General features: G+C 42.7%; 13 protein-coding genes across 45 annotated transcripts in view; 5 read left to right on the top strand and 8 right to left on the bottom strand.

Annotated features, from left to right (window-relative positions):
* unc13a (unc-13 homolog A (C. elegans)) overlaps positions 1-37,219 on the top strand; it is a 43,095-nt gene extending 5,876 nt beyond the window's left edge. The window contains exons 4-45 of one of the 10 annotated variants that reach the window (XM_047586889.1): positions 727-844; positions 1,929-2,052; positions 2,519-2,589; positions 2,808-2,862; positions 3,565-3,594; positions 4,171-4,366; positions 5,477-5,596; positions 6,957-7,781; positions 9,079-9,172; positions 10,116-10,162; positions 10,332-10,410; positions 11,703-11,708; positions 11,965-12,039; positions 12,148-12,367; positions 13,310-13,537; positions 13,784-13,925; positions 14,254-14,423; positions 14,540-14,655; positions 16,120-16,283; positions 16,386-16,539; positions 16,705-16,773; positions 17,127-17,216; positions 17,470-17,604; positions 18,858-18,991; positions 19,110-19,195; positions 20,229-20,355; positions 20,461-20,557; positions 21,222-21,365; positions 21,502-21,579; positions 21,696-21,773; positions 21,867-21,955; positions 22,035-22,181; positions 22,694-22,817; positions 24,047-24,052; positions 26,006-26,035; positions 27,224-27,280; positions 27,421-27,501; positions 28,452-28,599; positions 29,394-29,450; positions 32,938-33,030; positions 33,474-33,633; positions 33,724-37,219. In XM_047586889.1, the coding sequence (XP_047442845.1) occupies positions 727-844; positions 1,929-2,052; positions 2,519-2,589; positions 2,808-2,862; positions 3,565-3,594; positions 4,171-4,366; positions 5,477-5,596; positions 6,957-7,781; positions 9,079-9,172; positions 10,116-10,162; positions 10,332-10,410; positions 11,703-11,708; positions 11,965-12,039; positions 12,148-12,367; positions 13,310-13,537; positions 13,784-13,925; positions 14,254-14,423; positions 14,540-14,655; positions 16,120-16,283; positions 16,386-16,539; positions 16,705-16,773; positions 17,127-17,216; positions 17,470-17,604; positions 18,858-18,991; positions 19,110-19,195; positions 20,229-20,355; positions 20,461-20,557; positions 21,222-21,365; positions 21,502-21,579; positions 21,696-21,773; positions 21,867-21,955; positions 22,035-22,181; positions 22,694-22,817; positions 24,047-24,052; positions 26,006-26,035; positions 27,224-27,280; positions 27,421-27,501; positions 28,452-28,599; positions 29,394-29,450; positions 32,938-33,030; positions 33,474-33,633; positions 33,724-34,012 (5,353 nt within the window). In that variant the 3' untranslated portion in view covers positions 34,013-37,219. The remainder of the gene's footprint in view (positions 1-726; positions 845-1,928; positions 2,053-2,518; positions 2,590-2,807; positions 2,863-3,564; positions 3,595-4,170; positions 4,367-5,476; positions 5,597-6,956; positions 7,782-9,078; positions 9,173-10,115; positions 10,163-10,331; positions 10,411-11,702; positions 11,709-11,964; positions 12,040-12,147; positions 12,368-13,309; positions 13,538-13,783; positions 13,926-14,253; positions 14,424-14,539; positions 14,656-16,119; positions 16,284-16,385; positions 16,540-16,704; positions 16,774-17,126; positions 17,217-17,469; positions 17,605-18,857; positions 18,992-19,109; positions 19,196-20,228; positions 20,356-20,460; positions 20,558-21,221; positions 21,366-21,501; positions 21,580-21,695; positions 21,774-21,866; positions 21,956-22,034; positions 22,182-22,693; positions 22,818-24,046; positions 24,053-26,005; positions 26,036-27,223; positions 27,281-27,420; positions 27,502-28,451; positions 28,600-29,393; positions 29,451-32,937; positions 33,031-33,473; positions 33,634-33,723) is intronic. The other 9 variants (XM_047586898.1, XM_047586890.1, XM_047586892.1 and 6 more) reach the window with 9 other exon arrangements.
* On the bottom strand, positions 36,616-50,412 carry si:dkey-110c1.10 (unconventional myosin-Vb). Its single transcript, XM_047586900.1, has 35 exons — positions 50,239-50,412; positions 49,478-49,588; positions 49,218-49,386; positions 48,726-48,870; positions 48,426-48,582; positions 48,198-48,341; positions 48,019-48,100; positions 47,791-47,898; positions 47,591-47,703; positions 47,165-47,433; positions 47,003-47,084; positions 45,978-46,118; positions 45,727-45,858; positions 45,524-45,607; positions 45,321-45,437; positions 45,135-45,232; positions 44,939-45,025; positions 43,732-44,052; positions 43,451-43,607; positions 43,116-43,355; positions 42,815-43,021; positions 42,616-42,709; positions 42,345-42,493; positions 42,042-42,257; positions 41,831-41,931; positions 41,635-41,749; positions 41,407-41,512; positions 40,574-40,696; positions 39,863-40,014; positions 39,519-39,608; positions 39,277-39,409; positions 38,897-39,188; positions 38,219-38,393; positions 38,021-38,101; positions 36,616-37,929 (listed from the first exon to the last, which is right to left on the bottom strand). The coding sequence occupies exons 1-35, from the start codon at positions 50,263-50,265 to the stop codon at positions 37,768-37,770; spliced, it is 4,980 nt and encodes a 1,659-aa protein (XP_047442856.1). The 5' UTR covers positions 50,266-50,412; the 3' UTR covers positions 36,616-37,767.
* Positions 50,413-50,574: 162 nt separating this feature from the next.
* Positions 50,575-60,602, bottom strand: mbd3b (methyl-CpG binding domain protein 3b). 6 transcript variants are annotated; one of them, XM_047587028.1, is made up of 8 exons: positions 60,507-60,559; positions 58,473-58,541; positions 57,708-57,867; positions 55,243-55,380; positions 54,892-54,982; positions 54,599-54,776; positions 52,590-52,742; positions 50,575-51,839 (listed from the first exon to the last, which is right to left on the bottom strand). In XM_047587028.1, the coding sequence occupies exons 1-7, from the start codon at positions 60,518-60,520 to the stop codon at positions 52,595-52,597; spliced, it is 798 nt and encodes a 265-aa protein (XP_047442984.1). In that variant the 5' UTR covers positions 60,521-60,559; the 3' UTR covers positions 50,575-51,839; positions 52,590-52,594. The 6 variants fall into 6 exon arrangements, with proteins under 6 accessions (XP_047442984.1, XP_047442985.1, XP_047442987.1 ...); XM_047587029.1 differs by having other exon boundaries at positions 58,473-58,538; positions 60,507-60,535; XM_047587031.1 differs by lacking the exon at positions 58,473-58,541 and having other exon boundaries at positions 60,507-60,602.
* Positions 60,603-65,044: 4,442 nt separating this feature from the next.
* tcf3b (transcription factor 3b) lies at positions 65,045-88,907 on the bottom strand. Of its 15 annotated transcripts, none has more exons than XM_047587014.1 (21): positions 88,342-88,907; positions 85,476-85,572; positions 83,626-83,698; positions 78,387-78,460; positions 77,673-77,748; positions 77,132-77,172; positions 76,772-76,904; positions 76,309-76,355; positions 72,418-72,517; positions 72,182-72,282; positions 71,813-71,936; positions 71,607-71,665; positions 71,132-71,207; positions 70,535-70,599; positions 70,159-70,353; positions 69,441-69,549; positions 69,110-69,257; positions 68,725-68,778; positions 67,875-68,110; positions 67,607-67,758; positions 65,045-67,511 (listed from the first exon to the last, which is right to left on the bottom strand). In XM_047587014.1, the coding sequence occupies exons 2-20, from the start codon at positions 85,548-85,550 to the stop codon at positions 67,613-67,615; spliced, it is 1,932 nt and encodes a 643-aa protein (XP_047442970.1). In that variant the 5' UTR covers positions 85,551-85,572; positions 88,342-88,907; the 3' UTR covers positions 65,045-67,511; positions 67,607-67,612. The 15 variants fall into 15 exon arrangements, with proteins under 15 accessions (XP_047442970.1, XP_047442972.1, XP_047442971.1 ...); XM_047587016.1 differs by having other exon boundaries at positions 69,441-69,552; positions 70,159-70,350; XM_047587015.1 differs by having other exon boundaries at positions 69,441-69,552; positions 72,182-72,279.
* Positions 88,908-103,923: 15,016 nt separating this feature from the next.
* Positions 103,924-120,252, bottom strand: zbtb7a (zinc finger and BTB domain containing 7a). Of its 3 annotated transcripts, none has more exons than XM_047588328.1 (4): positions 120,090-120,252; positions 109,341-109,904; positions 107,605-108,494; positions 103,924-105,610 (listed from the first exon to the last, which is right to left on the bottom strand). In XM_047588328.1, the coding sequence occupies exons 2-4, from the start codon at positions 109,824-109,826 to the stop codon at positions 105,175-105,177; spliced, it is 1,812 nt and encodes a 603-aa protein (XP_047444284.1). In that variant the 5' UTR covers positions 109,827-109,904; positions 120,090-120,252; the 3' UTR covers positions 103,924-105,174. The 3 variants fall into 3 exon arrangements, with proteins under 3 accessions (XP_047444284.1, XP_047444286.1, XP_047444285.1); XM_047588330.1 differs by having other exon boundaries at positions 109,341-109,900; positions 120,090-120,245; XM_047588329.1 differs by lacking the exon at positions 120,090-120,252 and adding an exon at positions 118,875-119,016.
* Positions 120,253-123,810: 3,558 nt separating this feature from the next.
* map2k2a (mitogen-activated protein kinase kinase 2a) lies at positions 123,811-133,495 on the bottom strand. Its single transcript, XM_047587438.1, has 11 exons — positions 132,617-133,495; positions 132,259-132,469; positions 130,835-130,981; positions 130,566-130,643; positions 130,189-130,240; positions 127,328-127,452; positions 126,574-126,787; positions 126,423-126,487; positions 126,276-126,337; positions 125,698-125,743; positions 123,811-125,588 (listed from the first exon to the last, which is right to left on the bottom strand). The coding sequence occupies exons 1-11, from the start codon at positions 132,703-132,705 to the stop codon at positions 125,478-125,480; spliced, it is 1,200 nt and encodes a 399-aa protein (XP_047443394.1). The 5' UTR covers positions 132,706-133,495; the 3' UTR covers positions 123,811-125,477.
* A 1,507-nt stretch (positions 133,496-135,002) lies between these two features.
* Positions 135,003-145,755, bottom strand: pias4a (protein inhibitor of activated STAT, 4a). The gene is made up of 11 exons (XM_047587924.1): positions 145,711-145,755; positions 143,214-143,595; positions 143,007-143,091; positions 142,855-142,896; positions 142,551-142,641; positions 141,597-141,725; positions 140,193-140,298; positions 140,013-140,086; positions 139,734-139,894; positions 138,634-138,785; positions 135,003-138,526 (listed from the first exon to the last, which is right to left on the bottom strand). The coding sequence occupies exons 1-11, from the start codon at positions 145,735-145,737 to the stop codon at positions 138,252-138,254; spliced, it is 1,524 nt and encodes a 507-aa protein (XP_047443880.1). The 5' UTR covers positions 145,738-145,755; the 3' UTR covers positions 135,003-138,251.
* Positions 145,756-148,775: 3,020 nt separating this feature from the next.
* foxq2 (forkhead box Q2) lies at positions 148,776-150,979 on the top strand. The gene is made up of 2 exons (XM_047587678.1): positions 148,776-149,646; positions 150,328-150,979. The coding sequence occupies exons 1-2, from the start codon at positions 149,152-149,154 to the stop codon at positions 150,700-150,702; spliced, it is 870 nt and encodes a 289-aa protein (XP_047443634.1). The 5' UTR covers positions 148,776-149,151; the 3' UTR covers positions 150,703-150,979.
* Positions 150,980-173,674: 22,695 nt separating this feature from the next.
* On the top strand, positions 173,675-195,978 carry onecut3a (one cut homeobox 3a). The gene is made up of 2 exons (XM_047588186.1): positions 173,675-175,048; positions 188,729-195,978. The coding sequence occupies exons 1-2, from the start codon at positions 174,010-174,012 to the stop codon at positions 189,019-189,021; spliced, it is 1,332 nt and encodes a 443-aa protein (XP_047444142.1). The 5' UTR covers positions 173,675-174,009; the 3' UTR covers positions 189,022-195,978.
* Positions 195,979-196,116: 138 nt separating this feature from the next.
* atp8b3 (ATPase phospholipid transporting 8B3) lies at positions 196,117-212,302 on the bottom strand. 3 transcript variants are annotated; one of them, XM_047588183.1, is made up of 29 exons: positions 212,129-212,302; positions 211,933-212,030; positions 211,589-211,643; positions 211,089-211,174; positions 210,870-210,983; positions 210,346-210,444; positions 209,670-209,731; positions 209,005-209,077; positions 208,780-208,850; positions 207,243-207,334; positions 207,004-207,162; positions 205,901-205,989; positions 205,619-205,812; positions 205,290-205,498; positions 204,330-204,361; positions 204,063-204,219; positions 203,698-203,886; positions 203,458-203,570; positions 202,897-203,064; positions 201,494-201,605; positions 201,308-201,383; positions 201,088-201,217; positions 199,005-199,191; positions 198,682-198,905; positions 198,506-198,589; positions 198,206-198,430; positions 197,643-197,781; positions 197,248-197,378; positions 196,117-196,559 (listed from the first exon to the last, which is right to left on the bottom strand). In XM_047588183.1, the coding sequence occupies exons 3-29, from the start codon at positions 211,614-211,616 to the stop codon at positions 196,353-196,355; spliced, it is 3,450 nt and encodes a 1,149-aa protein (XP_047444139.1). In that variant the 5' UTR covers positions 211,617-211,643; positions 211,933-212,030; positions 212,129-212,302; the 3' UTR covers positions 196,117-196,352. The 3 variants fall into 3 exon arrangements, 2 of the variants coding, with proteins under 2 accessions (XP_047444139.1, XP_047444140.1); XM_047588184.1 differs by having other exon boundaries at positions 211,589-212,030; XR_007112995.1 differs by lacking the exons at positions 196,117-196,559; positions 197,248-197,378; positions 197,643-197,781 and having other exon boundaries at positions 198,291-198,430; positions 198,506-198,905.
* Positions 212,303-218,458: 6,156 nt separating this feature from the next.
* si:dkey-172o19.2 lies at positions 218,459-221,098 on the top strand. Its single transcript, XM_047587706.1, has 2 exons — positions 218,459-219,112; positions 219,637-221,098. The coding sequence occupies exon 2, from the start codon at positions 219,641-219,643 to the stop codon at positions 220,727-220,729; it is 1,089 nt and encodes a 362-aa protein (XP_047443662.1). The 5' UTR covers positions 218,459-219,112; positions 219,637-219,640; the 3' UTR covers positions 220,730-221,098.
* Positions 221,099-222,866: 1,768 nt separating this feature from the next.
* On the top strand, positions 222,867-230,447 carry nfil3-4 (nuclear factor, interleukin 3 regulated, member 4). The gene is made up of 3 exons (XM_047586446.1): positions 222,867-223,564; positions 223,649-223,749; positions 228,783-230,447. The coding sequence occupies exon 3, from the start codon at positions 228,813-228,815 to the stop codon at positions 229,569-229,571; it is 759 nt and encodes a 252-aa protein (XP_047442402.1). The 5' UTR covers positions 222,867-223,564; positions 223,649-223,749; positions 228,783-228,812; the 3' UTR covers positions 229,572-230,447.
* A 6,043-nt stretch (positions 230,448-236,490) lies between these two features.
* On the bottom strand, positions 236,491-270,884 carry lingo3a (leucine rich repeat and Ig domain containing 3a). The gene is made up of 2 exons (XM_047588384.1): positions 270,327-270,884; positions 236,491-240,794 (listed from the first exon to the last, which is right to left on the bottom strand). Exon 2 carries the CDS (start codon positions 240,737-240,739, stop codon positions 238,907-238,909), a length of 1,833 nt encoding a protein of 610 aa, XP_047444340.1. The 5' UTR covers positions 240,740-240,794; positions 270,327-270,884; the 3' UTR covers positions 236,491-238,906.
* Positions 270,885-286,841: the final 15,957 nt, after the last annotated feature.

Genomic DNA, 286,841 nt, shown 5'->3' with positions numbered 1-286,841 from the left:
CCCCATTTAGGATTTGTTAACACCTTATAATGGCAGAGTGGAGCGTTGTGTAAAAGAAAAGGTGCCAAACACAACAGTTTATATATAAATATATACTACCAGTATAGCATTGAACTAAACTTCACTCTTTCTCCTTCTCCTGGTCCTATCCTATGCTCCTTCTTTTCTCATTTGCTGTAAAGATCATTCAGGCAATTTCCCGATTACTTCCTCAACTCCCAAGGCAACAGAGAGATGCATTTTCACCTCAAAGCCACGGCTATTATTAGCTTTCGATTCATGTCAACTGGCAAACCCCTGTTCAATGATGAGCGGAGCACACACATTGCAAATCTTAGCCTGACTTTAGCTATTTGTGCTCATGAGTGTTGCCATGTGGGGATATGAGGGATTGAGTTCACTGTGGTCTGTCATTTAGAAGGATACACCGTCTCTGCCGTTGCCCTGTCTGTGTTGTCTCTTCTATCTTTCCAGCAGCCTTGTTGACAATCACCTACTCTTTTCCATCCTCGTGCCCGAATGACTCATTTCCCTCAGCAGGTTGAATCATGGTGCATATCCATCAACTAAATGCGGCTCCTCGTGGCATACGCTGCATTTCTACTAAAAACTCTCCGTATAAAACACTCAGCTCTACATTCAGCGTTTATTACATCCACTCTCTCTGCATTTTCCTCATTTATTTCTCCTTTTCTAAACCTGACACTTCCCCTTTTTGTCGAGCAGTGAAATAAACCGGCTGGATCTGGGCCTCACAGTGGAGGTGTGGAATAAAGGGCTGATCTGGGACACCATGGTGGGCACCTTATGGATCCCCCTGCGCAACATACGGCAGTCCAATGAGGTACACCACCTACCTCTCTGTCTCTCTCTACCCGGCTCAGGCCTCAGGTTTCAATGTCTACACGTACTGTACGTGCACTCCAATACTCCAGCTTAGATGATTAATCGATACCACTGCAACATTTCTCCAGTCCTGGTTGTGGTTTTATGTGTCCCCAGGTTTTAGCTAATTAAATGCAACATTAGATACTTAGGTAGAAATGAAATGTAGAGCTTGATATCAGTCATAGATACTCGTCAGAGATTTGCAATGGGTGCTTAGTTCTGTTTACTAAGTGCTTATTACTTCTGGGGATGATCAAACTGCACCCAGCATACGTGCATTGTGAATATGCTAAGTATGATTCACCACGGAAGAGACAACTCACTGAAAACTGTCTGCGTAAAGCTTCTCTAACTCTGAGTGTTGGATAGTCACAGACTGTACCTTCTTCTTGCTGCACTTCATCTCTTTAAATAAAAGAGAGGAAGCACTGTAATGAAGTGTGTTTACGTTGATGTAGAAAGAACAGTGTGTGAGAGCTAGGTTAGAGGTCCAAAACAAACTCGAACAGATGAGCAGGAAGTCACACGGAACCGTTATAATTAATACTTTGTGGGAGATTCTTTGCAGTGAGTCATTCCTTGAATTTGTGATGGATATATGGATACTAGCAGACACTTTTTTTACATCGCCTGAAGATGCCTAGTTTGTTGTTGGGTTGTTCCCCTTCCTCATCGTCATTTACCTTTTTGGTCATTGTCCCACTCAGTGATGAAATGCCACCATGTCTCAGTCCATAGAACCTGAACTGCTTTCATTCTGAAATGAGATGAAGTTGACAAAATATCGTCTTTGATGATGACCTAGAAAGAGTTTTATCTAATATCTGATCGTTCCGTTGGTTCCGTTGCTTTGTGATGAGGATCATATTGATGGGTCTGTTAATACAAAAGTTCTGGGTTTCTTTCAATCACTTAATACTGTATTATCTCGTTTATATCACTCAATAATCTGAAATATGAGCAACCAGACATATGCATCATGTAGTAATTAGTGTTGTAGTTATATCTCTATTCGTGTTCTGTCCTTCTGTGCCATCCAGGAGGGTCCAGGTCAGTGGCTGACCCTGGACTCCAACGTGATCATGGCGGAGAATGAGATCTGCGGAACCAAAGATCCGACATTTCACAGGCTGCTGCTCGACACCCGATTCGAACTGCCACTAGGTTGGACTTTCATTTACTTTATATTGCCTAGTGCTTTATTGGTTTCATTTATATCTATTAGATTTTACATATATGTTCATTTTTCCATTAAAATAAAAGAAAGCTGTTATTAGTATTTGTGCTAGTACCGCATCAGACTGTTGAGAGAACAAGCACTGTCTCAATCACTATTACTATATAACAGTGCCTGCTATCTGCTGCTCCAACCACTAATACTGTTAATACTTTAATACAGTCTTTGTAATATAACTTCACCACAAGATATGTCAGATTTCAGATGTAAGTAAGACGTCCTCAGGTCCATCCAACATCTAGAGTTTCAGGATAGCTATTCAAACTCTGTCTACTGATACGATCACTCCATTAACTTCCAATAGACTTCTATTACCGAGCATGCACACACAGAGGCTTCCAAAGTCTAACATTTGTGTAGAGTGACATGTCAAGTGTTTCTGTTTCACTGCAGACATTCCAGAGGAAGAGGCCAGATACTGGGCCAAGAAACTGGAACAACTTAATGCAATGAGAGATCAAGATGTGAGAAATTCTTTCTTGTTGCACAATTTCCTCTATTCATCTATTCGTACATTCTGTCTTTTTACAGCGTTTTTCTTTCTTTGTTTGCTGCGCTTCATAGCTGCCAGCAGAATTGTCAATATACCGTATTTACTAGCAGTTGTCCACAGACAGAGGCCTGGTTCTTCTTATTTATTTATTTTTTTTCACATCTGTTTCTGTCCTTCTTTTTGCCCCAGTACGCCTATCAAGAAGAACAGGAGCGACCACTCCACGCTCCATCCACACAGTGCTGTGAGTGTCAAAAGCCTCCTCTGCATCCACCTCCCTCTGCGCTGTCTCCTGCTGTGTCCTTTTTATGCCCCCTCTACTTCCTCTCCTCACTTCCTCTGCTCGTTTGCTTTAAGGTAGAAATGAGGATAACAGACGAAGCAAAGGGTGGGTGCATGGAGAGAGGGAAGCGGATGTGATTAATCCCGAACACACGCCTGCATGAACACTAGAATGATAGATGCAAAGTGATGAATGTTTGCTGACATACGCTGGGTGTCAGACACACACAGTCTCCTGTCTGTCTGTCTGTCTGTCTGTCTGCCTGTCTGTCTGCCTGTCTGTCTGTCTGTCTGTCTGTCTGTCTGTCTGTCTGTCTGTCTGTCTGTCTGTCTGGTGCCGGTGACGTGGCACCATGGTGTTTGTGCAAACAGCACGTTTTGTGTTTTCTTCTCCTTGTTACTTAACAGCATCAAAGCCAGCTGCCTAAAAGAATCATCCCTAATTGTGTTTTTTCTTTATTCACACACGCACACACACACACGTTAACACATACTTATTTGACTCACTCGGGTGCTCCTTGCGCACACATTTACATCGTAAAATAATGATTTCTCAGGGCTACAAATCTCCGCGTGTTTGTTTACCTGGCTTCGTGGGCGGTTGACGTGTTTAATTTGTGGCCCAAACCTAATTTGGTCTCCACAACCCTTCATCTCTTCGCAGGTAATTGGAGTCTGTGGGGAGATCAGCAAAGTAAGTTTCTTTCATGCGCTTCTGCAAATGACTCAGAGTAATTCTGTATTTATTGTCCGTGTCTCACTTAATGTAATGATCTCCTTGTGCAATTTTCCTCAGAGGCCATTAGCAGCCATGAAAATGTATTTCTTCCCCACACATCCTCTTTGAACTTCCTCTTTGAATATTCACATTTACACATTTTAAAGTCAAACAGAGTCCAACAGAATAAATATACATATTACTTATTTGCAAGGGGATCATTTTAGATTTTGTCTTCGCCTTATATAGGTATAAGTTGGAATTAACACCTGCTGACACTAGTCAGCGCTGAAACTTTTAGATTGCATTTTCCTCTTTAAATTATTAATTTGTAATCCATATTTTAGTTTGAAATAATTAAAAAATAGCATTGTCCCATTATTCACATGCTGGCCTCGTCCACAATCCAAATCTTGCATGTTAGAACATTAAAAACGTTTTAATCATTCACTCACTATTTGCAGATATGTGTAGTGTGATTCTGAATGATCACCCTCTTTTTGTCTCGATCCCCTCGCTCTGTCCCGTTTCCCACTGTGTTTGTGTGAACAGACGAGGACCCAGACAGTGCCGTTGACGACAGGGACAGCGACTACCGCAGTGAGACCAGTAACAGCATCCCGCCTCCCTACTACACCACCTCCCAGCCCAACGCCTCCATGCACCAGTACCCCATGAGACACCAGCACTACCAGCACTCCTACAACGACGACATCCATGAGCTGGACTACGACCACAGAGCCATGAGGTAACAATTGCGCAACAGACGTGCTGCTTTCGCTTGCAACTGAGACTAAAGATGTGTTATTTTTCTTGAGTCTAATTGCTTGTGTTCGCCAGGGGGTTGGTCAGAATGTATACTAAACAGAAACAAGGGCTCTGTTCTGGTGATCTCATCTTAAATAAAACACCCCCGAGACAACTGAGCCCCCGCGGTCTTGTTTTGTTTCACTGTGTTGTACATGGTAACATGTCCCGCTGTGCTCTCCCCCTCTAGAGAATAACCCCGGCCTCAGTGTATACAAGCATGCTGGGGCACAGAGTTCTTGTATACAGGTCATGTATGAAGTGGGCCTTTGTGGTTATCTTTTTCTGTGCGGATGTGCGTGCGCGTGCCTGCACTTGCGTGTGCATGTTGGGTGTGTGAGCATCAGGATCCCCCCATGTGATCTCTTCCACGCCACCTTGTGCAGAAAATACTAAACATTTTTCTGGACGTAATACACATTTTCTGTAAGGGGGTAAAGGATTAAAGCTCTGAATCAGAAAGTGATAGTATGGCTTAGATGGAAAATAAAATCTTCAGCTGCTCAACCATAGTGAGAGGTCAGGTTCAGTATTTTACCAGGCTGTCCTTGGTGATACCATTCTTCCTTTATGACTTGCTGCAAATGTAAATAATGGAGGATAAATCCACATTCCTTGTTCTGTGTAAATGTATTTATCTTATGATGCTCTAAGTTTTCAGTAAAGTCAACGTTCAAAATCCCCTCTTTGTGTTGGCATGGGAAGTGTTTCCTTGTTGAGCTGCCAAGCAGCGAATGCAGAGGAGGGAATTTTGCAATGATTTGACTGCATCATGACTCATTTGATTTAATAAACACTGCTTCTAATTAACTTTGAAGTGAGGCCAGTGGATACCTTAGGAACGGAGCTCATAATTACCAGAAGTTATAACAATCACTTTCCCCTCTAGTGGACACCTGACTGTTGTTCTAAGACAGAATTGTGAACCTATCCTTAACCAGGCAGCGCAGTTTGGTTAGGGCTTTCTTTGAAAGGTTTGCACTGAGCTCTACTGATGCTCCTCTCCCACCTCTTCCCTCCTCCCCACCACCCTCCCTGCTCCTCTTACCAGACGCTATGATAGTTTAGACTCGGCCACCAACGGGCGCAGCGATATCGACTCAGGCTCAGGGTCAAGCCGGCGCACCAGTCGTCAGTATTCTCTAGACAGTAGGCACTCGCTGTCCGATAGGTGGGTCTCTGTACCTCCTCTCCAACTTCTCCTCCTCTTCCTCCTCCTCTTCCTCCTGCTCAGGCCTGTGACTCCGTCTCGCTGTGACGTCAGTGATGGACTTGTCCCGTCCTCCTCGCTCGCTGTGCTTGCATGCATGCTCTCTTACCCTATCTCTGTATATGTATGCTCTATATTATACTGTATTGTTTTTTATATAGAAACGTTCTGCATCTATATTTACTGTGTTCCTGCTGAAGAATCACAAATTGGTGTCACAAACACTGTATCATACCCATCACCCCAATTGTTCAAAGTTCTGTGCAGTGTTCTGTTTTTGTGCGTGGGTGAGTGATTGGCAGGATGACCGCGTGTGTGTGCGTTGCTGTTTCGTAACAGTCAGAGACAGAGAGGTTAATTATGGGTTGGAGTTGTGTCGGACCGCCTGTGTGAGTCTGTGTGTGCGCGCGCGCATCTGTCGTCATGACAGCTTGTTATTAGGGCCTCACCCCGCTTGTGAGACTTTAAGAAGGGCCCTGTCTTATTCTGGGTGTCCCATACTTGGTAATTATACACATTTAATTTTCTCTTGTGAGACAGCAGGAGGTCATCAGCCCAATAATGGGGCCTTATAGAAGGGAAGCCAGCGAGTGGTGTTCTTCATTTGATCGTGTGTGTTTCTGTTCTTTGTGAAGGAAGAGTGAGGACATGCGTTTAGACACCAGCACCATTCAGGAATTCATCACAGTTGAATAGGAGAGGTATTGTGAGTTAGGCGATAAATAGTAATTGAGTGTTTATGTTTCCATTCAAAGCCTCGATGCAGCTCACTCTTTCGCTGCTCTTCTGCTACCTGCGTTATTGAACCAACATGAGTGTAATAAGTAGAGACAAAGCAATAACGTGTGAGTCTGTGTGTCTGAGTGTGAAATAGCTTTAGTGTTGTCTTCATCCATTTCATGGTTTGTCCGTCATTCAGTTATTTGCATATTTTTATGCCAGTTAGAAAAAAAATACTCTAAACCTCAAGGTTCACTTCTTTTCACTGTCAATAGGTCAATTTATATCTTTAGTTAATGAAAAATGTGTTTAGATGGTGTGAACCAGTATCCATAGTAATCTTTCCCATTACTAAAAAAACTATTCCCCTTGCAGTTACATAGATGCATATCCAGCCTCAAGTCCCCTCTCTGAGATTCCTGATTGTTTGGTTTCAAATCACTCCTCTTTTCCCGTTGGTTAGCCGCTTCCCTCCCTGGCCCCAAGTTCCTTAATTATCTCTTTCAAACTCCTCGGCGTGAAAGCGTGGAAACGCCTATATTTTCCTTATCCACCTGCCTTTGTGTATTCATCTAACAGCTCTGTCTCCTCCTCACTTCAGTCCCACAGACAGTCGTTACGCCTCGTCCGGTGAGTTAAGTCGAGGCAGCTCTCAGCTGAGTGAGGAGTTTGTCCCCGAGGACGGGGAAAGCTTGCGGGGGTCAGAATTCTACGACGAAAACGACTCCTACCACTCCTGCCACTCGTCCGTCAGCTACGGCAAAGAAGACTCCCCGGGCTGGGAGGGCGAGGAACAGCAGGGCGTCTACAGCGACGAGGGAGGCTACCTCAAAGATGGAGGGGAAGAGGGGGCCCTGTATGACGAGGAGGAGGGAGGCATGTACGCAGAGGAGGGAGAGTACAACTATGAGGATGAGGAGGACATGCCGTATGAGGAAGAGGAAGATATGTATCCACTAGATGGCACGCTCAGTGAAGACCAGGAGCCTCCCTATACCCCCACACCCACAAGCACTGCCCCCACGCTGATGCCCCCCTCTGATGGTCCGTCCTCCATGAGGCCACCTCTGGAGAAGCAGGCGTCGTTGCATCAGCAGCAGCAGCAGCAGCGTCTTGGCCATGATCAGCTTCAGCCGCCCAGCACAGCTCCCGGTCTACCTCCAGTCTCACAGGACAACACGCTGCCCCCTTTCACTGCAGATTCCACCAAGCCTCCCTTTGAACCATCACAGCAAGATCTGTTTGTCACGACTACATCCACGGCCACAGCTACGTCACAGGTTCCAGCTCTGGACTCCAAACCCTTGGAGCCTGAGCCCAAACCTGAAGTGCCACTGGAAGAACATGAACCTCCTGAGCAGCCTCCAGCGGCAGAGAACATTCCCTCGGCTCCTGAGGAGAAAGCAGAGGAGCCTCCTGTTCCAAGGTGACCACGTCTTACATGTCACAGACCTTCCTTCAAGTCATCACACAACTACGTGATTGTACAGAGCTAAGCAATCAATTAAAAAAAAAGACATAGACGTGCAGAAAAAAAAATTAAAAAATCTGCCCAGATAAACCAGCTGCACCTAATAGTAGTTTTCACATCATTTGATATCTCCAGCAATAAAAACTAACATGTGTACAGCCGTCATGAATAGCACCTATATCAATCGCACCATTTTATTTTTAGCTTATTTCCAATTAACACTAAAAGTGCAACTGAGGCTGAGGGGAACACGTTTATTTCTGCAGAGAAACCACCAGTATGTACAGGTATGAACTTTTTTGTCTGACTGACATCACCAGTCCTAGACCATGTTGTTTAAAATGATCCACAGTTTGCAGAGATGGTATGCAGCAAAATCAGCATAATCAAAAATCAACGCCATCCGAGTTAATCTGTCTGTATGGGTCCACACAGTGTTAAGTATAACTGTGTGGAATAAGACATCATTCAGAAAGCACCAAAAAAAAGATACCTCTTCTCTATGACCTACTTACCCCTTCACACCCCCACCCTCCCCCACCTCGTCGCTTGCTAAGCGACCTTGGGTGCTATATAAATCCAAGCTAATACTATACACACATAAAAAAATTGGTCCTGCCAGAGCCAAGGCCAAAAATTACTAAGTTTTTGGACATTTAGACATTTGATATTCACCCATTTCTTTCTTTTTTTTTTAGATGTATAGATGTTGACAGTCAGGAAAAAAGGGCCACAATTCCAAATGCATATCATAAATAGTTTGAAATCGTTTGAAATCCTCATTTCAAAAACAAAGGTGCAGTGCGGTGCAGTAAAGTCATACCTAGCTAGCTTTACTGACGGGACTGAGCTGTGATATCCCCTTGCTGTCTCGCTGGTCGCTGTTGACTCTGCTAACAGGTGTGAACTCAAATATTTACTCACCAAACAATGTTTTCTCTGGTGCAGTTATAATAAATAGGCAGGATTAATAAATGAACACCTCAGGTGTCATACCCAGGTTCAGAGCTCATTGTAGAAATCAGGAGAGTTAAATGTGTTGCACTGACACTTACTAATTCATTAACTATTTGTCCTCAGACAGTTATAACACATGTAACTCTACAAAGAGAATAATTCATTCTACTTTTGATAAAATTCCACCAACACCAAAATTTACACTAATTCATCTAGTCTGCAGTACATTCAACACACCTGCTACTAAATGCCTTAACGGTATCTACAAAATTAAGCTCCTAAACTCTTATTTCAGTTTCCCTAAGAGGGAAATCATGGAACCTGGTCCTGCCAGAGCCAAGGCCAACTGGCTTCGACTTTTCAGCAGAGTGCGACTACAGCTACAAGAGGTACAGTCTGGTTGTGTTTGTGTTTCAGTGCGTTCTTGTTTTGAACCGTATGCTGCCTCTGTTGCTGCTCTGCTTTACTTGGTAACTACTTGAGCTCACTGACTTGTTGCATCAATCCCTGCATGGCCTACTGTTGCTGCGTTTATTTTTTCCAGCTTTTGTTGACCAGTCTGCCGTTTGTTTTTGTGAATTACACTGTCTTGCTTTTATTTGATAGTTTCTGTTTACCCCTTGTATTGTTTTGCCATTTCATTATTTTCTTTTCAGTTGTTTCCCCATCCTCATAGCGATTTGCATGTAGTCCACTCTGATTCCCCATGGCTGGAGAAGATTCTCAGGTGGGTGTGGCCAGTGGTGTGTTAATGTTAATGTCATTTATGTTGTATGCATCCCATACGTAGATATGAATGGAGGAGCAAGAAGCTCGTATGAAGTTGCCTCAAGCGTTTTCAAAGCCAGCCATTTATATCAATTTGGGCTATTTGTGTGCATCAGTGTGACGTTAGTATCAAGGCTGCGTGTCACTCTTTGTCAAGGCGAGTGGACAAAGACCATGCAATCTCAATAAGAGAGCAGACAGAACTAGAAGAATGATTTCATGGATAGCCATCTGGTTGTGATCTTCTTCCACTATGAACACAGAACTCACTGTGCTGTCAAAAACCAAATGTACATTTGTTCTGCTTGGACTTATTGATGTATGTTCAGATAACACTCATTGTAACAACAGTTAATGGTGAAACACACCATAAAATAGAACGTTTTGATAACGAACAAAAACTACATGTCTTGATTTTGTAGTTTCAGATATAAAGGTCAAATAAAAGCACCAAGTCTTACAGTGTTACACAGAATTCTTCTTATTTTTTTCCAGCTTCCACAGAAATGACGCATTGCCTCTCCTTGTTTTTTCCCATCTAATCATCTTTCTCTTTGTCCACAGGCTCGAGGAGAAAGTGTTGGCATTGCCTCCCTGCTTTTATCGGCCGGGTAAGTAACCATCATGCTGACCACCACGGTTATCTTTGACTTACCAACCAGAAAGCAGGCCCGTATTATTAATGTCCGAATTCATTCATTGTGAGACAGATTCACTGTGTCTGATTCTAGTTAATAACAGCTGAAAATACGGCTGATTATGTGTATGTTGTGTCTCCAGGATGGGCGGTGCTCTGTATAGCATCGACAGCATGCCAGACCTCAGGAAGAGGAAAGCTATGCCTCTGGTCAGAGATCTGGTGAGTATCTTCGCTAATCTCTTTATATTACAATGACTGAGTGTCTCACGTTTCCTAGTCCATCTATCACTCTGCTCGGCAGTGAGTGCTGAGAAAAACTATCCCTGTGTTCCTTCTGATTGTCTGTTTTCCCTTTTTACACACTCTTTTCTTGGTTTGTCCTACTTCTGTTGCTTTTCCTCTGCATCTTGTAGCCCGCTGTAACTCATCCACTCTGCCAACAGATAACACGTTTCCCATCTGGTAGAGCCTGACATTTCAAGCTACAAGTCTGAGAGGCCACTGACAAGGCCAGAGGTTTCCTCTGTCTGACACTGATGTTTGCTAGATGCCGTCATATAACAGGCCCTTTCTATTAGCCCAGTCTGCCATCACCTCCCTGCCCTCCTGACTCACGCTCCTTGTCATGCACATGTCCTGTATAGACACCTGGACCTCATGTGACAAGTACAAAATAAAGACAGCACTGTCGCTTTTCTATCCTAATTAAAATACAGTTTAAACTAGAACGTTTACTAGCATGTGCACATATTAAGCTCATGATATGGATAGAAATGCACAGTATAAATAGTACAATCCTTAGAGGAATAGCAAACCTTTTCTGAGTTCTGCTCTCATGTCAGTTTATTTATTCAATGAAGCATTTGTCTTTGCATAAAGACACAAAGCAGGGGGACGTAAATAGAGTGAAGTCCAACACTCTAATTAGTGAGCTTTAGAGGTGCTGATAGGCAGAATTTAACATCCCTGGGCATATTGTGTCTTCAGTGGCTTCTGGCTGTAGCCTCGTATTTGCTCCATGACAGAAGCCTCAGTCTTCCCATCTAAGGCTCAGGCATTTCTCAAAATGCGTAGGGACTAAATCTGGCTCTTCACAGCACCTGACAGGCAAAGCTGGGTGTGTTGTTTGCCTTAAACACATCCAGTCCAAGCAGCGCCACACACAGGGAATCAGCTCGAACGGCTGCCCTCATTAAAGACATCCACTAAACACTGACAGACAGGTGCACCTGTGCCTCTCCTTTCTCCGCGTCTGTGTTTGACACATGCGCACACATTCCCGGCTTGTCTCGGGCAATTGATTAGTCAGGGTGGACTACCGACTGAAGTATTGTTTCATTCAGATATCAAACAATCGTTTGCAGCACTGCTCCACATCTACGTCCTCCTTGTTCAAGTCTGTTGATCCCCCCATGTTTTGTGTTCATTCTTGCTTCAACCACAAAAACAACATATATTTAATGAATGACTTTCTCCCCCTTTTTCCTCCCGACTTCACTTCACTGCCAAAGGCTATGGTGAGTAACAACCACGCCATCTGCTATAGAAACATTTAGAAACAGCGGGTTGTAATCGTATACTACTTTCAAGCACCTGCAAATTGGTCACTCTTAACAAATGCGAGTAGTAGTTTGTAACCATTCAGGAAAACATTGCCAGACAGGTGGTGATAATACACACTGCCTCAAAGATTGCACTGATATTTGTCTTGATGTAAAAAGATATTAAATGTGGGAGGTGACAGATAGTGACCCCTCCTCTACTGTCACTCAGTCCTTGGTCCAGAACTCCAGGAAGGCAGGCATCACCTCGGCCCTAACGTCCAGCACCCTGCACAACGAAGAACTGGTCAGTCCTCATTATGTTACTCAGTCAGTGGTTTTTATGCCACGAGGCTTCACTGTAAATGAACCGTGCCACTCTGCTCACCCCGCACTAACCTCTCCTACCTTGCAGAAGAGTCATGTCTATAAGAAGACCCTACAGGCCCTCATATATCCCATCTCCTGCACCACCCCGCACAATTTTGAGGTGTGGACAGCCACCACGCCCACTTACTGCTACGAGTGTGAGGGCCTCCTGTGGGGAATTGCTCGCCAGGGCATGCGCTGTACTGAGTGTGGAGTCAAATGTCACGAGAAGTGTCAGGATCTACTCAATGCTGATTGCCTGCAAAGTAAGTGAGATGCTAAAAAAGACAATACACTGAATCAAATAATATGATTAAACTTTGCAAGTTTATCTGGTATGTTTAGAGTATATTTATACAATGTGGGAACACTGGTCTGGAGTCGCTCCTTTGAGAACTGATTATGCCCACAGGCAAAGATCTGCCAGGCCAGTCAAAGAATTTTGGTGGGCTTTATGCTGTGATGGACAGGAAAGAAACATTAGCGTACTCATTCACGTCAATTTTTTGATTGATTGTTGCAGTGTGTAGAGAGGAGGTGTTTTTTTTTCTCTGTATCGAGTGAAACATGCCTCCACAATGAAATATTACCAGACTCATATTCTGATAAAAAATGTTGTGTGGCGACATCAGTCTAGGTTAGTTTACCTACAGCTAGCGTGGCTCTGTCTTTTAAATGCACTGTAATATGAAGCCTCCTTTTGCTGACTTCATGTTTTAGACTTCTTGCTGTGTCAGTTAATAAGAAAAAAACGATCGGGTCCATTTATTCCCTCTTACGTCTATTTGTCAGTGCCAGGCATAGAGCTGTCCTCGTCCTCCTCCTCCTCCTCCTCCTTCTTCTCCTCTTACGCCCACTTTCTTATTTTCCTTGTTTTCTTGAGAGGATATTAAAAACCATTTGTCTTTTTGTTGTCATCCACCTCTCTCCTTCGGTCTCTGCTTCGCTCAGCATTTAATAGCTCTGAAAATGCGTCCGCCTCTTTTTCATGAAATACATCCAGGTTTTTCTTCACCTACACAGTCTTCCTCGCTCGTATTTTAAATTGAAGTATCAAATGGTCGATACTGAGCCTATATTCACGCGCTTTCCTGCCATCGTTGCCATACCTGACATTAGGTTCCTTCAGGCACATCTCATATATTCGCATGTTTGTTTCTTATGCACCTCATCGTTTTCTTTCTTGGCTTGACCTTCTTGTTAACCAGGAGCAGCAGAGAAGAGCTCCAAACATGGCGCGGAGGACCGAACCCAGAACATCATCATGGTTCTTAAGGACCGCATGAAGATCCGAGAGAGGAACAAGCCTGAGATCTTCGAACTCATCCAGGAAGTGTTCACCGTCCCCAAGTCCACCCACGTCACCCATATGAAGCAGATCAAACAGAGCGTGCTCGATGGCACCTCCAAATGGTCGGCCAAGATCAGCATCACAGGTGAGAGCCGTACAGTAGGTTTGAAGGGAGCTGGCCAACACGGTCATCGTCAAAGTCAGGGGGAGACGTAATGTGGCAGGTGTTCGTGTCTATAAAAAGAGACAAGCTGCCCGTTTGTTTGCAGAGAACACAGGTGGCGTTAATGGGGCAGTAGAGCAGAAGGTCAGATGAGTTAAGAGGCATCTGTTTGCATCCAAACACACACACGCTGTCTAACCAACTTGGCTTTTTTCCCTCTCTTCTTAGTGTTGTGTGCACAGGGTCTACAAGCCAAGGATAAAACCGGTTCTAGTGATCCTTATGTAACGGTCCAGGTGGGAAAGACGAAAAAGAGGACCAAGACCATTTATGGCAATCTCAACCCTGTCTGGGAGGAAACATTTAATTTGTGAGTCAAGTCCTTATGGGGGAAAAAAGGAGACTTCTTTAAACATCGGTTTCAAAATCTTCAAAAGTTACTTTTACAGTGATTTAAAACAAAAATGTAACAAATCTTCACCTTTGAATTATATTATTTTGCTAGATAAATGACTTGAGGCTCATGAATATTTAAAGTGATTCTCTGTCAGTCCTCGATATCTTTCAGCTGTAGCTGTCACATATTGTTTTGGCTGTTGGAGTGAGTCATGATTGTAATCCATCTGCTCCCTTCGTCTATCTCCCAGCGTAACTGCTGTATGTTATCTGCGGCTCACTCTCTGGTTCTGTCTGTGCAGTGAATGTCACAACTCCTCAGACCGCATCAAGGTGCGAGTGTGGGATGAGGACGATGACATTAAGTCTCGCGTGAAGCAGAAGTTCAAGCGAGAGTCAGACGACTTCCTCGGTCAAACCATCATCGAGGTCCGCACTCTGAGCGGGGAGATGGACGTCTGGTATAATCTGGGTCAGTTGAATTTATACATCCTCATAATGGTCCCACAACGCCTCACAGCCCTGGTCGGCTTACCCCATCACGCAGCGATGTGACTGTGCTGCTTTATGTCTTTGTGTTCTTCACAGACAAGCGTACGGACAAGTCAGCTGTGTCTGGGGCCATCCGGATGCACATTAATGTGGAGATCAAGGGAGAGGAGACGGTTGCTCCGTATCACGTTCAGTACACCTGCCTTCATGAAGTAAGATCGGTTTCTGTTTTTAAATATGCGTATTTCTGTAAAAACATAGAACACTGTTGTTTTTATAGTAATGGTAGACTATACTTTTAATTTGCTATACTTTTCCTTTGAATGGATTTACCTCTGAAGATTGTGGAATAAGGCTATACACAAAAAGCTCACACAGACTTTCACCCCGAAATTGACTGTGAATTTTCTCCCGTCTGTGCCTTAAAGGTCCAGTGTGTAGGATTTAGTGCCATCTAGCTGTGAGGTTGAAAGTTTCGACCAACAGAATACTCTTTGCCTCAACTCCACCTTCGAAGCATGCAGAGTAACCATTATTAAAAGCCAGTAAAACATTGTAGGCCATCCCAGGAGTCAGTGTTTAGTCTGTCTGTTCTGTGCTACTATGAACTTCATATTTTCAGGTTTATCGTTTTTCTTATCTTGGACAGACATTTGCTACTTTTACTTTTTCACTCTCCTGTGTATGTGTGTGTGGCTGTGTGCGTCTCTGTGCCAAGCAGAGCTGATGCTAAGCTAATGAACCATGCTAAACAGGTTAATTTACTTGGCTGACGTGCACATCCATAATTGATCCAACTTAAACCTAAGTTAATACTGCGTGACGTTTGCTTTGCTCTGTAAAGATAAGGACCACTTCCAACAGCAGACACGTCAGACACTTATCTGCTCCGGCACTGTGCGGAAAACTCTGCTGATTGATTGTGGACCAATCACTGCTTTGTATGAAGTCATTACTTGGCCCATTACTCAACAGAGCATAATAGCTGAACCTTAACTGACAAATGGTCACTTTTATTGCTGCGCATGAGTGCCAGTAAACCTACTCAGAGTGTTTTACATTGGTGTAGCTCTTTATGGCCAAGACAGCGCCTTGTATTGGCCACATAGTAGTTTTATGACTCTTTATGTAGCACAGTCGACACACTTGACAGCTTCGGAGGTTTATGATCTGGTCTTTCTTCATACAGTTCGATGTGTACAAACTTTGATCACAACTGAGCGATATGTGAACAATCATTTGAACTTGTTGACTACTTCCAACCTATATTCTGTATTTTTTTATTAGGGCCCAAGCAGTGAAACTGTTGTATTTATTAGTGTTGTTAGTACCTAAAATGAATGTACATTTTTGTGAGACACTTTTCATATTCATTACAACTGGTGAAATTTTATATTTTTAATTTGATTTCCGATTTCCGATACGACAACATTGCATATGATTAGTGGGTATTCTCTAAGGCAACAAAGTGGAAAACGCAATTGCAGAAAATGAAGGGATTGATATGTAACTGTGCAATGTCTGAGAAGAGTGTAGGCCTGAGGATATCTACGTGCCCTTGATAGCAACTGCAACACACCCCAAGAAGCACAGTGGTGTGAGGGTCATATTATCACTGCTTGCAGCTTTTGATTCTCTTGTGATTTTTCCTTCATATTTTCTTTCCTTTTCCGTAGAACCTCTTCCATTATGTGACAGACATCCAGAATAATGGTGTGGTGAAGATCCCTGATGCCAAAGGAGATGATGCATGGAAGGTCTATTTTGAGGAGACACCCCAGGAGATTGTAGACGAGTTTGCCATGCGTTATGGAGTGGAGTCCATCTACCAGGCCATGACGTATGTTCTCGCCTGAGGACCCGACTAATCAGTGTCGTCTATTTGCAAGTGCTCCCATGCTGTAATCCAGGATTTATTTACGTGTCCGTTTTTGATTTGCAGACACTTCGCCTGCTTGTCGTCGAAGTACATGTGCCCAGGTGTTCCTGCAGTGATGAGTACCCTGCTGGCTAACATCAATGCCTACTACGCCCACACCACCCAGGCAACCAACAACGTCTCTGCCTCAGACCGCTTCGCAGCTTCTAACTTCGGGGTGAGTCACGATGGAAATTTTCTATTTTATTATTTATTTTATCATTATGTATTTATACAAAAAACTGCAAAACTATAATTTCTGTCAGCACTTCTTTGCCGCGGATCTAATCCAAGCGTGACTGCTGTATTTTTGATAATGCTGTATGTGTTGATATATCCACAGAAAGAGAGATTTGTCAAGCTTCTAGATCAGCTGCACAACTCCCTGAGGATCGACCTGTCCATGTACCGGGTAAGATTGCTCTTCATATCACTGTTTTACTCTGACGTGATCCTCTATAATATCTTCTCCAAAATCTGTGTTAAATCTCCTTCTCCCTACATGCCTCTCTTTGTGAGAAACAGTAAAACAAAGGGGGCGGATGTGTTAATTAGACTGACAGCTCCTCTTAAAACCTGCTCAGACACATTCAGGAAACACTGCTCACCCACACAAGGAGACTAGGGTTCTCTGGCCTGGCTGTGAAAATTGCGTGGCCATGCTGGATCTTGCCCACAGATACAAAAAAAGAAATAAAACTGGACAATGGATGTGAAATCAGGTGATTTGATGTGACTCACTATTTTTTTCCCATCTGGCTGCAGAACAACTTCCCAGCTAGCAGCCCCGAGAGGCTGCAGGACCTCAAGTCCACAGTGGACCTTCTCACTAGTATCACGTTCTTCAGAATGAAGGTAAGGTCACTCCCTCTTCACAAACTGTCTTTTTGGTTTTGTTCTGCGTGTTTTCCACTTCTCTGCTGTGCAACTGTTAACGGCTACACATGGCCTTTCATGTTAGGATGTAGCAAACTTCACCCATACCTGCCCCTGAATGAAAGAAGAACAATGTTTTCCACATTTTTTGCAAATACAAACTGCATTTTTCATACGTACTTTGGTGATTTAATGATCCACTCAACTGTGTGTGTCGGTTTTGTGCCTCTAGGTCCAAGAGCTCCAGTCTCCACCCAGAGCCAGTCAGGTGGTGAAGGACTGTGTCAAAGCCTGTCTCAACTCCACCTACGAGTACATCTTTAATAACTGCCATGAGCTCTACAGCCGCGAGTACCAGACAGACCCGGTGAGAAGCAGCAGCAGTGGTATGAATGTCTGTGTAGGTGTGTGTGTGAATGTGTCTCTCACTTCCTCTGACTCTCAAAAACTTTTTGGCACGGCCGTAACTGAGTCCAGTCATGACCGTACAAAATAAAAACCTGCAAAAGCTGGCAGTATAAATTTGATGGAGTGTACCAAAAAGAGAAAATGATTATGCAGCGTATCCCTGCAAGAAAATTGTATGAGGCAATAATAGATGAAATAAAGGCGGTATGTTTTTCTTTTTTTTATTTCTTCAGACTAAAACATTGTAAATATCTTCGAATTTAATTTAATCAATTAATCGATTTTCAAACAAACTCTCTGCACTGTATGTTCAGTAGGAGAAGCATTAAAGTCCAAATGACTGATTAACCATTTCATTTGGTTTCACTGTAATTTGGTTGTGTCTCTCTGAAGTGAAAGGCAGAGTACTTCACAGTCGAACCTCAGACTCAAAGGCATTTATCTAAAACTTAGTCAGCAGTTTTTCTTGTGAATTTACATTACAAAGAGTGACTGACCTGTTTGCTTGGCTAAATATATTCCTTATGCAAAACACTTTCTCTGTGTTATTAGTGTATCTTCATAGCCTGTCCTCATCTGAGCCACCGTGACACTCGCTATATTTGTGCGAATGCATGTATTTATTCAGAGGTCTGTCGCCACGCTCCTCACCACCCTCCATCACTCCTGCGCTGGATTTCTACAGGGATTTCTGGAACTTGCTCTGAGCCCTGATTAAAGCGGCAGTCCCATTCCGACTCCCTCACGAATTTCAAATCGGCATTTTTCCCTTTGAATAAAACATTTCATCCTGAGGAACATTGCCGTGTTTTGTTGAAATCTCCGCAAGATCATTCTTCTCTCTTCCAACGCTGCAGTAGCTAGCTTCTATATTTTTTTTCCTTGCAACACATCTTCAGTTTTTTCAAAGACGTCGACCAGACAGCTGACATTCTGAGTCTGTTTAAAGCAGCGAGTGTTTAACAACACAGCCAAGATTTCCCTCCAACATTTCCACTGTATCAGACAATGTAAATACTATGATTAAATGCTCTCAAGACTCAACACTTTTAGAGCTGATTGGTCATTTTATGCAGTATGTGATTTAAGGCCTGTAGCGTAGACGAACAAAACATTTCTCATCGTGTCTTACTAATAAAATGTTCAGCATGCAAAGCTTTAAAAAACGTGTGTAGATTCTTTGTGATTCTAGCTGTGTCATTTCTTTTCCAGGCCAAGCAGGGTGCTGTGCCCCCAGAGGAGCAGGGACCTAGCATCAAAAATTTGGACTTCTGGTCCAAACTCATCACACTTATCGTCTCCATTATCGAGGAGGATAAGAATTCTTACACTCCCTGCCTGAACCAGTATGTGTCTATATATTCTGTTTGCCTATTTCATCTTTGTATTGTCTCTTTCTCTTCTCGAAACATAATCAGACTTCCTGCACTCTGAGTTTCATATACCTTCTCTGTCTCTGTCAAGGTTTCCCCAGGAGCTCAATGTGGGTAAAATCAGTGCTGAAGTCATGTGGAACCTATTTGCTCAGGATATGAAGTATGCAATGGAGGGTGAGTGCAAATCAGTCAGAAAGCTTCCGCGATAAAAAGGCTTGTCAGAGGATCGAGGACGTGTTGGATAAATGTAGCTGTTAAGAGCAATTTTGTGGTTCAAGCACTATTTGCACTAATGGCCACGCAAAGACGCGAAAGGCATCATAATGCAGATGATATTCAAAGGTTCAAATGGAATGTCTGCTATTTCCAGTTTTTCCTTGTAAATAATTTAGGGAAACTTACCCACTGCTAACAAGGACATCCTGTTTATTGAAGTTAATGCTGCTCTCTCTCTCTCTCAGTTGATCTAAAGATATTACAGAACCTTTTGAAAATCTATTCATTATGTGCATTATGTCACACAAAGCATCTGAATTATGGTTGATTCCATATTAGCACATACACACAGTCTACTTCATGCTGCATACAGCCTACAGCTGTTGGCTAGGCTAGTCAGCTGGTGTCTTCTAGTGTTTTACTTCCAATCTTGGCAGAGGGGAGAAGTGCTGGTTGAAGTGTAGTTGCATGTCCCATCACTTGCTGCTGCTGTTGGCTAGGCTAGTTAGCCGGTGTCTTCTTGTTGGTTGCTAGTTGGTAGCTGACTGCTAGACATACACAGTCTACTTGATTCATAATATAATTTAGAATAATTTAGATGAAAAGCTAATGGAAATTATCTTAAATATCCTTGTGTACATGTTCAGTTTTTATAAATAAAAAGTGTCAGGGATCATTTTTTCTTGTCTCATTGAATCCCACATAAAATAGTTAGCATAGCATAGTGCTATTTTTTTGTATGTATTCATGAGGTGATGCATAATGCAAACATTTTAAAAATATTGTTTCACAGATACATGTTTCACTGGTGCTTTAATATTTAATTTTAGGCAAATTCTTGTCATTATATCTCTTTTTGTGTTAATGGGAATTATCCAAGACAAGGTTAGCAAGCAGCTCACTGCCTCTTCACGCACAGTAGAATTGTGATGACTGCAGGTATATGCACACAAACTCATCATGTATTTCTCTGCCATCTCCCCTTTTTCAGAACACGAAAAAAACCGCTTGTGCAAGAGTGCGGATTACATGAACCTGCACTTCAAGGTCAAGTGGTTGTACAATGAGTACTGCAAAGATCTGCCCTTCTTTAAGAGCAGAGTGCCAGAATACCCTGCGTGAGTGGCATCGTGTTTTGCATAAAGACTCATGTAGATAAATGAAAAGAAAAAATATCTTTAATTCGGGGGTTGCAGTTTGAACTAAACCTTTTCTCTGTGTAGGTGGTTTGAGCCATTTGTCATCCAGTGGCTGGACGAAAACGAGGAAGTGTCTCGTGACTTCCTGCATGGTGCTTTGGAAAGAGACAAGAAAGATGGGGTAAAAGTTTCCAGCTCTGCTTCTCCTTATCTCCTCTTCAGTCCCCGGGAAACGCAGTCGCTGCTGTTGCTTAGGCAGAATTTACTTTGATCCATCCTTTGTACTTCCTCTGTCACACTCAGAGTTATCCAAAGTTTCCTCCTCCCTCCTGCTCCTCACTCCAACCCGTCCCCACACCCAACCCCCTTGCCTCTTCTCTGTTCTTCAAAGGCAAAAATAGAAGCATGGACACAGCGGCGAAGACTTGCATGTGTTTAAAGGGAAAGATAACTCTGTTACAACAGGATATTGTGAATTAATGAGCTTAGTCCTGTTTTTGTGACTGTTGGAAAGCTCTCCTCACCTCATTACTCAGACTCCCTGGAGTAGCACCTACACACTCACCTCTCGCCAATTAGGGACCAGGCGCTAACCAGCAGCCAATTACAAGAAGACAGACAGGAGCTCTGACCTGTCACTGGATGGCTGTCTAACTGTCTGCATGGCTGTGTGGATCTAGAAGGTCTGAGCCTCAGTACATTCAGTGAAAGGGTCCAGTCTACAGGATGCATTCGTAGCTGTGCCTTTGAACCCCATCTTTTCACCTGCAACCCATGGTCACCTCTCTCCTTTATTTTTTTCCCCCATGTTTTTAATCTTCCTGCACATCTTTTCTGCCCTGTAGTTCCAGGTAACATCAGAACATGCTCTGTTCTCCTGCTCGGTGGTGGACGTGTTTTCCCAGCTCAACCAGAGCTTTGAGATCATCAGGAAGTTAGAGTGTCCCGATCCGCAGATTGTGGGACACTACATGAAGCGGTTTGCCAAGGTAGGCTCGGAGTCATTTTAAAAACTACAACAAAGAAATCTGTATATAAAAAACCTTTAGCACATGTAATAGCATGTTTTGTTTTGTTTTTTTAAATTCTGAAACCCATAACTATTCCCTTTTTTACTGTCTCTAGACCATCAGCAATGTGCTTCTGTCCTACGCTGATATCATCTCCAAGTTGTTTGCCAACTATGTCACCATGGAGAAAGTGGTGAGTAATCAAAAGCATGATGAACTTGTGTGGAGTTGCTTCTGTTTGAGATAGCCAGTGGCCAAATATTTTATAAACAGAGTGTTTCAGATGTGCATGTGTCATCTTGTTCTCAGCCCTGCATCCTGATCAATAACATCCAGCAGCTGAGGGTTCAGCTGGAGAAGATGTTTGAAGCCATGGGTGGGAAAGACGTGAGTGATTCTGGTCCTGATTACAATGAGCATTTTAGCTTTGTCCTCCGTCCAGTCACCTAAACCAGCTGTGTTTTTATCTTTGTACTTTAGCTGTGTGTGGAGGCCAGTGATATCCTGAAAGACCTGCAGGTTAAGCTCAACAACGTCATGGATGACCTCAGCAGGGTCTTTGCTGTCAGGTAGAAACACATTCCAACACAAAGGTACAAACCCAGCTAGATCACTGCAGAACACGCTCCTCCATCTTTCCCTCCACAGTTTCCAGCCTCATATTGAGGAAAACGTGAAGCAGATGGGAGACATCTTGGCTCAGGTGAAGGGAACCTCAAACGTGGGAAATGCCAGCAGCGTGGCCCAGGATGCTGACAACGTCCTGCAGCCAATCATGGAGTTCCTGGACAGCAAGTGAGGCAGTCTGCCATTTTTATAGAGTCTAAAAAAGATTGCTCAAGTATTTGGGTGACATTAATTATTCACTCTCTTTCCCTCATGCCAGGCAAACCCGTGAATGCCTTGTCTCTGTTTCCTCATGCAATTTGAAGATGAATCATCAAGTTAATATAGTTAAAGTGAATGCGTAGGAGTGCGTGAGCTTAAGTTCAGCTGAGGAGGAGTTAAGCCTGCAATTCAAACACTGCAGACGTCATACCTTTGAGAGTCATCATCTATGGATTATTATTATTATTATTATGCAACATTCAAACTGCTCAAGCTTCATCTGACTCTGAATAAATAGAAAAGTAGTGGAATTCAACAAAATCTTCTGCCCCTGTGACAAGCATCATAGGGGCACGAGGGGATTTGTAGCAGCCACCACTTTTCTTTTTTTTTGTTCTTCTCACTTTTCCCGACCCGCCTCCCCCGCTGAACATTCCCCTCTCCTTCTTTTTCTCATGCTTCCCCCCTCTGCTCCCCAGCCTGACTTTGTTCGCTAAGATCTGTGAGAAGACGGTGCTGAAGCGAGTGCTGAAGGAGCTGTGGAAGCTGGTGATGAACACCATGGAGAAGACCATCGTTCTGCCGCCGCTCACAGACCAAACGGTGAGATCACACAGGAGAATCAGAGCACAAACAGAGGCATAGAGAGGCACAAAGTATAAACGGTAAGCTACAGACCACTTGAACGTTTGTGCCCGGCAAAGAATTACAGCTATTTAGTTGCTTCAGTGTGGCTAAATGTTCACACGTAAACAGACTTACTGTGTACACATCACTCGTATCTGTTATTTTAAGTTAGTGTGACTGTTCCTTTGAAGACAGATCCATATTTCCCACATGTTCTGGTGGTGACTGCGGCAGCAGAGCAGACGGCAGATCTACTAAGCATGTTACACACATAAGCCTGCACATGCACAAATACTTGCACATGCCTCTAACTGCCAAGGCAACATCAAAAGAAAACGGAGAAGGAGGTGGAGAATTGAGGAAGGGGCGCACAAAGGCAGACATTTTGTGTATGTTGCGACTCGGGATGCCACTCGTACAAACAAAAGATCAAACTGCTTTTGCATCACGTCTACCTGTCTTCTCACCAACCCCTAGACACAACAAATTCAGCTCCGCCCCCGCCCCTGCCCCCTCGGTGCCTTCGTTCATCTGAGCAATCAGAATGAAGGCCTTTAATAGAGAAAGAGCAAAAGAGAAAAAAAAAAAAGGATTGCACCATATCATTCTAACACCAGCTCATGGCTGCTCTCCAGCATGTCAGCCAACATTTATTTGGAGCGTTTCCTGATTTATGATTAACTCACAACAGAGTGGCAGAGATGTTTTTGCCCAAAGGATCTGGCCCACTTCCTAAGAGAAGCATACATTTTGGAAAGCAGCCTCTTTTTTGTTTGTTTTGAATATATATGTGTTTTTATTTATGTTTGGTTATGAACTAAAGAGCCTCATATCACTGATGATAATAAAGTGATAATCTGGTTATTGTGTAATGCGAACCAATATCCTCAGAAGCCAGTGTGTCCAAAAGACATACTATGAATGTCACGTAAGATAAATCAAATCTGAAATGAAGTTGCTGTTAAAAGCTAAAACATCAACATTTTTTCCGTACTAAAGTATCATACTTGTGGCTCAGTTCTCTACCTGCACTTAGTCCAGACTCCAGACAGGTATCAATTGGTCCACGTCCCTCCTGCCCTGGGGCTCAAACTTGTGTTTTTGATTGATGTGGGGCTCTTTGCAGCTTGACTGACCCTTCTCTCTGGTTGTTGTTGTTGTTGTGATTACTATTACATCCCGCTCCCACCGCTCTCCCTCCACAGATGATTGTAAGTACAGCACTCCTGCGTGTCTGTCTGTCTGTCAGTCCACGGTGGTCGATTCTCTGCTATATGTGGCTGCGATCTTTCCCTGTTTTTTATCCCACATCACACTGTCTCCCTTCTCACGGCCTCACCTCTCTGACCTATCCCATCCTTCTTCTCTTCTCTTCTCTTCTCTTCTCTTCTCTTCTCTTCTCTTCTCTTCTCTTCTCTTCTCTTCTCTTCTCTTCTCTTCTCTTCTCTTCTCTTCTCTTCTCTTCTCTTCTCTTCTCTTACTCTGTCTCTCGTTTAAGAAGACAGAAGCATGGTGCATTCCTGATTCGTTCTGATAGGTCCCAATCTTCACCGATCAGTGCCCCCACCCTCCCCCCCTTTTCTGCTGTCTCTTCTTCCTGAACACTCTCCTCAAACAGGAAGTGGTACTCCTCTTTTGCGCCTGGTGTTGCCTTGTTTCTTCTCATGCATTGTGTCCTTTTACTGGGACTCCGGTGGGGTGACTCCGATCTCTCGGTGGCTTGGTATCTGATGTCTTGACCCACCTTTTTGCCCCTTCTTATGCCCTCCCCCCACTCTCCCTACCGTTCCCACCGTACCTACCTGTTTGAACTGTGTCCTGCCCCCCACCACCCTACTGTGGGTTTGTTGCTTGCATCTGATCTATTTTAACACTGCAGTCTTCTCTCTACTGTACTACACTGTACTCCACTGTATGTCTCTGCAGACCTGTCATGTCGGTCTGTCCTGGTTTGGTTTCATGTTCTGTTGTTACTATGATTACTGTAAAGATGGTTTTCTAAATAATCCTGAGGTTATCGCTTTGGGTTGATGTTGGTCAAATACCAACGCTCATGGTGTCATAAAGCTCTATGGGATGGCTTCTTTCAATACCATTGATTTCAGGCTGCTTCAGTGGCTGTAGTTTTTTCTGGTGTGCTTGATAGCAGCAAATATAGTTCTGGTAGTTTTTTAGTTCTTTTAGTTTTGGTCATTTCTGTTGAGCAGGATTTTGCTTGTTTCCCAGTCAGCCTGATTTGTAATTGCGGTTTATTATTAAGCATTGTAAAAGTTGAAATGTTTATGGTTCCAAAGTGGTGCTTTGGACAGAAGTCATCACATAGAGCTTTATAGTGTTGAATAGTGCATTTTCAGACTCTTAAAGGAATAGTTTAACATTTTTGAAAGCATGAACATTACCAAATATTTACATAAAACGATTAGTAAAGCTTTCGTGTCTTTATGCTAAATATGGAGATAGAGTTAGCTTAGCTTAAAGATGAAATCAAGCAGACACAGCTAGGCTGGCTTTTTGTAAAAAAAAAAAAAAAAAAATCTATCTATCAGTGCCTCAAAGTACGCTAATTATTTTTCATTTGGTCCTAGTTTAACACTAAGTTAAACTAATGAGGCTCCATGTCTGAAGGACAAACGTCAAGTATGTTATTCCAAAAATGTTAAATTATTCTTCTATTATGTAATGGGTAATATTTTGTTTGCTAATGAAAAGGATACTTAGCGTGCTAAATAATTATGAGTGCCCTCCCCCCATCAGACCTCACAGTGTAGCTCTATTGTTGTAGTCCGCCTCACAATACTTTAGCAAACATCATCGAACAGCAGGCAGTGAAAGCACCTGCTAAAAACGTTTAGTGACATCCATTTACTTGTCATCACGTTACTTTTCTGCTTTGCCAACCAACAATTTGTTTGACATGTCTGTGCGCATTTTTTTTTTTTTTTTTTGAAGGCGCAAAATATATTGTTGCTTTGGAGAGCAAAATAAGTGACTGAAACAAAACGGTGACATGCCTAGCGGTGACTAGCGTCCTCAAATTTTGTCGACATTCTGCAAAACAATTTATTCACTTGTGACTGCGCGCTCTCGTCTAGCCAAAGAGAGCGAAGTCTGACAGCGGGGACTGGGCCACTGCTTGAAGTATTAACCACATGCTCTCTTTCCAGGGGAGGCTGAAGAGTGCTTCTCACAGTGATGTAAGGACTAAACCCCTTTAGATCAATGTGTCTTGTCTCTCTCCTCTATGTCTTCTCTCCGTGTCTTTGTCTCTCTCCCTCAGCTCCACAGTCAAACAAAGCGGCGGAAATATTGATTTTTCAGTTTTGTGTTTGACACTACATTCTAAATAGCGCTGCTCGTACGCTGTGTACTATACCTCTACCAGAATTTGCACGCCCAGCCTCGCCATATGTCACACACACTAGATGTTTTGTGAGCTGAATGCACCGCAAACACACAGCGTTCAATAGTAATTTAATTTGGATTGCAGAGAGTGATCGCAACACGGTGCATAAGGAAAAATGGGGTTTGTTGCAAGTTAATTGGGTCTTTGACTTGGAGTGCACAATTTATTTAGTCTGCTAGTAGCGGCAGAAAAATCGACGTTAACAGATTCATTACAACAGTCACTGCTACACAGCACTGAGTTAACCTCTCATGACCCAGCCGGGCATTGCATCCCTGGACTGAAATACCAGAAATATAATTTAAATTGACACGGCACTCATTCTGAAGTGCATTGTTTTGATAATAAAGTCCCTCCAAGAAACCTCCAGCCCGTTAAAACGACCGATTGCGGATTTAAAATCATGTCTCATGTCTAAAGCTGTAACCGAAGATTAGATTTGGAGGTGCAGCACTTAGTGATATATTCTCTTACGAGAACATTGGATTAGGCCGTGACTTCCAGTAAATACCTGCATACACCGCAGTGCAACTGTATACCTGCTACTAGTGTGTGTGTGTGTGCATGCGTGTGTTCCTGAGTGCACGAGAACATCTACTTCCTTGGCAACACTACGTGCTGAACCACTTTCCCTTCTCTTTGTACTGAGATGTCTCACTTTGTGTGTGTGTGTGTGTGTGTGTGTGTGTGTGTGGGTCTGTGCAGCGGAGTGTAATGTTTTGGAATGAATAAAACACAGATACGTCTGATAACGGCACTTGAAGGAAAAAGTACCTGACGTCTGTAAAGCGACTCAGAGTGACTGTTTATGGATGTGTGTGTCAGAAACGTCGCTGTCCTTTGTGTGACACTAGGCCGTTTAGTGCTGCGCCACTTTTGTCATGATAATCACAGGACTCCTCTCTCTCTCTCTCTCTCTCTCTCTCTCTCTCTCTGCTTGTCCATCTCTCTCCTCTTCCTTTCTCTCTGTCTCTTCCAGGGTACTCAGCTCATCTTTAACGCCGCTAAGGAGCTGGGACAGCTGTCCAAACTGAAGGTACAATATGTGTCCACACAGATATGCTCTGGGCCTGGCGACAGCGCTCTGGACTGAGTTGTTCTCTAATTGCTTAGAAAATATGAAAACGAGCGTGTGAATGGAATTTTGCTTTCTGCCCGTGCCGCTGTCGTCTTAAGGAGCACATGGTTCGTGAGGAGGCCAAAGCGCTGACACCCAAGCAGTGTGCTGTGATCGAGCTGGCCCTGGACACCATCAAGGTAGGGATTCAATATATCATATATGTAGGAGCTGTGATAAATCAGAAACAACTTATATTTAACAGACAACTTATATTATAGTTATACTTATATATAGCTGCCTTGGGACTATGACTGAAAACTAGCATTTGTGCTAAATCCGGCACATTTACACCGACGACTAGTGCATCATTGTTGATTAATGTGCATTGTCCCACTTCAGTAAACTAATAATAATAATAATAATAATAATAATAATAATAATAATTCAGATGGTATTTCAAGTTGAAGCAAATGAAAATGGAAACAGGGGCACCCAAACAAGAGCTACTTTCTTATTGAGTTTGTATGCATGTTGAGAAAAATGTTCCAGGAGTTTGAATCTGGAAACATATTCTAGAAACGAGTTTCCTGCATGTCCTGTATGACAGGTTAAAAAAGGGAAAACTGTTAGGGGTAGGGGTTGGGGTTATCAGTAAAAAAGGTAGTAACCCTAACGTCAAACGCGTCAAACATGTCAAACATGAGATTTTACTATATACTGTATATTTAATAAATTCTTCATAGTCAATATTGAATGATTTCAAGCAACATAGGGGCAGGAGTATCAATTACTCTCCTTTCCTAAATGTTTTGCGTATTAGTTTTTATGACAATTTCCCCTCTACAACATGAGGAAGTAGAAAGAAATAACTTTCACAACTTTTTTTCCAGAGAGGATTTCCTTCTTGAACTGTAATTTTTTTTATTTAAATTTTTTTGTAATTCATTCAATTCACTGTTGTGTAAAACAAGGAAAAAGCCTGTGCCCACATTTTGTAGCCAAATGGAAACCCTTCAAATGTTTAATTAGCTTGTTAAATTAACCAGGGATTCCCATGTAGCTGATGCTGTGTTCATTTCATATTCTTTTCATTAATCTGATTCTACTGATGTTTTCCGTTTTGTGCGTCTCCCTTTTTGTGTGTCAGCAATATTTCCATGCTGGTGGTGTGGGTCTGAAGAAGACTTTCCTGGAGAAGAGTCCTGACCTCCTGTCTCTACACTACGCTCTGTCCCTGTACACGCAGGCCACAGACAAACTCATTAAGACCTTTGTCCAGTCACAGAACGCACAAGGTAACCTAACAAACTTCACTCCTCTCTGTTTCTTTGGAGATCTTTTGATCCTCTTTACTTTCCCACGTCTTCATTTGCTAACCGTGAACTTAATTCAGTTACATAATTCTCTAATGGAGTTCAGTGAATTCCTTTTTCTCCGCTTTGCACTCTCGGCGGAGCAAGTGTTTCCCACTCATCTGCTGATGTTAGGAGTTCCCAGATGCCAAGCTCTGTATCCTGAAAGTAACTCACATGCTTTGTAGAGCATGAAGTCGAGACTGTACCGTCTCAGAGCTCTGAAATGCTTGGTCTCCTGGCAGCGAGCCTCCGGAAACACAGAAACTATTCTTTACATGATCTGACAGCTATTTGCAGTGTAAAAAATTAAATACCCACCTCCTCTTTTCTCCCGCGCTTTGATTCCGCTGGCGCGGCCTCCCACCGTCAGATAGCTACATAACAGTCACCGTCCTCGTGGAGGCTGAGTCTGACACGCTGTCCCCGAGCACCGCTGGTGGAAATACCATTTGAATGGCCGATCGTTTAAAATTTAATTAGACAGACTGCCATGTGGTTTTCAGAGCATACGGAAGTTTGCTTTACAGCACTGATGCTGGAAGAGCATCTTCGCGCAGCAGATCAGAAGAATCATAACAAATAACTCACTCTCCCCCCGACATACAAGAAAGTGCTTTTACATGTTCATTATTTTCTTCTCTGTAATTCTTAAATTCAACCTCTGCAAACTTCATATTTGTACGTGTGTCTCCTTTCTCTGTCTACTCCCTCCTCCTGCCCCGTCTGTGGGCCAGTGTTCGGCGGGAAGGGGGTGAGATTCACCACTAGTGAGGATGTTTACCCAGAGAAGGGTACGTTGCACTCAGGCTCAGGCCCTGAGACATCCGGGACAACTAGAAAGCCCCCAGACCAAAGCCCAGCTCCCTCCACCCCTCCACCCTTCCACCCCCTCATATGCATCCTGAAACTCCCCTGCCTGCTCGAACTCATCCCGACAGACAAACGCAACGCACACACCAAGCATACCTCCTCTCTCTTCCTCTCTCTCTCTCTTTGCCTCCGCCTTTTTGCACACACGTACTGTACATGCCCACCGCGACAAAGAGGACGCTGACTTTGTGCATTGATGCATGAAAATGTACACGCTGATGTCTGTATGCGCCGAACTGTGCTGAATACATACGCCGCGGACGGTATGTATGAGCAGACACCAAAGCATGATGTGCGGACATCAGACAAAAATAAGAGAAATGCACTCAAGTGTGGAGAAGGCCTGATGCAGCATGATGTCACAGAGAGTAGCCGGAGGGCTGAGTGAGTGTGTGTGTGTGTGCGTGCGTGTCCGAGCAGAACAGTGTGACTGAGCTACAGTTCTTAAGGTGGTAGAGGCAGACTATTATCTGCCTCCAGCAAGAGGAAATCCTTTTCTCCAAAGTTACTGCCCCTCCCATCGCATTTGAAAGGAGAGATGCCGATGAGGAGGAGGAGTGGGGTGATTATGAACTCGATGAGTTTGCCTGGGAGGGGTCCCTGTCCTTGACTGCCCTACCATCACGCGCAAACACAGGGAGTGTCGGACGCATACGAGCACCCACACAGAGCCCACACGCAGCGCAGCCTTCCCTGAAGCGGCGATGAGAAAGGGCGTCCAGCTCATCACCCCACCCCCCCTCCCCTCCACAGCCTGAGCCAATCAGAGGCAACCCCTCCGGTCTGGTGGTCTGATTTCTGTCACTTTAGATAAGATCGGATAAAAAGATCTGACTCTTTCCCACACACAACATATTCACACACGTGCGCACAGGGATGCAGACACACACAGATGCTGGAGCTGTGTTCATCTTATTCAGTGTTTGTGTCGTATTTGAAGAGTTGATGTGATGGACAAGATATAGAAGTAAATCTATGTTGTTTTCATAGAGGGAGGAGTCAATAAGACTGGAGAAAGTTAATAAAAAATAATGTAACTGTATATCTAAATCTAACCACTACTGACTGCATGACTTATTTTTGAGTGACTATAGTAAAATACCAATGAAAGTAAAACTCTCAAATATTTTTGTTCTTAAAGCAGTGATCTGTATTTCAACTCCTTCTTTTGAAATCTTTACCAGCTAAGTTCAAATTGTGCCTTTTCAAAATCCTTGAGGATCTAAGTTCAGATAGAAGACTCCACTGATGCCTCCCAGTGAGAAGGTCCAGGTTCGAGTCCAGCTCAGGCCTTTCTGGGTGGAGTTTCCATGTTCGCCCTGTGTCTGTGTGGGTTTTCTCTGGGTACTCCAGTTTCCTCCCACACTCCAAAGACATGTTCGTTAGGCTGACTGGTGACTCTAAATTGACACTAGGTGTGAGTGTGAATGGTTGTTTGTCTCTGTTAGACCTGCGATGGACTGGCGACCTGTCCAGGGCGTACCCCGCCTCTCCCCCAATGACAGCTGAGATAGACTCCAGCAACCCCTGTGACCCTAGTGAGGATAAGTGATAGTAGAAGATGAGATGAGATGATCACTTCCACTGATACTCAGATTAACCGTGGTAGAATTAATGATCAGATTTGGATTTTGTCTGGATTTCAAGTTCAAAATAGCAAATAGTTGTTGTTGTTTTTTCACTCAAATTGAATTGAATGAATGAATAAATTTTGGGGTTTTCACAGTAAAAAAATATATATAATATGAAATGACTTTGAATGAACTCTTTGACACAATCGCAGTAAATCTCGGGCTTGATGTCTATTCCGGTGACGGTTTGCAGTGTGGAAGAAAATCTGCGCAGTGGTTGTTGTGTTTGTTTAAGAAGAAAAACATGCATTTCCTTGGCAACAGCTTCTCTGCCTTGTGGCCAGCAAAGTTTCTTTCTCATCTTTTATGGACGTCCTCCACTGAGTAGATGAGGCCAGATGGATGACTGCTGCTCTCTTTGGTCCCGCTGGCAGCGAGACCAACAATCCCATAATGCTCCCTTGAGAGCTGCAGAGAGCTGCATGCCAGGAACACTCTGCCGTCTAACTCCCACAGACACCTTGTTTAGTGGGCGACTGGTTAAAAACACACACACACACACACACACACACACACACACACACACACAAACGCACACATGCAGACTGCTGGTCGCCACCACGAAGATACCGATGACAGAGCGAAGACACTAATTAAAACACTGAAAATTAATGTCCATCTGTCACAGTATCCTTCTGGAGTCATATGTGGATATAAACCACTTGTTCACATGCAGCACGAAACCACAGAGGAAATAATTGTCCATCTCCCTCCTAGATTTATAGTTAGAGCCTGAATTGAGCCATCACTAGGTCGTAGAAGTACAAGGACCCCAACACATCAAGCTGTGTCCAAGTCCACAGTCTCCATCTCAAATGAAGAACAACAATAAGTTATTCACGTAGCCATAGATAACCAGTCTGCCTCCAATGACTTCATAGCATGTATGACGTACACCGATCAGGCATAACATTATGACCACCTTTAAAGGGGCGGAGTAAAAACGTGGATGAAAAACGTAGATTATTTTGCAAGTTTGTTTCGTTTCGGCCTGCACCAGAGGCCAGACTGCCTCTCCATCTCTCTGTATGGTCCTACACTTTCCAGTCCCACCTTTTACCATGCTTGGGTAAAGATCTTTACCAAGGAATGGGTGTGTCCACCTGTCTAGATCCATCCGAGCATGCCCCGACCTGACCTGTGTCGGGGGACACCACACTGTCAGCTGGCCTCCTCCAGCGTCTCTCCTGTCTTCTTCTCTGCCTCTTACTAACCACCCTGCATCCTAACAGACACCACGCGCCTATGAGTGGGCACAAATCACCACCTTCCCCAAACCAAAATGAATACCTCTCAGCTGCTGAATCCGTAGAAGCGCTGCTGCTCTAGTCTCGTCACCTGTCTACGTGACTGTATCTGCAGAGGTGCTCAACCCTAGAGCTGAATGCATCTTCTAACCATATTTAAAAACACATGCCCACTCATAGCAGCTTTGTCTGATTGTCCACTTACAGACCACAACATATGCACAAACAGACCACTGTGCTCTATTTTGAGTCCTCCTATTACAAAAAACAAAAAAAGAAAAAGACTTCGGTAGCACGAAAAGTTTGCATATTTAATGATCTGGAAAATCACCACAAGGTTACAGCCTAATCCGTTTCAGTGTCCGTTCTGTGGAGCTGAAATGGAGCTGGTCTTCTTTTGCATCGAAATGTGCAGGAGGTTTTGGAATAGAGGGCACAGTGGCTTCTGTTGATGTTTGGTCTGCGACAGGAGCACGAGTAGGCCTAGTTTTTCAGATTCAAGGGTATTAACGGCACCCTCACTCTCTCAGGCTCTGGGGTGGACGACGCTGTGGGAGAAGTGTCCATCCATGTGGAGATTTTCACCCACCCCAACACCGGAGAGCACAAGGTCACAGTCAAAGGTAAGAGGACCAACTAACTGTTTTCACTTACGTGAGCTTGATAAATATGGTGAGAGTTTCTTCTTGACACCAGGACCAATTAGACAAAAATTGTCCCAAATTGAATTCCACTGTTTTTCAGTGGACGGTGTTTGCTCAGCAGGTATAATCTCAAAAGTTGTTCCACTTTCAGTGGCAGAAAATAATGTGGGTAGCACACACCGCCATAACTGGCATCACTGGCATCTTTTCAGCAGATTGACAATTAACAAAATAATTTCCCAATTCTTCGTTCACTGACTAAGAAAGTGAATCTGAGGCCTGGAGGAGAGGAGACAGGATTTTCTTGTTCTGAGTTTTCTGTTCACTCCCTGTCTCACTCTTTTTCACCACATAATTGTCTTTCTCACACCTTCCCGCTCTCTTCCACTTTTCCTCTCTCTTCCTCTCGCCCTCCGTGTCAGTGGTGGCTGCCAACGACCTGAGGTGGCAGACGCAGGGCATATTCCGGCCCTTTGTGGAGGTTTACATCATCGGCCCTCACCTCAGCGACAAGAAGAGGAAGTACGCCACAAAGTCAAAGAACAACAGTTGGGCTCCCAAATATAACGAAACCTTCACTTTGTAAGTATTTGGTGATTGCTGTGGACCGAACTGTACGGCTTTGTGATGTGTAGATTCTTGAGTGACGCCTCTATGTCCCCTGCTCCTCAGCACTCTGAGTAATGAGGTCGGCCCCGAGTGCTACGAGCTGCAGGTGTGTGTGAAGGACTACTGCTTCGCTCGGGAGGATCGCACCGTGGGCATGGCCGTCCTACAGCTGAAGGACATGGCGTCCAAAGGCAGCGTGGCCTGCTGGCTGCCGCTGGGCAAACGCATCCACATGGATGAGACAGGCCTGACCGTCCTGCGCATCCTCTCCCAACGCAACAACGACGACGTGGCCAAGGAGTTCGTCAAGCTCAAGTCTGACCAGCGCTCTGCGGAGGAGGGCCGCAGCTAAGGGGCGGAACGGAATCGAAAATGAGACCGGAGCCCGATCAGACGTCGCCACCCGCTCTCCTGAGCCACTGCAAGCCACTGCCCTGAAGATCCAGTGTTGGAAAAGCACACATCCAATGCCGTAACCACGTTTATGTCGGTGGGAAAGACACAGTGCAAAGCAACACATGTTCTCAGCCATCCTTCTGATTAACAACACATAGTTTATTCACAGAGGATACATCTACTTTCTTCTATTCCATTCCACACACACACACACACACAAGATAAATCTTGTAGCCTTTAATATGTTTGGGTTTCTTTCTCACTTCTCTCTGCCTTTTCGACGTAAGCCCCTCTTTCCCTACCTCCCGCCTCCTCTTGTCCCTTCCCTGGTTCACACCCGCTTTAGAGAAGGGACCGCAAGTGCCAACAGATAATCACTGAAATATGCCAAGACCAGCCCTAAGCACAACAGGACCAACCGCCCAACTGACCAATAAACAACAACAACAACAACGACGCCTGCACGGCCTCAAACATTCCAGATATCGGGTTGGGGGGGCACACACTGGGAGCAAAGTACTATTTATTTACCTACGACACGTTTACTATTTATTTACTTCCTTCTTCCAGATTATATTTTAATAACTCTATATATCATGATAGATATCTATAAATATAATATAAACTATGAAGGAAATATGTAAAGATACATATAGGAATATTCGATAGACGTGTGGTACTTGAAAGATTGTCTTTTTCTGTCCGTCCGTCTGTCTGTCCGTCCGTCTACCCTGTAACAGAGCACACTGCCTGACACCCTCAATGCCTTCTGTCTTGTTGACCCTCGTGTATTTTGTGTCCGACTCCGGTACAGAGTGACCGAATCTGATGAGAGCAAGTCTTCAAGCGATCATCAGAGTACATGTCATGGACTGAGCGAACGCAAAGACCTGCGTTCGAGCACAATGTGTGTTTGTAATACGTTGACCTCATGTAGCCGCCCGTGTTGCCTGTTACCTGTAAATGTAACCACAGGAAGCCATCACAAGCAGAGAACGTCACACAGGGCGAGGGGGGAGAGGCGTTCATATTCGGATTAGATTTTATTGTCTTTTTAGGGAGTTTTCTTGTTTTTTTAATTTTTTTTTTTTTTTACTTTTATTACTGTAAACATTCCTCAGCCATCCTATACTGGGTGCGTGAGTGGTGCATAATGGAGGGACCTTTAATGGAAAAAAAAAGGCAATTGCCAAATAAAATCCTGCATGCATAAGGAGATGATAAAAAAAAAAATGCCTCTGAGACACTATTTTGCAAAGCATCATGGTCTGGAGGTGAAATGTCTGCGTGGGTACCAAATCATAAATATTCAAAATCCCGATTGAGAAGTAAGACCTCTGCTAAAGGGCTGCAGATCCAGAACTCACCAAGTCTGGGTCTGACATCTAAAAGAGGGCCTACATGCCAGTGTTTTAGTCCAGTCATTACAGAGCACCTAGTGGGAAGATTTAGAAGCACAGGGTCTTTGCTGCACCCATAATAACACCTTTTTACTCGTTTCGTTCGTCTCTCTGGGTTATGAGATTACAGGAACTACACTTTGTTTCAAATCATCCTACAGTTCAGTGAAAACCTAGAGACACTTTTGTGTGAAGCTAAATGTTTTAAACTGATTATTTGCCGTCTAGCATGTCTATTAATGCCACTTCTATTTTCTCTGAATGCCCTATTTTATATATATATATATATAAAAAAGATTGTTTTATTTATCTATAAGAGGTTTGTATGCTTGTTGTGAACAAAAAAAAAAAAAAGGAATCCAGGAAAGGAAATAGTGTCACTGACTGAGAGGAGGAGACGCAGTGCATCGATAACAGGGTGTTTGGTTGTTTTTCTATTTCTGCCTCGTCGCTAAGTTGCCACTAACGAGGGCCTTTCCCCCCGTGAAAACCGCTTGATGACAACTGAATAATTCAAAAGGCCCCAGTATTTGAACAAGGTGTAAGAACTGAACTCTATGCATCTGATCTATAAAAAGAAAAAAGAAAAAAATCTACGTAGATGAGTCATTTTTCGAAGCAGTCTTATAATGTTTACATTGTGGAATATTATTCGAATTATATCAGCACAAGCGTTTGTCTGATATGTTGTAAATGCTGTCTTTATTGTAACGGGCCAAATATCGCAGCCGTAGTAGAAGCTGATTAGAGACTGGAACTTGTTTGTACAGCTTTTTGGTGCAGAGGAAAATAGTCTGGAACAGAGATCGATTGTTGCAGTTGTAAATAGCTCGGACGTCAGACTATGTGAAGTGAAGTTTGCTGCTCTTTTGTAGACTTGAATTTTGCTCCGGGTAATTATGTGTGCCCAATCTGGATATGTAGCTACTACTGAAAGATGCAGTGAGGCCGTGTACGCACCGGAGATCAATCGCAGAATGTTCATGTTAAATTTAATGGGTCTGATTTGGAGATTATCTTAGGTTCACGATATGTGGCCTAAAACTGAAAGCAGCTTGAGTTAATCATGTTGTGTAACTCTCTGGTGTGTGCAGGGTCTTCTATTCAAAGGGGAAATCTGCACAGTTTTTAATAACTCTAAATAACAGGTACACCGTTGTCACTGGAACTGCCACGAAAACTTTATTTATTGCTGTTGACAATGATAACTTTAGTCAAGGAAACACTTCCTCCTTCACAGGCTCAGTTTGTGTGTTGGGCTATCAGGTTGGCACGTGAGACAGGAACGCACACAGAGGTTAAGGACGAAGGTAGACGAAGCACAACGATAAGCACACAGACGGGAGGCGGACAGACATGCATGATCTGTCCTGTTCTGTCTCGCCAACCAGGCCACCCAGACGATGCCGGGCCTGTACTTCCAGAAATGGTGCATGATAGGAACAATAAAACAAAAAGAAAAAACTGTATTGTGCCAGCACGCATAATTATTTGATGTTAACTGCCAATTGTCGTCTCCTTTATTTTGATATTTCATTATTGTTTTCTATTTTTCAAATGGTTGTGAATATATAAATATGTATTACTGATGATGTGTAGTGGTACAAAGTACTCGCATGAGAATTTTTTTATACACGAGATGTTTCTAATTTTTTTTTTTTATTATTATAATTATTATTATGGTTGTTCTTATTGGGGGCTGAGGTTCTCAGGACTGCAGTCTTATTGTGTTTCTGCTTCCAATAAACTATGAAAAAGAAAAACAAGCTTCATGTCGTTCACTGTTTGTTAAACTGCACAGAGAGAGAGAGAGAGTCGCAGTTTAATTCCATTACCTACTTCAGAATAGAAAACATATATATTGTGCTACGTCAGCGTTCGCCCCAGTTAGCCACTCAGATCCTTTGCTTAAGTAAAAATGCTAATCAAGCAATGGAGTAGAGACTATGGAGGGAAATATTGTTCTACTCATAGTCTCCTAAACTTCAGAAAGCAGCAGGGAAAATATAGAAGTAACTTCTAGAGTTAAAAACCTCCTCCAGGATGAGGTGATTTTCCACGAGCTGAGAGACAATCCCAGTGAGCATGCGTGTGCTTTGAGGAATTCAATGTATTTAAATTGGCCACGTCTCCCCGACCTCAAAAAGTAATTTGCATGAGTAAATGTAAACGCAGTCATTTTCCACCGCTGCATTTTACAGTATACGGATCACCCACTAATGACGTTCGTGACACTGGAAGTCATAGAAATCTTAAAGGACTAGATTTAGCTGAATTCGCTGGACTCCTGGTGAATGTGCATGCTGTCTCTTTAGGCTCTGCGTAGAAAGGAGATCTTGAGGGTGTCTGGGATGACTAACTGCTCAGCGTTGAAGACGGGTGGAGGCAAGTAGGGGAATGTGACAGGGAACACTCTCCTCACTTCCATCAGGAGGTGTGGAGGCTGGCTTTCAGAGCGGCCTTTCAGGAAACCCTAAGAGAGCAAAGTCAGACAGAGACCGCTGGCGTGAGACGCACTATTTTAATACCTAAAACACATGAAAGCTTATAGGTATACACTGTACCTGGACAGTACGGATGAACTTCACTGTGACTCTTTCATCAAGATCACTGTGGGGAGTGTAGAGGGTCAGAATCTTCACAATCTGCCAAACAAAATAAGAGGACAGGCACCAGTTAAATACATTAAACAAGACGTACAGTCATATAAGCTGCACGTGTATTTCTTCCCACTACAAATAACATTAGACTAACAGACCCACCTGCTGGCTGGAGAGGGAAGTGCAGGTCTGGACAATGGCTTGTGCGTCGGCCTCAGTTTTTTTCCCCACCTGCAGCAGCTGAACCGCCTGGATGAGGGGCTCCAGTGTGGCGACGGCGCCCCCTGCATGTAGGCCTCGGCTCCGCAGCCACTCCTCCAGGAGGCTCAAATTGTATCTATGAGATGAGATGATTGTTAACGTGGTCTACAATACTCAATTCCTGACGTGAAACATATAAAACAGCATTCAAATTCTCAAATACTGTGAATGGGGAAATTAATATTCTAATGTAACACAAATTTGACAAACTTTTTCACTATGAGGAACTCAATTACTGAGCATATTGAAATGGATTTAGGGTAAAGGTTTCATTGCATGTAAAAAATATATTTAACTAAAATTTAAAATTCACATGTAGCTTTTAATGCAACTGCGCTGTTGCTGGCAAACCACACTAACTAAATTAAAAAAGTGTAAATGAATGACTATAGCACACTACTGATATGAAGATTAATAAAAAAAAAAGAAAAATAATGTATTGAGAGATCAAGTGAATTCAAAACAAATAAATTGGTTCATCATATTTGAGGGAGATTTTCCTGAGAATAAACTGCGTAATGTCAACACTGCACACACAGTATCAACAATATAAATATTTTACTCTGTGTCGGTTTCTACCGTATTTGCATGCCACGACTCCAGCTGCACATGTCTTTCCTCAGCATCAGGCTGTTGAAAGCAGAGGCACAGGTGAGGTAGGTGAGCTGGTGGAAGGCCTGCTCCATCAGAGTCCGGGGCAGAGCTTGATGCGTCATGGCGGCATGGAGGCCTCCGAGCTCCCTCAGCACGGACGCCATGGTGGGGGCGTCGCTTCCCACGACCCTGGGGTCTGAGCCCGCTCTCTTCCTGGACAGCTTCATCACAGAGCTGGACAGACCCGGGATGGTCTCACTCTCCAGCAGGGCGGGGACTGAGGGGACAGAAGGAGAAGATGGTGGAGGGCAGCAGAGAGGAGAGGAGCAGTGGCAGTGGCAGTGGCGGTGTGGTTGTGGTGGTACCTATAATGTTTTGCAGACGTGTCTCAGTGATGCTGAGGAGCTGCTGATAGGCCTGGATACAGAGGTCACTGAGGGAGCGGATCAGGTCGCTCAGGTCAGCAGACAGTGGAACCAGTTCATCTGAGTCTAGGGCCTGAAAAGCAATCAGTCCAGTCATACATAGCATACTTAGCGTGATTCTACTATGATTACATCTTTAAGTGTTTAAGTTCTCAGTCAGACAAACAATAAGTTCCTGCTACCTGTTTTTGTGAGTGCTGCATCAACAGGTCATGCAACAGACAGATGTTTTTCAGCCACAGAGCCGTCATATCTATATCACTGATATATTTCTGCAGAAAGAGATGAGAAAAATAGTCATGACGTGATTCGGAAATTAACTGACACGATAAAAACAATGTGATAAAATGAGTATATGTTAATGGTGCTGGGGTGGGACGTGCATATAGGCCGAAGCAATCTCAGTAAGAGTTTCAAAGTTACTTTGTCAACGTCTTTTTCAAAGTGGCAGTCGACATGACGTGACGTGAACTTCCTTTATGCATTAAACCTCAGCCATATGGCGCACAGAGCGGAGCCGGGTTACCTTCAGAGCTGCCTTCATGGCCGTGACACCGGCGCTGCAGAGCGAGCGAGCGCGGGCCTGATCTCCGCTGCAGTCGGCCTGGCGAACGCACAGGAAGAGCACGTTGGCAGCCAGGCCAGGAGGCAGAGACAGGGCGCTGTCAACGCGGACGTCTGGAGCACAGACAGCGGGAGCGGCAGTGGCAGAGAGAGCAAGGTCAGGTCATACGTGACGGCTATAGCAGAGTTAGTTACAGTAAAAGTTCATAGAGCCACGTCACACTCAGATGATACAAATGGCCATCACAAGATTAAAACTGATAGAACAAAACAATGACGCACGACTCCCTGTCCCTGTTCACTCAACTATACAGACATTAAGTTTAATACTATATAAAGTATGAATGAATGCCTTGCACATGTGAGTTTTCTGTGTAAAGTTCAAACGTTTCTGTGAGCAAATCTACACACATGGTTACTCTAAAAGTTTGGGAAAATATCAGAACTACAGAATTACAACAATGAACGTGTTCAGTTTAAAGCATGCTCTGATTTCTGTTAACTGGCACCGGAGAACCCTTTGATTATTATCATCTATGGATGGATGCATAGATGGATGGATGGATGACACAACGGTGTATAAACGTCTTTCACTGTCTCAAATACACTAGAAGTCATACCAGAGAGAAGAAGGAAGGTGAAGATGAGTGAGGTCGATGGTGATCAGTCTCACCTGTGATGAGGTTCTTAATGAGTTTGGTTTCGTCCCTCTTCCTACATTCCAGTAAACCAGTGACTGCCGCTGGCTTCGGCTGCGACAAAGAGAAGCCCTCTGTGTTCAAAGCTGGTGGGAAAGCTAGAAAGAGAAAACACCACAAGGTACACTATAAATGGAAGAGAGGACTGAACTCAAAGGTAGATATATGGCACCTGAGGCTATAAATGAACCTGTTAAATGGACTGGAGAGTTTTTTCTTTCTCCCCTTATTGTGTCCTTAATTATCAAAATGTATGTTACTTTATTTGGTATCAATACATCAATACAAATCCACAAGTATTTTGTTTTGAAAAGCATAGGAAACCAAAATCTAGCAAATTTCTAGCAAATGGAGATGTTTGGGTTCATAGACAATCAGTGATTTCCATACTTCCATACTTTTGGAAATGGCCATAAAGCACTGGCCTTGGGTCCTTAGAGCCTCGGACTCTAATATATTGTCTTAAATCAATGTGGCAAACTGACAACAAAACTGATCCCATTCAAAGTTATAAATAAAGGCTAGACCCCATCCAGGCTAAACAGAGTAGGTTTGTTTGACAGCTTGGAGTGCTGAGGGCGCTTGATATTGAAGGCTCTCTAGTTCACATGCACCCAAATACAGACCTCCCATACACATCACCCAGTCTTTTTATACTGGGGGACCCCTAGAGGTGGCGTCATCTTCCTCTACATCAAGCTGACTGAACCCAGACTGTCATTATATGGGGACAGAAGACACGCCGGCACAAGCACCTTCTTTATAGAAACGAAATCCAATGTCAGATGTCAGATAGAGGAACTCTCACCTTGCGACAGGAGCCGCCTGAGTGTGACCGTGCTCCTAAGCTCCTTCACTTCCCTCCTCAGCCTCAGACACTCATGCTCTCTGGCCTCCAGCAGCTCCTGTAGGTCCTTTGCGAAGACACATATATATTTTAGCCATATTAAATTAAATTTTAGGTGTCCCTACAAGTTTTCTCTTTCCCATTCAAGCTATTACTTAGTCGCTACAGACGACTTTACTGAATCTCTACCTGTCTCTGTGCATCAGAGGAAGAACCAGAGACTGCTTGACTGAGCTGACGCCTCAGAGCCTCCAGTTCCTGTTCCCACTGGCTGCGCTGGCCACGTAGCTGGCTCTCCAGAAACCTGAAAGATAAAACAGGAAGACTCATGAGTTAATCCAGTGAGTAATAATCGGAATAAATGAGTGAGCTGGGACGGACTGACTTGTTTGCGACTCGTACTGCATCGTAGGCATGTGCCAGGTCTTCTCCTTTCAGCTTCACGGCCGGATCTTTGGCCACGTCCATCTTCTCCATCAGTTGGTCCTGTCACCACAAACATGAGCGCAATGAAATACTACAGAGCATTACAGTCGTCTGGATTCACGTGATTTATTTTAGTAAAATGTTCGGGACTTGTGACTACGTTCACTAACCAGTGGAGTTTCAGAGCCCCACGCTGATAGTTTCCTCTCCAGACAGGGAGATGTCACGCTGACCCTGCGGCTCACCTCCGGCGAAGGGTAGGCAGATGGGAAGGGTGACAGGGAGAGCGGGGTGAGGGACAGGGGCGACAGCGGAGCAGAGGAAGGAGAGGCAGGCTCAAAGCTCAGGCTCTGGGCGGAGTCGGCCCTCCTGTGGCCCTTCATTCGCTGTGTTGTGGGGAGGACAAACACACATGAAGCAAACAGAACTTTCTTTTTGTTACCAAACTAGTGTCTGCAAACACAGTCGTGAACCTCCGTGAGCAGAGTCATCTCCTTGAGGTTGTCGTATCTCTGCTCCAGTCGGGCGTACTCTCTCAGCAGGCCCTGATACTTTCTCCTCTCCTCATCCAGCTCAGCCCGAAGAGCTGCACTCGCCTGAGACACGGCCTGATTCACACTCTCTGCACACACACACACACACACAGAGAGGTAGAGGGAAGAAGGAGATACACGATGTAAGAAAAAAGCAAAGAGGCACACGGAATAATTCAGAGTGTGTGATGCTGGTGAAGTGGAAGCCTGCCTTCTTGTGTTTTTTCTCGTTCAAGCAAGGAAGCAGAGAGCTCTTCTCTCTCTTTGACAAAACTCTCCTTCTCCTTCTGCAGTGCTTGTAGCTCCTTCACGAATGACAAAGAATAAAAATAACCGGTAAAATCATTTGAAATGTGAATTATTCAACACAACGTAAAGGACTGAAGTGTTTCTCGGTTTCGGTGGCGTACTTGCGTGAGCTTGAGGATCTCCTGGGCAGCTCTCTCCTCAGCTTTCCTCCTCTCCTCCACCTCCTTCTCACTGATAACTGGGAGAGGCTGTTGTTCCTGCTTCTGGCTCTCTAGTTTCTGTATCATCGCCTTCAGAGCCTCCACCTCGGCACTCGAGGCTTCGCGCTCCGCTTTCAGAGTCTCTCTCAGAGCGGAGCTCTCCCTTGCCTGGACAGACACAAGAACACGTGGAGACAAAATGCAACAACGTCTTGATGCGCGCTTCCTAGGTTCACCACTAACATCAGCCTCCGTCACCCACCTCCTGGTCTGCCCTCAACTGCAGCTGCATCAGTTTGACTTCCATGCCCTTGTTGAGCTCTCGGTACTTCTCCACCGAGCGGGCCTCGGTCTTCAGCTTCAGCAGCTCTCTCCTGGCAGCCCTGCGGCGCGCGCAGCACTGCATGAACACAACGGCCGCGCGCACTCGCCCGTACGCCTTCCTCGCCAACCACCCGCGCACTCTCGCCTGGATCAACACAGCGGCCCTCTCTGCCACCAACTGAGGATCAAGGAATTAGATATTAAAACTGATTCAGCTGGATGTCTCGTCTCAACCAGGTAAAGCAGTGCACAGGGCTGCTATTAAATACTGACCAGTCTGTATCTGTGACGGGCCTGTGTGCCCCTGGTGAAGGCTTGGATGGTGATGGTGGCCTGTCGGATCATGAGGAACAACCGCCTGACTACCACCATACGGTAGGTCTTCTGGATCACTAAGGCCACCTTAGTGAAGCGCAGAGTCATAGCCAGTCTGCAGCCGCATGAAAAAAAAAAAAAAAATTTTAAGGGAATCAGCTACACAAGAAGAAAGTGCATTAATATGAAGTAAATACATGAATAGACACAGAAAGACAAATATCAGTTTCCGTCCTCACCGTCTGGCCAGAGCTCCTCTGCTGTATCTCTGTATGGTGACGGCTGCCCAGAGGATCCTCCTGTACCTGATCCGTGCCAGCCATCCCCTGACCCGACTCTGGATGGTCACAGCGGCCCCACGCAGCCTCTCGGCCCTCAGCCTCTCCAGAAGAGCCACCTGGCCGGCACGGAAAAAAACTTTGGTCTTTCCGAAGCAGTACTGGTCCGGGTCCGTGATGAGCTGAGGCAGGGCCTGTCTGCAGGAGGCCTGGGCCTGCTCCAGGCTCTGAGGCCCTCGCAGCAGAACGTGATACCTGCTGAAGAACTCCTCATACGTCCACCTGAATGCACAGATGTAGCACAGAAATCTTTGAGGAAACAGTCTGATGTTCCTGTTGACACTGATTTAGTCCTCCCTTCGATGTTCACAGTGGTAATGACTTCATCAATTTAACTGTACTTTTAATTGAACGCAGTAAAAAGATATTATAGCAAATGTTGAATTTTATTTATTTAAAATTTGTTTCCAAAAATATGTTTCAAAAATCAAGAAAAAGGTGATCAGTAAGTAGAAGTGGGGAGTCTGCGGTACAATGGATAGGCTAATAATGTTTATCAACCCAGAAATTCAAATATTTCATCATCCACAATGCAAAGTGACACTAAAAGATTTAGATAAATCTCTGCATCTCTGTACTGCATCACTGTCCTCTGAATAAAAGCAGATGCAGTTCTGTAATTGAAATCCCTGCATGACCTCAGGAACACCACTAAAACAATAAAAAAAAAAAACAGTGCGTTTCTGCATCTAAGTTAAAACTCCTTCTCTGAGCCCAAGTTTATTTAAAACGAAATAAGGCAAAATGGAAAATTGTCCAATGTCGAGTCCTCTGGGCAAAAAAAAAAAAAAAAAAGTCAAGTTAATCTGTTTCAGCATTTGATATAGTGTCTATATATTGTTTGCAATAAAACACAATGTTCAAGTGATTTGTAAATCATTGCGGTCTTTTAGTTTTTATTCGCAGCATTCCAACTTTAAAGGATTCGTAACAATAATATTATGTTGCCCGTTATAGACTATGTTCTGATTGCATGAAAACTGTTAAACTGAGTTATTTATTCGTTCTGAGGTCCACCTATTTATGATTTCTTTACTCGTCTTTCAGTTCACCATGTTGTCCTCATAAAACACGTTGGCTTTATAAGAACTGAAATGAATACCAGTACCTGGATGGATAGCCTGCGGCGCTGATTCGTATAGTCTCCAACACGCCACAGGCTCTCAACTGCTGGACTGTCCTCTTTGGGTCAAACCTAAGAAGACGATGCCATTATGGGCTGTTCAGTGCACACCATTACACAAATAAAATCAAAAACAGCGCTTAGACACTTCGCTGTGAAGGCACGACAAATCAGGACTCACATAAAAGCCTCTTTGAGATCGTTGGGTTTAATACAGCGGACGTAGTGGGGGGTGGTGCTGTTGAGTGTGTCCATCAACATCTGCAAGGACTGACGGAACTGAGGCAACGAGAGGAAGATCAATTTCCAATTTAAAGTTAAAGAAAATGCTGGAAACAGGAGCCAAACTAAGAGAAGAGGATCTCACCTGGAAGCCTACAGTCAGCCTGTGCTCTCTGGTGGCTCTTTTCCCGGAGCGAACGCTTCCATTGGCTACAGAAGATGCATTTGCCTGCTGCTGGAACAACTCAGCCACCAGCTCAGACTAATTCACACGCAGAGAGCGAGACTCTCATTAATTAGAAATGACAGGTGGATGAATGTTTGGTGTTTAGTAGAATTAGCACATACCTGACTTGCTTTGAGAATGTTAATGAGCTCCTCAAAGACCGTGTCTCGATTCTTGTCTAAAAATCCATCGCACTCATACTGAACCTGATGAAGGCAAATAAAACTGTCAGTGCTAACACAGACACCCTGAGGAGTGCTACGCTTTCAGACAGTCGCACGCTCCCTGGAGGGCCGCGCGAGAGATGCGACACCATGTCACTCACTGTGTCGGCAAAGTGCAGAATGATGAAGGCGCTGTTGGATATGCGAGGTTTCCTGAAGTGAGGGTGGGGTTTGGAGGTCAGGTGCTGGTCGTATAGCTTCCGCACCCAGCTTTCATCTGAACCTTTAGGCATCTGGATCGATCACACGCAAACAGTTATCACACGGGCACAGGCTTAGCAGATCATCACTAAAACCATGTAAAGATTTCCCCGAGAGACAAAAACAAAGAACGAGAGGGAGCATGACTGACCCGGCACTCCTCATCTAACAGGTCCAACATGCCCAGTTGTCCCTCTATGAGGTTGATGCACTGCTGGTTGTCACTGAACTCAATCCTGTTCCAGGCCAGCTCCTCCCGAACGTACTCCTCCTGCTCCAAGTGGAACACATGCTACAGAAAACCAAAAACACATCAAGTTATAAGACACAGGAAAAAGACCATGCGTCATGTACTTGTTCCGCATACTTCAAATATACTATAAGTGAGTCTAAACTCTATTTCTCAGTTTGTTTCACTTCTAACTTCTTTTATTCTATCACACCAAACTGGTCCCAAATAACTCACTTGTGATCAACTGATAAATGTCTTGGCATCTTTTAAGGAGCAGCATTTGTTAGGGAAATATGCAGCTGGCAATACCTTACAAAAAGTTCAAGGAGGCAGACAAAATGATTATTCTAGATAAAGAAGGACTGCAAGAACACTCTAACGTGTCTATGAGTAAATATATGATTTTGAAAACCTTTAAGTACAGAATCTGTGAGGGGAAACACCATCTAACCTTAGCAGCCTGATCATTAATACATTTTTAGATGAGATGAAAATAAATAACAGAATATTACGGAAATGATCGACTTTTATATTTCCTTTAGAACATGGCAATGATGTGATTGTACCTGCATCCTGTGTTATGTTACATTATTTCATTGTATGAAGTTTTATTTTTGTAGCTGTTACTTCCACAATAACTTAATAAGACAATGAAATCCAGAAACATATTTGCAGCAAATGGTAAACGAGTCTAGTTGTGGATAAGTCCATTTAATAACCTTGTTCAACAATTTGACATTTTAGGTGTGTAAGGACCTGAACAGCTTGATACTAGAAGGATATTGTCTGTGAAATGAGATGAGTGCATTTTAGTATTATTAATCCAATGATGGAACCAAAATATATACGGCAAAGGCTGAATTCTTAAAGAGCCAGTAAAATGCTTTGTCACACACTGTCCACAACGCAGACAGGAAGACGCCTCTTCCTGTCACATGACTTACCCTGTTGAACTGCTGCTGTAGTTTCTCATTTGCGTAGTTTATGCAGAACTGCTCAAAACTGTTCCGTTCAAAGGTCTCAAACCTGCTCCGAGACAGAGAGACACTTGTATGTCCATGTTAAAGACTGAAGACATTAAACACACGCTGCATATGGTCACTCACCCATAGATATCTAACACCCCGATGAAGGACTTGGTGTGTCTCGACTGTGTGCGCAGGGCTGAGTTGAGCCTCTGGACAGTCCACGTGAACAGCTGACCGTAGATGTGTTTAGCCAGAGCATCTCTGGCTTCTAACGTCTGCTGAGCAGTCATGGGCTTAATGAGCATCTCTCCTCCTACGGTCAGCCTACGATGGCACAGCCAGTGAGCCATCTGAGATCCCTCAACCCCTAACAGCATGGCGAAGACAGCCAGGGAGCGGTCCTCTGCCTGAGGAGGAGAAAACAAATTAGAGGTTGCTCAAAACTAAAGTTAAGTGCATTCCAAAAAGAAAATTGAAATAGTACGTCTAAGTACATTTCTAAGTCAACTTTGTACACGGCGGTTTTAAATGTGCGTGTGAGTTGAGAAGAAGAACATTTACTACCTCAATAAAACTCCGGTCAGAACTTCTCCCACTGGCTTGGATGTTGATGTTCCCCAGGTGTAGAACAGCCGACAGGATCCTGAAGAGCTCCATCTGCTGGTCAGGCTGCACACCTGCAATTTCAGCATTCAGAAGAATTGTGTGTCATTCATCTTCAAATGTATGCTGTGTGTGTGAATGTGTAAAAACAGACACTGTACCCAGGATGGTGAAAGCGTTGCGTGTGCGCTCCAGGTCTGATAAATCATCAGTGCCGGGTATCTGCATCTCTCCTCCCTGGTTAGTGTAGCGGAAATGCTCAGGTGCACCTGGAGACAAAGTAAGGCATCCCACTGAGACTGGATACAACGAGAATGTTGTAATATACGATGCAGACGTGGTAGTGCTTTGAGAATAAGCTGTGGGGGTTGCCTGTAGCTGAGTCTCACCCAGTTTGAGGGGCCTCATCTCGGGCAGCTCTCTGGAGGCACACAGCTGATAGAAGATGTGGTAGTTTCTCTCCGATGGCGCCTTAAAAGTGAAACACAATGTTCGTGAGCACCTGCAGAACTCACCCAAGACATCTGAATGAGATTCAGTAAAAGGCGTGAACTGTCTGGGCCCTAACCTGGAAGACGACCCTTGACTTCTCCAGCAGGTACGTCCTCATGTTTGCCCTGATGATGTCACCCTTTCTGCCAAAGCCAATCTCGATGTACTTCCCGAAGCGGCTACTGTTGTCGTTTCGAGTGGTTTTAGCATTACCGATGGACTGCAGACAGAAACACACGATTGTTTCGCTTGTCTTCATTTTTAACAATATCTATATCTGAGAGGACAACCGTTGGCCCTTTACCTCCATGATAGGGTTAGAAGCCAGAACCCTCTCCTCCACGCTGGTCTGCTGCGCCGCTCCTCCGACCACGGCGAAGTATCGCATGGTGAACTTGGCTGAGACGGTTTTCCCCGAGCCAGACTCCCCACTGATGATGATAGACTGGTTCTTCTCCTCCCTGTGCAAATAGCCAGAGTGACTATTAAATCCCACACGGTGGAGTCACGCTGAGACTTCTGGTGTTGCAGGAAAGAAAGATTTTCTTTGTACAATTTAAGAGGCCAGCAGATTCTCAGAGCCTGTTTCTAAAGACTGACTGACCTGGTCATGGTGCGGTAGGCTTCCTCAGCCACAGAGAAGATGTGAGGTTCCATGTCGGTCATGTCCTGACCGCTGTAAGCGTCTATCACCTCCTCCCCATAAATGGGGAGCTGGTCATAAGGATTGATGGCCACCAACACAATACCTGGAGGGAACAGGAATAACACAAGCAGTAGTTCATAAGCAGCTTTCTATTCAAACTAAAAATCTAAATCAAACCTCATTACAATAAAAGTAAGAAGATGATATAAATACTTTTTTTCCTTTACAGATTTTGGGGCATTTCGAAAACCACTAAGCAGATGAACTACATCTACAATCAGTCTGAACCTTTGACCTCGTGCAGACAACATTATGAGATGTAACCACGCAAACGGAAGCACACAGGAGCTGCCTGTTTCTGGCTTCATGCCACCAGACGTCTCAGCGATCTACTCGTGCTGTCTCACTTTTGGTTGAACAAACAAACCTTTCCTCATTATCAGCGCTCACCGCAGTACGTGTAAATGCTGTTGTAGTCCAGGAATCGAACCCGCAGGTTGTGCAGCACGGCGGGTTCGTGAAGAAAGCTGAGGGCCGTGAGGTCATTCTCACCCTCGAGGATGTCGGGGTTTCCCAGGGGTGGGAGATCTGAGGGAGAGCCAACCGGGTACTGGACTTTCTGTCAATACAACAAGGAGCAGAAAGATGCTATTTCACCAAGACAATTTCTGATGAATCTGTGGACATATTAATGCCACCGCAGGTCTTACATCTCCATTAGAGAGCTGTAGCAGCAGTTGCTTCTCCCCTGGCTTGTAGTCGTTGAGGAGCTGGGCCGAAAGCCACACTGCATCTGGGTCAGGAACCCACACACACGCTCCCTAGCAAAGAAACAACAGGCTGGGTGAGGAAAACCTGCGTGGAACGGTTCGACTGAACAAGAGGAAGTTAGGTTAAAAGTGCGGGATGAACACAATCTGCATGGGTTGGACACTTTTATTACAGGAAACCTTATTTTCAAAATGCTGTCCATGTAAGATGTCCCACTTCCTGACACCACCCAGACAAGAAATTTGTCATCCATCAGCATAAAAGGGTCCTAAACGGTGTTAAAAATTAACACTGGTCATCCTCTCTCGACGTTTGCCCGAATAGATGACCCATTAGTCACCACCACCTTGTCTAATTCCCTAAATCACTTATAAATGTGAAGACTTATAGAAGAGGATTTGACACACCATGTACATGTTCAGTATATGGCGAGGATTTAACCGGACACATCGTTTAAGAAATAAGGTTAGAAGATTTTTCAGATTTTTTCAGATTTAACTTTAACAACAAAAACCTAAATACTAATAATAAAGTCAGGTAGCTCATACTAACTCATTCACAACCTGACATTAATAGTGTAGATGCTTTCATAAGCTAAAAGATTTGTCAAGGCTAGAGGTCCCAAAAACTATTCACTGTACAATGAATGAACTTTTAAATAAAAATAAAACAAATCCCAAATCTTATTTTTCCATTTTACCTTGCTGTATAAGTCCAGTGTCGCCATCTTTAATCCTTTAAAGTATGTGAGGAAGCATAGTTGAAAACATCAGATAATGTAACATCTGTCCTGTGAAGAACAGCCGGTATCCTCCGTTTCTCTGCAGCTTTTTTTTCCTGTCCAGGTGACAGTATTTTGCACTTTGTCCAGACTCGCATAAAGACATGAGGACGGCCGGGTTAACTGTTAATCTGGAGATGCAGTCATTGGATGTGCAGACCTGAAACCAGTCCTGTTTCAGAGACCTACATCTAGAGGAAGGTTTTAAACACACCTTTATCACTTTACGACACGCATAAAAACACCAGCAGCATGTTTTGTGACATCTTGATGTATTTTAATAAGTCATACAATCAAATTCGTTACAGCAATCAGCCTGCTGACATTGTGAAGGGAATTTCATGGTTTAAAATGCATTCAGAATTCATTTATCAGGGATATAAAATACAAATCCTCAGGTATTAAGCGAGAAGGCTTCAAACTCAATTTTACTGTAATTTCCGGTGTCACCAATTTCTGTGAGTGGGTTTCAGAGGAAGCAGCATGTGTGTGGTAACATTGATAGAAAAAAAACAAACAAAAAAAAAAACCCCAGCTGAAGCTGTGACAGTAGCAAAGTCTTGAATAGCTTTGTCTCACAACATCAGAGAGCACCTAAAACAATGATGAGTGTTAAAAACTGTTTAACCGAAAGAGGTCATTTCTCTCCCATCTGGCTCAGCACCATCATGTACACTTATTAGCTTTCTTAAGTTTCGTTGTATAACAACAGGGCCATTATACTCACGGTGAAAACGTGTCCCCTCTTTGGTCAATACTGAACATGACTCATAGGACAATACAGCTGACATAAAAGATAATATTTCCTTGAAATCGCAACAATAAAAACTCTGTCCACTCCAATCTCCAATAGATACAGCAACTATGCCATCTGTGTTAAGTAACATCGGCTGCCCACAGGTAGGCCCCTATTAAAATCAACTCTACTCTGTATACTCAGTCCACTAGAAAAAGAAAATCTGCGTTTGTTGGTTCAGATTACTCGCGGAGTGCATCGTACAAATTCAAGAAAGAGATGCCCCAAAAATACAAAAAACGTTTGTTCCCGATCTGCACGAAATAGAACAGCAAACGAATCGACCTCCTGCTGACTGACGTGTGTTTGACATGATTGTCACAAAAACTACAAAGACGTTTAGTAAAAAATACACTTATTACTGAACACGAAGCGAACGCACTGTGGAGATTTTTTAACATTTGAGAGTTCATTTCACGTGATTTCATGATTCTTAATTTTAGTTTTAAAAAGGTCCTCGTCCAAAATTCACCAGGGCTCAGAAACACGGTGGAGGAGTCCCATCCAGTGGAGTTGGTGATGAATAGATGCATTAAGGGCTCGTGTTGGTTTGTGGTGTGGTGAAGGACGACAGCTCTTCAAGCCGCACTGGAGTTAGTCGGGTTTAGGTTTAAGGTGGACGTCGATACTGGAGGACAGTTCCCGGGGGCTGGACTGGAATAGGGGCCCTACTGTTCACGGTGGCGCGGGCGTCGGACGCGCCCAGCCGGAGTTTGCTAAAAACCTAAACGAGAAAAAGCAGAAGCGTTAAACTTACGCTGGGCTGTTTAATTTAATTAATTCGGTGTAGAATCCTGTGATTTGATGAAAACTGGAACTATAAAGAGTGAGAACGACTCTCAGGATCTGTCACACTGTCAGGAACGGGCTTTCATACTAAAACACTTCAAGTAATGATTAATAATCGCACAACAATGACTCAGAACTATACTGTAGAGGTAGATTTTGAAATAATGAATTAGTGTTAGTGTGGGAATATCTCAAAACGATGACTTAACATCTTAAAGTAAAGAGGAAAAGTCTCCAAATAGTAGCTTAGTATTTCAAAATAATAGAAAAATGTCTCAACATTATGACAAAGATGACACAGTGAACACTGACGAGGCATCTCAGAATAATGACTTGGTATCTTAAGAAAATGAGGAAGTTTTTTGTATTTCAAAATAACAAGACAGGGTTTCTCTTGAAAAAATTCTAATAATGAATAATTAAATAATTTCTAAAAAGCATTAGTATCTTAAAATAATGACATGAAAACCTTTGCGATATAACAACTATCTCGAAAATAAAGACAGATCTTCTCAAACTGGTGAAAAACTTGGTTGTATTATTTTGAGATACTATGTCGTAACAACTTTAAGGATAGATTTTTTAACATTTATAGTAAAAAATTATATGAGTTTTATGTAACTTTTCCACTGCAGCATCTATACGCCGTCAGAGGCCTCAAGTGTCCGTCAGTGTCTCCACCAACCTGTGCTATACGCTCTCCATGTCTTCACTGCCGTTGCCCTCCTCCTTCACAGCTTCTCCTTCACTGGCAGCCTCCTCGACGTGGGCCAACATGTCAGCCATGAGCGCCTCCTCCAGCCTTTTCCTCACACTGTACACCAGCTCCTCCTGTTTCCTACGCATAAAAACAACAGGAAGCGGTTACAGTTGGCAGTTGCAGCTGCCTACAACAGACACTGAATGAGCACAGAACAGATGGCGTGTTCTAACAGGGATCAGTGGTCACTTGTTATGGACCGTGGAAATAAACTGTGCTAACGCCGGGCAGAACGGAGACGACAAAGGAGACGAAAAGAGACGAGCTTGTTTTAACCTGTCAGATCTCTTTGCAGACCTGGTCAGACGGATAACAGATGTGACATTAGTCTTTCTACACAAGCTGTTGTTTCCTATTTTTGAGACATGCTGAAGGAGACATATGTACTTTGTCTAATCTAAACTGTTCTACGGCTAATTTTGATCAGCACTGAAAAATATATATAGGAACCTGATGAATGTGAGCTCATGTTTCATCTGAATTCATTCTGCTGCCTTTCCAGTGCCTGGTCCTTTACATCTATTTATCCACTTAGTAGATTAGATTAGATTAATTTATTTATATATTTATTTATCCCGAGGAGAATTCAGTGTCCAGTAGCTTCATCACATAGAATATAATAAAAATAATAGCAACAATAATGATGATAATAATACAGTTGGTTCCTCGCAGGTAGGCGTTATACAAAAAAAAAAAGAAATATGGAGAAGGTTTGTAATGACTCGTGATCTGATGGATGTAATATAACCTGTTAAAACATGGTCATGTCATGCATGCCTGCCTTCAAATGACACTGGGTCACTAATGTTTATTGCAATCTTTGACGCAAAGATAAGATGACCAACCCAGCAGATTTGACAGTAAAATGAATGTGGGATATTCTACAACGGCAGAATCAGTCCTCAACACAATCGAGCTGCATTTCACCTGCTGAAAATCTGAAGACCGAAAGACCTACGGACAAACGACAACAACTGAAGGCCGCAGCAGTAACGGCACCGTGAACAAACTCGTCAAAATGCCTAAAAGATTTAGTCATTTTTATATTTATGTGGCACCACTTGAATTAAATCTGAGATTCAAATATACGGTGGTGGCACACGCTGTAGGTCTATCAAACCGAGTCATTTTAGTCTGAAGGAAAAGGACAAATGTCCAAACAGGAACTTCATTTCAGATCCAACTCCTAGGGCCTGTTCAGACCTTGCATCAAGATCCGATCTGTCCGAGCCGTCCACATAACGGACAGGTGAGATCACACTGGAGAGATGATCACTGACATCTGGAGATGTCTGGGTCGCACCACAAGTGATGTTTGTTCATTAGTAATGAGAGCTCCTTAACATATTTTGTCCTTGTAGCTGTTAACTAACAAAATAATAAATTCATCTAAGCATGAATTTACGAATAAAAGTAACTTGAGTACATGAGTGTGACTCTGTCATTAAATAATGTATCAGCATGAGGTGACTTATTGATGTGATCATGTTGATGTATAAGAAGCGGGGCAGAGTGAAGTGTGTCTCCCCGATCACTAGTGTCTTCACTTCCCTACAGGAGACTACAGTGCTTATGGAAACTTCCAGGGTTGGAGTTATAATGTGAGTTTCTAACTAACATCAGGGAGAGATCAGTAAATACTAACGTGTGTGACCGAGTCATGACGCACACACATAAAACAGTGAAGTTCCTGGATCTCGTCCAGTGGAAGAGATCCATCAGAGAGAGCGGCTAAATATTTAGTTAAAATGTTCTGCTCCGCCACAGATGATATGTGATGCATTTGGAGACGCATGTTAACGGAAGGTCTGTCAGAGCAGACTGAATCTTAATGCAAGGCTGCAGATGCTGTTTGTGACAATTTAACACTCTGGATATGACATTGTCAAAAAGAAATGGTGACCAACATGCAGCTGCACTCTGTGACCACCCACCTGATGTCCTCATCTGTGACTATGAAGGCCTTGCACAGTGGCTGTGCAGTGTTGAGCCAGACTCCCGGGTTCTTCTCCACAGCAGCAGACAGCTGCCCAGTGATGGGAGCAGCGCTGGTGTGGAGAGCGCTCGCTATGGCCGACAGGAGAGTTTTGTCTGTGCAGCCTGGACCAACACCTGAAAGAGCAGCACAGCGGTTGTCGGACACTTCAAGAAACATCACGCTTTAACTGCCTCTGCAGTGGTAGGAATCAAAGGGGGTTCCTTAAGAAATGCTGTTCAACTATTTCACCTTGCAAGCCTTTAGGTAGTTCCATTGTTTTCACCAGCTCCTCTGCAATGTCGTACGCATTAAGACCACTGAGTTTCTTCTCCCAGAAGAGCTGTGAACAGAGACAAAGAAGAATTTGCAGCTGCTGGCAGTTTTGATAAAAGGAAACTCAACACAAACAGACACCGTTGCTTCAGTGCAACGGACAAATCCGCCATTAACACATTGAAATTAAATTCTGGTTTGTCCAGTTCCACATTTCCTTTCAGGCTTTGTTCAGCATTAGTCATCTAACACTATGCCAGTGTCAGGTAACAGCTGCCTGGTGTGTATGGTTGGATGATCAACCGTAAGAGGTAGAGGTCTGTTTACCTGTCTGGGCTGGTCGACGGCTTTCTGAGGATCTGTCTTCACTTTGTTGTTGGGATGGTTGGTCACCTTGGTAACAGGCTGCTTAAAGATGGAGGCCGTCTGTCTGACTGGAAGCGATGTGTTCAGGTCAGGCTTCCCCTGAAATTACAGAAGACAGACAGAGGATGAGGACACAAAGGAAAAGTTAAGAAGCAGCTGGTGATAAACACACAAGAGGACAAACAGCACAGGGCTGCGTGATATGGACTAAAAGTCATATCTTGATATTTTTTAGCTGAAGGGCGATACTCGATATATATTTTTTCGTTGACGTAATTGGGATTTCCCCCAAAGCATTGTAGCATATTAGATTATTTTCTTTCCCCAGAGGCAAACCCTTTAAAAAACAAACAGTCAGTAATAAGCCATATGGCAAATGTCACTCAGGCAGTATTTTGACACACTCCTCATGCTGCACTTCATGGCGCTGTGGTAAGTGGTGGAAGAGATTGGTCATGCTCGAGCCTTTAGTTGCAACAGCTTTTCGACATTCTTTACAGATAACATTTTGCTGCTGTTCGCCTGCCACTTCAAAAACAAACCATCTCCAAATTATCGAGCCTTTTCTCTTTTGGACTTTTGCTGATGTGAAAACGCACCAAAGGCAAGTCGACCTGGGTCTGAAAATGCCGGGTCGACCCGTTGTAAGAGGTCGTAAGTTTTTTCCTCCCTCATACGTCATTGCATACATTGCAGATAAAGTTGCAGTTTGTTGATGACCTGAACAATGGACCGGTCAGATCCCCGCTCTTTCAAAAAGCTGCTAATATTAGAATAAATCGATGTGTTCTGCACGGTTCCCGATATCTGCCGCCAAATCTCCTCTTTTTCTTGGATGCAGAGCGCTGCCATGATTGTTAAAGTGTGGGAGATGCACTATACAAGATGTAGACATACATAGTTGCCATTCACCTATGCGCTTCCATTAACGATTGTGTAACAACACATTTGACTGATTTTTGATTAATTGATGTGATTGAAGAAAAAAAAACAGAAACCTCTGCCCTTCAGAGATCAGTCTTTATGGGAGTAGACCAAAACTTGTTTTTGAGCTGAAGCTTCTACAATGATACAGTCTGTCAGAATTTAACAGTATATATCAGCGTATATATTTTGCTCGATTTGAAAGGGGCTTTACTGACCAACTCCTCCTTTGCGACAGGCTCCGTCTCCATGTTGTCACCGAGTTTAGGTGAGAGTTGAGGGGGAGACGGAGCCGGTCACACAGTGAGGGAGGCGGAGCAGAAAAGGTGTGTGTGTGTGTGTGTGTGTGTGTGTGCGTGTGTAGGGACACAGGGAGAGGAGAAATAGGAGCGAACTTGTGGCCCACGTATTGTCATTTTAACGCAAAATGAACTATATCAATACAAGTGACATTGTCCCATGTTATATCTTGTTTAGAAATATATCGATATATATCAAAATATCGAGATATCGCTCAGCCCTAATACAGGACATCTCATGATTCAGGCTTTTCGTCAAGTCTTCTTAGAGTTTAACAAACTAAATTTACATGTTGTCTTTAAACAATGCAATGTCTGACGTGACTGATGACATGCATCTGTTCAATTTACAAATGTTGAGAAGACTCTATGGGTCCAGAAGAAAGAGGGCTTTATAAACCATGATGAGTTTTTAAAGGGAATATTTGTTTCTTTGATGTTGTGTGAGGTACTTATCCACCTTCAGAGCATTTCAAAAAGAAGACGGTGGTCAACATGTCTCGAGTTTAGAGAAGCACAGAGGAGTACTGGCATAGACCTCGACTGAGGATGGAGAAACCCACCACTAGACATACAACATCCCTTTGAGTGCATGTCATATTTAAATTAATATTGTTGCTTTACTTTGTCATCAAGGGGCCTTCATTGACAGAGACCGGAAGGTTTTATATCACTCTCTATTCCACCAGACTAAGTTAACAAACCCAGTAAATTCTTTACCTTACAGAACATCAGTTACTATTCTTTAGCTTCTTCATCCTTTTAGTTAGTTGGTGCTTTTAATGTGACACGTTTATACAAAGTTGTAGACAAGCAACTCTCATGTTCTGTTAGTTAGAACAGGCTTTTAATAGGGAACACAGATCCACATTTTGACTTCAGTTACCGGTCAGAAAGGGTGGTCTGAGGACAAGTAATGATAATATTTTAGATATAAATTAAATCCTCTTTTTATGGGGACCTTGCTCATCGCTTGGCTTCCACGTCAGTACTCCTACTGCTGCTCCAAAGTGGAGGCATGCCAGCCACCATCCACTGTAGGCATTACACTGACTGTGGATAAGTACCTCATACACACACACTTTACTGTGTATCTTCTTCATTCAATTGCTTTATATGGCAGGCGGTCAAACATGGCCAGCTATTCACTATAATTTGGACGCTGCTACAGTCATCAGCTCAGAACGCGTCTTTCAGTCTCACCTTGTTCTGGTTGTTGTTGTCGTACCGAAGCCTCTGGCGGTTCTTGTTCAGCTTGCTCATCAGCATCTTCCCAGTGCGGAAATCAAAGGAGCTGAGGTCCATCTGGTTACCAAGGTAACGGGCCAGCTGAGGCTTGCTCCGAAACTTCTTCCCAGATGGACTAACCAGGTGGGTGGACACATGAGAAATCAATATATTAACACAAGCTGCTACAGAAGAAGGAAGACATCAAGACTGAAAACAAAAACAAGAATAAAAAAATAAAAAACTAAAGGCGGGAAAACAAAAACAGACGGGTCACACACTTCCACACAAAAGACAGGAGAGGACACACACAACAGGACATGCAACAAGTCAGAAGCAACGAGAAGCAGGAGACATTCAAATGAGCAATGGCACTGAAATCACATAGTACTTCGTGAAATGGATGCACTCTAATTTAAACCCCGCCATCTATTAAAAGCTCCGCACATTCTGGCAAGATGAGTAGATGTGGCTACATACTGAACACGTTTAGATGAACTTCCTACCCGGCTCTGGTACTGACCCCAACAAATTAGTGAACACAATGTGAAAAAAACACTTGACCAAATGTTTCTGAATGGAAACATTGTAGCTCCGCGTGTGGGAGCGACAACATCTTTAAGCCTGAGCGATGGCCAACAAAAGGAACAACTGTGGGTGGATACGTGCTAGTAACTCATGCAGATGTAGCTTACATCACACACCACAGTTAACACCAGTAGGATTGTACAGTTAGCCTACCACAAGCTATACAACCGACCCGCCTCCCCCCTCTCTTGCCTCTGTTCCTCATCTTGCTCTTCTCCTCTGCTAAATGAAAACAAATCTGTCGTTGTTGGTTCACTTCACTGGGAAATAAAGAGTATTACACTGAGTTTCATTCATCACAAGGCCTCGTCGTGTTGTTGCTCCTACTACTACTACTACTACTACTACTACGCGGATGGACGGACCGCTTCTTAACCCAACTACTGTGAGAGGAGGTGGCCTGGTTGGCCTTGTTGCCCTACCGCAAACAAACCCCCCTCCCTCCATTTCTCTTCCCAAACTTTACACCGACCACCATACCCCCCCTCGTCATACTCCTGCCTGTTTCCGTCCGCAAACTTTCTCTCTTGTGTAACTGATAAGTTTTGCAAGTCTTCGTTCGTTTAGTACCTAAAATAATAGACATCGCTTTTTCCAGCTGACAAACCCGACTTTCTGGTCACTTCTTCCATTTTCCAGCCCTTGGGGAGAGCAGTGCAATCCCACCTTTTCTTCTCCATTTCCCACGCGAGTAGCCTATAAGTCCACTAAAGGTTACTGCGATTAGCCAGACTGGGTTTTTAAGAAATGTGTCGATATAGTTTTTGGATGACAGGCCTATCGCTTCTTACGCTTTTGTTTCGACCATATTACAACATGCGCCTGCTGTAATGGGATCTCCCTGCTACCAACATCTCGTGTCTTTGTCGTCGCGCAGATCGCTCCGCCGCGGACTTCAGCCTCATCACTACCTGCCCGTCTCGTCGGGGCACGAGGGCCACATCCGCGAGAAGAGCGGGGCAGCGCGGCGACGTCAAGACACCGCGAGACAGCAACTGAACGACAAATTGGGGGAATTAGGACTTCAACATAAAACAAACCTTCAAATGACGAGGAACGACCCAGTTCAGATTGTCTCTTTTGTTTCTGATTGTCTTATTATTCTGAAATGTTTTATGAACTTCGGTATCAATTAAAATTATGATTTTCATTTTCATAGAATCTGTCCGATCGGACGGGTAACAGTTCCCTATACAATTGGATTATACACATTTAAAAGTGTATATAGTGTCATGTCATAATATTTAGTCCGATTAAAGTGCTTGAACAATCAATTTCATATAATCTTATTGAGATTACATTTCTGAAACAACTTTGGGAAATCTTAAACGTAGTTTAAATTATATCATAACTTGATATTTAAGTTGAAGAGTGACGATTAAATTGAAGTTTGGTATTTTTCGGGCTTTGGCTTTGACCATTTAAAGACTTTCGACTTTTGTTTTGAAATATCTTTCCGGAAGTGTAATTTGCTATCCCGTCTCACTCGACGATTATGGCTGGAGGCTCATCGACGTTAACCTATAGGAAACATAAATTAGAGGACTGCTAGAAGTAGACCATGCACAGAAACCACGACGCGACAGTGACAACAATCACGAACGCCGCCGCATAATCAAATCCAACAGCGGTTGCAAAAATAAAAACATCCACTCGAGGCTCGCCAAGCAAAATGTTGAAGTTTCGTGCGAGCTGCGTGTAACCGGAGAGCCGTTTCAACCCCGACAATGCCGACCGTTGTCATTCAGACTTGGAGCCGGCTTTTATGAATGGACAAAGTAGATTTTCTCGACCAAGCAGACGCCGATTAAAAAGCATGTCAGGCGCTCGTGTTCGATGTATGCATTTAACAGCAGTGCATGATTAAGTCATATCTACTTTGCGTGGTTCGTATCCATGTCGAAATAGCCCACTGTCGACGCAGTGTCGAGTCCGTGATTAATTCCACATTTGCAGTGAATTTGACGGAGACTAAAGCATGCTACAGTGATGCTAAAAAGACGGACATCCTGGCTGGAGACCACTGCACTGCTGTTTGCAGATCGCGAGAGCGCAGACTAGATTTTCCTAATCGATGATAAACATACTTTGCAAATATATTAGAAAAACGACATAGCACGCATCAGACTCTACAAAACGATTAAAGCTTTCCTGGTGCCTTTATTATTCTTTAGACGATGTACTTACTCGTTTTTATCCATCTTGGAGACACTATCTCGTTTTCTCCCTCTCGCTATGTTAAATCCCTTCTCCCCTCTCCTCTTTCAGTCCCCTCCCCCTTCGATGTTAGAAATGAAAGACATTATCCACGCAAATTTCGCAGTCCGACAGACATAAATGAGCATAAAATCTGACCCAAAAAGGCGGATTCTCGGTGTGAAGTTTAGATTACAATACTTGAGTGAATGTATGTAATCCACCAAGGGTTACTTATTATAATGTCAGAGGCCATAAATATGAATTCTCTGTAACAATTATCACATTTAGCACTACTTTTACAGCCCAACTGGTCAGAAATACAGGTTCAGAAAACCACTGTTATAGCTGCACGATTAAAATGAGGCGTGACTAAACGCAAACATAGCGGAGTTACATATGCATTGTGACAGTAAACATAAACAAAACAAGTTCAGCTGTTGGAAATATGCAGAATAAGTGGACACATTAGGGTACATTAAAGATTTATTCACATTCAGTAATACTGGGTCAGACAAAAACATTTACACAGAGTGCATCCCGAAGTCCAAACTGCTAACAAGCCCTTAGTGACTGATAGTTGAGACAGGGCATCCCACTTAAGCTCGCACTGTGTAAGCAATCCACCCATGTGTGCATCCATAAGCTCTGGTCCTGTAGGCAGACACATGGCCCATTTATTAGCAAAATGTACATAAATACATTAGACTGAATGAGTGAAAAGCACATCATTCCTGTCTCTGAGGATGGAAACCTTCACCTAAGGCAACAGGTGAGTGACTTCTAAAAATATCTCCAGAAGGATTTCAGGGCAGGTGGCTTGGAATGGACTGGAGGGCTCCAAAAGTGTATTACCATTACTAGGGCATGGGAACGTATGGATGGGATTGAGGACAAAATATTAGGATTATAATATTTGACAAGTCTTTTCTGATTCTGGAAACTAGAAAATGCACATGATCCACTAAATATCTTCACATTATTGATAATGATGTACAAAGTCAAAAAATATTTTTTAAGTCTTAATTTTTGGTCACTGAAAATCTAGTCTTTTTCAAAGCGGCAGGACAGCTTTATTGCTGCAGTTGCTCCGACCAACCTACTGTAAGCTGTAGTTAGTAAGCAGTGCAGATGTTTGAGGAATGTCTAACCTCTCTTTGGGAAGCATGCATGACATGCACGCATGCATGGGAAGAATTTCGACAAACCGCCACATGTGTGGCGTGGTGACAGTGAAATTTAACCACGACTCAGGATGTTTATCTCAGTGTTCACCTGTCATGACCTACATGTGTCTGCTTCTTATCAGAGGTGCATACTGTTGGTTGGGCTGGAGCCAATGAGCAGTCCAGCTAAAACATGTCAGCTACAATAACAGGGCACTCACATTTCAGACTTATTCGTCCTTCTTGAACTTTCCTCTAATGTACGGCACATAGTCTAGGACTAATTTCCAGTCTGTGAAGTGAATGACCGCCAAACCACCCGCTGCTCCCCATGCAGCCATATTTGGCGCCCTGGATGGAGGAAAACATGAAGTAAACAATGGGTTTGGTAAAAGAAACAGAGATGTATTCACGTGATCAACTGCAATATACACAATGTATATCAACATGATTACACTCGATATGTCCGACAGGATAACCAAATAAATAGTAGTATATAGCTGCATGTAGCAATGAGGGGGTCCAAGCACATCGGCCAATCGGCCATAAGGTTAGACGAGAAGTTTCGAGCGAATCGGTGAAGGATGAGCGGAAATACGAGCTGACTTCTTGGTTGGCGACGAATTTGATTGGCGGTAGCGGGCAAACGAAATCGAAATTGAAAAATCCATCTCCTAACTTTCGGATCGGTCTGAAGATTGTCTCTGCTGATTTGCGTGAGAATCAGAAAATATTTGCGACCCTTGAAACTTCTTAAAAGTTTTTGACAAAATCCAATATGCCAAATTCTTGTGATTGCGTTAAAAACTTTGCCAGATCCTGAAAGGGGACATTCCACAGTAAAAATCATAAAATCATCAAAATCATCATAAAATAATCATAAAATCCAAGATGGCGGAAAATCTATCATGACGCATCATGGCGTCATAGGGTAGGTCGAACTCAGCATGATCCAAGGATTCCAAGTGTACCTTGTTTTTGAAAATCGGGAATACGGTTCAAAAGTACTTCCAACTTTGACCCGTTAGCATACTTACCGGCAACATGTATCCCAGTCAAATTAAATATACGACTGTCCTTAAGCTATGTGCAAAATATCACAACTTTTACCAGACGGTTCTATGGGCTGCAATAGACTCCAATGGCAGAAGAAAGCGAAATAATAATAATAATAACAAACATAATAATAACAAAAATGGTGTTCCTGCAGCATCGCTGCTTGGACCCCCAATGATGTTCAGGACAATGATTTTAAGTTGACAAAATACATACCGACAGCAATGGGGATTTAGTCACCGTCTTTTCAAAAGATCAGTGACAGCTGCAACTTGAACTTAATATACATACAAAACTGGGGTTACTGATGCAGGTGCAAATGCAGATTTACTAAGATTTCCAATTATTAAGCAAACAATGTTCACACATTAGGAAGTACACGTATGAACAACCAAAACAAACATTGTCACACTAAGAAAACTTAACATAATTAAGGGAGAAAAATAAAAACATCCCATCATTAGATATACAGTGTCATTTTTGGTAAGTCATCTATGGAATAAGCGCCACTGATTATGTTGGCGAATGTGTACGGGCTACTTGTTCTTAGTTAAGAGAGTACATTTGATTGTAGTTGACTAGGCCTAAATGTTTGACACAGGTGAAACAAAACGCTATTCACCTATTTTACTAAACAAATGTAGGTAGCATGCTAAGTAGCCCAAGTAGCTTAGACCGTAGGAAATAAACAAGCATGCTAAGCTAAAGGTAGCTATTAAGCCGGACGGGTCACACATAGGGACACCCTGTTGTTAACAATGCCATTGAGAACATAACAAAGGCCTTAAAGGATATTGCCTAAGCCGCTGTCCATCTGTCATTCTTTAAACTTACCATGCCCTCATAATAGCAATGTACTTGGCACCGATGACTCTGTTTAGTATTTTGCCGATCATGGTGACCTTCTTCCTCGGACTAGTTCTGCGCCATGAAACGGTTCCCTGCTTATGGCTGTTAAAGGACCCTTGGCTGCCTCTTCCCACGCCTGTCCAAAACGACCAACATGAGAAGCTTGGCGCACCAGCTTAGGCTCGTTTCAGGCCACCATTTTACAGCCCTATTACAAGACAAGTGCTGTTCTAATCAATATTTAATAAGCATCCAGTCTTGCCACTTTAAAAAAATCAATCATACGAGCTGATATCAGTTTAACATGGTGTCTTTGTTGCATACTCATTAACATGAAATAACATTTGTCCCCTAACCAGCTACTGGAAATGGAAAATATGAACAAATTAATTTTCCAAACTACAATAATCCCTTTATTACAATGGTTTCCTTTATTTTCCTTTTTATGTATACAATATTCAAAAGCCAGACATTGGAAAAGGTATAATCTGTTATTAAAAATGGCACATTTATTGCTACATTACTGTTATATACAGGACAGTTCTCAACTATATATATTTATATATGTATATATATATAAAGAGAGATTGAGGGAGGCACTCTGAAGACCCTGGAGGAGTCAACAGCATCCTCACTCCAAGATGTCAAGCTCTGTACCTGTGAATGTATTTAACACTCAATGGTCTCATCCCCCTTTTTTTTAAGTTCAACAAAGATATGACAAAGCAAGATTTTTTTCTGCGCTTTCTTTTAGAAAAAGAAGTCAACGCCCGTCAGCTGAAAACTTTACATGCTCCTGCAGTAATCGGGGATGGGGTTTTTTTCCCCGCACTGCAGGTCAGAAATTTATTTCGAGGCCTGTGTCAAGAAAATCAAGTTGCCAAACAATATAATTTAGTAAGTATGGGATGCTCACAGAATACTAAAGGACATCTAGTCAGATTTTCCCTTGGAACAAATCAGCAATAGTCAGCACACTTACTGATATTGTAATAATAGACAAAAACTTAAAATACAACTTTTTGAAAAGAAGTGATGAGTACTTCTCGCAAAAAAGTCACTGTCAACACCTCCTAGGAGCTGGAAGAGTAAAGGTCAGGGGTGAAAAATGTCACTAATGACTACATATACTGAAAGTCACTGCAGCAAAGGGCTTACACTCTGATATACAGAAATTTAAAATGCTCCACGTCATTAGTCGCTGCATCTACTATGGAAAATAATATTCCCTACATTGGAACCGAGGACACACATGCTGGAACACGTTTATGTGCATCGAAGGCAGACAATCGGAGCCAAAAGCAACATGTCTCGAACCCCGTCATGTCAAATGATTAAGCAAATGTAGGGCAGACTGAAAGAAAACTCATGACCTGGACCCGTGACCTTAACTTAAACAGCAGTTTGGACAATATAATCCAGTTGAATCATTTAGGAAAACAAGGAATAAAAACTAAACAAGATCTACGTAACATTTATTTATTTAACTAGATACACTGAAAGAAAAATCTCTTTATACCATTTAAACTTCTTCCTGAAAATTGAAAAAAGCATTAGGAGAAGGGAGGGTGGGGGAATGAACAAGTACCTCTTTAATCTCCATGATAAATGAAATGATATGGGTCACAAAATAAAAACTGTCTTAAATGAAAATACAAGTTCAGGCACTGATAAGGTATCACTCTCCCATCATGACATCTTAAGTCTTGAGAATGAAAAGGCCACACTATTGATTTGTATAGGTCTTTTTCTTCATCTCTTTTTTTTTTTTTTTGTAGAAATTAAACACACACAATTCTCTACCTCCCATTTGTGATTACATGTTGGTAAAAAAGAAACCATTCACAACATGACATGGGAATAACATCACAATAACACTGTTTTGTTCTCCACATTATCCATTACCTTCCACCAAAATCATGGCGTCTGCCTCCAGAATAAATGCGCAGGAAAGCTGCACACTGAGAGCCACTTGGTTGAGGGCAGACTTTAGAAAAAAGGTGAAACGAAAACTATCATACTGTACTGACGAAACCCAGGAACACAACTTTGAAAATGAAGGCGATCCACATTTGTATGGTAGCTACATTCAAAAACCAGTTGCATAATTACTGTTAAAGACAAAAATCCCTTCCCACATTTTTTTGTCAGCGCCTCACTGTCGAAGTCTGAACTCTTCAACAAGACAGTGGCACAAACTCTGTCCACGTATGTCCCAAATGGAAAGAAAGAATTCATCTGGGTAGCTGATGATACGCCTCACAACTAAAACTGGAATAAAAGGGATACACCGAACGCTTTCAACATCTTCCGCCGATCATCTGCTGACCCTTTTCCTCTGCCATCCCAGTTCGACTTTGAATTGAACAATTTCATTTATATGTCAAATATCCCCTTATACAGCTCATCTACAATACACTCTAAACTTCAAACTAATATTGCCATTTATGTAAAAAATCTACAATGTATAGACTAACAAAAAATATATATTTTTATATATATTTAATTTTGAAAAATGAAACAGAATAATGTATGAAGTGAATTTACACGTCACACTTCTCTCGGTAAGAAACGTGAGAACACACTTACTACTCAAGAGGAAGGTGAGGAGCTGTAATTCAGTGGGAATGCTCATTTAGGAAAAGAAAGCCTCGGTTATACAAAGGCTCGTCTGTTTTAACAACTTCAGACTGATGAGATTCCTCCTGTAAAGAAACCTGGATATTTTTTTTTTCTTTTTTTTGTGTCTTTTACAGAACATCAATTAAGGGGAAAGACTCGAGCTGTAAAGTCTGCTGGCACTGTCAGTAAACCATTTCAAGAAAGCACTAAGTGGGGCTGATCACTTAGCGAGTCAAATGGCTTTTATACAAACTTTCAGGGACTGAAATGCAATACAGGTCAACACTTAACTTCCAGCCTAAAACTATACAACTGTGCTTTGTCTTGTCTAGGTATGCTTTAGTACATAAAGCAGTACAAAAACCTGGATCTAAAACAAGGGGCTACTGGAGCAACACTAGAATTTGTGGTCAACAAATAGGAAGAACAGTTTTGTTTTGTTGACAGATTCTACCACTTGGATAATTCATAACCTTCAAGGAAGAAGTCTTCGATTCCAAGTCTCCAGATGCCTTGTGGGATGAGAGCGGGCTCCAGTCAGAGACTTTCACTCGGTGAGAGTTCCCGTCTTTCATGTAAGCTGCGTTTGAACTGTCAAAACTTTGACCTTTGCCTTGCGACCTTTCCGCCACCCTCCACACACACACACCCAAGGAAAAGTCACAGAGTTTGGACAATTCAGCTTCAACTATGGGCTTGGTTACATAACATATGTAAGACTGTACCATCACGCTGGGAATGACATACATTAAAAAAATAATTGCTCATACACATAAGCAATCCCTCACAATAAATGTTCCTCACATGTAAAGCAATTTGCTTAAATGTCAAATAGAAAACATGTAACAATTAGGCACAAATCCTTGATTCAATTTGTGTTTGTTTAGGTCTCCTTTTTTTTTTGTTTCCACCAGAGCACTTCTCGGCAGTGTGTGAAGTCCCAATGTGTGTGGCAGGACAAAAAGTACTCCGGCGTTCCAACATCATGTGGAAACCAAAAAGAAAATAAAAATTTTAACATGTATAAAACAAAGCAAAACTTAAAAAAAAAAAAAAAAAAAAAAAAAAAAAACAGAAAGAAAAAGTTCTTCACATTTGAGCTTGTAGTCATGGTTGGGAGTGAGACAAACAGGCTTTGTCAGTTTTGGCAGTATGCGTGTGTACGAGTGTGTGTGAATGTGCATCTTGAAACTTGAACGGACAACACACAGACATGTCCACATATACACACACACTGAGAGTAACGGGTGGAAGAAATCTGTTAAGGCCACATCCTCTGAGAGCCAGGGGAACACCACCAGATCTGTGAGGAGGAAGGACCACAAACATTATTTCCAACATAAACACTGATAAAAATGCGAGCGTGGGTAAACAACACCTCTCTTCGTTTCAGCCCACCTGGTGTTACATGTGGCCAACTGGATTGTGGCCCTCTCCTCCCATGCTAGGGTGGCCTCCTGAGAGCTGCATGGGCGATTCACCCACCACCCCAGACACCTTCTCTTCCTCACGGCGTTTTAAACACGCAGCCTTGGGGTTAAGGTTGCGCTCTGACAGAGAAAAGGAAAGCAGAAACAGGACTCCTCAGTACAAATAAATAAAATGAGTTCAACAGAGGTCAGGAGAACAATGACTGTGGCGCATGACATCTCGCTTTTGGACTGACCTCTGACTTGTTGTTCTAAATTGAGGATGACATTGACAGCTTGGTGAAGTATGAGAAGTTTGGTCTGAGGTTTGTCATGGCTGAGGTGCAGTTGGCACATCCTCCCAAGCTCCTTAAATGCTTCGTTGATGTCCCGTACTCTGAGACGCTCGCGGGCATTGTTAGCCACTCGCCGCTCCCTCTCGCGCTCCATCTTCACCTCGGGGGGAAGGTCCTCGTCATCTTCATTGTCCAGACTGATTAAGGACAAAGATCAAGAGATGAAGCCGTCGGCGGGAAAAAACTCCATAACAAACCAGAAAACACAGAAACGCTCATGCTACATTGTAGTTTAACATTAACAGCCCAGACTGAGAACCAACACTTCTGTACTTAATGAATGCACTTAAAATGAGACGTACAATATTTTTACAGAATAGACTGTAGTAGTAACTTCTCACACAAGCATTAACTCCACTCAATGTAATGATTTGATCATAAGGCTTAGTGCAATAGCTTCACTCTTAATAACATTCAACCTTGTGCGCGCACTGTAGGACTTTACTTACTTAAGTTTGACAACAAATCTGAGAAGCTGACTCTTTGGCCTCAACTTTTGTAAGGGATTACTTGCGATTGTAATGTTGTCCTCACAATAATTGTATTTTGCTTGGTGTGTGCAATTATTTACAGACAGCAATGTCACTGCCAAGCCTAAAACTTGGGCAGCAGACGTACAGTTCAGAAGGTCATAATACAACAAAGGCTCAGGTCAGATGTTAGACACCAGCTCTGTGAACACAGGCTTTGAGGGGCATCTGGCAACAGCCAACATATCACTACAAATTGATCCTCTATTGGAGAAACTTACTCATCTTTCGGGTCTGAAAGGCTAGAGAGCATCTGGAGGGTCAACGCCTCCTTTCTGAAAACGTGACATGAAGGAAGGGGGATTTTGACATTGTTAAACACCTAACATAGCCTGGGCAATCAGCGGGAAACAAAGGACATAGGATGAATTACACTGTCTGTTAAACGTAATGGCATGTGTAGCCTTGTGGTGGACATTGCCAGCATTAGACAGCTCTCTTTATATTCTCAGACTGACTAAACAATCTCCACTTTTGTGGGATAAACTTGAATGAATGAAAAGAAAAAAAAAAGAATGAATAAACTTTAATTTTACATCCAGACACCATTAGCGAGGGAAAATACAAACACAGCTACAAAGGGTAAAAAAAAAAATGAAACATTACCTTGTTCGACTGCGCGCTGCCTTGGAGTCCTTCTTTTCATCCTCTGATTTGTCTCCAACAGATGAGTTTTCATCATCCTCTCTGTCTTCTCTTTTGATGTCTGAGCTGCTGGAGGAGTGTGTGGAGCGGGCCATACCACCAGGGAGACCTAGGGGTGCGCAAATATGAAGATTAAATACTAAGGCACTAAAATCCTTTCTTGAATTTCAGGACGGGATGTATAAGAAGTCGTATTATGGAAAGTTGACCCATTTCAAATTTCCACATCACTTTATATATAACATTCTTTACGTTTATGCCAAGAATAAACTACATTATGTGTCAAACTTACTGCTAAAGCCTTCTGGCTGTCCAGCTGACGGCGTGGGTCCGGATGCGTGATGACCGTGCAGGAGGGTGCTGCTGGGTGGGAGGCCTGTGGGCTCCTCATGTTTCCCTCCCTGCTGATGAGGGTGAAGAAAAATGACGTGAAACTCACAAGAAGAGATCATAGCAAAAGCGCCTCACTACAATTCAAACTGAAAATGAAATGCGTTGTGTTTCGCAGGCTGCAAAAAAACTCCAAGAATAACTTAATGAAAATAATTACATATCTTGTAAATTAATTATTAACAACGCTGTAAGTTATGAGAAGTCATTGTCTCTAAATTTCTTGCAATACTGTTTTGACCAGCAGATGGCAAAAATGTTACCAATGTTTTGTTCTGTCTGAAATAAGGTCATAAGCAACTTTTCTGGCAAAAAACACAAAATTAATCTATTCAAACAGATGTTAGCATAGAATTATCATTTTTGATTTTCATTTAAATGTCAATAACGTGACATTTTCATAAGTGGCTGATACACTGAGCATCTGAATCTACGAAAACAAAACCACAAAACGCTGTTTTACTTTAAATGAACACTTCTGTTAGCTTAACTTCCCGGTGGGGATCAATAAAGTAATCTTGAATCTTGAGTTGTTGGCACACACACGCCATCAAAACCCCAAGTGTCTATCAAACACAAGACACAAAGAAAACACAAGTTGAGAAGAGTAGGTGACTCACCATAGCAGCAGGATGTCTGTTGCTGAGGGCGAGACTAGCATTGGGGAAAGCTGGAGAGAGGCCTCCGAGGCCCCCGTTGTGTACTGAGGACAGCAGGCTGTGCATGTCGGCGCCCTCTAAGCCAGGGCCCTGGCCCACAGCATGGTTACGGAGCACATGTATGGCCTCTTCCAAGCGGTCCTCCAATTTACTCTGCTATATAAATACATGGAAATCATCCAAGACAGGAAATAAAAGCAGAAAATATATTTTTATTTCAACTGTGCACTTGTCTTATTGTACATTAAACTATAAATATAAACAATGCTCGAAGGAGACATCAATATGGCCAACTTTAGACTTCAAACCATGCAGCAAGAAAGATTCCTCAACATACCAGTGCATGTGGCTGCCCTTCATAGTTGGGTGTGGTTGGTCTTTGCCACTGAGACTGAGCTCCTCCTGAGAGAAATATTGGAAATGTGTTAAGTTGTAATTCTTGACTTTACACCAGATGGAGCCGCAGACACATTTTTGAGCAAACGACGATTAAAAATGCAGGGAATCATTTTTATTCAACAAGTTAAACTGAATCATGCGCCAAAAAAAAAAAAAAAAAAGGCCTTCACCAAACGGGAGAAGTTAAATGAATTGGAGCAATAAAAGTCCTTGGAGATAATCCAAATGGCAGGTTGAATGGAAGAGTTTAAAGTAAACAGAAACAAAGATAGAACCATCCTCACTCAGTTTACCAACCTTAGCTTTACCATCAGGCTAATTTACACAGTTCCAAGGTTAACGTGGATCTTAACAACTTGAAAATCCAAATTATTTGTTCACGTTGTTTAATGAGGCACATTACTAAATAGATGGGACTTGAAGGCTTATATCTATCTCCACTATACAGGTTATAATCTATTAATTTGTAACTGTTTATATTCAAGTACTATCAATGCAACGCTTATTGTAACTTTATGTGAGAACTGATCTGTACCTGCAATAGCCTGAGGAGATCCAGGAGTAGATGGAGCCGAGGAGAAATTATTACTGTTGTGGTCCGATGGGTAAATCTGAAAGAATTGGTCAAAACAACGCATTAAAATTATTCACAGTGGAAACACAAATTAAAATAAATCAAAGATTTTGAGTGAAAACACTTGACGATGAAAATACAATAATAAGCACGATTCTTCCTTCTCCCTTTCAGACATGTCTTTTTTTTGCGTGTGTTTTCTCATACATAAAGCGTAACAAAATATAGATAATTAAATGATTAAAAACGGTTTTATTTACTTATGCTAATGTTTAAAACACAAAACGTCTTGGGAGAGTTTGCCATTTGCCAGTTAGCCATTACACTTGAGTTGTCACTTTGATAGAGGAATTAAAACTTAGCCAGGAAAATTATTCAAGTGTTTTACTGCCCAGCACTAATTTATAAAACCAACAACAAACAGAAAAGAACTCACTGAGGCAAGCGCCTTCCCAATTTCATCTCCTGAACTGCCAGCTGTGGTGCCTCGGTTGGCTGCAGAGACAAAATAAATAATGCGAGTCAGATGACCTGTTAATTTGTTACTGAGAGAGGAAAGAAATGAAATGACCATGGCAGTTGATTCAATGACAGGCACTACGGAGATATTTTTGTCATTTACCCATTTTTTTATGTCCTTACCCATAATGCCTTCCCCGTTGATGGTGGGTGTGTGGTTGTAGGTGGTGGGGGCTGAGTGGAAGCCATTCACTTCGCTTCCATGCAGAGGATAGTTCTGTGGGGACAGAGGCAGGGGGTGACGCTTCTGGAGAGGGGATACAAGTAGCTTTATAAGCCACAAAAACCGATCACAGAAAATTGGCCAATTTAAAAAAAAAAAAAAAAAATGAGAATGGTTCAATTAATGTTCAATTGTTTTGCACGTGAAAATGTTGTCAAATTTAAAATAACTGTTCTAGACCTGAAGTTCAAATCCTAATCATAAACTGTAGAAATACAAATAAAATTAAGAGGGCACACTGAATCTGTAATGAGGCCGTCTCTACCCACCATTCTGTCCTGCGGGTTAATTGCAGAGAAGGAGCCTGGTTGTCCAATGTGAGGGGAATTACTCAGCATGGCAGAGTAGCCTGAAGATGACCAAGGGTCTTCTGAGACAAGCGAAAGAACATTTACAAATACATAAAAAAAAAAAAGGTTTATTAAAAAACAAAAAAAAACAAAAGAAGAAAAAAAAACAATGGTTCCGGAAAAATGAATTCAAGCAATATTTTGTAAAATGTTACCTTGCACAAAGAATGAGCCAGGATACACAGCTCCAGGCTTAGCACCAGGATATCCTCCATTGTCTCTGGCATATTCGTCACCAGATGTGGAAGCATACACCTAAAAAAACACACAGGTGAAATTAATAATACTGAAGATGATTCAACAAAATAAAATAATAAAATAAAATACATACATCAGAATGAGAAGGCTTTATTGTCATTGTGCCAAATGGTACAAGGAAATTTGCGTGACGACTAAAAGACACACGCACACACACCCACTTAACCCTCCCACCCAATATATTATAATACTAAACATGATGAGAAAGTCATGTAGTGAAATAAAAATCCAACGTATCCTTATGAAAAAACAAACTAGCTTCTAGTGGCCACAAGATGGCGAGAGGGAGTCTGTCAATGGTGGAGGAAGGCCGGCTCCTCGCATGTAGAGGAGAACACAGTGGCCATGGCATGCTGGGTACAGCGACGGCTTGAATCCCAGTGCACAGTGAGCACTTCCTCTAGCTCCTGGGACCCCAGTGACATCGCACTGCCTGGCCTGCAGCCCCTCCCTGTTACACACTCAGTATCAGCTCGCACACATACCATGCATTCAGTGAGCCAACACACCCATCCAAGCACAAACCAACAGCAACGTCCTCAAACAAGCACTACAACGCACTACATGGCATCAACAGAGGATTGGAAATATTAAAATGATCAGCTCTGGCGAATTTCAACTTTTTATATTAGCCCCGGAAAGAACGCAATCATACATCTTGTCAAATTATTAGTGATAAAAAATGGATGCAGGCCCTTCAAATACTAAAGACAAACATAGAAGCCCTTAGTTTTCAGACACATTCAGCTGCCACTCAGTCGGTCTTTTCCTCTCATCCTGTGTAGTACACGGAAGATAGAGAAAGAGAGAAAGAGAATGGAGGCTATGCTGCAAAGAATGCTAATCCAGAGAAGGGATTTTTTCTGTAATTTGATTTAACAGGGAGAAGTGGAAAGGGAATGGAGAGATGCACTTCTAATTACAGAGCCATCTGCCTGTTCCTGGACCACATCCAACTCCACAGGCAGCTGGGCTGAGGAGAGGGAGCGAAGAGAGGGAGAGAGATGGGGGCTGGGATCTAGTCAGCAAGAGAGAGAGAGAAAAAGAGAGGGAGAGATTGCAGTGGGTAGGGGGTGGCAAAGGGGCAAGGGGGAGGACTGAGGGGGAAAAAATGAAGGCCCTGATGATTTATGAAATGGGTAGAGAGATAAGGGGTGTTGAGGGGGACAGGAGAAGGTAATCTAAATGACTTAAACAAAGCTTGATATGGCCAGGGGAGTGCGAAGGAAACAGGGGATTTAAAATGATCACGGTTAATTCAGGGGAAAACATGATGGAGATGGCTTCATTTAACAATAGGCTTTGAGTTGTTCTTTCACGGGGAACAATGTCGAGTGAATCCTGCTGCTCTAGATGGGAACACAGAACTACACAATGACTAGTGGCACTGGATAATTGTATTCTCCGGAAGAAAGGGATTTCTAGGGTAAAATCCTCAACTAATAGGGGTTTAATGTAATTCAGGTTATGACCGTGTAAAGGTCTCTACACTAGAAAAACACGGGTTGTGGCAAGGGGTGGGAGTAGATGGAGATTAACATCAAACTAACCTTGAAGCGCTTGATTCGACCACAGTGGTTTGTGGTTAGTCTACTGGACAACTAGGGGGCAGAAGAGAAGCTCTTCCATGGTATTTATTGGTTGCAGATGAGAGGAGGTGTAGGGCTGTGAGGTTAAGGTGAGGCTCTTGAAGACAGGTAGTGGTGGGAGACGAATTTCAGCTGACTTCAGGGGTAATAAGATAAGGCGTTTACATTGCAGCTTTAATTTGACCATTTGTCTCCAAGTAATAATAGTTGATAAAGGGAAAAAAAGAGTGTGTTGGTGGGGTGGTGACGAGAAGTGGGCAGAGAGAAGTACAGGAGGGAGGAAAGACCACAGGATCATCATCGGCAGTCATTAATCTGGGCTCAGACACGGGGCTAAGAGGCCTCGCAAGCACTGCGCCTCACAACTGGGTCACTCACAGGGGGAGGCCCACCCAGGCCATCATGTGGTGAAGCGTAGGCGGAGGGCTGTGTGAGGTGGGGGAGGGGGGTTCACACACACACAGACATCTCATCATTCGCACTAAAACCACGCAGCCATCGTTCACACCGCGGGGAATGACTGAGGTTCAGACAGTAAAGAAAAAAAAAAGAGAGAGAGAGAGAGAGGGGGCCTCGGCCAGACACAGTGTTCACACTCGATCTCTGTGATGTAGTCAGTATGGCAAAGTGTGTCTCCACACAGAGACGACAGCAGCCACTTCAACATGACAACACCCACAGGTGGAGGACGGCAGCAGTGTCATTACACAACTTCTTTAGGTGTTTGACAAACAAGAAATCAAAAACACGGGCTGAAGAGAGTTCGACAGTTCAGTGGGATCTGTCCACATACAGACCATTAAGTCAATCTGATAAACACTCGCTAAGCAAAGCAGGCAGTTAGAGTAGTGGCATCAGTTGCAACTCTTATCCCAAACTAGGAGTCGGAACGCAACACTGTTAATGCTTCACTTAATTTCCTGCCAGATTAAGCATCCGTGGGTCTGATCTGGACCTAGTCAGCCATATAAACCCTTCATCCATGCATTAAAAAAAACACATCAGCCTAAGCATTAGTGATCTCAGTCACCCAAAGTTGGTAAAGTTTCTGTTCATCAGATTTGTGCAAAATATACAAAGACGGTAAAACTATAGGGGCAAAAGTCAATAAGTTGTTTTAGATGAGCTGCACACACGTACAGAGTCCATTCCCAGTCAATCACTAAGGTCACCAGAGAACTACAGTAGCATGTGGACAGGTTTACAGAAAATGTTTATGTAATGGCAATATTGGTGATCCAGTGGCAGCTAAAGCATCAAGACTGAGCTCTAACAGCAACACGGGCAAATGCCTACTACTGACCTACTTGGTCAGTAGGTTCAAATCTGTAGAGAACTTTTAGTTAAATTGGATTTGTTTTGTCATTCAAATTGAGCAAACACCACTGACTCAATTTTACGGTTTCTAGAGTAGCTGAAACTGCTTGACAGGACTAGTGGGTAATTAGTCCAAGAGTCAAACTTAGATTATACAAATGATTTGTAAATATATGAGGGAAACAGTGAATGGAATCGAGGCTTTATCAAGTCCCTTTAAATTCTGTACATATTCAAACATGTAAGATGCGTCTGTCATCTTCCGTACATCAGCTGCTGGGAACTCTGAGTCCACTGACAAAATCCGAACACTTGCTGCAGCAGTAAATCGTCATAGATGCGTTATATGGCTTTGACGTTTTTACTTTTGTGAAACGATAGTCTACTCTGGAATCTACGGATTGAAATCCATCCAAATGTGTGGGGTGCAACTATTTTAAGGAACAAAATTTACAAATAATTTTATATTGAGGAACTAAAATGACAAATTTGTTATTCAAGGAAGTGACACTTTGGGCAGTTTGTTATTTAGCCGGACAACTTTATGAGTGGTCTATACACTGTGCTAGCAAATAAAAGAGGAACTAACCGACCTGAGAAAAGCACCTCAAGATCCTATAAAATAGCTTGTCTGTACGACAATCAACCCTGCACACCACTTGAAACCACTTGACTGCAGAGACAACCACAGTGATGATGTTTATTGGGGCCTGAGTTTCCTAACTGTCAGCTAGCCTAGAGTCTGACTGAGCAGAGAGTCTTTACCCCCGTCTGTCACAGAACTGCTCAACCAGAAGCAGCGCGCATGTAAAGACAGAGAGAGAAAGAAAGAGAGAGGGAACTGGCTGTAAGCTGTGAAGACGAGCAGAAATAAGTTCTCACCGAGGATGGCAGGCCAGGGGGTTTCCGGATCTTCTTTGGCTGGGTGTCTACATGTAGGCAGCAGAGGCACAGAGAAAAAGACAAAAAGAGACAAAATACAAATAAGGACTTGGCCAAAGACACATTTGGAAATGTTACATCAGTTCAGGTGCATTCATCGTGAGTGTGCTCTAATTTCAAATGCAGAACATGGAGCACAGTGGATGTGTATGTCAATGAAGTCTTGCTGTGCAGCTTTTAACTTATTAAACAGAGAAGATTTAAAATGTAACAGCTGATGGTACTCTTAGTTTAACTTAACATCTTTTGATTTTGGCCTATTGGTCAGACAACACAAGCAGTGTTTACACATTGGGGATCATTAATAATAATATTAATGAATGAATAATGATATTACGTTTATAATGACCAGTATTGGAAAACCAAACAGATTCACTGGGTGCACGTGCCCCATGCATTTTACCTATGCCTCCATCGGGCGGCCTTCTCCTGGGGTTGTTGGGGTATGATGGATAAAACTGAGAACCAGACTTGAGACCGGAGGGGGACATGGCATCTGGACTGGGCATCGATATGTCACTAGGAAGGAAACCAGGCTAGGAGAAGACAGAGAGACGAGGCTTAACCAGAGCGTGGGAAAGCACGTCACAATGAAATAGCTTCTCTTCTTAGAAACCAAGACTGTTGTAAATTCAAAGTGTTTAACATGAAAAGAGAAGTGAGAAAACGGGGCTTCCTTTACACTATCTCCTTACTTGATTTTGGCATCACACATGTAAAGCCTTGCGGTGAAATGCAAGGAACGAGCATAGTGTCAACATACCTGGCTTCCAAAGGGAGGGTATGGTGGCCTCTCGTTTTTACCTGTGAGGTGAAAGTGATGGTTGTTTTTAATGCACATGAAACCCTGAGCTGTATACACATTAAGATGCATTGGTGTGTGTTAATTCAAATGAAAAGTAGGCTTTCAAAAGTACAAAAAGTCCAGAGATACCCTCCCCTTTTTTCAGTACGCTCAGCTGCATAAAGCCGCCGCCAGCCAAAACCCTAGGGAAGGTTTCTGCTTCAGTGCCCTAACATCCCCAGCACTCAACGAATGAACACAGGCACACACATACACATGCATGTAGACACACATACGCATTTTGACATCTAGAAAACAACAAAGTACGAACAACAGTCAAGTCGGCCATTGTCAACATGGTCGCTTTAAAACTGGAGTGTGACAAATCAGCATTCCTAAGGGAGAGTTAAATTCAATTATATACCTCACACCACTTAAGGGCAACCCATATTTCCCAAGTTACATTACCAGATAAAAGTCACATGTTAAAGATTTACAGAAAGCCAACAGAAGAACATACTGGTAATTCCTGAACTGATGAACGGAGAGGACATGCCCTCATGCTCACTGTAGTGGGGTCCTTCTCCATAGCCCTGCTGAAAAACAGGAGACACAAAACAACATGACTAAACCTTAAAAACACCAGAAAATGTAAACTAACAACATGTAGAAAACAACAAGACAATTACATGCCAACACACTCGCGTATCTAAGCTACTTGTTAGAACTCCTATATGGCTTAGTGCTACCCTCCCTCCGCTTTTCTGTCTAACAGGATCCATGCCAAACAAATCTGCATCAGCTCGAGGGATTCAAACCGACTTTCTTAATTATCAACTTGTGGTAATCAAAGCTTGCTGCATCTATTTCACCCCCTGTTCCTTGTATTTACAGAGTTGTGCCAAGACAGTTATGGTGGATGTGAAGCTGCAATTACCGGTGTGCTTCAACTGAGGTTCTGGGCTACCAGAGAGCTTGCCAACGCAGGATTCTGGGCCAAAGTTATTAGGTAGAAAGTAAAACTACCACTTCAAATCGAATACGGTTCCAGGAAAATGTAATAAGATGTTGTGGTGGCTGGAGGGGGGGGTGCGTATGTTTTCATCTATGGCAAAGTGATTAAGTACGAGTACGTGTGAGTGTGTGGCAATATCAGAGCATGTGGTGTTACTGCTTAGATGTGCAAACTTAAAATCATGTGAAACTAAAGGGTGCGAGTGTATTTAGATCTTACCCGTGCTTGGCCGAATGAGGGGCTGTTCTGTTCTGCGGAGCCCCAAGACCCGGAGCCGCTGCGCTCGTCTATTGCTGTAAAAAGACACATTGTTCAGATTGACAGGTAGAGCTGGTTGGCATGTTAGTCTGAAGTATAAATATTTTAAATATTTTAGAAAGCAATTTGACATAAATGTAAAAAAAAAACAAAAAAAAAAAAACAATCTCTAACAGAACATAATTATTATTCTATGCAGTTCTGCAGACATATAGAAATGCCCCAATTTTGGAGTCATATCAAGGAAATCTGTCACCATTTCCTAGTTTATACATTTGACGTTCTTTAGCGGCCACAATGGGCTGTCACGAGCCAGAAGCATCCATTGCTACTGATCAAAGAGGTTTCTGATGCATTCAAGATGCACAGCAATGTTAAACCAGTTCTGGGGGAAACATGTAGGAGATGCTGCTTAGTGTTCCCATTAGTGCTGATTATGGTCATTGAAGAGCAGAAAATTAACCATGTATGTTCTAATGTGATCTAAGAGGTTAAAATGTTATCTAGACCACATTTAAATTCCACACACGCACAAACACATAAGATAACACAAAACAAAACGTGTTGAGCCAAAATTTGAACAACACTGTGTTTTAGGTAAAGAAAGAAGCGATGTGTGGCACAAAGAAAACACAGCCAAAAGACTGGTGGAGCAGAAAACTCCAAAATACTCCCATCATCCCTTTCTCCCTGTCTAATGCACTAATGCTATCCAGGCTCTCTGGAGACACAAGGCTTAATTGCGTGCTGATTTGCATAATTGTGCATATTAATGTGGTTTACTTATGAATATTCATATTTCGTCTTTGATTTTTGCCTAATTAAAAAAATGTGTGTGAGAAAGCAAAAGAGAGAGAGTGAGTGAGTGGAAGGAGAAGGGGACGAGAGAGAGATCGGAGGGGAGGGGGGGTGGTATAAGAGTGAGAGGGGTCTGGGCGAGATCAGCAGCCTGGCTGACGAGTGAGAATGAGTGATGAGACTAACAGAGCGGTGCAAGCACCTACACACGCTGCGACAGCCGTGATCTATGGAGCTGATGCCAGTGGCATGGAGAATCAGGAAAGCGGGGAGGAGAGGGGACCTCAAAAGATCAGTGTTGTTCACCGTCAGATGAGCCCAGCTGAAAGGCCACAGCACTAATAAAGCACCGCACCACTGTCAACCATGTCCAATGGCACAGGACACTGGTGACGAGCAACGCTGCTAAATAAAGATGACAGAATTTGTATGGAGACACTTCAGCCAAAGCTCGGTGCCAGGAGAAGTAATACCAAATTAGCGAGAATAAAATCCACTTTAGAGGCGAGACGTCAACAAAGAGCCTTTCTTCTTCTAGCCTAGCATGCTTTAATTCAAACACCTTGTTTCCTGTTCACCTCACTTTATTAAACACTTGGGCTCGACCGCAAGTATTTTCAGATGTTCTGAACACATTAAGATGCACTATTATCCCATAAAATCCTCAAATTATCACTGTCAACAATAATCTACACTGTTATTGGCCACCAACAGGAAGGTTGGGTTTAGAGAGGAACTTCATCTTCACAGCTATTTTCAATATAGCACTCAACCTCCTATGAAGCCTCCATTTGGCCAATGGGGGTGCAGCAGATAGAGCGAAGGCACGGCCGCACAGGAGAAGTCTGACAACATTGTTTCACACTTACTGGAGTAATTAACTCGAAGGCAATTAAAACAAGGTGGAAAGCTGCTGAGGTGACACCGACGCCTAGGAAAGCCCAACTATGCCAGAAGAGAGCTCTTCCTATTGTTGTGATTCTGTCATTCACCAAAAGGTGTGCAAAATAATAAAACAAACAATGACACACACACAGCTTCACTTCCATCGCATTATACACTGCCAATACAATAAAGACAATATTATGATGGTTGTTACAATTTTTCCACATATTTAACTTAATAAAATAACTTTTAAAGTCCACTTGTATAAGTAAGATATGCATCTTTTTTCTTTTTTTTTTAAATAGGTCAATTAAGTATTTCTACATCCGTTTTGTTGGCCAGCAAAAACACATTTAGGCCTCATTTAAAAAAAAAAAAATATCTTGTCTGCGATATAATTTTTTTGAAAAACAGATGAACCTAATCTCTTATGTCACTAGTAAGTATAACATTTCTCTGCTCACATTGCTTTAAGCACACACTTTGAAAGTCGTCTTTCTATTTTTGTTTTTAAACTGCAAATATTAAATGCTGTTGCAATTATTATAAAATGTGACACAGAGCTGTGTTTCTTTAATAATGGATACATGAGATTTTGCATTACATTATTAATAAAAAGTAGAGTATCTCTATTTTTCAAGGCTGTGTTTGAAAAGCAATGCTGCAGGTAATTGAAATTGCACCCAAATGTTTAACGCTTGTCTTGTCAGGGGCATTTACACAAACAAAACATCCAAGATTACAGCATCAGAGCACTTAGGCAGTGTAGGCATAGCTAATGTAAGTCACATCATTACCTATTGTCAGAGAACATGCTACTTAGACAGATAATGTGGACATTACTATTCAACACTAATGTTTTTCTAGAAATGTATTTATTTCAAGTTAGCGAAATCAACTTTTCAATCAATCAATTTGTTTGTTTCATTTTTGAAACTTGCTTTGCACCAAGCGAACAATAATAACAATATTGTTTTATTTTTGTTATGTTATTGTGATGTCCCCAGGAAGACCTGCTTGTTACTAATCAAATTGCTTCTAGTAACTGATCAATACGAGCAAATCAATCAATACTGAAAAAGACCACTAAGAATTAGACCTGAACATTAAACATATCACCATGGCCTGAAAACAACAGGTTCTCTGGACTTATATCACATCCATCTAGATTTTGGCATGGTTAGTGTGAATGTACTCACATGGCAAGACAAATACTGACTCACAGCCCAAGCCCAGAAAAATATTTATTTTCTGAGGCACAAAGCCTTCTCACGGCTGCAGGCTCTGAAAACATCTAATTTAGTTGAAGGAGGAAGCCACTGGATGCCGTTGAGATTTCCTCTTTCTGAGTGGACTGAGATCCTTCAACTACAGCTCGCTATCGCATAGAAAATGTGCGACAGCGCTGCAGCTGTCTGCAGGTAGGCTAGCGAGCGCAAAAGTTAAACATGTGGCTAGTGAGTTAGCCACCTAGAGAGACCACATGTGTAAATTCACAATGTTGTTTGTTGTGATCTAAGGGAAGCAAGCCCGTCGCCTCCTGTGTATTTGTTGTTTTTTTTTTTTTTTTTTAAATGGGGGTTGGAGACGTTGCCAGCAGCTGCAGAGGTGACAGAGGGGACGCCTGCCTGAAGGCTTGTGGGCTTGGCCAGCTCCCACCACACACCGTCACACTCTGCCTCCCCTACTTCTCCAACATCCCACACTTCTTACCAATCCCCCCCCCCCACCCCTCTTCTCCCCTCCACTCCACTCTTCCCGGCACACCCTTCCCCACGCATACACACACGCTCTGGCCACTGAGGAAGGGAGAAGGACGCGTAATGCAATTAGCACCCCTCTGAGCACTTTTGTGTTGATGAATAGAGGTGGTCTGGTGGGCCACTAGGCTGCTCGCTGCCGTTCCCGCGCTGCTGGGTCCCTGAATATACAAGCCGCCTAAGTGACGTCATAGATGGACATTGTTCTTTAATGGTTATCATCTCTATAATAAATAGGCTGTCCAGCCAGTAGCCATATAATACTGTTAAAAGGAAATGATTTAGGTTGAGCTTCAAAAGATGGAAACATTAAGTCTGGTCAAGAAAGCCGAAAGAAATACTGGACATCCAGTCCAAGGGTGACGTTTTCTTACATACATATAGTCTGTCTAAAAGAGACACAGTCAGACTGTGTTCAAAGTGGGATGCGTGTTATAACACGATACAGATCTATGAGAAACTCCCGCACTGGAATTTGCAAATGTTAGCATTTTAACTTTCTGGTGGTATTATAGGCTATCTGGAGATCTCCCAAAGTTAAAAGTGACAGCTTTAAGTATCACATTAAAATGGGTGTCAATGACCGAGGGCCACACTTTAGGACGTGAGCAGGGGGGGAGGAATTAACTCCTCACTACTTAGTAATTGCCTGCTGTAATAGAAACAAACAGGATCCTGCCTTCCACGGGCTGATCCCTCTATTCAACAAGCTCTCTCTCTCACTCTGGCCACTCACTGCATGCTGGGCCAGTTTAAGAGGCTGCGAGCTCGGGGTGAGGGACATTGTCTCAGACTCGAGCCATTTCCTGCAGATCAGTGGGGGTAAAAGCCCTGTGTCGTGTTGGGGGAGGAGTGCTTTACACTTCAGGGTGGGGGAGTCGTTTCAAGTCCATAAGCCCCTTCTTTGCCTTTGTTCCTCTGTGGCCAAGTTCTCACTCTGGGGAACACTGGGGAGTGTGACTCGATTTCACACGCCAGGTTGGCAGTGTGACAGAGGAACGAAAGTATCACGACTTACTAATAACCTTCAGGAAGAGAGAAAAGCTCACTCAAAGCCTTCAAGTACTTGACTGAGTTAACTGCAGCTAGTTTGCACTTTAAAACGGCGAAATAAAGTCTGGACAAATGGATAAACAGGAGCGGATCGACCAAGCTGTAAAATATCAATAAATATCAATACAATTTCTTCTGATATTCAGCCACGACCACTTTGCTACACATTTTGCTCTGGTGAAAAAGGATTCAGTGAAAACTGTTCTCAGCCGTTTGTCAATTAACAAGAGCACCGTTCTGGGAATATATATACCTGTGGAATTTTTCACATGAAATGCTTTAAGGCCTTAAGCGCCACAAACACAACTCACCTGAGGAATAGCTGAGATCTGTCTGTCTGTGCAAATAAAACTGAAACTGTCTGCATGATAGATACCGCAAAGGTTCAGAGGAAAAAAAAATATGTTTTTCTGATCTCACTGCGCTGACCTTTAAGTACTTTCTCCAATGTATCAGCCATAAAAACTTTATTTTTATTTTTTATTCCGTTTCGCATTTACTGTAAGTACTTAAGACCACAAATTCTCAATATGACATTCAACTGACATCGATTTGTTCGCACTTACACTGAACCACAATAATAATCACTTAAAAAAAAATAAAAAACTCAGATGACACAAGAATGAGAGCCAACATTTGGTGAAGATATGCAGTACATATAAAGCAGAAACACTGCTTTGAGATGAAGCTTTAAAAAAACTTACCTGTGCTACTAAACTGAGTGCTGGCAAGGGTCATTGTCCTGTTCTTCCCGTTGGCTACTGGAGGCGCGAACATCTACAAGACATAAGCAAAGAGATGCCATAACTAACAAGGGAAATGATGGCACACTTCACACTTCCTATGTCCACCATTAATTAACGTCGCACACATATGTCGATCGGTTGTGTGTTCTTTTCCTTACATACATTTTAGTTTTAGATCAGACTAATGTGAGATATAAACAATTTCTTTCAGTCCAGATTAATCTCATCTTAACAGTTAAATATGACAGAAAAACTAGTGACATTTTGAGGCTTTTCAGAATGATGCAATCCCCGTAGTCAGAGGTATGTTCCAAAACAAAGAGCATATAGCAGGTGAACTATCAAAATGCTGATGACACTAAACTACTGTGGGCTTTACCTTGAGGTTAGAGTGTGTGGTTTAAATACCCGCTATGTGACATTTTACACCGACATGGCAAAATCTGCTGTACAAATCTTTTTTTTTTTTTTTTTTTTTTTTTAATTATTTAACTAGGACACCATTAACACAATTTGCCATTACTGAACATATTTTTTTCCAAATGTAACAGTCAAACGGCGACAGAGTTCGACAACAATCTTTGCTTCCATTACACATTATTACATTTGCCACGAATATGTTCCTTTATTCTATGTCCAATCAGGTGAGCTTTTCTGAGATTAGCCAGCAAATAAACAAAGAGGAGGACATTTGTTTGTACAATGTTCAACAGTTTCACACCCAATTATCAATGTCATATTTAAACGGAACATCTGCTGAAACAAACTGGCAGCTGATCAATCTGAGCTTTTCTAACACAAGCTCAACTGTCTGATGACAACCTCCCACAAAAACCCCTTCACAACACGAGGTGTGTTTTCTTTCATGGGGTAAGGTTCTGTTTGAATACCAGCAGTGTGGCAGAGACTATTACTATAGTAACAAAACAGCTAACTACATCATGCAAGTCATTATAATACAGCTCTACCAACAACTAACAAGCTACTACTGTGGTATCAATAAATCCTGCTATGATATAAAACAAATTATATCATTTAATTCCGCTTCAAAACTCCTGACAAATGTTCATCAGAAGTCAGTTTGGGTTTTAAGTGTTGTGCCCCGTTCGTAATAATGATCCAAAGCTGGTCTTACCAGCTATATTATTAGGGAGAAAAAACTAACAACTCCCTGAGATGTTTATGTCAGCTGAAAAAGCCTTCATAACCAAATGAAACAAAGGGACATAAAAGATGAACAGAATAGCCCCATACACTTTGTAGATAATGTCAGGAGGATAGTGGCTCCATGAGAATGTCTTTGTAAAATCTAGAAATGTGACAAAAAGTCACGTACGAGTCGTCAGCTCGGCCCAGTTCATGCATCACAATATTTCACCCTAAGATCCTGTTAACAAGACAAACAATAGTGATATTATTTCTACCATTTCCTGCAGTTGTTCCTGATTCACTATTTACATTTTACAGGTCAACAGTAGGATCCATTTCCCTGTCCCTGTTTAAAACCTGAAATCATTTTTACCCATCACCCTGAGCTATATCAGTATTTTAATTGTTATACTTTGATGTGCCTCTGCATGCAAATAATGAAGAATGAAAACATCCTCAGGTAAAGCGACCGTATTAAAAGAAGATGTCAAACACTCAGATGCAGAATTGGGGAAATTTAAAAGTGTCCTTCCTCGGCCCTTACCTCGCTTTTCTGTTTTAGACCTCCAGCTTTCCTCTGCCCTTCCCCAGACCTGTATCGCCCTCTCTTTCTCCCACTGCCACCCCGAACCACCCAGACTGCTCTCCCGCTCTCTTACCGCACTGAAATCCAGGAGGTCGCTGAGTTCCTTGTCAGTTCCCACTGCAGCCATTCTTTGCTGCTGTTCGTTCATACCCTTCAGTCTCTAATAAACCCTATGAGAGAAATTTGATACAGGATTTTAATGGCACTAGCAAGCACAAAGTGAAGTTACATGTACCTCTTAAAAATGGGGACAATGGTGGTAATGAATGATTCAAACTACTCTACCTTTTTCTACATCGCAAACCTTGTCTTAACCCATGGGATGGTTCATGTTGGGCATGTCATTTCTCTCCTAAGATAATAATACCAGTGTAGGGGTGCAGTATGTCAACATTCCTCTAAAAACAAAAGCGACTTTCTCATCGCCAATACATCAAATTTATGAAAAACAACAAAAAGTATAATGACACAGATGCAGGTCATAAGCAAATGATGAGTATTTGAGAAGTGAGCCTCAGCTGGCAAAAACATACAGCTCAAATTTCTACCACGTTGAAATATAGACCGATGACGGAAAAAAAAAAACACAACACGGGGATAAGAAATACTCCAAACATATCTTCTCTATAATGCTATTTTCCCCACCCGACTGCTTCCTTATCAAGTGAAAGAAATGCAGCCGCGAAGTGATGAATACGCTGTCTTTAAATCAGCAAGCCTGGCACAAAACATAACCATATGTCGATCATTGCTACATAAAAGAGAATGTAATACATTTACAATTACAGACATAATTGGGACTATTGTTAGCCCAAGGAAATAGGGGTGAAAGGCAGAGCTAATGACTGTATGCAAACACGTCATTACCAAATTACCATATGTCAGCTCAGAAAGAAACCTTGTCAAATGACACAGTGAGCATGAATACTGGATTTACCCTGTGTTTTGCATTCCAACGCAAGCCCGAGGCCGCTCTCTGATGCTGAGTGGTGGTTCTGCAAGCCTCACAGGGGAACTAGTGGTAAGGGGAGCAAGTGGAAGAATAGAGGCACTTGGACACCAACAGGTGGTGTGCTTTTACAGCCTCTTTTGTAGTTCAGTACTAGCATACACTGATGAGAAAAAAATCTCTGTGCATGTGTGCCAAAACGCAGATTTTAACAGATGTAAACAAAGGGAAATTTTAAATAGTCCGACCAAGAAATAAAATTCGCAACCAAACAAGTAATATATCATCTGTTGCATGCATGAAAATAACACAAGTCACGTCAGGGGGGAAGAAACAGCGCAGTCCGAGTCTATAGTAAACTTGGGCAAGTGGAACTAATTTAACCTTGGAGCAAGGAAAGAAAGCGAGCGTACACAAAACATCGGCTCCAAGTGTAAATAGGCTAGGAAGATGGCTGTCAAGGCCATCACAAACTTTTTGGGATAAGATGGCATGCGAAGGCCAAAACAGACCATACACGCCACTGAAATAAACTCCCCAAATAATACCTAACCACCGAGTTAAATGGAGCAGAGCACATGGAGGGGCTTAATACAACAAAATGGCATCTTCGGCTACTGCTGGATCAATATTTGAAGCAAGCAGATTAGGGGTCTTTGTCACCCCACACAAGGCGGAGGAGGCAGGTCAGTCTCCACAAAAGAGCCTGCACTCCTACTAAAACCAAGCCGCTGAGCTAATAAACACAGGCTGCTACCAAAAATGAATAAATTCAGGACATAAGTTTGGGTGTTTTGAGCCTGGCCTCCAAAACACAGCAATGAGCAAGATTAAGTTGGTTTTAGATTGTGAGTATAGCTTTTGTCGACTTTAAGGTATCTTAAAGCAATGTTCTGTGTTAAAATAATGGAAAAGTGAAAATAATAAAAAATATATATATGTATACAACGTGTTTATGTCAACGCTACTACAAAGGAATAAACAAGGGCCGCCGTGTTGAGGGGGGGGAGAAAAAGCATTTACAACTGTTGATCCAAATACGGCTCAAAAAGACGGACACGTCGTGCCACAAACATATTTTCATCAACGAACACCTCAGGTCAAACTGTTTACAACAATACCCCGTGAACGCGTATGGAGCCACAGGATGTAGGTTGAGCAGTATTTGATCTGCCCCGCTAGGCCACATCCAGGGCCGGGCTGTGTTGCTGACAACTAACCCATTCACCATTTATTTTGTTGACATCGTCCCCCAGCACTAACAAAAACCATAATCTCCGGGGTTGTGTCTTTTCCAAAGTAAAACAAGTGCAGCGGCCCTGACCCCCGGGGAGAGTCACGCTCCGAAAAAAGAAAAAAGGAAAGAAAAAAAAAACTTCACGCAACAAATACTGAGCTCTTCCTTTCACATAATTATTAGGGTTCAAGTCGTGCATTATGAGGGAGTTCAGTGGAGGAGACGGTGGGGGTGGGAGCATGAGGAATTTCCTGCCAAATGTGCAATAAAATAAGTCTAGCTGGTGGCCAGACACATCCATAAAGGAATGTTTAAATGGCTACCAAAGGGAATTTATGGAAAGTTAAGTTTCCTGCTGGAAAACACACGCAGGCCCCCCCGAGACAAAGTTTAGCTAAAAAGCTCGACAGCAACGACAGAATTAATATTTCCACTTACTAGCTAGAGCTAGTGGCGGAGGCACACGGTGGAAAACAAAATGAGGCTCGTTAGGCAGCGCTAACATTTAACGTTAACGGAGTCTTTTTGCAGAACAAAGGAGTAATTTCCTCCTCTCCGTGGTCGGTGCGGAGACCATCACACACTTGGCTCGCCACCTCAAACCAGACAAAAAAAAACTTAACATCCCCCCGCTTTAACCACACATTCCCGAAAACTTTTCGACAATTGCAGCCGTCAAAATAGGTGTCAATGAAACCCGTCGAAATCATGCAACTTTCCCCCGAAAAGCAAAGAGTAAGAATGTGTTTTTACCTCTCCTCTCCAAGTGTCTGATATCCAACAGTAAAAAGAAAAGCGGAGACTCGCAAGGGGAAAAACATAAAACTTCAAGAGAATTTCGACCTCAGTGCATGAAACGCATTGGAGCACAGTAGATGTCTTCCTTTTGTCCCGGGAAGCCTGCTATTCACGCAGCGCCCACGTGTTTGCTTCAATGTAACAAGTCTGTGTGCAAACAAATCTATTATAGTAACTAATCTCACGTCTTCCTTTTTTGTTGTTACAACTGAGATGATTTCATTCTTCTAGTAGACATCTTCACCACCTCCGTCCACATTGTCAGACGCAACAACGTATCCCTCCGCACAAAAGTGAGGGCCTCAACGCCAGCGGTGTCCGATTTCAAACGCCTTTGAGAGATGGGCTATTTTTCCAAAGAAAGAACGCGGCGTGTACGTCTTCCGATGGTCAAAGTGACGGAAAATGTATAATTCCGACGCTGAACTTTGGGTAATGTATCTGATATCCTCAAAATGCTACAGCGCTACCAGCACTAGGTCGTCCAGCGGAAGGCTATCGTAAGAAAGTTACCTGCGATTACACAGCAGCAGCTTGACGAGATGGCACGATAAATGCGAAGGGGCTCAGCCAATAGGAAAGTGCGTATGGTTGATTGACAGCATCTGTAGCCAGTAGGCGGCTGGTAATCCTTACATGTGCCCGCCTTCTTCTTGACGCTCACTTTCCCTGTGTGCTCAGGGAGGCTGGCTGAGGGGGGCTCCAACATGCCCGCTGACATCATTTTATTACTTTGGTTGGTGTGCCCCCTTTCTCTTTTTTTTTTTAAATAAACATTACTAATGTAAGGGTTTATATTTTGTTGTTTCAATTAAGAAATAAACAGCATTTTAAGTAGTACAGTGAGTTTTCTCTCTTACTATTTAAATTATGCTATACTTAAATATAATATAATATAACAATAAATATAATAATAATTTAAAATCAGTGGACATTTTCGTTATAAATGGTATAGCTCATTTATTTTATCGTAACTGTTATTAAATAAAGAAATGGTTTCCTATTTCATCTAATGTTGTATTTGCAAATGTAAAAATATTTAATAACTTATACATATCTTACAGTATTATCTATCTATCTATCTATCTATCTATCTATCTATCTATCTATCTATCTATCTATCTATCTATCTATCTATCTATCCTTTTTATATGTTACATTTTATTTTGTTTTTGTTTCAACATCAACAAAAACACTTCCTCTAAAGTCAAGATGAGTAAACATTTGCCATCTTTGTTATAAAGCTGACCGAAAATTATAATTTACGCACCTGTATATACTTAGTACGACTACCGTAATTATGAAACACTACTCCCGCTTTCATTAGCGACTCATTTTCTGCTTGTTTTACGTTAATTACATTACAAGTTTATACATTAATTCATTTGCAGATACAAAATTCATCCAGAAAAGAATTAGGTACAAGCACATTGTCTTTGAGTTGCTCGTTTGTGTTTCAGCAACTATTCTGTTTTCATCATAAAAGACAAAAAGGCTTTCTCAAAAAATGCTGGGTCCACTGACTATTTCCCTTCTTAGTTACAAAGCTGACTGAAATAATTAGTGGATGATTGTATCAATAATACTCTGTCGGTGGACCACAACACTGATCAACTGTTTAAGCACTAGTTTTTATGTGGCCAGTCTTTTTGTGAATGAACTGACAACCATAAGACCAACACGGCCCTAGTAACTGCCTGCTCCAGAGCCGAGTGGAGAGGAGGGAGAGCAGAGTAGAGGATCACAGTGGAGGAGGAGGGGGGTAGAGAAATAGTTCAGAGAAAACAGTTCAAATAGGGAGGGCACAGCGAGTGATCCGCACAAATTAGCCTGTAATATTAAAATCCTTCTTTCATGGGCTAATAAGACCAATAGATGGATATTAGAAGGCGACTCCAGTTCAGTTACCATGTGTGTAATGAAACACTCGAAATGAAACTGATGAAGTTTCAGTGACCCTGACCCTAACTCTTGTGTGTTTGCTGTTTTTATTCAACACGCACGAAACGTCCCTATGTGATGGCGCTCATCCGAGAACACACAATAACCTCTTATTTCAAAAGTGTATGTAGGTGTTAGACAGCTGTTGTTTTCAACCTGAGGGCAAAGCTCATCGCAGGAGAGGGAAGTTAAAATGACCCTTCTTTGTTTCCCGTCGACAACCTAGTTACTATTGTGTTATTTATACGTACATTTTGGAAATGTTTTAAAAAAAAAACAAAGAAACCTTCAGATACAGGGATATTTTTCAACATAGTAGCGCACGGTTATCACCGTCAACTACCACAAATGGCTGCAGTGACTCAAGAAGGCTATCATTTGAGTCACTGGGTGGGCTCGATGCCCGTACTTTGGGTGTGAGCACTAACAAATGCAAATTCTACATAGCTTCTTGGTGTTATTATCCTCCCCCTAAAGCCTCAAACTGTCTGTTAGCTCGGAGAGCAATGGGCAGGGGGATTTGTTGTCAATAGGACATATAGGTAAATAATCCATTGGGTGTCCCCTGGGAAAAAGACAAGCCTCGGCACAGAACATTAATTAGTCTCATGGACCGTCTTAGGAATGTAATGGGGTTACAGCTCGGAACAAACGCACATATGGGCCATAAATACCTTCACAAACATACCATGCGCACATTCACATTTGGCAGCATGCGCACAAAGGTACTCATGCACATGCAGGCACCGAAAAACATAAAGACAGCCGTAGCATCGGGAAATAATCTGAGCTATCAGCAAAAGGGCATCTTGAGTTATTTGTCTAACACCTATTTGGAATCCCTTCATTCAGGAATGTATTAATCAAAAGATTAGAGTCGAACAGATGGGAACATCTGTTTGGGGAAATGGATTTCTAGTGGAGTCAGAGAAAATCGCTCATATTCTCGCTTTTTCCAGTAGACGTTGGGCCTTGAGTAAGAATGGTGCTGTTGTCAGTATTAGCAATGAGGCTTGTAAGCCCTCCAAGTAGTTTGTAGTAACAGCTGGGTCTGACATGGAGAGCATGTACAAGGGCAGCCAGGCTGAAGAGAGGGAGGGGGGCAGCAGAAAAAGAATTCAAAAAAAGCATTTATACTGAGGATCTTCACCGTAATGGACGTCTAACAGTGACAGCTAAACAGGAACTAGTGGTCGAATTGGCTGGGAACGAAATGAGCTCCGGAGAATTGTGTTTCCTGAAATATATTAACGCCACACCTATAATTATTTTTAAAGTGAATTAGGGCATTGCCACACTCTCCTTAGAGCTACAGGAACTGTCTGAGGCACATACACCACTCCTGATTCTGAGGAATCCGGTTTTATTTTGAGCCGCTACAAAATGATTAGTGAGAATATGTGAAAATCATACCTCTATTCAGTTTGACGGTGACCTCTAAAAAGCTCGGTCTTCGTGCTGAAATGATGGCTCATTATCCGCAGTAACTATGGGCAATCAACCACGTGGTAACCTAAAACACAGAAACACAAATATGTCATCTACGTACATTCACAGTACAGTGGACGGTTAAAGGCAGAACGGGGAGGGATGCTGTCACGCGCGCCCTCGCAGATTCCTCCGAGCCTTCCCCAGCTTCATATCTGTAATTAACGACAGATGCACATGGAAAATTAGCATATGTTTGGCACATTGGTGCTAATCGGTCATATATTGGTGCATATTAATGAAAAGCTCTGTCTGTGGACACGTGCGTTTTGAACGACGTAAAGTCGCACAAGAAATGAGGGCACGTGATAATGTGCGATAACTGCTCGGCGCTAATTTGAATCAACAGTCCTACACGGAGAACAAACGGAGAGGGAACTCCTTGCTTTGGGAGTGGACATATGCCACCGTAGATTCAAGCAGCTTTAACCCTACAGTCAAATAGCTAGTGTTTCCAGACTCATAGCTGGTGTAGCTCGCAGGAAGCCAGTCGTGGAGGCCAAACCACATCACCGGGTTATATCACACACAAGGATAAGCTCATAAACATACAGTATAGGCAGCGCGCGCGACGCACACAGAGCTCGGCGGTGAGGCAAGCTGCTCACCTCGCTCCATACTGAGCCCCTCACAGCCTGTAATAGTAGAGGCTTAGGTTTGGGTGGGGGAAGGGCAGAGGTGCACAGGTTTCTGATCAGACAAGAAAACTAGGCCAAGACCAACAATCCCTCTCGCCGAACAGCCTCAGCCCCTCCTAAACGCTGCAACTTTGTTGCAGGGCCGTGACAATCACTTGTCATTAAATGGCGAAAGCAAACGGAGCGTTTTTGAGCCACAACACGTGCATTTTAGAGGCACAGCAGCTTCTCATAGCCGGGCTATGATTCATGCTTTCTTGCCCCTTTGGAAGCCGTCCTCCAATAAGAGTTAGAGGCTGGGGGTAGGAGCGGATAGATTGATAGTGTTGGCTGAGTGCCCATGCTCCGAGTCTATCTGTGCTGAAGGGGAGGAGACAGGGGGAATCTATCTGTTGTGCTCTCTGTGCTCGTGATAAACTGACTCCCGTCAAGCTTCTTCCCCTTATTACAGCTCGGCTGGCAGAAAAACACCCCAAACTGACTCTTTACTTCCAACATGTTAAACTACAATGAAATGTGTGAGGACTGAGGGAGAGGGAGGAGGGGGGGCGTGATAATCTACAAGGTTATGATATCCCCTTTCAGTCGGACAACACAAGCCATCCGGAGGAATTGTTTTGGAACAAGTGAGACCGGGCGCATCTTCACCGAATTCGCCCGGGTGTTGTGAAAACAGCCGAATGCGAAAGGAACACGGTGAACCCAGACCTCGCTTCATCACGAGCGCTGACGGCTGTCAGCGGCGAAAACGCAGTGTCTTTCTCCTTTATCCTCAAACTGTAATTCCCACAGAGCTCCACGGTTTGAAAGAAAATGAGTTTGAGGGATTGTCCGTGACATTAATCCTCCCAAACACTCCAGTCCTAGTCGGGATCCAGCGCAGACAGACGAACAACAAAAGCAAATCAACAATCTATTTGCTAAAGGGGGGGAAAAAAAAAAAGCTAAATCAACAATCTTTGCTTTTGGCTTCGGTCTGCTCTCATTTGACAATGGCTTTCCTGGATGCCGCCTTCCTCTGTTCTCTCTGGTGATTTTATGGGCCCCCGCTCCCTGCCATCTTGGATTCCCATTATTGTGCAGATGTATGGGTACCCCTGTTCTGCCACCCACGCTTCAGGTACAGTGAACAGAGCACCGGCTTCCTGTTTACAAAGCCGGGCAATTGAGAGACCCACCACCAGACTGTGCAGCTGAAGGAAGAAGAAAAGGAAAAAAAAAAAAAAAAGCAGATAGGAGACTGCGGTGGTGGTTGATTTTGAAGGTAGTGGGGTGGGGTTGGGGGGGTCGACGGGTGAATAGGAAGGTGAGAAATATAGACACAGACAGAGGGAACAGGGAAAGTGCAAAGTAGAGAGGAGGAGTGCTGCACAGGTCAAAGAAAAAAAAGTCTAATCTCACTCTGAAAATAATACAGTAGTCACACATGGAGAGGGAGGTGTGCAAAAAAAGTCACATGATAACAATCAGATCAGACGCTGAATTGACTCTAAATCAATTGAAGTAGGCATGTCAGGGCTGTCCAGGACAGGAGGGGGAAGAGAGGGAGTGAAAGGGAGATAGATGCGAGCCCGTGTGGGGGAGGGAAGCGGAGATTGTTGGTGTCGTGGGAGCACTGCAACAACAATAACAGCAGTGTGTGCATGTGTGTGTGTGTGTGTGTGTGTGTGTGTGTGTGTGCGAGTGAGTGACAGAGTGAATGAGTTTAGAGTGGAAGTGGGGATGTGTTATGGCTCACAAAAGTGATGAAATGACATCTCCTTTACTTCAGCACACAGCTGCTGTTGCGGCACAAGAGCACACTGTTGAGATATCTGACCTTCTTGTTTTCTTTGGTAGCCGCTGGTCAGGAGTGTCTGCCTGGCTGTCATGTCTCCCCCTAATTAGCTGTATCCACACCATGACTGCACTGTGTCGGTTACAAACAGATATCTGTCCATTGATACCCGCGTCATTAGTGTAATCTCATTTGCCTGAGTCTTGACTGACACACAGAGAGAAAAAAAAAAGAAAGAAATCCTCCAGACTTGATTGGGAATGTGTTTTGAAGGTTGTACATCATGTATTTGTGTTCCCCCAAACACCCCTGACCTGTACACACATCGTCAAGCCATTGTCCGGAATAACCGCGCTTATAAATTTCAACTACAGATCTCAGGTGGAAAGAAAAAAAAAAGAGAAAAACTTATGGATATGAAAAAAAAAGATTCAGGTTGAAGCTTCTCTTTTTTGTTGTTTTCTCTATTTCTTTCATCTCCTTTTCTCCTCCCCTCCCCCCTTTCTTTGCAGATTAGAATTCATTAGCAATCAAAGAGCCTCCAGAGAGCTCCAGCTCTTAATTACCTACTCATTTGCATTTTTGCATATTAATGACTGCAGGGTTTTGGTAGGGTTTTTGCCGCAGTGGTTTAAAGGCACCTCAGTCCTCTGTTCTCTGGGGAGGAGGAGAGATGGCCAGAGGCAAGGCTCCAAGCCTGTCCAATCCCCCCCCCCCCCCCCCCCCCCCACCCGACCACCACCACCACCACCCTACCCTTCCCTCTCTCTATCCTTCCTGATGGGAGATGGACAGAGCCAGAAGAAGAAGAAGGAAAAGAAGGGGGGACATTGGCCGGGGGCATATGGGAACGGTGGGGTGTGGTGATGGGAGGGTTTCGGGGGGGGGGTTGCGGGGCGGCAGGGGTGCACAGGTTAAAGGTCAACGTCCCTTATCAACATAAGAAAGAACACATGTCTCCTGCACCACCTAATTATTGTCATATTGAGCGGTTTAAACACCTGATCTGAGCGAAATATACCCTCAGAGAAACTGGAAATCTATACTGCAGAGATTGCTCACGTGGGTTTTATTGAGGACGGCAGCTAGTTTGGATGAAACTCATGTCCCACAGTGTGCAGAGGCAGGGGCATTTTATATCCCTGGAGAAAGGTGTGCGCCGGTGAAAATGAGGCTAGAGTGTGTGTGTGTGTCGCTGTTTTCCTTGACAATGCAGCCCGTCTCCAAAAGCTCCCTGGAAGGGCAATAAGTGGCTCGTCTAGCGTGAGCCTTAATGCCGACGGTTTGCATGCACATGCACATGTGCGCGAGCGAGCAAGGTTACAGAGCTGCACCTCGGCGCATAAGCATGATGACAAACATGTAAACAGAAAACAGTCGCATGCATGTACACACACACACATGTGCGCGGACTGAGGGAATAAGACCGCGAGAGACGCCAAACAACAGCTCGCAGGCATCTCCCGGCCCCCGAAGTGCCGCTGCTCCTCTTATCCGATGTGTTTTGACTGCAACAGTGATGTCTGAACACGGAAAATAACACCGTACCCCACTGTGTTTTTAGGTGCCTTACAAACACAACAATTAATGACTTGAAGCCCAGAGACAGGTGGCCGAGAGGTTCAAAATGACAGAGGGAAACCTTTCACGCTCCAACGTATTAGTCAGTGAGGATTTGGGTTACAGGAAGCGTCGGTAAAAGAGGTTCCAGTCCGAGGAAAAATGCAGCTATTTTTCAAACGGATAATTAAAACGTCAGCTCATTTATAAGGGCTCGTTCAGGTGAACTGACACTACATGAGGGACACACGCATTTCTCATGGTGCATCCCTGAAAGCATACTGCTCACGGACCGGGCTTAAGTCGACTTAACTGCTATTAGTGGGGGCATTATAAAATGTGCGTGTGTGTGCGCGGCCGGGGCCTGTGGACTGCAGCAATGTGTGGGCAGTTGGGGTGGGGTTAATGAGCTATTCTGTGACCCCTGTCACCCCACAGGATCGCCTCGGGGAGACAGGCTGAGACAAACAGGAAGAGAGGGGTGACAACAAGCCCGCGGTCGCAGTCGGCTTCTCGGCTTCTTGTACAGATTTAAAATAGAATAGGTGGCTTCACCTCCACACACACGCTCACTAGACAGTTCATTTGGTGCGCGAGAGAAAACGAATGCATTCCGTGAAAACAGTCCTGTTCTAAATCTTATCTTCATGAAGGTTATTGGCTGTGGTTTGTGGTACTACTGAATCGTAATGTGTTGTACCAACACACTTCTGTTATTTTGACAACCGCAATTTAGGGTTAGAAAAAATAACAGAAACACTTTTAAATCAATAAAATTCAACAGCAGCACAGACTACATCCTCCTAAATGATCATACAGTTGAAATTGCCATTTCTCATACTATTTCAACATTATGACCGTCACAATGTAATTTGTTTTCACTAGCGTACCTAATGAAATGGTAAGTGAGCATATATCCTTAACCCAGCACTCTTCTTTGGTACCAAAACTGCAGTCAAATGTGTGTCAGGTCAAAACACAATTATTGAAATTCAGTCTCTACTGCACGTTGTGATTACTTAGCCGATTTACGACTCAGACAAAATGTACACATACTGTGCTCTCCTGCTGGGTAAAGAGAGTGAGTGAACAAGCATAAGAGTAAACACAAGAAAGAAAGAAAGAAAGAGAGAGAGAGAGAGAGAGAGAGAGGTGGCACTTGATGTGTGGCAGCCAAACCAGGACCTCCGCAAGACAATAACAGTGACAATGCTGCCACCTTGTGGTTGGTTTGATGAACTGATTTCAGACGTGCTGGCATTATGGGCTGTTCACGAGAAAGACCGTGTAACATATAAACACGTGCTGGCGTTACATGATCACATAGAATAACAGTGCTGCTCTGTTAAATTGTACATACTCACGTTTGTTTGTGTTTCTGCTGAGATGTCACAGATAGGTGTTGATTTGAAGGTGAAGTTCTAGTTTTAACCGCACCCTGTAACTCTACCATTTAAATATTCAAACTAGTTCTGAAGAACTGAGGAAGCTCTTGGCTGAGTGGCAAAACATCTCCAAGAAAAGTCCAGTCGACCCATCTTTTTTCTAGATGACCTGGATGACCGAGAGCCTTCACAGATACATCCTACAATATAAAGTTATTTTACAACGACCACACATTCCTAATTTGTTATAATGATAACAATAATACATTATGCGACACTTCCTACAGATACTAAAGACTAAATAACACAATTATACACACACAATGTTGCAACCATCGTTTTTAATAGAAAGATTTTTATATTCTTTAAACCAGACAACCAGATGCCAGACATTTTTGGATATATTAAAAAAAAGAAGAACAGAACAAAAAAAAGACACAAAATGGAATTATATGGTTTAGACTGTGTGGATTTAGTGGTCTCACGTACAATACAATTTCTTTTCATCGCCAAAAAGTGCAAATTCTCTGAAAGCTAAACAAAAGAATCACCTTAATTCCCCCCCTGCAGCTTCCAACAGATATGGACCGACAGACTTCTATACCAAGAAAACAAACGCTTTATGAAAAGAAAGGGGTTAAAGGAAATCCACACTGAATCATGTAAGCAGGAAAAAAAAAAAAGTGTTGTTGGTTAAAACGTCCTTGTATGCTACATGCTCCGGCCGCAGTCCATTCAATTAGTGATGAGCAGGTTTTTCTGCCTTTGGGATACACTTGAGATGCACAGAGTGGGCTGTGGTCAACTGAGCAACAAAAGTGAAATTTAGTTTTCTTCTTCTTCCTGTGTTGAGCGATTCAGTGTAGATTTAAAAATGTTAAATGTTCAGATTTGAGAACTGGGCCATATTCTGCCACTTTCAATGTACACCAGAAAAAAAAAAAAAAAAACTCTGTAAAATTATAATAATCACAGTTACAACTCTATAAATAGTAGCCTATTTCTTCTCTCCCAAGTTAAACCATTTAATGAACTATAGATTTATTGACTGCTTATTATGATCAATAACCCATTCCACTGCAGTAATCTTGATTTGACGCGGATGTTAAAGCCAGAACATGTTCCTGTACTGATTTGCAAATGTAAAATGATGGTCCTTTTGGCCATTTCATCTGTCTTTCGTAGTCTTTTTAAGCTCTATGTGGATACCAGATCCAGCCTTTACCTACACAGACAGGGTGTTATTGCAGACAAAGAGATCCTGCAGCAGATACAAACACTGCATGTTTAACATTCAGCACGGCTAGCCTTCTCAGAAAGCTTTGCAACAGTTATACAGGTTTCTTTTTCAAGAAAAACAGTCTCCAGAAATGAGATCAAATGACCTCTCTCCCAAAAAGATCTGAAACAGTGAGCAGAGAGCAGGCAGGGGGGAGGTCCGTCCCGTGACTCCCCCCACCACCATTGTGTGACTATGCAATAAATGCATAATAGATGTGGTGGTGGTAGTAAAACAGAGATGCGTTTGTTTATGTCCAGATGAGGTGGCAGCTCAAGCCATCTTCACTCTAGATACCAAATATTCAAGTTTTTTCGTCTTTTTTCTTAAAAAAGTTATCATTATATATATATTTTTTTTGCATTTAAATAATCATCTGCACAGAGGAAACAAAAAAAAAATAAATCATTGACAGGGACATTAAAATAACAATAGTGATAACCATAAAATAGAAGCACACAAAATTCAGGATGGCCTTTCGCAAAGTGCTTTTGTTACAATCGCAGAAGCTGAAAAAAAGGCAGTTTGATAGCACGACTCCAGGGGCTTTTTGAACTGTCTGTCTACACGTCCGTCCGTCTGTCTGTCTGTCTGTCACACATAGGTGGGATAGTGAGGCTCGATGAACGGACAGAAACAGCCGACTTCAAAATGTCGACCGTTTCATCCTGCTATCGCAGTCTCACATCCTTCACACCTGCCAAAAACTCCAAAGTGGGAATCACAGTATGAAGTTATGGAATGTATCCTAAATTGGTTTAGGTGACTACAAACTGAAACCGGCCCATCCTCCATTCCTCACCCAATCCCCTCTCCCTCTTTTCTCTCTCCTCGATTCCCCTGCTGAGGGTGTGTGATCTTTGATCAAAGGCCGGTCGGCAGCAGAGATGTAGAGTCCAGAGAGAAGGGGAGCGGTGGGAGAAGAAAGTGAGGCAACCCCCTTACCCTGTGCTTTTCCCACTCCATCTCTTTTCAGAAATGTTACAGTCTGGCTAATAAGACTTAATCCCAAGTGGCTTCCTTCCCTCCAACAAACAATTCATTGGATCAATATTAGATGGAGAAATAGGTTGGTCGCAGTCACTTTACAAGGGAACTGTTGGTGCTTTTATTTTTCAGGGAACTAATATGTTAAATCTTGGTATGAACATGAAAGAAAACACAGAATTAACACGGAGGGTGATTAGACATACCATAAACTGAGCAGACAATGAAACCCAATGCATAGCAGTGTTTTCCACCTGAGTAGTACTTACATAGAGACAAAAGAGTCAGCAACACTCTCCTTGTTGCAGTTCCACAATGTAAAATCTGCTGTGACCTCCTTTTGTATTACATTTCTTATTGTGGCCACACAATTCCTACCAGCTTAGAGGACAAAAACTGAACCATTGCTCAGCAAATAGTCACCTGGGCTTCCTAAGCTCATCCCTGAAAACAACATTCAGCCTTCCTTTACCACCCGCATTAAATCCTCCTCCCTGTGTGCCAACCTTTAGTTCCCCAGAGACTGAAAAAGACTCCAAGTGCAAACTGTCCCCACTTGGTTGTGAGCAGCCAACAGACAGCAGCCTGCCTCTCTGAAGGACCCAGGGCTGTCTGTGTAAGTGCCAGAGCCACGCTGCGCATAGCGCCGTACTGCATATGCTGCACTCAGCTTGCTGAGCATCAACAGCCTGATGGAAAACATAAAAAAAAAAAAAAAAAAAAAATCAGGTGTGCAGCAAAATGACAAAGCAAAGCGAGCAGTCCCCTTTTCTGCTGCCACGAGTCACCCCGTCCTGCTTTCTTTGATTATTTACAGCTATCACTGTTGTCAGAGTCCTCTTTATCGTATGGCCTTCTCGGATAGATTTACCACGAATCTTTGATAATAGCACAGGAAAACAACACATCAAGGTCAGTTTTGGGGGAAAGAAACAATTGCAATGAATTTCTGAGACTGTCTCGGTGTGGCCTGTGTCAGAGTAACCTTGGTCTGGGGCTGAGGCTGAGGCTGGGGGCGCACCAGTCGTGGAGTCATGGAGGTTCAAAGAGTCACAGCTCTGGACTAATGGCTGGAGCAGAGACAGCATGATATCAAGTCATTAAAGTGAAGCTCCAACAGATCAATCAGCATTGACAATTTAAAATGGCAAGAACATTTTTTTTTTTTTTTTTGTCAATTCACATAAGGCACACTGTGGCCCTTGATGCTGCATTGTCCACCCGGTGGGAGTGAGCCTCAGCCCCACACTGCACAATACGACCGTCTGGAAACATAAAACAAGCTTAGTGCCGCTCAGACAAGGCCACAGTCAGTCCATTTCAATTAGAGAACGTTTCAATTCAGTTCGACCTTTGCAGAGAGTGAACTAAAATCATCCAATTCAGCAGTGATCAAAATACCAGTGCTTAAAAATAACATCATATTTCACCATTAATTATTCAACAGCGGATTTAACGTGAATTAAAAAAAAAAAAAAGAAAAAGAAAAAAAAATTCAATCAGTATCTCTGGCACCTTCACACAGAACATCTTGCATCATGTTTCAAATGTTTTTGGAGAAGCTTTGCTGCTTTCCTAAATGTTATACATTTGGAATATTTCTCAATATAAATATGATTTGCTTCCATCAAAAATTACATCCAGAATCTCTTTTCAAGAGCCTTCAGATTAAACAATAAACTCTGTTGATCCAACATTACATTGGTAGCTTAAAATGCCCAGTGACTTGAACAAAAGCCTTTTTTTTTTTTTCTCCTTTGGTATTTGTTGTTTCTGGACGTCTGTATATTCCTTAATATACTGTACATGATTATTTCTATGGAGGGGTTGGATGGACTCTTTATGAGACCATTGAGTATTAACCACACTGCTCTGTGCTCATGGAAACTCGCAGGCCTTTCTGAGGTCTCCTGTCCTTTTCCCATAAGCAGGACAAGGACTTTTAACATTAGTGCAAACTTTTGCTCTCTCAGCTAAAGCACCTTTTCCAGTGCTATCAGGCTTTTATCCATAATCCCACCCAAGCACCCATTTACCCCACCCTCCTGGCACAGCACCCCAAAACCATAACCCAAGCCCCCCCACCCGCCCGCCCACCCACACACACACACACACACACTAGCATACACACACATAGCCATGTAAAATTAGAAGAAAAAAATAGCTGTAGCACAACACATTATTTTAAGAAAAACGAGTGAAAGCTAGACATCCTTAAGCCTCTGATTCTATGTCCACAAGGATACAACGAGTTAGAGAACGTGAACTCAAGTAAATATCTGGATGATTTCACACACGTTTCTGCATATGTATTCAAGAGGAGGGCATCTGTGTGTGGCTTAGTCAGGGAGGCCCAGTCTGAATAAATTATACACATACTCTTAATATCTCTCACATATCTCACAGTAGACTAAGACGGAGAGCTAAAAGCTTTGGTTAATCAACGAACAACATAAGACATTTGGGGAAACATTTAGGTCCAACCAAATATTGTGTTATAGATGGCTCACGGGTCTTGATGGGTAAAAGTTCTGCCACATCAAGACAGATTGGGTTTAAGCAGTCCATGCCAAGTACCACTACACGTAAAGATCACAAACCAGGTAGACAGTAGATTAGCCAGTTTACACTGGTCTGCCTGTGGGAGTCAAACTGTGCAATAACAAACCACTACCTTTGTCATAACGACGAAGCAAAAATAGAAACTAGAAAACTTAAGACCTCGCCAACCGCTGACAATGACCAACAAGGGTAAACAAAGAGTTATGCAAATCTGCACCAAGAGAGCTGTGAAGTAAACAACCAACTGTCCAATGTGTTGTTTTACAATATGGTATTTTTGCTTCTGTGGTACCGCGGACCTATTATCAGCGTGGTTCCTTGGAGAACACACTGAGTTATGAAGGTAGCTGGCGAACAGATGGGGTAGACATGAAGTTTGTTTCTCCGGGGTTTGTCCTGAGACCCTCCAGTCTGCCAGCCAGCAATGCATTCTTGTGCACATGCACACATGTATGCAAAAATAGAATCATGTGTACACACACAGTACCCTTTCTTCTTTTTCATCTGTCTATTTTATAGCAAGACATAAAGACAATTGCTAGATTTCTTTTAACATCTAACTTCAAGTGCATTCAGTTACATGGATTAATTTAGTCTTTTTAGGTCACAATATCCAACATGTGTTTGTGTGTGAACCCATCAGCTCTCTCTTCTAGAGACCTAAGCTTGGATATTACTGTTGTTGTTGTTTTTTTTGGCAGCTCGTTGTCAAAACCTGAACAGAACCAGTGAAGGAGCACGACTTCACTACCGTGGACAGAAAAAAATGGACCGACTGGTTTGTTTCAAAGTACCCGTTTTGGTGACAGAAGTGCCCTCCTCAGTAACAAAGTGCATTCACAACCTGCCTCTTTCCAATTAAGGTGCAAACGGTTTGATAGTGGAGCTACAGCTGTACTGCAGGAATTACAGGGAGGGCTGGAGGGGGGGGGGGGGGGGACTCTAAATCACATGCGTGTTCTCTCAACTCAAAGGCTCAATGTGCCACTGTGGAAGATAACAGTGGTTTTGAAGTACAAGAACACATTATATTAAGACTAAGGAATCCAGATGGATCGAGTCACTGACGATATTCGGACAGATACGCCAGTGTGTTTTCCCCCTTCTCCAAAGGCTACCTGGGCCCACTGAGGGTGTAAGAGACAGAGAAAGTGCATTGGGGCTGGCAGCTCAGGGTGCATGTTCGAACAGGCTGTGGCTGACTCACGCTCTGATGATGTGGCCAGAGGGACCCTGGCTGCCACGCACACACACATGCACGCACACACATGTACATGTAAAGCCACTCACACACTAAACTGCCAGCACCAGGCGTCCTCCCCATAGTAACACCAGGCTCTAATATAATAATATCCCCTCCAGGCTGGTTCGGGGGCATTAAAGGACTACAGAGGGAGAGAGAGGGAGAGAAAAGGCCTGATTTGATCCCCTCCTGCTTGGAAACGTGGCTGAGCTGGGGGAGATTATTTTTTGGAATGCAACAGACATTGTGAGATCCCCCTCCCCTTCCCTTGTTCCCCTCCCCCATCAACCAGCTGCAGCTGCGCTCCTATTTGGCCTCCCAACTTGGACAGGTATTTATTGCTCTCTTCATCATACAGGTTGCCTTACGGTTGTGTGGTCCCTAGGGCAAAAAGATTGGAATAAGCACGATACATAAACCTCCACTCACTCCCTCCCTCCCCACCACCACCACCACCAACCCACTTCTTTTAAATATACCTCTTTCTCTCTCTCTTTTTCGCTCTATTGGATATCTTTAGTAAAGCTGTGCAAACATAGAAAAAAAGGTGCTCATCTATCTCTTCTTCGTACTCTTTGTCACTCTCTCACGTGGGCTCCCTGCCAATCCTTTAACCTGCGGTCGGTTAAATGCTACCCGCGCCTTGTCACACAAGGACAGATACCCGAAAAACTGCACAAAGTTAAGCACATTCATTCATTCCACCTCCTCATCCTTTGGGCAGGAATTATACATGTCAAGTGTTAAGTTTAGGTCAATAGGGTGACTTAATTATTTTTTTCCCATCGAACATTCATACAGTTGTATTTTTTTTTTTCTGCTCACCCACAAGCTTCACTCTGTGAGAAATATGACATCAAGCCTAAGAGGAAAAAAAGTGATTGGTAAGTACACCTCATCATTAAGAGGGGGCCAATGTCATATCACCACCTGCTGTATATACATGTATACAATTATAAAGTGTCAAGTACCCGAAGCAGTCAACAAAAAGGAACGACAAAAAAAAAAAAATTAAGACAAAATCAAAAGGGAGAACGAAAATGCTGACATTGCAGGGCTGTGAGGGATAAGAGGCAACGTAGTAAAGCCAACAGATACATTGACAATGGTAGTGCTTTAAAAACACAAACCCTCCACCCCCTTGTGTTCCCAAGACCTGCAATTGACGAGTCCCCATTTGAGTGGATTCGACTCAACGTAAATTTGAATAAGACAAGCCATAGATTCTTAAAACGCATTTTATAGAGTAAGTAACACTTCAATCAAACCCTTGCCTGATTCTTTCTGGAACATTTAGAGAGAAAAACTGTTGCATCAAAACTGTGAGTTTTCCTTGCATATGCCATATTGTGGCAATGTTGTTTCTATGGTAACTGTACATTTCAGACCTGCAAAAGAATAGAAAAAGAGTCGTTTTCACTGGGAGGATTTGTCCTCGCTTCACCCGTACAGCAGCCAGAAGGTGCTTGACAGACACCTTTCTTAGAGCTTGAAGGCTGTGAGGACAAAACCAATAAAAATCTAAATCAACTGCATAGTTGCTCAGAGTTTCTTTGTATCTATCATACATTTGCCTAAGCACATATGCCAATGTATAAAACCCCTAATATTACAAAGAAAGAAATGGCCCAGAAAGTGGACATCATGGGTGAATGATTTGAAGCGTTCTTTGCTCTTTAACAAATAAACCAACTCAAGTGCTTGCGAGTCTACTCTGTTTCCTAAAGTAATAGGAGAAAGAAATATAAAGATTAGATTTTTGTGACACCCTGATTTGGTTTATAGAGGAATAGTTAGTTGTTTTGTTGTTGTTGTTTGTTTTTTTTTTTTCAATTGCATGTTTTCTCTCCTCTCTGTTCACTGGCCTGTCTCACAGGCGGTGCAGAGTGAATATGGTGTCCAGCAGTGTCCTTGTCGCCCCTGCAGTCTCACGGCCCTGCCTCCCCTACTAGCTCTTGCAGCTGAGGACTGTGTGCAAGTGCTCCAGCAGCACCCTCCACCTCCGCTGCTGAGGACGCCTCAGAGCGCCGTCGTCCCCTGTTGGTACGAGGTTCGGGGCCTGTGTCGGAGCTGAGGCTCAGCAGGTCCAGAGGGGGCTCGAGGAGCCCTGGCTCCCTCACCCGAGGTTTTCGGCCCCGGCGAGAGGGTATGCCATTGCAGCCGTCCTTCTTGAGGTGGCGGTGCAGGTGATCCGAGCGAACAAAAGTCTTAAAGCAGCTTGAGCACTGATAGGGGCGCAGGCCAGTGTGTACACGCATGTGGTTCTTCAGGTCGTAGTTGTGAGCAAAGGCAGCTCCACACTGTGTACACAGGTAAGGCTTCTCTCCTGTATGCTTCCGCATATGAACCTTGAGCTTGTCCTGCCTGAGAGGGAGAAAAATAAACAATATAACGTAAGAACACACAGACAAAAATTCTATTACGAGAGAAGATCAGTCTACACCCATTTTAATTCACTCTGCACACACAGCCAAATTCTGGGTTTAATTATAGTCCTCTAATCAGGCAATCTAACATTGTGTACAAATACATAATCAAAAATGATCAATTTTTTACAGCGGACAGCTTAATATGGTTTAGATGAATTTATTTCTTTTTTACCAGCCATTTTTGGATATGTTCCAATTCTATGAAGGTAGTCAGTCCAACTGACAAGAAGTCATAAACTTTACATTTTTATCTGTGTAATCAAAAGAGCATAACTGTGGAGCAACAAGAAAGCTCAACGTTCACTGTGTCAGCATTTTTTATAGGTTTAACTCGGCAGATTCTTAAAATGTTTGTGTTTTCTGTGGACAAAAAAATAAGACTTTAATGTCTTCAACAGCACCAAGCAGCTTAAAAACTGTATCACTGAGAAGTACTAAAAAATAAATAATCCTGTAAAACACCGTCAACTTTGTGACTTAGTTTTATTCCCACAAGCCATATTTTGATTGAATTCTTTATTCTTAAGAGTAGGTGTCACCTTCCAATAAGAGTTACACACTGGTCAAAAAGACCAAAATGTGTCTTGGCTGCTCTCATCTTAGTACATCCCGGAATATTTGTTACGTTGAGATGACACGCCGCCCACTAAACTTTATCAGGCTGCCTTGGCCTTCATCTGACTCTTGTCCTTCCCTCCCCCCTTTAGGCCTTACTATCGCTCTACCTCTTGAGCTCTTAAATTGTCTGACCCTTCTGCACCCAGGGCAGAGGGCTCCTAAACAAACAAGTGTAGTTAAGACGAACTCCATTCGAACGCACATACACACACGCATGAGTGTGTATGTAAGTGCCATGTAAGTGGATTAGCTGTCATACAAGCAAACAAATAAGTGCGCAACCACGCTCACCTCAGAAATCTGTACAGGGGGACTGTGCCTCAAACATAAAAATTGATGTAACAATCACATAAGGTGAGGAGAAACACACAATACTATGGTTGAAGCCTTGAAACAAAGTGCCACACTGGCAGAGGTGAATTATTTAAAGGACGGGAGTGATTTATTACTGTGCAAGGCACACTCTTAACCCTGATCAAACAGGATTAAGATTACAGTGCCCCCTTCCCACTGCTGGTCAAATTTAGCTAGAAGGTAAATTCAGATTGGTCCTGCCATGCCAGCAGAGGTTCTTGGTATTTCTAGTCTACCGCATCTATTTCCAGCAAGTCCACCGATTAATTAATTAAAAGGCAGGTTTCAAGGAAAAGGTAGGTCTCCAACATACAAGGATACCACGTGCTCCCTAGTCCCCTTCTGTAGACCAGCCGCATTTATCTGAGAGGGACATGGCAGATTTCATTAGAGAGGCAAAGGAGTGACAGAGAGAGAGGAGGGGGTGGTGTAACTACTCTGCCGTGGGCAATAATCAACATAACCAGAGATCAAAAGTTCACATTACTGAATTGGAGCCCATGGAGCACCATCCAGGGCCTGTAATCCCACTTTGTATCAGAACATAGCACTTTATAGCAGCCTTACGACTAGATAACACTGCCTAGGCACTGCCTTCTTTTATAGGACCCTTACGTTAAATTCCAGGACTTTGCTATGAACGGTGTCACAATAAAACACACCTTTAGAACTATCCAGCCCCCTCTCCGTGAGGTGGAATTGTGCTCAACATTTGGATGCAACGTGAGGCTGAAACAAAACTAGCTGGTGCTCAATCAGTCGATGGTTTAGGTAAACATTTAGACTGACAAACTGTGCTGCCTCCTTAATGCAAAGCTAAGTTGGTTAGCGCTAATACTCCAGCTTTTGGATTTGTGGTGTTTCCCACTGCTGGGGGGGGGGGGGGGTTGTGTACAGTGCCAAGTCAAAGTATTAGTACATGTGACATGAGGTAGTCACTTAGGCTACCAGGCTTACCTGGTAAAGCGCACTTTGCAGATGGCGCATTCGTAGGGTTTCTCTCCCGTGTGCGTTCTGATGTGGCGGGGTAGCTTTCCTGCTCCTTGAATGACCTTGGAGCATATGGGGCACTTCTGGAAAGCCTTAGAGCGCATCTTCCTCTCTCCTCCACCTCCTCCACCCCCACTGCCTCTCTCTCCAACCCCCCTCTCTCCTCCTACTCTGTCTTGGCCTGTACTGCCTCGTGATAACCACAGCGACGGCACTCCCTGTGTTACAGCAGCCGAAGCTGTATCCTCATGCTGCGTGCTGCTAAAATAATTCAAGTAAAATTCCATGTCGGGGTCGTCCCCGTCACCTGGTTCCTCCCCGGTTGCTGCACGCTCCTTCTGCCTTTCAATGGAGTCCATCATCTTCTGCAGGAGGGCACTGGCCGAACCCCTCTCCCTCACCATCACCTCCCTTCCACTGTCTTCCATTTCTGTCTCCTGCCCAAGCCTAGACTCAGAGGGGAGGTAGAAGTGCCCATTTTGGGATGGAGGGTAGTATGACGACCCCAGGCTCGCTCCGTTGCCCTGCACCACCTCCCCATCCTCATCGTCCTCTTCATCGTCGTCCTCTTCCTCCGGTTCCTGTGTAGGCACCTGGGACAAGGCAAGGGCCAGGGGGGAGTAGTACTCACCGGGGCCTGCAGAAGCCCCGTTGCTGGGTGCGCCCCCATTACCATGGTTAACGTGCAGGTGAGTGGGAAGGTCCCTGAGCTCTGGCGTGCTGCAGCTGCTGCTCCAGTGCGCCCCTCTCTGGAAGTACTCCAGATACTCCCGGGCCCGCATCCGGTTCCCCTGCTCCCTGCCTCCTCTGACTTTGCCCTCATCATCTCCATCTTCATCTCTTTGCTCACTGCCCGCCTAGTGAAACATGACAAGGAGCAAAGAAAGAGCATGAAGGTAAAAATAAAGGTCTGTGTATGTATGTTCAAATAATGAATACAAAGGAAAGTGAGGGACAGTCAGTGACAAAGAAAAGAAGACAGAAGAAAAGACATGCACCAAAAAAAGCTGAACTTGAGAGACCTAAAGCTACAACTGTAGGAGCTTTCAGTAAAAGGTGATCATTAGGTGGGTATCGAGGATGCGCAACAAAAACTAATTTGGAAACACATTACTAACTAGTGTAAAGAACAATATAGTAGAACAGAGTTTTCACATGTACACATAAATGCCAGGGTTGACGTCTACAAAACAATCATTAGCTGGAACTGTTTAATATTGAGTGGGGCTGCAAGCTGTGATGTGAACGGCTGGGACCATTTGACATAAAACACCCACAAGTCCATGAAGGACTTTGACACGAGCCGCGTGATGCGATGGTCAAAATAATCATCATTTAATGGAGGATTATGAATTCAGACGCGGTATATCACAGCTGCACTTGATAACGTTGAAGTAAGCTGCAGTGTGCTGTGTCTGTCGTCTGTGAAAGTGCATGGTGTCCCTCCACAAAACCAGTTGGCTCAGCATGAGTAAGTGTTGAACTAACCCCAAGGCTGTGGGTGTGTGTGTTTGACATAGTGAGAGAGACTGATAAAGGCCATGATGTAAGCCTAACTGTGCTGCCTATTTAATAAACGAATGGTAAGATGACCAAATGCCCCATTCCCTATGCTAATCCAGTTCAACAAATAATCTCAGTATGGTTCATTCTTAAATTTGATGTCAATACATGCTACTTCTACGGTTATAGAGGTCTTGTACCGGCGGGGAGAGCACTTTGGTGTCCAGCAGGTGTGTACAGACGTCCTGGACCGGTGGGATTTCCAGGAGGTGTGCAGCAGCAAGGATGTCGGCCACACTGCTGTGACTGACTGTCAATGTGGCTGTGTAGGCAAAGTCCAGCAACGCCGCCAGAGCCTCCGCTGCCACAAAGTCGATGGTGTAGACGTTTTGTTGGTCAGCGGCGGCCCCCGATGTGAAGAGCTTGTGGAAGTAAGAGCTGCAGGAGGCCAGGACGGAGCGGTGGGCTGGGAATTCCCGGTCCTGGGTAACCAGGAGCACATCGCACAGCAGCCCACTGAGCCGCTGCTTGTTCAGGCTCCCCAGGATGTCTGCGCTGTGTTCGGGGAAAGGGATCCCCACAGGACCTTCCTCCGCCTCCCCCGCGCCCCCTCTCCCTCCGCCGCCCCCGCTGCTCGCTGTCCCCCTGAGCCGCCTTCCGCCCCTCCCACCGGCTCCTGACGACATCTTCCACCAGCCTGCCGCCGAGCCACCTAGCACAGCCCCCACCCGTGTATCCGTCCTGCCGTCTGTGCGTCTGCCTATCTGGAGAAGAGTTGAAAACAGGGACAAGACAGAATGGAAAGACAAAGAGGAAAAAAATAGATCAGTTCTCGTTATGTGGACAAAATTAGAATGTTAAGTCCAAGGAAAGGAATTAGTACACAGGTTACAGCATTCAGAGGATAAAAAGTACAGACAGTGTCTAAATTGCAAACACTTCTTTGAAGTTGGGTCATACTATGTTGCATACTAATCAGCGTCGTTATCAGACCAAACAGGTTTGACTAGCAACACTTACACATGAGCTTTCGAAGAAAGCTGTGTCAAAGGAGTGCAAATATGATAAATAGGCAAATATTTGTCTGAAAAACCATATGAAACATGTTCCAAAACACAAGTTGAAACTGCTGTTTATGCAAATATTGTAGGTTGTTAAGGAATACTGACAATAAGTAAGTAACCCAATGTGAACATTAACATTTTTCATACAGTATTCGTAGGACTTTCATCCAAGCAAATTGTGCACTATATTTTTCAGTCATTCAATAACATCTCAAACGATCCACTCCAACAGATCATCTTAATTCGTTAATTTCTTGGCAGTGCAGAGACTGCTCTGCTGATTCTCCACACCACACTAAAGCCATCCACACCAAAAAGCCTCCATGCTGAGTCCCTTATACCAAAAAGGACACAGTCAAACCTGATCTGAAACTGTTTTAAGTAAGAATGACACAAGGAGACATTCAATTCAAACATTTCACTCAATTCCAGTGAACTCAAGAGACTTGAGACGGGGCCTCAACACGTGGAAAATAGCCATGTGGTAACACCGCAGTGTTGCACTTGCTGCTGCTCAGAATTGATTCAAAGCAAATACACTGATACAATATCTTGACTGCACAATAGACATGTGACAATGGTCATTACATTTTCTGATGGCACTGGATACATCACAAGACACTTGAATGCACTTGGTTAAGTGTTTCGCCTGCAGAAGCACAATGGATATGTGAACGCAGTAAAGAAACTCATGTTCTATTTACAGTATGTGCGCTGGTGGCTGGGTGCCTGTTTCCTTGTATACCTGCCTACATCTACAAGTGTGTACATGTACTGGTGCAAGAAATCAAGTAAGAGGTCGTGGAGAACAGATAGGCAGAAAGCAGTGGGTACCAGAGTGCATGCTGGGAGCTGGGCTGTGCCGTCTATGTACTCTGTGTCAGTGGAGAGGCAGGGAGGGAAGCAAGGGAGGTGGAGGAACGGGGAGGAGGGGGTAGTGGAGAGGGAGGGGGCTACCAGAGCAGACCCTGTGGAAAAACTCCACAGGAGGAGGAAGAGGACACGCAACAAGCTGCGAGGGAACAGTATTAAAAAGGGAGGTTGTCAATCCGGTCTGAGCTGGTTACCCCACCCAGTACTGTGTGCCAAGTTTCAGAAAAGGCCTGTCCCCTCGCTCACGTGTGGGGGGGAGATTAAAATGATCGACTGAAGCCTGCACAGTGGGAGGGGGGTTTCGGCAGAACAAACCATCCTCGATTTCACTAGTCCCACACAGACAAGCAAATACTGTAACATCAGAGACATCAATAACACACATAAACACACATAGGACATCCACACCCTCCAACCCTCCTCCCACCCTTCTCCATCTGCCAGGCAGACCCAGCGGGGGGGGGGGGGGGGGGGGGGGGGGGGGGGGGCAAGGCCTGGGCAAGTCTGGGGGGCAGGGGGTTTCTATGTAATGAGTGTCTAGAGCAAAACATTCAAATGACATTCCTTCAGATCTGCCCTCCACCCCACTACCAAACCTGCCCAACCTGGCTGCCTCTCCCTTTCCAAGACTGTTCACCTGTTTTCACCTCTCCTTGTTTTCTCCTCTGCTATGTACTTTTCTACCACGTGAGAAAACGAAACCACCTGTCTCCACGTCTGACAAATGGAATTTCAGCTTGTCTTGGCACACTAAATGATTACAATTATTTATCTAAACATAATGACATTAGATCAAAAAACCTGTGAATTGAAACACCACATGCATGTAACACACAGTTTGATTACGGGCAAAACGTGTAATGCCTCGACTGTTTCTCGCTCCATACTGTACATCTCACTTAACTTGATTCACTTTTGACAGGGAGTTGACCACAATGCCACTGCGAACACTGCCAATGTCTTTCACGGAGCTCAGATGAAAACAGACTGTCAGACATGGCAAGAGCAAATTTTATTATCCAACCTCTCATCTGAATATGTTGAGGGAGGGGAGGGAGATGAGGGCAAAGACAAAGAGCGATGACACAGGAGGGAGAGAGAGCAGAGTGAGATGGAAGAAAGAGCGAGGGAAAGGGCGACCACATGGCTACCGGTCATGTCCTTCACAGGTGGAAATAGATCTCTGTGAGTCCATCCAGACCCGAGCCAACCTGCATTTCTCTCACACAGAGATCCACAGCACCTGTACTAGAACAGGCTTTGCTGCAAACAAGCGTAACATGCTATCCCCCATATACACAGCTGACCCTGGGTCACGGCTTTGCGGGGTAAAGACGCTGAGCTGAGAGGTGAGGAGATAAAACACACACATGCGCACATACGCAAACTTGATTCAGTGCCAGCAAAGCATGGAGCCACTAGTCTGCATGTAGGAGCCATCTGTCCTCGAATAAACCCTCAAAGAGCACCAAGAAAGAGGAAACACAGCGCAACAAACCTGATCCTGACACCTCCTCATGGCTTGAAACATTCCTTATCACTAATTCATGCCTGTGGGTGACAAGGCCCGCAGCCCAGCACAAAGCAGCAAAGCAGCTGTCCGCGTCCCTGGCGTTGCACTTCCAGGGAAGGGCCTTCTCTCAATGCTCAGTCCATGAGCACCCGGGCCTGCTTTGCAAGTCAAACAACTGCTTCAACATAGAGCCTACCCATCCCATCCCCGCCCTCATCACCTTCATCTCACCTGTAACGTCCTTTTACCCCATCCCATATATCTACGCAACTGTCGTGTGTAAAGTAGTTTCTGTTTTGCTGTTTTTTCAGTTGACTGTGTGGTGTGCAATATCGATGCCAAGACAGATTTTTTTGTCATTCACAGACAAGCCCACGTCATTGTGTCATTCCTAAATGTTAACCCTGTGTAACCTCAAATGGTTCTCAGACAAGAAAATAAACACACCATATATCCAAAAGTATACACACGCCCATCCAAATAACTGAATTAAGGTGCTCCGATCACTTCCATGGCCACAGACGTATAAAATCAAACACCTGTGCAACAAGTCTAGTCGTGAAGTTTCCTCACTACTAAATATTCCAGAGTTAACTGTCAGTGGTATTATTACAAAGTGGAATTGATTGGGAACAACAGCAACTCAGCCACGAAGCGGTAGGCCAGTGAATGTTGAGGCACATAGTGCACAGAGGTCGCCAACTTTCTTCAGAGTTAATGGCTACATACCTCCAAGCTTTATGTGGCCAGAGAGCTTCATGGAACAGGTTTCCATGGCTGCATCCAAGCCATACATCACCACGTGTAATGCAAAGCGTCGGATGCAGTGGTGTAAACCACACCACCACTGGACTCTAGAGCAGTGGAATCATTTTCTGGAGTGACGAATCACACTTCTCCATCCCACAATCTGATGGACCAATCTGGGTCTGGCAGTTGCCAGGAGAACGGTACTTGTCTAACTGCATTGTGCCAAGGGTGAAGTTTGGCGGAAGGGGGAAAATGTTTTTCAGGAGCTGGACTTGGGCCCTTAGTTCCAGTGAAAGAGACTGAAAGAGAATTATTCAGCATACCAAGAGATTTTGGACAATTCCATGATCCCAACTTTGTGGGAACAGTTTCAGGATGACCCCTTCCTGTTCCAACATGACTTTACACCAGTGCACAAAGCAAGGTCCATAAAGACATGGATGAGGGAGGCTGGTAAGGAAGAACTTGACTGGCCTGCACAGAGTCCTGACCTCAACCTGACAGAACACCTTTGGGATGAATTAGAGTGAAGACTCTGAGTCAGACAACATCAGTGTCTGACCTCACAAATGCGCTTCCAAAAGAATGGTCAAAAACTGCCATAAACACACTCCTAAACCTTGTGGAAAGCCTTCCCAGAACAGCTGAAGAGTTATAGCTGCAACGGGTGGACCGACATCATATTAAACCCTATGGATTAAGAATGGGATGTCACGTAAGCTCATATGTGTGTAAAGGCGGGTGAGCAAATAATTTGGCAATATAGTGTAGGTTACTGACATGACTTAAGAAAGCACAACATCCAAAAAGTAACCGAAGAATACGCCTTTGGATTAATTCAGTAATTCAGTAATTAGCTTCTGGTTCATAAAAACAGTACACAATCCAAAACTTCTGAGAAACCTTACATCAACATACAGCTATCAAGGAAAACACAACTGAGTCATGAGTCCCTAATCCCCCAAAATGTTCATAGAGGATGCAGAAGCCACCTTGTAGAACTGAAATACATTTGCGAGGGAATTTTAATTTAAAAAAAAAAAAAAAACAGCCTGTGAAGCATCTTATTGCATTTACATGAGAACAATCAGGTCACTCCCAATTTTACTCAGGTGATTACTTTGCTATCAGAATAAATCATATACAGCCACTAATGTCTGTATTAACATCATACTGTACAGCATAGACATAGAAGCAACACCAGAACTGAAATAAATAAATAAATAAATAAAACATTTGAAAAAATTCTAATAATTTCGTTGGCCTTCTGATTGAATCTATGCTTCCATGATGATTTATCGTTCCTCAACAGTTTTTGTCTCTGTGGCAACAACAGACAAAAGCTCACCCTGCTGCAGGGGGAATCTATCTGCTCAGGTCCAGAAGGTTCAGGGTCACACCGTGAGGATATTGCAAGATAATTGTAAGTGGAGGCGGTGGCACTTCCTAGGAAAAGTAGATTTTGAGTAAGTGCCATGGCCAAGTGACTCATTGCTGCCTGCAGTGGAAGGAAACCTGATTGGTTGTACTGGGAACGAAGCAGGAAGAGGGCAAGTGACTGATAAAGCTGCAGTTGCAAGGCTGGTCTAGGCCTGGCAGCTTTCACTAGAAACTAACCAGGAAGTGCTGCCAAAACACAAGACACAAAGACAGTGAAAAGGTAGTGGGCGAGGCAGGGCGTTAAACTTACATGCTCGCTCATAACTCCTAAGCACATGGTGGCCTAGGAATCCGGCTCAGATGTCAATGATAAACTGAAGAGACCTCATTCTGTTACCTAGTGTAACCTGCCTGAATACGAGGAAAAGTACCCACCCACAAAGCAAAGTTTAATATGAGGAATCGAGCAGAGGGGTTTATGATGTCCATTTACTAAGGTTTGTGCTGCCTAATATAACATGAAATGCTCGTACTTTTCTGCATTTGTCTGATTTTACTTACTTAAATGTACTGTGTCATGTAACCACTGTAGTTCAATCCATTACAATACAAGTCAAGTAAATTACTTTCAGAACAGAAAAACAGTGGTTTAAAGTAATTTTTTAGGTCTGTAGTTTGTTGTTTAATTGTTGGTTGATACAGGTAATTGGCAGTTAATGAACACTCTTGTATTTGTATATTCACATTTAGAAATTCAGCACAGAATCATACTGGTGTATTTCAGTCACCAGCTAATATTCCTTTCAAGTCAAGCAGAAAAAAAGGCCAGCATTGTGTTTGTCTTGCATCTTTTTATTTCATGAAGCTCTAAAGCGACTAAAATCAGCCTGATATTTACTCTTGTTTGGTCTCTCTCTCTTTTACTCTTCTTAGGTTCCTATGTACAAGTCCTCTGTGGTCTCTTCATGTCTGCCATGATGTCTGTACTGAGAATACCGAGACAGTTTCATATAGCTAGTTGAAGATCTATAGTGGGTAGGGCACCTTTCTCAAGAGATTGTGGCAGCCAACCCACGTGTCAAAACCACGGTTTGGCATAAAGTGGGATATTAAAGAGGTGTCAACTTGCTAGACGGCTAGGCTTTTGTTGCATAATGTTCCTTTAAATAAGGTAGTAGTTCACATACTGCATTGTATAATATTGTACAATGTTTCTATTTTTGTGGCTATACCTTTTAAATAAAGAGCTTTCAGAAATTGAAAAACTATAAAATTCTACTTCTTTAACTTGTTGTGTCAATTTTGTGTCTTTCGTGACTATTTCATTGAATTGGTGTGTCTTATAACGCGCGATTTGGGGCGCTATCCTTCCTCAAGCTGCAGTGTAACAAAACCACAAGCTGGGTTCCTTTTAATTTGAGTAACATGCTCTGACACTGCCATGCTGCCAACCAGGAAGTGTAACAAAATCTAGCACATGGCTTAAGAAACAGCAGTGCACCCCAACGCAGCGTTGCCCAGCAGAAGTCAAGCTGGCCAGTTGGTCAATCCGCAGGCCCAATGTGCCCTGGCTGCACCACTCTGTGCATGCGCAGTCCACCAGGGAAAGAGGACTTCCTGTGAGTCTGTGGCAGGCGTGTAACAGAACCCGCTCTGTTATCAGATGACCAGCTCTCTGCTTGCTCGATCTCTCTGTCCCAACTGTCTGACCCCCTCTCTCTCTTTCTCTCTGCCTCTCATCTGTCGCTCTCATCTCATCATTGCTCCATCTCTGTCTCAGCCTCTGCACTATAGTATCCACCACATCACCCACTTCCCCTTTCTACTGCTGAGGAGGCAAAGCAGTGAGGACCCACCCTCCTGTCTCGCCATCATTTAAAGTAACCCACCCGTCTTCTTTCATGTTTCATCATGAGCAAACTCTCAAATTCAACATGCAGACAGTGTCAGGCGGGTCACGTATTCCTTTCCTGATAAGTTGGCCTTTGTACTTCATTAAAAGTAGGTTCTGGTGTCTCTACTACGGTGGTTAATACTAATATAAACATCAATATGAAATAGGCTTTTTCTTCAATACAGTCTAATTCTAAAACAGTAAAAATTCAAGTCTAGCTTTACCACTACCCACTACGAAAAACATCCCAGCCTCTTCTTCTCCCACTCTAATTTGATCAGGTTGTGTAAGCCTCTCGATAATAAACATCCCAGAAGAGAACAGAAGAAGCCCCTTTACTCCCCCTAGACTTCAGCACAACAACAGAAAAACAACAGAGAGGGGTCTGTCTGTCTAGCCAGGCTGGAAGCTGTGGTATACTAAGCAGCTGACCAGGGGAACCAAACATTAGAGGGAAGTGAAGCTACATTCACCAAGTAAGAAGCTGAGGAAACAATTCTAACTGTAGAAAAATACTAAACAAACGTAGAGAGACAGGTCAGAATACTAGCACAGCATAGATGCTTGTCGGTATGTAACACAACTAAAATGTACTATATGTCCCAAAATAGACAATTTGACCACGGAAATAAAACTGTGAACAAACACAATGACATTTACATGTAATGTACCGTACGCTTCCAACATTTCACTCTAAAATAAAGCCTCAAACTGCCACGGCGACATCACGCAACCTGTCTTCTCAGTCTGTCTGAACCTGCTAGTTTTGGGCCATAGTGGTGTAGGCACAAACATACAGGAATATCAAACTGTAGTCAGCCTCACCGCCAAATTGATGGGTGGTGTCTTGGACCTGCCCACAGCCACTGAAGTCCCCTGCAATTCCCCCGGAGTCTATTGTTGGTAACACAGACGCACACGCATTTGTGCACGCAAGCACACACTCACACATGCAAACACATATGGCGTCCTAGTTTAACCTCTTGCTGGAATTTACTTGAAATAACTATACTTGTCTCTCATAGTGGTACCTAAGAAATAGCACAAAGTGATAGCACAGAGTGAAGCATTAGGGGAATCTTGACTGTACATAATATATGTTGTGACGCTGAACTGAGAAAAGAAAGAAATACGTCTCCTGCCACCTTTTGAAATACATTCCAAACTCTTTCCCAGCATTTGGGCGTCTACTGCACTCTCTTGTCCCCTCTCCGTGCCCACATGTTTCAAAAACGGGTTCAACAAGTATGCAAAGCCAAAAAAATATGCATCTGGTTATCGAGCAAAGCCGTCAGGGTTGCTGTGAAGTCTTTGAACCATGAGCCACAAGCAAGCATTATATGGCTGACGAGATTAGAATCTGCTTTCAACATGACACTGGTGAAGAAGAGTGGACTGGCAGAAAAAGCTGTCATGAGATGCCCATGGTGCGAGTAGCTAAGAAAACCTGAAGTCAGTCAGCCAGCACATAAGTTTTCCAGCATAACGCACAAAGTTACCAGAAATTAAGTTTTATTTCAGTACTGCATGGACTTAGTTGAGGCAGCATGCGCTTCCAGTGAAATTCAGCTGTCACTAGATGTGTCACGTATTCTCCCCTTCAGTAAGTAGAGATGTCACTTACTGATCTTGACTTTCTCAAATAAACTATTGCTCAACACCCCACCTATACCCTATCAGCTACAAGCATGGCTGCCTTGCCACAGCCAAGTAAACATCTGATGCGGTCTTACTGAAACACCCACCAGAAGAAGTAGAAGTACAGGATATACATCTGTCTTCATCCTTTCTCTCTACTAATATTAGCAGCGCTGCCATTTAATCACGGCTGCACATGAAAACATTAAAAGAATGTTGTGGATCAAAACAACACAATGCGCAAAAAGCTTAAATACCCCGAGTTAAAAACTGAAAGCAAAATCTGAATAAAAACTTTAGTACACTGGCTATTTCTCGGAACATTATTCTGCAAGGCACCTTACACTCTGCACTGACCTATTTGCTGTTCTCTCCTTTATCTGCAAGTGGGTCAAGAACTCTGAACTCTGTCAAGCCCCTTCTCTCGCATTCCCCTTCGCCCACAACACACTATCATATTTATTTCCTCAGCTTACCTGTCTTCTCCTCTCAGTCAGTGTAATGACACAGTGTGTGAGTGTGAGTGTGTGTGTGTGTGTGTGTGTGTGTGTGTGTGTGTGTGTGTGTGTGTGAGTGTGAGTGTGTGAGAGAGAGAGAGAGAGAATATCTTTGTAGTGCTTACCAAATAGGCAGAAAATGTTTCCCGGGCCCTATATGCCTCCCCTGCCTGCTGGCCAGCTCTGCTGCCTCCGTCTCTGGGCAGGGCTAGAGCATTACCAGACAGGAAACTTGTGAGTGGCCCTAGTCATACAGGCAAGCCCTTGCCTGATCCCACACAAACAGACACCTACCCCCCCTCCCAACCACCACCACTACCCCACCCCCCTCTATTTTCAGCCCACAACTCAGCTCCGCATCCTCTCCTCTCATTGGCTTGACAGCAGCTCACTCACCACACCTCCTTGTCGGGATAGGCTGGCGGCTGTTCCCTTTCCTGGATGGCCGAGGGCAAGGCACTCTGGGATATAGAGTTCTGAAACCCCATTTGACCTGGTTTAAAGCCCCTGCTGAGGACTACGAGTCCCAGCTCACCCTGCCCTCACCACCCCCACTATCTCCAAGCCTGCTCTAACGTAAGCACTAAGGGCTGAATTATACACTACAGTATGTTGCTAGCAGCCTGCCAGGTATTAAAGTACAGACCAGCCATCAAACAGGGCAGAGCTTCGTAGGGAAAAAATAAAAATACATTTTGCCTCAACTATCAGACCAGTAACCAAACAATCGTAGTGGAATATTTCATCCTCTCGCACTCTAGTGACATTTCAGACATACTTATAACTCCTGACCTAAATTGTGACTTATTCCTATTCTAAACAGTCAAATGTCACCACAACAGTAGAGGATGCAACTTACCCCACACTGAGCGTTTCAATCGCCACTCTCTCGAAAAGTTGTTGCCATTGCTTTTGCCTCGTTTAATAGAATTATTTTTGGTTCTTCCTTCTCCTCGTTCAGTACCCCCCACCCTCTCTCTCGAGAACCCCCCCTCCTCTCCTTCCTCCTCCTCCTCCTCCTCCTCCTCCTCCTCCTCTAAGTGCTTCCACCTGCCTGAAAAGTTAATGCCTTGAACACATCCTATAAACTTTATCTCAAGATTCCCCAGAGGTACAGAGCAGTACTGAGGAAGTACTTTAGGAGGATTAAAAAAGAGGAACCTTGACTCGGGAGCACTGCTGCGACCCACCTCTCGTCTCCGGCCAACCCCCCCACCCTGCTCTCCTTTCTGGCCCCCTCCCTCATTCCTCCCTCTCTCCTCTCCTCCTCTGCCCTGCTCCCCTCTGTTCGACAGGCCCAGGGCAGACAGAGGGGGGATGACAGGGTGCCTTTAGCTCACCTGCGATGGCCGTGGTGGTGCTTGTTGTGGGTTAGCTCAGCCCTCTCCTCTCCTCCTCTCCGGAGCTCTCTCTCTCCCTCTCACTGTTGTGCAGCTTAAAGCCCCGTATGCGCTAACCAAGCAGCAGCAGATCAACTCAATTCCCTTCCTGGTTTCTGGAGGGCAAAGAGGTCCCTCCCTTTCTCTCTCTCTCTCTCTCTCTCTCTCTCCCTCTCTCTCTCTCCCTCACTCTCTCTCTTAAAGAAACAGCATTCCCCTCTGTCCCTCTCCCTCCTCCCTCTGTCAAGCAAAAGTAAAGTGGATTTTTTTTTTTGCGCTAAAAAGTGGACAGTTGTCAAAGTCATAAACTCAATCAGAGATGACACGAATCATTAACCCGTGCCTCCCACCATGCGATTTCACAATGAATGTGACACGCAACGTTCAACTCGATGGATCCTCATATGAGTGGCTTAATGTTAAACTGAGCTGTAACTCTTGTCTATCCTCACCCGCCTCATCTCTCGCTACTCCTTTCCTTTTCTATGTAAGTCGCACCCACCCATCCTAGTGCCTGAGGTCATGGTGTCCCACCCCAAAAGCAAGTCCTGGCACATTCCTGCACATACAGTAGGGGCTGCCAGCAACCCCCTCGAAACACACTCTACCTCGGCACCGTGTCTGTACATAGTACCTGCCAAGCTCCAACAGGTGAGACGCCAGAGAAGACATTACTAAGTCAAAAAGGGAATGGCGAGTTCCCATGTGTAAATTTACAGTGTGTGCTCTTGATGTTGCGCCACTTCTAACTGCCTACCCGTACGCCCCCTCTGTGAGTGCAAGCCAGCCATTGTGCCACAGAGTGGGATGGTGCACAAGACGTATTTGATAACTGTGTTGCACCATAAACCCTCCCAGCACACCTCTCGGTGCAACATACTTTAAGGCTACTTTATAGAGTGTTGCCGTGCTTAAATAATTGTCATTTGACTTAAGTCTCACAGGAGCTACTTCAGTCCCACTGTCTAGCAGAGTTTCACACTAGCTGGTTAGCCATGTGGAGGAATGGAGGGCTGTTTGGCAAGGAGAGGCAGTACCACACTGCCTGCCTAGAGGGCACTGTTTAGCACTTTCTCTGCATAGGCACAGGAGAGGTATAGCATTCAAACTTTACAAAACACACGGATTGCAGTACGTGGATCCTTGATGTCCTGACTTGTGGTCATTTGCACGCTAAGTGAAGAGGACACAAGTGAATAACTTGCTGCAGAGGTCAAATGAAAACAGCAGGAGACGCATGTTCTCATAAATACATTTACCCAAACATATACACTACACTATTCACTTTTGCTCTAATTACCCGCAGTCAAAATAGTTTGTTCTCACTCTACGGCTGTCTGGGATGATGTCAGACATTTTTATGGGAATGTCGCCTTTCAGTCCAGTATAAACTGGTCCTCTGCACTGCCAGACACCCCACATCAGATCTGTATTTGTCATTACAGTCTGAATGATGGTTTTGATTAAATCTAGCAAAAAAAAGGAGGCAGTTAACAAGAATCCCTGTGTACAGACTGCCACATGACCTCCTAATAAAAGGTCGATATATTTAGTAAAGCGTAGGAAACGTGTCAATGACAGCAGGCCTACATTTTTGCCAGAAGTGCAGTAGTGTTCGCTGCACCTATATCTTTAACTATTGCTCAGTATCTTAAGCTCATTTTGATTTTATAGGCATTGTGTGATGTGAGTTTAACATTCAAAGTTACCATACAGTATATACACTCACTGGCCACTTTATTAGGTACACCTTGCTAGTAAAAGGTTGGACCCTCTTTTGCCTTCAGAAATGCCTTAATTCTTAGTGGGATACTTTCAACAAGGTGTTGGAAACATTTCTCAGATATTTTGGTCCATGTTGACATGTCGGCTGCACATCTATGATGAGAGGAGTACAGTGAACACATTGTCATGTTCAAGAAACCAGTTTGAGATGAGCTTTGTGACACGGTGCATTATCCTGCTGGAAGAAGCCTTCAGAAGATGGTCCACTGTGGTGATAAAGGGATGGACATGGTCAGCAACAATAGTCAGGTAGGCTGTGGCATTTAAACCAAGCTCAGTTTGTACGAAAGGGCCCCAAAGAAAATATCCCCCCACTCCATCACACCACCACCACCAGCCTGAACCGTTGATACAAGGCAGGATGGATCCATGCCTTAATGTTGTTTAGGCCAAATTCTGACCCTGCCATCCGAATGTCACAGATGAAATCGAGACTCGTCAGACCAGACAATGTTTTTCCAATCTTTTATTGCCTAGTTTTGTGGTCTCAGTTTCCTGTTCTTAGCTGACAGGAGTGGCACTCGGTGTAGTCTTCTGCTGCTGTAGCCCATCTTCTTCAAGGTTTGACGTGTTGTGCGTTCAGAGGTGGTATTCTGCTTTTCTTGGTTGTAACGAGTGGTTATTTGAGTTACTGTTGCCTTTCTATCATCTCCAACCAGTCTGCCCATTCTCCTCTGACCTCTCACATCAACAAGGCATTTTCATCCAAACAACTGCCGCTCACTTGTTTTTGGACCATTCTGTGTAAACCCTAGAGATGGTTGTGCATGAAAATCCCAGTAGATCAGCAGTTTCTGAAATACTCAGACCAGATCGTCTGGCACCAAAGTGGCAAGTGAGTGTATATACACAGTCCCAAAATACAGCATCAGTAACATTTATATATTCTGAGATTTTACGCATACATATATATTCTACATTCATTTTTTTTTTTTTTAAATACAATTTACTACTGATGTTCCAGGTCATCTTTGTTTACATCTTTAAAGACAATTGTGCGAGTTTCATTTATGTATTTATGCAGTGGATGCGGTGCCAGTGTTCATCAGTTTAATCTGTCGTCATATTTTATTTAGGTCATTTGGAGGCATGTTGAATAAGACAATGCCAGGGCCAAAATTAAGAAGGCCGTAGTGTTGCAGTTTTTATTTTATTTTATCTAAACTAATTTGTACACTTTGCCCTAATGTAGTCACTCACTTTTGCTGTAGAGGCCACCGGTAAACTAACTTGTTACACCGGTCTATCTCATGGGCTAGGCGACTCGTTTTAATTGCCGTTTGGGTCGGTATGTTCAATGTAGCGTCGCATCACTGGGCAAAGTAAATTACAATTTTAAGAAACAAGGAAGTATAAAGAATACTGCTTACCATTTCAAAACTAGAACAGTCTTCATTGAGGCTGATACTCATCTCTTAAACCGTGTCACCTTTTCTTGTTACAGTTCACTGGTTTTTTAACGGTTGCTATGATTACGTTCGCTGACGTCTCAAACTAACCAACCAATCAGAGACTCGTATTTGGACACCAATAGCGAACTGTATGTATCAAAGAGAAATGTTCTGATAATGAGAGAATAATTAATATTTTGATTTCACATTCTTATTTCCCTGTGTGACCTAAATGCTGTTGGAGCTATCTAAACATTCACAAGAGTAATAGTGACAAAATGCTGAATTTTGTCTTAGTCGCTTAAACCCATCCACAGTAAATGTAGTATAATCCTGCCCAATATCCAACACTTTTCCAGTAAAATGAATAAATTGTAAACTGTTGTAAATCGTGGCCCCACTCCTGACAACCACAGTTAGTAGTAAATGTTGAATATGCACCGTCTAATAAAGCTGTGAATGCATGATAATAAATATTAAAGGGGATCATAAAAAAAAACATGTACTACATTCACAAATAATTTTATTTTAATCTTTTTATACATTATAACCATATCCAACACATTTTTTTTATATTATAATAAAATGACTCTTTTCCTTGCCATTTACATAAATCAAAAATTTGTATATTAAGACTGGAAAATAGTACTCCTGTAATTTTTGTATATAGCTTTGTACACATACAAGTGACAATGCATCCATTTTGCTCTTAACGAATGCACATTTTTGGGGTGGGGGATTAAGAAAGGGCAGCCATAAGTAGAGAGAATACAAGTGCTCTAGCAAGACGGCAGGCTAGCAAGTAACACCACCACCATGTGAACAACACTGACCTGGGTTAAAATGACCCTTTCCACTACATGAGAGGTCTGAAGTGCCACTTGAAATTGGGTTGTTAACAAAATTAACTGGGTTAAATCATATCTTCAGTCTTTTTCAAATGCAAGGCTCTAGGCTGATTTTGTCCAGAGAAAGCTTGGAGCGCCACATGTAGCAGTAAAAATAACCAAATACACTTCAGGGGAAAGTACGGACCAACAACAAAGAGAGAAAAAAAAAAAAAAAACAAACAAACAAACAAACCCCAACTCAATCAGCGTGATTGAAATTTCATAACGACATTGCAGAGATTCAGGCTTTTGATAAAAAACACCAGCTAATCATCCCCATCATGGATTGGGAAATAAAATACACATACACTATTAGAACAATACTAAACCATGCTATCATCCAATGAATACAATTTGATCGTTTTTTTTTTGTTTTGTTTTGTGTTTTTTTAGTTTTTTTTCCTCAGTGTCAGTAGAGGCATTCTGGCATGTATCAGGCCTCCACAGTATATGCCTCTCATGTGAGACATACAGTGAGGGATGCGAATCAAAATGTTGAGGAAACAATGACAACACAGTGTGTAGATCACTGAAAAATTATAACATTCAAAGTACACTGATATCCTACTCGTAAATGTGCATCCAAAAAAAAAAAACCATTGAGTGACTTCAGTAGTCATGAGACCCATCTTTGGATTATGACACACTGTTTAGAACATAACCTTAAGAGTGATGGTCGACTTAAAAAAAAAAAAACGTAAATGCCTCTTAACTCACAAATGTCTTGCATTGTAAAAAAAAAAAAAAAAAAGCTATCTGCAAATAATATTTTGGAGTGAATGACTTTAACCGTTTGTGTTTAAATCAAAACAATTCGATCTGCCTTCTATAATAAAACCAATTTAGAGGTTGCAAGTAGGTAATGTTTGGATTCCCATGTAATTTTCAGCCCGACAAATCTTCACAGTGGGTTTCTTATTAAAATACAGTCCCACAAGCCATTAACTGTCGCCATAAAAAAATATTAATACAGAATATTCAACAATAGAAAAGAAGTTTGTCAATGCAAATTCAGCTGACACACTGGCAGCCCTTCAGTGCTTTACGTCCTCTGTAGCAGTGTTGAGAAGTGAGCTGCTCTTGACACTGTCATGGTGAAGCTGTGGTGTTACAGTACAATGACTCAATGGGCCCTGCTGCTGGTGAAGAAAAATAAATGAAGGGGAAAGCCAAAACTGTTTTACCCGAGAGCAAGATGAGAAAGTTGCCAATATGAGTGATGGCTTGTGTATGTACAGTGTATGCAGAGAGACCCAGAGACGTCAGGGCAGCACGGGGTCGGATCACTCAGCGCCACGGGTGGGAGTACTGGGCTGGTTGAGGCCCATGGTTTTGCACAACCATCCGGCAAAGTCCACTTCTTCCACCTCTGATCGCTTGATGAATGTGTGACTCTGTAGAAAAACAAGAGAAAACCCTGTCTGAACTTGTAGCATTATCGTCACATAAAGCCAAATGGTTGTCAAACTGTCAGACCAATAATTATGAGGTGCGTGTACCCACCATGAGCATCTTCAGATCGGCCCTCTCAGCTGGGTTTTTAATCAAGCTGCAGACACAAAGACACCGAAAAGGTTCAAGAAAAATCTCTGCTGCTCTCACTGAAATTCCCTTAACACTACGGGCTCTCTCACACCTAAAGAGCTAAAGAGTGTTTTGGTAAAAAAAAAAAAATAAAAAATTCAGTTTGACCACAACTACAGGTGTGAATACTGGTCCAGACCGAGTCGAACCTTGGAAGACGAAATGATGGTGTCTCAGTCCTGATCAAACTTAACAATCGTTCTGTTCCAGTATGCAAATATTTTTGTGATGTTCAGATCAATAACAGGAAATTACAGCAGACTATCATCAGAAGAAAAACAAGCAGCAGGTTATCAAGTGAACTATTGCTCAATGACTAACCTTATTCACATTCTATTTTTGAATATATATATATATATATATGTGTATATGTATATATAAAAACTGAATACAACATGACATCCATCCTTTTCTCCTGTTAGTGGCCGTTGTGAAATGTTATAATTAGAGTACGATTTCTCAGAACTGAAAATAAAAATACAACTTCCGTTTCTCACCATTTTGTCACAAAGTCCTGAAAGTCATTGGTGAAAACCCCAAGCGGCAGTTTAGGGGGAGGCTGAAGAGGAAGCAGAGTAAGGTCATGAGCACAACAATCTAAGGTGTGTGTAATTAATTACGTGCAAATTAGTTACTTCTCACACCTCATTCACAATGTAGTCCAAAAGTTCAAAGATGGCCATTGCAGGCCTACTGTCCATCCCATGTCCTGTGGAAAGGTTGCACGATGAGCACAATTAAAATTTCTCCGCACACAAATGTATACATACCCATCTGTCGGTTTGTGTTTCCTACCGCTCACAGGCCTGCCAGGTGGTCTAGGCCTCTGCAGGTTAGTGTGAGGCTCTCCCTCGGCTCCGTCCATTATAGCCCGTCCGAAGATGGCCTCCAGCTCTTTGGCGTCTGGTGGGGGGATGGGGTAGCGGCCAATCGCCAGCTCCACCAAGGACAGACCCATGCTCCACACGTCAGATTGAACGGAGTAGTGAGTGCCCTGCAGTCTCTCCGGCTGTTGAGAAACGCACAACTACGTCACAGAGCCAAGATGCCAGGCAGGAGAGTGAGGTTTGGGCAGGGACCGCACAGGAAGTGGAGGAGAGGAGTGGGAAAGGGGGTTGTCACGGCAAGAATAGATGGGGTGTGTTTGGGATAAGAAGACAGATAAGGATTTGGCAAATGAAGAGCGGCTTTCCACCGGTTTAGGCCGTCCGAGGGCGGGCTCGAATGCGCCTCTACGCGGGTGGAGCTTCGCGGGTCAAGAAAGGGAGCAGGACAGGACACACATGCAGCTTCTGGCACCCACCAGGTGTCTATGAGTGAGGGGAAAAAAGGACGAGAGAGCGCGAGCACAGTTGCCTCCTTCACTGCCAAAGAGCCCTTTCCTGGGCACAGCCCTCGGTTCTTGGCAGGGGATTGAGGGAGGGCCAGAGAAAGGGAAGGCGGAGGGCGGGACAAGCGAACACGAGCCATGTGAGAAAAGTAGAGAAGGAAAGTGGGGATAGGGCCAGAGGAAAAGAGGTGGGGGCGCAGGCGTGCGGAGCTGACTCACCGACATGTAGGAGCGCGTTCCAACAAAGGAGTTGGCCATGGAATCTATGAGCTGGCCGCTCACACCGAAATCACACAGCTTGATCTCCCCACGAGAGTTGACCAGGATGTTGGAGGGTTTGACGTCTGTACGGCAGAGGGGACGCGGACAAACAAACAAATGTTAATCATATTCACAAACAGACTCGCGCTGTATCTTATCTTTTGTTTAACACCTTACTGCTGATAACATGGAATGATGGATTTGAGTTGAATGTCGTATTGTTTGTTTTCTGATAGAGTTCGATATGTAATGGATTTTAAATATCACCATCACCATGAGGCCTCGTTCAAATATTTAGCTGCTCCACATTCTGACGGCACAAACAGAACTAAATTTACAGTAAAATGCAAAACATTTTAGGCGTATGACGTAAAACAATAATGTTTTCAGGAAAGTGCAGCAGACAGAAAACACCTAAATCAAATCAGGCCACTCACTGCCTTTAAAAAAACAGCAATTCTTTTGGAGTTGTTCCCACTTTTCTGTGGATGTGAGCTGTCTCAGTGTCTTCTGTCTCCTCGTGTAATCTCAGACCGACTCCATGTTGAGACCAGGGTTATGCGGAGGCCATACAATATTTCGTAGGACTTCTTGTCTTTTTTGTCTGATCTTTCTGACTCTGACAGTTTGGGACTGTTGTCATGCAACCAAATAAGTTGGGGGCCAATGAGATGACTCCCAGATCACACTTTGTAGGAATCTAAACATCTCAAGTGCCAAAAATGTTTGCACAGTATATGTACATGTAGGGATATGCACTATGTAGGCCTGTTAACATATTCATGCATGTATGTCTGTGCCCACCAAATGTATAAGACTTTTTTCTGGTGGACAGCAAAGACCTCTCATACATGAAAATCGTCAATGCAACGTATAATACTAGCCTAGAGTTTAGAGACTAGAGTCTATAACAAGGGCTGCGGGTGGCATGCACAGCACCCACCAGCGTTTGCTTAGCCCCTGTTATAAACAAGCCAATTCATCACTGGGAAAACATCCTGCAAAATAATGGTGTAAGACCGAGCCCTGCAATCTGTCCTTTGTGGTGTGTGACCCCCTCCCACCAACCAAGGACATGTGAGGAACGACTGAGAAAGAGACGGCATGAAAGAGCGGGAGAAAGATGGAGGGAGACACAGAGGGAGGGGTCAGCAGGGCGCGGCTGCTCTATAATCACATCTGAGAGGCTGTAATTACTGCCTGAGCTCACAGACAACTCCATCCTAGAGTACCACCGACCCTGTAGCACCGTGGAACTTCGCTGCCCCGTGCATGTCTGACCGCCCCCCCTACACCAGTACTTTACACAACAGCACACACCCATGACTCCCCGCTAGTGTGCTGTGAGAAAGTGGCCTGCATTAACCATTGTTATGCTGCGACTTATGAGCTCGTTTCAACACAAAGATAATGGTCTTCTTTGGTTCATGCAACAAATTTCAGTGATGAGTAACTTGTGACTAAAAAATAGCTCGTCCTGTGTTTGGCATGATAACGCTCTTAGAATGTCGACACAGTGCTTATGGAAGAAAGTCAGTTAATAAAAATTTTTAATGGAAATGTATGAGGACACATTTCAAGTAGTTACACTCATTAAAAAAAAAAAGTTCATACATTGGCACTAACCGGACCAAAATGTTTGCCTAGTTTCAGAGTTGTAATAATAAGTGTGGAAAAGGTATAATCCTGCATCACTTTTTTTTGTGAATGTCTTCTGTTTGCTACTACTGGCACGCTCAATTCACTGTGTTCCAACATTAATACTGAAATCGCATTTGGATGGAAATCAAACATTTAGGCGCAACAAATGTCCAAATAAATGTCTATTCTGATGTATGTTGAGGTTGAAAATGCCAAAAAACATAACAAATAGATCTGTTTGAGGTTTTACTTCTTCACAGTGGACAAAATCAAGACCATGGAGATGAATTATTTAAAGAGAGCTGTTCAAAACTCGAAGGAAACAAATCCAGACGTAACGAGAACTAGCTTAACTTTATAGGCACTAGTTGACAAAGTTAGGTTGAAAGTCATCTGTTGAAAATTAGACAAATTAGTATAAAGTTGGGATAGCATCGTAATCCCTCCCCCCTCTAAAAACAAACTAAAAACAGATGCCAGGAATGTTGCATTTGAATGCATTCGTTTTTGCTAGTGTACCTAATGAACCTAGTAGTCCTACTACCAGGGTCAACATGATCATGAAATATTTTTGTGAAACATACATGTTATTCTACGGTATTTAATGGCTGATTTTCATTGGGTATGTGTGTGTGTGTGTGTGTGTGTGTGTTAGTCTGTATCTGTATATCGTCACCATATCAAAAGTGCATCAAGATTAAATGATGTAACAACAACCCCCCAATCAAGCAGCATTAAGCCATAGTGGAAGAAGGCCATACAAGTAGACGGATTTTAAATTACCAGTCAAACCTCAAATGGTGGAAGAAAGTAGGAAACTTGTGGTAGAAATGTAACATTTCTGCTGCTTTCTTCCAGTTGTTTCCCTACTGGTGAATGGAAGGGATTTGAACTATTACGCAAAATGATTGCGGTGAGTTTAAGTCACTGCAATCAAGCGATGATGTAACAGTTGTGAAAGGCCTACCAACTACGGCGTGTATATGTAAGAGAAATATGCATCTCAACTTAATGTCTACATGCAACACAGTGACACAACCATAACCAAATAATAATAATAACAATTCCATTAGCAACTGACTCCTTAAAAAAAAAAAAATAAACTATTTCAGCGATTGGAAAGTTGCAGGAGTATGTGGAGCACAAGGTAATTTACTGAGACTAGAGAATGCCATTACCTCTGTGCATGATCTGGTGCTTCTCCCGCAGATAGGCTAATCCCCTCAACACCTGTAAACAAGAGTGTGAAAAACTGAAAACAAGCACACGGAGAGTGAAATCTAAGACATGATACCATACATATTTCAATTTGATTCAGGAGTTGAGTAACAGGCTCTATCGTTAGTGACTGATGTATGACTGTAAAACATGCAGATAGTTAGCCAACACCGCAAGAGGCGCACACCCGAGCATGCAAAAACATGTACAGTAACTTTGGAAACAATCTTCGTAATTTTAAACATCGTTCTTGATTAAATTTTCCAGGACCACAAACATATCTGATGAATATAGACATTTTCCCCAATAAAAAACAAACAAAAAAACCAATACATACAGCTATGCTAACTTTTCCCAGGATTTCTTCTGGGATTCTTCTGGCTTCTTTAAGAACCTGGTCCAACGACCCCCCATCCTACAAAAAAATAGAAATAACAGGGAAGAAATAAATAAATAAACATATTGACATAAACCTGTAAGAAGAAAATATGCTGTACATAATGTAGATGTCACAAAGGCATAATCATTTTTCCCCGTTTTTGGCAGGAAAGTAAGGGGACCATATCAAATCTTTGCTCATGGGATCTAAGAGTCTTCGTCTCTCACCATATGCTCCATACAAATGCTGATCTCTCCATCGCTGTAAAAGGCCCCGTAGAAACCCACAATGTACGGGGAGTTACATTCGTGCAGCACCTGCAGCTCTCTGATAATCTGGTTTCTGATGGCAGGCTTGATTTCCAGGTGGATCAACTGAGGAGGGAAAAGAAAGAAAGAAACCATAAAATGATGCTGTGAAAAATACACATGCAACAGATGCAGATGCATGATGCAACAACAATTGTTCACTGACCTCCTAATATTTTACGGAAGCAAATTAAACTAACATTGAACTAACATTTTGTGTTGAATTGACAACCTCAGAAGTGAATCACCATAAAAACAGAATGTTTCAGCACATTTAGAAATGGACAAGTTCGTAATTTTCCAAGTTGCTTCCCATAAGTCGCAGAACTTTTGGTGGAAATTCAGTTGGCACATTAACACACATGACTTCCCTGGCTACAAGCTCAAGCTTGTTTGAGTTGCTGAAGAAATTACATTTTCAAGTGGTGAGTGTACAATGGTAAAGAAGGAGAGTTTTGAATACAGAACATCAATAAAGGAAATTTTAAAAATCTGTACTTTAGAGGCATTTACTCACACATATGACAAGGATTAGAAATGTTAGTACGGTTCTCACCGCATGCTCATGTGCAGTCATACCCAAAACCATTTTTGCTACAACATGCTGCACCGTCACTCACAAAATCTGGGGTTACAATATGTAATGTTAACTGTGCAGGTAGGCAGCAGCAGTAGTAGTTGGTGGCAATAGTGAACTTCCAAGGTGGTTGGCCAACCCGAGGTGCAGGTTAGCTGTCTGTATGGACATTTTAATCATTCCATCTCAGCCTAGCCTAATTCAGGTGCAGCTTGAAGTGCAACAAGACGTGCCAACCCATTGAAAGAGCACGCAAAGCATACCAGACGCATGCATTATAATGCCACAGTGTTTAATTGTGCATATTGTGACAGAGTACGTAACAATTTGTCTGACAAAAACTGTAAATGGAAAGTCCCTTAGATCCCCTTTGGCTTTCAATCTTGATTATTCATTTTATAATAGTTATGATTACAAACTCAGAAAACTAGTAACATGCCACAGTCGGGACACTTTCCTAAAAAGCACAGCATTGCATGAGATTATATCACTCTGGTCTTGCACAACAGGTTATAACAAATATCCCTGCTTACAGGGCTTTTAAATTATCATTTACAGTAAAATGAACAGCACTTATACATTTTCCTGCACTTGTGACGGTTCCTGATGTCTTCTAGTGAAAGGAATGTTCTCCATTACTCAGACAGACGCGCAGACACGTGTTAAAATCTAAACAATTCAAATTCCTAAAACCACACTGTATTTTGACACAGGTCACTTCAAACTTTCCAATTGCCCAGCACAATAAGCAAATTTCAATTCTCACCTTTCGAGCCATGACCAAGCCCGAGGGCTTGTGGCGGACCTTATTGACCACTCCTCCGTTTCCAGCACCCAGCTCACATATGGGGTCAAAGTCTTCATCCTTCAGCTCCCCAACCTGGGCTTTCTGGGTGAGAAAGGCTTCCAGCCGCTTCCTCTGCTGTTCGTCCAAGTCCAACTCACCAAGTTTCTTCTGTAAGGCTTCAAGGTTGGCTCTGTGAGGAGGGGAAAGTTGCTTCAACAGTTTAATAAACAGATATTTCATCTGAACTCTCCTGAAATGCTTAAAGTGCATAAAGTCACCTATGCAGTTAGCGTGAATTGTAGCTATAAAAAAAAGAAATCACTGTGGTTATACTTACTCAGATGCAGCATCAATGGTGTTGGAGGTGGCCTGTCCTTCCCCAATAGGCGTAATGGTCAGGGGAACTGGTCTTCTTTTTGGAGCCATAGCAATAACTAACCTAAACGAACTTATCAAATGAAGCACTAACCTGCAGTGAGCTCGACAGCTTCTCGTATAACCCTTTTTTTTCTACTTCGAAAGTCAGTCTGAAAAAGCAACAGGATCAGCTCTAGGTGGCTAGTAACTTGGCTAGCTAACGTTAGCAAAGTTAGTACACTTTGTGTGGCATGTCAGTTAGCTCAGTTTAATAAGATGTATCATGCCGATGCGCCCTTTAAAAGTCAGATAGTTGTCCCTGTGCTTCTTTTGGAGTTAACGCATTTCTATTATTCGGCCTCTTCTGGGTAATCTACCTGCTGCTACTAGCCATTAGCCACCTAGCTGCTACTAGCTAGCACTAGCTCCTGGTAAATTCGTGCCGTGTGCCTCGTAGCCGTAACGTGCAGCCTCGGCTCACGGCTTTCACGAGACAGCAGGACTTATCTGCAAAGACACCGGGACACAGATTCGGCTAGTTCCCCGCAGCTGGACGGCGAACAAGAAATCCCTCCGAGCTCGGAGTGTGCAGCTCTGTAGCGGTGGAGAGAGGTTGCTGCTGGTGCTTTGATACAGGAAGCAGCAGCTGCCTAGTGCCTACAGCATCAGACCTCTTTGACACCCACAGGGAGGAGAGCCCTTCCTAAATAGCGCGAGATTGCCTCACAAACTGACATGAGATATGTTAAAATATAAATACATGATAATAATAATCTCATGGGAGGTGTACGACATCTACAGCTTCTAATTACACCTCAAGTATGTTGCTTTTAATGAGGCAAGCACAGTGTAACCATATGTTATCCGCCCTCTGCAGCTTTCTTATGTGCTTAATGCCAGTTGGCAAACACACAGCAAAGTACACTACCGCCACCTACTGGCGACATCTGAAATCTGATTTAAAATATATATATATTTCTTTGCAATTAATTATTTAAAATTGTGGTATATCGGTATCAAAACAAACCCCGTGTATTGCCTTTTAACTGATGATTGCATTGCTTTATGAACTGTGCACCATACACCATTTTGGATAAAGGGTAACTATCAAACTACTGAAAATGTTAATGGCCCTAAGCACAGTAGTAAATCCACCAAGAATTGGCTCAAAAAGAAGAAATGATTCTGTTGAACGTTTGGATATAAATGAAATGGTGTGAGGGGCTCTTAAAACAGACAGTAAACACAGTAAGACCCTTAAGCATCAAAGCTGATGGGCAGTTATGCAAAACACTTACAACAAGTTATTTCTGTTGAAGAGGACACTAAATTTCTTTTGAAAAAATTAGTTTGAAAAAGCCAGTTTCACAGGTATCCGTAAACCCTGACGTGAGAAGATAGTTTGCTGTTAGCCAAACAAATCTATTGGATATACTTATTTTTTTCACATGTCTGGAGTCTAATTAAGATAAAGGTAGACTGTGTTGTATATCCTTTGATATATATCACCGTTATGGCGCATACATACAGTACAATGCAATTGTGAATAATAATGCGTCTAACATGGCTCACTGCACTTCCATAGAGGGATTAATTATCTGTGCAAACCCAGCTATTAATAAAGGTCAGTTTAACATGACACATATTACAGCACACATATTATTTCCAAATCTGCATGAAATAATCATTTTAATATGTTGCAACATAGACAATAAGTCAAATATACAATAAGGAACAAAACACTCTTTACCAGTCATCTTAGGATGACCTACATATTATAAGACTATTAAGTGAATTCAGTCCATAATATATGTGGCTTCATGAATCGGTAACGTGATTTATGCCTCCCAAAAACAAATGAAACCTACTTTGATACAAAGAAAAGCGCATAATTACAAATAGTTACGTATAGCTTTATCCATTCTCTTGCCTTAAAATAATTTACGGGACCTCCTGGTGGTTAGCCTGGTTAGTTTGATATGGTGAAGTTGTAGTAAGAGCATCCCTGACTGGGGTGCAGGGACCTTTCCAGCGTGGTTCTCGCCATCGCTCTCTCTGTCCAGAGTTTTCAAGCGCTGAATAAAGCACAATGCTTTGAGAAATACTTGAAAAAAAATTTAATTTGACGTCCGTCCGTCAAATACTCTGGGCCTCTACGGTCCCCAGTTGCCATTAGGTGATTTGAAGTGTGGTTGAGTTCATGCAAAAAGATGTAGATTTGTACGTTTTCTCGAGCTGAGGTTTATTCCGACGTAGAAGAGCACACCTGCAGGCACCCTGATCACACGTCACGGCTCTGAATGCCATCACAGACAGCGGCTGAATCAGACGCTGACCACTTCCAAAATAAGATACCGGAAGACAAGTTTTTAAGAACTGATTTTAATTAAATCCACACGTCAATAACAGCTGTTAGAATACGATCATTTGAAATTTTACAGTTTTATCCTCAACAGGCATCAAATGTGTCCCTAGATCTGAACATTTGGTACAGGATATAACAATCCACACCTTAAGCAGTCCTCCCAGTTCTCAGTGGCATCAGCTTCCAGTGCTGCTGCCCTCAGCAGCTTCTTATTGTCCGTTTTGCCTTTAGGAACAACTGGAGGCAATTCAAGGCTTAATAAAATATTATTTAAATTTTATTGTCTTTTAATATGAACATATAAAAAAACACAAACAAAACATTTACATCATGGATTGTAAGCCTCTGCCCATGCTACCTTATGCATTATTAGAAGAAGAGATGCCACTACAAAAAAGACCAGACCCTCGGTTTTTTCTCCAGCTCCAAACAGCCTGCAACGATATCTGGCTCAGATCCACAGTAGCAACCTGCACCACCTCTCACCTTTAACCATAAGGCAATGACAAGTTTAGGAGATCCACTCAAATAATGACATCTATACCTAGCAACAAATGAACAATGTCCTTTTCATATGTATAGCAGTTACTTACAAATACAGGCTGCCTACTCCAAGGCATGAATTAGAGTTTATTTTACATTTTGCTTCAAAGTGCCTTACAAAGAATATCCTTTTTGGGGACAGACTCTGACATATCACAGGCAAAGTCTCATCAGTTTCGTGTGGATTCCCAAAATGTTTTCATCTGTATATTGATTTTTATATGCTGTCAAAATAAGGAGAAAAAATGGAAGACCAGATTTGACTCAATTTACTTTTTCATCAACCCAATCAGAAGATGCATGTGCAACAGCGAGGCCCCAGATCAATGTGTAAATGTCATTTCTCTGTGCGTTTCAGAAAGGCAAAAAAAAAAAAAAAAAAAAAAAAAAGATCCTGTGCTGATCCAACCACAACAATAGATACTGACAGAGGGAACCGCTCTATGCAGAGCTCCGAGTTATCACCACCAAGGTGTCTCGCAATGAAGCAGGGCCACTGCTTTTCTAGTTTCACATTTTCTTATTCTTATGCAAATGGTGGATGACAACTGTTAATAAAGGACAAGGATCGTCGATTAATATTCACCGCATGAGGGCTTTCAAATACACAAGCCATAATCTTGGGATTGATGAAAGTGTACGCAGCTCAAGCAGCACTTTCCTTATCAAATTCTTATGACCTACCTAAAGCCTGCTCATCTAGTATCCCTATCAGAGGAGGAGCAACATCATATACTGACAATATCAGTGCAGGCGTAGACAAATATTAGTTTTAAGCCTAGAGCATGTAGCAACTGAAGTCAAATTCTATTCCAGCAAATAGATGTGACCTTATCTACACTGAGAGGAGGCAGAGCTTGGCAAAGCAACTCTGCTTGTTCCAGGCAGGCCTATTTCTAATCCAATCAATGACTTTAAACTTGGTGGGGTTGCACTTACTGACACTTCATTAAGTTCGGTTGTGTCAGACATGTTGAACCCACCGCAGCAAAGCAGTGGGAATGGCGCTTTGACCCAGGGCGTATTCGTTCAATGGGAAGAGAAAAGCAGCGTTCATCAACAGCAGAGCCACGAGCCCAGATCAATTATATCTCTACATCCAAATCCCAGCTGCAGAGGTGCCCTGATTTTCTGCAATAAACAGCTATGGTGTGTGCAGAAACACAGCCCAAAAAAAAAAAAAAAAAAAAAAAATATGTAGATGTACCACAAACAACTGTTTTGAGAATGTGTAGCAAATAAATAAATATGAAACCTTCAAAGAGGGCACAGTATCATGGGATAAAGGGATGACAACACTTCTAAATCCTGTTCTGTCCATTTCTGACTTGTAAATCTAGAAAATCATAAATGGAATAAAACACCTTCTGGCAGATTGGGGTCTCAACTTGCGGTCAGCTCAACTGACCTTAAAACAACAAACCCCAATCTTCACCAATAAACAAAAAAAGGCACCAAAACCTCACAACCATTTCTTGTCAGAGAATTCTTAAAACATCTGCTTTGGCACAGCTGCCGTATGGTAAATTTGGTGAGTTACGTCCATAGGGAGCTCTGAAACATGAACCCAAACAAATCTGGTCACAGTTGTGTAAATAAACTGTAAATGCTTTATGCATGCATGTTTTACAGAATTGACAGATCCACAAGGTTTTGCATCGCTCTCGTCAACAGTTGGCCTGGTTCAACTCAAATCAACACTCCTTCAACCAAAGATTTTTTGTTGCTGCAGTGGGAGCGCAGCTGCACGGACAAATGGAATTAAAAAAAAACAAAACAAAACAAAAAAAAAAACAAAAGAAACAAAAATGTATGAACATAATCTCCAGTGTAAAATTGGCTTTAGAAATACTCGTCAATTCTTCTGTTCCCCACTTCTTTCAAAGCTACTCTCTGGTCAGTCTGCTAAGTTTTTATGACTGAGGTAGGTTCTCTTTATCTAAGGAAAAAATAAAAATGGAAAGCATCACACATTGAGGCCAGTACTGTGCTCTGCCCTTTTATAATTAAAAGGATAAATTCCTGAAAAAACCCTTTCAAGCTCTGAAGTAATTCTGTGAATAAAGAACACAATAGGAGTCTTATAAATTTGCATCTCACTCCCGACGTCTCTTGCCTTATCCTCCCGCCCCAACATATCCCTGCCTTCTCATTCACTACTGAAAACCACTGAGGAGCCTCCGTTCTCAACTTCACTGTTCATCACAAATGTGACAAAAAAATCAGAGACGCAACATCGAACGCCCACGGCTAAAAGAGCCTGTGATTCCAAGTCATATACAAAGAGAGTGGGGTGGAAGAGAGGGAATAGTCTGGAAAGAGAGGCGCAAGTGTGGTGGTGGTGGTGGTGGTGGTGGTGGTGGGGTGCTCAATCCATTCAGTTTCTTTAGTAGAGGCAGGACGGTACAGATATTCACTGCAAGATGATGATTGGCCAAAAACAAAAAAAAGTTAAGAGTTGCCTCCAGTGGTGTACAGTACAAAGAGGAATCCTTATCACTCTAGACTGAAGATTTGTGAGCAGTGCATTTGAGTGTGTTTGTATTGTCTGGATTTAAACCAGAGCAGCTGAAAGGCTCTGATGTTTGGGCAGAAAGGAGGGTTGTTGCATCTAGTGGATTTACTGTGTTCCTGTCCTCAAGTTTTAAGCCCCCTGTCTCTCTGTCTCTATGTGTGTGTCAGTCTATGAGGGGACAGAGCCGCGGGGTCAGTAGGCAGTGACCAGGTCCTTGTCGTAGTCGTATCGGCCCCTCTTTGGGGCAGGACTGTCGGCGCTATCCTCTGTGTCCTCGCTGTCTCCTCCAGCCCCGCCCCCCTCCTCCTCAGACGAGTCGTCAAGAGTCAGATCTACCACTGCGCCTCCTCCTGGTGCCACACCAGGTCCTCCTGCGACTCCTGCCCCCCCGACAGAACCGCTTCCAGATTTGCCCGTGAGACTAGTGCTGCTGTGGGCTGGAGAATGACCGTTGGCTTCAGGGCTGCCTGCAGAGCGAAACGCCAATCGATGAACGATTAGGAGGAGTTACAGGAGAAAAACGGTTGCACCGAACGTCCACATATTCAGAACAGGACAGTAAACCGACACTTACATATGTCAACGACAGGGTACTCAGGTGTGTTGCTGCGTTCCCTTTCCTTGTCCCGCTCCTTTTCATCGCTGATAGGTCGCCAGGAGCCGTCTGTTAAGTACTCAATCTCCTCAATGTCCTCACTTGTCTCTTTCAGAATCTCAGATAACAGCCTGAAACACACAGTGCTGGTTAGTGGAGCCTCAGAAAGCTGAGTTTGCAAAAGAAAGGAAACAGAACACGGACTTGCAGGAAGCAAGTCTACTTGAAATTAATTTGTAAAACCTGCAGTGGACAGAGCACGTCTGTCAATCACCCACTTACACCGTTGCCATGCCAACATAATCCTGATAACCTTGAACATTAGCACGAAATTTATATTATTCAAGTTTTGCAAGATAAAGAGAATAAACTGTGTCCTTATTACTAAATTCTATTATTGACAAAAATTAGTAATTAGTCGATCTTACACTAAAGACAGAAAAAGAAGGGACTTTGACACAAGATTAATTTAAGGAAATAAACCTGGCAGTCAAAGAGTAGCACAATGCTTCCAGTCTTTAAATAAGAGAGTGTCTGTAAACTTGCCTCAGAATTTGCATGAACTAAAATAGAAAGAAATTATCTTTTTTGTTGAAATGGACAGCTGGTTCAAACATGTTTTGTTTTTTACTGGAGCAAATCAATATCACAGTAGCGATAATTACTTAGAAAAAATGACTAGTACTAGAAACACTGACTTTCAGCCGACAAAAAAAATGTCCCATGATCTCATTGTTTTCAATATAATAACTTTGTTTCATACTATAGATCAGAAAGTGAACAAACAAAGCACTTTAACGATGACAACATTTAGAATATAACCTGAGAGCAGGTGTATCATAACTAAACTTTCATGCTTTAAAACACAATCAAAGCTTTAGAATGAAGCCACAGCGGGTGGTGCATGGTTCAACTTGTACCAAAAGTCTTTAAAGTATCTGTGCAGCTCGATTAATTTTCCCTAAACTGGCTTCAACACACAAATGGCAAACATACACAATGTAAATCTTCAGAAGTGAAAGAAAGGAATATGGTGCTGCAGGGCTGGGACAGGTCAGAGCATGCTTCTGTCTCCTTACCCATCAATGGTAAGCAGCTCAAATGGAGCGGGCTTGTCACAAACAGGGCAAGTCCATGTGGGCTTCTTCTCGTTCATCTGCAGGAAGAAGACCGCGTCGAAACACTGAAGATGGGCACAAGTGAGCACTCGGCATGGTACCCCAAGACGCATCTTCACCAGCTGGGAAGAGAAAGAAAGAGGAGGAGATGTAGCAAGTTAAAGAGATCACATCAAGGGGAACATTTTGGACACAAGTTACAGTTAAAATCATCAGGTTTTATCATGAAATCGTACTCACTGGACAGATGAGAGAAACTCTGAGGCCTGTGGTTGCAATTTCGCTTTCTGGGTCAAAACGTAGTTTGTCTTGAACTGTAGATAAATGACAGTTATGACACTTCTCTATCAGAAAACATGCTGCATCATTTGAAATAACACTTTCAAAAGGATGAACAGAAAGTATAAAAGTTTGACTTACTGCGTTCACGACAGCGCTCTGCGCTCTCTACAGAGCAGAGTTTGAGTTGGCTGAAGAGGTCTGAGGCAGTGAAGACCCTCACTAAATACACTGCCACCGAGTACCGCTGGAAACACAGATTCATGGGGTGTGAGAATGTGTTACAAAAAGGCTTAAAGTCACTTAAAACACAATTAATTATAGAAAGGGATAGTAAGAATTCCCTCCATCTTAGGTTTTTGGCAGAGAAATAGTTATGGAAAACCTGCGCTTGAATTAATGCATCACCTCTAAATGAAGTCACTTCTTTGAAAACACACAGAACTCCTTTCAAAGAGGGACATTTGTCAACATTTTCTTGGCTTGTGGTTATAGTTAACTCAACACAAAGGGAGTAATTAAAAAAAATTAAGCATTATCTATAATGAAAAAGGTTCTACCTAAAAAAATAATTTTACAGTGACTAAATATGATTATTAATATATGATTAAATATGGGTTTAGCAACAGTATATCGGCTACTGGTTCAATGCATCACCAGTTGTTCTTGGGAACAATTTTTGTCATTTTATTTTGCCAATTTAATGGTTTGCCTCCTCGAGAATACAACTCAATAAATAATTACACTGAAAAACACAATTAAAGAGTAAACAAATAGGAACTGGCAACTATATTATGGACATTCTGGTTGCACTGCATTTTAATCTTTTTCTAAAGACTGCAGTATAGTTTGGTTAGTGCTGGAAAATGACATCAATTCACAGATTATATTTGTGGCACCCTTGTCATTTAAGCAGGCGAGTCCTTCATCTGACACCATCTGACTCTCTCTGAACTATTGAACAAACTGTTCAGCCTGTCTTTAAACATTTCAAGGCTGATTTATTATGCTTAATTGAAGAAGGCTGTGTTAAAGTAAAATTAGATTTTCACATTAACTAAGAGTCTGAATGAACTCACACTAACTGTTCTTCTGAGTCAGCTACAAAGTTATGGAGTTGCACTATCCGAGGAATCAATTCTTTATCCTTAAGTCCCACAACAAACAACTAAAAGATGTTTTCCTTCATGTTATTTTTAAAGCTTTGCTTGTTTTATAGATGTGATCATGCCTCAGATAAAAGGAGCTTGGTAGAACTCAACAGATGTTCACTGATCTAAAACTAATCAGATCTCTCAACGAACAGAAATATTCAGTTACAACAACAATACAACTATAGACCAGAAAATAACAGGACCAGAAGTTAGTCGATAAAATGATTAGTTGACTTATAGCAGCGCTAATTATCAGCCAACTGAATGCAGAGAAAGACTGGACTCGTATGTCTCCTACAAGTCCCAGCATCGCTATCTGCAAAAAGGTGCAAATTTCCTGAGGATCTTTGCTTCTGGGCCAACACTGTGTGACTGAGTATATGACTCTGACCTTGCCGAAGTTTCCCCAGGTGACGGTGACTCTGTTGGTGACATTAGAGAGATGCAACCAGGGAGTGATGTTAACAGGACGACAAGGACGACGAGGTTCAACGCCAGGCTTATTGGAGGGGTAATATCCCTGTAAATACGACAAAATAGAAAAAGAAATGAGAACATGTAAATCATATAATAATTTGTCAGCCTAAATAGCAAGAAGTCATTCGAATGGATTTCTGGTTTCTGGTTGTGTTTTTTTCTGAACATTTCATAAACAAAACTGTCCATATGCTCCGTAAACAGGCCTGTCACCATAATCAATAAATCAATTAATCATGTGATAAATGAAGACAAGCTCGACAATATACCGTCCAGCAAACTTGACTCATGACAGGCCTATGGGTAAAGCTGAATTAATCAGACTGACTTCCTGCAGAATAATGTGTCTGTTCAGATCTAGCATTCACCTTCCTGGTGCAGTCCAGTTGACCACCTCTCTCTATCGCTACCTCTATCGCTCCACCTTGGACTCTCCTGGCCTACTTCAGAGTTGTGACATAAAAGGCCTGTGGCGATCACTGAAGCACTTATCTTTGGATGTTTAAGGTTCTCATGTCTACATACACAATTATCACTACAAGAATTTGTAGTTGACACTGACAGCTAAATAGCTTTCTGCTGACACCTTGTCAGGTGATTCGCCTTGATGGCTTCAGGTTAATGCTCCCCGGATGCACCTGGATATTATTTTTTAGCACTGTTACAAATACCAAATCCAGATACATTTGGCTGGATAATCCATGACCACTATAAATTATGTCTTACCGACTTTCTTGAAAAAACAAAAAAAAATAAATAAGAAGAAAATTACAGTAATGTTTGAGGGAATTGTCTGACAGGAATGAGTTCAGATTTAGATGTGGATGTTTTGTGAAGGTGTGGTGTTTCTCATGGTGACCCAACCCACCGGCACATGACAGTAGGACTGGTTGACTTTGACAGCAATGTTGGGAGGATACTGGTCCTCCTGAATACCAATCGAGTCTGTGTAACAGATTCTGCAATAAAGAAGACAAGGCAAGAAAAACATCAGCACCACAGCAATGTCTCACAGTGTGGCCAATAAAGATGTGTGTGTGAGAATCTTTTATTTTGAATGATCAAATGTGAGAAAACCATTTATTTCTTTTTAATAATTAGTTAGTGGCAAACTTATTAGACAGGCTTGAGGAATGTCTACTAAGTTTCACTGGGAATTCCTGGTAACTTACCTAAGAACCACTTGGATTGATCGGATTCCTGGACGAAGCTCACTACCAAAGTAAAACACCACAAATTAAAATAAGCAGCCACTACATACTTGTAAAATAAGCTGATGTTAACTAAACATCATGCAGACTTGCAAGAAAATCCTTTTTGTTACCTTGCATTTCGGATCTGGTCTGCTTGGGTTGGTGTTAACTCAAAGATACACTGACTGTCTTGCAGTTTCTCACTATTCTGGGCAACTGTAAACATATGCATCACAAAAACAGCTCAGTGTACGGCTCGATTCAGTAGAAAATGCAGAAATCTCCAACACAACGATATGTCAAAAAGGACAAAGAATGAACAGACTGTCTATACTCACTTAGCTCTGTTGGTGGAAGCAGTGTCTCCAATGTTTGGTAGAAGGGCAGTGGCACCAGCTTGACCTCTGCTGCAGGTGTGGTAATCGGTTTAGAAATGCCGTTGAGGTAGTCTGCCCCCTGAGAGGTGGCAGTTGGGGAGGAGCTGAGGGATGAGTATGCAACTGGGACCCCCTCTGGACGCCGCGCCGCCAGCCAACCAGATGTTCTGGGGAAACGCGACTCATAGAGCTGCCTGACGTTCTTCAGCAGCTCCGGGCTGTACTCTGTCTGCACCAGCCTCAATGCTCGGCCAACCAGGTCCTGCTTCAGCCCGCTTTTGCTGCGACCCATGGAGGCCAACAGCGTCTGCAGGTCTGAGACCCGGAAACTTTTGACCATGTTCTAGTAGAAAGACAAAACAAAAACATTAGATACAGGTGTGTTTACAGGCATTTACAAGTCCTGAATTCCTTCGAGAGCCAAATCCCGACTGAAGGGGTGTTGATACCGGACATAAATATAAACCATTTAATGTTAGTGATAATGGCTTAACATTTTCTGAATGTTTTGCAGATTTTTTAAGAGATGACTTTGTGTGGTAAAAAATAAATAAGTAATGTTTATCTGTGCAAGGCAGAAAATATTTTTTGTCCATCTGTGGTTGGTTGTTTATAAACCTGCTATGTCTGGGGAAAACCCTGTGAAAAGGAATCATTCAATAACTTGCTTGTGCTTATACCTGCCAAATCCCCACTGACTGACATACAATTAATCTCCATTAACTTCTAGTCAACTCAAGGTTTCATCCTGTTAAAACTGAGTTTTTCCTTGCCAAAACTGCAGAGCAACCTTAGTGCTTGCTCTAGAGGTTTCAGGCTTTGCATTCTGTAGAGCAGACAATGTGAATTGTTATTGACGCTATACAAATCAAATTGAATTGAATAATGATGCAGCGTTGCATCTAGGTATTTGAACCCTGCTAAAATTAGCATCTACCTCGGACACTATAATCCCACAGAGGCTTGAAACCACCTTGCAATTAGCTGCCTATATTAAGATGTCACACTACTGCTGCTACTTCTAATCACCTGCATTACTTTGTTCTTAAACAAACTGCAGTACCTTTAAACACACTTTAAAGCCTCAAATCTGCATCAGCCGTTAAAACATATATAATATAATAAGGATGGCAACAACTTGGCAACATGTCATACACCAAAACACAAACCTCTGACAGCAAGGCTCAGAAAAGGTATACCCTAATAATGAAGTTAAAGGACGTAAAGGAAGATTTTAATAAGTAATCACTGAACGTTTAAACACACATGTTCAAAATGTGAATAGAATCAATAATTTGGATCTTTATTTGAAAGAACAAAGGTAAAGATTACGTGGAGCAATGTTTACATATGGCTAAACGCATTGGCAATTAACATTAAAGGCTGTGCTAATCAGCTTCTGCTAATACACTCTTATTTCTCACTACTAAGTGGCATGGTGTTTATCTATCAAATCCTGAGCATCCACTATTTGTCGCCATCCGTCTCAACTGTTTCTATCTTAGGAGTAACACTTCAGTAAAGTATTAGCAAACCAAAACGCAACGGAAAGAAAACCATAACAAGACGCTTACTCAGTGGACGCGCAGTCAGCGGAAATGACCACAGAGTAAATACTGACACAAACAACAGTCGGATATACTCGCCATACTGTGTCCAGATTTTCATTAGCTAAACTACTAAACCTATATACAACACTTAAACACTCTGGTCGGTTATCTGAGGTTACGCTGCATACGACTGGACACAGTCTGTCTGGGGATGTTTTACAGCGACGTAGAGAGCAGCGTGTGGGGGAAAACACGAAATGTTGTTGTTCCTGGAAAAGCCCTAGCAGTCTGCATTTTCAGCATAGCGCGATATTGTTGAATTGGAGAGGTCTTTTATTTGGATACAATTTTACGAATGAGGCTGCTGCCCACTGGGTTTCTGACAGACGAGCTATGCCATAAAGTAACGATGCAGTCTCACCTGAGAACAGACAATGTAGCCGGTGCTATCGGCCAGCTAGCACATCTACAGACTGGGCTAGTGGTATTCAATCATAGCAACTGGATATTTTGACAGGTGCACAGCTCCATAAGCTAACAGACAAACTAAATCAAAGCACTATTGTAAGCCAAGTAACTTCAAATGGTAACGTGCCAAAAAGCATAGACCCTGAAACCTCTGAGGTGTTTGTATGGTCTCATCATTCATTTTCGGTGTGTTCCCTCAGAGCCAGCGTGATGCTAGCTAAACCAACGCACTTGCCTGGTTAACATTAGCTGCCAGGCTGGCTACGTTAGCACCTCAGGCTAATTCGTTTCGTCGTGACTACAATATGCCACGTTTAAGAAAGAAAGTACTCTTCACAATTTTTATACATATCCCCCGGTTTCGCGCGACCAGTGTGAGTTTCAACTCACACTCCCGCGCCCGTCTCCCATTAAACCAAAGCCAACCAAGCTCTACTTGCCATCGCCTCCACCAGTTCGGCCGCCATCTTCGTGCAGCAGTACCGCGAGAGTCAGAGACGACAGCTAGTCTTTCACCAATGAAACGCCGACTCTATGTTGACTGACGTGTCACTGCAGCCAATCAAAGCGCCGCTTTTACCAGAGCCCGAAGCGCAATATTCGAAATGGGCGGGACGGCCGTCATTTAAAGTTACAGTACAACTTTTTAAAAGCACTAACAGGCAGGTCGGCTTTCCAAAATAGGCCTCAGTATCCATTAAAAATACCAGGTGTAAAAGTAATCTAATATTGGTAATGATTCCGTTTAATAGTGTTGAGGAACTTGGAAAATGCGTCTTGAAATCTGGTTAAAATCAACGTGATTGTAAAGCATGGAGTGTCAATGGGAATGGGTCGCATGGTCCTTTCAAATCCCGTCCGAGCAAAATATTCCGTTTCAGGTTTTGCAACCAGCCGCGAGCCGTGCAGTTTGTGCTTTGTCTATGGTATGCTCAAAATTAAATTAGAACGACTAATTAACGAAACGTACTTACACTTCCAGGTACCAGGTCAACCACGCACTGTCTACAAGTCAAATGCCATGCGGTGTCACGATATTACCAAAATGGAAATAAGAATTTCGAGGAAGAATATAAACTCCCAATCGTGATCCAGCCCTGCTTTTCCAAAGCCTCCTCATATATGAGCGTCAATAGCCTTGTGGAAACACAGAAATCAATTCAGGGAATTGCAGTATCATGTAATAACAAGCTGTGTTTTGTTTTGGATTTACTTTGGATGTAAAACGTCAGGCTTTATTTTCAGAAGGACAGCTGGCTTCAGCACTGTGCTGACTGATGGAAAATGTTATGCATCATTTAATTTATAGATAAAATGTAGAAAAGAAATGTTGCTTTAAGAAAGATTGCTTTAGTTTAGTTATTGACACCTATTTTCTGTTGCAGCTCCTTGGCTCTGGAACAGTCTGTCAGAAGTCATTAGAAGCTCTGACTCTGCCGAGACTTTTAAGAAGCACCATTTTCATTTCTTGGCTTTTAATTGCTTTTTATCTGATTTTATTTCTTCATCTGATCACCCTGGGTTTTAAAACCTTTTTATTTCTTGATAAATTGAAGTTGATCTGTATTTTGCATGTTTTATATGGCATGTTGCCTGTGAAGCGCTTTGGTGCAAATGCTCTTTGTTTTTAAGGTGCTATATAAATCAAATAAACTTAAGCTAAACCTGTGTCTAAAACTTAGTTCATAAATGCACATCCAAACTACAACTTGGTACATTCTACAATTTTAGAATTTAACACATTTTTTAGTATAAAATACAAGCATGCATCTAAATTCATGTAGCTACACTAACTACATTACAGTGCAAAGGCTTGGAAGGTAGCACGCCATTATGCATATATTTCTTGTTCCATTATTTAAACAGAAGAGGGCAATATGGTCCATGATTTGACCCAACTCTCATTTAAATCACCCCTGCTGTTGAACTGGCAGAACAAAGCGAATCTATCTACTGTACTGGCTGTGTTTTATGGACTACACTGACGACTGCAGTGAAAATGGTGTGAGTTAATTACTGTGTATTTTATGTGGAGGTTATTAACATCTCTGCAATGCCACAGTTGGCAAGTCCACCAGTAGAAACTCACACACGCTGTTAAAATAGTTTAATATCTCAAAGATGGTATAAAACATGGACCATAACCCCTTATGTAACACTGCAACTGTGACAGTGACACGTTGGATTTCATAATTTAACTGTGCCATTCACTAGAGTTAGATGTTCAACTCATATATCAGAACACAAACAACACATAGTCTCCTGTTACATATATCTCCAGAAACCTCTTCTTCTAACCTCCTGTTATAAGTGTAAGCGTAGTCATTGCATATGGTAGTGTTGAATTATTTTAAGGATGTATTTCTATCATAATAAATTATGTTGTGTATTTAGATGTGCAGTATTATTTTAGGACTTTGCAGGATTAGACTTATTTAATAATCATTTCTTTATCCGCTCCTATTTACATGTTCACCATTTCAGTTGTTATCTGACCCCCTTGTAGAGAAATCGTAGTTCCTGCTACCAGTCTTTGTTTATGGTGGGATAATTATGGGTGTGAGGCTCTCCCTGTGCGTAGGTAATAGAGAAATAAAGCTGGGTGTGAACTGCCCTGCCACGTTGGTGTCAATTAAAACAAGATTTGAACTATAACCCGCCCAGAGAGTCTGGCGAAGGCCATTGCGAATAAACAGGGTTACATAAGTCTTTAGAAATACTAAAACAATATTACGATTTAATTAGGCTATAGTTACTTTTTGTTCAAGTAAATACAATTATTTAAAAGGCAAAGTTTGACTGAAAATAGAAACTAGGCTAGTAAGAGTGTTGAAACAGCCACAAAACTGATAAAAAGAATGTTGTTATGTAAAAATAAATCATTATTCACCAGTAAAATAACAGATAAAATTGTAAAATATAATATAATACAATATCATAGTATTCAGAGCAATTTAGTTAGCTCTAACATTTAATCTATGTTCTGTATTTACTGAACTGGAAAATCCTTATTTATAATAATGCAATGTAATAAAATGTAACTATTTCCTCATAAGACATTAATAAATAATTGTCTTTATAATATGTAGTTGGGTATAATTAAAAAAAAAAAAAAAGGAGACTCTTTTTAATTCATATTATTTGTTATTCGGTCATCTTCAGGCCGCACTTTCTAAAACATTGGAGTTGACCATTTAATTACTGCTCTATGGTATTTGAAGTAATTCGTTGGACAACATCCCGGACAAAACAACTTTAGTAGGATAACTGTGGCCACATAAAAGGCCTTTGATTCTACAGCATCCATCCTTTGCGCACCATGTCTTACTAAATCTTGAGTGTTTAATCTCCCGTAATTACAAAGATTTGCTGAGGTTAATAAAAATAATCCGCCTCAATTCAGACCCCCTACCTGGACCTCCCCTGTGCCTTCTTTGCCCCTTTCTGCGGGGGATAAATTCACAGTCACATAAATAGGGACACCTTCTCAAGTATGACCACAACTCTTTGATTCAGCAGAAGAGCTTTTGATCGTCAGGTTAACCGGAGAGACGGAGACATTTACTTAAAATCTGTTAGCAAACAAATTGGCAGAGTTTAGCCCCGTTTACTGACGTCATTTCTACAGGTTGAGATCGTGTCGCTCGTGAGCACTTCAAGGTTAACAACAGTTGAGAGGCTCATCTTCATCTCTGATCTTGTCAACAGTAAGACTGTTGAAACGCGCGGCGTTGCAGCGTTCACTTCACGAAGGGTCCTAATTTTGAAGGATGGTAGGAATGCTGTGACCCAGACTCACATTGCTGTTATTTTGGAGATATTTTCTGTGACTGACCTCAGACCACTTCAACAGTCAGTGTGGAACCGATAAAACGTCTGCAATGAGTCTGAGATATCTTGACTCTGAATTGACAATGGAGGACAGAAGCAGCCGCAACGGAAGCAGAGAAAGGCTGGGACTGAGCTTTACTATTGACTACCTTCTGTTCAATAAAGGAGTCAAAGGTTCTAAAGAAGAAGCGACAGGAAGTCATGCGGCTGAGCAGACAGAGAACAACATGCAAAATCATCAGAAACTTGAAGAGGTGGGGATTCGCAGTGAGACACCGGAGAAGCAGTTACAGAGGTCAGAGGCAGACACTGAAGAAAGGAAAGTCAAAGATGAGGAGGGGGAAGATGATCAACAAGAGGAGGGGGAGGAGGAAGTGACCACCACTACATCTACCAGCAGCAGTCCAAGGAAGGTGACGGATAAACCCAACCAGTCGTACATTGCGCTCATCTCCAAGGCAATCCTGGCTTCTGAGCAGAAGAAACTGCTGCTATGTGACATCTACCAGTGGATCATGGACCACTATCCTTACTTCAAGAGTAAGGTATGTCCATGTCAGTTGTCTTGAGTTATTCTACTTATGTGGCAGGCAGAGAAGTAACATAGAGCCCTGTAAGGAAACAGTAAGGAAGCGAAGCCAGGTTTTAACGCAAAGCAGGCTTTATTGCCGACCGTGTGAGTATTCTGAAACAAACCGGGCTCAGTTAGCTTGTTAAGCCAAGTAAGAAAGTCATGGGGCAAATAACGAGATGGCACGTTCAATTCAGTTGCTGAAAAAATAACACGGCAGCCATTTTCACAAGTGAGCCGACCTACTTGGCACAGGTAATCTGTCTGAGTGGTTAGGCAATTAGGTGCTCCCAGGAACACTAGATGAGCTTCTTGTTGGCATATTCACAAATAAAGTAATCCTGTTGCTAGGCTGCAAACTGCCTCTGCCTTTACCAGGTGCTACAACAGATTGGATGTAGCCTTGTGGATTAAAGTTGATCACTGGTTTGATGTGCTAAAAAGGTAACTCAGGGTGTCGTGCGTTACCGCGATCATATGCAGTCTTGACACGCTATAGTGCTTCCTGCCAACAACAGGACAAGGTGACATCCTCAATAGGATCAGTGATACTTAGCAGGCACCTACGTTAATTTTCAATTGGGGACACTCATTGTTTGAATCCTTGTCAAGCTTTGCTTAAACTAAGCCTATTGTGTTTACTTGCTACCAACAGGATAAAAACTGGAGGAACAGTGTGCGTCACAACTTGTCCCTCAATGACTGTTTCATCAAAGCGGGCCGCAGCGACAACGGGAAAGGCCACTTCTGGGCGATCCACCCATCGAACTATCAGGACTTTTCTAACGGGGACTACCACTGCCGGCGGGCACGGCGGAGGGTACGCAGAGCTGCAGGACAGCTCCCACTGTCCTCCCTGAGCTCCCCTTATCACCCCTCCCTCGCCCGCCCTTACAGAATAACCTGCTGGTGCTGTCCTCAGGTCCCGGCACTCCCTTTGCCATGCTTGGCACCCAGACTCTACTGGCCTGGGTCCAGCATACAGCCACAAGTGGGGCTCCACCTGGGCCTAAATGGTACCGTGCCCTGAGAGTCAATTGTTTGTATAGTTGAGATTGATTATACACTCAGAAACCGTAGAATCTTATTTGCGAATGATTATGTCATTAGGTGATGTTTAAATGGACACTTTCAACATTAACAAAAAGAATATTCTTCTTTATAAGTAAGGAAAAGGTGATTTTAGGAGGTTCAACGACTCAATCAAATGTATGAATCTTTTAAAGCCGCTCCTTTTATTTGTATTTTGAATGTTTTTAGAAATTAAACATACCAAGTTTTGTTATAATCTCATTAAATAATATTGAATTTTACATCTCGTCTTTTTTCATCTGCTGCTTCAGTGTGCTTGAACGTGTTTGAGTAAGTGTGCGTGTGTGTCTCTGTGTGTGCGCGTGTGTGTGTGTGGCTTTTGCTAAAAGTGAGCCCAATGCTAAAATACCACCCGGTGTTAGATGCTAATTAGTCTAAGCTGTCGGGATGCAAAATCTTTAGCCTTAAGAGACTAAAATCAAGCTTTCCAAAGCCGACTCCCAAGGAAATGAGGCCAGATAATCTCGGCAATCCCAAATAGTTTCAAGAAATAGGAAGCTTATCACACAGTGTAATCCGTAACCACTGCTGCAGAAAGAGGGGGACCGCGGGAGGCCAGGGATGAACGAACCAGAGGAAAGGGAAGGAGGCAGGTGACAGAGGGAGGGGAGGGGCCGCTGGTTTATTGTAAAGAGGTGGGAGGGCATGCGGGGCACTGCATATGTAGATGAATCAGATGAACTGTGAAATATATTTGAGAAGTCAAAATGAGTACAGCATTGTTGGCCTAGCACCATAATTATAAGATCAATACAAAAACAAACAAACAAACAAACAAACAAAACAACGTGTTGGTGTTGTTCAGATATGATTTAGGCAATTATGCTATTAGGTTAACGATATGGAAGTAACCCTGATGTCTCTGTATGTACGGATGACTCGTTATATAGACGAAATTGCTTTCAAAGCGGAGCCATCAGCATCATTATAGGATAATATTGCCACAATAAGAATCAAGTCAATTTTTACCTGTCCGGCTCCACATCAATAGTGAAATTCCTCTCTGACTTGCAAAGGTTGGCATTTACATCAGTGCTCCAGCCTAAGAGGATTAGATCATACATTGACTTTTCTGAAGTTTGTTTGTCTCGGCTCATTCGGCCTTCTTATTTGCAAATTATTGAATATTTGAATAAGGCACCATTTGACATTAAATTAGATTCTGGACAGACAAACAATATGGCAGAGGAATAAGGCCTAAAAGAGAGAGAGGGAGGGAGAGAGCAGGTGTTATTCACAACAGTTATTTCCTGGCGATGTTCATTATAACAATGACAAATCCATCTAATTAATTTTAGCTCACCAAATCTTCCTATTCAATGTCAGCAGCTAATTGGAGACCTAATTTGCTTAATTCCCATGAATTGGTCTCCAGCATCAAATCCTCTTCAATTCACCAGCTTTAGGGCTTTAATTTGGTTGCATATGTTTGCTGTACACACACACACACACACACACACACACACACACACACACACGCATAAGGCTCCAATTCACACACACGCACCCTGTAAAGTTATTGCAAAAATAAAGAAATTAAATGCACAACTATTCAAATAGAAGGAGAAAACTTGAGGGCTACTGAGTGACTTTGTGTTAACATTCGAGCAGCTGCACACCAGAACATTTTTGATAGTTTGTCCTAAAAATAAATTGAATTGTGAACAATATCAATAATGTTTAAACAAAAAAAAAACACAAACTGATAATTAATTACATTTTAAAAGGAGAATCAGAGTGAGGTTGCGTGAGTGTGTGCGTGCATGTGTGTGCATGCATACGTCGTTTTGTTAATCTAATGAGATGGGTGGAGGGGTGCAGGGGGCCGTAGATTAAGGCCCAAAGATTTGTTGCTGATTAGCAGAGAGTGAGGTAAGAAGATCAGTCCTGCTGAGACGGCGATGAAACATTATGGCCGTGTTTTAATACAACACATTTACAGCAGCATTCCAAAGCTGATTCCCTTTAGCTTACATGTGCCCCATTGATTTGACTATGGGCGCAACACGCAACAGTTCACACAACACAGGATGAAGCCTGAAGTACGTACAACCAGATCAAGGAGATACAAAGGAGGGAGAAAAGCGGGGGATTTAGTATGTGTTCAGTGCAGGTTATCTTGGTTTTCAACTTGTAGTGTGTCTACTGTTGTGCAGTTTAAACAGTGCTACTACATCTGCACCAGGGTCCAACTTAATTCATCGCAGAATATGACATGTTGTCTTTTTAGCTCTTTATAGCACTGAATACACTAAAGCTGGTTAAACACTGAAAGAAAATTATTTGTTGAATGCAGTTAAATCCAATTCTAAATGAGGTAAAGAAGCTATGAATTAACCAGTGTAAAATTTCTGTACAAATGCACTTTAAAATGAAAAACACTGATTAGCTATTTTGGACTTTAGATACGGAACTATATAAATAATATGTTTGCATGCCCAGACACCTTAAATATTTTTTTAATTACCCCCTGCTATGCACATGGGGCTGACATAAAAGTTGCTTTAAAATATTTAACTATCCTGCTTCTCTATATTTTTTTATGCAGTTTGATTGATGTTGGTTTTTTTTTTATTATTTATGGAAGGTCAAAGAATGACATTTTTACAAAAGTGGTATAATTAAATGACTGTCACACACACATATATATAATTTGTTGGACTTTATACAGTTCATCATTTGCCTCAGAAGTGTATTTTTAGTCATGGTGCGTCTGCAGCTGAATACCTCTGAATAGGCCTAAAGGCTGGTGGAGCCCAAATTGCAGCTCTATTAGAAAGCATGATTGCATAGAAGTAAGTAGTATTTAAGGCTTAGGAAGCGCTGTAGTTAAACCAAAACCAGCCACTATTTTCTGGTTGTGTCCCACTATGAACAATAGCCCGGCGTTACCTCGGCTTCAAAGGCTCCATAATAGTCAATCGATCAGAATGCGAGGCGCTGTTCTGCAGATTACTGTTAACAATAATTTGCCTCCCAGTGCACCGTTGCCATCTTTGAAGCAATGTTTTATTGCCCTTTTTTTTTCCATCTGCATCTGTCATCCCCGAGGTCCACTGTTTGATCTCTCCCCACCAGTGCCTGCCTCCCCGGGGTCGCGTTGACCTGTTGATTGGCAGCTGCGATCAGACATATGGTGGGACGAGGCATCGACCGGAGCTCCCCGGAGACAAAAGCAGACTAGTGGGGTTTTCTCCCCCCCTCTCTTTCCCCGTGCGCAGGAGCCGTGCAGCGGCGCCGAGGAAGAGGTGCCATCCCACCACTAGATGACGCAAGGTGCAAGCGAATATTTCCAGCAGCGCCTCGACCATTGAACGTAAGTGGCAAAGGTTAGATTCGCTATTATGATTATTTAATTGCAAGTTCGACACATTTAGCTACCAAGCTGAAATTAGAAGATGTGCTTTATTTGAAAATACTGCACTTTATTTAACATACCCTAGGCTTTTTATTTCATGAAAAGAAAGAAATCATGAAAAGAAACTCATCTCCAAGACGCTTGTCCTTTCCTGTAAAGTCCGTAGCTACTGAAACTGGCCCCAAGGATGGAGCAGAGGTCATGTTAGACTTCCTGTTTTATGTGCTTAGCAGATTAAGTGTTGCCTCTGTTGCGGGACACAACCTTAATGTAGTTGCGTCCAACTGTGTGTTCTCTAGTGCTCTTGCCAGGCTTCTTTGGATTTGTGAGTGTGTTTCCATGTGGGGGCAGCCTGACTCCCGGTGGGAAAAAAATAAAAAAAATAAGCACCACAAATGTGATGCTTGTGTATTTCCCTGTACATGTTTTTTTTTTTTTTAGCATACAGAATGCACAATCCCCCCACTCCGCTCTGTAGTGAGCGGAGTGTTGCCATGGCAATGCGTCTCTGGCCAGGTCCTAGCAATGATCCCCACTGACCCTGATTGGTGACCTTTGACATTTAGGCCATGGCCAGGGTCGAAAGGTCAGCGATGGCCGGAGGGCAACAAGAGCACTTCCATGATTGGCACTCTGACAGTGCTCGCTGCCGCCTTCATGCGCAGAGCTCTCCCCAGTTTACACCTCTCATTTGCATTTGTTACAGGAACGAACACCGTCGGGCGCTGGAGCTACATCCCACTGTTTTACACTGAGCCCCAGCAGGTAGCCCGCCCTGCGCTCACGGCAACCCGAGGCTCAATATTGTGCAATTTGCATTCAGTGCTACCTCGCCTATTCCAGTTCTCCACTTCAGTTTTTGCGAAAAGTGTGATGATAAAATGCAGCCGACTATCTTCCTGTATCATGATGATTATGATAGCTGTAATGATCATCAGTATTCCCATGGCCCCTGCAATCCACTGTATGTGAGGATATTTATAGTTCTTCATGTGGTAGTACGTGTGTGTGTGTGTGTGTGTGTGTGTGTGTTGGCTCATTTCTGGGGGGAAGGGCAATGCACCACACCACCACCACGGTGCTTCTCGTGGGGAATAATTACAGAATCGTGGGTACTAAAAGTCATGTGACCCCAGCCTTCTGCTCCCAAATAATTTATCCCCCCGGCTGATAGCTCGTCAATATCAATTTATTAATTTAACAGTTCTGGACTGATAAAAGGTAGTGCGCACAGTTAGCCTGCTGAAGCGGAGAATAAGGATGAATTTTACAGTGCCACAGTGCGAGGGGAAGGAAGGAGGGAGAGACTGGAGGACAAAGCGAGAGGGAGAGAAACAGCGCAGGGGGGATCAATGGCAACACAGAGGAGAGAGATGCATATTCGCCGCGGAAAAAGAGGCCACCATCGCTCATATTCCAAGGTTATCGAAAGAAAGTTATGAAAATTAATACACTTATTATCACCATATTAAAAATTAAGATTTAAGACAGCACACTCATTGTATTGATATTCAAATGTCTCCGATATATTGATCGGCACAACCCAGTTTTACCCTAACCTCTTTGGGTGAGCCTGCGCTACAACCTCACATGAAAAAAACATGCTTGGCGAGAACAGCTTTTGAAGATTTTAATTGGCAAAGAGAAAAAAAGCCTTATGCATTAGCTGAGGACCCTTAGAGGTGTTGTATACGAGATGATCATTTGCGCGAAGGTGTGTCTTCTAAAACAAAGACGCTCCAGAAAAACACATAAACGAGGCCTTTTATGTGTGACCCCTCTTGACCTCACAGCACTTCCTTTGCATTCTGATTTTTTTAAAAAGGGTAATGAATATACATCTGGCATAAAGCAGGGCACATATATCATCCGCCACAAAACAGTCAACCTGGAACCTAACGTATTCCCACAGCCATTACATAATATCCCTGAAGGAGGCTAAAAGGTATTTTAACAAGACCCACTGCTCTGTGACCTCTGACCTCTTCTCAGTTGACCCCGAGCTCCTGACCCCACTTACACTAGCCAGTGACAGTGGTGGACATGGATCCCGTAAACTTCCTGGTGTGAGGAAAACAAAGAGGGAGAGATTCATTTACAAATTGATGAATGTGAAGATTCAGCTTTTTTTTTTTCTTTTTTTTTTTTTTTCAGCTTTGTCAAATGGCTGACAGGCCAACAGTCGATGTGTCATTTTTCTTTTCTGCGCATCCAGGAAATGACGGGAAATTAAGCCGGAGAGCCGCTAAATGCGACCGCCACTGGTTCTGTATGTCTGTGCATTATATAATCCCCCCCTTCTCTGCAGGCTCCTTTCACGCGGACAATCACTGTAGTGGATTCTCCTCGGGTCTTTGGAGAGCTGCAGGGTAGCAAGTGTCAATAGAAGTGGAGTGTGCGAATGTGAGAGATGATAGACTGAGGTTAAGAGGTGTCAACACAGAAAGAGAGAGGGCTCAAGGACTCTTCACCGGAGTCAGTCTGACACTCTCCTCAACCTCTCCTCTGATTAGCCGCTCTAAAGACGCCATTGAGACACGGACACGGAAACTATACGTACACATTCAGACACGCGCACCACGCTGAGTCTCGAACGCACACATCTCCGGCTCTTCCCTCAAAGTCGCACACTTCCGCGTGAGGCTACATTTCATCTGTGTGTGTCAGACACACATCAGCTCTGAGGTGTGGAAACCTGAAGATGTGTTGTTCACAGGCACAGAGGCTCTCTGAAAGGTTCTGGCAGTCAGGAATGGATTTGTTACACCTCTGATGTGCTGTATATGTTCAGCCAAGTGTAAGACACAACAGTGCCATCCCACAGGGCTTTGCACCTGTCAGGTGCTGCGGTGCAACATACAAACTGCAGAACACACACTGACATACATGGTCACTCACATGTGCACACACACACACTAATTCAGGGCGTCAGTCAAGGTTGTGACACGAACACTCATGTATGTATTGTGATGAGTTTTGTAAACTCTAGTTTTGTTATTCTGTAGAGTGTTGTCTTTCTGACCGAGTCTGGGGTAAAGGGAACAGTAAGCACATGTTTTATAGTATATCTGTTAATGTTTTCAAAGTTAATAACTTACAAAAGAGTGTGAGCATGGTTCCATCTTCCAGGTGTATATTTTACTACAGCTCCAGTTGGATTATTTCATTTGATTTGGACTCAGAGGTTTTGATTTCATTTTGGATTATTACGAAGCTGCTCCTCCAAACTAAAAACAAAAGAGAGCGTGTAAATGTTACATTATCTATGATATTAAGGGCATGAACACACGTGATTTAATATCTGAAATGATACGTTAATAATTCATATATTTAATATAGTTTATAGAGGGAGGTCCAAAAGTCTGGGACTACCAGTGAAGGATTTTGGGTTAATTTGAGATTTAACAGAAAAACTTTTATTCTAAATGAAACAATGTGAGGGCCATAGATGCCTCCCAGCGCGCATGTGCGGGTTCGAGTCCATCCGGCCTTTCTGGGTGGAGTTTACATGTTCTCCCTGCGTCTGCATGGGTTTCCTCCCACCTCCAAAGACATGCTCATTAGGTTGATTGAGGTTGGTAATTCTAAATTGACCGTGAGTGTGAATGGTTGTTTGTCTCTGCGTTTTCCCTGCGATAGACTGGAGACCTGTCCAGGGTGTACCCCACCTCTCACCTGATGACAGCTGGGATAGGCTCCAGTTACCCCCACAGAAGATGAGATGAAACAATTAGAATTTCCATTAGTTATCTTATGCCATTTGCTACTTTGTACTGTAATCATGTAATGGTCTGACGATATTCCCAGGAACTTCTTCTTGTGATGTCAGGAATGTTTGGCTTTGTCTGTGTTTGAGTGGCCCAGTGTTCAGTGGCGTTGACTGTGGTGGTGTTGGGGTCCACGGCAGTGAGCTCTTCTTGGCCGTCTCAAGTCTTCAAGTGCTTCTTTAAAGCTCTGAAGCACATTTAGGATAATTACCCTGCTGTAGCATGGATCCTTCTCCACAAAGGTGCAAAGCAGATGGTGTAGCATGTTTCTGAAGAATGAAGTGGATGTTCCCTTTGTCAAGGTGGCGTAAATTTGTCTAACTATGAAGAAGCAAAACACTTCTAAGACTTGATTATTTGCACCACGTTTCATGATACACTGTGGCATCATCCTGCTGATCACCCTTCTGTTACTAAAACTAATCTTAAACTGGTAACCATCACTAAATATGACCCATTTGTTCCATCATCCACTACGAAATGCTGGTATGTCTGAATACACACCAAGTTCTTCTATGAAGAAAAGAGAAGCTTTTGGAAACGCTAGTCTGAGCTTTGTTTTGACAGGAAGCTAGTTGATTGTTTTAAGTTCTTTGTCAAATACTTTATTAGTGATGACTATACTACATTCAATATTTCATAAAACAAGTTTGATATGAGAATATTTTGAGTGTGGTCCCTTTTGGGCAGCTTGGTCATTCTTTGTGATCTTTGTGTTAGACCGCCATGCACTGTCTAGCCACAATTTGGCGCTGAGAAAGCTGCTCGTTGCTCAGAATAACAATGTGACTCCTGAGACTTTAACTCAGTCCTGATGCCACCATACCTACAAACACAATGCTGCTGAGTACAAAATCTCCTCTCAGTCTGAATTTGACAGGGAACAAAGGGTGCTGATTTCCTTGAACAAGTGTCTAATGAGCTGATCAAAGCCAGCGTCATCTGAACGCTGCCTCATTGAAAGGGTCGACTCAAGGAAATCTGATACTCTGTACAAAGCAGTCAACACTAGACAACTTCTGGCTTACAAATAGTGCAGAATCTGAAATATTTCTTCTTCATTTTGAAAGTTAACATTTCTTATATATCTAAATGTTTGTTGCGTCCAGACACAACCCTGCATCCTCCCTCCCAACATCAGTGCATAGTCTTCACAGAAAAGCTGTTCTTCTTGTGATGTCAGGAATGTTTGGCTTTCTCGGTTTTTAAGGGGCTGACGTGTCTGTTGTTTTATAAATCTGGAAGAAACTTGCCACCAAACCTGTCTTGAAAACCAGGAAGGAGTACGACCCAACAGACCACATGAAGTCGGTGCCCATGTTCCCATGTTATTCTAAATAATCCACAGAACATGCAGAAAGACTTTGGTCTCATAAAGTTGTTCCATTTTACTGCAAGTGCTACTTGTGGTATCTTGACCTTTCTACCATTTCTTTGTCTCCTCCATGCACCTTGGTAGCAGGAGAAGTGGCACCAGAAATATAACTTTTTCTACATCTTCTAAACTAAGATGATCTGCAGGGGCACAGACAGTATTTATATTAAATGACTGAGATTATGCTTTGTGGAGGAAGAAATAATTAATGTAACCTGTTAACTTTAGGCACGGTGTAGCCCACAATTGTCAAACATGCAGGACTAAACAGCAGACAGCAATGTGCCCAAATTGCACTTATTTTTAAAGAATAGTTTATTAAATGGAAACATTCTCCCAATTTACTTGTTCTTCTTTGCACTAAAACAAATAGGAAAAGTCTGGAGTCTTTTAGGTTATTATTGTGTGGTGTAACTGGTCCGGCCTGCTTGAGATCAAATTGGGCTGAATGTGGCCCCCGAACTAAACTGAGTTTGACACTCCTGCTGTAGCCATTTACCATTTACTGTAGTGAATGTGTCTGTGCAGTTTGATTTAGGTGAACTGCTGCTGCTAACTCTACAAGCACTGGCTTCACTTTGTTGTTTTTAAAATGAGCTGGATTTCTTAATCTCCTTTGTGGTGAACTCCACAGCCATAACTACACTATGTATGGTATGTATGGTAACATGCAAATGATCACATGTTAAGCATTTTGATCTCAGTTTTGCTCTGTAGGCAAATAAACACCAAAATCTTTTCAGGCAGAGTAGAAATTTTCCCAGCTGTTGTGTCCAAAAAATGGATCGCTACCTAAGCTGTTTTGGAACAATGAACCGCGCTGTACACTGTGTGCGCGCCTTCATGGCAGAATGATACAAACTGTGGATATTTTATAGAAATTATCTCCACCCGCGACATTAGTTCTTTCGATGTGAACACTGGCCACTTCACTCAGGATGATTGTTAACAACAGAGCCAAAGAAATATCAAAATATTTTCTTTTCTTTATGGAGCTGGTTCGCCACCATCCAAAATGTCATGTCCAACTAAAAACCCACCCTGTTTATCATACGTGCTGCCTTGTTTGAGCACACAAGGCCTCATTTAGTCACTTTTGCGGCACTAACCTGAAAACCGGAGGAGAGTTTATTGATTTGGGACAAAGAAGCTAGGTTTAAAAAAAAAAAAAAGAAAGAAAGAAAATCTTATCCCATTTGATTTTCTTGTAGCAGTCCAGTAGGTTTTCATACCGTCTGTGTGTAAGTTACAAGGTCATGTTATTTGGCACTGCGGGGTTTAGCTCTTGCTTTTTTTTTCCTTCTTCTACTACTACTTAGAGCTCACTGTTAAGCCGAGCAGATGAAGCTATCCTTGTGACACAACCTCTCTCCATCACTCGTTAGCATAAAGCAAATGGCAGTTCTCAAGTGGCTAGACAAAACTGTACAGAAATAGAGATATAATACACTCGGTGTGTGGGCTATAGATCGCAGAATGCGAGAACGCCGCATGAGTCAATGGCTAAATGAAGAAAGATGCTGATGTGTACACAGATATATGACTCATATCTGTAAGAGTTGACATGCAGGCAGGTTCATGAATCTTAATAATCAGAGATGAGAATCAAGCGGGATGGCGCACGGTGTTACCGAGATATGTCAGCTTAATGACACGCGGGTATTTAAAACAAATAGCCACGTTGACAGCGATGGATGCAAGACTGTGATCAACTGCTGCCAGAAGACTGCTGCACTCTCCCCCATCCCCTCCCTTTCCTCCTCAAACCCTGTGAAGTAGAAAATAGGGAGATATGAGGAGGTGGGGATGGAGGGAGATAAGCTGAGGTGGACATAGAGACAGGTGAAAGAGGTAAGGGTCATAGCACATGCTCCTCTTGGCCTTCTCTCGCCAGTGTTGTTTTATTAGCCCTGTCAGATTGTAATTTACCCAACGGTAAACATACAGAACGGGCTTAATTAAGAATTTTTGAACGGGGATACGGTCAAGTCCGGAAACATTAGAGAGATGCAACCGGGTGTCGTAAAGATTGATTGAGACAGAGGATGGAAGGACGTGGTTGGAAACAAAGAGTGGAGGGAGGGGGGTAGAAGTGGTGTGTATGTTACAATGGAGGGGTATTCTTGTGTTGCTCAGGGCAGTAGGGTGAGATAAGTTCGAAAAGATAGGGGCAAGCGATTTTTAATGCATTAACAACCCGGCTGCGTGAGGCAATAACAAGGACGAGATCGGCGTTAAAATGTTTGACATCCTGCTCCGAGATCAATGCATCCCGGACAGGGCACACACACACACGCAAAAACACACAAACACACACACACCTAGGCCACATTTTCACCTCAACTACTGACACAGATAACACACACACACGCGCACATACAACAGGGCACAGAGCATGTGGGTGGGTGCAGGAGTTAACAGCCTTCAAACCTCAAGGCGATGTGGAGGAAATAAAAAACAATACCTATATCCATAACAGTATCCGCAGGTAAAAGCATCTTTAAATCAAAACAGAGAGAGGGAGCATCTGGAGTCGATTGTTGAGAGCCGTGCAGACTATGTAAAAGGCCGGCAAACCAAAAGAGTAATGAGCCTATCCATATCTCCCTGTGGACCTTAAGTTTGCATTCAATACATTATTTACAGCTGAATTTTTACTGAGGTATAGGTTCCTCTCAGGGGCGTTTACAGACTGGTGCTCTAACCACTTCCCAGTGCCCGCAGTGAAGATGAGCAAGATTTGGCCGAACTGCAGCTCCTTGTGCGTATACAAGCCTGTATATACGGGGTGTGTGTAGTATGCGTGAATATTTAGGCTGGAATAATTGGAAGACAGGAATATGATCTGCACTTTTGTTTATTAGCTGGTTTTGTTTTGGGATTTATATGGAGTCACAATTAAAATGAAAACGAGGTGACAACTTAGAAAGTTGCAGTATGAGAATGTTTTCTTATATTCTTCATTCTGTTCTATTTTTTTTTTTCCACATGCGGGTGATATTACAGTGATTTCAACACAGAAGATGATGACACTTTTGCCGAGGTTGAACAAGCTCAATCCGAACTTCTAGTTTCTTTAGGGCTTTTAACACATGAAGGGAAAAAGAATTAATTCAGAGGATACATAGACAAACGTATAGTCATGGTTTTCTTTACATTATCTGGTAAAAGTCACCTAATGCTCATGTTTTACCTACATGGGCCTATTTTGCCATTCTGTGTGGGACAGTATGATACGATAGAGCTACCTGTTGTTTCAACTGGTTTTATGAAAATGCAGAAAACTCGAATTTTAAGAGCTTCAAGAATATTGCATACACTTTTTATTTTCTCTTTTCCCAACATATCCTCCGGCTTCAGGGTTTGATCACGATTCATGGTTATCATGTCTCGTTTGTGCTCGTGAGAATTGAAGGTTGTGGTGCATTTGTAGGTTAGAGTTCCGTCTGAGGTTAATGTGGGTCACATTGAGTGTAACGTCAAAAACTGGATAACGACCTGCTGTAGAAATAAAGAGGTGGCTAAAAGAAAAAAAAAAGCAGATATTGGCCAAAATTCCTGCATTCAAAATACACAGCTTGAGCTTGGATTTGATCATGTTCAGTTTAATGTAAGATACAAGTGTGATTTTTTTCTTTTTTGGTCTGTGTGCTCTTTTTCTTTAAAGCGTCTTGTAGATCTGAAAGATTTTTTAAAATAAGCCCCCCCTTCCTTAGTCTTCCAGCCAGAATACACACAAGCTGCTGTTGCCTGAGAAGTCCCTGCTTCCTTTGTCTTTGTAGTTCAGCAGCTCCCATCCAAAATGCTGTAACTTCTGGGAAACGGGGAGGTCTCAGTTCTCTGCTCAGAGAGCAACACAAGCAGAGACTCATTCTCCGTCTCTTTATGACGCCCTCTCTCTCTCTCTCTCTCTCCCCCTGTCTTTGTCTCTCCCTGTTCAAATAGACTATTTGTCATCTCTGAAATAGAGCATTTTAAAAATTCAACCTGGAGCCAACCCCCACCCTAACTCCCCTCTATTCTCACTCTCAATTCCCCAGACTCTGGCCAGCTACGATCAATAGCCTATTGATCAGCTCTCTCCATTCCCATTACACACCAGTGCCAAAAGAGCCAACCATTTTCCCTGAAAAGCTGATGTGGACCATATTTGCAATGGTAAGGTTTCTCTAATTTCAGCGGGTTATTATTAAATGCGTACAGTGTGTGAGTGCTTTGGTGCTCTGCGGTGTGGGGTGGTTTGAGCGGCTGAGAAAAGACCCCAGTAAATGCAGTTACCTTTTAATTGAAAGGTATTGCACTGGGCTAAAGTAGAGTATGGTTTTCCACTTAAGTAAAATAGGAAAGGTGAGAGCATTACCACGTATGGTAAAAAAAAAAAAAAAAAAAAAAAAAAAAGTAATTCTTTTCCCAGTTGTTTCTACTTCATTTCTCTCCCCCGCCCTCTCGCTTTCGCGCTCTCTCCATAGACAATGCTACGGGCAAAATCAATACTGGAAAGAGAGAGAAAAAAAAAAAGGAGGCATATTTTTAGCCTGTTATTATATGAGCTGCATGAGGAAAACGGTGTTTGTGGGAATGACAGAAATGCCAAGGTGCTTATAAGAGACAGATTGGGCGGGAGAGCTAGAAAAGAAGTGAAAGAGTGAGAATGATGGTGGTGGGCCGTGTGAGGGGAGTCTAATGGAGATGGATCAAACTGAGGTACAGATAAGATGGGATAACTGTGAGAAAATGGCTGAAGTCTTGACCAGAGAAGTAGGTTCTGTGTAGCCAGTGGCGGAAAGGCTGCAGGATGATATCCTGGTGGGTTTATTTGTTCTTTTTTTATTGAGAATGTGTAATCTGCAAAATCAAGAACCATCACATTCTGCTTTACGCTGCTTCACTTTTCACGCACAGTTGTGTTTTTCCGGTCGCACCTGAGGATGATCGGCTCCTCTGCCTTTGCAGGCCCAAATCACATGTATTGCACTGCAACGCAGCATTGCTTTAATACCTTCTTATGCAGCTTTGCTCCACCTCTGTGCGTGCTCGCGCTCTCCGTGGACCGATGTATACTCAACACAGACTCCACCACAGACCTCACTTTCACTCATGGCTTTCTGATGGACTCCCTCTCCCTAACCCTCTTTCCGGCCTCGCTCCTGTGCGGCTGTCAGTCAAGCTCGAGGCCTCCTCCCATTGGCTCGAGATGCTGTGTTGATCAAATGGCAAGCTGTCCAATTGGCCAGAGAGCTCAGGGGGGAAGGAAGGAATTGATTTATCTGTGGTATTAGGAGATCAATTAATCCCCATTGTGTGTGCCAGCACAGATAGTCCAATGTGTCTTATTTGGTATGGCTTGTTTCTGCTCGGTCGAGATAAGAGTCTCTGCCATCGCTTCCCTCCATGAGCAACAAATCAAATCAAATCAAATCGAAAGGGATGACGGCACGCGGAGGGTTCCTCCCCAGGCTGTGGCTGGCTGATCACAATAAGGAGAGGCCATCAATATGAAAAGTATTCTGCGCAGAATAAATGCTCATCCCTGGGCTGAGATGTCTGGCCCGTTGCTATGACAATGCAAGGTGGGGATGGGAATTCTTTACATAGCTCGACTGGTCTCATGGCTCCATTTATGATTGATTAATGACATTTAATTCAAACCGTATGAAAAATAACAGCCTGCGATCATTAGTCTATTAAAAAGTAGGTTCACATTTTCACTAGATCACAACAGTGGATGCTCATTTAGTCCTAATAGCATAAGGATATTTACATGTGTTAAACTAAATTATACAATTTTTTGCAGAAAACAAGAAAGGGTGGATTTTTGTCCCTTATCGCTTTCATTAAAATGCTCTTGTCCTGCTCCAAAAACACCACTCGTCACAATACATTTGTCTTAATGGCTCAAATTAGATCTTATATTTTAGAATGTGGACATTACATCACATTACATGATTCATATGAACAAACTGCAGCTTCTTTATTTAAAACCAGACAGCGGTGCAGTCTGTGTTGAGTATACAGCCGTCCACAGAGAGCACAAGCATGCACAGGAGGAGGAGGAGGAGGAGGAGAAAAAGCTGGTTTCTTCCGATTTTGGAACGCCGGTTGAATAAAACGAGTCATCTGAAGAGCGCGTGATGGGCATTTTCCCCGATTTTCTGACATTTCATAGACCAAACGGGCAATCAATGAATCGACAAGGCATTAGGCAGATTTATTAATAATGGAAGTGAACGTTAGTTGCAGAACTACATGCGGCGTCGCGTCTGCGTGCGACGCATGAGAATACCGGAGGAAGGCATGTAACGTATGTAATGCATATTTCTGAGTGAGAAGGCAGTGATAGCCAGGGGAGGGGAGGAGAGGAGAGGGGAGGGGAGGGGGGGTCAGTGGACCGATACTTGGCGATATTCACTCCAATATGACAATGAAAAGAAAAGGTAAGAGAGACTAGGATAGAAGTGGGTGCTAATTCCTACTTTTCAGTTTAAATAAAGATTGGAGCTGGATAAAAGCCATTAAGGGAGAAATCAGACAGGGCATGCTATGTAGGACAAGAGCTGACTGCAGGGAGGTGAGTGGTGGGATCGATACTCAGTCGATGCGCTCAACACCCAGCTCTACACACACTCACACACTCACACACACACACTCACACACTCACACACACACACACACACAGGGGCATGTGGTATTGCCGGGCATCTGCATGTTTGCGTGTGTGTGCATGTGTGTGCGTGCAGCAGTGACTAATGGAGAAAGAGAGAGGGAGCCCGGAGAGAAAGAGTGCAGGCAATATACAATTAACTCTCTTTTGAGTGGGGGAATATTAAACACGGGCTGCTTGTGCAGACTGTAATTTGTAGTGATAAAAGTATTAAAGCAAAGCACTTGGACAAAGACAGAAGGGTGGACAGCTGCAGAGATGGATTTATTTTCGGAGGCATGATACAGTTAACAAAGACAGATGTTTCAAAAGAGCGTCTTCAGCCCGAACTGGAGCCTCGATACGACCGCAATCACTCTGCATTCTGTCCTCCTCTCTCTTTCTCTTCTTTCCCTCTTTCTTTTGCCTTCTCGCTCCCTCCCTCCCTCCCTCCCTTCTCTCTCTCTCCCCCCTCTACCTCCCTTCCTCTCTCACCCTCTCTCTGTAGAATTGATTGACTATGTCTCCTCAATCCATCTCTCCCTCTGTCGCTTAGCAACGGGTGCTCTATTGGGTGTGGAGGGTGGGAGTTTCACTAGGGGAGGGGTGGGTTGCTGGATGGAAGGGAGGCGGTGGTGGGGGGATATGTATGGGGGTGGGGGTGGTGGGGGGGTAAGCAAAAGCCAATTGTACTTGAATCCACATTTATTCTGACGGATACACATTTCCCTTTCATACTTTGTGTGTGAGGTTTTACTACTTGGCTGACGGATACATAAAAATACATATATATCTTTTTTTTTTTTTTTTTTTTTTTTTTTAAAGATCTACAAGATAACAAAATGAATCTGGCAAGAAAAACATGTTTCACCATTTATCCCAGCCCGAATAACAACAACAACAAACAAACACGCTCTGCAGTTGTAGCATACCAAAAAGAAAATGTTTGATACCGCAGCCAGGATGACTAGTACAGGTCACTTCTGTGTATCTGAACGTTGCAAATCCGACCGAGCAGTCCATCACTTTCCCTGAAGCTGTGTCACTATTTCATGCGGGGAGCCGTTTCTGTGAAAACACAAAAGCACGGCAGAGTGAGCCTGCACTTTAAATTTATCTACGCCTCCTCTTTTCTGTCTCCACAAAATGTACAAAATAAAGAGAGAGAGAGAGAGAGAAAGAGTCAGAAAGAAAAAACCGCCAGCATATTTTGGCTCATAAACACAGCATTTCTGCTCATTTTCAGGGTGCTCACAAATGCTGTTTACACATTATACATTAGGACTTTTATAACATATAGAAATAACTTTTCCACGTTATTTTATATCAGTGTCGGGGCCAAACTTATTGCAATAAAACAAGTTCAGAATATTATCCTCTCTGTCTATGAGAATTCTTGCATGTGTGTGTGGCGTAGTGTGCGCACAATCCTTGGATTAACACGCAATAGGGAATAAGAAAAAAAAATGTTGTGCGTGGAGCATTGTTCTGTTTTTAAGACCTTATCCTTTTGATCTACACTTAATGTGTGATCCCCTTTGAGGAAGATGTGTAGGCTATTCTTTAAGCCTAATAAATCCAGCGTTAGCAGTGCTTAAGAGGGGAAAAAAGCTGCGTGGTTTAGAACCGGTAGGGCAGTGGGAGAAGAACAATGAATAATGCTCTTAACTAGCTTGTGAGATAATACGTGCACATTACAATCTATAATCATTCTAATCTGCAATCTATGGAGCAGAATAAACGTATAGGCATCTCAGCCTATAGGCCCACGGGCGATCTGGAGTGATATGCATTCACATTACGGCCGGTGAGCTCTCTAATCCACCATGTAAAAGCATATTAGTGGAATAAAATATGTGTGCTATGCAACATTATACAGTGAAAATGTATGCATACACACTTGGAGCGTGAAAGACATTTTGCTGCATGGTAGTCAGCATGAATGCATCGTGCCTATAGCCAGAAATTTAACTGCAGTTATTTTGTCGACTAGATGATGACGACCGAAGGAATGTCTATCTATCTATCTATCTATCTATCTATCTATCTATCTATCTATCTATCTATCTATCTATCTATCTATCTATCTATCTATCTATCTATCTATCTATCTATCTATCATGAACGCAATTTGTTGGGATTTGGAAATAACTATTGACATAAGGTTGTAAAATCCACATAAATTGGTACATATAACATAAAGCTGTAAAATACAATTCTGTAACAACTATAGAGTTTATAATCGCCACATACACACACACTCGAAGGCAACACACACACCCACACACACCAGTCCACTCGAAATAATATCCCCGAAAACCTTTTCTCTTTGAATTCAAAGGAAACTAGGGGCAGATGTACTTATATTTATATAAGTACTTACATACATATATTATAGTGCATCTCTACATTATTTTAATATTTTAAATTTAATGTTTTTTATTTTTGTTCTGTTCAGTCTGTTTGCTCGTGCTTTAAATTATGTATTTCATTGAGTGCAAATGAGGGAAGTAATTTTTTTATAAAGTGAACACAGACAAATGAAAGGAAATAACTGGCATAATCTGAGATGAAAAGACTGATATTAATAAAAATGAAACTGAGCATTTTTTTTAATTATTATTATTTTTTTTATATATAGGCCTAATTCCCATGTGTCATTTCTCTTGGTTATGTTTCTTGATGTCAATACATATAGTCTCATTAACAGGTTGTGGCCTTTGCAGAGGTGTCCGAAAAAAAAAAAAAAAAAAAAAAAAGATGGTTAATGTGGGTAACATTTAATAATCCAGGCCGATCAGATCAATAGTCTATTGAATGTGTTTGTGATTAGTAGCCCTATCGATTGCAGAGGCATCATGTGAACACACCTGACTGATGGTTATTTTGCTAATATCTTGTCAGAATTAAAAAAAAATATGTAATAAATATATATATAATATATATATTATATATATAATAAATATTAGCACAGCGAAGACAGATGGAAGTATTTCTCTGAACACATCCTTTGCCGATTTTGATCAAGTGACAGATAATTTAACACAGATTTGTTTGGGAATAACAACAAACTTACAACTGCAGGATATTGTACACTTAGAAAATAAAAATATTTTTTGCTGTCGATATTTTATGTTTGTATTTATATGTATATAACATAACATATATATATCACAAGTACGTTTTATATGCGTTTCTTAATTGTCTTTTTTATTTATTTAATTCGAATTTAATTCATAACGTATTAAAAAACATCTTACCGTACTGAATATTGACTGGTCTTCGGTAGGGCATGCCAGGCCTGCATTGGCACCTGTTGTCCAAAACATTTTTAAGAGCCGTTACGCACGCAGGCCCGCTATACACGCGCGTCTTTTATTTTCCACGTAAGTTGATTTTCATTTTGAGTGAAACCAAGAGCAGAGAACAAATGTGCGCCCGATTCTTTCTGCCAATCGATCAGACTGCGGATAGATCGATATGGCACCAGGGCTATTGATCACCATGGTCCTCTATTGCCAGGCCCTTTCAAATGCAAATGCACCTAAATAATAATCTATGGCAACACACTAATTCCTTAACAAACTGCAGCCAAACGCTTTACAAACACAGCGATTCAATGTGCAAGCGATTTCTTTTCCCACCTTCAGTATTTAGGTCTTTTAAATTTGACTGTGGAGCTCTGAGTGTGAAACAAACTGTTTAACAGTGGGCTGCCGTTCAAAGATTTAACAGGACATGGAACATTCAAAATGCAGGGTGACATTGATTTAGCCTGTAGCCTATTGAAACTTTTCAGAAAATGTTTGAAGGCAAGGCGATAAGTTGAAGGTCTGAGAGACTGTGGAGCAGGATTCGTTTTTTATAATATTTAGCAAATATACAGTATATATGACTCGAAACAGAACAACAAATAGTCCATGCTCAGCAAAATAAATTGTGAATAACTGTGAAATGTTTATGAGCATATTTATTAGACGTTGAGGAGCTTTAGTTGCATCTCTGTCTCTCCCAAACACACACACACACACGCGCACACACACTTACTTAAAGTTGAGCCATGAGCAAACAAGGCAGATGTTGAGAGTTTTGTCTTCAGGAAGGCCGTATGCAGCGTGTGTGTGTGTGTGTGTGTGTGTGTGTGTGTGTGTGTGTGTGTGTGTGTGGATATTGGGGCGAGAGCAGCAGCGCCCTGTCCCGCTGACTTGCTCAGAGGCCTGATCAATGCGACATTACTAAACACTGCTACTTAACTTTTGCCAATAGCCAGATTCAAGTAAATATACTTTAGAATACATTAAGCGTGATACATCAGCCACGGAGTCATTCAAGGAGTCATGAAAAGATTAGTCTGTCTCTATCGAGTGATTCCTGGGAAAATAGACAAGCTTACAGGAGAGCTGGCCCAATACAAATCCCTCTCCCATTAGGATACTGTGTTACAATTAAATAAAAGAAATGTCAACGATAAGTTCGGAGGGAAGCGACATTTAGTTTTGGGCACCTGCTGCGTAAAAACAGATTCCTGCGAAAAATCATGGAGGATAAAAACTGTTCGCTTATAAATAATTATACTATAAAATAATAAATAATAATGACACTTTTAAAAAAATATATATGTATAGATACATTAAATGCAGCAAAATACAAAGTGCACACATCACAGAGAGTGTGAAGTCTGCAGCACTCAGCCAAATGAAAAGCTCAGCTTAAACTATGTGGTCATTTCCACTAATGAAATGCCTGTTGAGGCAGGTCAAACACATAACAGGAGACCTAACTTAAGCCATTTTAGCAGAAAGCTTTTTTTCCCCCTTTTTTTATTTGGCACTATCGATCCTTCAGAAATACATCGAGCGGAGCTCCGGGTTCAGCATTGATTAGTTGATCAGCAAACGACAGCAGCGCTTAAAGATAAAAACAAAATGCTCTGGGCCTCATTAAAGGCTCCGAAGGTGGGCTGGAGCGAGTTTAAAACTTTAAACAAAAGTCATATGTAGTTTGAGAAAATGTTCGAACTTTCCGGGATACGATCTGATGTTTGCAACAAGGAAATTAAAACGCAAAAATGCTGCCTCATAATCACTGCAAAGTGTGTGTGTGTGTGTGTGTGTGTGTGTAAAGTCGATGCCAACGTGGTGCTGAGGCCACCGCCTCGCCCGCTATTATTAATATGAAATAAATCACCGGGTCTCCGCGGCATCGCCTCAGTCACACCGCGGATATTGACACAGTTAATATTTCATATTGTATTTGCCATAGGATATGCCTATTTAAGTATTCGAAAACAGTGCATTAAAATACAAATTAAAGCTGAGCTCTAGGCGGATACATAGATTTTTGGGAGGGAATGGCTGGATTTACTCTGCATTCAAATTTTTTATTTTGAGCTTCTGTAGCTGTGAACGATTTGACCAAGCTGCACGCAAGAGAAGAAAACAAGATTGATTGAAAATGGGGAAAGTACTCTGATCAGCTCCCCGCCTCCTGCTGACCCTGCTGTTGTAGGCCTGGTTGTTTTCATCTGGGTAACATGACCTCTTATGTAGCCAAGTGAAAACAATTAAATAAAGAAAGATAGAGAGTCTGATACGGAGTTTACAAGTTTTTGGTGAGGGCATAAAACTTTTCAGCGCGCTGCTTTTGGGTTGTAAACCCTTGTGAATTAGGAGCAAGGAGCCAGCAATGAAAGTTAACATCCATCACCACCGCGACCAATAAGCTGCTCTGGCCGGCTGGCTGAGCACAGATGACGGATTCGCTGCTGTGCGGGCTTCGGTAATTCATTTTCGATAGCAGTGGTTGCTGGGATCAATACAGGGACATTAACCCAAGCGGACACCGCTGCTCTCCGGATGGCACACGAGCCAAAAGCCACCGTCCCCCCGTTGGCAATCAGCGCCGCTTTTAGGGTCATCCTTTGGCGGGGAGTGGAGCTGTGTGCCAAGGCCACTGATATCACAATTCATCAGTGAAGTTATGGATGGCCGCGACCTAACAGTTGGTAAACACTGGTCAGGGAAATTATTTTATGCAATTTGCAAATGATTAGTGATGCCACTTCCTGGATTGTTGGACTACTTTCCCCCCTCCAGGTTCGGGTCGAAATACTAATGGACTCATTTTACATAACATCGGTGAAAATGCCAAGGCCTCTCGCTTGGCAACAGTGTTCACAGAGTTTACAGAGGAACTAAAGCGCTACAGAGGGCTGCTGGTCGGTCACACACACACACACACACACACACACACACACACACACACACACACACACACACACACACACACACACACACACACACACACACACACAGAGAGAGAGCCATCACACTCCAGTGTCTTGCAACTGGTCTAAACATCTCGTGGGAGTGTTGATGTGGTGACAGTTTTCTCAGCACATATCACCCTATACACACACGGGTTAGGTGCTGCAAAAATAATAACTGCTTGGTGCTGCTTCAATTACGCGCGACTACACTGTTAGACCATACAACATTACGCACAATAACCACAACTGCAGGCAACTAAATCAAACAGTGGACGTGCGTTTTAACAAAATCAAACATGTTCTGTATTGCTATTAAAATATAGCATGCCATAATAAATACGCACAATATGTGAACGCAACTATTTATCAGCTTAAATCAAGTTTTACACACTTCACTTTGCATCCACACCGTCTTATTCCGTCGGCCCCCTTTTCCCTCCCAGAATCCAATGCCTCCATCCCTACAAGTGCCGCTGTATCGCATCCATACTGCGGGCTCCTGCAATAGGCACCAGCCTATCGACGCATCCCCCTGATCCATACATACTCTGACATTGATGGATGGCTGAACTGGATTGACATCAGCGAGCAGCAAGTTGCACGAGCTCAAACTTTTACAAGGCGCGCAAGATTATGCGCGAGTTTATGGGTGAGAGTTTGATTTTCGCGGCCTGAGTGCGAGAAGCAAAGATGCGAAAGGGGTCAAAGCCTAGAGGCTATGATGAAATGAAACTCCACAAATCCATCCAGTAACATTTGCTGGAGGAAAAAAACAAAAAAACAAAAAACAAACAAAAAAAATACAAACAGTATAAAGTTGTAAGAAAAAGTTATGAGAGTGAGTTTCGCGGCAACACGCTGGAAAGACACGTCGGATCGTTTTAGATTTAAGTTGCGAATGTAATTGCGCTGGCAAAGTATTTTCAACTGAAGCTATAGTCAGATTTGAAGCCGCAATTCTCTTGTGTAAGCTCGTAAATAACTCGTTATATTATGTAGCTCTTTCTGCTGGCATCGATAAATTATGCATCCTCAATTTATGGGTTGAAAAGTAAAGGCTCAAAGCTCTGACCTCCCTCTTCGAGATCTGGTTTTCTCATTACACCCGTGGCCTGGCGTGACACATGTCAATTAATATTTAACCTTCAACAGAGCCGTCACATGCCCTGCTGGCGCCGTGTCAAAGGGTTTTTTTTTTTTATCAGAGAAAACAAGAAGCGAGTCCTTCTTATCCATCTGAGTGTAAATGTTGCACACGCTGCAGAGGGTCGCAGTTCTGTGTTTTATCTAAAGCGTCTAATGCAATCTTTTTTTCAGGAATTCGAGGTTCAGTTTGCAACACGAGCAACGCATGACACGAGGTTAGGGGTGGCGGTGGTGGGGGAACTGGGTGGGCAGTGACGTCAGACCGGCCCCAGACAGAGTGCGCGGGTGCGAGGATACACCGCGGGGACGCGCACATGCGCACAGGCTCGGTCTCATCTTAACATGAGCGCGGGCGCGTCAATATACACACAGCGAGCGGAGCAGCGCTTTGGGTATAGTAGAAGGTGTTCAGCAGCGAGAGAAATCGAGGCAGGCGCAGACACCTTCACACACTGAGCAGAGGTTTTGCGGCGCAGTTTGTGTGGCGGCCGGGACCCGATCTTTTAAAACCATGCTGGATTGACTGCAGAGAGGCAACTACAATCAATGGCTTGGCTTTGAAATCGTTCAAAATTTATTGGAAAGGAGTGTGAGATAGAGCGACAGTGGGAGAGGGCGAGTGAGGGAGAGAAGCGAGGGAGAGAGCGAGAGAGAGTGGCGAGAAGGGGTGGAAATAAAGATCCTTTCAACGATGGAGCTTACAATGGAAAACATTGGAAATCTGCACGGTGTATCTCACTCCCATCAAACGAGCGACTTAATGAACTCCCCACACGCGCGCCAGTCGTCGGCGTCGCATCGGAACTTGGTGTCGCACGGACGGTCAGCCATGGTGTCCAGCATGGCCTCGATACTGGAGGGAGCAGGGGACTACCGCACAGACCACGCTTTGTCTGGCCCCCTGCATCCGGCAATGACCATGTCGTGCGACTCCGGGATGAGCCTGAGCAGCACCTACACCACGCTGACGCCGCTGCAGCACCTGCCCCCTATATCCACCGTCTCGGAGAAATTTCACCATCCACACCCACACGCTCACCATCATCCGGCGCACCAGCGGCTGGCGGCTGGGAACGTGAGCGGCAGCTTCACCCTGATGAGGGACGACCGAAGCCTAGCCTCTATGAGTAACCTCTACGGCCACTACCCCAAAGACATGTCCGGGATGGGGCAGCCCCTGTCCCCTCTGTCAAACGGGCTGGGGTCTTTGCACAGCTCCCAGCAGACTCTCGGCGCCTACGGTCCTGGAGCTCACCTCTCCAATGACAAGATGCTATCCTCGGGAGGCTTCGAGTCCCACGCAGCCATGCTGTCCCGGGGAGAGGAGCACCTGGCCCGGGGTCTCGGGGGCCACGGCGCCGGGCTCATGACATCCTTGAACGGCATACACCATCACAGCCATCCGCACTCTCAGGCAAACGGGTCAATGCTGTCAGACCGGGACAGGCAGACTGTGGTGGGAGGCGGGCAGGGAGCTGGGTCAGGGCAGGTGGAGGAGATAAACACCAAGGAGGTGGCACAGCGAATAACAGCAGAGCTCAAGCGCTACAGCATCCCGCAGGCCATCTTTGCTCAGAGGATCTTGTGCCGGTCCCAGGGAACTCTGTCTGACCTCCTGCGGAACCCTAAACCGTGGAGTAAGCTCAAGTCTGGCCGCGAGACGTTCAGGAGGATGTGGAAGTGGCTCCAGGAGCCCGAGTTCCAGCGGATGTCAGCGCTCAGGCTTGCAGGTGAGTGAGGAGACAGCTCCCAACCTGAGTGATGTGGAGGGATCAATTAGAAGTCAATGTGGCGAGACTGTCAATAGCTGCTCAAACAGACATTACTAGAAGTTATTAGTCGATTGTATCGAGTAAAACTTCATCATGACGGTTGGGGTGTTAGATGTTGGGGAAATCTATATTTTGATTGATGCTACAATCCAGGAAAGTATAAACAGATGTTGTGTAACACTCCCGGTGTGAGAAGTAAAAGACGGAAGACCAGGTACAAGCACGGTGCGATCAGAGGTGTTCAGGTTTACGCACACGTAGCACTTTTACGCACGGATACAGTACGAATACATTCATCCCTGTCCCCCGATATCACCCTCTATCCTCCCCTCGCGCGCTCCCTCTCTCTCTTTCACACACACACACACGCACAGACACAATAACACACAGAGGAAGAGGCCAAACAAAGGAAATCAAAACAGGATGTGAGATTGATTACATCTCGCAGCTACTACCTTAAAGGTAAAACAGGCCTACACCTTGATATCACTCCCAGTCAAATGCCCACTTCTGTGTCTCAAACTAACTTGATCTAATACGTTGGCACTTGCCCTGTCAAATAAGAGCGTCGCCGCAAACGAGGCTCGTCTGAGGCCTGGCCAAAGAGCCGGGGGTGCATGACCTCCTATGGATCAATATTTCAGATCCAGGCGTCCCCTTTCAGAGTAGCGCACTGATAAATGATCGATTAGGATCTGAAAGACAGAGACACAAACAGATGCGTCTTTCTCTGGTCTGTGTCGTCTCCTCGGCACTCTGGGGCATCTTGTGCCCACATTTGATTCAAACACCTTTTAGTCATTCTACAGCCCAGAATTTGTTTATTGTAGTTTGCGAAGCTACGCGGGCTCTTTTTGACGAGAATCGACTCATGTGACACAAACCGCCTCTGTCTCACAGTCGTGGCCTGCGTAATGTTTCGTCCCTTTGATCCGCCGTTTCAACTATTATTGCGCAAAGATTATCACACTAAAGGCCGTGATTTGAATCCGCCCCCTTTAAAGCCTTTTAAGACCAACAACCTGATTAACTGGACATAAATGAAAACGAGCGACGTCACAGTGGGGTTAAAACGGAGATGTGAGTGAGAGGTCCCCTCTCATCGATGTTTGTGTAAAGGCCCTGTTTAGACGAGCTGCGCTTCCAGACGTCAATCAGCGCTTCCGTGTCGTATTTCAGTGAACAGTTCAATTAAGCAGATATAGTGGCATATTTTAGTTCCAGTCAATGCCCTATTGAAAAGCACTTAATGGCATGTAAATTGTTCCTTTGCGTATTTAGTGGGGTTCTGGTAAATAAAGATTTAAACACTCCACAATTGTCTCTTTAAGTGCCACTGCTGTTAAAGCTAATTGGGCTGTGGGGTTTTATATCTTCCACACCAGGCACCAGGATAAAAACCCTCCAGTACAACTGACGCGCTGTAGTGGCACAGAGCTGTCCAATGCACACCTTCCGCATATTTCAGTGTGTGGACAGCAGAGAAGTGTGTGTGTGTGTGCATTTTTCTCTTTACGGTTGCAGAACATTAGCGTTTTATTCATACAATAAAGTGACCCAGTGGTGATAGATATTACCCCGTATCCCAATAGAATTTATTTAAAATTTCTTGCTAATGTTATTATTTTTATAGAAAAGCCAGTTTAAGGCTACAGTGTCTATTGTGCATTAACCTGCTGCCACGGGAGATCTCAGGGAAACTCCGGCTGGGCCAAATGACAAATGACTTGTATGTAAATGCAGGGAGCAACATTTTACTTATTGCATTTAAAATCACAATTATCCTCGGTGTGCATGTGGCCCGGGAGTGGGAGTTTAGATGGGGGGGTTGCGATGCTGAAAGTGAGGCTGGGCCATACTCGCTCGGCCACATCAATCAATAAATTCAAATTACTATTCCAAATTCATCACAGTCACACAAATCAATGCAGCTGCCCTGCTTAGCTAATGCGAAAATGCCAGTGTCTGCACACACACATGACAATCCACTCCTGAAAGGAAAAACAGAGCAGAGATATAGGCCTGTTAGGAGGGTGGAGGGAAATGTGCATGTCCTTCACGCTTAACATCTCCTAACGCAAAGAGGGCGAAGACGCACTCGTTTCCCGTCTATTCTGTCCGTCACATGCACTAAAATAACGTCCAAATGAACACCGGGGCTTTTTATTAATGCGTGCATCATAAAATACGCCTCTTTAGACGACTGCTGTGTAAACACGCAACTTCATTGCAAAACAGTACAAGTAAGAAAGACGCGGGCACAGTGAGGTTTGGGAGGCATTTAAAGATCGCATTAACGATGAAAACAATTCGTCTTTGCATCTGTGTTGAATTCCACACTCCATCTCAATGTATTTGGTCGGGTCAATACAGCCCTGATCGATAAGGATAGCCAGTGCATCTATCAATTATCCCGCCTCAGCACTCTCTCCCATTGGTCTCTCCCCCGGAGCAGAGAAGAGGGGGGAAGGCGGGAGCCGGAAAAGGTTGGGAAAGGGGACAGCTGCTAAAAAAAAAAAAAAAAAAAAAAAAAAAAAAAGGCTACAACACACCTTTTTCCCTCTTTGCTGTAATCATCTTCCATTTGTTATGTGAAATGCAAGCTTACTCGTCCGCTTTGGGATTTGGTAGTTTTATATCGGGGTAGTCTTTTTTCAGAATGTACTCAAATATAAATGGTGTGTAAAGAGAAGTCCGAATTCACGTTTTTCCAGCCCCGCACCTTACACACACACACATATATATATTTTCTTTTTTTTCCTCTGACAGAGTTGAGGTGCCGAGGCATGCCAAAATACCTTAAAAAAAAAAAAAAAAAAAAAAAGCAGTAGGTTCATTACCATCTGAATGGCCAGGGCACGTGCCAGGGTGTGCAGGTCAAGACCCACAGGACACGAAGGAAAAACATTGTTGAGAATGAGGGTGGGAGGCCTCTATTCATGTTTCAATGGACTACACGCAGTTTACACAGGCCTAATCCTGGAGCAATACTCATCCCCATTCACCATCCCCCCTTCCTCATCCCGCTGCGCCCTTTCCCCTCTGCACCGTGCTTCATAGCAGAGCCTACATCCATTTATCTTGGTAAATATATTTTTTATTAACCTGATCGGTTGCCTTACGCACAGACTATGGCCTCTATTCTCAGTAGAGGTTCATCATTTTCAGGCTTTTGTCTTAAATGGTTGCTTCAAGCTGAATAGTTCAATAGTTTAGAATAAATATAATTGGTTTGGGGATCAAAAAACCATTGGCACTTTCAAAACAGATATAAAACGTATATTGGACAGAAAGGGTTTTATTTGTCGCAACAAAGCATTGATGAATAAGCCCATTCCCTGCAGGTCAGCTTTCTGCAAGGCGCTGTCCAGAGTGCTGAAATGTTCACGCGGCACCGCGGGATCTCTTTTTGAGGACAGTTCAAGGTGGTGAACTGGAGTTTTACCAATACATACTTAATAGCATTCGTGTAGGCCCTAAACACCATTATTTCATCCAACAGCTTCCATCCATCGATCAATATTACAATCCACAAGCGCGTCAATCACACCATCCTGCATCCTACTTTCAAGTCCAGCACGAAGCCCACCATTTAAATCACAGCATGCTCTGGGAGCTACTCAACACAACCTGGAGCTCGTCTCTCTTTTGGCAACAAAAGTATCCGGCCGCAGCATGCGTAAAGAGGGGAGCTCGTTATTTATGTTTTGGCTATTTAATCCAGGATCATTTAGATTTGCACCATTAAGATGTGACTGATGCGTGATAATCTAAAACTGGATATATATATTTTTTTTTCCACGAAGAGATGGCTTGATGTTGGCCCGCGAAATGATCGATTGGTTCTTTAATAATTGATGTATGAGGGGAAGATAGGGGAGTAAACAGTGCAGCTGTGGTTTCAGAGCCTCGTTGTTCGTTAAGCACAGCAACGTGTGCTGTAAGTAGGCTACCGAGACACGCGTGTACAAGCATCGCCTTGGCAATCCCCTGGTGGGAGAGCAACAGTCGTTTTCTTGAGGTTATACCTCGAGGCTATTTTGTTTAAATCCCGGGTTGAGAGGAGCTCACAGCAGATGAGATGACATCTCGTGCCTTGCGCCATTATCTGTAACGGGGCATGAAGAGGCTTGTTGTGCAGTATGAGGTGGACAATTAATGCGATAAACACACATTATGAAAATAAAAATCAAATTTATAAAACACGTGACTGCAACTAGATCACTAATGCATGACTGCATAATACACCGACATGCGTACGCGTGGAGTCCTCGTTTCTTTCCTCCTGTACAATATGTGATCGGGATCTAGAGTCTGCGCCACATTGTTAGGGCCGATCTGGCGAGCCCTGGATCTGTATCGATTTCCATTCCCCCGGTCTCTCCTTTCCATCTCTGGAGCTGCGCCATGCATCCATGCAACCGCCCCCCCCCACCCCCCCCTTCCTCCCATCACCACCGCGCAACACCTTTTCTCCTATTAACAGCTCACCTTCCATAACACACGGAATGACTAATTCAGTGCGCTACGCTCTGGCGCTGGCTCATTGCACACATCTCTGCGTGCTCTGTCCAAAACTGTCAAACGCTGACTTGTGAATCCGAGAGGTTTAGTGGCTCCCTTCTATTGCTGGGATTAGCAGCGTGAGACGACTTAAAGTTCACAGTCGTTTAACCTCCTTTCGCTCATTATGCACCCCACCCACACTGCTCCGTCCTACACACACACGCACGCACACACACACACACACACACACACACACACTGACCTTATTATTCAAAATAATGTAATTTTAATAGAAATCAGATTAGTCTGACTGAAGCAGGAACCGACTCCTCCACTTCTTCACCCATTAAAAGCGCGCGCGCGCATACACACACACATACACACACGCGCGCACACACATCCCAATTCACACGGGGTACGTGGTTAGCAATTATAAATGCAGCAGAGGTCTGGACTCTGTACAGTCTCGAATACCGTCTCTCCTATTTTAGATGATCAATTCCTACGCTACTCCGTCGCCCCCTCGCCAAACCGGATCGATAGGAGAGAATGACCTTTAAATCAAATTGCTGGCAGAGTCAACGGAATGCGCGCGGCTAGCATCAAAGGGTTAATGGCACAGTGTGCGCGCCCCCGATCTTTTCCAAAAGAAAGAGAGGAAAAAAAAAACGACAAAGAGCCCAAACCTTAGATAATCATAATTAAATCTCAGTATTTGTTCCTGGCGCTTTGAAGGCAAATTGCTGCACAAAGGGATTTTAAAATGTGGGATGAATGAACGATTGTGTGCGAAGATTCAGGTGGAAGAGAAAAAAAAAAAAACTAATCATGCAGCGTGGACTGTTTCTTTGACCCTCCGCAATCTAGTTGACATAGGAGCCAACGCAAGATACGGTTCCAAAGAGCAAGCTGTTGTGCAATTAAAATTGTTGACCAGACCACATCAGCATTGTGTTGATGGAGTTCACTCCACAGTTACGTAACGCCGGGGAGCCCCCCCTCCCAAAAAAAAAAAAAAAAATCTTCCTCCTTGAGTCCTGATTATCCTCAATTCCCGTCGTAGTTTCTCAATATTTCCACCAAAATTGCGTATTTGGCGGTGATTTTCAGCACTAACCTGATTTGTATCAACGGTGATATTTTGCATATGATCACACAGAGTGACACTTCTTGGAACAGATAAATAGATAACTTTTTTGGAGGAGGACAAATCAGTGTCCAGCGGCGTTGAAGCAGCAGTGATTGTGCACACTCCCCGCTTATCTGTCGCCCTGACAGGCCATCGGTTATTAAAGGCCCGATAATGGCTTGTTTAATGCGCATGCTAAGAACACAAGGCAAGGACATTGTCCACGCAATTAAAGAGAAGAGGGGCGGGCGTTCAGATGATCACTGTAAGGAAGCAAAACATTTAACATTGCGCTAGGATCTCACATTTTAACACAGAGGGAAGTTTTTGTTTTTTTGTTTTTTCTAAAGCGTGTTTTCATTTCTGAAAAGCCGATTTGTGGGGACAGAAATAAAGAAATAATGACGGTAGTATAATAATATAATAAAAAATAAAAATGTCATACGTTTTACTCTGGTTGGAGGAAAAACAGGATTTTGACAGTCAATATAAGACTAGATCAGTATTAGAACTCATTTAAAGCAGTGTGTGAATTATGTGTTTATTTTGAATTTTAATTCCACACGGGTCATTTAAAAATAAAATCTGGTACAAACCCAGAAAATTTCCAGCTGACAAATCATATCTGAAAAGAAAGATGAGCCTACAGATGGTTTGTATGGAGCCTCTTTAAGTCTTTCTACAGGGTCGATCACAACAAAACCGCAAACACACACACACAAGCAAGCACACACACAGCTTATCCTACCCACAGATGCAACCCGAAACTCCGGTTGGGCAACCCCACACAGATCAACAAAGGAACAAAACGACTGTGAAATCAATTGATGAATGAATCGATGTCAGCCCATAAAGTCTTTGTGTTACATGTTATTAAATATAACGAACTGGCTCCGGGCTCATTCCAAAATGAATAATTTGGTTAATTTGTTGCTTCAGTCAGACGATGTGAAAACGTTGACTTCTGTCTTTATTCATTATTTCTGAATGTTTGGAAAAACACTGCGGTGTGTGTGTGTGTTTTCTGTTATATTTTATTTTAGTTCTTTTTTTATTCATTTTGTTTTGGGACACAACACAATAAATGTTATAAACGCATAGGGTCATAATACACATTTGTAAATACTAATAATTTCTAAATACTTATTTTTAATTGTGAAATTTTAATCTGAGCATCATATGTTACTGCTAGTAGTTTGGTGGGTAAAAATGTCTGACATGAGGATTTAATAATTAGAATAGTTAATAGAGTGTACCAATAAATAAATAAATAAATAGTAGCGAATGAATAAATAGTGGCGAAATAAAAATGTACTGATTTTTCTATAATAATAATAGTAATAATATTGATAAATTACTTTATATTTAAAAAAAACAGAGATTAATAAAGATATATATATATATTTTAATTTCTACTTAAATTATATTTATAAGACAATAGATCAGACAAATGGATTAAGGCTTATAATAAAGGTTAGGAATATTTCTGTTGACTCTCTCTGCGACACGTGATTAAGAGAGGGCGGGATTGAATTGAATCTCACAAATTCGTGCACATTGAAAAGCTGTCCCTGTTCTCGGCAGAGAGGAAAACACGATGGTTGCCACCTGACTGCAGATCAGTGCGGTGATTCTCGTGCGACACCAGCACAGAGGTGACCGCTCGACGCCCGCTGACATTTGAGCAATTTCGCGGATTGAAGAGGATCAAATCCTCCAAGTGGCGCAACTTTTTCATAAATATTTGCGCCTCACTGTAGGAGCATAAATTTAAAAAAGAAAAAAAAGGGAGGGGGGCAACCCGTCGACCTAAACGACCTCTGCATGTCCAGCTTGTCCCGCGAGGCTTTGAAGTTGCTGATCATAGCGAAAAATCTGCACAAAACAGTCCAGACTTCCCTTCTCCTTAAATTTACTTGTGACATATGATATTATGAATGGACCTCTCACAGCTTCAGAAACTACAATTAAATAGCATCAAATGTCATGAAGTGAATTTCGAAGCAATTAAATATTTTTCAAGTAATGTACTTATAAGTAAGAATGCTATTTTTTTTTAAGTTTAATAAGAATTCAACTCGAGCACAATTTAGTCTAAAATTTCCAAAGAGTGAATTAACTGTCACACACACACACTCACACACACTCAGAGCGACGCCCACACCTGTTGTTTGTAGGAGAGAAACCGCGAGGCCTCCTATACAGCCTGCACAAAATCATCTTGATGGTCATTACCGCTATCACGCATAACTGGTCAAAGCAATTATGAATGAAATCGATGATAATCACAGATAAGAGTATCACTCCAACAACTGAGCCACTCACACAAATAAATAGTACATGTAAGGGCTGCTATTAAACTCGCACAAAAAAATAAATAATTAAATAAAAAATCATAATAATGATGCGGGTTAAATTTCAGTCTTCTCTCAATCATGTGCTTAAATGGCTGAGTGCATTTAATTATCCAAAACCTCATAAGGACCGTGATCATCACAGGCTGCAGCCTCGACCGATTATTGAATTCTCTTAGCACTGTGCAATTTCTTGGCTTCGCCACCGCGCTGCTAATAACACACTGGGATGCAAACAGCGCTGAATAAACTCATACTTCTCAGCTACATTCCACACGTATTTATATATATATGTTGTGCATCTGAATGTGACGCACGGCGCGCACAGCTGTGTTTTCTGATGCGTACGGTTTCAAATAATAATAATAACAATAACAAAAAAAAAAAAACTACAACCGCCGGTGAGCGCGTGACTGTAACGGCTGATGCAGCAAATCTAAAAAGGTAGAGGCTGCTCCTGACAGGACTTAAAAGGTGAGGTGTGGGCGAAGATGTGTAACTGAGTTCAGGCCGAGTTGTTATTGAAGTGCTGGAGACGGAATGCCTCGCAGCCGAGTCGCAGGAGAAGGGAAACAAACAAATTGTGCCGCTTTATCAGTATATTAACACCAATTCTCACTCATTACATTAAGGAGTATCGAGCTGGAAGTGTTTTGGCCTGGCGAGAGAGAGAGAGAGAGAGAGAGAGAGAGAGAGAGAGAGAGAGAGAGACGGCTTGGCACTGCCCTGCAGCCAAATGCCACAGTATAAAGAGAGAGCTTTACGCATGCCATCAGTTTTTAGGGCAACGGCCCGTGGAAAGCAGCACACAGTTACTAAATAAACGAGCTGGAGTTTTGAACATCACTTCGCACAGTGCGGCTATAAACAAGCACACTGCGTGGATTATGACCGAGGACAGTGTTGCCCTCCACCAATAAAGTGGCGCCACTGACTGTGTTTGTTTGCGTATAAACGCACCGAACCATAACCGGCCCGCATGTTTATTGGTAAATTAATTAAATCAACAGACGGTGTTGACCTCGCACTGTTTTACAGGAATCACAAACATGGCTCCGGGACGGGATTGCAACCAGGAAGGTTGGTTGGAATATTCTTATTTCATTTATTTATTTATTTTATGCAAACGCGTGATCATGGTTTCATAAAACACTAAAGGCACAATATTAGGCGGTTTGACTTTCTCATTATGAGCAGGAAGGGCAGCGATGATCAATAAAATGATTAATGCTCAAGATGGACTCACATGTGCAGGGGGAGAGGAGGCCTAAGCGGAGACAGCTGTGAATATTCAGCATCACGTTGTAAACAGACCAAGCAGGTGATGAGAATTTCCTTCTTTTGCGCTCTGATTTTAAAGGCTAAGGGAGCAGGATCATCACGCGGCTTCCTCGCTCCCTCGCTCCCTTCTCTCTCTCGCGCGGCGTGTTTTTCGCGTCTCCAGCCCTTCATGAATCTCCTCTGCGGGCCCACTCCCTCCCCCCTTCGAGGCATAATTAATTGGACGAACTGAATTTCACACACGAATTATTCACGAATCTATCGATCGATATTGAACACCCAGGGCCTTTCTCTTAACCTCGCTTGGTTTGTCGTGGAGCAAAGAATATTAATGTCATCAGTGGAAAAGAAATGGGCCTAAGTTATACCGTTTTCACCGAGCATGTGTTGGAAAACCACTCATTAAGAGGTATGAGATGCCGCGACGTCCAATCCCGGAGGCCTTTGAATTGATATTAGTGCGGTTTAAGGTGGCCTGTTCATGGGAAATATCATAGTAATATAGAAGGAAAAGGAGCGTTTACAAAAATCAGGCAAAAACAAATACGGGTTTGTTAATTAGTCTTTGTGCGCTTGGTTTGCGGGATCCATTCAAAGTAGGTCAGCTCCTGCTCACGGCTCCACACAGCGAGTTATAGAAATCACATTTCCCTCCGCCCGTATATCAACAGGGTGTAGCTACACCTCAGAAAACACTCAGCACCAAACCAGGATTTCTGCTCTTTGTGCATGAGTTTATGTCCGTCTCCCCGCTCGGTGCCTACTGTAGCTCTAAAAGCTGCAATGATCGATTTTTTTTTCTTTTCTACGCCGAGCTTGGTTCAGTAATCAGGGCCCCCTTCCTCACCGATCGATCGATATTGATTACTAAATCCAGCGCCTGTAGCAAAGGCAGCGCACTATGGCGCCCCTGTGCAGCCGGGCCACGACGAGAGCGACACCTGCCGACCGAAGCGGCGCAAAGCAAGGGGTCGATGAGGCGGCGGGACGTGACTGTCCGCTGGAAAGACGAGGAGAGAGGACTGTGTTATTTAGTTGTGTGGGCACATTAAGAGAGAGACACCCCCGCGGACTCGTGTCAGTGTTTCAAGCACCAAAATAGGCCAGGGCATAGAAAAACGCACTATTTCTTTCATTTTATGTCTAAGGTTTTATAAATAAAGAAAAAATAACCCCTCTCATAAAAAAAGTGTAAAAAAAAAAAAAAAAAAAATCTATCCTACTCAAACCTTTCGTCTACATACGTGTGCGCCATTCATAAAAAAAAAGCATTCATTCATTAAAGATGTTTTCTTCTTAAAAAGAAAAAAGTCAAAATTTTGTGAAAGCATAAATGCAAAGAAGGAAACCAGGTGTGTGTGTGCGTGTGCATTTACCTGTTTAATGTCACACATCTGGTGAAACCAGAGGAAAAAAGGTCACATATCACTAGGATGTACTGGGGCTCAGGCCAACTGGAGGCAGAGTAAAACAAGCAAAACATCACATCTTCAATACTGAGACAGTGATAAATCTGTATTGATAATAAAATGTCTCACTAAAAATGAAGTTGTAAAAAAAAAAGAAATTTGTAAATATACCATAATATATTGTAGTCTCACATTAAGCCATTTTAAAATCATGTGATTTTACAAAACAGAAAATTACACACTGATACGCATAAAACAAACGTTTCTTTACAAACACGATGTGTGTTAAGTCTATTTACCTTTTGCAGCCATCACAGTTACACTCATCAGAATTCACATTACGTCAGCACTCCCACAGGCTGCAATTTTCGCCTCGTCCATGTTCTGTAACACCAAGGTCTGGTGATTGTGGGGGAATAGACATGTCACACATGTCAGCATTACTGCGCCGCTCCTCCTCGGACTTCAAACGGGCCCGGCAGAGCTCGGATGCATGTCTAGGCTCATCGCCCTGCTGGGAAACCAATCCTCTTCAGCGTGCGTTTAATCCAGACGGGCTGGTGTGTGTCTGATAGTAACTTCTCCCTGGACCGTGTGCAGATCCAGTGGATGCACCGTCCTAGCGCTCGGGCATTTAAGCTACTTTCTTTTTGTGATGATGTTTTGAGGGAAGCCAAACAGCAGCATTTTTTATTTTTTTTCTGTAAGCATTTGTTATGAAGATAAGTCATAAACGTATAACCTCACATGTCAGCCTCAGAGCTAACCACTCAGTTAGAATGGAAGCTAATTAAAAACACTTCTTTCCGGTGGAATCAGAACAGATCATAGATTCTTGTCATATTGATGAATGACAAATAAATCAATCTGCTAATAAATCCATGATATGAGCTGACACACCGGGATAAGTCTCTGGAATTACCAGTTGGTATTTAGCTTGGCCTGCAGCTGCAGCTTAATGTCACGGGACGAGTATTGAGGGCTTAAATTATGTTTACAGAACCTTTATTAAACTAAAAGACAATAACCACAACGTGTTATCATTTTAGTGAGTGCAAAACTTATTAATAATCTATCCGGCCTGTCTGATATTAAAATGACATCATCACCCTCCTCCTTTTTTCTCATCGTCACAAACCCATAATAAATCAAAGTATGCTATATGATGATGTGCATGCTGTACGTACAAGCAGCGTTTGGACAAATCTGTGTATTAGCAAGTGTGCGTTCGCGTGATGTATATATAGCGGCGGCGTTGATGTAAAATATGAATATGATGGATGTGCAAGTGTGTAGGTTAGCCATCTGTAGTAAACAGATTGGACTGCAATGGCTGATCAATGGGCTCTGTTCCACTGTAATTAGACACACAGCGCCACTGCTTGGCTCCAGCCACTTCAGCATAATCACAACCTTCCCACAAACACACACACACACACAAATAGAACGAGGAAAAAAAAAACTGTCTTTAAATGCATCAAGATACACACACACATACACACACACAGCGTGAGAGTGAGACATTACTGAAGGCGAGTATGAAAGTATCAGACAATAGCAACAGCAGCAGGTGGAGACCCCACAGGGATGGCATCTTTCTCTCTCTTTCTCCCTCCAATTTGCTCTCGTTTTATGGAGACAGTAGGGAAGCTGAGAGGGACACGCAGTCCGTTCTGGCAGGATTCGATCCTCAGTCAGCGGGGGGACATGTGGCTGCAGAGGTGGTGCCTTAACCTTCCGCACACACATACGCACAGACACAGACACAACTCCTCCTCCTCCTCCTCCTCCACCATCTCTGGGCGCCGTTTCTGCCTTTTACCCTCCACCTGTCTGCTGCTTTCCACACGTCTCCTACAAATACTTTGAGTTACAGCACACTTGCCCACAATACAACACTCTATTAACTATTAATTTCTGTGTTAGCTGCATACAAACCCCAGCGCCCCCTCCCAAACGTGAAAGAGTACACTCGCTGTGTTTTCTTTTGAAAATTGCTCTGTGTATGGGAAGGGGCTCATAGCAGCCAGTGCAAGCACCTCTCGAGTGTTTGTGTTTGGGTGTGCGTACATGTGTGAGTTTGTGTGTGTGTGTGTGGGGGGGGGGGGGGGGGGGGTTTATAAATACCCTCTCAGAGCTCAATAGAGTGGGCTCCAGTGGGCTCTGTTTGAAGTAGCAGACTGTAGACCTGCTGGGGGGGGATTCTGACCTCAGTCCCTACAGAGAACCCCCCAATTCCTACAGCAAAGTCGGTCAATATCTCGCTTTCTCCTTCACTCACCGCCCCTCCCTCCCTCCTCCTCGTCTCCTCTCCTCAGTTCTTACACACACAACTGCACACACTTTGTCTTACTCCTGCACCTTTTCTGCTCTTGTTTCTCCACCCTATTCTTTGCCCGCGTCAGGCCCCTTCCCTGTCTATCGTTTTCACACACACACGCACACACACACTGAAACACAAAATGCTTACTTTTGTGCAACAGTCACTCAGTCCCCCATTGCGACTCAAACTGCATTAATATTGAATCAAACAGCAGTGTCTCCAGCTAGCAGGCAACAGCCAGTCCCACCTCCCCACAACATACACCCCCCCCCCCCCCCAATCCTCCCCACCCCATCCTTCTCTCACCGCAGGCTGGCTCCCTGTCTGCACTCTGCAGGATGGAAGGAATATTCCCACTGGGCAGGAGGCATGGATTAGCTTTAAATCAACTTTAATATGGCAATAGGCATGGAGCTGTAGCATCTCTGCTGGTGTATAAACTAGTTTTTACGTGTTTAAGCACTGGCTAATAACACTTTTAGTTACTTTACTTCCCTCCACCTTCTGTTTTTTTTTTTTTGCCAGTCACTCACGAAAATAATCACTTTTGTATATTTACCTTGCTTTGTGTTCTCTTTCCCCTCTTTGCCTCCCACTCTCATCCCCATCCCTCCCACCGCTGCCATCCACACCAAGCCTGCAAGCGCAAAGAACAGGAGCAACACAAGGACCGCAACACGGCGCCCAAGAAACAACGTCTAGTCTTCACTGACCTGCAGCGGCGCACGCTCATCGCCATCTTCAAGGAGAACAAGCGCCCCTCCAAGGAAATGCAGATCACCATCTCCCAGCAGCTCGGCCTGGAGCTCAGCACCGTCAGCAACTTCTTCATGAATGCGCGCCGCCGCTGCGTGGACCGCTGGCACGATGATCATGGCACAAGCCCCGGGCAGCCGGGCACTTCTGCCACCACCTTCTCCAAGGCCTGAGAGGAGGGGAGGGCCTTCAGAGGGCTGGGGAACCAGGTTGGAAAGGCGGGCGACGCGGGAAATTGGCTGTGAAGCCTGTCTATAACAACCCATCCTGGCCTGGACCGCCTGAATGTGTCCTCTGCCCCCGAAAAATCCTTTGTGCCATGCAATCATCTTTTATGTCAGTCAGAATTTCAAGCTCTCACCTGAAACATAATCTAAAAGGTGAATTGTGAAGTCAGGTCCACTCAGCATTACTCACACAAGGACAATCATTGATTCTGTCTTTTTTGAAAGAAAATCATTTTTATGGCATCTGACAAAGTAAAGAGACACCAAAGATTTGACTTTTTTTTTTTGGACGGTATTTGCATTGCGCCGGCCTGCTCCTCCATCATCCAAGTAGCCACTGATTCTGCTGTTTTTCTCTCAACTCACCTCCTTTGTGTCTGCCTCCTTACTCTCCCTCACATCCTCTCTACGCCGGCACACGGAAGCAACAAGGGCGAAAGAACGGCAATAAATCTGACAAAAGAACAGCACATAGCCTTATTATCAGAGCCCCGTCCTGCACACACACACACACACACACACACACACACACACACACACACACACACACAAGGCCGTCATAAAGAAAACAACGCAGCCTATGAAAAAAACAACAAGGCTTTCCAGTCCTCCGCCTCTACCTCCCCCTCCTCCTGTAGTCTCCTTCATTCCTCGGCCAAAGGTATTCCCTGATGGCCAGCCATTTCAGAGAGCAGCTCAGCCTGATCATACGGCAAACTAATGAATTGAAAAATGAATCGATGCAGACAGAAAGAGCGGGGCCTTGACCCCTCCTGAAGGTGAAACTCAAGACGCTCAGCAGTAGATACTCAGGTCTTCCAGGCCCAGGTCTATATTTTTTGCACAGATGTTGGAGGCCTGCAGGGAGACATGTCATTGTTACTCGTAGCCTGAGCCTATAGAGCCTGTGTTTGTCTGACCAACGGGAGAGGCGGGTGAGATGTCTGGACATGCTCTTTGTTCTGCTGGGAGCTTTTTCTCTAATCAATAACTGAGAACCGAACGATGACAACAACACGCTCGGGCATCCAGCCAACTATGTTACAGCTGTATACGAATAGCAGAATGTAAGAGGAGCACATGGAACCCAGTGGAGATGGGGACACAAAGGCCTCACCACTACTACTACTACTACTACTACAGCAGCAGCAGCAGCAGCAGCAGCACACCTCCACCTCTCTGTCCCCTGGTCACGCCTGTGCTGGCAGAGCAACAGTGCCCCCTGCTGTTTAAAGCAGAGACCTGTATCCAGCAGAGCAAGGGGGTCCAGGGAGGAGGAGGAGGAGGAGGAGGAGGAGGAGAGGGAGGGAAGAGCCACTAGATGCTGAGGAGAAGTCATGGCACAACACATTCAGGCCCTCGCAGCTCTCTGAAGGCAGATCAATAGCTAACCATTATCCTATTGTTGTTCCTCGTCCAACCAGCACCGGCGAAGCTGGAGGAGGGGGGATGGTTACACTGAACGCTGAAAACGCAGGGATTTAGCAAAGGCAGGGATTTATTTAGGCAATCCGAATCCGGGCAAGAATCATCCAAGTACTAAAATTAAAAATGAGGAGGAGTAGAGGAAAGTACAACAGAGTAAAATGTAACAGAAAGGCATACTGAGACAGACACATCTGAGGTGCAGCGGAGGTTTTCATTTAATTTCGGGAGGCTTCACATCTGTCGAATCTTATTTCCATTCATTCATTTTGTCTGTTTGCAAAAGAAAAAAGGAAGAAAAAAAAAAAGCTTTCAGATGTGATTGGAAGCAGATCTCCTGGTTATTCCCACACAAGGGTCATCAGTAGCTAACCCAAAGCTAACCACCACACTCAGCTGTTGAAACGCTACAACGATTAGTGCCAATGCTTACTGCCTTAATGCGAGTCAGAGAATATGGTACTAGGGTCAACACACAGCTACAGTGCGCCCCACTGATGGCGGGCGGTGTGTGCCATAGCAACCAACAATCAGCTTTTAACTGAATTAAAATATACTTTTTTAGTAAAAGAAAGAAAAAAAGAATCAGATTTTAAGGCGTACAATAACCAAACCTCAAACGACAACAACGCAGTGTGTGTTACAAGTACAAGCGATCTCCAACACATGACTGGACACATTTTGAAGCAGAAGAAAACTCACATTCTATCTTTGGTTCTCTACCTCCTCTGTCCCTCTAACCCCATTGCCCCACCCCTCCCCTCCCCTCCCCTCTCTCTCTTCCCCTCTATATTGATGCGGGTATTTAATTAGTACCATAGACACAAAGTTTCTATTTCTTGTTACTATTGTGCTCTGTTGTGCATAAGTAAGGCACCTTGTTGATAAATCAAAAACAAAAAAAGGAAGGACTTTTTAAAAGGAGAAAAAAGGAGGGATGCAAGGACTGAGGCCAATGATGGATGTTTTTTTTTTGTTGTTGATTTTTTTTGCATTCTGTGTGAATATAGACTTGGAGGAGACATTTACAGCGAGAAAGAGGAAAAAAAAGAGAAAAACAGGGAGCTGCTGAAGAGGAGGATGGACGGCGGACGCTTTCTCTCTTTTGGCATTTCATGTCAGAACTGTGCTACTCTCAGCCCCCTTTAAGCCTCAAGAACGGGGCGAAACGGAAGGGGGACAAAACACGACCTCCAAACGTCCCGGCTGACTCAGTGTGTTTTACCGGAGGGTGGGTCTGGGCGGGGGGGCGTTCAAGCTCGGGGCTCAATAGTTATCTGTATGGTCTTAAGATGCAACTGTAGCATTTCCAACAATGTAGTCAGATTAGCGGTGCAGATTAGACGAGAGATGGTCCTTGTCGAGCTGGGAGGTACTGGCTAACTTCACGTCGCTGTAAGCAGTGAGTTAACGTCGCCAAAGGAAGATGAGCTTAAATTGACTTGTGGTATACAGTTCAGCGAGCATAGGTAAATAGCTAGATACAGCTCTAGGTATTAAACTGACAAAATGACATTTGTTTGTAGTGAGAACCAATGTGGCTACCTCACTAAGCTGAGTGGTTTGTGAAACCGCCACCAATACCAAAGATACTGCAGCCTACCAGTCACAAACTGCCTAGGGGGACACACAAACCAAAAACAAGAGCCCCCTCCCTCCCTCTTTGCCCAGACATTTACAGACAGACACACACGGACTACACGTACATTCACACTAACAGCGCAGTCGGACTGCATCGTGCCACAATCGGAGGAGGTGGCTGCCTTGCAGACAGAGTTGAGTGCCTTTTCCCTTCAACCACGGGTGGGACTGCACTGGACACACACACACAGACACACACAAAGACACAAGCAGCCATGCAGACACATGCATATAGCAGCACACACATTTCCTAACATGCACTCACACAGACAATGCACCCATAATTGGATGGACAGGAAGGGGGGGCCAAAGAGAGGGACACAGAGTGGGGGCTGTGTCAGCATTTTCTCCCATATTGACTTTCCATCTTGATACACTAGAATACAAGCACTTTATCATGTAGAAAGTCTATAAAACATTTTCTATACACTATTTATTTGAAACAAAATTATATGTTGCTCCTTAATCTGTCAGAGTCTTTGTTACTGTATCGTCGATCTTCTACTAGCTCTCAGCCTTTCGTGTTTTTCTTTTCGCTCTCCGCCCGGTGTGCTTACACTCCCAGCCGCTTTACCCTCCTCTCATCAGAGATATTTTTGTGTAACAGAGAAAGAGGGGGGTAAAAAAAAAAGTAAAAAAAAAAAGGCTGTGAATCTAAGCACTTAGAGGGCTTTAGATGTAAAACCTGACCACTAAATGTCTCTCTCTTTCTCTGTCCACTGCGTGCAAGCACAGAGGCTGCACTGGGAAAGTGTGGACGACTCACTGACAGTTTAGAAACACAAACTCTCTCCTCCCTCCACCTCGTCTGTCCAGTCAACCTTTCCCCCTGGCTAGTGCTAAGACTTGGTAGGCGTGTGTTGACAATTAATTCTGAAATACCTCAAAAACCTTTCATGTAAACTTTATGTAATTTAAACTGAAAATAATACTGCTAATGATAACAATGATTATGAAACTATGATACTATGATAGTTAGTTTTGGAACTTGTGACTTGAAGCTTTATACTGTTAAATTCCTTTTATTTGTTTGCTTATTTTTCTCGTACGTTCTCCTGTTTGTTTTTGCTACGGCATGTACTTAACTGTTTTCATAAAGGAAAAGACATTGTGAATGTTTCTGTGGAGGGTTACACGAGAAAAGAAGAGACGAGAAGGCTATTACACAGAGAGAGGGGCGTGAGCTAATTCACCGTAGACGGTTAGCTCGAAGCTCTCTCACACGCGGGTACATTCAAAGAGGGGGGGAAAAAAATATAGAGAAACAAAAAAATGAAAGAAATGATGAAAATATGATTTGGGCTGAATTATAAACCAAAAATTTGATGTTAAACCAAAGGAGGAATAACCTTATATTCATTGTTAGCTTTCTTCTGCCTTTAAGTTGTCTTTTCTCTGAAAAAACAAAAAACAAAAAAAAACAAAAAAAAAGTTTCACAGTTACTTTTGAAGGTTCCTGGGTGTGTTCAAGTGCTCCTGATGTTCTTAGAATATTAAAGACCAGCACCTCCTGTTGAGAAGAAGGTGCGCTTTTTTCTTTTGTGCATGGATATTGTATAACTGTATAGAAACCAACAGGAATGACCTGTGATTTTGTGGGGAGAGGAGGAAGATGGAAAGACTCGGGAGTGGGTGGAGGAGGGATGGGGATTATTTTGGTTATCAAAATAAACAAAAAAAAAGGGTGGGAGGATTTGGGTCGTAGGCATTGGAGGGGTCCTTGTTTTTAGAATTTCCGTCACTGTTGGATTCACTGGTTGTGTGCATGTGTTGTTGCAACCCTTCCCCTTTCCCCATGTTTCTTTGATGTATATAAATCCAGACAGTAGGGGGCAGTGTGTGCTGGGGGAGGTCAAACTCCTCTCCTCCCAATCAATAGCATTCAATCTTCATTCCTCAGCTTGTGGTCCTCGCTCGGGTCCTGAAAGGTGTGTCTTGCTTTTCCAAAGACGGGCTGTTTACTTGGAGTTAATCAGAGGGACACACGCAGGCCTGAGCGGCTTTGAATATACCTGTATGTCTGTCTACATGCTTTTCTTCAATCTGTGTATATGTGTTCATTTGTACCTATGTGGAAGACAAAGTGTTTTCTATTTTACGTTCCTTTACTATGGGTTGCAATATTTGTCATGCAAAAAAATCTGAAACCATTTGTTACTGACCAACCAACCGCAGTACCACGCGGCAGCCGGTCGTCCAGCCCCGAGATGCCGTCAGCATTTGCTGTCAAACAGCATATGCGTGTGTCGTTTCCCCGCGGGGTGGAACAGGCTGCCGGTGGGACTGAAGTGGACACCCCCAGTCACACTGTGCTCTCCCTCTTCTGTTACCTGTTAATCAATCAGAACCAAGTGTCTTTGTGATGGTAGAAGACAATCAGTTTCAAAACAAGAAAAAAGGTAGAGAGAGGGCAGGCCAGTGGGGAGGAGGAAGGGGAGGACGGAAGAACAAAAAATCGCGGGAAAAGAGGCTCTCTGAATCGCTGACGAGCTGTAGTGCCCGACTGCCAAACCGCCGCCACCCCTCACTCATCTTCCACCGCCACCTCAGGCTCGAGCTCGACGCCATACACCCATTAGGCATTTGAAATCCACACCTCCATCCTCCGTCACTCCGCTTCTTTTCCTCTTGCCTCCCAGTAGTGTGTGGCAGGAGTACACAAAAAAAAAAAGAAAAAAAAAAAGTGGTGCAAAGTCCATGATTCCCATCACCTGCCAAGATTTCCTGCTAATCTAATGATGATGTAACCAGCCGCGAGGAATAAAAAATGGCTCCGGTTGGTGGCTTTTGCACAGAGAACTATGCAAACACCTGACCCCCCCAATCTTAATCGTTGCTGCTGGGTCAGAGTGTATAACCCTCAACCCCTTTCCCCTCCCCTCCCTTCCCCTCCCCTCCCCTCAGCATTTAAACGTGCCCGCTCCCACTTTGACCTCCATGATCTCGTCTCCCCCGACCACTGACCCACTCATCTCACGAGCCCAGCGTGGGCGGAGCAACCCCAGTCACTCGAGGTACGCTAGGGAGTGGCTGGGGAGAGAGGAGCACTACAGCGCCCCGTGTTTCACCAGACTGATGTCATCTAGCTTTACACGAATGCCCCAAACTGCCACTGACATCCAAATGGAGTCCATGTTGATGCTTGCAAGCTGATCCTCCCCGCTCATGGCTCCATTGCGCTACAATGTTTGACTGTCTTTGTCCCCAGCGCCAAGGAAGGGCCACAATCAATGCAAAGACACTTACATTGTACTTACTTGAGTTTACAAAGTCGTCTGGAGATGGTGGCTTATATTGCACTCTAACAGACAGACAGACACACAAACAGACACAGGCACATGCTGGAGAGGGTGAGTCTGCCTTTTGAGAGTGTTTGCTGAAACCAAAGATGAAATCAGAGGTACGACAATCTGGCTGCCAAACCTAGAAGACAATGTTCAGCTCTCCGGGCTGCTCTACGGGTCCCGTGATTCACCGGCCGTGTGGACATTCCACATATTGCACTTAAACACACACACACACACACAAACACACACACACACACGTACATTCACACACCCTGGTGTAAACCTTTCACAAACACACACAAACACCTCCACCAACACAGAAACGAGGGATCAAACCCGCTCACGTCTGATCAGAAAGCCTCTTTTCCCTCCTCCCACTGCAGAAGCCGGAGAGCCTGTGGAGGACTTTTTGTTTCACTCTAGTTGAGACTTTTGAGAAGGAAAAAAATCTGAGTAATAACTGTTACAGAAAAATAAAAACTTAAAAGGATAATATGGGTAAATTGCGTGTTTTGAAATAAATTAACAAATAAAACGATTGTAAAACAAAGCAGTGCTGTCGGTTTATTGTGTTTGGATTGATCTTCAAAGGAAACCTCCTGTGGCCTCCGCGGAAAAAAAAAAAAGAAGAAAAAAGTCTCACAGAAAAAAGCCAAGAGGTATTCAGACAGAAGAAGCCTTTCGCTGTAAAGGTAAGAAACCAGATTGACGGTGAATGATATATTTTGGATATCAATCTTTCAGTTTATTGAAAAATAGAAGCCATACAATAGAGTGACGGCTCCACTACACACTACGTACCTGCAGAACAGCTTGGACATTCAGAAACATAATGTGTAATCCTTTCAGTTGTATGTTAACGCAACAATGAGTATGACATATTTTCAGTATGAAAGTATAAATGCATTAGCCATTGTTCACACATTAAGCTTGGTCCTGTACGTCAGTGGGTTTGCTACTTGTAGTCACCTTCTCATCCACTGGCAGTGTTGTGTTACGGATGCAGGTCGCTGAGGTGATGAGGCGTCCAGGCCCAGCTCCCTGAGAGACGGCGTAGGAGGAACGACGGTGAGACGCCCCTCTCCTGAACGGCGACCTCAGTTCTACGGGCTGCGGAGATGTGCTATGGACCTAAATCGTAGCAAGTTGAGAATGACAACTATCAAACTCCAGTAGTACAGGTAAACTGTTGTAATTAATTAATTGTCTACAAAAGATGACATATCAGGACCAAAGATGAGCCGAAACATAAACCAAAGGCAACTGGATTTGCGTGATGTTTCTTGGAGACATTTGCCACTCATCCTCGTGACTCCGTTTGAAGTGACTGGTGGGAGTTTAGCTTTTTACTTAAGAACATCTGTTGATTATTCTAGCTGTGACTAAGTCTGACTGACTGAATAAGGCCTGCTGGTTGAGCTTTGTTTTAGACTCACAGTGATGAAGGATGACTGAGAATCTTTTGAGAGGTAAACATTTAAACCAATCAGGCATAACATTATGACCTAACATTGTGTAGGTCTCCTTTGTGCCTCCAAAACAGGACATGGGTCTTCTGAGGATGTCCTGTGATGATAGTGGGGGCCTTTGGGTGCTATGGGTTGAGGGGAGGGGCCTCTGTGGATCATCTCACAGATACTTGATCAGTGAATCCAGTGAATTTGGAGTTCAGGTCAACACCCTGTGGTGTTTTTCATGTTTTTTCAGTTGTTCCTAAACCGTGTTTGTGTGTGTGTCTGTGTCTGTGTCAGGCTGCTGCCATCAAGGAGTGTCATTGTTGTGGATCTTTTCATTTCGTACACACACAAAGATGTCTTACCTTGTGATTGTCGAGGCGGGCAAGAATGACACAGATGGCATGACTGGTTACTGAGGGCAAAATAACTGTCCATGATGTGAGCAGAGCTGTGAGCCACACAACTGGATCGACAAAGGCCTTATCAGACACACCTGAAGAAAAGAGCATACAAGGCAATCAAACCTGTCCATGTAAATAATGATGGATCCTTGTTTTCCTCAGGATCAACTGAATACAACATTAAATGACCACTGAAATGGACCACTCTCGTTGTGTGGATGTAGTAGACATTTTGTGTATCCATCTGAATCAAATTCAGCAGTTATTCCAGAGATGTGATGTGAATATGCCTCCAGCCTGAACCAACATCAAGCAAGAAAAAAAAAAAAGGCCTGGAATTAATACAGTATAATTACCAACGAAGAAATAATCGTTGGGCGCTTTCTCAAAGAGACGGTTGCTGTGTGTGATCCTGGTAAAGATGAAGAACAGCAAAAAGGACACAAACAAAGCCGCCAAACTGAACTTGGTCCAGTATCTGGTCAGCTGCGCGACCTGACAAACACAAAACACTGCTGTTAGAGGATAATGGTATGAGTGGATGTACAGTACAATAGAGATCAGGTAACAAATATTACTGCTTCAGAAATGAGACCATACTGTCTCTTTTTAGTTGTTACTTTGATGAAACATCCAACATATACAATAAAATACGATAATATATAAAACACAACAGGGCAGGAAATAATAGAACACAATCAAATTCAAATAGATGTAATGAGAAACGGACTCGGGGACATTTTTACAAAGAGATTAAATACAACAGTTTAAGGATACACCTTGTAAAATTAATTACAAGATTTCTGTGATACACCAATACTTAACTATGACTGGTGGCAGTCCACAGATCTTGATCATGACAAAATGTCATTAATAGTTGAGTATCTTTTTCCTGCATACATTAAAAAGTCATCCTGACCTCAAAGGTGGCAGCGAACATAGCTGCCATAGAGACAGTGACCGCCATGGTCTGGTAGTCCAAGGCTGAGTCGTAGAAAACTCCAAACGGGATGAAGAAGAGGATGAGGGATGCGTAGACGGCGTACAAGAGCGACAAGGACAAGGTCACATAAGTGGAGCGCTGCTGCCTCTGTCTGTGCTTGTACAGCTCGGGCAGTTTCAAGCTGCTTTCTGCACTCACGTCCTACAACACAAAAAGGAAAGCTCATGTTTCATGCCACTCATCTTTACCTGATTCACTGGTTGATAAAGACCTCACCTGCTCAAAAATGGCAATGCACATAACTGGGGCTGCTGTGTAGAAGGCCGTGTAGAGCGCTATGAACCATGTCTCATACAAAGACTGAAAGATAAATACAAATTGGAGAAGTGCAGAAAGTTTTCTGTGTGTTCAGACCATAACCTGACGTTATGTAATTTCCACGCGTCTCTAACCTGAGCACTGAAGCCATTGAATAAACCAAACCATATGTGCACAAGAGCAAAACCACAAGTCTTAAACAGGAAGTAGCGCAGGAAGAGGGAAATGCGACGATAGGACCAGCGGCCGTGGACTAGAAGCAGTCTCTGCAGAAACCTGAACTGGGAGAAAGCAAAGTCTGCATTCTGCACCGCTTGACCTCCCTCCACTCCTGCCAGCCCCACTCCAATGTGAGCCGCTAGTGTTGAGAAAGGATACAGATCAAAATGTGAAAACACATTAGATTTATAATACATTGACAGAACAAACAGAACTCAATTCAATTCACACGACTTACTCTTAATCATGTTCACATCATTGGCTCCATCGCCAATGCACAAAGTGACGGAGTTGGTATGTTTCCTGACCAGTGTGACGATATCGGCCTTCTGTGCAGGTGTTACACGGCAGCATAGCACCGACTGACAGTGGTCTGCTATGCTCATGAACGTGGCCCCCCACTCTGGTCTCTGGTCAAACTCCGCCTGGGACAAAACAGCATCAAACAGGACACCCAGTTGCTCAAGAAAATTCAAAGACCTTGTTGAGAGCAGCTCCTTGTGAGAACAGTTGGTGGGTGAAGTTAGGTAAAACAATAAAACTATCAACACTGGGAGTAAATAATGCAGTTGAGGTCACTGCTCGTAATAAGAAAATGATAAGATTAGAATTATTGGGTTGTCTCTGTCTCAATTTAAATCTATGTCTGCCTAGAAATACAATTGATTGAACCTTGCTGTAAGCTTTCAAGTGCTCGTTCTGCAGCATGCCTAATGCAATAGTGTTTAAGTTTGCAAGACGAGTCCAACGTGTTCACATGCTTTGTCAATAAACCTGATACTGATACAAATAGGGCATTATGCACAAACAAGAAAAAGCACAGTTTTTGTTTATGAATGCAGCCCTGGGCCTTTCCAGCACAAATAAGCTGGTTTGTAATGCAATATATTAGTTTCTAGCCAGAACTGGGTGCAGGACAGATCAGGACATGAATCCAGCAGGAACAAATGAGCAACATGTTGAGTGGCTGTCTGAAGAAACAAAACTTTTAATGTCAATATAGACAGATGGTCAGTATGGCTGAATTTCTGCAGAAGCTCAGAAGCTCTATTTGAAAAAAAGAAAAGAAAATGAGATGCAGAATTTGCTGAACACTTGGCAAAGGCCAGGTTAAACCAGGGTTAAGCCACCTACTGGGCTGGAGTGGGCCAGCAGCTCTGCATAGGTTCTCTACCTATGCAGAGCTGTAGGTCAATTTGTTCTGGACAGAAGTGTGCACAGTAATTTCTCTGTTAATCAAAACACCCTTAAAGATGTAGCCATGCCAGTAGCTTCAAATATGGATCTTGATGCAAAGAAACTACAAATCCTTCAGGCCGGCAGAACAAACGCGGTGCAACCCCAAGATCAGTATCATCAATTCAAAACGGGACCAAATATGATATATGACTGCAATGTCCCCTTCTGTTCCAATATTAAGACATACGTCTCAGCTACACATTAGGATGTCACAATCAGCTGACTGTCATCCTATTGGATATAAAACATTAACACTTTCATTTCACCCTGTTGGTGGCAAATGTTGTCATAACTAGTATGAACTTTTTAGTCATGGACAAAAGTGTGATTTGTGAGGTAAACAGTGAGGTTTACCTTCCATTATCAGAATCTAATGAGCGAGCAACAGACTCTAGAAACAATTCCTGAGACACCATTTTCACAAATACAGGACACACCAATGTACAAACAACCTATAAACAATTGTTGTTTCCCTCGGCAACGATTGCCGTATGATGCTGCAGCATAGAAAATGGTCTCTGAAGGAATCATTTATTTATTTATTTTTATAATAAAACCAACTACTGTCTATGAACAAAGCGGCACAGTGGATTGGTGGTTAGCACTGATGCCTCACAGAGCTTGTATCCATCGGCCCATGGGGCCTCTCTGTGTGGAGTTTGCATGTTCTCCCTGTGTCTGCGTGGGTGTTCTCCGGGTACTTCTGCTTCTCCCACCCTCCAGAGACATGCTCATTAGCTTAACTGATGATCCTAAACTGGCTGTAGGTGTGAATGTGAATGTCTCGGTGTTAGCCCTGTGATAGTCCTCTGCTCAATGGCAGCTGCTCCAGCCCCCAGAGGACAAACTGTCACAGAAAAATAATGAATGTCTCCACACCTTTATTTTTGGATCTAAATTCTTGTACCTTATCACAGGGTAAACACTAGGGGGTTGTTGTGTATTTCTGCTCTCAACTGACCTATTTTTTAATCTCTTAAAGAGACACCATCATTTCTCATGAAACCAAATTATGTTCTTAAATATATGTGATTTTTTTTTTATCTTGATGTTATATAATTACTGTACAGGCTGATGTTTACCAGCTCAGGTCCAGTGAGGACCACAGACGTCTTCTCTGAAGCTCCAGCCATCTCCTTGTCTACAGCCCACAGCTCCGTCTGTCTGGCCTTGAAGAAACTGACCAGTGGGTCTGGGGACTGGAGTATCTGTCTGTGGGGGGGAAACAAACAGATCAATGGGACGGAGTGAGGGTGCATGTGTGTGTTTATGTGCATTGGTTTATTTTTTATCATTACTAACTTCAGCTCCTGCCATTCCAGCAATCTGGCATCAGGATCCAGTAATTTGCAAGAATATCCAATGTTCACTGCAGTCTCTAGAAGCACAGGGAAGGCACAGTTACGCTTTAGTTCTATGTTGCTACAGCGAATCATTCAAAATGGTGTCATTCCCTCCTCCCTCCTGTGCTACAACACATCACAATACCTTTTTTGTCTCCAGTCAGCACCCATACTTTGAGCCCAGCTTCTTGAAGAAGAGCAATAGTCTCAGGAACGCCTTCCTGAAGCCGGTCCTCTATTGCCGTCACTCCCAGGAGCTGAGATATTATTTCTTTTTAGCACTTATATATAATATTCACTGTATTACACAGTAGTACAATTAAAAAGGGTCAAAGACTATGTACAGTTAGGTCCATATATATTTGGACACTGACACAAGTTTTGTTATTTTAGTTGTTTGCCAAAACATGTTAAAGATACAGTTATATATATAAAAAGGGAATTTACATCCAAACTGGAGGATGAGTTTAGGGACTTTTCTTTAATAAGTAGCAGCCTCTGTTTTAAGGGACCAAAAGTAATTAGACAGTTGATTCAAAAGCTGTTTCATGGACTGCATGAACTATTCCGTTGTTAGTCCTTCATCGTTCAAGCAGGTGAAAGATCTGGAGTTGATTCCAGGTGTGTGTATTTGTAAGCTGTTGCTGTGAACCCACAACATGAGGTCAAAGGAGATCCCAATGAAAGTATACAGACTAAATTAAAAAAAAAAGATGAAATCCGCCAGCTAGCTGAAATGTTGGGAGTGGCCAAACATTCTGAGAAAAACAGAGCACATTGATGAGATTGAGCACTGAAGAAGGCCTAGACTTCTACCAAAGATAATAGTGGTGCCTGATCTCAGGATCCTTTCCATGGTGAAGAAAAACAGATATACTTTCACTCAAATTCAGCCAAATGCAGCAAAGTTTATTGGCCAGTGCTTCGCAGAACCAATGGACAATGGCCTAAAACAAACTGCAAATCAAGTCAGGAGTTTTTTAAGGCTAAGAAGTGGAATATTCTGCAATCAATTACAAGACCTGAAGCCAATCGAGCTGCATTTCACTAACTTAAGGCAGGAAGACCAACAAACAAGCAACAACTTAAAACAGCTGCAGCAAAGGACCCTGTAAAGCATCACAAAGGATTAAACCCAGCGTTTGGTGATGTCCATGGGTTCCAGACTTCAGGCAAGTCATTGCCTGCAAAGGATTCTCAAAAATACGAAAAAAATTTACATTTTATTCAGGATAATGTTAATTTGTCCGATTACTTTTGAGCCCCATAAATGAGGAAACTTTGTATAATAATGGTTGTAATTCCTCAGTGTTTCAAAGGATATCTTTGTTTAACCACCTGAATTAAACCTGAAAGTCTCTTCCATTGCACTGATGTTTCATTTCAGATAATATAAGGTTGTATGCAGGGCCCAAATCATGTGTCACTGTCCAAATATTTCTGGGCCTAACTGTGTGGTTCAGTCTCAATATGAGAAATGGTTTGATGATTTGATCGCAGTTTCTGAATAAGACCCCACTTTTAATAGAGGTTAAACATTAAACCCACCTGCAGGTCTTCCTCCATCTCATCATATAACTTTTCCAGCAGTGCGTCACGTTCACAGGTTGCCATGACAGCAGACTGGGTTAGAGTTTTACTCCACTGCTCCCACGATGCCTCAGGAACAGATCGAACCGCAACACACAGCGTCCTCAGACAGGCCTCAGCAAACAACTGACAGAAGATAAGTTAACACGGTTTTTGATAGGCTGCACATCATTTACTGAGAGTGATCTTTCAGGCAGAACTGAATGATCGACTGAAAAAGGAAGACAAGATAAACGTTTCAGTCATGACAGGGATGCCTCCGCTGTCTGGGCAGGAGTGAGAAGGAGATGACTAGCCTGATCCTTTCATGAAAACACTATTGATCATAGATCAAAAACCTTAAACAGATCTTTCACGATTGTCAATAGTAGGAAGACGCCTTAATGACCGGACAACTGATAACAACGAAGGAACATGTTGTACACTGAGTATTTAAAAAATCAAAAACAAAAAGAACTGTGCACTTAACTTAGCATGGTGACCTAAAACAGGGGGAATCTGCGTGCTTTGATACTTTACCTGCAGAGCTTTTTCAGTACTTTCCTGGTGTGGAGAGTCGCTCTGCAGTCTCTCCAGGATTACTATATCTGCCCCTTTGCAGTATAATTTTAACCCACCCTCTGGCTCCCGCACTGAAAGGAAAAAGTACGGACAAAAGTGGGATTTTCACTTATGAGAGATGACAGGAGAACATTTCAGCTGGTCCAGCGAGAAATGAAAAGATATTATATTTGTGTGTGTTCAGAGGGTTACTCTCACCCAGCACAGACATGCGTCTCCTCTTGCTGGTAAAGTCCAGCAGAGCCAGTAGCTGATACTGGCGGGTGACTCCCAACTCAGAGATGACAATAAAATCTCTTGTCCTTGAAAGGAAGACCCAGCCCAGCTCCCTGGCTGCACCAACAAGAGCCTCCTCATCTGGGGATGCAGCCTGATAAACTGGGGTCTCTGGGAAGATGTGGTCACACACAACATGTTTTTCTAGTAACGGGCCATTGTGCCAAAAAGAAAACATTTGCTCAGACTAGCAGTGAAATTACATATGTAAGTAAATTACCACTGGCAACCAAAAAGAGTGAGTTTGGCTCGGTTCGCTGACACGATGACACACACAAAACACACACCTTCCTTCCATTCGGCCATAACCGTGTGACATAAAGCCAGAGCAGAGAGGAACTGTCTGCTCAGAGGACACTGCTGTCCTCTGAGCCTCTCCACGAGGCTGGGGGCTGACATGAAAAGATCACCGCGGGAGAACGGATTCCAGCTTAAATTCATGGGCTGAACAAAGAAAGACAAGAACACCGCGCAACAAACATTAGTGTGCACAGAGGAGAAGAAAGAGCACAACACAGCTCAAAGCTGGAGATTGGAGTGTAATTATATGATACCTCGACATCTTCTGCCTTGACTGATGCGTCACCTATGATAACAGAAGACATTATTACATTTAATGAGAGAGTAGAGTGCATTATTAGAACAAACACACAGAGGAATGAAAGCTGACATACGGGCTGAACCAGGAAGTGGCTCAGACAAACTACATATGTTTGATTGGATTCTGACAAGGTGTACAGTTTCAATATTTGTCAGACATCTACAAGGCTGTTGCCTTTCTAGAAAATCACATTCATCAGGGCTTTATGTGAGCCCGTCTCCCCAGAGCAATCTTTGTTCCACTGCGAGCCTCCAAGGAAAGGTTGCTTTTAGAACACTGTGAATCACATAAGCTGCAGTGTTTGCACTCCACACATATTCTTGGACACAGACTGGACTATTAAATATAGTCTGTCTGAAAAGGGGAAAATTATTTACACATTCACTTTATAGCCTCAACCCATCGTCTCAGTGCCTCTTTCCCATTGAGATGGACAAACATTCAACACGTGCCCAATTCTTAACTTTGGAATTACTAACAGTTTTAGAGTTATATATTATATATTCTGTGAGTACTCACAGACAAATGGGAATTCACAGAAATATTTTTACAAAAGAAGAAGAGCAAACAATTCGTTTTGTCTTGGCATTACAAAAACAGACATCGAGCTTTCCTTGCCACTGTCACCTTGGTGCTTGCTCTGGGGGGGTTCAGGTTTAAGGTTCTATGAAGCATCTCAAGACAATTTGTGTTGTTTGATGCTACATGAACAGATAGAGATGAAACTTGAATTGAAGACAAAACATTTCTTAAGTCGTTCTCACTGTGTAAAAAAAACAAAAAAAAAACAACATAAATCACATAAACATAAGAAGAGAGTAGCTTTTGTGAAAGAAATTATTTAACAAAAGACATGTGACAGTTTTTGATTAGCAATTGATCTAGAATAGAATGACCTGGTTGTTATTGTTACCATAAATCTCCCCAGCTATGCTGCATTGTCTGAAGAGCAGACGATTCTGGGTCAGCGTCCCAGTTTTGTCACTCAGCAGGTATCCCACTTGGCCGAGCTCCTCGTTCAGTGAAGTATTCCTGGCCTGGGCCGGTCTGTCCGCCTGCTGCCAATACATCTCCAAATCCCAGCCAATAAACAAGCTGTGGACCGTGTGGACCAGTTCGAATCTGCGGAAACACAGCATGCAAACATATATACACAGCAGCACAATATACACACACAGGTGATTTCCTCCCCCCTCTTGTCAACCACCCAGAAACGACTGCAGTATTGTAGATGGGACTAACGAGATGTAGAGTGATATGGGCATGGCTGGGCTGAGAAGGATGATGTAGCTCCAGTAGACAAGGAATCCGGTGTAGGCTGGATTGCCGTTAACCACCAGAGTAGGAAGAACCCCTGTCTGGCTCATGACCTGGCTCGAGAACACGCCACTGCCAATGGCAAGGAGCAGAGCTACCAGCAGCACAGACAGGACTATCTAGAAACCCAGAGTACAGACACACATGTTTACAACTTCTTCAAGTAGTGGTTCATGCTCATCATCCCCATGCCCTTTACCCACTCACCCCGATCACCACGTTGTTGAAAACTTTCTCCATCTGAGTCATCTTCACTCTCAGCTTCCCGCAGTTTCTCAGGATCTTCGTGTCCGCGCCTGGCATGAAACAGACAACGATTAGATGCTGCCGCTACGGCGACCCGGCCGAGTGAGTCAGAGGACCATCCTGCAGCCAGAGGGTGAGAGTTCAAGCCCTCGTGTCAGCAAGTTTCAGCTGACATGTCCTTGAGCAAGACGCTGAATCCCTTCCAGCTCCGGGGGTGTCTGATCCCAGCACCGAGAGGTCAAGGGAAGAGAGAATTTCCCTTACTGGGATCAATAAAGTATCACATTATGTTTTCCGGTGATGTTGTCTCCATCTCACATAAACTGAAATCTGTTGAACTTCATGTGTGAAAATGACATGAAACTGATTCCAACTTAGTGTAACGACAGTAGAAATATGTCAGCTTTGATCGTGCTTAATTTAACGTAGGGTACGTCAACTGTGAGGTTGATTAGAGTTATAATCGGGCTGAGCTGGGGTCACGCCGGTCGCCGGTTTCTGACGAATGGCATAAAACCCATCTCTGGAAGAATTTGATCTATTGATCTGCTTCACCAGAACTGAAAGGGTCATAGCTTCGAGATCTATGACACTTCTGCCTGGTCCGGTAATATCCGATCAATGATCACTTAAAAGCCAGGAGGAGCTTGAAATTTGCGTTTACACAGCTGCAAGAGTTAAGTACTTAGCACCATAATTAGCAGCAGACTATATTCCACATAATAAAAACTGTCATTGAAGTAAGTGGAGGCCAGAGTACAAGGTGTCTTGAGGATAGGTGATTTTAAAACCTTTTGTTTTAGTTTTATCTGTTATTATATCCATCTATGTGCCATGCTGTGTATAGTGTATATTTAGTCTATATTCTGTATAAATACTGGATGTACCAGTGCTCTATTTTTGCATCACTGCCATTTTATATTCAACAGAACAGTCTGACAATGGGTGGTATAATTTTTATGAACAAAACTGAATCTTTACGTCCCTCTCTCCCACACAGAAGTTCAACAGAAATCCATAGCCACATCTGCAGCTCTAAACTGAATTCATTTTTCTTACAGTACCAGTGTATATGGCCAAGCCATAGGCAAAGTCTGTGTTGCGTAGGATTGTCCCCCTCAGGAGCATGTGCTCGTAATCCAGGTGAAGACACTCTCCTCGCCAGTGCATTTGACCTCTGAAGGTGTACAGGCGATTGTTGGGTTTCTCACAGAGTACAACGCCTGTAAAATAAGAGTTTATATTCACTCTTATTTTGACACATTTTATGAAACAAAACATACAATAGAAAACATCTATTTACCATCGAAGGAACCAAGGGCCTCCTCTGAGGGGTGAGTGGTCAGCTCGTTGTGCGTAGCACCAAGTGCCTGCCGGTACTTGAGGTTGGTCTCTCTGTATGAAGGACAAAAAGTTTATTGAAACTTTGTAGTTAACTCCTCTGACTCACTATAACAATAGTTAAGAAGACAGATAACATGTCTAACCGTTCATAGGGCACCTGTTGAAATACTAAATATAATAAAGGTTTTAAATATTGTAAAATAAGAATGCTTTCAAAAATGGAAGTGTTAACAGTTTATTTTCATCAGTTATCAAAATGCAGTGAATGAACAGAAGAGAAATCTAAACCAAATCAGTAATTGGTGTGACCACCCTTTGCCTTCAAGACAGCATCAATTCTTAGTTCCACTTCCAGACAGTTTTTGAAGGAACTCGAGTGGTAGGTTGTTCCAAACATCTTGGAGAACTAACCACAGATCTTCTGTGGATGTAGGCTTCCTCATCCTTCTGTCTCTTGATATAATCCCAGACACACTCGATGACACTGAGATCGGGGCTCTGTGGGGGCCATGCCATCACTTCCAGGACTTCTAGTTCTTCTTTACTCTGAAGATAGTTCTTAGTGACCTTGGCTGTATGTTTGGGGGCTTTGTCCTGCTGCAGTATAAATTTGGGACCAATCATACGCCTCCCTGATGGTACTGTATGATGGATAAGTATCTGCCTGTATTTCTCAGCATTGAGGACACCATTAATCCATTAATCCTGACCAAACCCCCAACTACATTTGCAGAACTGCAGCCCCAAACTTGAAAGGAACCTCCGCCATGCTTCACTGTTGCCTGAAGACATTCATTATTGTACCATTCTCCAGCCCTTTAATGAACAAACTGCCTTCTGCTACAGACATATATTTCATATTTTGACTCATCTGCTGCACTAAGTCTGGCCGACCACTGCGCCTACGATCCTAACTCCCTGACTTTGTTCAAGTGTATCCATAAGGATTGATGCTAGTTTGAAGGCAAAGGGTAGTAACTGATAAAAATAAACAACCAAACAATCATTATTTATATTTTTGAAAGCATTCTTAGTTTACGGCGTTTTATTTCCCACACCCGCCTAAAACCTTTGCACAGTTTCCATTTGTAAATTCTTCTAAATTGTGTGCGTCCAAAATGTAGGCTAATGGATAGTGAATGTCACTAATTAACACAGCAACAACAGCATTCCAGACATGTCAACGCTCCGGCCGATGTGAATCAGCAAATTTGTTTCTTTTTTGGCCCTTATTTTATAGTCAACACAGACAGGAAGTAATGGCACAAGAGAGAGGGGACAACAGGCAGCAAGGGGCACAGGCTGGAATCATATGTAATTAAAAATTTTGTATTTATCCTGAATTTCCATGCATTTCACTCGGTATCTGTCTATCTATGACATGTATCCACTTACATGTACATAAATGTTACAGAATGAATGAACTGAGGTCTTTTTATACGATTATACTGATGCATCAGAATGACTGAATTGATTAGGTTAGCTGTGTTACTCACCCATCAATATCAGCTGTCTCCACGTAACACAGACTGTGCGGCTCTGAACTGCACAGCAGGAGAAGATCCGCCTGGAAGGACGGACAGACAGAAAATATAAAAACTTAACAGTAGGAAACAAGCAGATAGCAGACAGTTTAACTACTGTCTACATTCCAGGTTAACAGTATGTGTGACCAATCAGACACATATACACATGAAAGCATTATGAATTGTGAAGCTCACAGGGATGGTTTGGTCTTTGTGGATCCGCACCACATCCCCAACACGCACATCTTTCCACTGTGCCCTGGTGAAACTGAGAAACAGTTAAGAAAAATGTACATCATATAATTTGTTAGCGCAACCCAAATAAAATCTTTGGTTTGATGTCACATTAAAAACAGGATCAATAATCAACACCTAAAGAAAAAAACACAAACACACAAGCAGAACAAGAGAGAAATTAGTTTTACTTTTATTTTAATAGTGATAATATCAGAAACATTGAGATATTTATTTTAAGTAACCTCTCACTACTTACGTGAATATACTAGGGGTTTATTTTGATGAACATGTGGCAGGGCCTTGACAGAATTGTTTTACTGGTGTGTTTTTCATGCACTTAACACTTTCTAAGTCAGTGACAATATTACACATCAGTTCTACTGTCTAGTGGTCTTTAGAGGAAAGCATAACATCATAAATGTACTATTCTCAGAAACAGACTCAAGTAGATTCTTGAGATAAGAGATGTCATCAAGAGGTTAGTCATAGTTTTCTTACTCGTATGCACAAAGGCGCATCCAGGGATTCACTCATTCACACTTCATTAGAGTTTCATTAGAGGGCTGTTTCAAAGTGGAAATGTGCTGACTCCTGAGAGAATAACACACCGTCTTTGTCCTCACCTCTGAGAAACGAGTACGTCACAGGGCCTGGAGTTAATCTCAGAGTCAGAGCGTCTTCTCGCCTTGATCAGAGATGGACAGGGGGAAGGAGACGGGCGGAAGGAGAGAAAGGGGGAACGGGGGAAAAAAGATGGAGATGGGTTGAGAAGGATGGAGGATAAGAGCGATAGACGGAGAGCACGGGAGAGAGTGAGAGTGGCCATGAAAGGTTGAACAGGAGAGAGGAGAAAGGAGAAATGCCATTATGGGGCTCTACAGTGACACCAGCTGGGAGATTTACACCCTCCACTAAATGATTAGTCAATAGAGAGGGGTCAAGCAAGCGTTTCACCCAGAGCTGTTAACGACCGTAACTCAGTGATGCACTTAACCAGAGAATTCTCCATGCAAAACATCACGCCTGCATTTAAAAGGAAAAGCTTTAATGATAGGAGAGAAAATTAATGCTACTGGGATGACTGGTTTTGTCAATGAGTAGAGGACAAGGAGTCAATGAGGACAATGAAGGAGAGAAAAGAGTGCATTCATGCTTAAGTGCGAAGAGCATAAATGCACGTGTGAGGCCGCTCATATATTTGATTTTAACTTGTGTGTCTGTGTGCGAGAAGGCAGGCCAGAGATATTAAGCCATCCCAAATCCAAGAAACAAGCACGGGGATACTACTGGTGGTCTCACCATATCGTTGACGAGGTCTTTGATCCCTCTCACAGTGAGAACGGCTAACAGTGGGATGATGGTGATGTACCACGGTATGGATGAGATGGCAGGAACACACTACATGTGAGCATGAGTACACAGATTGGATGAAAAACTTTTTTCTTTTTCTTTTTTTTTTTAAATATATACACACAGAAAAGGCCTCCCACAAGTAATACAACTGAATGGTTCAAAGTGCTAGAAAAAGTTTGAAAGTGTCAATGTGTTTTTCTGTCCATTCACTTTTATATAGATAAGAAACACAATATTTATAGACACCTAAAAAAGACAGTGTCAGACACTTTGAGAGACAGCATGATGTCATGTAAAAGCATTACTCTTGCGCCACTGAGTCCATTCAAAATTCAATAAAAAAAATATTCTACTAAATGCAATATCTGAGCCCATAAAAGAACCTAAAATTGTAAATATTATAGACTTCAAAAAAAAAAAAAAAAAGCCTGTGAAAAGAGCGAGACAGAAATGCATGACGATAGTCTGACCTGCAACACCACCATGAGGAGGAAGTAGAGATTGGCTGCTCGTTGGAACTGCTCAAACAGCGTCAGGGGTAGGAAAGTCAGGGGGGAGTACTTGTAGCTGCGCACCACATTGTCCTGGCAACCAATACAGAGAGCCACAGAGAGTTAGAGAGGAGCACAGGGGACGTACATATCAACACATTAACCTGTGTATAAAAGAAACGTGCGTGCCTGACTCACCGCGTAGTGCCCCCAGCGGAAAAACAGAAAGAATTTCTTCAGTTTGTGGTAGGGGCGGTTGTTTGCCCTCACCTCCCATGTAAGGCCTGTGAGACAGACTCTTAGCACCCAGAGACAGTTTGCACGCAATCATAGAATAACATTTAACAAGTAGGCAGCAGTAGTCTGACAATGGATGTGTATAATTGCAAATCAAGCAGTTGTATGTAGTGAAATTCTGTTAATATCTCAAAGGGATTCTGGTTTCCACAAGAGGCCAAAATTACTGTCATAGCATCACCTGGCCATGAAAGCAGGGCCTCACGATCCTTCTGACTTTTTGGGTTTAACTCTGAAGCCTCACAGAAATCATTTACCATTTTAACCTACCCATTAACTCAGATATAGGCTGCTATATACGGCACTGACATCATGTGGTGACAGATCAGATATAGATATCTTCAGATGTATAAAGACAAGCATGTTAAATAAAGTATAAAGAGCATAAACATATGACATACCGTCGGAGTCAGCGGTTTCCTTGGACATGATTGCCGTGCAGGCTTTTATAGAGTTCTACACGAAGTAGAAGACACAATGACATGGCTGCTTATGTCCCCCAGCTCAGATGCATTTATCAGTCTTGTAACTCATTACACTGCGTTACCATGCTTACCTACACCATAGCACCACAAACAGAAGTCTATAAATCACTGCGGTTTTTCTAAACAGATTCTCCCATAACTCCCCAGAGCTCACCAATCCTATATTAACTACTTTACGACAAACAAAATGATACTACGGAGAACTGAAGGCAATTCTGGGCTTGTCTTCTATATGATGAAATTCTGAGAAATGTACTTACTCTTAGAGATTAATCTTTGCTGGGAGTTGCTGAGAGAAACCTGAGGCTGCTCAGATCCAATCACTTGCACGAATCCCGCGAAGTGTCCAAAGCAAAGCCTTTACAGATTAATCAGCGGTCATGACTGTCATACCGAATTAAAACTCTTTGAGGATATTAAACCAAGTTATTTATTAATCATGAGTCATAAATTTACCTGCGCTGTTTGCTGCTACTCTGCTCGACTCCTTGTAGAACACTCATGAACAGCTGCTATAGCAGAGTCATCAATCACGAAGTTGTACCGACCACAGCTGGAGATTAACACCATTGTTTTCATAACTATTCTACAGCTGCTTTTCATAACACAAATCCGATTCATCCACCTGTGTCCTTTACCCCGGTGCAACATGACCCTGGCCACGCCTTCCTCTTTCCCCCAGGTGAGGCCTCCAGCATCACAGACTGTAATCCCATTGCACCTTACCTGAGGGGAGAAAGAATGACGGAGGAGGAGCACCAATGCCAGCATATCAGATTGCCGTTTTGTTTGTCTTATCAGAACATGTTTTAGTCTTTGGGAGTAAACCACAAAATTAAGGATGCCAGGATTCCTGACATACTGAGTTTTTTCCTTCTTTTTTTTAACTACCCTAAATAACTTTGTGTTCCTGCATGTCATTGCGACACTAACATAATGATGCCTTTGCATTGCAGCTGCAGTGGGAGTATTGGTTTACAAGCATGTGAAAACACTGAAACTTTGCTTTCAGTCAAGGCATGCATGCCCAACACTACACTACTGTTCTCATTTACTGCTTCTCTTTACTGTTTCTCCACCAGTATGGTGCTCCTTACCTTGAAGACTTTTCACTATGCTTGACCTTTGATATGTATTATATAAATTTAGCCTTGCATCTAGTGTAGTTTGTGTTTCCCAAGTTTCTAGAGTGTGTATTGGTGTGCTTCTGGGATATAAATGAGCACCTCTTTTTTTTTTTTAGTTGCATTTGCATTAAAAAGAAAAAACAAATACTACTAAAAAAAGTATCCGTTCATTTTTTTTAATATATATAAAACTAATGTAGTAAACGTCCATGCTATTGTCACATGTTTGAGGCCTCTGTAATAAGTACTCTGTCTTCTCCATGAATCTTATGCCACCTGGTGGATGTGAGGACCCACTGCAGTTTAACCATCAGCTGAAGGTCAAAAAGGGTGACTCTAAACAATGGCAGCTCCGAACAAAAGGTGGTTCACTGAATTGATGTTCACTCAGCGTCAGTTAAATGTACTATTTGTGGTTTCATATCTCTTCGTCTCATTTCTCTTCCTTAAGTGAGGTCGCCCCCACAAAGGCCACACATCAACACCTGAAGGTGTGCATATCTTATTTCTTATACGCGTCTGTATGTGAGTGCGCATGCATATCTAGAGCGATCTTTCCTATCTATTTTTACAGTTGGGTTGTGCTGCAGAGTGGTTAGGGTGATGCGCCAGTGGTGTGGCATGGGTGCTCTCAGACCTCCATAAAAAAAAAATGACAGTCAACAGGCCAGACTTTTCCCCCACAGTTTAACCGTTGGCCAATGCGGCTGACAAACCTCACAACCATTAACACAAAGGTGAATTTTCTCTTCACGCCTGCGGACTTGGACCAGGGATCAGACTAGCATCTTGAAATGTTTGGATGTTACAAATGATTTAAATATTTTTTAAAAATAAATAAATTGGCACAAAAAATGAAGTGACTTAATCCAATGAATCCAATATCATATTCTTTTATAAACATTAAAAAAAATGAACTATGTCTGAAAGTTAAAAGCAGATATGTTGGTAAAAAGATGTTTACGCAATCATATCTGAAATTCGCATAATTAACTTAATCCAGCATATAGCATTTGCTCTTTGCTACAACATAGGCTACCTGTACCGGTTAAAGACACTGCAATGACCAAACGGACCATGATAACAGGGAGCTTTCGCATAATCTTACAGTACTGAAACCAGTATATTGGCCAGCTGCAAGTAGACACCAAGCTACGTGTACAACAGTGACACTTCTTACTAACACATTTTTAATTCTGGGTCCTAACCTGCTAAAAGGGACATCATTGGTATACACAAAAAGACAAACAAACCAAAAAAAAAATTCTTGGTTAAGCTTCACAGTTTTATTGGTGCTTTAGCAGCTATAACACAAGCGGAAAAGATGACAAGTTTAACTTCCTCATATTTTGTTCAATACAAAATGGAAACATGTGCAAACTACTAAACCAAAAGTGGTTTAAACACTGCAATGTCCACCGCAGTAACCAAGATGCTAAATGTCAGACATGCACCGTAACGAACAGCAATGAATTAGTAATAGTTGATGGTTACGATTATTTGTATTACATCAAGTGTTAGTTAATTTCTTGCTTTCAGTTGAGTTTCAGTTTTTTACTGCAACACAACAGAGAATGACTGTGTACAATGAGGGCTGGATTACAGTCAACATATACTTTAACTGTATCACATGTACCACTTTTTTACAAATTTTATATTGACAATAACAACCACAGCTGCCAAAACAGACATATTCAATATCCCTCTGCGATTTATCACAGGGCAAACATTTACACTTAACGTCAGAATGTGTGTCCTCATCTTATTCTGTATCTAACAGGATCTCAGCAGTGCATGATCCTCAGATCAGCCCTATCTTCAGAATAGTGAGTGTGAGAAAGCCCTGTGCTGTGGGAACAATGTTCTTATTCTCAGGGGCCTACACTGCTACTGTAAGGCTGTCATGTGATGCAGTACAAAAGTCACACTGCAGTTCAGTATGAGGAGGCGATATCCTCCGTGTACGCTGAGGCTCAACTTCCTGTAAAAAGTGGTTAACAACTCAGCTGTGAGTTAAGGAGTAGGAATCAGGCCAGTAGAAGTCAACCTCAACAATCACACAAATGACCTCTTTGAAAGGGTTTCAAAAGAAAGAGGGTTTGAAGTGACATACAAACAGATGTTAAGTAGGTTAAAATAAAGCCAAAACAAAGAGGACAGCAGAGAGGGCAGCAGCTTGTCGAAAGTAGAACATGGCGGGCTGTTGGGGGGAGTTTAGGTTGGGGTGTTTGTGTGTGAGGGGTGAGGGTGACATAACAACATCAAAGTTTACAGGAACAAACTGATTAGATTTACCCCCAGTGATGAGTCACCTGGAGGTATTGCTTTGTTAAGTGAATGTGTGGGTGCAATGAAACACAGTAATGATAAAACTGTGGTATAGTAAGTATTGTTGTGCGTGTACGTGGCCCTGTGGGGGACACATAGTGTTACAAGAGTTTTTATTGTAATTAGAGTCACTGTCATTAGATCCTACTGAACATGAATGGACTAGGCTGAAATCCATGGAATAAATCGCTGACATGTTTTCCTTGCGATGCTGCACGCAACTTTTGCTTAGATGTTACCATTTATTGTTGCCAATTTACCGTGTTAAAGTGTTTTATACAGTGTGTTTCAATACCAACATTAAAGAGATACAAATACACTGCGCATAAATGGTTGTCAGTGTGATAAACTACCTGTTTCATTTTAGGGGTCCAATAAAGACTAAAAGCAGCAATGAGCTAATCCTATTAGAAAGTACTTCCTATGTGCAGTGGTGATCCTAGGCTAAGACGTACGAGTCCTGTCACCCAATAGTCTGACACAGCCAGACTCGGTTATTAACAGAACATAAGTCTGGCAGTCATTTGGATTTCATTAAGGGTTTAAAGGTGCTTGTGTTTGTCACTATAACATGTACCAAAAAGTAGCCATCATGGTGACAGAAAGGGACAGTGGTCTGAGGCAGGCTCAGGGATGCTATCAAAGACCAAAACGACTTGCAAACAGCTCAGTAAATCCGACATTACCCGGGAAAACTCTGCTACACTACACTATTGACCAACAACTTCTCCGTCAAATAAGCTGTCAATCTAGTGAATACTAATCTTCAGCAGAATTATGTTTCTCTAAAGCATTAATGACTATTTTTCATGAACACTCTTCACAATCACATATTCATCCCAGTAAGTGTCACCAAACTAGGAAATTAGCAAGAAAGAAGAAATCATGGAGCATAACTTCAAGAAATTGCATTTGCACCGATCAGAAAACATAACGCTGAACGAAAATAAACCTGGAATGTGCTCACAGAACCACAGACTAATAAATTACTGCCAATAGTTACACTAATAGTCATTTCAAACATCGAGTGCCCACCTATATGAGAAAGTGATTAATCTTTTTAAGAATGAAACCATAAGTTTGAGATCGGTTTATTAAGTAAAAGGGCTTGAGACTGTGCGTCACAATAGCAATGTGTAAGACCCCAAAGTAATAGCAAAAAAGTAACACAGGTTCCATGATTAAACAAAAGCTTGCGGTGAGTGAAGGCTCACAGCATCCACGTTTTCCAGGCAAAGCTACAAGCGGTGAGTGTTAATGAGACAATCGTCAATAGAAGAAGACAGATACTTCGAGGTATTTATTAATCAAGGCAGCGCATCATAATAAAACTGAGCTCAACATACGCTATCCACATAAAGAAATCATCTGCACCATGCAGTCAGGATGTGGGTGTTGCCACACAATGAGAAAGTGGCACTGCTACAAATTATGCAGGCCCACCATCATATACCACAATGTTTTCTGAGCACGTTGTTGTGAACAATGTGAATGAACCATCCTCAGATGGAGTCGATTCAACCAGTATCGTGCAACTAAATATGAAAACCTTCCATGTAGAAACAGCACTGATTTTGTTTATGAACCCAAAGATGTACGGTTTGGATGCCACCGAATTTAGGCAAATACTGCCTTGTTAGTGCTTAATGCATATACCTCATTTCTATGCATGCTCTTTTCAAAGCATGCTAAGTGATCATCAAGTAATAAAATAATGTAGGTTACTACCACTTTAAAAATCTGGAGACTTTCTTCTGCTGAAAAAATATTTTGACTGTTGGAACATGACTGAGTGTGGCCTGTGGTTACAATGAGTCACAGTGAAAAATCTGCTGGAGTTTTCTAAAAACACAGAGCTGATAGGCCAGACAATCTGGACAGCCCCCACACCCAGCACACCACACAAGGAAACCTTCATTTCAAACGGTACAAGAGTGATTTTGTACATTGTAGTGTGGTTTTCCATTCTGGTGGTATTGTTTAGTGCGGTTGAGCTCTACAACAAAATGTCTTCACCACTTCGGGCGATGAGCTGTTTTCATGCCTGGCAATGTTTCACCAGAGCTTTAACAAGGAAGTGAACAGGAGGACAGGAGTGGTGGATCAGGATCTTCCAATGAACTGCAGCCACCGGACAGATTTTTAGGTGGTGCTTCGGATCGTCCTGTAGTGGGTTATGAAGAGATTATTCACTTCTTCAGCTCCTAAAAGAACTAACGTTGTAGGAAGACGGCTCCGAGAATGTTAAAATTCAAAGAATGAAGAAGCATGAAAGAAGCAGGTGATGTATGGACCGGTGAAGAGGAATGGATATGTAAGAATCTAACATAAAAACTGAATTACCATTTAGTTGGTAGCCACAGACGAAAATAAATAAATAAATAAAACTTAAGTTAAGCCATTTTATGCAAAATGCCATCCATGCTTCAGGCCAATTATATTTTATCCACACCATAAATAGTGTGATTCGAGTTGTGTTGTCTTCTAGCGGTGGTAAAATGCTTATCGTAAGCTATTAGCATGTTTAGTGTGATAACTTAACACTTGGCACCCCAAGTATACATGTTGGTGTATACTTTTACAGTTCTGTGGTGTCAGCCAGCAGTCTGCTGCGGCAACAACTTCTCAGCAGCAGACAAACAGCGTCTGAACAGACTGGTGAAGAAGTCTACTGAACTCTGCTGTGGGCCGCCCTCTTGAGCCTGTGGAGGTGGTATGTGATCGGAGGGTGGAAGCAAAGCCGTCCTCCCTCATGGACGACCAGCCCCATCCTCTCCGTGGTGCTATAACAGCACTGGGCAGCGCCTTCAGCAGTCGACTGCTTCACTCACTCTGTGAAGGTGCAACACAGGACCTCCTTCCTTCCTGCTGCTGTGAGCCCGTACAACCAAGCCTGCCCTACGACATACGCAGAACTGCTTTTGTATTAAAGTAGCTTTTTTTACGTATTTAATTACTTAAAGATTAATTTCCTTATCTTAGTGCACACTGTCTTTAACTATACTGCAACATTGGAAACTTTCTCATAGTGGGATAAATTAAAGGGTTATCTTATGTAGGACTACTGACATTTAGCATGACATGTTAGCATTGCAAAGTACAAGTATGGCTGACAGTAACTCATTAATTTCAAGGGTGTTTGAGGAAACACTCTCACGTTTGGACTAGTATGAGGGATCAGTTAACTCAGGATTGAGAAACACACAAGCTAATTTATTTTGAAAATTGTACTGTACTGGATTAAAAGGGACCAGGATGGATCAGAGTAATTCAGAAACAGATGGAAAGTAAGAATACAAAACGGATCCATACATGAAGCCTCCTTAAGTATTAACGTGGGAAAATATGCAGTACTATTTGGGATAGTAAATACACATCTGAGAAAAAAATAATGATCCTGCTGCCACGTGACTGGAATAAGTCCGCGAGTCTGGATATGTTTTGATATTTTGAAGTAGGCACCGTTTAAAATTTCCCACACCGTTTTAGTTTACCACATTTATTTACAAGTAATGTATTTTATTATTCACTGATAGAATACGTGTGAACACTCTTCTTCAGGCACTGCAGATCGATGTGCAGTAACTTGAAAAAAAAAAAAAAAAAAAAAAAAGTAGGCCATTTATCCAAACTGACTCATTTCAGCTTTACCTATTGGTTTGGTCGTGGCCGCATTGCTCTCCAAGTGAAGGTGCCTGATCTGTTTCCACGGCACTGAAGAGGCGCAACGCGATTGGCTGCGTGCACGTAGTATGTGCGCGCCGCCCAGAAGCCGTGCTCTCTTCAGCACCGCTGATAGTGATTGAAAGGTAAGCGCAGCCCTCTCTGGGGAAACATGTAACACCCACAAAATAAAATTAAGAGACTCATCTAAGCGGCGTGGACCAGGCTGCGTCTTGCTGTGTGTGTTACAGAATTACAACAGACTCTCTCAAAGTTGATCGTGTCTTCCAAATCATCCCACAGGTGTCATCCTTCCACTCAGGTCAGTGCACAGAGTTCGACATTGTATTCGCTGTATAATACAACCAGCAGGATTTACTTGTGCCAGACAAAACTCAACGCTACTATTAAACCTGCTCATTGATTTACATAAAACCGGCTTAAATCAAATCTCAAGGTAACTGCTTGAAAGGTAAAAAGTTACACTGTCGTCTTTGTTGTTAAGCGCAATTATTTAAGGAGGTGGGAGGAAGTATTCTGGTTCAGAAGCCCACCACAATGCAATGCAATGCTATGCACAATGCACACATGTTATGACTTCAATGCGTATTCAAATTAGAAGAGAGTCGGTGGAATACATTTGTGTGAAAAGTTACGTGCAAATTCTGCAGAATCTTCCCGTTTCGTTTGCATAGCGAGGTTATGAATTAAATTGCGTGCAACATTGTGTACAGGTGCAGCTGGCGGAGCGCAGTCCTTTTAAAACTAACTTCGTGTTGTTGCTCTGTGGTTTGAAACTGAACGGAGATCGCTAGAGAGATTGATAGTTTCTATTCTCTTCTATAGTGCCATGTCCACCGCGAGTAGTCCTGACGGTGTTGTGACACCTGCACCTTGCCAACCCTGCTCCTCGGTGGAGAGCAGCGGATACGTTGAGCCCGACTCAGACCCCGGGTTGCTCCCGGTGACGCGGTCCGCCCTGCTGGCCCGGCGTATCGTCCGTTTGCGGGCCTGCAGCGGCCACTTAAGCCCCGTCACACGCCGCAAGAGGGAGATGACCCCCTCCGACAAGAAAGACGCAACCTACTGGGACAAGAGGCGCAAGAACAACGAGGCTGCGAAGCGGTCCAGGGAGAAGAGGAGGCTGAACGACCTGATGATGGAGGGCCACTTGTTGGCTCTGAGTGAGGAGAACGCCCAGCTTCGGGCGCAGATGCTCAACTTGCAGTATCACAGCCTGGCTGTAGATAAAAGCAAACCCGTCTCTCCTTGTGCAACATCAACTGCGTCTGTACTGGCCTCCGCTTTGTCCTTATCCTCTATGCCGGCTCACCCCTCTGCTCTGTTCCAGGCCGGACTCTGGGGAAACGGCAGGAGGCAGCAGGAGACAGGCATGCACAGGTTTGAGGCCTCGATCCCCTGTTCCACCGCCAATATCGGCGTCTTTAACGCACACCATAAGTGTGAAACGCAGCAGGGCGCCTTCCCCTTTTCTGGATCCCGTGTCCTGACTGCCCGAGAGGCTTTGGGGGGCAGGAGGTCAGCGGAGGCTGAGATGGAAGCCCAGCGGCAGGTCTCCTCCAGCGATGACATCCCCATCTCCACCGACGCGCCTTCCCAGCATCTCTCCTCACTCCCGGCGTTTCTGTCCGCACCTGACAGCATCCACCATGCCTCCACCCTGTCGTATCCCCCTCAAAACTGGCTGGTGCCCCACCTGAATCACTCGGCAGTATGTAATAATCTCCTGCTGCCCTGGCGGTCCCCCTACCTGACTCCCCCGGCGGTCTACCCCAGCCTGCCTCTCCACATACAGCGCAGACAGGAGCAGGGTCTCGGGATGGAGACCCACATTCACAGGGGATTCAAGAGTCGGTTCAGTGGAGCTCCCCCAGGACTGTCTCAGCTCGGAATGCATCTCAGTCCTGATGGACGCTGACGGGACAGCGGGACTGTCGATGTATTATGTATATAATACAAGTAGAATCAAATGAAGCGTTGTAGTGCTGCAGTCTCATTTTTGAATGTAATATTTGTAAAAGTTAATTACAGCTGTGGATATTTTGGCATCATGATTGCTGTGGATAAAATGTAAAACAGAAATGAGTGAAAAGCGTTAGTGATGATGCAAAGGACAGACCTCTATGTAATGGCAACGGTACATATATTTCATAAAAAATATATCTGATGTAAAGATGAAAGCTGAATACATTCTCCTAGTTTCTGTGGTTATATTTGTGTTTCGATTAAAAGGAAACAGTGTATACACAAAAGAGCCACAAATCATGTTAAACTATCGGCATCCATCTTTTATTAATGGAAATCTGAAAGCAATAAAAAGAAACAAAACCTTATTCCAAGTTTCCACGTGATATGACAAATGAAATGACGGTATTTATTTTGATTGCAGTGAGGGGAAGGTTTATTGATCTTGCGCATTTACCGTTTACCTGTGGTGGAAAACACTGGCGACTGAGCCAACGAAACTGGGTGCTCGTTCACTTGGTATTCCCCTTTATCCCCACCGCGTTATTTCCCAGCAGATTTTGGTGCAATGGAAATTGAACCGTTTATTTGTAGGCCGACAGTTTAACGAGGCACAACTACCCACGAAACATGCAGTCATTCCGCGCATTAGCCTTATTTTACAGGAAAGATCAGGAAAGTAGTTCAATAATTTAATGCATACATCCAAATAGTCATTAAGCATCCTTCCCTTGCGCAATAAAAACTAATCGCGGGGTAAAGGTGCACTTTTGATAAATATTTCCGTAGCTTATGTTATATTTGTCTGCAGAATTTTACTCCCGAAACGTAGACTAAGACATAACAAACATCCCTGTAAGTATCAGAACAATCCCACATTTTTTTTTTTAAATGTGTTATTCTTATTTTTACATAACACAGACATGAATTTCTAAACAGATATGTTCATTCTTGGGGATTACTTTTCATACAGGAGGATGCATTCGGCTGTGTTGTTGACAGTAATGCCGGTCTCCGTGGTTAAACCAGTTATCATTCTTATGCATCATCTCTCTTCTTACTTGCTAATATAAACAAACGAGCTTTAATAATTAATTGCGATTAACTTCCCCATACTTTATATTTTACTGAATTGTGCGTTAAATAGCTCAGAGGGCCTTCTTAGGGAAAAGCTTCTGTTTTGGTGATTCAGGATCTAATTCCAGACTTTCTAACTCTTGAATACGGTTTTATATTGAAAAGGGTTATTTATATGCTACAAAAAACTTTGATTACAAACGTGTTCATTGCTTTTGCTCATTATTGTCACATTTGACAGTAGTCTATTCTGGTGGCATGGTAACCGGTGTCACATAGCAGCGCGTGTTCCTAAACATCCAGCAGAGGGCGCAAACGACACAAAGTTATCTGACAGATGCAGTAAATGGGCCACGACTCTAAGAAGCAGGTTGTTATGCAAAATCTTTTGTCCCCATCTAGCATGTTTGCACTTTAAATTTAAACAACTATCAAACTTTGCATAATGTGGACACGTTTTTATTTATAACAAGTTTGTGTACCACACACAGATTTACCCGGAACTGATTTTAACTTCGCCTGAAAACACTGATTAAATTTTATTTATATCTTGTAATTGTTCAAACCTGTCACCAGATTAGGTCTTTTTTTTGAAGGTATTGAAGTCTTTAACATGTTTGGACTGAAGCCCTTTAAAACAGAAAAATAACACTTAAAAGTCTGGAGAAAAAAAGGGACTATGCAGTCCACAGCTATTGTCTGTTATATTAATTTTAATGTGATACACTTTTCAGCAACAAGAGAACACAGTCACAGTTTTATCCCACACAGACAACTAACATAAAGAGACGTATAGGAAATATAAACAATAAAGTGTGGTTGAAACGCTAGCGCATCAGGACAAAACTTTTATAGGCCCACGGCATCTTTTTGGCCTTACAACAACAACGCAGTATTGCTTTGTCAGTATGGACCTCTGATCGATATATTATTTATTTTAACAATAATGGCTCAGACGCATCGCAACAGGAAGCACAAAAAAGATGTCTGTGTGACAATGCCTATACATAGAAATGGGTGCTGAAGTAAACTTTCCAGTCACGACAAAAGCATGTGTTATAATTCCAGTCTCAATACCATGCTGTCCTTGCCTTATAAGTGGTGCTAAAGTAAGTGGAGCGTGTTGCGAAAAGCAGATAAGTAAGAAACGCAAAGCCTCCGCCTCAGTAACAACACCAATAAGTGAGAAACAACTTCTGTATTTCAGTGAATCTCAGGTGCCGAAGATTTATTTAAAACTCGCACATCGCTTCAGTTTAGTCCTCTCGGAACTTAGGTCCCATCTTCCCAGAGCTTTTGTTTCTTTGTTTCTAACGCTGCACCTATTACTACCATGACTACTAATGAAGCTTAGATTTTTCTGAAGAAGCCTGAAATGTCAAATGTAGATTACAGACGCACCTAAACGCTTAACTCCAAACAAAAGCTACAGCACAACAAAACAAAGCAAAACATAGCACAGAATTAATATCCCATGGTATCATCTATCTGTAGAGGCATATTCTCTGCAGTTTTAGCAAGAATACACAAAACATTTTAGTTTGACACCGCTGACAGCAGCTAGAGGGGAGACCCCTATGTGGGCATGCCACTAACACCACAACCTGATCAAGGGGGGCAGTCAGACACTATTCATGCGTCAAGAGAGGTGGACAGACACAGTCAAAGACAGGAAAACAACACGTGTGAGAGAAAGCAAAGAAAGAGAGAGGTGAGCGTGTGGGGCTGAAAGCAGCCAGCTATTGTAATTATTCTCTGCTCTTATGTGCATTAATCGCCTGACGCGGTCTCACAGGACAGTTCACTGGTCGAAGCTGCACATTTCCACTGCGAGTTACAACTGACAGTTCGCTTGCAGCTCGGTGGCGGCGGACTCTGCGCACGAGAGAGTTGAAGGTAAGGCCTCAGGCTCTCTTTCTCACAATTTGAACATGTGTACTAACGTGAGATGGATTCAGGGAAGGAAATGACTGAGGCGTTAATGAGCAAAGAACAGATAACTTTTTTTTTTGGTAGTATTATTATGTCGTGCGCGCTGCAGCACCAAGCGCAACAATGCATGCTCTCGCAGCAACGATAAGCTCAGGAAACTTTTTAGTCACAGATTTTGGAGACCTGCAAATGCAGTGAATAAGTCAGTGGTTTGTATTTTCATGTGTGTCATCGTCAAACTAAAACAATATATTATTTGAAAATGCGAGAATTATCTGGTAAGAGCTGTTTGAGGAAGAGGAAGTGTTACAACCCTGTAAGTACGTGGAAGGTTATGTGTTAGAACAGTTGTATACTGCCTTTTTTGCTTTACTGAAAAATAATGATACATTCTTCTTATAAATTGGGAAGAGCCAATAATTAACTCAACTTTCTGATGTTCCGTGCATAAAAAGATTTCATACTTAGGCAGCGTACGGAAGCCTGAGACGTTATTTTGTTATCGGGTAAAAGAAAAGGCACTTTTTTACTTAAGTTGTAAGCATGTGCTGAATCAATTAGGACAAGGGCAGTGTGATTCTAGTGCTCTTTTTAACTTTTTAACTTACAGACAAACATCAGATTCAGATTATCTAAATCGTATCGCTATTATTTCAGCAGTAAAAGGGGAAGCTCCCTGTACATTGGTCTCATCTAAACAAAGTGAGTTTTTTTGGACGGTGACTTATTTGTACTGCATTCTTCCATCTTATTAACTCATTCCCATTATATTCAAGAGGCCTGGACACTGGTAACATTTTTACACTGATCAAAAAAGTAGAAGCATTTTACCTTTGTGCTGTAAAGTGACCTATTATGAGGGCGTTAGCGATCATGAGGCCAATTTTTGTTGACGTTGGGTCAGAGATTCATTGATTTGGAAACATATTGTTACTTCTGTAGCATTGAACATTTTCAATTTTGGTGCTACTTGCAGTCAGTCTAATTCTGTTGACTTCATGTGCATTAGAAACAAACAATCAATTCTTCTGGCACCCGGCATGAATAATAGGAACATACGTTTTACTTTTTGCATGATATAGTTGGTTACAGTTGCACAATACAGAGGAGTGAGGCCTGAGATTGTGATGAACCACACACACCACACGTTGTGAGAAACTATACTGCCGTGCTGGCTGCAGCAGCTGCATTTACCTTATTCAAGCCATGAAGCAGTAGACTAGACATCTAGAGCTGTGAGCATAGTACATCCCTGCTGGAGGGTTTAAAAGGTTTAGGATTCCACAAAAAGAGCATGCGCCTCAAGATTTGCAGTGAGTATGTACCTTACAAAGATCATTGGATTTTAGCCCAGGGAGTGAAGCATCATATTTACACTGACTTGCCAAAACATTAGGTAATTTAGTGAAGACAAATGCATCCTGACATAACAGGCCTGCACTGGGTCTCAGCTTCATTAAGGTATTTATGTTCAGTTTATGTTTATGTTGTTTATGCCGGATCACAAAGGTGGCAATGCAAGTGTATGATCATTTCTAGAGGATGCACTTTGCGGTGCGGTTAAACTGAATTGAATTAAAACATAAAAGGGTTTCTGTTATTTAGCCTAGACCACCGACGAAAATCCACAGCCTCTAAAATGAAAACACGACTGAATCATCAGCTCTCGAACAAATGCTGAACTAAAAACCATAATCGTCACGACCCTGGGAGTAAGAGTATGACTGTTATAATAAAAGGCATTTGTTTCCACTAGTGCACCTAATGAACTGGTAAGTACATTTGGTAATGATACACATTTTAGGAGATAAGAAAGGTCCATTCCTTCCTCCTTATCTGTTCATATTCATACATTTGTAAATAATCCATTAATCCATAATCCAATAACTCCATTAACAGATATCAGATTTAAAACATCAGTGTATTAGCGTTACAGTTCAAACAACGTACAAGTGTTTCGGCGAAAGATAGCGCTATGAATTATTGGCTTTGTAAGCAGTTTATGCATTAACAGATGCTTCAAGCCGAAGTACATTTTTTTATTCCCCAAAGAAGAAATTTATTCTTACTCTTATTCACTCTTATTTCCCCAATGGCACTTTATAGGAGACGTGAACGCAGTATATTGAGGTGGAAAGCCACAGAATATGGACTTTTTCCTAGGGGCGGCTATTTTAACAATGACTGGCAGAGCAGACAGAAACACAACAACAGATGGCAGAATGCGAGAAAACGGATAGAGACCAAAAGAAGAAGTTTGAGAGTTCCTTACTAAAAAGCAGGCCTGCTATAATTAGTCCATAAGAAACAGGTGCAAATGTGCAGCACAGTAGTGAGCAGGCCTCAAGAGAGATTTCACTCAAGAACCCTGTCTTTTTTTTTTTTTTATTTTCTCTTTGTCTGTGTCTCCCTGTGTGATTGTTGTTTTCTCTCTTCCTGCTGTTGCTTTTTTGAGTTTACAACACTTGGTCTTTGTGTCACACACTAGCATGCAGGTGTGCATGTTCTCACACAGACATGCAAACACACAGGGCTAGGGTCTGCATTCTCACTGGGCACAGGCCTAAATATATTTTTAACCTGATGTGTGTTCTCATCACCGCACACAGGGCACAGTGCCTCTTTGAAACTTCAGTTTTTGATGCTTCTGGCACAGCCTGACAGCCAAGTCCAAGTGTGACTACCAGGTCAAAGAAGGAGCTTTAAGAGGGGATAATTGCCATAAGAGGGTACAACAAAAAAAGACACTGCATGACAATTAATGCTAAAGACAACCAGTTGCATGACATCCTGAGCTTATTTTGCAGCTCATTAATGAGGTGTCACATGAAACTACTAGAATAAAGAACCATATGATATCTGATTAAAAATGGATTTGAAAGCTGCAGGGTTGTGTGCAAGAATAAAAGAGTGGGAGGAAACATTAGTCAGTTAAAAGACAAGCATAAGATCAATGTATATGTGAGCCTGTGTGTATTCAGTATATGATCGCACATACAGGACGCTGGCTGTGGTTTCAACACTATGTTTACCCTTCTTGCACAGCTTCCCATAAAACCACCCACAAACCCATGCAAATGAACGAAATTTTATTACCAGATATTCAATATTCCTCTACCTCACACTTGTTTAATTTTATATTACGCAATAAAGTGAACAGGCCTTTCCTGACTGCCTTTTTGCCCACACATCAAAGCGCGTAAATGAGAGGGGAACCAGTTACTATGTGGACAGGGTCATCAAAAAGGAAGATGGGGGTGATAAAGTGAGAAACTCAAAGCATTGTCAGACTCAGAGTTAACTAAAGAATAGGTTCTTTCACTGACTTTGAACTGAGTCTTCGCTGATGTAAAGATACGCACAGAGACATGTATATTGTTTCCTCATTACAAGCTGAGGTCACCGGCCACAAAAAATAGTGAATAGTGCAGAATGCAATTCTGCAACACTAATAAGGTTTATATAAAAATGACTTAGTTAATTAAAAGTCATTTTTATATAAACCTAATTGGTGAGCAAAACAGGGATGGAAAGGTTTCTGCAAAATTTGAGCGTAGCTGTGAAATTACCTTTAAATGTTTTGTGTGAGGTTGTTCTGAAGGATCACACATGTAACTCTAGTACACCCAGCCTCCAACCACCTTTGATCTTGAACAGCACAATATCTCTTTAAATTGAACCTGGAGCAGACACCACACACAGTGTGTGCTTCATGTTTCCCGTCACATTTTCTCACGTGGTCTAGACAAGTGGGAGGTGAGACTGGGTGAGGTATGGGGGTTTGAGAGCTGGAGATACTAGACTGGGTTTAACGAAACAGAGCGCGCTGTAGAGGTAAAAATAAAAGAGAGAGATAGAAGTTCAGTTCAAGTGAATTCAATTTTATTTATATAGCGTCAATAACAACACAAATTGTCTCAAGACGCTTTACAAAAACCGACCTGAAACCTGAAACCTCCGGAGCAAGCCTGAGGGCGACGGTTCCAAGGAAAAACTCCCTTATAACGGGAAGAAACCTTGAGCAGAACCCAGCTCATATGGAGGGACCCATCTGCCGAAGACCAGTCGGGTAGAGACAGAGAAGAGCAGGAGAAACAAGATAAACAAACTTCTGTCATAGATACATATATCAAGCTGAAGGAAACACAAAGAATCTAATAATACAAGACATGGCTGATGATCTTTTGTGACAGTTATTCTTTTCCCCTGGTTAATTGTTAGCACCATACAACTACATTTTTCCAATGACATCCAACATAAGGAGGGGTAATTTTCCCCAGTAGGTGATGGCTGTGGACCTAAGCAACCCACTGATTATTTCTTTGGAGAGAGCTGTGGACTAGTGGTTACCATAAAGTCACAGGTTGCATCTGACTATGTCCATGGCTGAGGTGCCTTGAACAAGCTCCTAAACCCCAGTTTGCTAAATACCTTGCATGTGTGTACATGGCTAATACAACTCATTTGATTTGGGGATTGTACATTTAAAAGCACAGCAGTATTGTCACTAGTTCTCAGATTCTAGTCTTAACTGCCTTAAAAGTGTGTTTTTAAGGCATGTCAACATACAGGTAGATACAAATCAGATAACGCTGCCATCAAAAAAGACGATTGGTCCCTCCATTACAAAATTACAGATGATTGCTTTCATCAGTGATCAATGTTCTGCCTGTTGTTTTCTCAATTAATTTATTCCTCTTTAGTCTCTTTTTAAAACATTAGGAGAAAAATATTCACAAGTGCCTGCTGACATGACTCTGGGCTTCAAATGTCTCATGTCTGAACTCCTAAACCCAAAGAAAGAAGAAGAATAAATGCCTGCCTTGCAAATGTTTGACACTTTTGCTAAAAAAATATATAATCTTCACACTACCCCACTGTTATTCACTTAACAAAACAGCTGCAGATTATTTTTTATGCCTGTTGACTAATTGCTTAATCAACAAATCATTGAAGCCTTCACTAAAAAACTTCTCGTCTGTTCCCCTTTATTTCAGGTTTCTGTTGGTACGCGCTTTTCAGTTACCATGGAATCGCTATCACTACCTTTCCAAGGAGGCCAAGGCAGCCATGCTTTACAACTCGAAACTGATCTGGGACGTAAGGGCCCTCGTCGCAAAAGGGAGTTCATACCTGATGAGAAGAAGGACGCCCTCTACTGGGAGAAGCGCCGCAAGAACAATGAAGCAGCCAAGCGGTCACGGGAGAAGAGAAGGATGAATGATTATGTGGTGGAGTCTCATCTCATGGCTCTGAAAGAAGAAAACGCCAGGCTTAGTGCAGAATTAATGGCCATCAAGCTCCACTATGGCCTGGTGCATCCCGGAGCCTACACTGGTCACCAAAGCAACCAACTTCAACGCCATTTCCAAAGTAGCACTCAGCCCATCACTACCCCCAGCCCCCACCACCAATCTTTGCAGAGGAACTACTACTGGGGTGGTAGAGACTCTTCTATCATGCCCAGTCACCAACCCTCCCACCCGTTTTTAATCCCTGCGTATGCCCTCCATTCCATGAGAAGCTACTCATACATGAACACGTCTGGTAGCACCAGCTCTGGTGTCCTCACGCCCCTTGTCCTTCCTCGAAATCTCCTGCAAAACCACTCTCCTCGTCCCGGAGCTCCCCCGCTGAAGCCCAATCCTACGAAGAGCACCTCAGATGAAGAGGAGGAGCAGCAGGTCCCCGGCCTCTTGTCCTTGTCCTGTTCTGCTCCGCCTCATAGAAACACCACCAGAGTAGGCAGGATCCACTCTCCACAAAGACAATACATGTCTGACTGACTGACTGGCAAATTTGTGCACGAGATTGTATGTACTGCACAGTTATTAGATCAGCTGTTCAACAAACTAATTCTTCATTTTCCTTTCTATACATATCCAACATATCCCTACTGAGAATGTAACTTTAAAAGCTGTGTTTCTGTAAATCGGTGGTAGACGTCCCATATTGCTTACCGTCGAAACTTTTACCCCCCCTACGATTTATGTTTGATTATCACTCACACTACTGCTCTGAATATACATTGCCTCCAATCCGCTCCTAAATAAAAAAAAAAACAAAAAAACAACAATTTTGAATTGCATCCATCACTGCTGTTCAATTTCAGAGCAGGCCGGTCAGCATCACAAAAACTGAACTCTAAAGCTACTTCAGTATGTGTGTTATTGAGCATTTCAAACATTGGGTTGATAGTCAGATGCAAGTCGAGGGAAAAAATTCATTAACATCAGCACGCCATTCTCCTCTCAGAGGTCTACAAAATATCCAAAGCTGTCCAAGAAAGTAAAACCATTTTTTCCTATGTTTGATGTATAAATAATCGTGAAGTAAACTTGAAGTGTGATCAGTTTACAATGTCAGTTTGTATTAATTGGTGCTGCTGTGAATGTGTCAATCAGCAACAGTAGTCCTGATTAGATTAACATTGAAACAAGTATTTCTCTCATTGAGACTTGGAAAAACAAACTGTCGGCTACAGCGTTCCTACAAACGGAAACAGTGAAGCATGATGATGATGTATTACTTTGGTTTTGCAGTGTGGGCAGAAATAGTCATCTTCCCCTATATCGTGGACACAGTGTGTCTGAGCCTTCCAATATTAGAAGTTGTGTTAACTATATTTGACATACAAAATGATTAAAATTCTTGAAGAATGACACCATGAACAATGTCTTATGTTTATTCCTCTTTTTTTGTTTGTGTTTTCTTTGTAGAGAAAAGAAATCAATGCTGGGCTGATGGAGGTCCAAAAATCATTCCTCCTCTGAGTTAAATTATAAGTAGGAGTATCAAAGTACCATTCTGCTCACTATCTGAACAGAGGAGTAGATACAGGTGGTCTTACGAGCTTATGAAACAAGTTACAGAAACAGTAGCGTAACCCTCTTCTTGTAGTTGCCAACTGTCTTTCAGTGTATTTATGAGTCAGCATCAACCCAGACTAGGCAGGTTGCTACTCAGGTTGACTGGCAGTGCTGATGACAACATTGCTGCTGGCTCAAGTAAGTTAAACAACCAAAAAAAACTGTCTAACCCTAACCCTACTGAAATATTTGAAAGGGTATATGCAGAGCGAGGCATCTAGCAGCTATAAGAAGTTATCTGATGCGGTTATACATTAGAAACACCACATTGTACCTAAAACTAATTCATTAAACTCAATTTGGCGAAGTTGGCAGCAAAAGTTAAAAAAAAAAAAAGTTGTTGGTCGTCTGCTCAAATTAGAACATTTAATATACTTATCTTGAATAGCGATTCCCGTACAGTTTCAGTGTCTTAACAATGAATTCGTCTCCCAGATTAAAATACTAGCATCAAGTTGCTACTTCGCTGTGCCGGCTACATGCTAGCACATAACAAAACAAATGGTACTTATGAGAAAATGTAGCTATGTCTCAGAGAAATATACTTACAAGTGTCAAGGAGATAACTTGGTCAAACTGGCCATGCTGGAACATTTGTTTTTGTAGTAGGGGGGTCGAGCTCTAGCAACTTTCATCATACAAGAGTTTACCACGCGCAAACTCGGTGTGCTACGGAGCCCCCTAAGGGTTACGGTGGGGATTTTGTCTTGGACTACTTTTGCATTAATTAGCCAACTATTTGGCGTCAACTCCCGGCAAACTCTGCGTTCCCACTTCTCCGTAGAGAAACCGAGGACTCTATGTCTGCACGCCGTGCGTAGGTCAGCGTTCGTGCTTGTCGGAAGCCACGCGAGGATTCATTGGTAGCCCGTGGGCGGAGCCTGCAGGTAAGACTGGCTTGGTTTTGGGAGGAGCCCACGTGGTACATATTGCCAGGCAAAGACTTATAAAAACCATTGGATAAAACAAGATTCTCTGAATCTGAAAAGACTACAAATTTTCAACGAAATTCCTAATGTGTCCTCTGTTTTAGTAAAAGAAGTGGACAGAAAACAAACCTAGCTGTGTTTCCATTATAGTTTTTTGATAAATAACAATGTTATTTCTATAAAGTACCGTTTCCATAGTGATTTGCGAATGAGCTGTAGCTCTCGTAAAGTCTCGTCTTGCGATATCACACAATTCTCTCAGATTCTCGTCACGCAAGACTTCACTTTGAGGAAAAGGACTTCATTAACTGGTCACATGACCCCCTGTGCCATCTTCAGTGATGGAGAACTGCGAAAGAAGTGTTTCCACTTCCACTTTTGCGCATTTCTAAGGGAAATTCAAAAATTCAAAAATTGAAACACAGTGACTGAGACCCCGACTCTCAGTGTGAACTAAACAGCAGACAACAATGTGTCCAAATTGCACTTATTTTGAGGCTAATGTATTAAATGGAAACATTCTGCTATTTTAGCTGTTCTTCTTTGCACTAAAACAAATGGGAAAAAGTAGGAGTTGTTGTTATATTACTGGTTCAGCCTGCTTGAAAACAAATTGGGCTGTATGTGGGCCTGGCATTCATTACCTAGACATGTACCACCCCCCTAGACCAGACTTGCCAACCCGCCAGTTTAGAAACAACCAAAAAACAAAACAAACAAACAAACAAAAAAAATATGACAAACAGCACAGGGTTTTGACCTGGCCTCCAAATTCACTAGATCCCAAACTGATCAAGTATCTGTTGGATGCACTGGAATAAGCCTGATCCACAGAAATCCCTCCTGTCAACCCATAGGACTCACTAACTACATTCTGCTGTCAGGCACCATAGGACACTGTCCAAGGCCCATTCCCGTTCTCTGATGAGTCAAAACTGTTTTAGAGGCACAAGGGAGGCCTACACAGTCGGTGCAGACTTAACACAATACATATCAACACAAATACAGCAGAAGTCCAAGCAGTAACCACAACCACAGTTTCAGCCAGGTGAGCTGCTGCAGCTGCAGCCGTGCCCGCAGTTAGTGGCTCTGAAGACTAATGTGGCTACTGGTCCTTTTGAAGAGGATAATAAACAACAAACAAATAATTTAAATAGTTTATCTCTCCTCTGTGTAGTCTCCATATTAGCAAATGAAAATAGGACTGGACCAACACACCAAGTTAGGGGTAATGGAGCACAAAAGTAGGCCAGGAAAAAAATCTACTGGGACACCTCAGGGGGTCTGTGACATCCAGATGTTCCTCCATCAAACCAGTCTCTCTGGTGAACTTTATTTTCTTTTTATGGCTATACTGGATACTTCTCAGTGAGTATACCCGCAAAATGTACCACAAAAGTAGATTATCTCATACAGCAGGCCCTCAGCATACAGTACAGTGTTTATTGAAATATTGAAATATCTGCTTTTTCACAAACAGTATTTTATTAATTTGGCAATTAGACAAGCATTGACATTGAATGACTTACATGCTGTTATTCTTGTGTAGCCCTGTCTCCAAGAGCAGACATGTTTTTTATCAGCCACATATAGTTTCATGGGCTTTGACGGTTCTGCATTTTATGTTTTTGAAGCAAGAAAAGAATTTTAGTCTTGATAGTTGGTTGTAATAAGTCCACACATGGACATAACACTTTTAACAACATCTCTTTCACTCTCTTTTTTTTTTCTTTTCAACTGTACCGTCAACAAAAAGCAAATGCAAATCCCCAGGCACTACTGAAACTTCTGGTGTAGAACATTATGACTCACGAAGGTCGAAAAACAAAAGTAATCCTTTGAATTATGATTCTAGGTTGCACATCTGAGTGATGAATGACATGACGTTCGAGTCATTTTGGGCCCGCTGTGCTAAAGTTAAAATGAGAATGATGTAAACTTGGAGCTCCCAGTGTCATCAGGTTTCAGCTGAGATAACTGTAAAATGTTTCTTTGGCACCAGAGAATGAGCGAATGAACCCAAACAAATGTCTATTTTTTTCCTGAAAGCAGCTTTGGCACATTAGGGTTTCCATCTCACCAACTGATCTACAATCACATGAAAACAAGTGCATGCAGTTCTTTGCAGGTTAGTTGTTTTTTTCAACAGCTGCTAACTGCTTCTACCCCATTTAAACCGCTACATTTAATGGTAACACAAAGTGCGTGATAAGAGTGCACATGCACACATATGCACCTAAATGCTGCATTACATCATTTCAAGCAAAGTTCCCATAGTGTTCCTGGAAATAGCTTTAGCGAAGCAGAAGTTGACTATCTCTGTTGAAGTGCATTCTGACATAATTTCCTCTCTTAACCAAATGAACGTGGTACTTGAGAGGGGAGGGTCTCAGCACCTTGTACGGTTTACTGCTTTTTACCACTGCTGCGTGTATGATACGTTTAAATGATAAAACGGATCAAATGCAGCGCAGGGCACTCTAGTCAGTGATGTCATTTCACAGTTTGATGCTGGTGTCTAACAACTGGCTGATGACACATATTTCACTAGGCATATCTGACATCTTGGTAAAATACACTAATTCCTCCTCAGAGACCCCCACCTCTTCACAAATGACCACACTCAACACTTACCAAACATTAAGGGTGATTCAGGTGTGTTACTTGAAAGTTACAAATCAGACTATACTAAATTAGTCATAATACTTTTGTTAAAAAAAAAACTAAATGAAATGTTATGATTGCCCTAATGAATTCCACCAATGCACAACAAATTTACAACATTACCTTAAGAGACATTTTGAGTCTCAGGGATGAACTACTAAAAATAGGAAGCAATTTCTTTGATTATGTAATGTCATTTTGATGTCTTAAGGGGCAGTCTTTAAGTTTTGGGCACAGAAGGGAGCTAAACACTGGGGGAAGCACAGTCATACTATTTACAAAGGTGTTGCACTGCAGCGAGCCTCGACAACAGACTTGTGCCCCTTAACACAGATGAAAAACAGCTCCTGGAAAGATGAACATCATTCTGTCAGATGATTTCTCACTCACACGTTGGTTCAAAATCTTCCAAAGTACTCATTAAGTCACTGTGAACACAAATTATTCACATCATGTTTGTGAATCAGTGGAAGCTTGTGAAGCTGTCGACGTGAACTTGTCAACTTCGGTTTTGTCATCTTGGAAGAAACCACTCCCACCAGCACAGAAACGGTTCATCAGAAGGGAAAGGTGATGATGAGTCAGGCTCACTTTGCACGGATTTCTGAGGAGCCTTGGTGGATTTTAACAAGAAAAATACCCCCAGACCCCAACAGACACAGCCGACCTCCCTCAGTAAGGAGGTCAAACATGCTCACATACTATTTACCACTCTTGCACTCCCCACTGTCAAGAATATGGTAAAGAATGACTCATACAGCGATATCACATCTTTCCACACCTCTGTAGAGCAGTGTGAGTGAGCATAGTTTTACCACCACTGGTATCGTAAATATGTTTATGACTCTGTGATGAGTCAATAAGATTTTTACCTTTTTGTCAGTGTGATCCAAAATCAAAGTCATCTCGGTCGGTTCAGCATTCCAGTACGTGGAATGAAAAGATGTTTTTCTTTAATTCTATCAAACTCTACATCTTCCTGGAGATTTTTAGTTGATTATTTATCAGGTCTTTCTTGATTTGCATCACACAAAAGTGTTTCTGTTAGTTAGGCTAGCCCACTGACTAAAACTGGGTTGTCAAAATAATAGAAACGTGTGTTGATACTTCACAATACAATTCAATATTTCACAGATGACCTGACAGCTCTCTGTTACTTTAAACTAAGCGCTAAACACCGTAACCTTCATGAAGATAAGACTTAGAGCAGGACTCTAAGGATGAATTCATTTTCACTAGTGTACCCAATGAACCGGCAAAACCAAATCTCTGTACATCATCAGGGGTGTCAGGTCTCAGTTATAACAACACATAACACAATTTTTAGCAAGCCCACTATAGTTATTATCAATACTGAAACAGACTCAGTAGGTAGAGTGGGTCGTCCATGAGTCGGAGGGTTAGCGGTTCATGTGGATCGAACCAAGAAGGTTAAAGTGTTTAGCGTTTAGTTTAAAGTAACAGAGAGCTGTCAATTCAACTGTGAAATATTGAATTGTCATTTCATTATTTTGACCACCCCGTTTTAGTCAGTGGGCTAGGTTAACTAACAGAAACACTTGTATGTGATGCAAATCAAGAAAGACTTGATTAAAGAATCAACTAAAAGTACAGTTAAGCGTGAACATTTTCATTCCATGCACAGGAATGCTGTTCCACATGCCGAAGTGTCCTTGAGCAAGACACCGAACCCCCCGTTGGTCCCCGAGCGTGACACTGGTGTGTGAATGTGTGTGTGCTTTTGTGAGCGAATGGGTAGATGTGTGTGTGACTGTAAAAGCGCTTTGAGTACCAATAGGTAGAAAAGTGCTATATAAAAGCAAGACCATTTACCATTTAAGTCAAAAAGTGACTTAGACAATTATGCTATTAGGCTAACAATAGGTGAGAGGTGTGAATGCAAAAAACTAGGTAACAGGACGAGTAGAGTTGCTGACATACTAGAATACCTTTGGCTTCCAAAGTAGTATTTGTCTCATAAAGTCTTCTCTTGTGTTTAACTCAAATTTAAGGTGAGCGCAAAGAAAACTTCCCCTTTCAACAGATGAATGTGAAAACAGTCATTAAGATACAAACAAACAGGAGCAGTAAAGGTCAAACATCTACGTAACTATAACCATAACAGTTTTTAATGGGGTGGGATCATCTGCTGATCATCTGTCAGGTGACCAGTATTTTTCCTTGTCTTGGCCAGTTACCTAGTAAACAGTAATGGGGCTCAGATAACAAACAACACATTGAGGTGTGAATGCAAAGCTGCTTTTACCTCCTCACAAAGTTTTATTTATTTTTGTAGCATTTGATGAATGTATAGAAAATTAACAATAATAACCCCCTCACACAGCATATCATGCTTATATCATTATCTAAGGTGAAAGGATATTTCCTCCCAAGTGGTGTATCTTTATGCGTAGCATAGACAGCACACCCCGTCCTTCTGGTTTTTTTTTTTTAATCTAAAAAAATAACAAACCCCTAGGGACACAGATCAAATTAAAAACAGCACAAATTTCACAGTGTGGGGGTCACAGGTCTATTGTAGACTCAATGATCAATATACTTCTCAGACGGCCACCATAAAGACTGAGAGACCAGATAACTGCTATAAAAATTTGATGAGGGACAAGACATCATTGTAGCAGATGATATTACATGCTTTATAAACAGTGTGCTTTTTTATATAAAACAATACAATACAAAACAGTCTAGCACGATTTCCAGTCACAATAGTTCCTATATTTACAGTATGTGAGGAAATTACAAGTGAAACTGAACTGCGTGCATATGCAAAATACTAACCGGAAGGATGTTAAATCAGCCCAGGAACACATTCACAGTCCATTATCAGTGTTCTTGTTTGTAAAATCTGTTGAGCAGGGTACGTACTTACTATTACGACTACAGGTTGGTGTTTTCAAAAAACGGTCTTGTACTAGAAATAGTGAAAAATTCAGTACCATGTTCACCCAACAGGAGGCATCAGAAGAACAGTGTTGGAAATGCAGTTGTAGTAGTTGACGCTAAACAGAAGCAGGTTCCCAGGCCTGTACACACAGATCAAGAGACACGTGTTGAGGTTAAAACTGTATGAGGTGAAATAAATACTACAATTGAAATGTTTCCATGTTAATGCTGAACATTTAAATGCCTTTCAGTTTCACTTCAACTGAAGACTCTCATATATACTCTCTGCTGTTTATATGCACACTAATGTATCTTAAGCTCATTTTATTTCTGGCTCAGTTTTATTATGACCTTCGTCACATTAGCATTTTCCCTACTCGAGCATGCTGAGGTCCTGATGAGAACCCCACTTTATTCCTTCACCCGCTGGTTGGACTGGCCTCTCCATGGTCATACAGCCAAAAATAGGCAAGTTAACTGCAACCTGAAGTACAGTAAATGTCCTTCACATTTCGTTGTGTGAGCAGAAGGAGCAAGTGGGTAGTGCTGTATGTATAGTACATGATGACAGTGATAGAGTGAGTCTGTAAAAGTTCAGTTTATAACTGCACATGGTATCACAGAATTCAAAAAGAGAGTCAACCAATTAAACCTGATTAATTACTCAACGGTACTATAAACAACCACAAAGATTTCAAGATCAGTGATTACAAAATATATAATACATCTATACAGTTTGTATCCTACCTATACAACATCTGGGATGAATGTTCAATTTACAAATACTACAAGTTAGTCAAAGTAAGAAGTCAACTCTGTACACGCATTCATTTTACATACTTTTTTTTTTCAACGAGTCAACTTGTAAGATTCTGGATCACTGACAAAGATGGAAAGATAGTTAATGTGCAACTGCATGTAATGATTTGTCACCACACAACTGTGCACTAGGTCCCATTGTAGCTTAATCTGTCCAATTCAATGTTTGCTTTAACCAGCTTTTAGGTGTATCGAGTGAGAAGTAACTTCTCTCTACGACGCCATTGAACTGACAGTGATATTACATGGTGTTTTACCGTTAAATTGGCAGTGTTGCAGAGTATATACAGGAGTAATCCCCCCTCCTACCATCCAGTATATATTCACTTCACAATAGCACTCTAAACTCCTGACTGTAAATGAATCTAAATATGCAGTATATAGCTGGAACTATTCATATACATATTGGCAAGTCCTTGGCATTTACTGAGCACCACCCTGTTATTATGTATTCATCAGTTCAAAGAAAGAATCCCCTTAGACAGAGGAGAGAGGTGAAGTCCTCTAAAGATGAAGGGGACAGAGTTCCTTGTAGGGACGATGGATGGAGTTGGCAAGAGCTCTGTAGAGGTTAAAGACTGACAGGAGTGTTTCTGTTGCTTGGTCTTTTAACAGTCTACTCAAGATTTTGAGACACAATTATTAACAATAATCTAAATTTCATCTGCACAACAGTGTGAACACAACAAGGAGCAGCAGAAATATATCACAGATCACCTTTTTTTGTTGTTTTATACATCCAGTAATTTTCAATAACAAAATCTTGTCTCAAAATCTCCTATAAATTATGACTTTTACCTTTCAAATCAAGTCAACTCAGTGGAATTTTATATCTTCAGCATCTTAATGTCCTTTTCGGTATTTGATTGTTGCTGCTTTGTTTGTGAAAACTGTACTGTGGTATAAATTACTAAAAAGGAAAGAAGTTCTCACGAATCAAATCATTTTCATGTTGAACTTGCGTGCTCCGCCCTGTCCCCCACTGGCTGCCGGTCCATCCACTTTTCTGAAAGAATATTCTACTGAGAAATTGTTTTTGTGCTGTCCTCTGCCTCGACTCCAAACAAACAGCAGAATGAAACAGAAGAGGACGACTCCCAGAAACATAATACAGCCCATAGCTGTAGATATAAGGATGGTCTTGAGGTCCAGAGTGAACTTCAAGAAGACTTTGGTATCGTTCAGGTTTGTGTCATTGAGATCCCCAGCATAGTAGGTACGGTTGGCCATGAGGGCGGCATCTAGGGGCAGCCCACTTACTGTGAGTGTGGCAAAATACGTGTCATTTCCACCAGCATTACTGGCAATGCAGATGTAAGTTCCACTGTCTGTTACCTGAGCATACCGTATTTCTAGTGTGCCTTCTGGTAACACAGTCAGGCGGCCACTGCTCTTTGTGGTAATGCGGCGGCGTTGAGGAGAAATCCAGAATATCACTGGTGTTGGCTCTCCCTCTGCCCTGCAGATGAATGAGACTACCTGTCCTTCGCGGGCAGATATCTGCTGCAGCTTCCTGTTGCGAATTTTGGGCTTCTGGCAAGTGAAGTGGTCAAAGAGAGCGGAGTCGGAGAAAGCGTTGAGTGCCCGCCCTTGCACCTCAACAGGTGTCATACACACCGGGGAGGCACCATCAAAATTGAGGGTCTTCCGGCGCTGGAGTATCCAGAGCAAGCGGCAGTCACAGGCCAGAGGGTTTCCATCCAAACGCAGAGTCTCCAGAGTGTTGACAGACTGAAAGGCTCCCTCTTCCAGGCTCACCAAGCTATTCGTGGAAAGGTTAAGAAGGCGGATTTGCCTTAGACCACCTAGTGCATATGGCTGGACTGCCATCAGGTTAGTGTTGACTAGATGAAGCTCCTTCAGCCTGACTAGGTCCCGCAGGGCCCAGGACTCCAACACAGAGATAGGGTTGTAGGAGAGGTTGAGGCTGGTGAGGTGAGCCAGACTGCGCAGGGCAGAGGTGGGCACAGAGGTGATGTTGGTGTGTGTAATAGACAGCCAAGACAAGTTCAGACCCTGCAGGCTGTGAGGGGAGATGTACTCCAAAAAGGGCCAGTGATCGATCTCGAGGCCCCTCAGGTTTCCCAACTTTCGGAAGTTTTGGTCCTCTAAGGCAGAGATGCTGAGGTAGCGGAGCCGTAGATTGACTAGATTATGCAGGTAAGACAAAGACTGGCTGGACACTGAAGTCAGGTTGCACCTCTCAATTGTCAGGTCCTTCAGTCCCACTAGACCCAGAAAGGCCTTGTTGGAGATATAAACCAGATCATTGTCTCCAACTTCCAAGTTCTTAAGACTTTTCAAGTCTTGAAACGTAAAGTCCAAAAGAATTACAATCTTATTTCCACTAAGGTCCAATGAAGTTAGATTAGAGAGACGTGAGAAGGCCCCCATAGGGACCAGCTTCAATTGGTTACCCCTGAGTGAAAGTGACTGCAGGTTCTGGAGACTAGAAAACGCATTCGGTTCCAGGACACTGATCATGTTCTCACTCAGGTCCAGATTTTCAAGGCGTGGATATGGAAGCAGGTCGCCGTGCTCTACCCAGCGGAGTTTATTACCACTTAGGTCAAGGATTTTCGTGTCCAGTGGGATTCCATCTGGGAGTGCAGAGAGACGTTTACCATAGCAAGACACAGTCTTGAGCTTGGCAATGCACTCACAGCGCTGAGGACATCCTTGGCTTTGAGTGGGTGACACTGTGATCAGAAGCAGCAGGAATAGGAAAGGTAGGAGCCAGCCAACGTCCTGGCCCAGGATCAGTGCCATGGCTCGCCTTTCTTCTTCTCCTTCCGTCTCCGATCTGAATCACTGGGCCAGACACCTGGGGAAAGACAATGAAGAGGAAGAGATCCAGAAAAGAATTGGGGCAGAGCCAATAAGGGATGAGAGAGATGGAGGGGGGGAGACAAAAAGACAGAGTGAGAGACAAAATAATTAAACTCAATTCCCCCTAAACAGCAGCAATCAAACACCCTAAATGACTGGAATTAGTGGAATTGAAGCTAGAGCACCAAGATAATCCTTAAATACAGAGTCTGTATTCAGTTGAAACAGTTTTGTCTCAATGGTTCACTGTGTCTGTGAGCTGTGAAGTTTAAAAATGATATGTCGTTACACGGAAAATCCCAAATAGCTATGATGCAATTTTATATCTGCTGGTTGCATCTCTCTCTCTCTCTCTTTCTCTGTGTATCTTTGTAGCTCATGCATTGTAACAACAAAGAAAATAAAGAATCTTTTGTATTCATAGGACCTCATGAGAGACATGTTAAAATGCATGAAAAACAAAAACAATTGTGGACTCTCTGAGGCCTTCAACGGCAAATTGCCCTGCACTTAAATGGGCCATTTCATATTGGGAGGAAATGGAACAAATAGGCGTACACCGCTCTGTAATAGAAAACACGTGAATAAAATATCAAAGTGACACTGAACACTCAACGCATAGCGAGGCATATTCAGCTGCAGCTCTCATGTCTTTGAGTAAATGCTTGACAAGGTCACTCACCGTAGCAGAAGGCTACGACTCAGTGCATCACAATAACTCAGTTCGTCACATCATCTGCATGAGTCTCTGATGCATGACGCTTATCATGAGAGGAAGCCGTCCATCCTGACCCGCCTGTGGGTTTCACATGACACATATGGACATACACACATACGCGATTCCTCTCACCCAGCCAAATGCGTCTGTCTACCGGTGGATGTTCACAGCAGAGTGGTAATCCCTTTATAAACCTATTGTGAAATAGCAACTAGTGCAACAGAAAATAACTCTGGGAAACATATGCCATAGTATGTGCAGTCTGTTCTATTCTGCACAACTATAGGTGTTGGAAGGAATGCGTACTGGGTCTTGATGTTTTTTAATGATGCATAGTATAGAAACATGCACACACACACACAAACACACAACCTTGCAACAGACCATCACAACCCTAACAAAAACAAAAGGCTGGAAATGCTTTGGCATTCATAGGAGGGCTAACAGTGTTGAAGGGCTTTGCATTCCCACCTGTTTCTATTACAGATGACATAATATCTCTTTTAATGTCCCTTACCAAGACACATTTACAATCTACCATTGCTCAGAGATGAGTACTCCTATTAGAAAACCTGCCAATGAATAAAATTAACCATCGGAAAATGTGAGCAGAACTGTCTGGTAGCAGACAGGTTTAAAACGAGCAGAATACTGTTACCATCACTTAAGAACACAAAGTATGAGCATTTCAGACTTCTGAGAACTCATTAGTAGTAACACAAGGACACTGTGGTGGAAAGCGATGCTAACACCTCCCCACACACACACACAGATCTTTGTCAGACATAGCAGCCTGACTAGAAGCTTTTTGCAGTCAGCCCACAAACTTTGTGTAATTCTCGATTTTCAGAAGAAACTGAACTAGGGGGTCTTTATGCACTCCTGGTCAGTGCTCATGATTTGGTTAAAGATTTGACTTAGGGTTAAATTTGCATATTAAACTCAGTCCAGCTATAAATAATATCTCACTGTGAAAACTGTACTCCTGGGGTTATAACAGAAGCCATACGTGCCTGAGTGATGTTCACACTTTTTTTCCATTCAAGGATTTTATGTTCATATATTTATAAAATGTAATGTAAAAATTGCTTTGTATATTTCCAAGTCCCTGATATCAAATGTCCTTTTCTGGCTGCTTAATAAATGATTAATTGTTTCATAATACGTATGTATTAACCGTATTATTTCCATTATGAGCTTGGACTAGAACTTGAATTCTTATTTGACTTCAGCCATTCAGCTTAGCATCCAAGTTCATTTTTGTGATGTGTTTTTGTTTGTCTGACATGTAATCTAATTTCCCATCAGCAGCAGGTGGGCAGTGTGTGAAAGAGCATTAATCACCAACTGTCTTCCCCCAGTCCCTCTTCTTAATTTATCTTTTTTTTGTTTCTTTGTTTCTTTGTTTTAACGGAAAACATTCTTGGGGTTTTGCATATTGTACTTATGATAAGCTGCAAATTGCGTGAACAGACGTAACACCTTGTTCACTGGTGAACATGCTGTCGTCTTAGAGTGTTGCTCAGTAAGTTATGTAAAAACCTGTCTGTGATGTTTTGAAGATGTTCAGCGAAGTGAACTGCACCAGCCATGCCTTGCAGACACAATCAATATGCAGCCTTGATATGAACTATCAGCTTCGAAAGGACAATACTGTAGGTGTTTAATATTGCCATGGCAACACGAGCGCATATCCGAACGCTCTTACTCATTTTCAGAGGAGGCTGAAATACACCTGTCCACTCTCAGCGAGTTTCCCGTCTGTGTGTTCTGACCTCACCTGAACGTACCTGGGTGACTCAGCACCTGCCTGCACATGTGCTGCTCATTTACTCATTAGCTGTTCGTTAAATATCAAGGATGATTTCTCTTCCCGTGTATTTCACAGATTACCTATAATACTGCCTGCTTCTTCTCTGCCTTGGTGTCATTTTAATCTCCTATAGGTTTCCTGTCCTCTGGTGCCACATGACAAAACATAGAAAGATGGTAGTTGACTTTCAATGTTGAACAGATTTAATTACATGTGAAAGCATACTGACAACGTACACATCCAGGAGCTTTTGACATGTGGCCAGTTTTCTTTAATAGTCTTGTTGCCAGGCAACATTTAATCATCCAGCATGTGGCTATTTGAAACAACTGTACTGTAACTTGTGTACTATTCTGAGGATACCTTAACATTTAGACACTAGGCAGATAAATTGATTTTTCTCTCTCTCTCTCTCATTTGAGAACATAATGCTGTTAGCCATACAGGTGTATTTATATTTTCGGAGTGTAAAATCTTAGAAATCTATTACAATATGGATGGTGGCTTAAGAAGACCCAAGGGCTTGACGAGACATTTCAAGTTTGTTGTGGCCTTCGAGAGCCTGATAGTTGAACAGATATTTTATTTATTTAAAGGCATGTAGAAAAACTGGATCGTATTGGCATGTGGAGCTATAGTGATTTTTTCACCAAAAAAGTGTCTTTACTGTAACAATAATGAAGGCTGTTGCCTGTTGTGTGAAAGCGAACCAGTGTGCACCAAAAGTCAATCAATTAAACAGAATTCAGCCATCATTGACTGTATTGTTTGTAAATACATATTCTGCAGTGACATGTCAAAATACGTGTTAAAAAGGCCCCTGAGCAATGGCCGTGTCCACAAATGGCTGTAAGATAAATGTATCTAAATCCATTTTGTCAGACTGGTATAATTTAAGGAACAGTGGTAAAAGTGTAAAAGTGAGCTGACGCTAAAAATACGTGGGTACACAATAACCCTGAAAAAATAACTGTGTGGTTATACTTTGCCACCAAACAGCATGGTTGTTAAGTATGTTATTTGTGTACCTGAAAAGCTGCGTCTTCCACTACTGTATGTGAAGTAGAACAAAAGTCAAAGTGAGCTGCCATGAAAGTGAAAGACAGAAAGCACATAAATCAACCATAAAATACACATAACAATAATCAGCCCATGTCTGTTTAATGGCATGGCAACAGCTATAAGCTGTCAGGATGTGATAAAAAACATAATGGGAATATAATGATACTAATATTTAAAGACACTTTGGTAGCTGATGTTGATGCCTTCTCTCTATGATATGTCCCACAGTGAACTGTTAGTAGCGGCTGTTGCAAACAAATGTGCCACCCGCTTTACTGTTTCACACTCTTCCTTTCTGAACTGTACTTTAGATTAGACTCTAAGTAGAAGTTGTCTTCTAACTCGAATCATGGGCCTTACTCACACCTAAACCACGATCGTTATTTTTATTCACTAGTTTCAGAATTGATCATACGATTTTTTTTTTTTTTTATCTGTCATCAAGCTCTTGTATATCACAGTTCTTTTTGGTTCCACTTTTGGTCATTCATGTACTTCAGTCTAATGTACTGACCTTTCATCTAGCACCACCATGAGGTCAATTTTTATGAAAAGTAACAGGGTTCTTCCAGCAGCTGAGGACACTGAGGTGACAGCGGAATCAGAGAAAGACAGATGAGGGTCATCATGTGCAAACAGTCCAGTTTTTTAAAGTGGTTTTATCCTCGGGCCCTGCATAATAAAACAGCTGCAGTCAACTGATTAGATATGTTGGAAATTTCCATTACACCTCAGCGACACATGCAGATTGATATGAAACACTAGTTTAAAGGTGCGAAATGGGAGTCTCATTATAATAATGGATTACAGCAGGACACTGAGGTGCACTGAGATGCTTAAATTGAATTTCTGTCCTATGCAAACTTCTGTCCTATGTACATTAGATTAGACTCTAAGTAGAAGTTGTGTTCTAACTTGAATCATGGGCCTTATTCACACCTAAACCACGCTCGTTATTTTTATTCACTACTTTCAGAATTGATCATATCATTTATTTATTTAATCTGCTATCAAGCTCTTGTATGTCACAGTTCTTTTGGTCATTCATGTACTTCAGACTGATGCACTGACCTTTCCTCTAGCACCACCATGAGGTCACTTTTTATGAATAGTAATTGTCAAGCAATTCACAACCAATCCATTCCTCTCAGGACAGCAAATATTACACACTGACAAAAATGCTACACATTTTTGGTATTGTACACGCAGGCATGCACATTGTGTGTAGAACAAAAAAAACACCAGATGTTGGAACCCTTGCATGTTTAATTTAGCATTTAGTTTCAGGTTCTGTCACATTACCACATATATCCATTAGCATGTCAGTGGAATTTATGAATAGGTTATATAGACCTTGATGTTGTGATATTTGATAAATGTTATAAACTTTAGCCTGTCTTTTAAGAAATCTAATCATGTAAAGTGGTAAACAACTATCTGCGTCTCATTTCTACAGCTATAGGCAGCGTGGATCATCCACCGTTCTGAATCTGAGTACAGATGGCAGAGTACGTGACCCGGAACTCATGGGCTCTTTGACTGCGGCTCAATTACTGTCCAAATGCTGCAGATACCCAGAGAGAGAGAGAGAGAGAGAGAGATGCAGCAGGAGAAGTGTGACTATCAAGCTAAAAAAGCCAAATGCAGGTTAGATAGCAACACCGCCAGATTTAGACAGTGGAGTGGGCTGTGAAGCTGCAGCGGCAGGGGGCTCGTGAGATGTTCTCTACCCCCTCCTTTCAACACCTCTTCTTGCATGGACCATGACATGATATTTCTTTTTGTGATGACATATACCGGACTCTTCTAATTAACCAGCAGCTATTAGGGCTCTAAAGGAGACGGTAAATTAAGCTAACGGGCCTTATGCAAACACAACACCTGTTTGGCAGTAAATAAAAAAAACACACACACACACACACACACACACACATATATATATATATATATACACATATATATATTGTTAGACCTCCACATGTTTCAGCATAAGAGCATTAGGAAGCGATCAGACAGAGGACAATGCTGAACCACGTATCATTCTATCTATATGTTATATCTATAAAAAGGGCCTGAATCAGAATCAGCTGCAGCAGAACAGAGGATAAGACCGCCAGACCGAGTCATGCTGCAGTTGTAGGACACAGCTGACAAATGAGCAGGAAGCGTGTTGGAGAGTGTGTAGGTGTAGCCAACCACTCTCCAGAACGGCAGAGCGCTCCTCAAATGGCTGCGCTCGCTGATTTTCACCATGCCCACTCATTACACTTTACATAAGCAGAGCTCCGTTTTGGATGTGTTTGTGTACGTGTTTGTGGTATGTGCTAAAGTGACCCCCAGAGAAAACACATTAGTCACTTAAACTGAGGGAACCCATCGTCAGCGTCCATCAATCTATGCAGGGAAACCCGTGGCAGTGCATGGTCCAGGGAACACGCAGACCATTACAAACTCAAATGGTAAGACAGAAAGAGCCCAGGGATAAAAGTGACTAAGGCGCTTGTTCCCTTATATGTCCCTGTAACTTCCACCTTGCTGTGGAGTGATGGATCGTTGTTGCTGGCAGGGTCAAGCCACCCACCACAGGCAAGGACATCCGGTCGCTGGGAGATAAAGAAAAAGCTAGGAGGTTGCTGGTGTGAAGAATGAGCACCTGTGTTGTATGCACACGTGCACTTATGAGGGCAGGCAGAAGAATTAGTGTGTATGCACAGTGTACATAAATACTATATACACAGCGGACTGTGCTATATGTACAGCATGTGTGCATTTCACCTCACAGGGTTCTTCCAGCAGCTGAGGACGCTGAGGTGACAGGGAAATCAGAGAAAGATAGATGAGGGTCATCATGTGCAAACAGTCCAGTTTTTTAAAGTAGTTTTATCCTCGGGCCCTGCATAATAAAACTGCCGCAGTCAACTGATCAGATATGTTGGAAATTTCCATTACACCTCAGCGACACATGCAGATTGATATGAAACACTAGTTTAAAGGTGCAAAGTGGGAGTCTCATTATAATAATGGATTACAGAGAGATTCTTAAATTGCATTTCTGTCCTATGCAAAGCATGAACAGTGAAACCAAAGGACACAAAGGGGTGATTAAGAATGTGTCTTGCCATGTGCCATGAATCTTTAATAAGAGTGAACTGTTTCAGGGCTTACGGGCTTAAAGGCTTCGACAAAAGGGAGCTAAATAATTGATGACGTTATGCTGCATGGTCATGACCCACTGACATGGAGACTTTGACCTTACCTGGAGCTGTAAAAAGTCATATTTCCAAAGACAAAGATAAACAAAAACATGATACTCCCTAACAGCCGGCAGCAGCACTGGTCACATGGACATGACCAGTAACTGATTTTAGCTTCAAACTACAGGGGTCTGTGCGTGTTGTATTTCCTCTCTCTTTTCAAACATCTCGTCAGGTTGTGATAAGTTATTAAGTTATTTAAAATAAAAGCAGCTCTCCATGTGATTATACGTCAGATAATTGAGGCTGTTAATCACACTAATTAATGTGATTAATTAGTGTGAATCATATAAAGCTAAAACTAAAAAATATATTTTTCCATAGGTCCAAAAGGTGAACACATTTTCTCCAACCACACCACCTTCAGACCTTCTAACATTACCGTACATATTACTCATCACATAACAATCCACTGTGGTGGGTGGAAAAACTGCTCTCATCTTTAATTTGCAGCAGCCTAAGAAACACATAATAAAACGTGTAACGTCTGATATCCACCGATACTCAGGGTTTAAGTTCTATTAGGTCAACAGGGCGTTGTATGTACAATCCTGTATTTTCACTAAACGGTCAAACAGGCTCAGAGTCAGATTCATTACAGGGGATGTCTCAACTGCAGTAGTAACAAATGATCACAGTGGACTGCAACTGTGATATGCTTCTCAGACAAGAGGACAGGTGGGGCTGTGATGCTTTACTAGCTCAACATCTTGTAAGGATCTGGCCTTGTTTTCTTTTTCAGCTATTCGTACTGAGCCATGTTCACAGCTGAAGGTTAAATCAAATATTGGGGCTCTTACACAAACACTCCCGCACAATCTGAGCCCTCCAAGCACAGTCAGTTTGAGTTAACAGAAAGGGATGTGTGGCTCCAAAGACCATTAAGTTCAGTGTCACTCTGTGAGGGGCCACAGGCCGTCTCTTTAATGCAGGGAGAAACGTCTTCACACAGTCACATACACACAATACATAATGACGCCCGTTAAGACTTATAGAATGATCAACAGTGTTATTGTATCAACGCACAACCTGCCACACTTTCATTAGCAGCATTCTGTAAAAGTAATTCATTACTGTGCTCCATTAGTTTAGGCCTATTATAAGGGTGGCAGGCTGATTTATCCTCTGCTGTTTATTTCGTGGCTTCATGAGTCTTGAGAGGCTACAGTGAATAGACTAATAATCCAATTATAGTCATTAATAATTCAAAAGTCTAATTTAATGTTTTAGCATGGTATGTTTTACATTAGATCGTTACATTACATACTACTCATACTCACATTTTGTACTTGTTTTCATAAGTAATGTAAAGATTTTTTCTAAATGATTATCAACTTATCCAATTATTCAGTTTTTGCGCAGATTAGACAACTCAGGTATGACGCAGTAGCTAGCAAGCACCAGATTTGCTGGCACACACATTGCTTTTAGCTTTGGACCTTACTACTGTTTGTGCAATGCTAAGCTAAGCTAGGCTAAGCTGACTGGCCCTCTGGCTCAAGTTCCACATTTAATGGACAGAGTGGTATGAATCTTCTCATCTAACTCAGCAAGAAAGCAAATAAGTGCTCGCTTATGAACCCATAAACATTTTAGCTGCTATCGCCCCTTTACAACCGCAGTTATCTTTCAGACATCAGTCATTTTAAATGTGTCACTGTAATTAAAAGCCATGCCACATGGCACAAATAAAGAAAAGTGAAGGCTAATGGGGAGACAGCCAGAACATGTTTGGGTCTGTTGTTGTTCTTTTATGGCATATACAGTCAGTCTTATGGACACAAGAACATGGTTGTCACATTAGAACAACGGCCCCCGTCGGTCAGGCGTCTGTCCTTTCAGCCGGCTCACCATGTGGACAGGTTGCCACTGGCAGCTAGCCTATTAAATGGCCATCCTCTATTTAAGCCCCCCATTATGAGAGCGTGTCAGTCAACCAGCAGCCCCCATCCCCCTGCGCCCGGCAGCCTCCCAGCCTTCTTACACAACTTCAACAGGGATGGAAAGTGACAGACCACCAGGAAGAACAGGGCACAATTGGGAATCTAGGATAACGGACAAATTTACAAAAAACTATACTACACATTTAGGACATTACCCTAAATGAGTCTGACAGTTACTGGTAAGTTGATAGAATAAGGCAATCAAGTAGAAGGTGTCATGCATCATTTAACTATGAGATTCATGTCCTTGAGGCCCTGATCAAATACGCAATAACTTGGAAACAACCATCACGCTGTGAATCCATAACTTCAGAGCAAATGGTTGTCATCTTTCATTGTTCAGTATACATTACTGTATTTAGCACCTATTACGGTATGATACTCTCTTCTTCTATACCAATGGAACAGAGAATGGGCCAACACAATTATTTCAGATACTGGAGAACTCCCACGGTTGCAAATTTGTACAAACAGTGACAATTTATCATCTGGCCTTGTTGTTCACAGCAGAAATAAACAAATTCTGGGTAATTTCAGCACAGTTATCCCCTGAAAGGATAAGTAAGAAGTCATAAATCATGAGCTGTAAAACCACCCCTTAGGAAATGGTTTTCTATCTATGCATGGATACAACCTAGGGTCAGAGGTTAATAAGAATCATTTTCTCAAGCTCAAATGATTGGCTCCGTTGTTAGTAACAGAGTTTAATCGTGATCACTATTTCGAAATAATCTCCACCCAACATCCACAGCCGAGGCAGTTTATCTGTATCAAAAAAGTGCTTCGCAGTTTGTACTTGGATCGGTGGCAAAGAGACAAGGGCCAGGACGACAGAGTCATCAAGAGGTTGAGGTGAGTGTGATCTGTATCTCTACTGGCATTTATTTCCTGCCTGGCTGGCCTGTCTGCCGCGTTACCAGCCATCACTTCAGCCAAGGCTCTTCCCATGCCAACTGGCTCAGCTCTCCATCGCTCTCACATTCCCTGCCACATCCAGAGAGGCAGGGATGGGGCATATCAGGCCAGCACCACGCAGCACACACTCATGGTTCATCTTGCACACATATACAGACTACACATAAAAAATCCAATGAAAGCACAGAGATACAGAAGTGCCATGCATAATCACACACATGATCCTCAGTCTGCACAGAAATGCGTGTGAGCTGTATATTAAAAGGTTACTGTCTTGGGGACACTGACCTTTAGAAAACAAAAAATTGTTTACAACATCTCTGAATGGAGGGCAGCTAAAGTCATGTTCTAGCAGAGGAGGGATGTCTACAGCACGTTACGTCATTGTAAAACATGTAACATTTCAACGCTTTATTATTCTTTTTCACTCATGTTGGAGAGACCTGTGGACGCATCACATGGCAAAATCTGCTGGAGCTTGCTCTAATCCTTCTAGAAGCCTGCAGCCTCTCCATGTCCTTCTCGTTGGCTTCATTAAAAGGATCCCTGTCATTTCCACTTCCCTTTCACTACCGGCTGCCAGCTCATCAGCTGGGCCAATTACAGTCGGTTATCGGGAGTCAACAAGAATCTGATAGGGGTCACACATGCACTGCAGCGTCCTCTTCCTTCCAGATGGAATGTGAGAAACGCTATCCAGGTACTAGAGGCAGTGCCACTCATGTCGAAGAAGGACCACACATCGTGTAACTATACACACTGCATTGAGCATCAATGGTGCTTCATTTCTTAAACTTTTGCATGACTAGCAAAGGCTAGGGCTAGAGTTTCAGGTGACAATGTAATACGGCCTTTCAGGTCCCTTGAGAGAAAAGTCTGACTGCGAGCCACCGAGGGAGCAGGGGGAGCAGTGCGCAAATTGAAAGCAATCCTCATGCCTGGCCAACAGTGCCGCTGGATTCACATCTATTCATAATTCATCACTCAACAGCAGTGTAGAGGAGAAAGTTCTGTCCATGTAATAAACCAAGACCAGACATCTCTGAAAGAGACTGATGGAATCAGGCACACCAGCTTCTGTGCTACATAAGATCCCAAGCGAGAGCCATACTGGTTAAAAGCAGAAAGACAGCGTGTGTGTTGTGTCCATGTCATATTAAATAGTACAGCTGTCCAACCACAATGTTCAAGAGATTAGTTGAACGGGCCACTGTCAGTCTAACATGAACTGCCAAAAGCCTAATTAGACAGCTTCCAAGCATCGCTCAACCAAGATTTTTATAACAAAGGCACCAATACTCTAGTTGGAGCTTTTATCCTTTAAGGAGTTCACAAAGCAGTCAAACTGATAAGTCCTCTAGAGAGGACATTTACAATACGAAACAGAAGAGACAGGAATGACATATTCAACTTTAAAACTGATACTGTGAATTTGTCATGTAGTGGTTAGTATATTATGTAGACTCCTAGCTTTGTTTTGGCCTCAACATAAGCTCAACCTTAACTGCACTCACTTGCCACTTTATTAGGTACACTTGTCCAATTGCTTGTTAACACAAATCGCTAATCAGTCAATCACATGGCTGCAATTCAATCCATTTAGGCATGTAGAGGTGATCAAGACAACGTGTTGAAGTTCAAACAGAACATCATAATGGGGAAGAAAGGTATGGTTGTTGGTGCCAGACGGGCTGGTCTGAGTATTTCAGAATAACCATCTCTAGGGTTTACAGAGAATGGTCCAAAAAAAGGAAATATCAACAGTTCAGGCTGGTGGTGGTGATGTGATGGTGTGGGGGATATTTTCTTGGCACACTTTGGGCCCCTTAGTACATACTGAGTATGGTTTAAATGCCACAGTCTACCTGAGTATTGTTTCTGACCATGTTCACCCCTTTATGACCACAGTGTACCCATCTTCCGATGGCTACTTCCAGCAGGATAATGCACCATGTCACAAAGCTCATCTCAAACTGGTTTCTTGAACATGACAATGAGTTCACTGTACTCCAATGGCCTCCGCAGTCACCAGATCTCAATCCAATGGAGCACCTATGGGATGTGGTGGAATGGGAGATTCATATCATAGACGTGCAGCTGACAAATCTGTGTGATACTACCATGTCAACATGGACCAAAATCTCTGAGGAATGTTTCCAACACCTTGTTGAAAGTATGACATGAAGAATTAAGGCAGTTCTGAAAGCAAAAGGGGTCCAACCTTTTACTAGCAAGGTGTACCTAATGAAGTGGCCAGTGAGTGTATGCTCACTGACTAGTAATGTTGTCTGTTCGATGTTTGTTGTAATAATCTACAATATAAACTAGAAATGAAAATGTAGTGGAAATCACATTATACTTCTTGGTTTCTTCATATCTTTCATGTATAATTTGATTGCTCGTTGTTGTACAAACATAAATCAGCATCTGCATCACTTTCCTCCTTGTAAACCCAGCAGAATGAAACCAGTTTATCTAAACTTCCAACACATGTCACTTTTTTTCTGAGACCTGGTTGGACAATAAAATTCCAGACGCTTTCGTTGAGCTACAGGGGCGTTCTTTGTTTCAAGCCGAAACAGCCGACTGCGGTCTCCGGCAAAAGTGAAGCTGGGGGCTTGGCGCTATATATCCACAATTCATGGTGTACAGCTAGCAGCGTTAAGAGAACTTTTGCTCCCCTGACCTGGAATATCTGGCATTGAAATGCAGATCATATAAACTGGTAAGAGAGTTCTGCTCTATCCTCATTGTGGCGTCTATATTCCACCGCGGGCTAATGATAAATCAACATTAGAGGAGCTGTATTCTGACCAGCAGACAGATGAATGTAAAGCCAGAGGTGACTGTGATTGTGGCTGGAGATTATAAGCATGAAGAACTTAAAGCAGTACTTCCCAAACTACATAGATCCATAAACTTTTTACTGCAACATGCGGGGAGCATACAAAGCTGTAGCAGCTCCACACATGGGCATATCTGACCACATCTCTGTGGAACTCATCCCTGCATAAACCCTCTGATCTACAGGACTAAACCAAACATCAGAACAGTGCAGGTATGGACTGGGGAGGCTTCTTCAGCTCTACAGGACTGCTTTGAGCACACTGACTGGGTAGTGTTTAAAGAGAGCTCGGACCTGGAGGCTTATATCTCATCTGTCCTGGACTATGCACAGTTCTGCACAGATACTGTTCTATCCACCAAGATCATCACAGATTTTCCAAATTAGAAGCCATGGATGGACAGCACCATGCGGCCGCTGCTCAAAGCCCAGGATCATACCTACTGCTGTGGACCCGAGGGGCACTTTGAAAATAACAACACATGCAGCATGTGGTGAGGCATCAGAACATTAACAGGCTGCAAGTGCAACAACCAGCATGTCAGCCTTGATCCCACCCTCCCTAACTGCCTGAACAGTTTCTTTGAGAAAGAAACTAGGCCTCTACCACAGCTGGAAGAAGAACATCAGCCCTGAGGAGGATCAACATCAGCAAAATTGCAGGACCTGATAAAGTGCACCTTGAAATTATGTACTGACCAGCTGGCAGGAGTTTTTCTGGACATTTTCAACTTGCCTCTGCAGCTGGCCACAGTTCATGTTTGCCTCAGTCCCTCCATCGTCATACACCTAAAAAGTCAGCTGTCATTTGACTCAATGATTACTGCCCAGCCACCAGTTCCCCTACAGGGAGAAACAATCAACAGAGTACGATGCAGTCTCCAAAGCTCTGCACAAAGCCCTGTCCCACCTTGAGCATCCTAACACGTACGTCAGGATGCTTTTCATCAACTTTTCATCCAAGGACAAGCTGACAGTGAAGCCTCATGACCTCGGACTGTCTGCTTCTATGTGCCTCTGGATATGGGATTTTATTACCTCCAGACCTCAGTTGGTGAGAACTGGGGACTGTACATTATCTACATTGGTCCTATACACAGGAACACCACAGGGCTGCGTGCTCAGCCCAGCTCTCATCACGCTGTTCACACGTGACTGTTGTGGTATCTATCCCACAAAGCAAGTGGTGGGTCTCATCTCGGACAATGATGAGACCTCTTACAGAGTGGTACTCAGACAACAACACCAGTAAGACCAGGGAGGTCATTATGGACTATAGGAGGTCCAGGAGGACAGAGCATGCTCCTCATTGGTCAGTGATCATGTCAATGACATCCAATTCCTGAGCATCCATATCACATCTGACCTGAACTGGTCAGTGAACACTGCACACCTGGTGAAGAAGGCCCAACAGAGGTTCTGCTGAAGAGGACTGGACTCTCTCGATTACTCACAAACTGCACAGAACAGGACAGGAAGGACTTAGCTCATGCGTTAAGAACTGCACAGGGGACTGTGGGGGGGTACTCAAGCACGGTACACTTGCACTCACACTAGCCATAGAATCCAGACTTTAGGAGACAAGCATACTTGGGCACGGCACGATTGCCTAGTGTGAGTGCTTTCTGAGAGACAGCATCACAGCTGTGAAATCAATCACTCCCCTCCCCTAGCATACACATACACTCAACCCTCCTGCTCCTATTCTATTTTAATTTCATTATGTACACACACATAATGACAATAAATGATTCTTGAATCTTCAAGAAACAAATCAATTCATTCATCATATTTCAAACTAGATCTGAAGCTTGACTAGAGCTGAAAATGTAACTTGCTCATGGGACAGAAGTCCTTCAGCGGATTGATGCTGCCATTTTTAGAAGACAGGGACAGCGACAGCGATTCAAGATGATTGATGATTACAGACACAATAACAGACAAGACAGCTCACAGACCCCAGTCACTCGGCTCTACTCGACAGGAATAGACATTAGGAAAGGTGACTCCTAAAACACAAAACACGCTCACGAACAGTGTTGCCACAGTTACCTTGAAAAAGTAATCCAATTACTCATTAGTCCTTTTTAAAATGAGCTTAGTTACTTTACTGATTACTTGATTTCAAAAATAACTATATAACAAAGGCTCTTCAGCCTCCAAGCTACACATCTAATCACTACTTTAGTGGCGGCATTTCCAGCTCATAAATGCTCAACTCTCTCCTCTTTCCATTGTTACCTATGTGTATCTCTACGTGGTATTACACCTGAGTTGTCCTCATGCTGACAACATGACTTGTTGCATACGTGACGTCACTCCTCAGGACGCAAGAAAAAAGCAAAAATATGAAGTAGGAAAAACTGTAACGCACAAACTTCGCTAACTAACTGTAATCTGATTACTGGCTTGGAAATAGTACCATGTTAGATTATTCGTTACTAGAAAAAGTGGTCAGATTAGAGTAACGTGTTACCGGCACCACTGTTCACAAATGCGTAGTAAACACCACAAACCGAAAATATACGTCTCACCCTTAAGTGGGTACATCCAAGAAGAGTATGTAGAGAATTCACCTTGAAGGCACATGTTCGTGTGTACACTGAAACATGCACAGCTTGCCTAGTGACAGCGTGTCCTACAGTGTGGAGGTGACTTTGGTTGTCAGGGCGTGTTGACTTGCTCGCTGAGACAGTAAACCTGACCTAAAGCTGAGAAGGAAACAATGAAAATTAAAAGAAGGAAAAGGAGGCTTTCTGAAGGTAGGATGCAATGTACTTCCCAAAACACCAATGGAGGGGTGAAGGTAAAAGCAACCGTCCAACATTATCAAAATAAAAATTTCTTACCAAGAGTTCAGACATCAAGGTGTTTGTACAATAAATATAAGACTAAAGCTATCAGCTTCCTGACTGGAAACAGTGGGAAACACTGATTTTCAACACTGATTTTCAACCTTTAAATGGAATTTGGGGCCTTATGGGTACACTTAATCCTAACCCTAAACTACGGCGACAGTGCATACCATATGCAGACCTTAGCGATGTAGCCGACATGCACCTCCCCAGAAATGTAACTACGCACCGTGTAAGACCATAAGAGCTGTGATCAGCCTGCTTGGTAGTATTTCTGGCTGCTTCTCCATCTCTACAATTTTCAAATCAATTGTTTTGAATCAATAAAGATAGAAAAGAGGAAAGGTTAACTGAGGATCTTTGAAGGTACAAACATTTGTATGCACTGAAGTAGGAAGTAGAAGTAAAAATTAACCCAATTGGCAAAAAAGACTGCGCCGACTAGTATATGAGCGGCGTTTTTACAGAGCAAGCCAGACTGACAAATGCACAAGTATAAATGTCTCACACTGGCATAGGTTACATGCAAAGGTTACACTTATGCAGTTTGACACTATAGTGCATATTACTAGTCTATGCAATAAAGTTATTTCCTACAACTGCACTTCAGATGCCGCTTGCTTTCCACAGTGTTACTGCTGCACTGATGACTTCCTGATTTCCCAAACGTCAGGTTGGTTTGGGTTCACAATAACTGAACGTGCATGTTTTAATTGCGCATTAATTATAGTCTCAAGTCTTTCCAGCTACTTACTGGTTAGCTACAGGTTAGCTCCAGTCCTGTCTGAGTTAAGGTCTGTTGTCCATATTTCAGCTGAGCCTATTTGTATGGCCTACTTCACTCTCCCACACTCTAATCCTGTGCCATTGGGGAACTGCCATGCTGCCCGGTCCACTTCCCGTCTCTCCTCCACTCAGCTTTAATCTCGCTGCTGCCAAGACAGTGACGGCGATCTCTGGACTCGGGTTGACTAGCATAACAAAAAATAATCAGCATAACAGCGCCACTAAAGCTCAACCAATAATTACAGAAATCTCGTTTATTAAATCCGTACATAAAGTAAAAAAGCTAAAAAAAAGTGTAAACTATATTTAGATATTGAGAGTGTTTCCTAAAGAGTTAAATTGTTCCTCCAAGAAAACAGGTGAGTTAAATCAATGTTAAAATTCCACCTGGGAAGATTGAATCAAAAGTGCAAGAAGATAAGAAAGAAGAATCAGGTACACGAGTGTCATTATGTGAAGGAAGGTCTGTCAGAGTGAAGACGTACTGTAATAGAAACGGCATATTACTGCCAGAGCACTGGTTTGAACTCACTGCAACATGTGCTTTGTCAGCTCCTTGTGGATATGTTAATTACATCTTGTGTCAGTTACTTATGAGGATGAAATATCTAAATTGAAATGAGTCATTAAAGTCCTGCATGGGCAGAATCTAAAGCAGTTTCTTTCTCTGGCCCTCCACTGTAACATAATGCTGACTGGCATTCCAGACTCACTCCTTCTTTCTTACCTTCACGCAACTGCACATGCTCATGGTTTTCAGTGAAAAGAGAGAAATCAGAAGTACTGTGTTGTTATTTTGTACCATGTCATTTCATGTAGTAAGCCTCATTAAATCCGTCCTCTGACAGTGCAGGTCTGAAAGTTTCTCAACATCCATCTCAGCTGCTGCTCAAAATGAACATCTGCTTCAAAATAAGTGTTCACAATCTCAGTTTCTGTTTCTGTCTATTTTGACATGGTCTGACATGGTTTCACGTTACATTGTGGGGAATCATAAACAAAAATACTGGTTTGAATATTTTTTTGTTTCAACCTAGAATCTAAAAGTTGATAGACAAGTTGAGAAGTTGTGGAAAGCAAGAAAAAGCCTCTATTTTTATTATCTCTTCCTATAATTGTCCTCTTTCCTCTGCTCTTAGGCTTTATAAATAAATGTAAATGTACCCATATCCATACCCATACCCATGATGCGGTATATAGAGACACCTCTCAGGTCACAAACACAGAAAGAACCAGCACTGCATAAACAAAATGTTGACAGCTAACCCACCAAGCTGGGTGAGATGTTGATCCTTTGTTTACTAAAGTGCAGACAAACTCTTGAATGGACTCACCACACAGCTGTGATGAACAAACCAATCATTCAAAATCCAATCCATCCAAATCTAATGCCTGATAAAATAGGGCACAGCTGACACTTGTGGATATTCCTATTTTCACCTTCATGCAGAATCACAAGTGTCCCTTGACCAGTAATTATCCCTGTGTGACACACATGCAGTCAGCATAGTGGCTGCTGTGGGATTACAGCATAATGACATGCTGATGAAATGTACTGGGCAATCCAGCCCTGTCTACGTTAAGGTCTGTTGTCCATATTTCAGCTGAGCCTATTTGTATGGCCTACTTCACTGTCCCACACTCTAATCCTGTGCCATTGGGGAACTGCCATGCTGCCCGGTCCACTTCCCGTCTCTCCTCCACTCATCTTTAATCTCGCTGCAGCCAAGACGGTGACGGCGATCTCTGGACTGGGGTAGACTAACAGTCGAACACAGCCTTGGCTAAAACGGGACCATCATTTAAATGAGTAAAATCTCTCTTTTTTTGCACAAAAATTACAGCCTCCGTGTGAATGAAAAGACCAGGGAATAATCTCTTGCAACATACTGGTTGCATGTCAGCTTTTCGTCTGCCTTCCTTCCGCACTGAGACTAATAATGTGAGAATAACGTGGTCTGGGATTGTGGTGTAATTATCCAAGGGTGTTAATTACAGGAAGAATTCAGAGGCAATTATAGGATCTCAAGCAACAACGCGGGGCAATGAATCTGCTCTCATGGCACAGATATACAGACAGCAGCTAATGGTCAATTAATCTTCAAATCTCTATGTCGCATTCATGTCTTGGCGTCTACACAAATCTCTGGAGACAATCATTCATTTGTTAAAATACAGCCATGTTCATTCACCCCTTCATTCAAATAACGAGGGGATATGTTGTCCGGCGAGTCAAAGAGGGAGAGGCGGTAGATTCTGTATCTGTGCCGTGTCTTCTGAGAGATTCGCTAATGCAATAGCGAGCGCGTTGTCAAAAGGAGGCAAGAAATCAAGTGTTCGAAAAGAGGAAGCAATGGCACAACCCGTGTTTGAAGATGCTGACCACGTAAAACTAAAAGTAAGGAGGATTATATAAAAGAAGAGGAATGCCTTCAGCCAGTTATTAAACACACGAAAACAGCAAAGCATGCAAAATGAAATTCTAAATAGAAGTGGAGAGTTTTTTTTTTTTTTTTTTTTTACAGAATGACGGATGAAAACTGAAAGCAGACATGTGAGATGGTTTAGGGAAGGTGATGAGGGATTATGCAGCCAGACAGAGCCATGGAAGGAAACGAGCTTTGGAAATGGATTTGGTGAAAAGTGAGGCGGCACTTCAGAGAAACATGGTTTGTGCATGTGTGTGTGTCTGATCAGCTCGGTAGTTGACAGCTACACTCTCTGCTCTCTGTCTTGCGTAAATCTCGACCCAAGAGAGTTTCCATCGCTGAATATGCTGCTGCTGTCCGTGCAACAACTCTGACTAATAGTCTGGTAGAGCACATGCACGCTGACAGCGAAGGTTCTGCTAAATGTGGAAGAAAAAGTAAAAGACACACACACACACACACACACACACACACACACACACACACACACACACACACACACACACACACACACAGACGCTTTGAACTGAGGCTCTGCAGGGAGTTAAGAGTGGCAAATGACACAGGTTGTCAGCTCCCGTGATGAAGGCTTAGTGAGAGGAAACAGAAGGAAGGTGGAGGAAGGAGGAGCAACAGCAGATTGAGGATGAAGAGAGGGAGGAGAGAGTGACTCAGCTGCTCTCCCTGAAGGCCTCCAGCAGGAAGAGACGGAAAAGAGGGATGAAGAGGCACCAAAGAGGAGGGATGTTGATGCACCCTCTGCGCTTGATAGAGCCATCTATTTCAGTCCGTGTGATAACACAGAAACCAATACTGTGACCTCAAATGACTGCTTAGTGCCCGAAAGCAAAAAAAATGAATGTCGACGATTCTAGGGATGAGTAGTCCGTATCCTTAAAAGAGATCACCATGTCATGGCATTTTAGCAAAAGAGTCTAGGGCAGATTATGACACTGGCATTTTATCTGACATGCAAAGGGGCCTCTTTAGAGTCTCCAGGTACAGCTGTGGGCACAGAGTAATTGGGCCCTGCCTGCGCATTAAACATAGATCTGTTCTGACATCACACAGGAACTCAGCATTGGATGTACCAGGATGAAACAGCATGCTCGATAGAGTAAGAAGCACAGACTGCCGCAGCAAAAAAAAAAAAAAAAAAAAATCCATGCAAACAGACACAACCGCAGCTACAGTCTGTCTTACAAATTATTCACAGGCTCTTTTTGATTTTTGAAACTGTTTACTCTGACATGCAGACGCTGCCTTCCTCACAGCGAAACAGTCGAGAGATCCACGGAAAGTGGTTCTGATGAGACGTTTCATCATGAGACAAGAGCGAGATGCAGGGGGGGGGGGGGGGGTGAAAAAATTACTCTTTAAAAGACAGCCGCTATATGTATATATATATATATATATATATATATATATATATATATACAGAGAGAGAGAGAGAGAGAGAGAGAGAGAGAGAGAGAGAGACAAAGAAAACAAGCATGGTTGTGTCTTTGGAAAGATGAGGCTGGTTGTGACAGCGTGCTGTCATACGGCCCGACTGTCACGCAAGCGGCCGATTCTGTGATCAATGCTTTTTCTAAGAATAAAACATAAAGATGAAGAATTCATTCCAAACCGATGGCAGCCTTGTGATGACGAGCAAAGAGGCAGCCACATGCAACGCTGACTCTCGGCGACTGTTCAGGATCCCCCAATAAACTCATAACATTCCCCTGATGTCCAATGGCAGCCTGTCCTCTTCACCTTAGAGTCTAGAAAACAGCACCAATCAGAGGGCACACCTGTCAGATTTGTCAGATTGTGGAGAGGACATTAAATACACACACATGCGTTTGTGTCCATATGCGTGTGCACATGCAGAGACATTTATAGCTCCATACAGTTGATCCACAGATTGTGATCTATACTGACAACCAAATACTTCTCTATATGTGGAAGCAAGCCGCTTCCACATATAGAAATGGACCAAGTACACAGAGTGCTCCTGCTATTTTACGAGCATAGCATAGCCTCTATACAGTACTGGCCCAAGCGAGAGAAGAGAAACTAGCTACAGCTGTGAGTCTGTTCAAAGGGAACAGCCTCGGTAGACGACGTCTGATCAAACTCTTCTGACAGGCAAACTGAATCCACATGTTCCCAAAGAAAAAGGGAGGACGAGAAGCAGAAGAAGAAGGCGAGAGAGGAAGAGGAAGCACAGTCTGTTAAACACAATCTCATCACACCCATCTGTCACGGTTACACACGGGCATATACAGCTGCAGATTTATTAGTTCAAGTCATGCAGAATGAAACAAGGGAGAGCTTTTCTTCCGAGCTTTGACATCTTTTCAAGTGACACACTGGGAAAAAAAAAAAAAAAAGCTTTCGCCTGAAATAATGTTGTCCCCCTCTATAGGGCCGCACGAAGACACGGGCTCGACTCACACAGTGCATGCACAAACAAAACCAAGGCACGCTTCACTGGCTGTCGTCATCTCATCATCATGTGATTAAATGATTAGATAAAACACGATTTACATCAGTAAACAAAGCTGTCAAGGTCAGTCATCTTAGAAAGTGGAAATACCTCCAACCAAAAGGTCACTCGAAAACAGCAAACCAGCTCCAATTAAGATCTCCATAATTAGGTAATGTATTACACTCTTTGGCAGTTGGAGCATGGTCTTAACACATTCAAGCTACAAGCACTAAAGCATTAATGAACATGGTACCTAGCCCGGAACAGGACATTTCTGACCTCAGAGCAACCCTCGCATCATTAAGATCCACATGAAAGAACAACATGATGATGATCAAAATGGCAACTGATGCGGCAAAGTTCTCGAGTATGTTTAGCGAGCAGCAGCTAACTAGCGTTAGTATTAATGGGCAGCACATGCGTGTCAGCCTGTCAAGTAGCATTGCAGAAAATAGGGAATTCAGCAAAGGCAGGGACTGTGGGCAACGGCTGCCTGAGCAAAAATCCAAATGAGCTGCAATCCGAAGAACACACAAAATGATTCCCTTGACGGTGAAAGTGAAAGAACAAGCGATTTCCTCTGCTGAAATGCTGCAGGGGTTTTGCTAAAAGCCTGGGCTGTTTTTTCTTTGGGGCGATACGGTGATGCACCTAAGGGGAAGAAAGTGATTTTGCAACCACAGTATCTGGCTAGTTGTTAGTAGTAAGTGTTGGAGAGCACTGGGCTTGCACTAACATGCTTTTGTCATATGTCTTGACCTGTCTTTTCATTCGACGGCCATGGCAGCCGTTTCTCCAGATATTTCTCCATGCAATGCAGTGGCCATGGAGAGGGAACTATTCAGAACATGTGTGATTTCAACGTGACGGTAACGGATCATTTTGCTGCTTTGATCTAGGGATGAGTTTCAATATAAATCAATGATGTGATTTAAATACTGAGTCAAGTGATTCTATTTGTTATTATATTTGTATGTTGCATACGCAGGAATGCAGCTGCTGAATTATGTTTTTTTTTATTATTCAATACACATTATCAACCCCAGTGCCACTGCTTTAACTTCACCCAAAATGAAATGGGATGCACTGAATCAGAAGTTTGTAAGGTCAGTTGTTTTTTCCATAAATGCAAAAGTTTACATCCGAACTTTGAATCCAGAGATGCTGAAGTAATAAAAGGCAAACCATCTGGTCATGTCAGTGGAATGGCTATTCGATGTGGAGGCTGACACTGACAATGCAAAAACGTGAAGCTTGAAAATAATTGCTGCTATGTTTCCATCTAGAGATTACAATGAGAGGGCTGATATCATTGTGCAGTAAATACTGGAGGCTATGTAGCTGTAGGAAGTGGTGGTAGGCCTTTCTGGGTGGAGGTTGCATGTTCTCCCTGTGTCCGCATGCATTTTCTCCAGTTTCCTCCCACCTCCAAAGGCTGATTAACCCTAAATTAACTCTAGGTGTGAGTGTGGTTGTTTGTCTCTGTGCTGGCCCTGCGATAGGCTGGTGACATGTCCAGGTTATACCCTGTCTCTTGCCCGTTGACAGCTGGGATAGGCTCCAGCCACCCCTGCGACCCTAGTGAGGATTAAGCGGTAGTAGGAGATGAGACAAATTTATTGCTCCCAGTAAAGAAATAGTTGAACTTCCACTCTTAAAAACTCAGCCAAGTGGCTACTGGCTACAAACATCTATATTCCAACAGGGGTGATCAAACGCAATCACCCCCTTCTTTTGGAGACGGCATGTGAAAGCTAGCAGAGACATAGAACCAAAGAAACTACACATTAAAAAACAGAGAAGGCGACTGAAGCGAGAATAAATGGACTCACTCACAGACTCACCGAGCAGTTCAATCTCATTTCCTTTTTCTACTGATCTCCACTTCAGGAAAATGATGTGATCAACTGATTATCTGATTTATGTTCAGCGGCTGAACAGGAGATAAAAGTCGGCCCGAGTTCTGACAGCGTGATCCAAAGAGCAGACAGAGAGGAGAGTCGAAGGTTATGGACTGATATGGAGATTCAAAGAGGCGTGAGAGTCTCTAATCTTCATCTTCACAGATGGTTCTGATTTAAGACAGGTCCTGCAGGTTCAAAGACCAATTTCCTAATGAGGAGGAATAAGGGAAGCAGGAAATAATCAAAAGAGCTCCACAAATGACAGCAGAGTGTTCATGTTTTGCACAACTCACCACGATCTGAATGCATCATCGCCGTGCCACCATTAGCCATGTGAGTGGTTCAAAAGTTCAGCTGAGTCAAACACGCTGTTGTGGACGTGGGGGGCTTTTTTTAAAAAAAAAAAAGATTAATTAATCCAGCGCTCCATTCCTCTGCACAGTGATAATTGTGTCTGACCACAACAAGTAAAGGCCTCATTAGAGTTAAAGTCTTTAGTCAGTACAGGACTGAGGGGACACCGTGGCAAGAAAATCAATTAAGAGAGGCAGGTGAATGGTTGAGTGTGTGAATACGTGCAGACATACCTACAGGCATCTGAGCGTAATGAACTATTTCAATCTAATCAAGGATTGAAGCGGGGGGGAAATGGAAAATGGCGATAGCGGTGTGTGTGTCATACCTCAGCCCTTAAGACCAGTCTTACAACAAAACACTCTGTCATGTGTTCATCTAATCATGTTCATCGTTACATAATTGAAGGGTGCAGATTACACGGCTATCTCATGTGCAGGGCCCGTACCACGGCAGATGTGTGTAACTTGAGTCGACCCACAGAACACAGCTGGCTCCAAACAGTGCTTCAAAATACAGTATGCCACGAGGGCCTGGCTCAGCTGCTGGAAATGTGGTTAATAACAGAGCTGGAAGGACTGAATCTCCTTCCAGCATAAAGCTGTAATATCTCTGTCACCGGGAAATTATGGTGGGAAAGTTTTGGTGAAATGGGGAAAAAAAAGGCAAATTTCAAAACAAAATATAGTCACAAAGTTGGTGAAGCAAAACATCCGTCAAAGCTGAAAAATGAGACAAACAAGACCTTGGTGATTTTCATTGGGAGAAGGAAACAGTATTCAAAGTACCGCAGCAGCTTAATGAATCATCCTAAATGCAGCTGCTGTGACAGAGGACAAATTTCTTTCATGTCAAGTGTTGCTGTGGTGAGTGAGGATGATGTTGCTGGGACCACTGAGGTTAATAGACTGTATGTAACAGAAACACTGCAGTAAGAATGCCCTTTGCTCTGGTTACTTGATGCCTTTAGCTCACAGTTCACATGATAATTACTGCCAGTTCAACGGTATGAAAACTGTATCTGAAAGCGCATATTAGTGACAAATTGAATGTTTTCTAGAACTCCTGTCAACATTAAAGATGCAATTTAAAACTTAATTTGAGGCTGAATGAACAATAATCTGTATATGTTTTTTTTATTCATTCACAATTTTCTGCGGAGCTTCACAAGTAACAAGTATAGTCTGTTGCTGTGCAATCAGTAATCCTTAGAGTCCAGTTTATCTCTTGTCTTATGCTGGTAAAGATGGCACCATCCTGCAGAGAGTCCTGGCAGGAGCCCCGAGCTCTATTTTCTCCAGCAATCTGAGTCATGATGGTCGATCCATATTGAGGAATACTGTTTTATGGCTGTCCTGTCGCAGCTCTTCAAGCTGACAGCTTTATGTATTGAAATACATAAAATTAAATGAGGCGAAGAGTTTGACAAGTATACTGGCTCCCCAGATACCCTGCTCCCTATCCCAAAACACACCGCTGACATTTTGCTGTCTTTTACACTCAAAGGTTGACAAATTCAGCTGTCAGCTCACAACAAAGACCGAACTTGTTGATCTTTCAGCTGCCTTAGATTTAGTAACTACATCTGGTGTTTGATTTGTCTAATTTTTTGTTTAAAAAAAAAATCAAAAATGCAGTGTGACCTCTGAACTCCTGTGTCTAACCATTGCCTATCTACATCCCAATTTTAGAGTTCATACAATCCAAGGGTCTTACCATCATAAATCTTTCACCGAGAGACATAAGAAAAGCAAATATGCACCACCCACGGACAAAAAACAAACAACAAAAAAAAGGTCTTTTCTCACCACATTACTTCCTCTCTGCATCTCATGTGGGCCATGGCTCCAGACCGCCTCAGCTGATCCAGTAATATCACACAAGAGCTTCCATCACATCAAATGAGCTATATTTGTTCAAGGATCTTCTCTACAAAATGTGAAAATCATTCAGAAAGCAAGAAATAGATCAAAAATGTGTGTGAGATGAAACATGTGTGAGGAGGTGAGCTTGGATCAGTGCTTGTGCTGGATGACACTGGTATGGGTGTACGTTAATATGGTTTGGAATAATAGAAAAAGATATATTTCTGGAGTGTGCAGTGACGTAAATTGCATATTTATTGTACTAGGTTGATGAATTGCTTTGGTTTTGGCTTTGGTTCTGCCCGTTGCAAAAGCTGTGACAAAAGGCTGTGGAGTTACTAGTAGCTCCATTAGAGTCAAATGAATAAATGGCACTGTAATGACAAACTGCAGCATGTAGCACTTCATTATTGCGCTGCCTTACTAATTTTTCTGGCCCCACAGCCTATTTCTTCACACAGAGGGGAAAGCATAATTGTGAATGAAAACAAAATGGCCTTCATCGAGCTTGAGTGGAAAAGCTGTCCAATTTCATACAGAGATACAATTATATTTACAGATAAGATTTGGGTGTATTTTCCAAGGACATGTATTAAGGTAATCCTCTAACCAACCAGGGACACTTGTATCCAGCAAGAGTTGCTGCTGCTACACTCCACATGTAAAGATTGTAAAGCTGCTCCAACAATATTTAAAATAGCTGGCTGAAAATATAACAGTTGAAATACTCGCTTTAAGATAATCTCTGTGTCCAAAACCTCCTCCACCACAGGACTGAATGATTATCGGCCTGTAGCCCTGACACCGCTCATAAAGAAACGTATGGAAAGACTGGTGGTGCGACACATTAAGGCCCAGATTCCACCTGACCATGACCAACATCAGTTGATGAGTTTTCCTACAGGACCAACAGACCAACAGATGAGGCCATCTCTATAACCCTCCACACTGCTCTCAGCCACACTGATAAACCTGACACATACAACAGAGTCATGAGGGCCAGCACCAACAGACTCAAGCACAGCTTTTTCCCCATGGCTGTGAAAAGGCTGCCAAAGGAACATTAACCCCCCTGTTTCAAATGTCAACTGAAATAGTGCAATACATTCACATTGTATTTTATTATCTATTTCATATTTATATATATTATTATTATATTATATTTTTTTAATATATTATTACCTTAAATATAACCTTAAACACCTGATCTCAAGCTGTTTCTAGAGATAGCTACCAAACTAAATTTCATTGCAACTTGTGTGTAATGACAATTAAAGTTGTAAAATATTGTATAAATAATAATAAAGAGTATTGGAAAAAATTATTGAAATAGATGCAATATGTGGTTTTGTTGAAACTTCTAGTGCTTGCAGATACTTGCTCGTTTCCAGTAAATACAGAGCTAGGGAGGCCACACACTGGTCAGCTCTAGTGAACTGAGCCGACAAACGTTAGAGCCAAGAGCTGAGGCCGATAGTGCTGCTGGTGAAGCACAGATACAGGGGGAGGGACAGACACAGGAATGAGAACATTTCATTGGACGCAACATTAGCACACGCCTCAGAGTGCAGAATGAGTCATAAGCATATTTAAATCAATTTACAGAAACTGACAAACTCTGAAAATACAATCTAAAATACCTACCTACCAATACCTTTGTCATTTATGTTGGGCCAGTTAGTTACAGGGTGTGTAATGTCAGACATTTCATGTCAAAACCTTACAAAACTGAATCCGTGGGGACTAAAGAACTGATAATAAACAGTGGAGATTGCCGAGCGAAATAGCAGTGTGACAGCATTAGCTACAAATAATAGATGATCGCTGAAACGTCTAACTGGAAGCACAACAAATGTAAACATCACCCAACCAAAACAGGAACAACACAAGTGTATGAAAAAAATATTGTAATCGTGCTTATACTATTTATTGTTAAAACACACACACACACACTTCAGAAAATCGTTTAGAGTCATCTGACTACTGCAGTAAGGTAACAAGGTCAGACAGTCATCATCACGACAGTAAATGTCAAATGAAGCAATCTTGTTTGGAAATAAAAAAGACTTGTAAGACCCAGATGCTCTCTAAGCTCTGCATTAAGGTTACAGCCCCGGCTGAACGTCTATAATGGCATTACAGCAGTCAGTCTGTGAGTGGGAGGACAGTCGGCACACACACGGAGCCCACCGTCGTTCCAGCTGGACATCTTAACGCCGACAGCTGACATGTTAGCATGCCTGCAGATACTGGACAGCCACTCGCAGGACCTCTCTGTCCTCCACCACTGTATCCCTCCTTCCCTTCCCTTATCTTCCCCTGCCTCTGCACTACCCTCCCCGTAAGAGCAGCGATGCCCTTATCCTTCTGACAGCGATGCATCTCTGCTTTACTGCCCTCATAAATACTCCAGAGTTGAAAACAATGAGGCTGGGCATTGGCAGCGTTAAGCTGAAGTAATGTCACCATTGGGCTTGGATGACAGCTTTATGTGCAACAGAAAGGATCAAAATGAGAAGGTAAGTGTGGGTGTAGTAATGGACAAGGCTAACAGGTCTTATTCAACAATGCACTCAGAGGGACACGCAGACCTGTCAGCAGACATTTCATTAGTGACACATAAATCTGTCAAATGAGGAGGCTAAGTGGCACCTGGGGTACCATTAAGTGCTGTTGCATAATTGCATCGCCTTCAATATTGGTTTTTCCACTTGCTTTTTAGACAGTAACTGCTCTTAACAACCAGGTCGGAACACATGAGGTGACTCATGGTGTAAGGCAAGAAATATAAATCTCTTAGTATTTGCTTAATATTTATTTGATAACACGAAAAGGGTAAAGGGACTGCACTTTAAGCAGACAACGCTAGATTCATCAACCATTTGACTCATAATAACCTCCCTCCAAAAAAAATTAAGAGAGAAGGAGCAGGTGACTGCTGAAATCCACAATTAAAAAAATCAATCCTCTTTACCTGTTGAGCGACGTATTCCCAAAAACTAGATGCAGAAATGTCTTGTGTAGTTTGTGTGCTTTACTGAAACACATTTCCACGAGATAAAACGGAGATTTGATGGCCACACACATGATTTCTCAGTCATGACACATGGAGCACGCTGAAAGGTTTAATCAGACTTTCTGAACACGTCTGGTCATTAAAAAATTAAAAGAGCCACAATTTGCGGCCTTGGTACCCGCTGTCATTGGTTTAGCGCTGACCAATTAACTGAGGCAGGCGTGTAGTGACATGAGGAAAAATCTTTGACAGCCGGTGGCGTGAATCAATGCACTGAGGAGAGCTGCCTGTGGCTAAGAGATGTGAAAGTGAGGACATAAAAACAGCATTACCCCCGTGGTCTGAGAGGTTTAATGCACTGGTCCAAGGACCTTTGATGCATCCTCCCCTGTCATCTCTGTGTCAGCTTACTAAAAAAAAGGTCAATGCGGCCCCAAAAACCAGGACTGTGGCTATAATCAGTTCCTGGCACGAGTATTTTCAGTGTGCAGTTTAACAATTTGCAGCCAGTTAAATGTTTTTATGATGTATGAAAGAACTAGAGGTGCCAGAGGTAAACCAGAGTCCATGACAGAAGAGGAAGGAGAAAAAAAGCCAAAATTGCATTTCTCCCCTAGAATAATCATCTGATTTCCAGAAGCCGCACTAAGAACTTAACTGAGGCACAATAAAGACAGGAACAGAGTCGGGAGAGGGCTGAACAAACACAGACGCAGGCTCAGATATGTCACGCAGACGACAGGCACAGAGTCACTCACACTGTGATGACTGCAGGGATCGATCAAAGGCTGCCTTCGCCTTTCTACCACACGTTTAGATCATTAAAACCTAATTGCGAGCTGGTGACACAAGACACGCACACAGGCATACAAACACACACAGACACACACACACACAGAGTGACTGTGCTTGCACAAGCGCACCATCACACAAGGATGACAATAAAAAAAAGCGCAGCCGGCGTGAGATAACGAGAGACGATGTCCATCTGAGTTAGAGAGGAAATCAATCAGCCGGGACTGCACCATAACAATGTGAGAGGAGGCTGAGCGGACAGACTAGTGTCACGATGATCACAGGGTGAATCTCACACTCATCAGGTCGCCCGTTAGGTGAGAGCTGAATATAGAGGACTGGATGAAGCGGGAAAAACCACAGGCAGCGGGACACAACAGCCAAAAACGGAAAGCGTAATCTCATTTTGTGGAAACGGATCACAGAGAGGTGTGTAAAAGTGTCTGACAGCAGATAAAGTGGACCACGAATGAGCGTGTGTGCAGAGAAAGACTCACCCAGGACTAGAACTTGTCCAGTGTACCTTCCACATCTGCAGGGCTGGAGGTCAGTGCTGGCCGTCTGCTCTGGCTGATTGTGTGCAGGATAACGCCGCTCCTCCCGGTTTTTCAAACACAGCTCTTTCCTCCTACTCTTCCTCCAGCAGCGGCAGCAACAGCAGTTGGACTGGAGCGCATTCACTCCCCTTCCCTCCCCTCAGTCTCAGCTCTTCCCAACGCTGCTGCTTAATTATCTAGCGCCCCTGAAATGGAATCCCGGCTCTCTCCCCTCCCCTCCTCTCTTTTGTGCTATCAAGGCAGCAGGAGCTCCTCTCCCAGCAGGCGCCCAGCTTTGTGTCTCGGGGAAGCGGTGAGGGCTGCCACCAGCAGCGGCAGGCAGCTCGGACTGATGGTGCTCCGGTTATTGGATTGCATGTGTATAAGTGTCCTGGCATTTGTGTGTGTGTGTGTGTGTGGGATGCAGAGCGCAGAATGTGTGTTTGTTTGAAAGAAGACCCGGCTGCTGTTCATTGGAGCTTATCTGCGCTGTTGCCTCTCACTCTCCCTCTCTCCCCCTCTCCCGTACTCGGGCTGGTTCGTGCTGCATTCGCGTCCTGTGGGGTAAAACGGAAGGCGAGTACCCCGGTTAAAAATTCAGCCCATTTCAGAATTCGTTGGCTGGGTTTACTCATAGCATTCCATGGAGGCAGAAGACATTTTATGGAAATCCATGTGGCTCAAAATGAAATGCATCAAACACTGGTCGCAATAAATGGAATAAATAACAAAAAAAAAAAAAAAATAGAAGACAAATAAATGATATGGCAACCAGTATAATTAAAATATTTAATGTTTTATGATTAAACACTATTTTATTTTATCATTTTTTTATTTTCTGTAATGAAATTTAATATTTCTATTTTGATGTTCATCACTTAAGTTTTGCCTTATGCGTTTCTCTCAGTGGTAATTTTTTCTAAAAAATTATGACTTTGTATTTTCATTTTTCATTCATTCATTTCTCTGTCCTTCAGCTTTACTTTGTTTACTTACTCACTGAGTAGTGTGGTTGAGTGGTTAAAGGTGCAGGCCAAAGGGTACCCCTCGTGTCTGTGGCTGCGGTGCCTTAGGCAGCCAACTAACTCCCATCTTGGTCCCCGAGTTCTACACAAGTGGTTGCCCTCTGCTCCAAGTGTACACACTACTGCGTGAACGCATGGATGGGTCAAACTCAAATGCAGAGAAAGAACTTCCCCATGTGGGATCAGTAAGGAAATAATTATTATGTTTTTATTATGGCATGGCTGAAATTAGTTTCTTGACTGCACTGAACCGAAATTCTGAAATGAAACAAGGAACAGAACAACAATAAACCTCTGTTCAACCGAAGTGAACAGCAAAGTTGGGTGAGAACTTTTAAGAAGTTTGAAGAGCTACTAATAGCTGACTAATAGCTGACTAATAGCTGACTAATAGCTGATAGGCTTGGATGTTGACAAGAGCTATAAACATACAGAGGTGGTCTCTCCAGCATCATGAAGATCAGACAGGTCACACTATGACACTGTTCGGCTCAAACACCTCACAGATTAAGATAATCCATGGATCACGCATTCATTAGAGCATTGCAGTGATGTATTAAAACAGCCCAGTTTTAAAAAGACATTTGAAATCCTGGAATGGTTTGCATACCCACAATTTACACCAAGTCAACACGACCACAGATTCAAGGAAGGGACCTCCTTAGGGCTTACAACATACTATTCACTAATAAGTAAAGGTACGGTTCGGAGTTTCCAGGATCTCAAGGATAAATCTGGTCTACAGAACCAGGACCACTTGAGATATCTACAAATAAGAGATGATATTGGGAAAAAAAAATTATAAAAAATTAGGAACCTGAAAATGAAATCCTACAGCTATAAGATGAACCTTATAAGAAGAATTTCAAAATTCTACACAAGGCTTTAATCTCCTAATAAAGAAAACACAACTCATGTAAAATCAAGGAAACTGAGGGCAATGCCATAATCACACAGGGGAACTAGAGCGAAATTTTTAAACAACAGTGGAAAACAACTAATTCTCCATTTTGGAGACTTTTCATGAAAAAAACGTCGCCCGCCATTTATGCACTCAATATCAAAAGAAATCCTACTCCAATCAGACCGAATGTTGGACATGCTGCAGAAGCAAAGAGGTGAATAATTTCCATATATTCTGGAGTTGTCCTGCTGTGACCCCATTTTGGTTACGAATACATCAAATCCTAGAAACTTTTCATCAACAATAATTTTATGTTTCAACTTGCTATATCTGGTTGACCTAGAGAAACTGGAGTGGGAGAACAAAGATAAATATTTTCTGAGAATATTATTGGTGGCGTGTAAACACAACTCATAACCAAGAAATGGCTGAAGAAGGAGACACCTAATGTAGATGAATGGATTGATATTGTACACAGCATCTTTGTGATGGAAAGAATTACTTTTACTTTAAGAACACAAAAGGAGGTATTTATTGAAAATAGGCAAAAATGGATTACATGTGTCTACTACTGTCAGACTGAACTTCAGGTAATCTTTGATTGGACTATAATTAATACCTTCTTTTGGTTACTTTACACACATCCTTTTTTGATTTTATTGCTCACTTCCATGACCAGAGGTGGGTACCAGTCCCTTTGTGTATGTCTTTACTTCTCCCTAGGATATTTTTGCACGTGTCTATAGGTCTTCATGATCATTGTCTGTTTGCTTATACAAAATCAATAAAACGTAAATAACAATAAATAAATAACACTATGTTTGGCCAGTTAACAGAGCGCAAAGTAACTATTACAACCTTGAGTGGGTGAGGCGTATTCACTTTATCAAGTTGGCTTCCTCCTAAGCCCCAGATGTGCCTCCCTCTCTGGTTGAACATCTTGAACTGTAATTCTGTTTCTTCCAAAGCCAACCGCTGCTTTGCTCAGCGGCCTGCAATAATTTATGTTTTTTCAGGCGGCCTGTTCTTGAACTCCAATCTTTTTCAGCAGCCTGGTTGTTGATGTGGCCACGTATCCTCTACAGGAAACACCAGGATCCACCAGCCAGCTCAGCTGCTATGGCAGCGTAAAAGAGGTAAGTTTCCTCGACTGCAGCCTCCAATTCACAATGTGCAAGAAGATGTACAAGAATTTGACCTCAAGACCCACTTTGGTCTGAGGTTGTTGTTTTTTTTTTGTTTGTTTGTTTTTTTGTGATTTAGCTCAACCTACATTTCCCAGTTCTGGGCAGCATCCAAGAGGGCTGCTTTGCTCTTGCAGACGGCTTCACTGGGACCTATCAAGCACTTACAAATTGGTGGCAAGTCTCCTGTCTTCCAGGAAGTCGGCTAATTGACATGGTGGCGTCTCCAGGTGTATCGGCCTTGAGAAGGAGATCTCATCCACAGTGTAGTATACACAGCAACGCTGAACAAGCAGCTTTTTCTTCTTGTAAGCAGTGTAATAACTTTGTCTCTCCGTGTAGCCTGCACCAAGGAATTCACTCGTATGTGCGTTCACATGTACATGGCAAACGCAACTGATTTTGTTATGTAATTTAAATCATTTTGTGGAACTTTTTATTCTTTTTTGTTTATTCTTAATTTGTTGTATTTTGTTCTACCATAGCCAATGAGGACATGTTTTAGTTCCTGCATGCACAATCTAACAATGACTGATACTCCATTTATTCTACTAACTAAAACACCTGAGTCTGATTTTACTATTTAATTAGACGGTGCAGACAAGAATGGGAAAACTTGTATCCTTCCTTCAGGCATCCTCTCACATCTTTCACATTTCACTGATGCTATTTAATGGAGCGTGAATTGGGAAAAAATGCTTGTGGGACGTACTGAGGTTGACATCAGCAAACTTCAGTAAAATAAAGTTATCACAAAAAGCTATTGTGCTGACTGACATGATTTTTTTTTTTTACTGACATATAATAGATGAGTTATTTATACCGAAGAATGAGCACTGAACCCACAATAACCGTAACTTTCCTGTTCTTGTTTGATTCCCTTACATATACAGTATTTAGCAGACTTTTAAAAATGTAGTTAAGCGCACACGGGGACAATCTGAAGCTCTGTATGTTGCTCCAGGACTCAAATGATGAGCAGGAGAATAAAAACACAACCAACCACCAACCTACACTACCAACCGAGCAACAGCTGCTACACTACAGTACTAGAGCGAGACTGAGGCGAGAGGAATGATGTGCCAGGTGGTTGAAACTACAGTAATGCATTAAGGGAAGGATTGTATTTCAGTTTGTGGTGAGTGTATAAAGCTACTGCTCTTTAGATCTCAATAAAACTGATACCACAACATGACGTTTGGCACTTCTAGAAAGAAATGACAAACCGTACTGTAGCTGAGCCACAGAATTTTGTGTGACTTTGTGTTCAGTGAACACGGTTAACAAAAAGTCAATATTGAAGTTTTATCTACCACTGCAACATTATCACATTGACATATTAAGTGAGGGTGAAACTAGGTAAGACGGACGTTGAGATATGTTTACAGCTTTAAGCAGACTGGGCACTTTTCCCACTCCATTCATTCTTTACTAAAATGCTAGGAGTCCCATTTTACTATTTAATGGCCTCAGATGCGGACAAGAACAGGAAGTCTTGTATTCTTCCTTCAGGCATTCTAACACATCTTTTACATTTCACTGCCGCCTTTTAACGGAGCGTAAACCAGAGCCTGGGGCAGCGCAGGAGTGTCATATCCAGGTGAAAATGGAGGCTGTGCCATGTTTCATCCTATCTGCAGTCTGCGTCGCTGCCCTCAAACAGACACAATGGGGCTTTCTGGCTGCTTGCTGGTTTCGTCTTGTGACGCAGTCTCTGTGGATGTGTGGTCCCTGAATGCCACAGTGCCGTTATCCATATTGCACGGAGAAAACTAGAATCCGAGAAAATACAGTGCACGATTTGCATTGCAGACTCTGAATATATCCACTGGTTACTGGATGTCGTTGAGCCCAAACTTATGCACTGCAGTGCAGTAGTAGAGACCCTGATAAATGTCACTCCCCCCTCAACCGTTTCCATTGGAGGCTTGCAGTGAATGCTTCGTGTGACATGCAGGATACCACGTTGCTTAGCTGACCGTTCTGAAGCAGCTTAACCATAATCACAGCTATAATCATCAAACCTCCTACATGCTTTATGCTTCTGCTCTGGGTCCAGAAGCTTTTCGGTCTGAATATTTCTGACAGTTTCCTCTGCGGTACTAAAGTATTAAGGACTTGAGCGCTGATAAATATGTTATACATAAAACATGAAGGCGAGGTACCTGCCTGCTGTGCACGTTGGAAAGGCTATACATCAGCCCTAGGACTTTAAACTCATTTGTCAAATTTGAAAAGACTGCTTACCCTCGCTTTCTCCGCATGGGTGTGAGGGGCTGAGTTAAAATCAGTCACGGTCCTGGGGTCTACAATGTATTACCCAGGAAGAGATGTAAAGTAGTCTAGTGCTTCAATTTAAACAGAAATATTGTTAAAATCCTATGAACTATATAAGCCGTACTCATTTAATACATTTTGTTCAGCTTTAATGAACAACATGTACATTTAATGTTAGTCCTTGGGCCAATGTACGAGATCAAACAGTCTCAGAAGAAGGAAAACAGCATCAAAAGAGGGGGATCATACACTACAGTGACCCTCACTGACACTGACTAAAGATACAAGCACATGATCTCTGTTTTCTGCCATCCCACATTGCAGTTTTAAAAGCACCATGAAGCTGTACCAACATTCTAAATAAAGAATCTCCAAAAAGGCTGCTGTTTACGAAGGAACTAGTCCTTTGAGATTAAATCATCCACAAGCACATCTTGACTGAAGGCCATTAGCAAACACTGACCAAACCCTTCTGACAGATTTATATCATTAAAGCTCACACACTCCTGCAGGGAAACAAACAGCCTTAAGCAAATTAAAGCGGTTTCGCCCGTTAACGCGCGCCCACTCATTCGAAACAAAAAACATAACAAAACAGGGCAGGTTTGAGAAAACAGAGGGCGAAGCGAATCACAGCAGCGCGATGTGGTTTAGTATTTGAACACGAACCAAAGCATTGGGTGGATTAAAAATGTGACCCGATGTCACCAGATGAAATGATCACAAAATGGAATCATTAGGGGTGCGAGAATGGAGATAAGAGGCAACTGTCATTTGGATAGCATGAATAAAGCTGCAGAATTTCATGGCCATCCATCCAAAAAAAATGTGGAGATATCTCAATGTGAACCACAGCTGTGGACTAACAGGCCAGCGCTGGCGACACTGGAGTTGAACCCAGAGAGAAGGCAAAACAAATAACAGAGAAACGTCCAAAAAAAAAGAAAAACAAAAGAGGTTTTAGTTGCATAATTTATTTTTTTTTCCACTGAATTGGACTTTCACTCAGTAGGTTACAACATTTAGCACAAACAAGACAAGGATATGATTGGTACCATGTGACTTCATAAAACAGAAAAGGAGTGTGCATGAAGCATCGCATTTTCTGCCGCTGCTGCTCTGCATGCACACCCGTATGTGCCCTGCAGCCTTACAGTGAGGCACATCTGGCCTTTGGCTGCTGCTGGACTGGGTTAAACAGGCAGCCCAGCACCCACCGCGCCTGTAACACAGGCGAGCGGAGCGACAGCATTACAGTAGCTGCATCTGTGTGTGCAAGCTCAGCGTCAGATCTTCAGTGCGGCCGTGAAAAGGGCCACGTGAGTAATCACTGTTGCTCAAGTTGTCTCTTTGCATTGGGCTCCCTGCGAGTGAGACTGAGCTCAGAGGTGGCGGACGTAGTTCACTAACAGTGTGGTCATGCTAAGGCAGCAAGTGTGCTCATCACACTATCACAATCGATGAATACAACACGAGGCCAGAAAAAAAAAATGGCAGAAACGGCATCTGGCCCTGCTGGTGTGAGGTGCTGATTCTCTATTCTACTTGCAGTGTGACAGACAATGATGCATTTGTAACACGTAACACAGAAGTCAATGTGATACAAGCCAAAACCAAACGAGAGAAGAAGAAAAGCTGGTGCACAAACACAACACGATGAGATAAGGCAGCTACAGATTAATTAAGGGATCTGCATGTCATCCTTCACCTTTCATATTTGCCTTGTATTTTCAGCCTGTGATGTAATGTCCTCGTCCTAATCGCTGCGCTACATGGCTCTCTGTGGACTCTCTGATTTGTGTGAACAGGATGTTGAACTTCTTCACGTTATGATGTGATGAACTGAAGTGAGGATTTCCATGCTGTAGTCAGGCAGAGGCAGGATGAGTAATATGCTGGTGCTTCAGCGTTTGCGTGCGTTTGCGTAGGCTGGATGGTCCCACACCCGCAGGCTTGGACAAAGGTTGGTGACTCACCAGAGCTCAGTTGAAGCAGGACGGTAAACAAAGTGTTATAAAGAAGGTCTGGGACTGGATTAGTGGAGGCGCTGAGGACGGGGGAACGGGAGGGGATGAGGTCTATGTGGAGCCCATAAACCCAAAAGGAGGGAAAAAAGTACAAAGTCGAGGGCTGAGGAGGCAAAGAGACGACTGCTTCCCTCTGAGGAAAGGAAGAAGAAGTAAATAAAGAAAGGAGAGAACAAAAGGGGAAGATAAGCAGCATCCACTGGGACTCTCTCTCACACACACACACACACACACAAACAAAAATTCCTCCTGGATGTGGGCAGCAGACCATATTTACTCGTGTAAATAAATAGACAACATGGAGACTCTGTGAATGTGTGCGCATGCATTACAAGCCTTCTTTTCTTACAGCAGCGATTACACAAACAAGAACCGGGGTCTGCACTGGCTTCAGGCCTCGAGCAGCTTCCGACTTCTTGCATTGCGTTAGACTGCTTTGTAAATCACTGCAGCCAGAAGAAGAAATGTGAGCAGCTTAACTATTTCCCCTGGGAATAACGGATGATTAAAGACAGGCTTCTTCTTCATTTACTTCCTGTGCCATGGAACATCTTCTTAAAGGCACCCTGTGGAATGTTTGACCTTATGTGACGCTTTAAAGATGAGTTTTGATGAATGGTGTCTCTAATCGAAGGGGAAATTTAATGTAGCATTAATGTTTAAATAACTGTTTTAATTTCTCTTAATACTAAATAATACAATATCAGCATGTAAAAAAATGTACTGTTCACACATATCATGAGAACAAATGGCAACAAACTGTTGGCGCTGACGGTAACCACTGCAACTACAGTATGTTCCTTCAGGGGCTTTTCTGTGTTTACATTTGTACGACCAATCGGAACGCTGAAGTAAAACAATACCCTTTGGCAGTTGGTATAGCAACATCACTTATCTCCATCTCAGTTTTTACAAGGAAAACTATTGTTTGCACAGCTAACATTTAACCAAGGTTTACATGTTTTTAAACGACCATACATTCACATGACCTACCTCACAGGTCAATCTCAGGTCACAGTGAATTGATCAGTTTAGTATCTTTTTTTTAGGCGCCTGAGATCAAATGATCCGTTGCAGAAATTCACTGAAAGACATCTTTTTTGCTTATTGGTTTGACTTTCAAGGCAAAAAAAACTATGCAAATTTGAAATGAAATGAAACATTGCAGTTTTAAAACATTATATCTGCGGGGTTTTGTTTTCACAAAGGACGTTCAATATGTTGGTCCATTGCCTCCAAAGAAAACAAACACACATTTGAAATGCACTTACAAAAGCAAAACTAAATGACAACGCTAGAGTGAGTAATAGAGGCAATTGTAATTGGCAAAAATTGCGAAAGTGTCTTTTACCAAAAAGAATGTATTGGGGCTGCTGGATAGAACAGCAGGTTTACCAGGAGACATGGCTGATATTTCAAAGTGTCCACATTCACGAGAGAGGGCGTTTGTTTTTATTCACATAATATGAATAAAACTGAACCGGACTTAATTGAACTGAGGGCCGATGATGGTCAGGGCTCCTTATTAAAAACCAATGGCACCTTATTAAAAAGCTCTTACTACAGGATGAATCTGTGTTCCAGAGCCAGAACAGTGGGATGAGCTTTATTCTTAAAATGAAATTTAGGACCAATGCATAAGTGGAATTCTTACTGAATATTTGAGGGTGCTTCTACACAAGGTAAGGTAGAGTAAGGTAAGGTTTAAAATTAAAGTGTGGGGCTGGGTAAATTAAGAATGTTTAGCAACAGAACTGTTATAGCAACAGTAATCTAAATTAAGGTAAGGTTTTTTTTATGTATGTGTGTACAACAAACACAGAACTGTCTGTGAAATATGGGTCAGTGTCAACCCTGCTACACTGAGAGGTTATATCTGCACTTGAGAGATGGCCCCTGGCCTTTGGTGCTGAGGGTCAACGCCTCGCAAAAGAGAAGTGGAATATCTCCCAAACTCTGCACACATCACTGCATCACATGAATAACCCCAGCAGCTTCGTGCCAATGTCAGGGACACATGTGGCATATCAACACCCACAGCAACAGCAAGGAGGGGAAGGAGGGAGAGGCACGAGGACACATTTGCGACATATCTCCGACTAAACACGCGCATACAAATAGTGTTTTTAGTTTTTCTTTGCATAAGTGTGTGTAGTTGACAGCGGGACGGTGAACTAAGCTAGACAGATCCAGAGTCCTGCAGGCAGCTTCAATGAAATGGTAAATAATTGATCGTTGCCTGGCAATAAGAAAGTAGCAGGTGTGCCTGTGAGTGTGAAAATGCTGCTCGTGGTATATGACTCTGACTCGGGCAGCGTATGATTTCATTAATTAAATGAAGCTTAAACCAAACCCCGCAGATGAGAGTAAATCCCCCTGCTAGGTTAGCTAATTAAATCACAGCAATTATTTATAACGCAGTCATAAAGATAATTAATGTTTAACTTTACACCAAATGTGGGGAGGAGAGTGTTTGGGTAAGAAAGGGCACATACCAACTGTGATGTGACACTGAAAATGTTGAAAATTTATTATCACGCTGAAGAAATAATTCAAATGACAGGCTGTACTCTTGCCAGCTACAGTAACATAAATGAAATAAAACTGTGTACCGAACATGGCTGCAGCTCAATGATAGTGCGCTGCAGCTGACATCATCCATCAAAATAAAGCTTTTAGCCGCCAAACGAGCTGAAGCAGCAGACGAAGGTTCGGGTGAAACGGTCGCAGATTTGTGCCTCAACAAAGCTGAGGTTGGCAGAAATGAAGTGATGGAGTTGCGCAGCTGCAACAATGGAGCAGGAAGAGGAGGACGAGGAGGCAGCGTACAGTAGCTGAAGGAATCTTAAGTCCATAGAAGCAGCAGAGCTAACAGCCCGAGTAAAGACCACATGCAATTTTATTTCATTATATTATGTCAGAAACTGTTTGTCCAACGCTGTGACAGACTAGCAGCTCCGGGTCATCACCATCCTTGCTGCTCTCTCACACAAACACAAATACACAAACATCCGAGCACACAGCCCTGGCTTTTATGTTTATTAAAGATGTCTCAGATTACTACAAAGGAAACGTTACTTCTGTGAACTTGTCTCAGCAATAATGCACAGCTCAACATTTACTTCCACACCACCTGAAATCTTGGACTGTAATAAATCACACGAGGTGGAGCAGATGACGTGATGTGAGCACGTATAGGAAAATGCCAACAAAATGCTTGTTAGGGTTAAATGAGGTACTGTCGCCATCATGATTCGCTTTTTTCATTTGACATGCTCATTTTGCAGCGAAAGCATGAAACAATGATTATCTTGCCCACGGCAACACATGCCTGCGTCGTTATTAAAGCAATGTGCTTGACATTCAGCTCTAATCGACTCTAGCAGTCTGCCTCTCTGCCTACAGCGGCTTAAAATTAAAGGCACAACTTGGCAGGAGAAGCATTAAATGCAAATTGAACGTTGATTATAGATTCTTTTTTCAACATGGATGTTTTGCTCTATTTTTTTTTAATGATGTGCAAACTCTGTGCCCATCCTACCAACCAACAGCAGAGAAAGATGTTAAAATCATGCACGCTGTCCACAGTCTATTTGAGATTATACATTTTCCAGAGAGCCGAACTGTATTTACACCTACTTGCCAGTTCATTAGGTACACAAGTGCATACACCAGTGCTGCACCAAATCTTAGCTTCATGAGAGTTATGGTGTTTGTTTGGCATTTGTTTAATATAACTGAGAGACGATGATAATTCAACTGTGTTTTCATGTTGAAGCCTGTGATTTGTAGTAATACTGAATTGTTTTGTATTCACCCTGACATCACTGCCTGGATTTTGGTCTACCGCACAGGACAGCCACAGTAAGCCAGGGTGGATGGCTGCGTATCAGAGGTCGTGACGAGCAACACCGGGGTGCCCCAAGGAACTGTCCTGGCACCATTCTTCTTTGCCCTCTACACATCCGACATGCACTACAACTCTAGTACCAGTCCTCCAAAAGTTTTCCCATGACTCTTACATGGTCGGATCTATCAAAAAGTAAAAGAGTACAGAGGACTGATCAAAAGCTTTGTTGCATGGAGCAAAAGGAACCACCTACAACTCAACACCAACAAGACTGAGGAGGTGGTGGCGGACTACAGGAGGAACCAGAGGAGATGTGTCCCAGTCACTGTCCAGAATGAGGAGGTGGAAATTGTGGACTTGTACAAGTACTTTGGGGTCCACATCAACAATAAACTGGACTGGACTCATAATACAGACGCCCCCTACAGTAAAAGACAGAGCAGGATCAGGTTCTTCCTGAAGAGACTGAGGCGTCTGTACTAGACTTCTCAACCTCCCCCTCTGAAATCAACAGGCTCAACAAGCTGGTGAACGGGATTGAACTTGGACTGTTTGGAAACAGTGGCTGAGAGGAGGGTGAAGGATAAAATCTGTGGAAATTGCTCTCACCCTGCACAACGAGCTGTGGCTGATGGGCAGTGCAATCATCCCGCAGATCATCCCACCCTGGTGCAGAACTGGACGCTTTAGACGCTCCTTTGTGTCCACTGCCATCAGAATGTAAAACAGCAGCTTGGACAGCAGACAGCTCTGATCTCACTGAGCAGAAATGTCGAATTTTTGTTTTTCATCGTCACTTTATCTACAACTTTGTTCTTGTGTAGCCGTTATTTTGTTGCCTATTGTCCTATTTAATGTCTTTTTCCCATCTGCTCTTTCTGTCCTATCTCAGGGTTTTTTTGACTTGTGCTGCTGTAGCATTTGAATTACCTGAATGGGGATCAATAAAGTATTATCTTGTTATTTTCACTGGTGTACTTAATGAACTGCCAATTAAGTGCATTCTGCTGGCACAAAATTCTTGCCTTGTATGCCTTTGCCTTTTAAAAACCCTAGTTATGTCTCAACTGTTTGTTTTTGTTTTGTTTTTTTCTCATAGAGAATCCTCCACAGCCATGGATAGAACATGAAATGAATTCCACAATTTTCAAATTTTCAGTAAATAAATTTAATAAATGTTTCAACAAGAACGTGTTTCATCAGATGTCCTCATAAGCCATGTTCTTAGGGAATTAAACAAATCTAAAACGCCCCGGGAACAGACAGCAGATTGACCCCCTGGGTATTCAGGATCTTTCTCAAGGACACCTTCACAGGGACACATGGATATGTGGGGACATGTACAGGGGAGAGGAGTCTTGGGCCTGATCATGGAGGCCTGTGTGCCACAATGAGCAATGTGAAGTCAAGCCAAGCTCTCAATCTGCTGCCCACAACATCATGGCAGCCTGAGTCTGGGCACAAAGCCAGGATTTGAACAACTTGCCGGACCTTCACGGATGCCCAGTGTATATGCTCTCTGGCCACAGGCTATGGGTGGGCTTACTGTTATCACGAAGTACAAGAATGTGTATTCACACAGGCAACATTTGGAGGTGTGCGAGTGTAAGGCTGTTTGTGTTTGGAGTGAATATCGAGACAATCTGTTGTGAATTTCAGTGAGTAAACAAGAGGGAGGGAGGTATTGATTTTTTTTTGGATGTAAACGGTAGTATCTTTTAAGTGTGTGTGGCTGTGTATTAAGAGTTGAGATAGAGCCATCCGTTCTGGTCTGTAGGTTTAATGCGTAGCCTGTCCTTACTGTCTCATAACATCTGGTTTCACAAAGTGAAATTATGTGCAGCTGTGCCTGTAAAACTAACAGCATTAAATTTAAAAGGTCGATCTGAGTGAGAAGCTTTGCCAAATACAATAGTATAAATCTGGATTTGCCTTCTTCTTGGTTTAAGCTGCACCTAAAGTGCACAAACAAGAGTTTTTTCAGACACTTGAGACAAACAGTCGTCTTTGCTCCCATCTTATCAGACAGTAATGACAGAACTGTCTGTGGCTGTCACCCAGAGAAACACACTGGCCTTGATTAATCCACCTCCTCTCTCATCTGTTCCTTTAATCCAATCTCAAATCCACTCTGTCTTTTTTTGTCTTCAGTCTTAACAAATGGACTGTCCGGTCTACCCAAGTGAGACGAGGAGGCTGGAGGAGAGAAAATAAAACAATGTCAGGGGCAGCTATTGATGAATCCCCGAAGGCAGTGAGGAAGCCAGAAGAAAAGAGAGATGTCAGGAGGGAAAGGCAAAGAGAGAAGCAAGTTCAGAGGAAAAAAAAAAAAACTCCGTTCTCGAGAGTAAAGCTGGCCAAATCTAAAAGTGAAGCGCGGCTGAGGAACGGTGTGGAAAATGTGATCACAGTTTCAATTTGAAGCTGTCAGGAGTAAATAAGGAGTTTCGTGGCTGGTAGGCATAGAGGGCAGGATTACCGAGTCCCGCTCTGCTGCAGCTCATTTCCACCTTTACTACAAAAAGAACCCCAAAGAGTGAGACTTTAAATTGCTTAATGCCAGCAGGCAGAGAGATAATCCAACAAAAATATATAGATCCGGTATAGAAGAAAAAAAAATGCATCACGGTGAAAACGCTGGAGCTCAGTGTGGATTATCACGAGGAGACCTCTGCGTCTTTCCAAGCTTGTGCTTCTGCGTTTTCAGAGAATCAGCTGCAGATGTGATGTCACTTTCTGCACTTTCTTAGCCAAGACGAAAATAACTTCAGCTGGGTTGTAACATATGTGGAAAGTGTCAGAGGGGATTATGGGATCTTGGTCACAGTGATATCGAGCGGTGAGTCAGAAATCAGCAGAATGCTTAGCAAGGGGGGCAGGTCGAATTGAATCTGGGTAGAAAAGCTTGAGTTTTGTCATATTTTAGGCTTTTCCTCTCAGCGTTTTTCTGGCTTACACTTGAATGAGTGAGGTCAAGCGTGACATATAAATTCAAAATTATCATAAAGCTTGCATGTAGCTGGAGGCAACAAATGCTCCCGTAGTCTCCTCTGAGATTTCTCGGTTTCCATTTACGCTTATTAAGATATGCACGCTGGATGAAATTAAAAGCAAACAAATATTGTCTACAAAATAAAATATCGTGCTTCAACGTCCCAGAAGTGTCTTTAACCTTTGGCGATATTTGCTTGACAAATGCAATAACAACTAAAGCTTTTCATTTCCTGTTTGTTAGGACAGAAATGCAAAACAACTGGGAAAACACTGAACTGCAGGCGGTAAAAACATTGTATCAGCTGTGCAAAAGCATACGAAACATGTAGTGATCTGTACCTGCACACTTCATTTGGGGCTTTAATTACAGTAAGTGGTGCGTGCGTGTGTGTGTGTCCGTATATAATGTGGCATCAGATCAGTGAGTTCACACAATAGCCTCCCACATCGTATGCAGATTGAAGCGGAGCAGAGGATAGTGGGTGGATTAGAAAGCTCTGGGGTTATGTTTCCCTTTTACTGTGGTTTCCAGCCGGTTTTAACAGCTCAGACAAAAAGAATCCACTGCAGATGATACAAGCGAATGGGCCAGGGTAGATACAATAAAAACCAATTAGATGTGCACAAAAGGAGACATTTTCCAAGCCTGGGCTATGCTGAGGTGGAAAAAGCTGTTATCAGTAAGTGTACATTTCTGAAATTGGATTTTTACAATTCCTTTAAGAGAGCACAGAGATCATGTGCTCCCTTTGGCCTCTGCTGCAGCTGATGTTGTCGTGAATATATGCAGAATGATCCTGAACAACAGGAGAAATACTCATAAACACGTCATCTCTGAGCCTTCCTCATTTACACACAGCACGAACATTACAGGACTAATGGTCAACAGCAGGGAGAAGTAAATATCTGCAACTGGCTGGTGTTTCTTTTAGACCACTACTCCGGTTTGCTTTAAGCTTCTTGGTGCTCAGGCCAGGGGAGACGGGGTGGCCAATTGAGTTAAGCTGCGATGCTCTCGGAACACATAAACATCACTGCAAATGTCAGGAAGTGAGTGGGAGAGATGGAGTGCTGTTACTGACTGGAAATAAATTGGAAACCCACTCTTATAAATCAAAAGTTACGTAAGGTACAACAGGCATCTAAGGAGGCGACGAGCTGAAGTCGGTGTGATGAGTCAACAGGAGTTGGTTCGGTCTAATCTCGCATAAAATTCAGAAAGATGGGGGAAAGGACAAAATAAGCTGTTCCCATTGTTCCCTCTCACTCTGTCTGCCACCTCATTGTTCTCTCCTCATGCTTATTTTTAGACCTGTCAAATGGCCTCTGCTTTAATACCTCCAGGTATCAGAGGAACGCTCCATGCCCGGCAGTTCATCAGCCGTCGTCGCATGCCTCTGGCTAGTCTCTTTATGCTTTTTTTTTTTTGTGTGTTACATAAGGAGGCTGGAGCAAAGCAGCATCTACGGTCACTAGGTTGTGTGACTGCCACTAATGCTGCAGAGCTACCCTGATGCCACTATCTCTCTCTACAGGCCAGACTTGAAAAGCACACACTCACCTCTAACAAGTGTCTGCTCACTCTTTAGTCTCTTCGTGTGTCGTGGATCGCTTCTGTCCTCGTTTCCACTGCGAAATATATAAATAAAAAAATAAAAAAACAGAGCAGCAGAGCTGACTGTCTCCTCTAAAGCGCCATCAGTTCGGGCGCACAAGGAATGAAGGGACCAAATGTGCTATTGCTCTTCGTGTCCCACCGCAGGTAAATCAATCACAGAGCTCAAAACAAGAAAAAGCCGCCAATAACTAGTAGCCAGACAGCCAAGGTGAGGAGTAATGAAAACCTATTAAATGCTAGAGTCTCCAGACAGTACAGTTCTCTAAGAAATATGTCGCAGACAAAAAAAAAAAAACAGCAGCCTGCGTGGAAATGTTATTTTCTGTGGCCTGCGGGTCTTTGGGTTGTTGAAGCTGTAACGTGTTACCTCCCGGTTTAATTTCCTGCTGCACCACTGATCACTGATACCACTGACACCGACAAGAGCCCGAGGAGGACTTACACATTAGAATCACACTTGAATTAATAGCAACACACAAGCATGTATCTGAAGATCTACACCTTGAACTGAGGCTGCCTTTTGTCAAAATTGTGCTTCGTATTACAGAATTAATATTTCAAGCTACTTGTGGGAAGCCATCCAACAAACTGCTGTTA

The sequence above is a fragment of the Mugil cephalus genome, chromosome 6, assembly GCF_022458985.1.
Source record: "Mugil cephalus isolate CIBA_MC_2020 chromosome 6, CIBA_Mcephalus_1.1, whole genome shotgun sequence".
Lineage (NCBI taxonomy): Eukaryota > Metazoa > Chordata > Actinopteri > Mugiliformes > Mugilidae > Mugil > Mugil cephalus.
The sequence above is the reverse complement of the archived record's forward strand: the minus strand, read 5'-3'. Positions and strand labels throughout refer to the sequence as shown.

Bases quoted from the DNA above. Each gene is read 5' to 3' on its own strand.
- si:dkey-110c1.10 (XM_047586900.1), bottom strand. From the start codon at position 50,265: ATGGCGACACTGGACTTATACAGCAAG. The intron at 48,583-48,725 runs GTCAGTCAGTCT...CTATTTGCACAG, and splicing joins GCCTACCGCACCATGACCAG to GGAGGAGAAGAACCAGTCTA. The intron at 43,608-43,731 runs GTGAGGACGGAA...ATGCGGCTGCAG, and splicing joins AGAGGAGCTCTGGCCAGACG to ACTGGCTATGACTCTGCGCT.
- mbd3b (XM_047587026.1), bottom strand. From the start codon at position 58,999: ATGGAGAAGAAAAGGTGGGATTGCACTGCTCTCCCCAAGGGCTGGAAA. The intron at 55,381-57,707 runs GTGAGACTGAAA...CTGTAATTTCAG, and splicing joins ACAACAACAACCAGAACAAG to GGGAAGCCTGACCTGAACAC. The intron at 52,743-54,598 runs GTGGGTGGTCAC...TTTTATGCGTAG, and splicing joins GTCACAGATGAGGACATCAG to GAAACAGGAGGAGCTGGTGT.
- tcf3b (XM_047587009.1), bottom strand. From the start codon at position 85,550: ATGAACGAACAGCAGCAAAGAATGGCTGCAGTGGGAACTGACAAGGAA. The intron at 72,283-72,417 runs GTAACATTTTAC...CGCTTGTCTCAG, and splicing joins TGGCTCATTCTTTGTGCAAG to AAGACCCTTGGTCATCTTCA. The intron at 71,937-72,181 runs GTGGGTAGAGAC...TCCCCTCTCCAG, and splicing joins TTAACCCGCAGGACAGAATG to AAGCGTCACCCCCTGCCTCT.
- zbtb7a (XM_047588328.1), bottom strand. From the start codon at position 109,826: ATGTCGTCAGGAGCCGGTGGGAGGGGCGGAAGGCGGCTCAGGGGGACA. The intron at 108,495-109,340 runs GTACAAGACCTC...ATGTTTCACTAG, and splicing joins CCAAAGTGCTCTCCCCGCCG to GCGGGCAGTGAGCAAAGAGA. The intron at 105,611-107,604 runs GTAAGCCTGGTA...TCTCCCTCTCAG, and splicing joins TGCAAAGTGCGCTTTACCAG to GCAGGACAAGCTCAAGGTTC.
- map2k2a (XM_047587438.1), bottom strand. From the start codon at position 132,705: ATGGCTCCAAAAAGAAGACCAGTTCCCCTGACCATTACGCCTATTGGG. The intron at 130,644-130,834 runs GTGAGAGACGAA...ATTTTTTTGTAG, and splicing joins GCATTTGTATGGAGCATATG to GATGGGGGGTCGTTGGACCA. The intron at 126,338-126,422 runs GTGTGAGAAGTA...CTTCCTCTTCAG, and splicing joins TGGACTACATTGTGAATGAG to CCTCCCCCTAAACTGCCGCT.
- pias4a (XM_047587924.1), bottom strand. From the start codon at position 145,737: ATGGCGGCCGAACTGGTGGAGGCGATG. The intron at 143,596-145,710 runs GCAAGTAGAGCT...TCTTTCTACTAG, and splicing joins CCGAACTGGTGGAGGCGATG to AACATGGTCAAAAGTTTCCG. The intron at 143,092-143,213 runs GTGAGTATAGAC...ATATGTTTACAG, and splicing joins GCTTCCACCAACAGAGCTAA to TTGCCCAGAATAGTGAGAAA.
- foxq2 (XM_047587678.1), top strand. From the start codon at position 149,152: ATGAGTCTGAGATATCTTGACTCTGAATTGACAATGGAGGACAGAAGC. The intron at 149,647-150,327 runs GTATGTCCATGT...TGCTACCAACAG, and splicing joins ATCCTTACTTCAAGAGTAAG to GATAAAAACTGGAGGAACAG.
- onecut3a (XM_047588186.1), top strand. From the start codon at position 174,010: ATGGAGCTTACAATGGAAAACATTGGAAATCTGCACGGTGTATCTCAC. The intron at 175,049-188,728 runs GTGAGTGAGGAG...ATCCACACCAAG, and splicing joins GTCAGCGCTCAGGCTTGCAG to CCTGCAAGCGCAAAGAACAG.
- atp8b3 (XM_047588184.1), bottom strand. From the start codon at position 211,616: ATGTCCAAGGAAACCGCTGACTCCGACG. The intron at 209,732-210,345 runs GTGAGACCACCA...TCTCTGATCAAG, and splicing joins AAGACCTCGTCAACGATATG to GCGAGAAGACGCTCTGACTC. The intron at 207,163-207,242 runs GTAAATAGATGT...CTTATTTTACAG, and splicing joins GGCCCTTGGTTCCTTCGATG to GCGTTGTACTCTGTGAGAAA.
- si:dkey-172o19.2 (XM_047587706.1), top strand. From the start codon at position 219,641: ATGTCCACCGCGAGTAGTCCTGACGGTGTTGTGACACCTGCACCTTGC.
- nfil3-4 (XM_047586446.1), top strand. From the start codon at position 228,813: ATGGAATCGCTATCACTACCTTTCCAAGGAGGCCAAGGCAGCCATGCT.
- lingo3a (XM_047588384.1), bottom strand. From the start codon at position 240,739: ATGGCACTGATCCTGGGCCAGGACGTTGGCTGGCTCCTACCTTTCCTA.